The 260,060-nt window shown below is 38.5% G+C and overlaps 2 protein-coding genes across 3 annotated transcripts; one reads left to right on the forward strand and one right to left on the reverse strand.

Moving 5' to 3' along the window:
• The first annotated feature begins 130,877 nt into the window (after nucleotides 1-130,877).
• On the forward strand, nucleotides 130,878-149,167 carry LOC124160164 (pro-resilin-like). The gene is made up of 3 exons (XM_046535922.1): nucleotides 130,878-131,114; nucleotides 133,055-133,133; nucleotides 147,129-149,167. The coding sequence occupies exons 1-3, from the start codon at nucleotides 131,097-131,099 to the stop codon at nucleotides 148,889-148,891; spliced, it is 1,860 nt and encodes a 619-aa protein (XP_046391878.1). The 5' UTR covers nucleotides 130,878-131,096; the 3' UTR covers nucleotides 148,892-149,167.
• A 409-nt stretch (nucleotides 149,168-149,576) lies between these two features.
• On the reverse strand, nucleotides 149,577-243,502 carry LOC124160163 (high-affinity choline transporter 1). 2 transcript variants are annotated; one of them, XM_046535920.1, is made up of 11 exons: nucleotides 241,778-243,502; nucleotides 211,600-211,683; nucleotides 207,045-207,310; nucleotides 193,750-193,857; nucleotides 169,883-170,038; nucleotides 168,425-168,573; nucleotides 164,980-165,259; nucleotides 163,007-163,224; nucleotides 161,446-161,549; nucleotides 158,057-158,511; nucleotides 149,577-155,319 (listed from the first exon to the last, which is right to left on the reverse strand). In XM_046535920.1, exons 2-11 carry the CDS (start codon nucleotides 211,611-211,613, stop codon nucleotides 155,075-155,077), a joined length of 1,995 nt encoding a protein of 664 aa, XP_046391876.1. In that variant the 5' UTR covers nucleotides 211,614-211,683; nucleotides 241,778-243,502; the 3' UTR covers nucleotides 149,577-155,074. The 2 variants fall into 2 exon arrangements, with proteins under 2 accessions (XP_046391876.1, XP_046391877.1); XM_046535921.1 differs by lacking the exon at nucleotides 211,600-211,683.
• Nucleotides 243,503-260,060: the final 16,558 nt, after the last annotated feature.

The following is a 260,060-nucleotide window of genomic DNA, read 5'->3' on the forward strand; positions in this document are numbered from 1 at the left end:
ACGACCTGACCACAGACTAAATTCTATTGTTCCATCATACCAAATGAACAGAATATTCAGTTTTTTAGGTCTATCAAACTATCACAATTTCTATGAATCGTTAGCGTATCCTCTCTTTCCTTGGTTACTCCCTCGAGTAAACTTCCATAATTACACGGCGCCGATGTCGTATGCGTTAAGACCGTTTGTGATTTGGGGAGTCAAGCATGACTTTACCGCCATATTTAAAAAGGAATTCCAAGCTTTATTCCGGATTTGCCCCTGGTCTTCCTTGAAATTGTCGCAGATTATACGAAATTTTATGGCCTCCTTGGTGACTATCTATTGCAATGACGAAGCCGTTTGTTAAAAAGTATTCAATTGAAACTTCAACAAGAAGAAGTTGGAAGAATTAAGAGAAACTATAACAAACAGAATGATAATTGCACATTTAGACGGAAATTCTGCTTATATCCCTGTTCACAATAAAATTATCAAAAGCGAGATTCCTGTCGTTAATTTCCCATCAGGAAAAAATGGATCATGTCTAGAGGTGAGACGAGTACTTTTTAGCCTGGGATCAATAATGACGATTTGAATTCAATAATTGCTAAAATAAAATTTTATCTCCGCATAATTTCAATTAGCATAAAGAACATAAAAATATATTTTCCGGCTGAGACAAATTATTTTTTCATAGCCAATTTTAGCCTTGGTGCATATAAAAGTTTCTTACGCAAAATTGTCTCGGGATATCTGTTTTCAGGTGAATATAGTGCGTTTAGAAAAGAAACTAACTCTTAGAAATAGTGGAAGTATTTAAAGTAACAATAAAATCAATGCATTTCCATCCCATTTATCCCTTAAATTTCAAATTGAATTTTTTAAACTTACTCCTGTTATTTGTCAAATAAAGATGAAATGCTTATTAGCAGAAGTCCAACAAGTTTTAAAGAAATTCCTTGTAAGTATGGGCGAATCTTCATTTTATTAGTGAAATAGCAAAAACTGGGTCTAATGCTTTTTATTCGATAAGGTAGAGAAAATCAGGCAACACAAAGTTGCGTAAAGAATGAATGGCGTAAAGACGGGACAGCTGCGACCGAAGACGCGAAATGGGCAAAAGCACCAATGGGGATAGTTTCTTCGGCAAGAAAAAGAACACACTCGCAGAGCGCGTCGCCTCGTGGAATACTAAACAGCTGCTGCTGGCCCGACCATTAAACTAGGAAATTTCTATACTTTGCAGAAGCTGGTCCAAAATCAATGAGCCCACAGTATCCATTTCGCTCTTTCCATTATCACTTTGTGGAAGTTCGAGGAAAATGGTTTTCCGTAGGACATCCGGTATTAATTCTTGGGAATATTTTTGGAACTAAAGTAAAACTGATGGACTTTTAGGAATCCTCTCAGATACTCTCGGCATTCTAGAAAGATTCTCTGGTACGATGATCTTTGTAAAAGATAGGATAATTAAGATTCTATAGGGCTATCAAATCGTTTAAAATACCAACTGCTATATTCCTATTAAAAAATAATTTGCATTATTTTTTCCCAAAATATCCATCTCAAATTTATTCATCAATATTCATTTAAATAACTGCTTTTGCATGTTATAAGTTTCAATGCTTCAGCTCACAGCTAAGTTGACATTTGCAGATACTTCAACGATTATATTTTCCAGGCAACAATTTTCTTTGAACTTTGAGTTGACCTACATGCTAGTGTAATTTCACTAATACATTTATCCTTTAGCGAAAGTATTAATTTGTTAATTTAAAGAAAAATGGCCAAACGAGGTTTGCGAAATTTACGTTTATTCTGAATGTTTTGCCATAACGTTTCTGATGATGATTCTGAAGAACATTTTTCTACTATTATTAGTATAATTCATATGTAAATATTGCTAAACATCACATATTATATGGATTTTAACGTAATTCACAAAATATATGCAATCAAAGGACCTGCTTTTTTGGCTAAGCACAACTTGGGGAGCATTTTCGCAATTTTGATAATCTTTTTCGCATTTTTTTGTTTCCCGGTGTAACCCCCATGAAACGTTAAAAATAGAGCCCTCAATAAGTTGTGATGCGGATATTGCTAATAATGATTTATTACGCGTTTGTAATATTAAAAAAAGTTAAAATACTTGTTTCAGCGTGTGTGAAAAGCTAAATTGGCTATAGAAAACAAGAGAAAATCTTTTGATCAAATATTATAATCCTAAATGACATTTTAACTATCCTAAAAATTATTAAATTTAAGATTAATTTATCTAGTTTAGTAAAAGGCAGTAAATTTGATATTAACAGGTCTTATTTTGAAATAAAATACATTTCATATATTTTTTTATACAATAGATAATTTTCAGTACATATTTAAAAATTATTTACTTGATATTTTAGGCCATAACGGACGAATCTCTCAATAGTGTTCTAAAGAAAACCACCACACTTTTCTAAACTTACGCCAATGGTGACCATCAGTTTCCACATATTCCACGCGTATTTTTTGGTTAAATAAGATCCTTAGAAGGATTTCGCTGAGTACACTTATTGAAGGAGATCTTCTTCCCTAAAAGCTCAACTATACGAATGAAAATTTTATCCGATGACGCGACGCCGCTTTATGTATTGTGTAAAGATTTTTATGGCGTCTCAAAACCAGTTTGAGCATGGGGGATTCGTCATAATTTTACGCCGTAGTTGTGTAAATTTTTGACAATATTCTATATGAAAAAATAGTAATTTGCGCTTTTATTTTCCCTCTACTGACTACAAAAGAGCTATTAGTAATTAGGGGATAGAATACTTCAGGATACCAATAAAAAAAGACTAACGCATTAGAAAAACTTGGCTAAAATGTCACTGCTACCATAATTAACCTCGAATATTCTTCGTAAAAACTCTGATATTTTCATGTCAATGTTGATATGTCCATTTTTATCCTTCCTAAGAATTACTTCCACTGGCAAAACGAGGACAGATTCGAGAAGCAGTCACTGTTTTTACACATTCTGAAGCCTAATGGCTTTTATCTACGAAAGTGCATTTACGGAAGGAGAGAGGAAAAAAGTGATGAAGTACCATGAAGCATAGTGGTGGCGAAAACAGGGGCAGCGGCTCAACCCTTTCATCTCGAAGAAAAGTTTTTGCGAAATAAAACCTCGCGCGATAAAAGCAGCGGAAAAAGAGCTACTTTCATTTCTTCTCAAGAGATGGCATCGGGCAGCTTCATCCCAGCGTTTCCTCAGTCGAGAAAATGAACGGCACCTATTTTTCAAGTCTATTTCGTTCATCCCCGTATTATTAACTAAAATATGATGGAGAATAAAAATCAAGCCTCAAGCGGAAAATCTGAGTTACAAGTCTGAAAATTAATAATTATATGGCAATCTCAGTGTTATTTATCGCCTCTTTCAGTATTCTTTGACTAGAGCACGGGTTATTTATGACACAGTGTTCATCCATTGGTGTTCATAAACCCGGAATATTTTCGTCAAGTTTTAAGGGAAATAAACGATACATGCTGCACATAGTTAATTAAATATTACTCTGTAAATATATATTACGAGGGGAAAAACATATTTAAGAAATCATATTTTTACGGGGAACTCAGTTAGAAAAGCAAATGAAATAGGGATCTGAAGAATAAATATAGGCTATGTCTTACTTCACACCATAAATTACTAGAGTCGAGATAGAGATAAGGTTATGGGTCACTGATGGCCCAGGGTTTTGCAACAGGCTGTGGCCAAAGTCTTTTTGCTCGTTCTCCTTTTAAAATAAATAAACTGCCTTCAAATAAAATAATAATTACCTTTAACATAGTTCCTTTTTAAATATCAAAATAAATTCATAATTATCAGCTTTGGTCAACAATCCTAAGAATAGTTTGACGCAGCTCTTCACTCAATTCTTACATCAGCTAATTTTGTGCACGCCTACGTTTTTGTTCCCTTTCGCTTTCTTCAATACCAGCTCCATACATTTTATTCCATGTCTTCATTTTCCGTTCCACGTGTTTCTGGAGCATTTTCACCATCAGGTCATCATGTCTCAAGATATGGAAACAGAAATCCATCACATTCAAATAGAAGATGGCAGCACTTTTCCACAATATTTTAATGCGTGCGACGCGTTTCGGCTCAGAGAGCCATCATCTGGCACAAGACTTGCACCATATGATGGCTCAATACGTATTAAAATATTGTGGAAAAGTGCTACCATCTTTTATTTAAATATGTCAAACTTCCACCGTATAGCGCCTGAACTGTTGAGCCTATTCGGGTCTCCATCAAATGCGTCCACCGGGTTGCGAGTGGTACCTATAGATATAGAGGTTAGCTGCGATATAAGCGAATTAACTCGGCGAATATGAAATCATGGACGCACAGCGACGGAGTTCTGAAGGGGTATCGGTCTATTCTTTGATAATATCGGCTATTTAAAAGATACCGAATCCTATGAAGATACCGTTACTTGGTGACAGTGGGGCCCCAATTATTATGCCCATCGTTACCCGGCGTTAAGGCCAGCAGCTCTTTCGTACGTTTACTAACCTGGAGACCATAGTGATCAGTATATTGACACACATTTCACTAGAGGCGAGGTAATATTTACTTTAACGGCCGTAGTACTGCGATGTGGAAGGAAAGGAGAAACCACATCATAATTGTACTACAGAGTCGCGACTACTCCACTCATTATTATTTCATTCACTGAAAATAAAACTATGTTTCTTCTACCAGTTGTAGCAATGAGAAGGTTTCAGTCTAAAATTCACTGACTCTTGATTTACTTTGTGGTATTCCATTATAAGTTTTTCCTGGGTGTACACAATTACTTATACCACTTATTTTTTATATCAGAGCGGGGCCCAGGTTTCAATTAATTATCATCATCTTCAGGCGCAAATTGTGATTTTTTTTCAAACAAACAAAAACAAATCATAATTTTCGCCTGAATATGATGATAGTCCATTGAAAACCGGGTCACACTCTGATAAAAAATAAGTGGTATAAGTAATTGCCTGATATCCAGGAAAAGTTAAGTTCCAGTCTACTGAGAAATACAATCCATGCTACATGAAGTGATTCATGATATGGGAAAGGTAAGCGATTCACGCAAAAAATATAATCTACTTCTTCCTACGAAGTAAAAAAAAGAATAGGTGTGTAAGTTCAAAGACTCCATCTCCGATGCTCATCTTGAGGGAAACGGAACACGAAGAGAACACGTCGCTGCATCTCCTCGATGATCTCACTCCGATGGAATTGCCGTCGCACGGTTTTCTTTTTTTTATCGTGGGACCTCTCTTTTTACGCCCACACGACGACGACTGAGGGGATCTGGACGATTCCATCCTTCCGTCTGTTTCTTCTCGTTTCGGCGAATTCAAAAAGATAGCAGCGGGCGGCGCGTGAAGTACAGTTGTTAAATGCATTGTAGAGAAGGTCTCCATTGTTGGTTATAGGGGGAAGAGAAGGTTTGGTGGAAGAATAGGAGGAAGGGATGGGGAGGTAGACTGGTTCTTGGGTGGGGGAGGGTGTGGGAGAATTGGAACAGGGTTTTAGTGGAGGGTTGGGAATGCTTTTTTGTGAGAGGGGTAGATGCGCTTGGAGCCGAGATGGTTGCCTCTAGGGAGCGGGTGGCTGCCGGGAGCAAAAGGGATTTCAAGGGGGTTGCCATGACGGTTTTTTTCTTTTATTTATTTCTTTTTATCTAGCGCGGGGATGGGGACTGGCAAACTTTAAATGCCTCGAGCGGTCGACTTCATGTGAAAACCAGGACAAGAAGAACGAAAAGAGCCGCGGGCACGGCCAGGAAGTTGGAAGCTCTAGCCCCACAATAGCGCCCCTTCGTCTCGAGCCCTCTCCTGGTGTTATATGTAGTAAGGATCTTCATAGGCGTAATAGCTCTTATTGATAAATATTGCTCTTTCTAACTGAAAGCCTGTCTTAATAGAAAACTATAAAAATACATTTTTTTAAAGTGAAAAATATGTATAAGTCGTATAAAAAATCAACTATGATGTCGAATAATGATGCGTGTAGCACATAATAACAGTACATTAGCAAGTCACTATCACCAAATAAGAAATTCAGAAAAAGAAACACTCACACGGGAGAGTTTATTGGAGCTTTCGAAGCTAAATTTTTCCCCGTCTGAGTGTTTCTCATTGTGGGTTTGTTATTTGGTGATTGTGACTCGCAAATGTACTGTCGGTATACTAAATAAATATTAGTACATAAATTCCCTAAAGATTCCTTAACTCAACTTTTCAGCCAATATCTTTTTCAAGTACTTACTTATTTCCTTGCATAATTCACGGGTTTTCTTCCGAGTAGAGCAGTAGGAATTTCACTTTCATTATTTTTGCCAGATGAAGCGATTCGTGACTGAGAAAAATGGTAATTTTTTTGCGGAAATTTAAAAAAAGAATAATTAAACTACCTGTTTGAGGTATTTGGAAAGCTTCAAATGCGTATTTACTTATATAATTCACGGATTTTCTCCTAGTAGAGCGGTAGGAATTTTACACCAATTTTTTTGTGCCAAATGAAGCGATTCGTGACTGGGGAGAGGTAATTTTTGCAGTTATTCAAACAAATTAATTCAGCTACTTGTCTGAAGTAGTTGAAAAGCTAAACCTCAAAAGTTGGGGTTTTCAGGATGGAATTATCAGCAACGGAAACCATTCATGGCGTGAAGCTGGTAGTGCCAGGTAAGAGCGGTAGATTGCTCTTACGTTTCCTTCATATTATTCCAGTGATCCCTATTTGATTGGCTCACTTTGCTCAATATTTAATACAGTGATATGTTCATAGAGAAAATAACAAATCTGGGATATGTTGTTAGAGTTCATTTGATTCTTACTCATATACATTTATAAAATTATTTCTTTTATGACCTGATTTTTTCCGATTTAAAATTATTAAATATTATAAGCCATGGATTATAAATGGCATAGATCTTGCAAGTTTTACTGAAAAACTATATTCACTCTACGACCCGTTTCGATGCTTTCACATCATTATCGAATGCAGTTTTTCTGTGGAACTTGTAAGATCTTTCATTTACGATCTTGTAAGAAATTTCATTTACCGCAATTCACATGGAACTCCAGCTTAATGCCATGGATTGTTCCTTTGCTGAGAATCCTATGGTGAAGGCCCCATTCTACGAGGTTAAACGTTTCAAATACTTCCAAAAGATAGCCAATATATTTTGCTTTAATTACCACAAAAATTACCTGTCCCCAGTGATGAAATGCTTTATTTAGCACAAACAATTGGTGTAAAATTCCTACTGATCTACTCGGAAGCAAACGTCTGAATTATGCAAGGAAATAATTAATGGAAAAAAAAATATGTCGACGAGTAGACTCGAGTAATCGATGCATTTTTGTACATAAAAATGCACTACTTTCTTGCATGAGTAAATGTAGGTACTTTTTTCTACTTTCCATTTATTTTTTTAAGAGAAGTTGCAAATTATAAAACCTACTGCCTGCACAATATTCTTCAACATACTGAATGCATTAATAATAATTAACATGCAACAATGTAACGTGAAAACTGAAAAATCCTCATATAAATGAAATAAAAGGCCCGTGAATATGACATAGATGTTTCAATTTCCTAATCAAACCAGTTCTTCCGTTCGTTGAATCATGTGGTAAAATTGGTCTTTGAATATATTCCTACAGTTTGAATTGGTTGATCACAATAAAAAATTATTATGGTAATAAATAAAGATAACTTTATTATTCCAAATATGTAACACATTTTATTATATTTTTAAAAAGCTTTCATCATTACTTTTCCTGATGATAAGCGAACTCCACGCAGTTATGAGTCATAAATGGCAATTCAAAATACAAAGAATTGCGTTTTACGTTTACCTTTAAATCAATGAACTGCGTTATTAATAATCCCAAGTACTTAAATCTAATTAAACTTATTACACGTTCATAAATGGGTGCGTGGTAACCCAGTGGTTAGATCCGAAGTGAGCTCTAACCTCACCTAGCCAAACCAACCTTCGGGTTAATACTCTAAGCGAGTGAATTTAACAAATATTACATTCCATGGACAATAAATGACATAGAACTTGCAAGTTCCGATGAAAAACTTAATTCACAGCTCGACACGCGGTTTTATTTCCTTTTATTCATAGAATAATTAAAGGAATTAGAAATTGCGGCGGTTATGCTTAATAGATCATCATTTTCAAGCATAAGGGCATCGTACAATTGTTCCACTTCATTGAAAATATTTCACCAGAAAACACCGTTCGAGATGTCGTTTCAATGAGTCATAACAAGACAGGCATAATTTGGAATCTTGGTGTCAAGTTATTTTATACAATGAGAGTATAGAATATTTTTCTTTTTGAATACCGTCATTTAGCCCAAAATTAATATTCTAATTAATTAACTTACATTAGCATTTACAATTTCTGCTGCTCAAATCGTGATATTTTCTTTCCATTTATACTGGTATCTATTTTAAAAAAGGGATATCATATCGTAATCGTAATTATTTTCAATAATTTTCCTTTCTCATCTATACATATGTTTCATAAAAACGATATTTGATGAAGTTTCATCGAGTGTTGTCTTGAGTCTAAATCTGCGCATAAATGAAATTTCAATATATTTTATTTGAATTATCCTCAATTTTCCTTCACTAGTTGCGAAGCGGAAGACTTTTTTCTTAAGATTTTCTTCTTAAGGCATAATAGAGGATAATGTTCGTTATTATTGTACCTAGGTGACATAATTTATTTTTTTTTATATTTAAAACTTTTGATGAGCTTAAAAGCCATTTTTTTAAGTACAGGGATGACACCTGCAAGATCGTGATTTCAAAAGCTAATGGATATCAACTCCTTTATTGACGATCGTTGTCACATACTGGGAGGGTGCTAACTTGCCGTCCCGTTAAGATGCTTGATGGAGTAGATGGATTTACACAGTTGGTCCGTCACCTTTAGGGCCAGTTTAATACTTTCTAGATAGTTTTCATCAGCACACAATGTTGACGTAGCCTTAACTTGAGAATAATTGTTGGATGAAGTATAAAAAATTAGTTCAGAATAGCATTTAGTATTAAAACGACGTTGAGTTGAAGACCTCGTCACCTACGATTTTCATGCTTCGAAAAAACTTAACTAGTAATTATGAAAGCGACCCTTGCCGTCCCCTTCTTCCAGCCTCTCCATTTATACTCTACCTTTTAGACCCCTACCTAGGTAACACTTCCCCCGAGTGCCTGAGTCTCTATTTCCTAGCATGCCACTCCAAGCGTCCAAATATGCAGTCCTATTCCCCTGTCGCGGTCTCCACCACATTTCTTCATTCGAATTCCCGCACCTGTGAAACTGTCGGAAAGCACTCAGCGACTGTATGAAGATACAGCTCCGTCGCCGAACTCGGTGGAAGTGATGCGAGTCGTAGACTGCCGATGCCAACGTTAAATATTGGAAACACAACCATGTGGCATTTACATGCTCGGTTACCTAAGATACAGGTACAGAAATTTTCTTCGGGGGGGATAGGAGCGTGAAGAGGAGCTTCAGTGGTATACGTACGCCCTATAACGTTAATTTTTTGTTGTTTTCTATGCCTCCGAGAATCTTAAAACAAATAAATTTCTTTCACATTCTATTAAAATTATATTCACCGTTCGCTCTCACCGAAAAGGCCGTAGACATTATGGCTACGTATTGTTATGCTATGTTTCCGAAATCTGTCTGAATTTTCGACGAAACTTCAAACATTGTCGCACTGGCAATAGTATTGAATATTATCAAATGTTGAGAAAATTTTAGACCCTGATTAGTTTACTGGTCGGTGCTCAGTAAACATTTAGAGAGAGAAGAGACAGGCAGACTCAGAGTTAATGCGAAAGATAATAAAACAAATTCTCATCAATGAAAGATGATTTCATGCGAAATACAATCTTCTACAGTAACCATCATCAGCAAAGAAGACAGCCTTGTTTGTGGGCGAGGTTTCAATCCATGATTTTTTGGCTGGAAATTCTGGCGCCTCAAAGTGTGGTCCACAATAACTAAACTTGACGCCAATCGAGAGTCCAAAGTTTGAAAAGAATGTTCATTTTTCCTCAGAAACTAAAATAGGTGTACATCGACTAAGGGTACAATTAGAAGAGACAAACTCTAAACTAAAAAATAGCTAAACATTACTTTAGGCACTTAAAGTACCAGAATAACATATGAAAAATAATGAAGGTGAATGGAAGTTCAATTTTGTTGTGACAAAAAACAAATTTAAAAATCTTTTAGCTAAAAAATCGTGATAAAAGTTAAATTCAGGCTCGTCAGGATACCGATTTGAAACAATTTGATGTTGATTGCTTCACTTGAAGACCATTCAGGTTAACTACATTCAAATAAAGCTGATTTATCGGTCAACTCATACAACTTGAAAAGCCTTAGTTTAAATATGCAAGCATTGTAACTATAACTCCCATTCTGAGTAACATTAATTTAGGTTTTACCATCAGCAGCTGTTATGTATATTTTTATTATTATATTTAAGACAAATAATTTGAAAATATTATTTGGTGATTCAGTCGATGTGTAACCTTCTATATGCTGCGGTGGCTTCGCACCCTATTGGCCCCGGTTCCAACCCCGTCTGTGACGGAGAGTGAACGAGAGTGACCGAACCCTATTCGAGCGCTTTCTTGAGGGAACTTAAAGTACAGCACTCCGTCCGTCTCATGGGACGTAAGCGCGTGGTCCCCTTAGCGTCTCTCTTTAAGTGCAGGCTAATGCCGTCGCCGGTTAGTGTCCACCCTTCCTCTCCTACCCATCTCTACGGCGCAATTGACCTAAGCTCTCGGTTGCCTCCTCCGAATATCATACCCTTTTAAAACTGAGCCGCGACGTGTGAGAAAAGTAAACACTCCCATTTTTGGATCTTAAGTCGGCCGTCAGAAATAGTCGTGAGGTATATGCGAAAGATACTCGATTCAATTCCGATAGGACCAGGCATATTACGATAGCTAAAATATAAACTTCAGATTGATACTTTACAACGAAATAAAGGGAAGAACTCTCCGATGCAACCATTCTATACAACAACTTTGCTTTCTACAACACAACATTTAATCCTCGGCTAGTTTCAATGTATCATTTTCAATACTAGTGATGAGACTAGAGTAGACTTTTTTGAAAATGATACAGGGCATTGGAACTGGTCGACAGTGGCGCCGATTCCATGGGGCCTGAGCCCCCTCAAAAATTCGTTATGGGTGCGGGGAAAAAATGTGTCAGGCTTGTCGATTTTCCCCGGAGTGTCCAGATAACTAGATTCGAGTTATTAGGGTTCTAATTTTGATCATATGACTCTTCTAAAATGCCTAATAACTTCGAACTCACTGCTTATAAAATTTCCCGGGACAAGATCCCCGGTTTGACCCCTCCCAATATTTTTTGTTAGTCGGCATCCCTGCTGGTTGACGATTATAGGTTAAGTTGTAGAATGCAAAATTGTTATTTTTCTCTGACTAAAAATGGAATTCTACAAGGTAAAGGCCTCAACGATTCGGTTAATCATTCTATAAAACGTCTTACAGCTAACCAACAGCGCACGGCACTGTAACACATGAGGCAGTGTCAAAATTTGACTCAACTACTTAGTCAACAGAAGAATAACGAAACAACTTTGTTGGGGGCTCAAAAATTGATGACAAAGATTTCAAACATAGACGATATCATACTTTCGCACCTAAGCGGCATCTGCCATCCAACCGCAATCCAATACCCCACCCTTCGTCATCCCCTGCTTCCTCACCCTTTTTAAGCCCTCCCTCCCCCGCCATTACTGCATCTCGCATACCCCCCAGCGGGGTCGCGTCCCCGCTAAAATATTCATAAGGATTTCCCTCCGAACTTAAACCATACTACTCACCCACTCCACGACGCCAACACCCTATATGCAAAATACAACACTCACCCCCACTTTCAAATTCTTCGCCCCCACCACCGTCCCAGTTTACCCCCACGCCGTCACCAACACAAGGGGATCTCGTTGCCTAGGCCACTAAGCCTTCGGAAAGCCACAAACCGCCTTCAAGGTGGAGGGAATCGAAAAACCAAGCCAAACTTCCCGCCTCGCTTGCTAGACCACTCAAAATATAAGGAACTTTAGGGTAAACAAGGGTCGCCGAATGGAAGGTTAAATAAGACCTACTAGATTACCTCAAAGCTACTTATCTGCTTAGAGCTTTTGCACCTTTGTGGAGAAAAAATATATTCTTTTATGGTTTTTTCTAGCTCTCAATACAATATATCAGCCAATGTAGGCTGACGGTCTAGTATATGAAATTAAATTGATAACCAACGGAGAGAAATATAAACTTATTAACCATCTAATATCCAAAATTGTACCGGTAAATTGAATGAAATTCATCAAACATATAGTCAGTGGTTTGGAATCAATTTCTCAGATGCCCAAATGTATCTCAAAATAAGTTTTCCAATGCAAAGGATGCCTATTCCAAATTTTGAGATGAAATTTCAAAGGGGCCTTATTTTTTTAGCAATGCTTAAATTTTACACCCTCAACGCAATACTGAAATGAGTACTTTTCTTGAAAATGCAAAATTTTTACATAATATTTTATGTCGATAATAGTTTTTGTTTTTTTAACACGGAATTACACATCTGAAATTAATTTATCGTTTTGAATCACCCACTAACAACAAAGGATTCTGAAAAAATCCTTTGTTCTTAGTGGGTGAAAAAATCCCAGTCTATTTAAACTTGGTAGCAAAAACAGAAGAATATTTTTTCTGCTTTAAGAGTTTCTAATTAACAAGACAAGACTGAAGAATTTTAATGTAATAATTGTTGATTAGAAATTTCGCCAACAACAGTGTTTTATCAAGAAACTCAAGCATACCTGAATCATCAGGAAGTGGATTCCGTGCATTTATTTTTTGGGTCTTGCAAAATGCTGCATTACTACCACAAGCAAAACAATAAAACATTTCAGCAATAATTATAGGACAAGAATTCATTGCGGAATTATGCCCATTATGCCCAATAAAATTCCTAAGTAAAGTAAAAAAGTACAAATATATGGCTCATTGATAATATTGATGTTAATTTCATAAAAGTAATAAACATTAAAAATTCTGTCGTGCCTATCTCATGTTGGATTAAATGTTGCACTACTTTGTAAAATTTGAAGCATGAATTTATATTTCTGTAAATAATGACTCATATTAGTTTTAGTCTGAATACGATGAGAGTTCTTACGTTTCCTAGGTCTTCAATGTTACTTACTGAATTATTTTGTAACAGGTACTTTCATTGCCATATGCTATTGATTTTTATGTCTCCTTATGTTTCCATTTTAATATGAGGGGAATTTATAAAGTCTTTGAGACCACATTGACATCCCCAGACACACCTCACGATGTATGACGAGGGGGCTAATAAAATGATTTTAGTTACGTATCTACCGATCTGTGACACAATGGATAAAGTATTTTGACGACGGAGTTGGGGAAAAATAGAAATTTAGAGGAATTAAACAATCATCATTTGGGCCGTATCATCTCTGAATTAAAACAAAATCAAGTGTAAAAAAATCATGTGTATCTTAAAATCTGTTGTAATCATTTTATAAATTTTATCTACTTTTCAAAGCACCTTTGGGATGTTATGGCGTCTCCTTAACATAAAAGGTACATTGAGTGGTTTAAATGAAGCAGAAGGAGCGGGGAAGTTGTGATAAAAACTAAAGTTTCAGTGCCAGCCACGGTAGGAAGGAGGTCACTGTCGAGAGATTTTCAATATTTCGCGAATTTTGTATTCGGCGGGCATGGGAGTCACGGGATGTTCACGAAAAGAGCTTTCAGAAGCGGGGTTGGTGGGAAATTGATTGAGCCTCCCCTCGTCCGATTCCACCCTCCCATTGCGAACTACTCATCCTGCGCCGCGCCACCTCCATCGGAAGGAACAGCCATCTTGCATATTAAACGTCCCTCCACACGTGTCCGCAGAGTAGATGGTTTGAGAGCGAGGGATGAGTTGGAGGTGGAATTAAAAGCGGGAGGGATTTGATATTAAAATTGGTGACGCTCGTGGGCGATCAGAAACGAATGACCTTGCTGCTATACAAGCTTGGTGCGATGCTTGGCAGTTAGAATTAAATTTGAAAAAATGCGTCGTAATGAATTTCTGGAAGAAGAACAACTCCCTACAACGTAGCTGTATAATTCGGGGTACCCAATTAGAGACTGTTGAATCCGTGAAATATCTTGGAGTTAGACTCAATAATGATCTATCGTGGAATAAACATATTCGAGAAATAACCGGTCAAGCTAATCGTAAAATGGGTTTTGTTAAAAGAATATTAGGAAAGTGCGACTACAAAGTGAGAGAAATTAGCTACTTTTCCCTCGTTACACCACATTTGGAATACGCTGCCAGTGCTTGGGTTCCTCATGATAAATGCTTAATAACAGAGTTAGAACGCGTGCAAAGAAGAGCTGCCAGGTATGTGAAAGGTCGTTACGATAGTCTTGTTAGTGTAACTGACCTCTTAGATAAACTCGGATGGAAATCTCTGTCGGACCGTAGATTGAAAAATAGACTAAATCTTTTAGATAAATTCAAGAGCAGTGTCTTTTCTGACGAAGTTAACCATATCTTGCGGACGCCAGCATACTACGGAAGATCAGAACATATTAATAAAATAAGAGAGATAGATTGTAGAACAGACAGATTCCGAATGTCATTTTTTCCGCGATGAATAAGAGATTATAACGGCAGCAATAGAACTCGTAAATAGATTGCATGACTTGTAGCGTAGCCTACTAACCTATGTAAAAATTAATGCATATTTCTTAATTCAATTATTATTTCTAACAGCATATAGTAGTATAGTTTGCTAGTATACGGGACGTTTTTTGCACGATGTGGTGTGCATGTGGGAGTCCAAATGCATGCTGTATGCTGGTGATTGATCATCCCCTGCCAAGCACCCTAGAGGTGGCTCGCAGGGTATTATGTAAATGTAGATGTAGATCAGATATTTATTAAACAGTCGCCGAAAAGGTTGAAAGCCATGGCTGATTCGTTATATAAAGGGTGTCAATAATATGACATGAAGTTTGATCTCAAAAGAACAAATAGGGTGGTGTCCTACTATTTTTTATTGCCTAAATCGAAAGATTATTACCAAAGATTATTTCACGCTTGTAGATCTTTTAATGACGATATCTATTTTTCGCGATTAAATGAAAAGTGAAAATTTTCAAGCGCGCGAAAACGCGACGGCTAAGTATGAATGCTGGGAAAAGCCCTTGTGATGTATTTATGGTTCCAGCTGTCGCCATGTGAGGTGACCTTGGGGCGAGGCTTTGAGCGCTGATACGACGCAGGCTGCGGTCAGGTAGCAGAGTACCCTGCTAGCACGTAGCGCTTGGCTTAAATAAGGATTATTAATACCTTATCAAACGACCATAGGCAATTTTAATAGGTGATTATTAAGAAATGTTTCCATGAGCTCTGTGCCTCATGCATGCATTGGTAATCTCAGACAATGTAAAACTCCTATCTACTCGTATAGAAACTAGGTCCCTGTGACGTCACGTGGAGTGGCATCGCATGGGCGCCAATCTGGCCTTTTTCAAATGAAGTTAAAATTAACCATAGCCATTTGTCTAAACTGGGATTTCTCAAACCAAACAATTTGTATATTATGAATTTAATAATGATGGGTAACGAATCGTAATCAATGCCTTTCGTTTTCTTGTGTTTCTTCCTGTTCGTGCGGATTTGCAATTCATCAAGGGATAGGTTGCATATATAGGCACGCATAACAACAAATAAGCCCAAAAACACCCACAATTGGAAGAACTCAAGGAGAAGTCACAAGTTATGTTCAGGTTATGGAGATCGTATGCTTCCTACGCGATGCATGTATTACTTGATATGCAATGATTCGCAGCAAAGTTTACTCTTCTTGGTCATTTTAAAGACCTTTAGTATCAATTTATGAAAGTAAATGCCTAGCAAATACACTTTGGCATAGTATAATTTTCATTCTAATCAACGACTTTTACGTAATTTTGCCAATGAAATATAATGTGATACTATATTTCTCGTTTTATGACTGTGATATCGCTGAATTTATTTCATTCTTATCATTAAATACTTCTAAATCCTTTTTTGAGTGGTTGCCAAATTTAAAAAAATCAAAATAGGATGAGTATTAGGATAATAATGATGGATTAAAAATAAGCAATGTACCAAAGAGAAATTCAAGCGATTACAAAATTTAATCCACATGGAATATCATTTGGAACATAATCAGACTAATTATTACTCTGTTTAAAACTATGCTATGGTGTTTTTCAATCTAGAATTGTCTAAAAGTATAATATAATATATTTTAAAGACCACAACAAAGCGCAAAACTTCCAACCATGAATTCAGGTCAGTATTCTTCACGGGTCAAGGATTTGAAGACGTCCTTTATTTTGGTATAACGTAGAGGCTAAGGAAGTTCCACAGAGAATGGAGTGGATATCATTTTCGAGGCAATTTAAAATACTTTTATTTATTTACTCTATAGAATTCTCAAGCAGAGTTCATTGCCATTCTTGGTATTGTTAAGTTGTGGAATTGATAAAAATCAGAGGATTCACAATGATAGATTTGAGAGGAAGATAGATAACAATGCGGATGCATACAGTGGAAAAATCTCTATTACTCGCATTTAAGAGTTTTCGTGACCGTAAGCGCTGGTATTAGTCTTTGATGGTGAATTTTCATTGAATAATTAAACAGCACAATTTACGCATCAAATCGCAGGTATAACTTTGAGTTGACAATATGTTCACTGTTATTGCATCTTCACTTTATAGCATCGAAGAATATAAGCCAATAAGGGAGGATTTTTTAAATCAAGTAAAATAAATGATGGCATTAGTGGCAGTGTTGGAAATATTATAATTACTAACATTGCAACCCTGGTCATGGAACAATTTTCTTCGGGTGCGCGTTATCATTTTTAAATACCTATCTTTTGAAGTTGCGTCCAAATATTCTCAGATAAAGAACTAAAAATTTTAATTTTTTCAAAGTCACACCATTAAAGTTTACTTTTTCATAGGCCTTTAGAATTTTTTCTTAGATGAAAAGACCATCGGCGGATTTAGGGGGGCACATGCACCCCCCCCTCCATACGCATAAAATATCGACAATATTTACAATACGGTTAAATGTAACAGTCGGTTCGTTTTGTAATGTGTTTTACAGAGCGTTAATCATTTAATTTCGTATTGATAACTTTCATATTAAAATGAAGGGAATATTTCGTACAGTAAACGTTGTACCTGGTTTAAATCTCAAGTATGAGAAGACATTTTCCTATCAGACCCTTGTGTTCCCCCGGATCCACCCTTGGACAAGACACAAAATAAATCTATCCTCAAAAATAAAAAAAATAGCACGAACTATTTCGTGAAGGAGAATGAAAACACCTAGAAGACTTCGTGAATACTGCTTTAACTTAACTTCTGTAAAAGAAGATAAAATGAGAGAGAAAAAAAACTATATTTGAAAGTAGTAATTTCGCCCAACAGTAACTTCACCCAAAATATATTTAGAGGAAAAGTAAATTAGAGGTAGAAAAAATTCAACTCGTGCATTATTTTATTGAAATGAAAGAGCACTCTCTTAGATGAAATTCAGAAATTCTAAAGAATGCGAGGAATTTCATTCATATGAACGAAAAAAAATGCTTGATGATGAGGGGTTTTTGGACTAATTGAAGATCTAAAAAGAAGAGCGTGACAAGCTTAGGGTATGAAAATTATTTTAATTCGAGTTCCAAAAAAGACAGATATTAAGAGAAAATATCTCAATTACTTATAGCCAAGAGTTTTCGTGAGCGTAAATGCTGGTGTGAATCTATGATGACATAATAATTTTTGTTAAGGGAAGACAGTCGCACCACATAAATTATTACCACGCGTATGGGAGGCCAGTATATGTTTCTCTTATAATGTATTGAGATTATATGAACTAAAGGAGCCGTATTATAAATAGATTAATGAAAATATCACTGACAATGTGGAAAAATTAAATGGAAATAGGTTCCAAGGTAAACCTATGAGCCTTGGTAGTTGATTGCGGATTTTTTGAAGGAAAAATTAAGTTTCTCCTTGGTACTCCTGCTTTGATTAAGTAACATAGCTTTTGCCAGATACTTACTGGTTACTTACTGGTCTACTTAATGGTTAGAAATTGTTGACGAAAGTATAATATTGAATCAATATCCTCTCGGGGCCCAACCAGGATAAATTTGGTTTTAAAGATATTGAAAGCATCTATTTCATCTCCATCTTCCAATTTTATCCGAGCTCTTTGCCGCACTAGTCCACCGAATGGTGAATTATTGTGATATAGGGAACGTTTTTCCACAGAATTTCGGCAGAGAATTTTTTTTTACAGTAATCTGGAATGTGTGTATGTACATTGTATATGAATCCATTATTTCTAACATTATCACCTTGGCATCAAAATTCATTGTGTAACACTAAAAATATATGGATGACTTCTATTGGTAAGTTTAAAAAAATATATAATTAGCCTCTATTCATGGATACAAGGTTCAAGAAGTGACATTTTCTCGTTACTGTACGTTTTCAGAGACTATGGTTAATGAAGAAAAAAATAACATCTTATAATATCTAACTTCGATCAAACTAAATTTGAATCTGCCCAATTGTGTTTAGTTTTTAGATGTATAGGAGATAGTGTATTTTTAATGAAAATGCTTAAAGAGCCTAAAATAAATAGCATCGTACCAGTCGTAAACAATGTTATTATGAACATATCAATGCACTACACAAGAATTAGTGGTGATTTTTGCTTCTTACGCAAAGAGCGACTATGTTGGCGACCATTGGGAATATTATCATCGTACCTGAATTTGGCCTTTGCAACGTCGATGGGTAGACAAGATAATCCACTACAAAGGCCACGTGCTACCTCCCCTTCAAATCCTCTGCCTAATCCCTGTCAGCTTTTAATCTCTCTCCCAATTTCCTGTAAAAAATGAATTTTTCCCGTTTTTAATGTTGAAAAGAATAAGATATATTTTTTTGCTATTACACATTTTTTGTCACAGCATGTACTTCTTTTTTACTTTAGAATAGACTGGCCAAATTTAACTTAAACTTCATCATCACTGGTCAACAATCCTAGGATTGGTTTGACGCAGCTCTCCACTCAGTTCTCCTATCAGGTAATCTTTTCACACCTACGTATTTCCTCTCTTTCACATCCTTCTTCACTTGTTCCATACATTTTGTTCGACAACATAAAATTTACTTTAACGGCTGTAGTACTCCGATGTGTAAGGCAAGGGAAAACCACCACATTTTCATCCCGATGAGTCGCAGCTACTCCACTCAATATATATAATGACATGATGGAATTCTCTCGGGTAAAATATTCCGGAGGTTAACTAGTCCCCCATTCGGATCTCCAGGCTGGGACTACTCGAGAGGGTACATCGGTCAAAGGTGATAGAACATAAACTTAGCCTAATAAAAGACACAATCAAGATAGATAAATAATGTTGAGGCATGGGAAAGTAAAAAATATAATTATATTAATTTGTCGACTTGTAGTTCCAGTTGTATTAAAAGCAGATCATATCTAGCTAATCTTGCCTGCTAAAATAGCCAATATCATTAATATTAAAGAAGCACAGTCTTTATTTTTCATTGAACATTGGCCCCTATTGTTTGCAAAACGACTTCGCCGGCTAACACCGGTTGTTTTATCTCCGCCTCGACCAATATTCCATTTAACTCTCCTATTTATACAGGGAAACACACTGAACTGCTTGTTTATATTTGCTAGATTGCTTTTAAATTATTACAAATTTGAGCATATTTTCGACGCATTCTCCAGACTTTTAACCCTTTATAACCCAATGCTGCTTCTAAGCAGCATCGAAAGTGTTTAAACTTTCAGCTCTATTTAGATCAGAGATGTCAATACTAAATATTATTTTGTAGCGTAAGTTTTAATGATGAAATATTTAGCTACCACGACAATTATCATGTAGTGTAAAATTTTCAAGTTTTCAAAATGAAAAATCTTGAAATTTGATTTCTCCCAGAAACAGCTCTGGGTTGGAAAGGGCAAATGAAAGTAAGAGATAAATAGTGAGGCCATGGATACTAAGAAGCATATGGATGGGTGTTACCTGATGTAGATAATATAAGGACCAAATTTATGTTGGCTTTCGCCTTTTTCATTTCGCCCTTTATTCCTCCACCAAAGAACTTGCGGTTTAATAAAAACGAAAGAAAGGAATATGTCACAACGACTACAAATTTTTTAAGAGTCTGTTTTGCAAACTACGGGAATCCTCTCTTTAGTTCTGTAGTTCTAGCTCCTGTCACAAACGAATCCTTTATGAAGCAATTCTATTCCTTATATCCTTACTCCATCAATCAGTACTGCAAACCGATTGTTGGTTTTAATAAGTAAGCGTAGAGCTCATTCCTGACTATGTCGCAGACATGTGAATTTTACGTATTGAGGGTTAGGGGCTTGTTATTCTCCCTGTGCTATCACGCAAATCGAGGATTTTCAGATTGGTAATTCCTGGATTTAAAGTTGCGAGTCTCTCGTCAACAGCCTGGCGCTCCATCAATTTTGCAACATAGTAATCCTAGGATAACACAGGCCAACAATGAAAAAACGTTTTTACTGAAAATACCTTATTCATATCTTTTTAAAGTTGCTGAATCCAAATATGATGGTGTTAAAGTTGTATCATCCACCATTTATTCACATTTTACAGTTACATTTATGAAATCAAGCAATATTTTTAAATTTAACAGCTTTTTTATATTTATAATAAAATGGAAAAAGTAGATCTAATGAAAGAAGATAATGGGGTATTTCTGTTGGTGCTTCACCGAGAATTTCAACGGGCGATTCATCGCAGAAAAAGCTACACAAGAAGCTTCAAGGAAAAAAGGGAAAGAAAATGTAGACCAATTCCATTTGACAAGTGACCCCTGTATTATCACGCTGTAGTAAACACAAACAACTTTATCACGATGTAGTGAACAGTAAATACAAACAATTTTATGATGTAACACAGTTTTTCATTGATTTCCCTAAATACCGTATTGGGGTATTAGACAAAATATTAAATACATATTGCTTGGAAACTATGGGTGATACAAAAAAAACTAAGGCCACGTTTGGATTCGACACATAAAAATCTATAAAGATCGGCCATTAAGATAAAAAAAGTTTTCAAGAAAAATGTTTTTGCTGGCTTGTGTAATCATTCTCTCAAGCCTCGCCAAACGCATAATAATAGTTTTCGGTTAGTAGGTATCTAATTGTTCACAGCAAGCTGCAAACTTACGTCGAGTCAATGGAAATAGGATATTTAAAGAACTTGAACCACCTTAGGGTGCAGGGGTCGCTATGATGCCGCTGCTTGCCACTTTTTTTTAGGAATCCTAATATCCGGAAAAAGTTGCGTAACCAAATTATAATTACAAATATGATTTTTTTCCAAATCATTTAATATCTTCTGTTCGACAATAAGCCTTAAATTTTTGAAATGTTTAGCAAAAACGATAATACTTTAAATTTAGTTTGAGCAAGCATTCTTTTTTTTTGTAATGGAGTATAACTTTGTAATTTCTTCATTATTTTAGACCAAAAATTTGTCAGCTATGTTGCTTTTAACTATCGAGAAAATGAACTTATATCGTGTCCCCGAAATCAATTTTGTGGGGTAGGCAACTAGCAACAGTCAGCCTCATTTTACGCTATGCATGCATAAAAGGATGCGAAATGGATATTTTTTCAGTCAAAAACGTGAAAATCATGTCTGAAAATGTCCAGGGTAGTCACAATCATTGGAGTATCCCTAATTATGCCATACATAGCCTACTGGAGGGCAGCAAAAAAGGTTAATTTAGTGAACCAGTGGTACCTAGTAGTTTTTCGTAGTCTTAGAAGTTTTATAGCTCTTTCCATTCTTATCTTTTCCTTCGCCTGTTAGGAGGTTATAGTAGTGAAACATACTTTGTCTTCAGCTCAATGCAAATATTGCATTTTAAGTTTACCGACCCTTGAATAAACCAACTGCACACTGCAAGTATCGCCCCTCCCCAATTTTCTCAGTTATCCTTGGATCGTGAGACGAGCCAAACGTTTGAAGTTCTCGATTTAACCATTCACATTTATCACAACACTTCGCTTGCTATAGTAATGTTCGCGACCAGCAGTACATCCGGCGTTGCTCGGGAAAGATAGTACTCAGAGAATTGAGAAACTTGGAATTTATGGTCACATGGCAGGATTTTTAGGCATAGAAACAAAACAGGTATGATGATGATGGAATGTATGGCCCTGTTCCAATTCCTACGGTGCACCCTACGCTCTTGTGCTCTTACGCTCTTATCGGCTCTTTCGCTCTTTGCTGCTCTGATTGCAAGTAGTGCCACCACTGTCAAGGGGCAGACTTCGAAACTGAAAAAAAGTTGTATAACGAATTTTGAGGGTAAGAGAGCATTGCAATGTTGTTGTGGTGGTTGTACACTTTTTGTTGCAATACTTTATTGCGCTAAATGGGATTTCAGAAGCCGACTTACAAAAAATATTGGGGGGGCCCAAATCGGGGATCTTGCCCCGGGACATTTTATAAGAAGTGAATTTTCAGTTTTTTAAGCATTTTATAAGAGTCATATGATCAACATTAGAACTCTGATAACTCGAATATCGATACCTGGACACTCCGGGGAAAATCGATTAGCCTGACACATTTTTTCCTCACACCCATAACGAAATTTTGAGGGGGCTCGTGCCCCCTCAGGCCCCATGGAGTCGGCGCCACTGTTCAGAAGTTATAACGAATAAAATACGGTAAAGGCGACGGAGAGTGGCTGCAATTGTAGCCATGACTATCGAAAAGTGCTGGTAAGTGCGAAAGAGTGCATTTATGGTGGATTGGAACACGGCCTTTATGAAACAGAAAACAAAGGAAAACACGATATCCGTATAGACATTGCAAACGGGATCAGCTTATATCCTGCTCCACAGCCTTGAACGTTATGTGCGTCCTTTCATGCGTAGACCAAAAATGTCGTGTGAACGCATACCCCAGGAAATATGTTTGCACCAAAACGATTAATAGTCAAGTGCAGAATCCTTCGAATTATGATTTCCCTTTGAGCGTGCCTAGCCAGCAGGAAGTACAACCACAGTTATGACGTAACGTAATAAACGGTAATACGAAAACGACGCAAAGGATGCGTTGGACAATCAGAAGTAGCACTATGGGCTTTGAAAGCATGCGATGCACCTATGAACTAACTTTGGTCGCAATCCATGCAGCCGTATGGAAATACATCGCGGACAGACAAACAGACATCCTATTTCATATATGTATGAATAGAATTCCTACTGGTAATTTCCAAAGCATCAGAGAAAATGAAATTAGTCGATCCACCGCACTATTACTACTGACATATCTTCATAACGATAAGCACTATCAAGAATATGACTCGAATATAAAATTTTTCGTCATTTAATGACGCATAATGTAGAGGAATTTGAAAACGTAGATATATATCGAAGGAAATTTAAAACTGTTCAAAACAAATGGATTATCGTAAGTGCAGAAATACAGTTACGTAACGTGTGTTGCTGAAACACGGGCAAACGGGGTTGAAGGTAAAAATGAAAGTCGATATTTACACCAAAATAATGAATTAGTTTCGTTTAGCTAGGTGCATTGGAGTTGGCTTCCCAGCCTTTAACAATCCATTCCGTTGTGCTAGCAACAACTCAGAAATCGTGAATGAAATCGAACGCAAAACGATTACAGCATTATTTCCATTTAATTTAAATTGAAAATAGATATCGTTATTATATGAACACAAAAGGAGGCACACAGCATTGCGGACGATTTATAAAACATTGACAGCATTATAATATTCTGTTATTTCAGGATACTTTTATTTAATACAATAAGATAAATTTGATAGTATCGCTGTAATTTTAAATCGATATATTTTCACATTGAAGCACTATAGATGTATAGAAGATTTTTCCTATTCCAAAATCGTCTTCTATCAAATGCCGTAAGCTTTCGCGGAGGCTGTAAGCCTATGTATTTGCACCTCTACGAGCTGAGTTGGCCTCCTACTACAACCCCCGTCACCTTTTCACCCTTTTCCACCCCTCCACTGCTAACCCATCGATTTCTCCCGTCCACCCCCCTCCACATGTACCCCAGCTCCCTTCCCCCTGCCCCGCACAGGTGAGGCACCCCTAGGCTGCCTCTGGCCTAAAATCCAACCCTCAGTGTTAGCCAAGTAAACTCTTCCCCACCTGCTAATCCCATCCCAAGATCTATTTAGGCAAGTGGATCCTAATTGGTGGCCGCACGCATTCCATTATGAATTCCTCTATTAGAGTAACCTCTATTAAACTCATATATGCCTTTACTCAATGCCATCGTGCCTTTACTAAAGAACGGGGTTGGAAAGAAATAGGACTAAAGCTGAACTGACCCTGCTACATGGGAAGGAAAGATCACAAACTCAAAATTAATTTAAAAAACAGAAAACAGATATTTTGAAAAAAATCCTTCCTACATAAAGGAATGAAGGAGTGGAACGACCTACCTGAATTTATTTTTAAGATCTTTCCCGCAAATACGAAAAGTTTGATGATTAAGAGTTCGCCATTTATTGGTTAATTACATTGTGGTTTATTAGGGAGGGTGTGAAATGGGGTTAACTGGGTCAATGTTCATTTGTTAGTTGTACGATATTAGATTTATCGCATTTTATGGAATGTTTGGAATTGGGTTATTGGGGTCATAGTTCAATTGTTAGTTGTATGATAACAATTAATGTATTATTTTTTTTACTATAGGTGTCTTTTCTGTTTCTTACTTAGTTATTAGATTAGTAAATTTTTTATTCATGTATGTATATCAATTGCTGCCACCAGGTAATTGCCTACTTGCAGCAATATGTAATAAAAATATAGCTTCATCAGCACAATTTCATATTCCCTTTGCTGAAACTGCTCGCCTGTACTCAGAAAACATTCTAATCTCTATGCAGAGTAACTATTAACGTACAACCGAGTGCCACTAACAACCAGTCATCTATCTATTAATGTAATTATCCTTAAATCAAATCCTATGATAGTCATTTTGTGCCTTATCAGCATTATTCCATACCCATCCGTTCCCGCAGCTCTCTGTACACGAAGCACATTCTACACTTAGCGTAAAATAAATACCTTAGTGTAACCAAAACACCCAATTATCCATTTCTAATTTGGAATAACCTCTATTTTAATCCTTAATAATTCTTATTAGCTTCGCCAGTATTATGCCTGATCATATCATTTCAGCAGTTTGACTATAATCAGAGCACTTTAAAGTTTGCCTATACTCAGAGAACTCTCTACGTGTGGTTAATATTAACGCCTAACTGATTGCCACAACCATCCAACTATCTATTTTTATCATTGGAATAACTCCCAGTAAAATCCAATGATGATTCAATTTAGCATCTTGAGTACTATCCCCTATCCTATCATTCGTGTAGTACCCATGTACTTGCAAAGAGCGCATTCTATTATTGACAAAAAATAAATATTATCGTACCTTACCCTTACAAGGATTGAATACATTTATTTACAATAGAATTTGTATTCAGTGAAGTTTTATTTACAAAGTTGTTTCTAACAGTATTCATGAAGATATGGCACCAAAAAATAGGACCTGAATCAGTATCGATCGAATTTACCAGCCCATCAAATAAATATAGTAAATATCAAAATAAATATAGTAAATAAGAAGACTTGCTTTATAGGTTTTGTGAATATCATCAATCACACTCAAAATCTCAAAAATTCGTTCAACTATATTATTAAAATAACGATGTCCAATAAAATCATGCTATAAAGCTACTTTCATTCTTATGATAGGATGATAGAACTTTTCTTATAAAATACTAGACGCGTCGTCAGAATTTTGACCATATCGGCATGGCAGCTATGTGCTTGCACAATTTGTTACTTGTGGATGGCAAAATTTCTCATTATCTCTAACTCGCCCGTTCATCGCATTCCTCCATTACTCCAGCATCCCCGGAGGATTCATTCATTTTTTTCCTAAATTACCATTTCCACAGAATCAAAGAAAAAATTTATCATGATGGCCTGGTTGCAATCAATGTGAATTTCTTCGCCATAGATTAAACTGAGAGTGAATGATGACTTTTTAGCGTACAAACTAGATTCGTCCCATTTTGAACCCTTTTAAATGTCCACCTCAATGCCGAGATCGTTCTGATCCGAGCACGACGTTAGCAATACCTTCCCACAACGTTTATCAGCCTTGAATTTATTCCTGCCGAGGTCATCGCGATATCTCGACTCGGATCGATATCCCCTTCCCTCTCTCGCGTCCGTTCCGCCATGCCTATAGGTACTCTGCCTCTGTTCCCATCATGCTCTGCTGCCTTTTTTAAAACAGAGCTCCGACATTTGCTACGCCCGCGAGCCGTCCTCCGCTCCATTCAATAAAAAACTCACGCCAATCAAACGCGACGTTGTTGTGTTCCCACGTAACCGGTGAAAGTAGTCATGAAAATACGCTACCTTTCACATATTTTCTCATGAATGTGTACGCAGGTAATTAATTTGTTGGGTTGTTTTTTTTCCCTTGGGGAAAAAGTACTTCGTTAAATTGGACAAATAAAATTTCCCTTGCAACAAAATCAGCGAGTAGTGTTTGCTTTGGGTCAATTAGCGGCTAAGAAAAAAATTTCTAAGCAAACTCATCATCGCTGAAGAATGATAGAAAAATAGAGAGAATCGATTATGTAGATTATTTACTAAGAGGTAATTATTTAATTTTTCTTCTAGGAATGCAATGCATTATTGTGTTTATAGCAAATAAATAATTAGTTTGTATTTGAGTAATTTTTAACGAAAACTTTAATATGTTTCATTTGATCCATAAATAAAAACCCATTTTTCTGGCCAGGACTAAAATTAAACCATTCATGCATGAGGCTTACTGCAACATGCTTTTACATTCAGAACAAAAGATCCGACAATGCATATGAGGAAATAACCTCAAAACAGAGTGAAGCAAATTAGGTACCATTGTGTTTCCATGTCGAACATTAGGACAATAGGTTCACGCAACCATAGGTAATGGTAGAGGTTTGACGTTGGTGGTGACATTTCGCGAATCTTTTGACGTAGCCATTCATCACTCGACGTGATTTAACGCGTTAATTAGGGAAGTTGAGCGCAAAAGTAATTAACGGTATCGACCCTCGGGCGAGTGCCAATCCTTTCCAGCGTGATGGATGACCCGAGTCCCCCGAGAAAAACCATCGCCTCCTGTGCCTCCATTCTATTCTACAACACTATGCTTACTTCCTCTCCCCTTCGCTCTTCCCTCCCCTGGGGTTATCGCAGGATTTATTAATTATTATTAATAGCCATTTTATTCACCGAGTGGCATGCAAAAGGGGTATAAATTTGAGTTTTCAAAGGTCACTGCGTAGGGTATGGGAGAGGAAGGAAAGGAAAGACATACCACGGGAGTGCTTTTTAGCGAAATTGATGGATTATTTTGATGAGGGCCTTCTCGTAAGTAAGGCAGGTGGTGGTGATGAAGTTCTCCATGGTTTTCAGCAGATTGAAAGTGTTGATCGGTACCGAATACAAGATGGCACTTTCTGCTATAGTCCTCTGAGTGAATTAGTATACAGCAATGTATTGAAAATTAAGCGATGCATAACTACCGCTTTATTACACAGTGCTAAAAAATGAGTGCCGTGCATTCAGCTCAAGATATTTAGAAAGCTAATATAGAAATCTCCTCGGCAGCATTGCTTTTATTAGATAAACTATTGTGTAAGTAATTAGACTATAAAACATGTGAGTCAAAGATTAAGGTGTACACACTTTTGGCTATACACTTTATTTCCTCCTAATTCCTACGGGGAAAGCGAACAATATTATGGATGTCGCTTTAAATTCAGCTAAATGATCCATAAATCATGCTATTTAACAACTAATTATAAGCCATGATTTGTCCCGAGTGTGGCAGGTATTTCAAGGTTCAGCGAGAGACTTTTAGTCATGGCTTTTATTACTTTGTAACGAGTACGAAATTCTCTTTTCACTGAGTGCCTAAAAAAAGTTATCTAGCCAATTAAGAGCCCAAAGACTACACGGCGAAGACTTACTACTCACAGACTTTGGCTTTCAATGGAATTCGAATTGTAGGAAATCAATAGGAATCAAAATAAGTTAAAGAGGGGATTGGGGTGAAAATGAGGGTACGATCCAGAAAAAAATGGGTCGAAGTACAGTCCTCAAAGTCCATGAAAAGCTTCTTTTAGGTCTATTCTTCAATGGACTTGGTTGTTATCAGTACGATACAGGATTTGTTGACGAATCAGCTTTAATAAAATACATCACTCCCACTCGACCTATGGTATTTTGTCTTCCTTCGTGGTATATTACTTGTTTAAAACTTACCTACACCATCACTTGAAATTCCAGTGGACGTACAATACTCTTAAACATATTTCCTTGGATCTAAAACATTACAATTTTACCTGGCATAATATAAATAACATAGTATTATGGAAATACGCATGCATAAGATATGTATAGGCAAATAATAACAATGGCTTGTTATATATTCTCTGAAGATGACGCAGAAGTCGAAATTGTTGTATATTATTTAGTGTGGAAAGAGGTGGAGTATTTATATTGCGTTTCAATTGTCAGTCGATGAACCTGGAGACTTCGTCCTTAAATGGTTTTGTCTTCACTACTATCAATCTTAATTTTAAACCAAGTAATGTGTCGCGAAAGAAACCAGTCGAGTGGAAATGATGCAACCTATTACTGAACATTATTGGAGATATTTATTTCCATCTGAGGGACAGATGACTCATTGGCAATCCGAACTTAGACAACTTCAGTGGGGGTGACCGACTACCGAGTATCAGGAATTCAGTCGTAGCTGGGTTGTTTGATAAGACTGTAGCTTATCTTCTATTATGGTTCACGAGTATCCAAGAGAGTGGGGCAGGTCTGAGGAGAGATAGCTGCTGACGTCGAATTTGGTGGAATGAGGAAGTTAAGTTGTTTATATTTGCTGATCATCAAAAGGATATTTCCCAATCAGCAAAAGGTCTGTGGGCACCGATACTTACATTAGATAAATAGTGATGGACAATTCTTGATTTCTGAGGTTGATTGGAGAGTAAGGGAATGATAAGACATAAGATAAATCATAGCCAACAAAATTAGGAAATTTTTCACTGTTTGAAAGCATGACATATGAGACTTAATACAAAGAATTGAGAACATTATTCATTATTTATATTTTTAAATTTATATATTATTTATTATTAGAATTATTATTATTCATTAGATGATTAATAATAATTAATGACTAGGTGATAGATCGAATAAAACATGTGTGAGTTATATTATAGGAAATGAGTATCATCAAAGAAAAGTGTTACTTAGGATAACAAGAGAAAATTGTCACCAAGATGTTTTGAAGAGTTGATCAGAAAAATTTTACGGGGTTGTAGATTAAAACAGTTTAAAATATAAGAAAGTTGGGAGTGAGTCTGACAGGTATCAAAAGCGTTTTTTTGACGCGGAAAGTTAAATGATTAGGAAGAAAGGCACGAAGCATTAGAGGTGGTTGTCAAGGAAGATGTAGCTGGTGTGATGTACGGACAGAGGAAATGCATGGAGGATTTGGTGAAAAGTACAGTGATGGAACCGGGACAGGATTACATTACAGAGATCAGTGACGCCTCAAAGTTGTCCACCTGGAGTATTCTTTCGCTTACATGTACCCTAAGACGTTATATAAGATACACAATGGATCATGTCGACTCCATTTTTGAAACGGTATTGAAAATCTAAGCCAAGTTTTATTTAGTATTCTATCTTTCTTAGCAGTGAATCTCTGATTACAGGCGTATTTCGTCTTGAGTTAAACCAAGTCCAACATATGTAACTCTATACCAGCTGGCTTTTACTCACCACGTTCGCTCTTTTTAGCGGAACCCTTTGGCATTTCCAATTTTGTGGATCATTTATCATTGTGGGCCTGTTTACCTGCTACGAGATCATGGACGTTGAGAAGCCATTCAAAGCCATCCACATCTTAAGCACTTTATGCTCATAAAATTCTTATCACTATCGCAAAATTCTTCTCCTTCCCCGGTGTATTAAAGCATGGGCTTACAGTTCATAGTATACAGCCAAATATTAACAGTGTTATGGTGAGTCCCTATATTGGCCATATTTCTCTCTTCCTTATCGGTGCGAAAGGAACCATTAAATCTTGCCTTTATGGTTTTCATTACCGTTGGTTGATAATAAAACCTGCGGAATGCCTGTATTATCGATAAATATAGCTAGTTTTTCACTTTGTTTTTAGCATGAAATAAGTTAAATGCCATGCTGTTTCATAACTGCACGTACATGTACTTTCTTAAAAACATGTCTTACTCTCCATGAATTCCACTGCCGAAAAATAAGGAATCACTATCCCGTACATCAATTTCCAGTACATTTCAGTTCACGGTTTATATATTTCTTAAGTCACCCGATTACTAGGAATCTCTTCGAGATGTGGTCACAGCAGAACAGAGAAGAGACTCTTCAAATTCCATGCCCAAGAATGTATTCTGTTATTCACGTAACGAATCTTATTTCCACGAAAAAAAAACTAAAATTTTCGGCAACAGCACAGTCAACTTTTACGTTGGCACTTTTTTTAGTCGCCTTACACGCCATAAGATCAGATAATTCGTATTAAAAAAGTGCTTACATTATATAAATAGAAGTAGATAGTGCCACAGGTTAAAATTCTAACTATTAACTATCAATTAGAATAATAACTAATGATGATGGGGATCGGGTGGGTGTGGTGGCTAGAGTTTGGCTTCCCACCCCGTGAGCTCGGGTTCAAATCCCGATGGTGGCAGAGAATTTTGAGAGATTGCCCGATCCCTGCTTGAGAGTTGTGTGGAGGACGTCTCAAGAGCAACACACCGTCCTTCGGATGGGACATAAAGCCACGGTCCTTTTAGAGCGGGATAACGCCGACTCCGCGTTTCTCTCCACCATTCTTCCATACACTTCTCTCATGGCGCAAATTACCTCAACTGTCGGTCGCCTCCTCCAAATACCATACCAGAATGATGTGATTTAAATGAAAACAGAATAACTTATAGTTAATGTTTTTTTATTTTTCAATTTGTCTTCTCAAACAGTTCATTTACATTATTGATAAATTTTAATATGTACGCCCTCTTTCGCTAAGCTAAGAGATAAGCCCGGCGTCAACATTAGCCTACTCCTTACGAAAGGCGTCAAGGGGACCACGGCTTAACGCCCCATCCTATGGACGGAGTTTTGCACAATTGAAGTCACCTCCTCAAGGCACTCAAGCAGGGATCGGGCAGCCTCTGAAATATCTCTGCCACCCTATTCTAACAATCTTCCAATGGCCCAAATTACCTCAACCTTCTCCAAATACTGTACAAACTATTGGTGATAATGATGTTCCTTCACGTCTTGCATATAATAAATAACCCGCTGGGGAAAGGGAACCCCCTGCCAAATACCTTTCCGAGTTACCCTGCAGGGTAAGTACGCCTTAGACGCAGACAGCCACTCTCCCTGGCACCGCTCGATAAATGACCCCGTAGCAGCGCTCGCCACTCCAGGAGTCACCCTCCCCCTCCCCAAACCCACTTTACTCGCGTGTCTGCACGCCACGCATTCACTACGGCACGCAATACGCACGCTACCCTTCCATTCATTCGAGTGCCAACCCTTCCCTCCGCTCGCGAGACAGAGAGGAAACAAAACAAGAACGAATTTCGTTACTCATTTTCCCCTCGGCCGCTTCCCGCCGAGCCGTAACCGAAGGGTTGGAATACGGAGTAGCTCCTCTGTGAGTTGGAGCTTGAGCATTCGGTAGTGGGCAACGTATTATGCCCATGAACAGCGTTTATTTGTAAAGAATTTCTAAACGTTGAAACGAACAAAACAAAAGTACATGCTGAAGACTGAGTGACACATCTTACTGAGCAATTTCACCCACAGAAATAATTAAAATCTATACTCAAGGTACCATTAAGATCTATTTTTATTACTACTATATTATATTTTGGATATTAGTACTAGTGACCGATTTTTCTGATTGAAGGAATGACTATCCAAAATTTATCCAATGCACACATTCCAGGTCACAATTTCTCCATAATTCTGTTTATTGATAGATAGGTATTAGGTAATTTACAGATAGGTCATTTCTTAAATTAGTATTTTTTCCAACCGTATTAATTGGATTAACATATTTTACTCATTTTCCGAGTATTATCTAAGTTTAAAATAGAAAATTTTCCAAAAATTTAAATTAAAAATGGAATTTTTTTTTAATTTTCCATTTTAATGCCTACACCAGCTGCATGCTTTAACGTAATCGAGGAAACGCAGGCATCTGAATGAGACACCTGATTGTATCATTGTAACATAAATATGAATCCATTACACTCCCTTAGTGCTTCAGCTGGAAGACTTGTTTGGATAGGTGACGGAAGAGCTCACCTAAGTAGAGACTTATGAATTCCACAGATTCAGATACAACTTTCTTCCAGTGAGACACCTTGAATTGCGAGGACTTTCCTTTAAACTGTCCGTAGGGCATCACCCAGAATATAACTCGCGCCACTAAAGTCACCAGCCGAACGCTCTACCAATTAAGCTACTAAGTTTAGTAAAATATTTTAATTCAACTCTTTTCACTATTGAGTTTATCACTCTCCTCCTACACGTAACGCGGCATCGACATTTGCGACTACCCGGGCCTATACGAATTCCTTTTGAGCGTTCAGTCCCGTAACTTCTCTTCGGTTCGCGGGGGGTCTATATACCAAAGAGGGGCCATTTTGAAGCTCCGGGAGCCAGGGGTGCAAGGATTGGGAAGAGTGGGCGAGCGCTTACCCCTGGGGAAAGTATCGGGGGGGGGGGAGGGGGTTTAAGAATTGCAAGGAATAAATGTAGATGGGGGTGGTTGTACCCCTCCCGGAGGTTGTGCCGTGTTGTGTGAGAGCGATGGAGGATGCATCCGCGGCAAAGGGGGAGGGGGCGTGGTCTTATAAAGTGCCTGGAGGTGGGCGTGGCCATTTTTGGATCGATATCATTCCGAGTGGCGGCGCTAGCGGCGGTAGGGGTGCTGGGACGGTTATAACCGCGGCGCCGCTCTTCTTTTGTTCCCTCATAATGCCGAGATATCTGAAGGTGCAGCGGTTCAGAAACAGAAGGGAACCTTTTCATTTCAGGAAGGCTACTGAATTTTCGAACAGCGGAATGCGGAATGAACGTATATCAGCTTTAGGACCTCGAATATTTCTAACTCCTATCACGGGAGTGAATTTCTTTTTTTTTTGGGAAATAAAGAAATAAAACTTTGTAAGGTTCACTATTATTTTAATAATGGCATGGTTTCGCAACGTGGTTACATGAATGTTTGAAGAACAATTTGGCCCGCTCTGCCATACTGGCTTCCAAAATATAACTGATAACTTCAGGCTTTGCTTTGTGAAACTTCTCCATTATGGAAATAAAGAAATAAAACTTTTTTCCGGCTTATGGCTCGCAAGGAGATATTCTGGGTTTCCCAGCGGAAATTAATCTCTTTAGATACCAACGCTTTGAGGGCGAAGTTCCGTCATAGTATTAACATTTTCTTCACTGAAGACAATGGCGGTCTTAGTCCTCAAATCGTCTGTATTCTATGAAATTACCTTTCGTTGGAAAACTCGTGGAATCTCCTCAGTGCTTTCGGTAGTTAAATAATGACGAAATGCCTTTGTGGATTATCACGTGAAAATTGATGAAGGGAATACTCGTATAAGGAAAAGAGAAAGCACTGGTCGACATCAGCCAATAACAGGAGAGATTGGAGTAAAAGGAATCATTAATCTGCGATCTCACCATCAACTGAGATGGAATAAACACCACAGACTTCCATGATTAAAGCATAAATGGTAATATCCACACTATTTTATTTAGCATTTAACCGACCACGGTTTCGATACTTGGTGTCATTTTCAAGGTAAACCAACAAAAAAACTCTCTCGGTATACCCAAACCAAGGTAGGAGGTGGGGGCGTGTGGAATTGGAGAGATGGGAGTGGGAGGGGGAAACAGTTTAGGTGAACAAATGAGTGAAGGCCGAAACCAGAAGGCATACAACAAGAGGAGCGTGAAGGTCAGGGTTTTGACGTCATGGGGAAGTTTAACTTTAACAAAGGTGAGTCCGTACAAAATAAAACATCACTACAAAGTCCATTCGGGCTATTGGCATTTTCAAAATTTTCCATAAAATCTAATTTAAGCCCTTTGTCAATGCAATGTAAAATATCTTTGCCAAAATGAACTTTTGTTTTTTTTTATTCTTTGTTCTCATCACAATGCACTCACTAAATTCACCTTTGACCACCCGCGGTGAGACATTACTCTGAGGATATTATCTGCCAATTTCAAATTTTTCCATAAATTTAATTTCAGCCCTTTGTCGATATGGTCGGTTAAGTGCTAAATAAAATAGTGTGGATATTACCATTTGTGCTTTAATCATGGATATAGCATTATTCCACAATATTAATCCTGAAACTATTTTATACGACCACAGGCATCGTTTGCATTAAGGTCCAAGCTATCGAGAGAGGATATTCATGACTGGACGACCACTGCACTGCTTAAAGAGCATTAGAGTGGAAGTGAGGCGAAGGTACAGAAAGAAAAAACGTTATGTGTAAACAGTGGCACTACGGGACAGAAAACATCGATGATTGGCAAAACTGATCAGGAAAATGGAAATGCCTTTGAGATATGATGCTGAAGTTATTAAGTATTAATTGGATGGGTAGGGTGAGAAATGAGGAGTCATATAGAAGAACAAGTATATTGGCGCTTGAATTCTTCAATCGGGTGTGAAAAGGGTGTTGAGATATTATGATGTCACGTGTATTCGCGTCATGTGTCCATAAGCTGTTATGCTGTTCGAAAATTCCACCATCTTTTATTTTGTAGGTAAAGAAATTAAAATTTTCGCCGTAATACACTCTTTAAATCTCCAATAGGATTACATTTAACCGATACGTCATTGTTGAGATTGGTTAATTTGATTATTGAGACAATTTGGCACGTAAGTATTCAAAAAGTTCAAATAAGCAACGCTTTTGTGGTTATTTTTCAACGTTTTAAGTCCATAAGCATTGGGAAAAGCGAAAATTGAAAATTAATATCGGAGTGCCGATAGATATAGAAAGAGATGCCATCTAAAACACAAACTACAGTTGTGAAGCATAAAAAATACTAATATGTACGATTTCCCGAAAACTCCCTAGTCAAACAGAAATAGTTATCAAGATATTCCAAATCGAACAATAGCCGTAATAATATTAGAAGAAGCCGTAGCCGTAGAATGGAAGTAAAAGGGCTACGTAGGAATACCACAATCCAAAGAACTAGGTGGATAGATAACTATAATAATATGACATTTGGTATGAACAAAACTCTGATAACAGCATCATTTTCCAGAAAAATAAGTGGCTGAAGGATATTCTTTTATAACTACTGGCTGGGCTCAGTGCGTTCACATGAGACACTTATAAACTTCATAAATAATTCTCATAATAACTTGCATTTTCATCACAAAATCGCTGTCTGAAAATATTTCTTATGAATGTAATGTGATAACTATGGCCTTATTTTAAAGGTTTACCATACAAACGATTGAAATATCTCATGTATGCTAATTTCTAATTAAATATAAGTACCTACACTGAATTTTAACCAACCTCTGGTTTACATTCATAACAATTCATTGCGTTTTTTTATCACCTAATTCTGTACCATCTGTACGCAATTTTCTTGACTTGGCTTTTATTTCTGCTCTCAAGCGCAATCTGTCTTTGTCTATTCTCCTTCATGAAAACATTAACCTCAACTACCTTCTCGTCGTAAACTCAAACCCTAGCAGTTTATTTACTCCTTTTCACTTACCATGGGGATTTTTCCGCAGTACTGAGAACTTCTATTCCCACAGGTTACATGTAATTTCATTTCTTCGTGATTTCCGTGCACCTCCCGGAAGTAATTCCATTTCGCCCGCTGAAGAAGATCTCTGTTGTTGAATCTCATTTAAAATTTCCGACATCGTTCTCGAATTTAATCTCGAGAATTGGGAAGAATAAAATAGTCAATTATTTAAGGTAATCCATCAGTTAACGCTTAAACGGAAGGTTAATACAACAATCACTGATCCTACAGCAGAGCCCCAATTCTACAAGCATGATTGCATTTCTCTCTTCATTTCGGCCATAGTTCAACCTCCTTCCATTTTGACCTAGAATCCCATTCCCTTCCTCATCTTTGCCCACCCCTCCACTGTCCTTGCCCCTATAACGAGTTTTAGCATACCTTCTCTTCCCCATAAATTAATATACGCTACAGCGCTTAAGTTGGCTGCATAGTTGTTAAAAGCTGAGGCCCACATAGGAACTTTAACTTCAGTATTACTATGGGAAATGAAAAAAAATATCAAGTGGTATACTTAAAGATGAATTTAATTAAAACCCTGATACGTTATCTTCTTGAGTATTGCACTTAATCGATAAATGATTATTTGAACTTTTGTTAATTCATTTATGTCTTTAATTTATTGTAGATGGGTCGGTATCAGTATTATCTAAACTTGCTAAATTTTTTTACTACCTTTCGCAGTCCTATTTTTTAAACATCGCTAGTTAGCATTTCTCTATAATGAGAGGCTCAAGTTTGGTGGAGGATTAGAGCTTCCGCGGCTTATCCTAGCATATTTTACTATGTGGTAGTTAACAAAAATTCACACACCTTGATGATGGAAAGATACAATCTAAAACTTTATCAAGTAATTGTTTTAAATTAAAAAATATTGATGTTGACCAATGTTCAATAATTTCACGATGTCAATTAAAGTTGAATGTCTTATCGAAATGATCAACTTGAAAATAAAACCCTATCGTTTGAATCAATCAATCATATCTATCGGACCCAAAACGTGATTTGCGATTTTGCCAATTCAATCGTGTTCGCGCTGATAATTCCTCTGGTTCATACTTACTCCTAGGATTTAAGCAGTCTCCTTAGTACATCCTTCTTCTATAATATATACCTCCACTTTTTTCCTCTGTCGTAGTTTCCTCTCCGCAACTAGCATAAGTACCTCGGCGAAAATTATGTTCTATAGCTGATATGTTAAGTGTTGAACAAATTTTAAAAAATTATAACTCTCTAATAGTTAATTTTGATCATTTTTTCGACCTTCTTTTACTATTTTTTATATACTAAAATTGCTTATCTTTAAAATGAAGCGGTAAAAAAAAACATAAATCTTTGTCGTCCATAATATTGTTTTATGTTTTAAGACGGGGTAAGTGGTAAAGAAAAATTTTAACGCACGATTCAAAGGATATAAATAAGCGTGCGTTATTCAATTCCCGAAAAAGCTCTAATAACAAAAAACCTATCCAATCCATTATTTTATACAAAGTTGGATTTCTATTGGGGATGAAACTTCATTGAATAAACCAAAAAATGGTATTCACTGAGCAAAAAGATAAATTTTCAAGTTTGGCTTATCAGAGCAAAAAGGGATATTAAAAAATAGAAAGGAAAAAAATAATTTTGCCAACATCCAACTGCAATATCATTTTCTAAGAACTGTTGAAATTTAATTGCTCCTCGACTCAAACACACTAACATACGCACGTAAGTACGTGCATATGATTTCCAAATAATAATAATATGGCATTTTTATATTTATAAATATATCTGCAAAATTTATTTTAAGTATATAACAGACATGTTAAGTGCTGAACTAATTTTAAAACAGTGTAACACTCAAATATTTAATTTAAATCATTTTTTCGACCTTTTTTACTCTTGTTTGTGTAATTAAATTGCTATTATTTAAACTGAAGCTGTAAAACCTTGTCGTCCATAAAATTATTTTTTGCTTTAACGCGGGGTAAATAGAAAAAAAATTGAACACATGATTCAAGGGAGATAAAGCAGGCGTGCGATATTCAAATCCCCAAAACTTAAAAATCCACGTGTACGGCTCAATCATATAATGTGCAATGTGTGTTTATATGCCGCTCATCAAAACTTAATTAAAATTATTTACAACGCTGAATTCGTTCTAGCAATTTTAGTCAACGCTACATTTGCAAAAAAAGCGGAGTGAGTTAAATAAACAGAAGCGGTTCAGAATTTGCTAATGATTTGCTGCTGTTTGCCAGGCAGAGAATTTTTTCACAGTAACAGATGAAGTTAGCTTATGATAATTATATTTGGTGCTCAGCGATTTTCGAGTCCAACTTTTCTCTCTTGAAAGCCATATGCCAAATGATGACGCAAAGAAAATTTACACTGATGATTTTTTTTTTCGGGTTATAGCCGTATCGACTCATTTTTGGTGAACGAAAGTTTGGGGTTGTTGAAGTTATTTCGGGTTTCCCACCGGATAAGGTTCTCCATCTCTGCCGACGTTTCGATGGACGACACGACCATCGAAACGTCAGCACAGATGGAGAACCTTATCCGGTGGGAAACCCGAAATAACTTCAACAACATCATACGCCGGGAAAACCTCAGATCTTTCTTCCGAAAGTTTGAGGTGCTTTCCAACTCCCGTCTTTAGGTGTCGAGTTTCAATTTACAAGTTTAGCGTATCATGTTAAAATAGGATACTCAAAAACAGACAGCAAGGACATTAATTTTGTCAATCTCCATTAACTCTACCACTTCCTCAGAACTGTTGAATAAAAAATGAGTCGACGCAGCATAACAGGGTAGTTTCCCTCATCAAAGAAATCGAAAGGCATTGATTGTGATTCGTTACCCACCATTAGTGTATTCATGATATAAAAATTATTTGGTTTTAGAATTCCCAGTTTAGACGAATGGCAAGGGTCAATTTTATCCTCATTTGAAAAGGCCAGATTGGCGCCCATGCGATGCCACTCCACGTGACGTCACAGGGACCTAGTTTCTATACGAGTGGATAGGAGTGTTACATCGTCTGAGATTACCAATGCATGCATAAGGCACGGAGCTCAGGGAAACATGTCTTAATAATCACGTATTAAAACTGGCTAAGGTCGGAAAGTTTTCTTCGTTTGATAAGGTATTAATAATCCTTATTTAAGCCAAGCGCTACCAGCTAGCATATTACTCTGCTACCTGCTAGCATCCTGCGTCGTATCAGCACTCAGAGCCTTGCCCCAAGGTCACCTCAGTTGCGGCTGTGGGAACCAGAACGGCGTCACACGGAGTTTTCGCGCGCTTGAAAATTTTCACTTTTCATTTAATCGCGAAAAATAGATATCATAGTTTAAAAATCTAAAAGCGTGAGATACGTACTCCAGGAGTAATAATCTTTCGATTTAGGCAATAAAAAAATAATATGAAACCACCCTATTCCAAAAAACAATCATCAATTAAATCACCGCGGAAGCTACCGTAATGAAATGGACGCTATATTTCTGAATATTATTGTGTATCATCAGCGGAGTAACCGTTTAATTAATCGATACCAAATCAAAAATAAATTTTTAGTAATACTGACCAACCTCAGATCAAAAGACATGTGGAAAAAATATTTTTGTCACGCAAGCTTGTATATGTAGTAAATACCAACAACATTTGAAAAATGGAGACACTTTAATGGAATATATTTATTTATTATAGCATATTGCTACGGTAAAAATAATTCGACAATAGGAATTTGAGTATTAAAACGTGCCTAAAAATTTAATCCACTTTAATGAAGAGCAATGAACAATTCTCCAATTTGATTCAACTACACAAAATAAAAGCTTTAAAAGTACAAAAATTTGCATTAGTGGAGGAAAATAGTTCCTTTGCTGCTTGCTATGTGAAAAAAAGTGAGGCAAATACGTTTTACTCGATAACTCAAGCTCTCTGACCAAACATGCAGACCCAGGAAATTGAATCCTTCCTTTCCTTTCTGTTCTGACTCTCAACCAAGCGTGAACCTTCAAAGGGCAAATGAAATTGTAGACGGTCGTAAATTTCTACACCTCGCTGCCGCAGCAGAGGAAACAGAGAAGCAATATCATCAACTTGTACGGATGAGAGCATAATATTCGTCATGCGAGTATGAGGCCATTTTTACAAACGTCTACTCTTACTCCTATTTCTCGAGTAGTCTTTTATTGCAGTCTCTTGTTCAATAATTGAATTAATTTGACGGTTATAAACAAAAATATGCGGATCTATAAGATACATTTGCATGTGTAATATTTCTAACCCTGCCTTGTGAACGGCGGTGAAATATACAAAAATTGCAATGAGAAAAAATTCCCCTAGACTGGGAATCGAACCGCGGACCTTTCGTTTTCCGGGCCATTGCGCTATCCAGGTTCTTTAATTCCCATGGCAATTATACCGAGGGTTATGGCACTAGGTGTTAGGCCCTCGCGGTCCATCAAGGATGGCAACGCGAGGAAGAAAGGACTTCCAAGAAGCCACAACCGGTAAACCTGCGCTAAAGCCGCGCAAAGTGGTATGCGTAATATTTCTAACCCTGCCCCGTGAACGGCGGTGAAATATACAAGAATTGCCATGCGAAAAAATTCCCCTGGAACGGGAATCGAACCACGGACCTTTGGCCTTCCGCAGACCACCACGGACATTTGGCAAAAATTTTTCTAGTGGCAATTCATGTAAACGTTTTTATGGCCAAGGAATTGTATTATAAAAGGTGCTATATAAATTATTACTTCCAGATAAACATGGACTCAATAGCCGTTAAATTTATGCATTTTTCAACAAACAGCAATGGTATTTCAATAAATTTATAGCTGTGGTAATAGCTCCATAGCTTTGGTTGTTAGCATGTAGCTAAAATAATAATAATATTACGCACGAAACGAGTTTTTCATCTCCACCCACCTATCCATTGAATTTGCAATAAAATGCCGTTTTAAAAAAACCGCGTGAAGGCGTTTTAAGTTTTTGAATATAGCGATGCCGTTTAAAATAAGGCGAGTGAGATAATATTTGAAAAATTGTGGCAAATGACAATTTCAAGTGACTCCGTTGTGAACTAGCCAGCAGTGAATATAACAGTACATTTAAATACCTATGTGTCTTATTGTTATTAACCGCTTCTCTGAATTGTATTTTCTCGTTCTTGACATTATATAAAGTCTTTTATGTATCTTAAAGATTTTAATAGTCATAAGTGTTGAACTGTCATTTGCAAAAATATCATTTGTTCAGATAATTCAGAATTCTGAAGTACTTGGAAAAACACTTTTCGTCATTATTGTTTACATCGCGTTTTCATGACTTTCCACCGAAAAATCTTACTTAAAACTTATTTGTTTTGTTTTGGCATTCAGTTTAATTATCGAGATATAATTTTCCCAAAACATCTCAAATATACCAAAAGCGCTTGAAATGACAGAATTTTTTACACTGCTTCAGTTTACTGAAGCAGTGTAAAAAATATAGCTATCATAACTACGGTAATTTCACTGAAAAAGAGATACAAAAGATAGGAATCACACATAAGTTACTATTTTAATTGATAGGAAACTAAATCATTCCAATTGGCATAATATCACCGGGACGTGACTTAACTAATTTTTCTGGCTCAAAAAACAATGCGTTTCATAAGGAAATTTCTGATATGATTGATTCAACGGATAAATATATTCAAATAACATGTAATCAAATAAAAGGTATATTGCTTAAAATTTTTAATCTAAAAAGAATAGTTTAGCCAAGCTTTTCCAGAAATGAGGAAATTCGAAAGAAAACGTTTTGTCCTCGCCAGCCTTGGTAAACTGTAGTTCTCCCTCCTGGTTTGTTAGATGGTATGGCTCGGTGATCGAGAGGAAGCGAATGGTGAAGCTAGGCCAATGAGAGGGAAATGAAAATCCCTTTCAATATAAGTTTCGCCATCACCATTCAATCAAAAGACATTGCAGTTTGGAGAGAGAATTACGAATCTTCAGTGGAGTATGATGTTCATTAAAATACCTCGTTACATCACGGCCAAATTTTGAACGCACAAGCAGTGAAAGATTAGTCGGTAGAAACCTACAAGAGCCACTCGAGAGAAAGATAATAAATCCAACTTTGCAAAAACAGTATTTTGTAGAGAAATGACAGCAAGTCGAAATAAATTTAGCCAAGATAAGGGAGGAAATGAATAAGTGTGGGTAGAGGTTCGACAATATTGGGGTTTCTCAAGAGTTGCCGTTGGGGGAAAGTTCTTCAACAGCTCTAGTTTAACCGATTACATGATACACGGTAGGTGGAAATTGAAATTAAAGAAAAAAAGATTTTTAATCACATTTCTTCCAAGAACAGTATAAAATGGAGTAAAAACTTTAAAAATTAAGCTTTTCATCTATCTATGAGTAAACTGTGGGTGTTGATTGGGTTAGGATTTTATTATTAAGAGCCAATCCTTACATATTTATCAGGCTCATATAGACTCATAATGAAGTTGATGGTTTGAGGCTTCACTTTGTGGAATTTACTCATAATGAATGAAAATTGAACTTTGTTTTTCCACATAAATATTTATTTAATCGCGACCGCGGTTTTGACACACTGATGGGCTGAGGATGACGCAGTGCGTCGAAACCGCGGTCGCGATTAAATATATATTTATGTGGAAAGACAAAGTTCAATTTTCATTCATTATTATAGACTCTATCCAAAAAACATAATCTGTATCCACGATTTATTCTACGAGTGATTAAAAGATAAATTCTTACTTTTTAGAGCAATTTGTACTTTGTCTGAAAAGAAAGGTTTTTTTTTATCTTTTTCATTTTATTTTTATTCCATGCAACATTATTATTTCTCCTCAGGAGAAAAAACTTAGCGATCGTTTTCACACCGCAAAGACCGAGATGATTTTCTGTCCCATGAAAAAGGCCTTTGAGATATATTACAGCCTCATGCATCTCTCAAGATTACCCCCATTCCCTTCTTATCGTTCCTCCTTGACGTGATCAAATAAGAAGAGTCGAAAAATGGAAGGAGCCCATCTTATCCAGCGCTTTAGAAAACAGCCTACGCTCCGCCTGCTCGAGATATGAGGATTGTCTGGAAAAGATACGAGAGGCGGTTAAGAGGATAATAAGGGAGGATGCTCGAGGGTTACGGAGAAGTTCTCGTGGCATCCCAGGGGGCGTAATTCGATTATGAGACCGAATGCGCATCTGCTGTGGCTTATTCCTCGAGGCCCGCCGCTTCCCCACTGCCTCCTCTCGCAAACTCTTTCTTGCTTTTGAACCCCATTTGAAATCCCATCATAGCGATAAGCTAAGCAGGGCCAGTTTCAACTGTGCCATTGGAGGTATAAAACCATAATAAGTATAAACAGAGGTCTATGTGTTTCTACAAGATCTGAAAGCTGAGGCCCACATTTAAATCGGTTTGTTCAGAAACATGTGAGAACATCTTTTCCTTCGATAAATTTCATCAGCATCATCATCATCAGTCAACAACCCAAAGAGTGTCCATGAGAACAAAGAAATAATGGTAAACTTCCACACTATTTTATTTAAATGAATACCGACCCATTTCGACACGTAGTGGTCATTATCGAGGTACAAATTGGCCTTCCTCAATTCTATATATATTCTTTAGTTTTTCTTTATTCTCATGGAGATCAAATACTTCCAACAAGTATCACCGGGCACTTACTCTTAAATCCTAAGGTTGGTTTGACCCAACTCTCCATTCCTCTCTCCTATCCGCTAGTTTTTTCATAGCGACGTATTTCCTTTTTTTTAAATCCTTTATAACCTGTCCTGTGTTCGAACTCATTCGAGCCAGTCTCTTGCCCTTCTTCCCTTCCACCTGTCCTTCTACGATTTTTTTCATCAGGGTATCATGTCCCATAACGTGGCCAACAAAATGCATAGTAGCTGTTAAATTTATCCACAGAAATTATATTGCATACAGTGAGCATAAATATATAATCCTAGTTACTGTTTAGCTGTCGAATCGATGCATGGCTAGCACTTGGCAAATAAAGAATTTAAAAGGACGCCTTTCCCTCCCGCTTCTTTCGCTACGCCGCGACAGAAAGTTCGAACTGTCGACTACAGATGGCGGGGTGTGCGAACCCAGAGCGCAGGCCCCAACGAGATCCAAACGTATGAAATGAAATGTGGCGATCTAGAGAGTGTGAGGAGGATCCATCAATGATGAAAGCGTTATTTGGCATTTGTTGCATATGTTTTTTACTGAAGATATGCCCATTGGGAAGTACCCGCTGGTCTCAGCATGCAAAAATAAATTTTGCGTAACCATCTTTCAAAATCATCTTGGTAACTTGATAAAAAGTTGGAAAATTTTCAATGAATAAATCTCTAATTCTAAAAAAAGCCTTATGAATTTATAGTGCGCAACAAGTTCAAATTCCGAGACGATTTCTCTTTCATCGTTGTTCGTCATTTACATCTCATACAGGGCATTTCTTTGTCCTTTGATGATTTACCGATTAAAGAAACAGCGATATTTGCCAAAAACCAAACCATAAAATATCGTTACCCAAGCAAATCATCAAATAATTCAATTAATTAGTTTGGATCCTACCAAAAATTAACTGTATGATTTTAAGGAAAATATTTTTCTCTAGGTAGTGGAATGGGGCTACACAGAGAAGCTGGGACGTTTTTAATATCAAGAGGCTTCAGACGGAATCTATAATAAGGTCTTTCTTTTAAGCTTGAGGTCTAAACAGTAAGAGCGTTTTTATAACAAGCTAAACCCAGCTCAAAGTGCGCTTGAATAAAAAAGCTAGCCAAAGACCGTATTCCTCCACTTTTTGATAAAAACTGTGAATTGAAAAAATTTCATTATTTTTGGTCCCTTATTTAAGCCTCAACAATTCCTAATTTGCCGAACCGAGACCTGGTATAGCGAAATAGTGGTTTAAAACTGAAAATACTTCTGGGATAAAGAACATTTCAGGGAATTCAAAATTAATTATTGATATCAGGGGATATTTTATATCACCCTGGAGAAGATTAATATGCATGATAATAATAATCCTTGATATAAATAAAATAAAATAATAACTAACATTTTTTTCTCTCAGTAACCTATTCAATATGGCCGATGAAGTCTTGTCTCCCCAACAAAATATTGTGGATATAAGTCTCCTTCGGTCGCGCTGGGTGATGGACCCTTTGGTTTTTCGCGAAATAAAAATAAATCCAATGGCAATCCACTCTCGAGTAGTTTTAAACTCGACTCGAGAACAAAAAGTGCTACTCGCACATCCATAGAAATGTAACATTTCAAGTTTTATGGGCATCATTTAGTTATTGTAAGTAAATGAATTTAAAAGCCGTAAAAATTATATTTCCGATCCAACCGACCGAATCCAATCCCTGAAAAAGGTCATTGAGCATTTCACTACGCGGAACGCTATGCTTCGGTAAATTCTCTGGCACTCGGGCTTTCGAACCTCCATCTAATGGGTGATGCAAAGGTCAGGGTACGTAGTCGGCGCGTTTGACCGGAAAGGACGATAAAAAGAAGAATAATTCTTCTCTCATCCGTAATGTCCTATGGATCAATTATTCAATAGAGTCTGAACGTAACGGGTGGATGGATTGTATTTTCAGGACTACGGTCTGTATGAATACAAGAAAACACCCAGGGATTAAATGAAATGGCTGTACAAAAACGTCACTCCAGCCATTTCAATGCACGAGCAACCAATGTGTTGGCAAAGCAGTGCAGAATTAAGTCTAGTGATCGTCGGAAAAATCTCATGCCTCGCAAAATACATTGAAGTTTTCCTTTAGCTTTATCATTCAGCAACAGCAATTGTTTTTACGACTTTGACAATCAGCTGACGGATTCAGTCTGATTCATCAGAAATGTGGTATTATAAACCTTGGGTTAGATGATACTTAATGAAAAAATTAGTTACACGAAAGGATATTTTAAAAATTATTACCTGTAAATGAAAAAGTAAATTACGTTGATAATGCAATAAACATCCTACCCGGAGCCAACGCAGAGAAGATTTTATCAATAGCATTCGCCGGGAAAGCCTACAATCTGGTAAATTATGTATTAACTCAAGTAAAATAATTCATAGTATAGTATTTGATAGTTATTCATTAAAAATATCACTATTTCTAATAATGCTTACTGATCACTAAATTGAAGATTTTATAACCTAATTTAGGCTATGGATGCGATAAAATTATTGAAACTATTTACTTCCATCGAATAGCTAGATTTCTGCGTAGAAAGGATAGTAATGGAGAAATTAGCTCAAGGTCTTTTGACATTTCAGCCAATCGGACGATACCTGAGCCATATTGTTGTCCCCGCTAAACGGTCAACATCAGTATAACATCTAGCAAGCTACCTAAAAGGCATGTGGCAGGGGGTGTTAGGACACCAGCCATTATTATATAAAAAGGAAGTGCTCTAAGGAAATTACGACTAGCATTTATTGAAATCCTTTATGATTCGGGGGAAAAACGTATTCCCATATCTATCCGTTCGACAAAACATCGCTCTTAATTTATCGCTTCTGTCGGACCTGGAAATATAGTGCGGCTCTAATATTATGTTCTCCGTGTCGCTCTTAAAGATATTCATTCTCAATTGTTAAAGCAATCTAAGCCTAGCGCGTAGCCTCTGAGTCTCCAGCGGCTCCCAGCCTAATTCGCTTAGCATCTGGGTAACGCTGTCTGTACGCCCGAAGCGGTTTTTGACGAACTACGCGGCCTTCCTTTGTATTTTGTTCAGTTCGAGGGTTAATTCTTTCTGCACCGGATCCCATACACTCGCTGCATATTCAAGGCGCGGTCGGACGAGTGCGAAATAGCACCTTTCTTTTACTTTCTCATCCGAAAATCTCCCCACAATACACTTGACGAATCCTAATTTTTTCAGGGGTATGCCGCCGGTCGATTCGTTTCAGTGTGAAATTGGACTATCATTGAGTAACACGCCTCATGGATAATTTTTTTTTTTAATTCTGACTATCTTACAAATAATTTCTCGTGGAAAAAAATGATGAATACTCATTTGAACAACGTGATGGAAAAATGAAGAAACTAATACTAGGTTTGTAGTCACCTTACATTGACTAGTTTATAAAAACTTAGGTTTTCCCCATAACAATTAAGGTTACATTAAAGCTTTGGTATCCAACCAATTTGCATTTTGTGCCATTAGCAGATGAGTGTAGCAAAAGAAGTCAAATCACGTCAGTTACTAACAAGAAAATGGCATAGCGGTCGGCTGATGAAGTTTGATAAATAAGCTCAGATTTTGACATTATTTGCTCCTTCACTTAACTAATTTACATCAGATAATGTAATTTATAGTACAACTACTTAATCAATTGAATATTCGAAAAATACTTGCTTCGATTATGTCATTCACCGTGGGCACATTCCAAAATGCTCTAGAATCTCTTTTCCAAGGGAACCAGTGTATCTCATAAATGAAGATAGCAAAGAGTGATATTTTGCTTCTGCGCACGTGAATTTAAATGGAATATAACCGGATCATGTGATCTCCCACCACCATCACTGGAACCTTTAGGCGTCTAGGAAGATGACCGATTCGCTTTATTCGCCGATGACTTTGTTGGACTTCCTGCAGTGAGTTTATTTACGTGTTGTTCATTTGGAATAAATAAAAACTAATTTTCATCAAATTTGACACTTATGAAGAAAAATATTATTAGGATTTCAATAAAATCTATTCCAAATGATATCTAACATTCTTTAGTTCCACACTCACAGCAATAACAAATTATAATAACACAACCAAAATAACGATTTGGATTGTGTGACGCGGTATCAGCACAGCTCATTTTTTGGCAACAGCGCCATCACCTACGATAATTACTCTGAGCTCGAAATCCAATCCTTCCCGACAAAAATGGGCAGAAAATGGAGAGACAAAGCAATTCAAATTACTTCGTGTCTCTTCTGTTTTCAAAGTACTCGCTCTTTTCATATCGATGAGTCCACATAAAAACTTAATATAAAAAATATTACCCAGTCGACGGTTATTTTATGAAGAAAATTAAATTAACTTATACTGCATGAATCACAATTATCAATTTTCTTCGTCACATGTGCCACCGCAACTTATCATACAGTTTCCTAAGAAATTGTTTTCGCTATTATCAAAATAATCCAGATTCTAAGATAAAGAGATTTTAAATTAATAGAATCAACTGATTTGGGCGTTAGTTGGTGGAACGATGAAATCTTCTTTGTGAAATAAAAACCCAGTACTATTCCACAAACTTTTGTTTTAACTGTCCACTAGTTTCGACGTTTACACCGTCATTATCAAGACTAACTTCTGTTAGTCTTGATAATGTCTGTCTTCACCGAGTCTTATCTTCTAATCAGAGTCTTCACCGCCGTTATCAAGACTAACTTCTGTTAGTCTTGATAATGGCGGTGAAGACTCTGATTAGTGAACGAATTAATTTAATCAATACTTGTGTGTATTTAATTAATTAGATTAATGAATGAAGACTATGTTAGTCTTGATAATGACAGTGTAAACGTCGTAGCTAGTAGGCAGTTGAAATAAAAGCTTGTGGAATAGTACTGGGTTTTTGTTTCACCATGAAGATTTTAAATTGTCTTGAATATTACACTATTTCTTATACCACTGCTTTTTTTACATAACGCGACCCGGGTTTCGATATGTTATCATCATCTTCAGGCGTAAATTATGATCTATTTATCTTATTATTGTTACCTAGTTACCTAACGGAGGAGGAGGTGATTTTAAAAACAGACGCCATAATAGGTGAAAAGGATGGGTAAAGACATTAATTTATCAGAGTGCTATCCTGACTTTCAATATTTTTTTAAATTTCCAACTGCTTACTTGAGTCCGATTCACGGCGGTCACTACATAATTTTAAAATATTCTTTTTTAAATCGCTCCTATGGCAGTTGCATATTAACCTGTTTAGCAAAATTACTTTTATCAGATTTTTTTATTACTTTAATTGGACTCTATAGAGCACTCTGATAAACGAATATCTTTACCCATCCTTTTCCCCTATTCTGACGTCCGTTTTAAAATTCATATCTTTTCTTCCGTTTGGTAACTAGGTAACAATAGTAAGTTTAATACATGATAATTTACGCCTGAAGACTCGAAACCCGGGTCGCGCTCTGTAAAAAAGCAGTGGTATAAGTAAAAGTGTAATATCCAAGAAAACTTATAATGGAATACCACAGAGTTAATAATGGGTTAGTGAATTCTGTAAAGAGATTTTTTCGTTAATTGCGTGTGGCTTGTTTTCCAATTGGCGTAATCCTGATGGAAAAAGCGCACACGAACACGTAAGAGGAAACTTTAATTACAGGTTAAGCATTCAGTGCATGGGAAACCAACCTCCATTCTCCGCAACTTAATTTCGAAGTGCACCCTGGCTGCAGAAGCGGGAAAACCTATTGTGGGAAGTGTTTCTCAGACGGACACGACTCTGTAAGACCGCATTCACTTACTTAACGGCCGCGAGCGAATGCAGTTTTGTCCCTCTGGACGTGAAGTAAGCTAGAAAGAAATGTGGGAAAATGAAGCTCGCACCGTCCCAACGCATAATTCTAGATCATGTCGTCAAAATTGTGACCTCACAACAGATAATAATCTACATGGAACTTTTCCATTCTGTTCGCCAACTCAGTGGAGAACTTTCGGTCAATTATGAAAGAGTCTTACGAGTGCGACCACAGCAAAAATAAATGCTGACCCATTTTCAAAAAATATCGGTACTAGTTATTTAATTTCAATGATACATTTTACAATATGGAATCATATCCTCATCGCATCACCTACAGATGGAACTAATATCCATATCGCAGTCTTCAATCTCAACGTTTTTTAAATTTTGTATCAATTTATATTTTTTTCGACTACAAACTGTAAACTTGGTATTCTGAAAGACATAGGAATCTGGAAGAATCATTCTGAGTACAATTTTCATATCCTCGTCACTCATTTTTCTAAGTAATTTTCATATTATCCATCCACTTAGTGTTTCAACCTTAATTTTGGCGTAGATAGGTGAGGGTAGAGCTTACTCTAGACTGAACCACAGATGCAACATTTTCTCATAAACTGGGTAGCGGGAGTCAGATCCGTTTCCGGGAGCATATCGCGCTACGAGGACTTATGTATATGAGTGTCCACTGTGTAGTGACTAAAACCGGTATTTAAACCTATTTAGATCAATAGCCCAACGCTCTACCCAATCAGGCATCGCGCTCCCTCTATTGCGTATTGTCCTTAAACAGGTGAAAACCCTAGATTAATTTTAAAATTACAAGTTTTAAAGTTAAATGCTTAGGAATTAATTTATCAGGTAGTCGATAGCTATATAGTATTTAGCAAAATGAAATCGAATTCAAGCGATCAATGCTGCATTAGTTTTGGAGACATTTCAAACTATTCCATATTATTATTTTTCTTAATCACCCCGATACAATTTACTGCCAAAAATCGCCTTCTCATTACAGTAAAATCATTATTCCTGGTATCCTTCTATTTTGATGTTTCATAAGGCATCCAACACCTTCATTTAATAAACTTAGCTTCCAAAAGTTAGCAAGCATCCAGAATAATCTGCTGGACCTATTTCCTCATTGCCTTTCCTACCCTGAGAATTCCATTCCCTGTTGGCATAACCCTGCCGCGGAAAAACGCATCCTTCCAATTAAGAAAAGACAAAATGTGTAAGGGTAATCTGCCACCTCCAAAGATAGGAAGGAATCTGTTGGGTGATAGTGAACACGTAGGGAAAACGTGATACAATCTGCCCGTGAGAAGGTTCTTAATCAACCGATTTAAGTGTCACAACAACAGCGGGAACAAGACGGGAACTTCTGAAATGAGAGCGAAAGTACTCCAAGATATATGTGCTCAAAGATTCACAAACTCCACTTAAAAATAGTTTTATAGTCTTATTGCCCATTTGAGAGGAGGTTTACACTAAGCAAAGGTATGAAAATAAGTTTCCATTGTCTTGTTTAAAGATTATTTACAAAGTGACTTGACCTCTTTTTTCCCGGACAAATTACTAATTACAGTTTCCTGTCTATTGCCCGCGAAGAATAAGGCATTATTCATAAATCGTTTTATTTCTTTTTTCGAATAATTTTACGTTTCAGTGATATGTCTTCAAAGCGTGAGCACAAAGAGAAATTATATACTTTGATGGAATATGAAATTGCGTGTTTTTATTCCGTTAATTCCCGTCTAATATGCGGCCTCGCGTATGATACTTGATTTATAATTAGCTGAACATTTTTCAACTAAATATGATGAATTGGAAGTAGTACGCAAGTTAATAAAACAAGTTGATAGGGAATTGTTCAAGAAGATTGTGCTATATTTTGTCTTCATAACCCTAGCATTTTGAGTCGCAATTTGTCCTTTTTTGCCCTCTTGGTGGTGATGTCACCTTGACCATATCGGTGTTTATTTCTTGCTGGCCAAGTCAATAAGAGATAAACGCCAAATGAATTTAAAATTGGAACGGAGCGGTTGAAAGTAAGCGCTGAAATATATTTTTACAGCATATGCGAGGAGAAAGAGTTATTAATTCAAACATTTGTTTTACGTATATTTCAATTAAACGTATATAAGCGTTTAGGGTTAACTTAGTGGAAAAACGTTGCAAGAATGTCAGAGAATAAAAACCATGATATTTTTCTACTCAGATTTACAACTCAAACGACCTGTGCTTCGGAGCCCATTGACATTCACTGGATATTGTATTAGGAGATAAAATCTAGATCAGTTGAGTTATCAAGTATATTGTACGAAATTTCAACAGAGATTTTATTTTTTAATGTAGGTGCTGCTTTTAAGTTCATCGAGCTCCTAAATTATAGCAAAAGTGTATTAGACACCCTTCCAAGACCTTTTAAATGGGTGGTTCATCTTGAACTGAGTACAAACTGAAGAGTTTATGACTGTGGTTCGCCAGTCAAGGTTTACAAACCCATGATCAAAAGATCAAAATATAAACCGGGTAAAGTTGATCCGCACACGGGGAAACACGCTGAATTTTATCTCAATTCCATTTCCCTTGGTTGATTTTAGTCATCAACCAACTCTAATTAATTAGGATACCAGTATTGAGTTTTTTCTATCTCCTGACTCCTATACTCGATATTAATTCAGTGTCTTGGAGAATCGATCTTGAAGATTTTAAATGCAAATTCTTGTCAATATGTCGGTATATTCAATGCCAGCCTACTTTGAAAGGAAAGAAAAATCAATACCACATAACTCTATCCTAAGCTCAACTAGTTGCAGAGGTTCTTAATATTTAATTTTGATATAAATGAAGGTGTATAAATAAACCAAAACGTTGGCAAAAAATTGCATTTAAAACTCTTTAACATCTCTACTCCAAGACTGAATCTTTGACAAATATTTTCACTTACCACTCTTTAAGATCTCTACTCCAAGACATTGAATCTTTGGCAAACATTTTCACATAAAATTCTTCAAGACCTTTATCTACTCTAAGACGCTAAATCATCAAATGTCACTATTTGTAAAAGCAAATGTAAAAATGCGATCCCACTAACTGAGATTCCTTCTTTACCCCCATCGTCCCTCCTCTAGTTAGTTCTCTTACCCTCCAGGCCTACCGCAGGAGTAAATTCTTCTTCTCACAGCGAGCAATGGACAGCAGAGAGAGCAACAGGCGGCCGCTTTGATGGGTGACCATCGTTTTTGCGTACGTCGCAGGCTCGCGCGAAGCAGAGCGTTTTTTCTCCAACCTCTCCTCCCACGCCGCTGCCCTCTCCACTTTCGCAAGAGTCGCAGGAGTTACGATATCTAAGGAGAGATAGCCATGTGGGATGAAGTGAGGCGATGGGCCAACTGACTCACGTACTCCTCTGCGTTCTAAGAGCAAAAACGAACTAGAGCGATTGTCGGCTCCTGCGAAAGATGCCAAGGCTAGATTGACAAAATCGGATACCGCATATGGATTTAATTGGCAGATTGTGGTCGTAAAGGGTATAGCCGAATAAGAGGGTGAAAAATTTTGAAGGAATATATTATAACATACGTCAATGAAGATTCAGAGGAAGACAAATAAAATTGTTTAGTGAAAATTCAACAAAAATCCATGTTTGACCAGATAATGGTCATAAGTTTTATTTTGTTATTTGTGTGCCAACAGTAAAAAAAGTGGAAAACTTGAACATATTGTACTTTTCCTTTCAGCACTTGCCTAACATTAACCTATGATAAAATCCCAAGGGTTAAGCGAAGGTGGGGTAGTCTCAATGATTTTTTTTCAGCTTGGAATATTTGTCTAGTAGGTCCTCGAGGACGCCGAATAAATCCCGAACGCTTCCAAATCAAATCTATCCTAAGTTTTGAAGGAGTGGGGAAGGGGTTTGGGTGTCTGGAATTTTTTTAAAATTCCTTATTTGGGGGTTTTCGAGGGTCCTGAAGCTATTTTCGGCACCAGTATCCACCAAATTCTGTCCCTTGTGGATGAAATTACAATCGGTATGAGTTTGAGCGTTAGTAAGAGGACTACATATGGCCAGGATGGTATGAAACGAGTGTTATGGGGGCACAGGTCATGGAAAAAACAGCAAAAAATGGACAAAATGGCATATTTTATTTCATTTCGCGGTGTTCCACCACCTAAATATTCTTTTTTCATTACATTAGCTGAAAGGTATTTAAATACTCCTTCAAAACTCATTTTTTTCTCTGTGGTCCTCTCAAAAATATTTTATGAAAACTAGCGTTTGAAATTTTCAAATCGACGCCATTTCTCCTTATGCAAATGGAAAGCTGCGAAAAAAATTGGGCACCTGCTCCATTAAGAAAGCCCTCAAAGGCCGTAAACTGCATTGAAAAGTATTTTTTCTACCCCAAGATATTTAAAAAAGAGTGGTAATCGAATTTTCGAGCTAGTCGGCTCTGGTGGGCCTCTGGCGGGCTGGAAGTTTGGGGAGGTAAGTCCTTTTTGATTCCAAACCCTATGCCCCAAGTCTTATTCGGCTATACTCTTTGGTTTTCATTTCGAGAATCAAAATTTGTGCGTTCATTCGAACCTATTTTGCACGTTCCACACTGAATATTTACCAACACCAACCAGGGTTTTGGTGGCGTTATATCATTAACTGGACATGATATACCAGTATAAATACAACAGTATAGCGATATTTTGATACTAATATAGCAATATCTAAATATTGCCGTATCAATATATATAAATATTAAATATTGGAGTTAATAATTATTCTGTGTGGAACGTATATACAAAGAGAATTTTATTTCCCTGTACTTTGATTTCACAATGTTAAGCCGCCTTTAAGTTAATATTGGAAACCTTATCAAGCTATTAAATTCGATTATTAAGTTGATTTCCACTGAGTTTAACAATCACGAAGAAGGAGAAGCATCCGGATTTTCAATACATCAATGCATCAGCAAAATTCTGAGTCGGTAGAGCAATTCAACTATTTGCGCTGCACATTTGGACTGCAGCCTCTGATGGATTCGTCGAACAAGCGTTGCGAGGAATATGGCATAAGGATTATTTGCAAGAAGACCAAAGTCACACGGTTCTGTAAAGCATCGCGGGCTAGGAATGCTAAACTCTAGATAAAAGTAGTGGAAGCAAAACTTAAGCAAATAGAAGCATTCAACTATTTGGGTAGAATTTTACAGGAACACAGATACAGAAGTAAGGATATCAGGGAAAGAATTGCGCTACCAAAGAAGGCGTTCATGAAAAGGAAGGAACTTTTGAGATGGTTGTCATGTACGAGCTTGAAAAAGTGTCTGATCTGGAGTGTAGCGCTTTACGGTGCGGAAACATGGACACTTACGCCTTTTCTACACGCTCGGATCAGCTCATCCGGCTTAGCTCAGCCAAATCGCTCAGCGCGAACCCATTCTTAACGAGAGGCTTAAGTCGACCCCTCGCCATCTGATGGCAAGAACTGAAAGCCTAAGAACACTTGAGAATCGGCGAGCGCTGAAGAATTTAAAAAAAAAACTGGAAAAAAGTTCTAGAAAAGCAGATAATTACCGGATTTATTTTGGCAGATCAGTGAATTCCCGAGTTGACATTTGAGGTACTTATACGGAAGGAGATGACTTTACAGTAATTAAGGTGATTTTTCGTCAGCTAGGACGATAATACATTGCTTCCTCAGGTTTTTTATAGGTTAAGTAGAGAATTTTGAAGTTTTTACATCGAAAAATATCCTATTTGGTATATTATGACTCCGTCAATTAAATATTAAGACTGTTTTGGATCATCAATGGAATGGTTATGAAGGTGACCGCGAGAAGATGGCAAAAACGCTGACGAGAAAGCGACGACGGTAAAGGCATTCAAATTTCTTGTTCACTGGGAACGTATTATAATTTTCCAGTAAGGACGTTGGTCTCATCCATAATCCCATTTCGAACACGCACAACTAACTTTGTCATTTATGAGCTCAGTGAGAAGAACCGCATTCAGAAGAAAACCGAACGCAACCAAATACACGCGCAATGTGAGAGAAAGTTGATGACAACAGCTTACAATTAGCGTTTAACTTAATCTGGGGGTCCCAGGCGAGATGATCCGACCCCCTCGGCTGAGCCGTGGCAACGTCTCTACACGGCAAGATCACCCGCCAGGACGGCTGATCCTAGGCGCTGAGCCGAGCGTGTAGAACAGGCATTAGGAAAGAAGGACGAGAGAAGACTTGAGGCATTCGAAATGTGAGTGTGAAGAAGAGTGGAATAGGTAAAGTGGACGGTGAAGAGGAGGGACGACGAAGTGCTGGACATGGTGGGTGAGGAGAGGCAGCTTCTTCATGAGATACGGAAGACAAAGAAGGTGTCGATGGAGCGAGTATTAGCGGGAAGGGAATGATAAAACAGTGTTAGAGGGTATGCTGTTGAGTGAAATAAGGAGAGGAAGAAAGGGAATAGGTTTTGGGCATAATGGAAAGGAGTAGGCGATGTTGTGAATTGAAGATGGAGAGTCCATGGAGGGAGGGAAGACTACCAGAAAACTTTTAAATACTCCATGGAAACCACCCTTAAATGGTAGAATACTTCAATGTAATGCACGAGTCTTTCATTTGCTAATTATTGCATTGCTCATTATGATGTTGAAGTTGCTCTCTCCTATCTGGAACCGCGCAGCTACCATGCGCACTTTTGTGCGCGTTATCTCTCATTCTTAGCAACAGAGACTTCAACGATCGAAACTCTCAGGAAGTGTAAGTGACAGTGTTTTTTATGCAACTCCAGGTTTGTTTCCCCGTTGAGCAGTGGTAGCTAGGATTTCTATTGTTCCATAGCGCTTACAATTTTCTTTATCCTGCCATGGAAAATCTTACCAGGTGTGAAACCCGAAAAAAAAACTTTAACTGCTTATGTTTTTTTTTTGCTTAGCGAAATGAAAATTCAAATTAAATTCACCAATGAATCTATTCGTCGTATCTTACTTATTTTACACATTTCAATGGTCATGTTATCATTAGGAGGAGACTTGAACTGATAATGAAAAGGAAATATGTGTAAAATTGGACATTGCAATATTTCCACTGAGTTTTATTTTGAAACTAGGCGTTTCGTTGTTACAAACTACATTATCAAGAGTTGCCTGTAATAACGAATCGCGAATAAAACTCATTAGAAATATATCAATATCCAATTTTACTAATATTAAGAACTTCCATCACATGCATACATCTTGCCTAACATCATACAGATATAAGATAAGGAAACATCGGAATGCGAAGTTCTCCACGTAAAAGAAGTAATAAAATACCATGGCCATCCTCGGTGGCGTCGAGGCAATGTCTTCGCTTGCCTATGCCGATGCTCTCCTGGCCAACCACTGTGTAGAAAATACGAAAGTTACACTGCAGATTCTCATTCATTGGACAAAATTATACATCTCTCAAGCCTTCAGCTCGCGTATAGCCGACGGGAAGCGATCATTTCCTTATGGCTTCAAGCCGCAAATATTTTTTACGATTCGGTAGATGTCGTTGTGCTATGAATCTCAATTCTTCCTGAGAGCTTTCCGACGTTCCGAACACGATCTTAAATATGAAGTGACGGGAGGTGGCGCCTTATGCAGCAGCTTTCACTATGACGAGAAGACGGGGGTCGGGGTCAGCTGCCAAAATCATCCGAAGTTGGCGACGGCTGCGTTCTGTTTAATATAAAAGTAATAATAAAAAAATCATGAAAACAGAGAGTGGAATACTTCGCTGGATTCATTTAATGCATAAGAAAGCGTGGTGAACTGGTGGCTGAAGCGTTTGGACACTGATTTTAGGGTCGCGATTTAAAAATCGAGTCAATCTTATGGAAGCCCAAAAAAGAAAAAAAACATCTGACTCCTGACCGCCCTCTTACCCTGAATTAAAGAAATTCAAATACCATTGGTTTATTTTAGGTTGGTCTCTATCCTTACCTAACAAAATCAGCTGGCAGATTGAAGTAATAAAAGGGAGGGTGCAGAAAATATGAAAGCAAAATTGGCATGTGCTTGAGTACTTTCAATATTGGCGCACAAAAAAAATCATTTTAAATAAGCTTCAGTGCATTAATATTAAAATTATGAAACTTTTAACTTGATATGGGTAAGTAATGAAGCCTTACGTGACAGGTTTTTAATTAATAACAGCATTTAATTAAAAAAGAGTGACGGCATTGTTAGTTTTATTAATTCGCTGATGATTTCACCGAGTGAGTAGTGTAAAATAATACCAATGAAACCTTTTCCATTGTGTGTAGAGTCCATGAGATAACCAATCTGTCCCGATTCACTTTTACGGCTGAAAAGAGAAACGAATGCCGAGAATAAAACACGCAGCAAACTTATGAGCTCATGAAGGAGGATGGGAAGAGTTTCATCATGGGAGCGAACGACGTCATCGTTAAACTAGCGGATGACTTTGGTTGTTCTAGTGAAAGGCTCCTATGATAGTAGAGATAGATGGGATTGTGTAGAGTATAAGAATTAATGAGTGTTTTTGATATGAAGAAAAATATAGCAGAAAATAAAACCTTGTATGCTTGCCTGTGCAATTATTCCTATTGCCCTTACGGCTGTGGAGTGGGGGTGACTGTAACCTATTGTGCGGGTATGATTTAAATTGAGGAATTATTGGGCATTGTTAAAGCGAGCATAGCTACCTCTTTCATCTGTGGTCTGTATTATGAGATTAAATTACGATATTACAAGGTGATATCATGGAGGTATTTCAAGAATTTCATGATGACACGATGATAAATCGCTAGCAACTTAGTTCTGAAGGCCTGGTTACACGGTACATTAACACATACAAGTTAATGTACGTTTGCGTGAATGATTTTGGTGAACCGGAACGGAACATGTACGAATGCATGAACCAAATTAGAACAGATTCTATTTTCCGTTCATGCATTCGCACAAGTTGGGTGGTTACGCGGTGCATTTTCGTGTTCATTCACGCGATCATACATTTAGACGTTAACCCGTACGTGTTAATGTATCGTGTAACCAGGCCTTTAGATTCACTCAAGCTTCGGTAGCAAAAAATTTCAGACTTGATGTAGCTAGAGATAGCCAAAAACTTAAGGAAGAAGAACAAACTAACTTTTTGGCAATCATAAAGAAATCAGTAAATAAAAGAGAAGAAATTTTCTAGATAGAAAAAAAATTGAAAAAGAAAGCGTTAGTTAAAGGAGCATTGGGTAAGAATGTATACAAAATGGTAATACAAAGTTAAATGTGGGGTGAACCATTGCATTGGGTGGAAATGTGGCAATGAAAAAGAAGAATTAGAAAACACAATGTGTCGTTTGAGATTTTTGATATTGAGAGTGAGATGGACAAAGAGGAAGGAAGGCCAAAGCATGGTGGGGAGTAGCGGAACTTAAGGGGAGATCCATGGTGTGAATGAAGCATGCGCTGAAGAGAAGCAAGTCACTGAAATCTGTGACAGATGGAAAGTTATAATGTCTGCAAGGTATGGGAAAAGAATTAGTGATCTTGGATTCATCAAAGAGCAACAAATCAACCGCGCTGAACTTCGAGAAAATGTGAAACTGTGGACGTCAATAATGCAGGAATGAATACAGGTGGTGATGAATAATTAATTTTTTTAATATCCTTCAAGCAAACCCGTGAACTACTGATGCCAATGATATGTTACCATCATTATTATCAACTTTGGTAAAGCAACTTACAGCGATTGGGCTATGGGGATGATACGTGAAAGCGGGTGATGTGTAAAATGCATCACTATGGTCCGTATTTGGAGATTAAATCACGAGAGTAAAAGGTGATATCATGGAGGTATTTAAGCATTTCTCGATGACACATTCAGAAGCAGATTCCTAAGAAAAAGATAACGTTCTCACGATGGTGTAATGCAATCACTGCGCCGAGAAACAGCGATTCATCGAATCATGCACGCGTCCACCACGAGAATTTCATACGTTTACGACACGTAATACTATCGTGGGGAGAGATCTTCAAGCGTAGAACGGATTAGGCTTGGAATCTGTTCCTTAGAAGTTGACAGAAGGTTTCTCCTCGAGATAAACGACAAGGGGAGTCGAAATAAAACATCCTCCTTTCACTGGAAACAAAGAGCTCCGAAGTTCTGCTCTCCAAATCTCGAGGTCTCGATCGTGAAAGCACATGATGTCAGAACTGCGATGGTGATGACACGGGTCACGTTGGTGCAAAAAAAGGGCCGAGTAGGTATGCGTCGCGAATCGAGGTTAGGTGGATGTGCTGGTGACGCTTCTCGAGAATGAAAGGAGAATACGTAAAATCTCCTCGTCGTCTCAAGAACGGTAACAAAAAAAAGAGACAGTGAACGGTGAAGTTGACGGAAGTAAGGAAGCCGCAGGACCCGGTCTGAAAGTATGGGCAGATAATGGAGTCATGAGAATTTGCCAAATCTCTGTCACCTATGTTATTTACGTAACCGTGAGGGCCTTAGGGAAGTGCAAAGGGAAAATCATCACAGGTTGAAGTAAACGAGAGGGAACTGACTGCCTTAAAAAGTGTAAAAAAACTTATCTCACAGTGAATTATCATCAATAACATGCCTCCATTAATTTTTCTCTAAATGATTTTTTTGTCGAAATATCACTCGTTTCTTTACCCTAAAATGCGCATATTCATATTTATAGCAGTATTTTCTTTCTAAATTCTTGCCACACTACGCTTCCTAATTTGATATCATGGCGGTTCTCATTAAAAATAATTAATGCCAGCTACGCTTGGATCATGGCCCCCACGAAAGATATAATCTACCCATGCTACTTCTCATCTACTTCAAATTTTCTAAAATTTCAAAAATTGAAAAGCAATATCTAACTAATCTGATGAGGGAAAACCATTGTACGTTGAAGTATACGAAAGGGAATTTGATTATCTTAAAAAGTGTTAAAACTTATCTCACAGTGAATTATCAATGCTTCCATTAATGTTTCTCTAAATGATTTTTTGTCATACTTATTTGAAACTTGAAATTTGGGGGTTCTTATTTAAAATAATTTATGCCAGCTACATGTGGATCATAGCCCCCACAAAAGATATCATCTACCCATGCTACTTCTCTTAACTTTGGAGTGGATGAGAAATTTAAAAGAAATATGTTACATATTATTATTATCTGAGAAAACTTATGATATCGAGCATGAATAACATCACTAGTACATTGAACATAATGAATATGATACATTGGTTACATGGTAAGGCTACACTCTGCAACTAAACGAATCAATGTGGACGGCAAATTTTTCCAACACCTGAGCCTATTTCTTTCAAAGTGGAGAGCTCTTCAATAAAAGCGTGCTGTACGGATGATGATTAGTTAATTTCAGTTAATTAGTTAAGAATGGCCAAACAGCACCAAATATATTTCTGCCTTTACTTAGCAATCTAAATAGGTAATCATTCCCTTCCGCCATAAATTCTACCGAGCCAACTCTTTGAGTGCAAGACGGGAGGACCCTTGGGGCCGCTGCTGTGAGCAAACGCTCATCAAGGGCCCTCAATCCCCTTCCTTTTCTCTCCGCCCCATAATTCCCTCTGCTCCTGCCAACACTCCACCGTCTCCTCTCGTGAAAGAAATCTCCGCCAACCTTTCACCTCTTGCCTCTTTCTTTCTCCTTCTACCATTCGCACGGCATTAATTATCGCCTCTCCAACGCAGGCGGGGATCTCGAGTGATTTGGAACTTTCACCGTAGAAAGTAATTATTTATGCAGAATAAACATCATGAGTACATTGAACATTTTGGGATATTTATGAACCACTCGTTGGAAATAGTCATATTCTTGCGTAGACAACTTTATCTAATCAGTGATGTTTGAGTGCTTATTGTAGTTGCATAATGAGCGAATAGCTCCAAGCAAGCTCCACAGAATATACGTATAAAATCGTTTCAGGCCTGATTTGGTGGAAATGCGATGTATCCATGATAAAAAGTAATGGATTTTTTTAGATCCACTAATTGACATTTGTAGTTTTTGCCATGGATCCACGGAATGTGGTTACCTGAAGAATGATGAACAAATAGAATGGCGACATTAGTGATTGCAGAGTCGTAAAATTTAGGGATCAGTCGTCTAAAAAGCTGGGTCGAAGAAGAGACAGCTTATTTGCCAGAGGCAACCTTAATTGAGGGTCATATCATGAGAATTGATGGACTGATGAAGAAATCATTGTGTGGCAAATGAACGGGAAGAAAAGCAGAGGAAAAATTTGTGTCAAATATATATATCAAGAGATTTAATATGAATAGGAATAGTAAGAAAAATATATGCTGATTAGAGAGTGGACATGAAATTATTAGCTGATGGAAGAATTGAGTTGATAGCTACGTCTAATCACTCTATAAGTTAGAAACTAATGATGATAATGTTAAGCCTTATTTAGAGTACGCTATCGTACTATACATATGTACTGATCTTGGTATGTACAGAGAATCAATTACTATGGAGTGAAAGTTGAAAGTTTAGCGAAAGACAATTTTCAACTTTGAGATTAGAAACCTCCTCAAAAATTTACGGACCGTTTTGGATTATGTCAAGAAAATCATCGTGTTTTGTGGCTCTGAAAATATTTTCTTAGTTCCATCTTATTTTTTATCCTACCGGTGTCCTACTAGGTGCACTGTAGATCAAATCCTCCGTTGGATAACATTTCCCATACCTCACTCACCACTCATCTTCAGATGACCGCAACTCGACACTGCTTCTTACAAATCGTGGCGGTTAGGGAGCAGCAATCTTTTTTTCCTCACAATTGCAAAGCAAAATGTGGAATCGACGATGGAGTTATTGCAAAATCGGAATCTTCATCGGATTCCACGCAACTATACCGTGCGGAATCTCTCTCATCATAGAATAGGAAAAAACAGTACTTAGCCTAGCGATCCACACGATTTCCCATTTTCAGACAGAAAAAGGTTTTACCCTCTTACCACATTCAACTGGATCAAATGATAGCAGTAGGCAAAAGTATGGTCACGAAGATGATGATGGGTTAATATGTGGTGAATCGAGCGATGTAAAGAGAGAAAATAATTGAAAAACTACAAAATCCACATAAATATTTTAATATGTGAATTGTGTTTCATTACTTCGCAATATTATTAATAGCATATTAGTAATTTTAATTACTAAAGCCTAATAGTACTTATAATTTCGACTGAGGAGTGGGGGAGGAGGAAAAGGTGTACTTACCCGACCTCAAACTCCTCCTCACCCGAATTATTTCGAGGGGTGTGCCGGCGAAGCCGGTCGTGGCTCAGCCGAGGAACCGTCGAGGGACTTTGGGGCCAGATTACTCGTATAAAAATATTTTTAATACCCACAAAATGGACAGCGAAGCCGGAGCCAGGGATCGTAAGGGGCGTAGCCCCTTATCGAGCGCGCGGGGAGGGTCGCTAGTTATACCTATAAAGGCCGCCCAGTTGACGTAAAAGTGACTGACGATACAGCGCCGTAGCGAAACCCGGGTAGTATCTTAAATATACTTCCGTGGTAATTCAAATTTTCACTTATTCTGTCTCCGCGATGGTAAAGTTTCACACAGTAACGCCGGAAACTGCGCCATTGATGTGAGGAGCCGTATTTACTTGGGTGGCGTGAATCTTATACGCTCAGTTCCGGCCGTCTGAAACTCGGAAATAAACCGGACGGTTGGTTTAAACACATCTACCACCACATGCTGCTCCGCGAGACATCTCAATGGGCGGGTTGAGGGGGATGCTTGGATATCATCTTTTAAAAAACCAGAAAAAGAAAAGAAATATCTCGCACTCAATTCCACCTAGCATTAATTGAAGTTCTTATATTTTCAGGGGAAAAACTACTTCACAAACCTTCCCGTTCGGCAAAATTTCCCTCCTTGTTTGTCGTTTCTGTCAGAGTTAGAAATTTAGTGAGATTCTACGAAGTTCTCCCCATCGCAAAGTAATCCCCTAATTGAAAATCACCGGACAAAAGCCAAAAATAGTTTTTTTAGAAAGTTTCTTAAACAAAACACTTATTCTAAATATGTTACTGCAACTTCGGGATTAGGTTCGTTAAAAATGTTTATGAGTTCACTTGGAAGTAATTGAATCCTTAAATTTCAATGCCTGGAATCACAGTCCAAGGTAAAATTTGGAAAAATACGCAAACATAATTGGTGATCAAGAGGTGTTAAGTCATTTCTGATAGGTACCATGCGTAAGAATGATGAAGATAAAATGGATTGACCATGTGAGTAGCCATGAAGTGCTAAGGAGAGTAGGAGAAAAGAGAAGCCTCCTAAAAACGTTAAGCAGAAGAAGGGAAAACTTAGTTGGCCACATTTTGAGGCACGATGGTCTGATGAAGACAATCGTTGAAGGACAAGTGGATGGGAAAAAGGGCAAGGGACGGCCCCGAATGAGTTATATCGGACAGGTTATAAAGGATGTAAAAGAGAATAAATATGTAGCTATGAAGAGATTAGCGGATAGGAGAGAGAAATGGAGAGCTGCGTCAAACCAATCTTAGGATTAATGACTAATGATGATGATGACCATGCGTAACTGACAATTATATACAGAGGTTCAAACCTCAAACATGACAAAATTTCCAAAAAAAAAACCATGATCCCGCCATCGATTTTTCTTCTAAAACCTTAAGTTAAGCTGGCATAAGTATTATGGATGGATTTCCATGAAAAAAACTCATTACCATTCGTAAGCAGAATATCTTATCTATAATGCACAATTTTAAATATTTCTGAGAATATTAAAGCAACTTCAACTCACAAAATACCGGCCCCTTTTTTCTGACAAAATTTAAAGTGAATTAGTCAACTCAATCCTAAGGGCCATAGGATACTTCACCAGAGTGTTGACTTATTTTTTTAAGGGTTATCCAGTGAAAATATTTTAAATAAATGCTCGATTTCATCGCACAGAAATGTTTTCAATGGATATATCGTTTGGATTTTCCGTGGTATTTTAAGTAAGAATTAATTCATCGACACTATCCATTGCAAACATTAATGACTTTCGCTCCCGAAACAGCAGCAAATTTTTTTTCTGACGATGTTGTTACCTATTTCGAAATTGTTTAACCGTGGCTTTAAACTTCTCGGAAGCTTAAAATCCAAGAGAGGAGACTAAAGGTATATCAGAGTGAAACCATTGCAGTAAATTTCTTGTGTTGGACGTCCCCGTATAAATTCTTTGGATTGTGTCAACATAAAGGCATCATATTAAGTACCGCAACTTGAATATGAGGCTAGCATATTGTATCCGGCGCAGAAAGAATCTGTGGCCTTAATGTAATACGGAGGAAAGCTAAGTGATCCGTCAAAAACTGCTACACAGGATCAGAGAGAGATTCTCAGCTTCTACACGAATTAAGCTGGAAGCCGCTAGTGGGATATATTTGAGTTCTAGATCGCTGGAGCCATAAAGAACAGATGTATTTCAAAATGATACGGAGAACATCGTCTTGAAGCACCCTTATAGCCTTATAAGTCCAACAGTTACGATTAAATAAGAGAAATATTTTGCCGAACGGATAGGAATTCCTTCATTATCCGATCAACAAGGGATTTCAGTAGGAAATACGTAGGACAAAGTAGTCACATATATCCAATGCATACTTTTGAAAGTTTTTCGTTAATTTGATTACGTTGCTTTATTTATTAACAGTCTGTATCAAAAACCCTTATCATATCATTTTAAGGTGGTTTGCGGTGTAGTATGATGATACAGATTAAGAATATTCTGCATTTTACGAATTAAATTCTACCTCCCTGAATTTTCACGCTGATATCGCCTTTTTCTTCAAACAATTACTGCCTTAGGGACGATTGCTGTGTATTTCAGCAAACCAATGCCCCTCAATGAGGCACAGGAGAGGAAAGTTCATCCTTTGAGACTGAGTTCATCACGTTACCGGTAATCAGGAAATTAGGGCAGCTGATCCGCGTGAGAAATCTCAGAACACAAAGAAAAGTGTAGCGAATGCCAAGTACAAAATGTCTTTTCAGAAAATATCATTGCATTTTTTACCTTCCTTGTGTCAACCTTCCGTCGGAATTCTACATCTCAGAGGAGAAATACTTACCTATACATTATTCACTCACATATTTATTTTATTTTAGACCAAAAGTTATACTTAATACACTTTACATATCCGCTACCCTCAAGCTCGTTAAAACATATAAATATAACCAAGTGCATATATTTCTACAAGATTCCAAATGGTTACATGTGACATATCACAGTCTCTCATTCTATATACTATCCTAATTCTAGGTCTATTTCTGTGTCGTCTTAGACTTCTCAGTATCTATAAAACGCTTCTTAGCTAACCTCCAAGTTGAGACAATATAAAAAGGAGTATTTGAACACTCTAAACAAATATCTAACTCAGTACAACCCACACTTGCAGTAAAATTGATGAATTCCCAGATATTTATGACGATTCCATTCAGTATGCCGTCCCGTTTTAAAGATTAAGGAGAAGATATTTATGGAGGTAGTAACTTTCGATTTCATGGCATCTATATGTCTCTCCTACTTCCTTGATACAAATGACTCCGTTGGCTCAAAACATATTGCACCCTATTGCTTTCTTTCATCTCAAATAATCATTTTATTCTACGTTGTCATCCTGCTAGAATGGAAATTCTTCGCTTTTTCCCAGCCATTTCCATTTCATTTTTTCATCCTAATGCTCATGTAATTGGCTATAGCTGGCATATGCTTCTTCGCAGTCATTCTATTCACTATCCTTATTACCAATGATGATGCAGTAAGTTCTTTTTCATCGGAATGGGGCTGGTTTTGTAACGATGCTGTCATGTTTATTGCACCATTAATAAATCATAAGAAATCTCAACTAGTTCAAGAGAAAAATGAAGGAAATGGATTGGCAAAAAAATACGAGCAGAAAAGGCTTTTTACATTATGAACAACAAGTGAAGATAATTCGGAGAGATAAAGAGGAGGCGAAGCGGATATAGTTAACAAGCATTCGAGGTGAATTGGTTCTAGACATTTTAATGCAAGGAATTTGTTGCTTATGGAAAAGCACTGATGGAAGCAGCTTATACAATATCATGCGTTTTCAGGAGTAAAAATGTAAAGACTTTTCATGCTGAAAAGGAAACACTATGGGAATTTCAATAAAAATATATTCTCGTGCCGACTTACAACAAACATTAGTCATCTAAAGGTCCTGAATATGACAAATAATGTAGGCATAATATATTCATTTTAAATGCTGTAATTCCTACGAAAATTGTTTAAGTACAAGGTAATAGCAAGGATATAGGATAGAAAGATTGTTTTCTCTTACCGTAACATTCCTACTGTTTATAAAAATATTTTATGCTGATAAATGTTTAGATTTTCAATAACTAAGTATGTCTCAATTAAGTTTGTAACTAATTGAATTTTATCGTAAAAAATGGCTTTAAGATTGTAATAAATGGAACAAATTGTTGTTATAGGTGAGATATTTTGGAACTATTCCATCAAAAATGAAAGAGATTCTGCAGGTTCCACTTTAAAATTTTATTTACTTAAATAAATGACGCAATGTGTTTCTTTCGCATCATTTCTAAGTCTGCCACACATTAGAGTAAGGTCACGGATGCATCATATTACGGCAAACACTCAGTAGTATAAAAACGGTCCTTTAAGTCTGAAAAAACTTACACCCCTAATAATGAATAATCAGAACCAGTACTGTAGTACAAAATTATAGCATTGGATTTTTTTGATTAAAATAAAGGCAATCGTTATTACGGCTGCTATGGCGGAATAAGGGTCCATAAATAGATCATGAAATTTAATCTGTTTTTCTTTGTGACTGTGGTAAATACAAAAATATAGATCAATCATTCTCCATCTCCTACCATCATTCATACTCCCGAATAAATCCGAGGAATATACATGTGAATTAAATGAAGGCATGGCGTCGAAAACGGCGTTAGTCCACTAGTATTAGTATTGGATGAAGATTTTTTCGTATTTTTTTCGAGTAAAAAGAGCTTCTGCTTCAATATTTTTCCATGAGAACATATTTATGCATAGAAAAGCGGAAATGATGTCTCTGTTAACGTTTACATTGCGCAGATGAAGCGATTTGTCTCAATGGGAATGGATTTGTCTCTCCTGAATGAACTTGTGCTATTTTGGACACCACGGCCTCAGAAATGTCTCGCGGTTCTTCCTCGCCTTTCCCGTGCGTTCGCAGGGCCGCGACGGGCACAATGGAGCGATTTCCTCTCTCGTAAGGAAGAAACGAACGATCCGCATTCAAATGTATTCAATAGAGCAATTGTTTCCTAGATCCTCCGAAAGAGTCCGCTTTCGCGACTGACTCGGCCGTCGACGCCTTCCGCCCGGCAATAAATCTATCATGGCGCCCGCCCGCGGCCCACTTCCCGCCAAATTGACGGCCGGCGAGCAAGTTTAGCTCTTTGAGTGTGAGAGTGGAGTAGCAAGCGTTTCATTCTAGATGCATGTGCCCGCCGCAGCTATACCTCCCGCACTTTTATTTTGAAGTCCTCTGCGAACCGCGGGAAATAAGCTACGTCTAGTCATTAGAGCATGTATTCAGCCTTGGGAAAGCATGAGGGCAAGATCAGTTCCTACGCGGTTGGTTGGGTACTTCGGTCTTTTGGCCTGTAAAAGGAATCTCAGATTAAGTCAGACTCGTATACTCCTGCGGATTTAAAAAATTGCGACTAGAGATGCCAATTTTTACTGGATTGGTTAGTTTTAGATGTTAGTTAGTGGTAAGCTTATGTGTTATTTTTTCCACTATGTACATTTGTCATTTGTAGGCTTTACAAATTACTCTCATTTAAGATTTTAAATATTGATGCTTAATGGCTAGCTTATGCCGGGTTCTAATTTTAATTGTTGGATATACACATCTGCATACTACCCCGCTAGCTGCCTAAAATGGCGTGTGACAGGGGGTGTTAGGACACCAGCCGTCAACATATAAAAAGCAAATGCTCAAACAAAATTATGACTACCATTAATTAAAGTCCTTTATGGTTCGGGGGAAAAACGAATTTCCATAAAATTCCCGATAAGAGGTAGGTTAAAGAAACGAGGGTGGAGTTGGATGAAGTTTAGCAATAAAATTTCTCACAATGGAAACTGTATGAGCTTGTCAGAGAGATATGAACTTGAGGCATACAAACAAGAAAACAAAAGAGAATACTATGGGAACCAAAGTAAATATCATGGGGAATGGAGGAATTGACGTATACAGCGTATCAATATTAGGATTGATGGGCTAGGAATGATTGAATACCTAAATAGTATACTTTAACATCAAGGCACTTGGTCTCGACATCAATCCGGACCAATGACGTTACACAGTTTATGTTTTCGCCGGAGGAGCCCACACAAGTCACATGTGGTTTTCATTTGCATTAAATTGCGCATGCGCAGGACGATGCAGGAGTCTCATGACCCAAAGCGGTCCAGAACGAGCTCCCCATTATCCTTTACGAAAAAGTTTTGATTTCGATATTCTGCGATATCAACGCATCTGCTGTTTACATGATCGAAGCTGCTTTTCCAACGATTGACGGTCAGTGGGAGAGCGCTACAGAGGCTCCACGTGGCGCAAAACGCCTGCATGAGGTACGCCTTCCGCCCGGGCGCCTGGGACCATTTGACCCCCCTTTATGCTCGTGAAGGGTGGCTGACAATCAGGGAGTGTCGAACATTCGCAGTGCTGCAAACCGGGTGGAAAATTTGGAAGCACCGTGTTCCATCCTATTACAACCACAACTACATGGCTCTGCTCAGCCATATCCACACGTGGAACACGCGACGTGGAGGAAAAAAATTTCTGGTCCCAATCCATAGATTCTCGCGTATGGCGGGATCATTCATATGCACCTTTGCCCACTCATTCAACCCTTCAAAGACCAAACTAACTTATCACCTGATTTTTATTATTTTTTTGCATATCCTATTTATTTTACAACTAATTAAGAGGCATTATGAAAGAAAACCCGAAAAAAAATTTCATGCGTTTTCAAGCATGGGAACACGCCGCAAAATTTGCTATTGCTTGAAAAATAAATATTCACTTGACCAAAAAACTAAGTTCAACAATGTAATATATATTTCCTTTTGAATAAATGAGCATTCATTACTGGAGAGCGAACGTGAGGAAAATTGAATAAATGTATTGAAGAAACCGCATACTCACCACAGTGGTAATGAAATTAACCAATTTTGAAAAGGTATATTTAACGAACAATGTATGCGCAAGTCATGAAATTCACTTCAAAAAATACATCCATACTTTATTTGCATAAAAAAGCTATGAAATTAAACACAGATACGAAATATAGTTTTCATGAATTTTTATAAATCTATTCCAAAATGGGAACGTTGGATTATAAACGGTTATAAAATGCCCTGTCGGATGACCAGAGACGCGACTGGTCAAGGACGAAGGTGATCCGACAGCTGGCAAAAAAATAGAATGTGGCCTAGTAACATAATAATATAAATTAACTATCATCATATTAATTTTTTTACTGATGACTGTATTCCTCCATTTCCGTATCTATAACCTTTTAAAGAGAGCCCTGGTCCAGAGGAAGAGGGGGCCGGATTGTGGTCGCATCTGGGCCAGGTAAAAGGAATAAATTAAATCAAATCAAAAAGAGGTACGCACAGGCCTGTTCAGTTCAGAGCCTCCGAGGGGATCTACTGAAGAGCATCTGCCGAAATTGGAAGTCCGGGAAAGCGGCCATGGAGCAGTTGAAATGAACGCTCTTCCTCCAATTACTTCATTCAACGGAGCGAGTCGCAAAATTGGCGCGAGCACCTTGGCTGCATTGATGAGACTGTATCTTCCTCCCGGGAGAATTATCGTCTTCTAATTAACTTAATTTGGAAGCGCACGGCAACGGGATCTTTTTTCTAGCATATTGGAAAGTAAAACGACTTCAGTGTGCGATTTGGAGACCTTTTGAAACCTTTGGAAAGGAATGCACAGCAAGGTAAGGAATCTGCGATGAAATAATGATTTTGCGTGCATGGGTTTCGGATTCTGATCTCCCAATGGAGGGGTCAGGTATGTCACAAGTTATTCTGCGTGATAGAGACGGTTAAAATGGTAGCACAACAAGTTTATACTCTCTAACTTAGCACCCGGTCGTATGCTTGCTCACGAAATCACTTCTTTACACAGCACTTTAGTGCGTTGGACTATTGGACTCTTTATCAGCATCACTGTAGGTTTAAATTTGCCTCATTTCTCCCGTAATGAAGCAAACCTAATGGCCGATGTAGTAGACAATCAGTGCTCATAACCACATTCTCCAAGAAGAAACGGGCAATTTTTTGGCAACTTGAGGTCGCTTAGATGGGGGTATAAAAAAACAGTTTACTTGAGAACTTTTGGTGATTGACACTAAGTCTGCCCATTCTCGCACACTATAAAATGATCAAAAGCGATGAAAATCTCGAAACTGTTCTTATGAATTACTCACCGCTAGTGTGCTAGTACTATTGCTAGATAATATTGATAGATTAATTGGATAAAAGTGGATAACACGAGTTCACCTTTAGCTATGACTCCGCATTTTAGCCCAACAAGGAGGGAATTCGTGCAAGAAAGCGATGGGCAGGGAACAAAAAATGAGGGATAATCACAATTCCTGCTTTAAAGATGGTATTTCATATTGCGGAATCTATAAGTCAGAAGAAAGTCAAATACCTTGATAAAGTCAACAGTTGAAGGATAATAACCAATCTTAGTATCCTCTTACTTGCTTCTACATTCCAAAAAAACTTGTCCAGATGGAAATTGCATAGTAGCTACTTGCATGTTAACAATTAAGAAAGCAATAGTGAGAGAATAACGGATTACAGTACGTGGGAGAGTAAATATACTTTGCTGGAAACTGGCCCTTCCCAGTGGCGAAATTAGAAGTTTGGAAAAATGTTGCGAGAATAAAGGTTATTTGGGGATAATTTGAATTTAAATGGGAGAAAATGCCAGTGAAAGGGATTTCAATTAATAATAAATTATTTTAACAAGTTAAAACTTGAAAAAGGTAAGTCATTATCAGTAACGTCCCTAAATATTATCCGAGGAAACTCGCCTTGACAGAAATTATAGTTCACGCTATCGGTAAAAAGATATAGTTCCCACTTCGTTGTCAACAGATCTCCATTGAGTTCTAATTTGAACGTATTAAAGATGAGGGAGTAAAAATGCTTGATGAAGATGAATAAATACGGATACGCATTTTCATATTGGTTGATATATAATTCTATATTTTTATAATATTAGAGGCCCCAGGATTCCAACCTGCAACTTTCTACGCGGGAGTTGAGTGTGCTGATTACTAAACTACAGCGCCCTGGCGAAAACAGCATGAATGTAACATTTCTGCTAAAATGAATATATGCATACAGATTAACATTACTTATACTTATTCCCGCCTCCTCATTTTAGGAATCTAATCTTCTTATTAAATATAACATTCATCTAAATTCTCCACGCCTCCCTTGGCCCGGTGGTCTCATTGGCTCTCCTGTGAACACTGCAACGCTACGCACAAATATACATACCTCTAGCTCGACATAATTTTTTTAATAAATACGGATAATTTGCTAAAATCCTTTGCTAACATTTCTAAATTTTCAGGGTGTACAGAGAATCCCCTGGTCAACATTTGCTCACGCCACAGATTTGAAAAATTTACATCAGTATATTCGCCGATTGAAATTTCGCGTATTTGAGAAACAGTTAAATGTTGAAATAGATCTACTTATGTATTCCAAAAATTTCATGGTGATAGCATCAATTGTAAACGAGTAACGTGCCTAAAAAATACAATATATGGCCGGTAGAGAATGAGGTATGCGTCCTCTTAAGTTTAAATATCGTGCTTCCCGCAAGTATAAAATAAAAGATTGAGAATTTACAGAATTATAAGTTCTGAACTGTTATCAATTTGGCCATTCTCAGTCGCTCGCATTTTCCTTGAGATATGTCAGTCAGGACTTGGTGACAAATCACATTTTCAGAGTAAACACTCCAAAGAAACCGCTCTGAAAATATTTATTTTCACGGGGTACGAATCGGGAATCCACTCCAGTTCAAAATCATTACGTCAAAAGGTAAATTACCACTTGAGCAGGTTGATATCCTAGAGCGTGGATCAAATATTCCCGACCGCCAGGCATGAAGCCGGGAATGCGACCCGCAAAGGATACTGGGAAAATGAGCAATGTCCATACGTAGAGAAGGGCTCTCGAGGTAATCCATCGTTATTGTATTCTGCGGGCTCCTAACCTTCCCTCAGCTTGCGTAGAAAGAGCGGCTGGAGGATTCACCATCGTGCCACGTGGCAGAAGAGCTCCCCCACCCTACGATACGACAGGGCAAAGTGGTTAATGCGGGCAGGGAGATTGCTCCACCACTAAGGAGAACGTTATTGCATTTCAGAACGGCCACATTGCTCCCTCACTCCCAAGCTTTGTCCACTCAAATCTTACCGTTCATTTCCAGGCTCTCAAAACATCCTCTTCTACACTGCAGATTTTATTCAACATTAAAACCTGCAAGAAAACAATAAGAAGACAAGATGAAAATAGGAGGGTGCAATGAAAACACAATAAACTATTCCTCTAACATCAATGTTATTGCACGCCTGTAAACCACAAGTTCATTTTTTATAAGAACCACTTTTGTGGCACTGTCTTTAATTTGCGTCTCCGATGTAGTTATAGAATACAATAGCAATATTATGGAACTAAATAATTGTTAATTCAAAGAAAAAATAAAGAAGGGCATTTTGATTCATCCATTTCAAAGTTTTAAGGACCGTCTTTCAGTGACGTTTGGCATCAATAAACAGACAAACAGAAAACGTTGAATAAGAGTTCAAAGCTCTATGTTGTATCTATATTAAAAATTAAATGCAGTACCTTTAAAAGAATAATAGATTTTGATTTACAGGTAGAAACGCAAATATTTCACAAAATTACCCAACTTTGCTGCCCTATATCTTTCGATCGATTTTGCACTAAAATTCGGATTTTTTCGGATCTCTTAGAAGATTAATAAAATATGACAAATATGCCGAATATGAAGTACGTGGCAGATAGCCGGATTGAGTGTTGTGCTGCAATCAAATGGAATAACCATTCCAAAATCATTGGAAATCAGTCGGTTAAGATCAAGGCTCAATTCATTACCAATTAAAATTTAAAACCCATTTTTATGAATTCTCATACTTCTTAATTATATCCTACGTCTCCATTGTCTTATAGCTAATTTTGCTATCATTTAGCAGCAAACTGCTCGTTTTTCTAGCGCTGTGGATAGTAGATTGTATTTTCATTACGACAATGGACGTCAAAAATTAATCAACCTTCTCCAATATCATTCCTACACAGCCTCTCTGCATATACGATGCCAAAACCTCTCCCATATGTATACCGTATGCACTATGAATAACAGGCATGGTATAGTAAAAAGTATCCCTTACCACATAAATTTATATCACAATCGTGAATGACTTTTTTTTTATATATCCCACACGGTCGCGACTCGATATCAACAAAAAACACCTTAAAAGCGGCCAGCTCCCTAAACTTTCAAGTCCGTAATGTATTTCGTACTAGTAAAGCTAATGTTTTTTCACCCGTATCGACAGCTGCGTAAATGGGATGCATTTTATAAATGCCCTTTTTGGATAACGTATTTTTATGGGTCTTGATCAATATGAGTTTGAATCAAAAGGATATTAAGATTAAAGTACAGAAGAGAGCATTAAAATTCACCCTTGACAAGTACAAGTTGGCCTGAGTTGGAGATATAAATAAAGCATTTTTGCATATAATGTTATTATAGATGCAAAGATAGAAAAAAATGTCGTGAGGGAGGAAGATGATTAGAAGCTCCCGGGTTAGAAAAGGAGTTATAATGGAACTTAAGTCAAAGATTCCATTCGAAAAGCGACGCACTCAACGATTATAAATTACTTATTAGAATAATTTCCCACGTACCTATATTATTTCCAGCTGTATTTTCACATCAACCTGCATTTTAACACCCCACCCTAGGGTTCCATGTTTTTCGACAGTAGAAAGGACACGTAAATCACCACTCATAATAGACGGACTTATAAGTATGTAAGTTCCGCGAAGCATATAGTGCCGGAATAAGTAACTTAGCGATTTAAAATCCAGCCCTTTTATATGCGGTGATTCCGATTATTTATTAAGTGGCCCACTGATTCCTAATTATGTTTACTAAAAATACTGAAATAGCCTCTGAACATGACTATTAGTACCAATATGGATTATAGATACATTTGCAGGGTGTTTATTTGGTTTGACAGAACTAATATCTGAATTATACTAAATAATAGGGATGACATGTGGTATGGTAGCATCAAAACATTAAACCTAAGCGTGAAAGGTTCAGTGGAAAACGTACCCTCTGCGAAGCATAATCCAGGCCTACTGAGTAGGCCCTACTCAAGACATTTCACGAGTCATCTGCATTAGAAAAATATTGTATCAGTTTTGAAATTTCAACAAAGATAGAAGCATACCGCCGAATTTGAAAGATAAGAAGCAGCTCTGTGAGCAAACATTCTGAATGTATGAAGGTGCATATTTTTAAAATTCACGCCCATGCGTCGATGGCTTACATAGCAATACCACGTATTTATATCAGACTGGCGTACGAGTTTGAGTTGGACGATAACTATAAAAAAGAAAAGTTATTTTAGGTTAAAAAAATCGGTAAATGAATATCTAACATGTGGTTGTCTATAAGATATTTTATTGAACTTATATTTTTTGGCTGTCAAAACTGAAAAATTTCTATTTAAGTGTTAGAATATCTTCTTTAGAACATATTGAATCTCGTTTATTAAGTTCTCTTATTAACCCTTGAATTGGTGTGCGAGGACAACATAGAGCTTCGGTTTTCATCATGGAAGTTCAAGGACGCTAATCCTTTTCAATCGTTTGGCCTCCACCTACCGTCCTTGAAGTTCGGTGATAGAGTGGGAAACAGAGCTCCAATACAACGTTTAAAAGGGCAGCTGACACCACGCTGATATTTGATCAATAAGGATTCCTTTTTAGTGTTTTCCAGCAATAAATTCAATTTCCTACACTTTTAGTGTCTTCTTCACAATTTGTTTCGCACTCCATAGCATAAAAGAATGGGTTTCCCGCTCTCTTTTGATAATTTCAATACGTAACCTTGAAGGCAAGATGAATGGAAAAAGAAAAAAACGTGGAGGTATAGAAGAATAAAGAGTCCTGCAAGATAGTCGTCACCCCATGTTATCACACACCTCTTCAGCCTCGGAAGAACCAACTTTAACCATCACAAGCCAAATAAGAACACAATATGTTAGCCGCATCATCGGGCATGGTAATTAAGTGGGAAATAGAAAGATAGAAAGCTTATTAAAGGAAAATCTCATCGATAAATATAACCATGCAAGTTCTTCGGGAATGTTTAAAAGTACTCGAAGTGAAATATCCTAAGACGAGTAAAATAATAGGACACGGAATTCATGGAATAGAGTTAGAGGGATACAGTATAACAATCATAGGATATTAATGCTATCAAATGCAAGTACCCGAACGAGGGTGATCAAGCAAATCTAAATAGCCTTGTACCTTCGAAGATAGTCGTCACCTGGGTTTCATCATACTCCTTAGTATTTCGATACTCGATTTTTATTTTTAATCTTCGAGAAAATAACCTCAACCCATCGCAATGCAATAAATAACACGCTGAACTCAAGTTATTATAAATTAAAAGAAGAGATTGTTGAGGAAATATTCATGGAAAATTAATTAAAATAGGGCTATACTATTTGTCGTATTTTTTACTTATTGTGACGTAATTCTCATTTAAAGCTTTGAAATTTTAAAAATATACCCGGAAAATTTTTACCAATATTTTTTTGCATCTCAAACATAAGAAATCAGTGGAAATTCTGAGTTAAAATTTTCTAAGATACAGAGAAATACTGGCAATGGTCTCCTAGTCAATACTGTCATTATACTAGCCTGTAAAATTCGAGACAAAAGCCTAAGTTACAGCAAAAAAGAGGCCATCCTAAAGGACCGGCCGTGTAGGAGCGATGAACTCTTAATGCAAAATTGTTATTTGCAAAATTATCATGAATTCACAAAACTGAGATTCACTTGCCTTTCTATGCTCTCCTTTGCGAGTGACTTAGTAAAGTCGTGATCCAGAATACAAGAAATGTATTAAATTCCCGAAAAAAATGCTTAATTATTGCTAATAAAGTTACACGTGTTTTTAGATGTACCTTGATTCGCAAAAAGTCTGGTTAATCCGTTTTAAAAGAAGCAAATAGAAACTTTTGGAGAGCAGAAGAAGAGTTAGCTAATCAATGAAGTTATCCGTCGTAACCGATTCATCTCATTGCAAATATTTTTCTATCGTTCTTGAAGTGCGGATGCTGATGAGTATCTCTCAATAAATCCACCAAGTCATGGAGCGAGGTTTTCACCATGTTGCTTGAAGTGTAAAAATAGAAAGGTATAGACCCCATTCTTACCAACTAACGCCCACCTATAGTACTCCTACCTCTTATGCCACTGAAAACTATATTAAAAGCTCATCACATATCTCAAAATGAAATTTCCATGAGATTAACTTCAGCAGCACCTTAGACATTAGGACTTGGAATGTCAATCACGGTCCAGGAAGATAATTCCGTTACTTTTGCACCCGATCCTTGGGAGTAAGTGATGGGAGTTGTGGCAAGAGCCACGGGGATCAAATAACCATTTGTATTTACTGATGCCCAAACCGACGCAACTTATCTCCCAGCATAGAATGCCAAGGAATGCGTAGAACTTAATTAATATGTACAACAGACGAAATTTCTATATTAAATAATTTGATTTAGACCAGTTTCCATGCAGCTCGTTTACTTGATTTCGTATCAGTGGATGATGCTAAAAATGTAGTGAAAATGAGTGGAAATAATTGTTCTGGAAAACTGCCAATATTTCATATAAATATATAAAACTTCTACCAGTATTAACCTGAAAGCTGGTGGAAGTATCCGTAAATGATCATTACTCCAAGAGAGATACTCAAAGGAGATACTTCCTAGGCTACTCCAAGAGTGATGATTTCCATCAAATTTGACCCCAATCCTAAACCGATTATTCCAATGAAGTCCTAAAAGGTTAGCCAATACCTTTAACCTAATGCTGTGAGGATTTTTCACATTTTAATGTGAAAGTCTGCAAGTTAGCTAGATTTTTTTTGCGATTGAAGAGCTAAGTGTGCTTTTGAAAGAATTCGGCTTCCCACGATTTACGAGAGCTTCAAACTCTTTCGCTTGCTCTCTTTTTTTCTCCTCCCAATTTTCCCCCACAGCCCTTCCTCTTTCCACAACCTCTTCTTAAATTCTCCTAACTCCCGCCCGCCAACTTACTCCTCACCTTGGCCGTCACAACTCAGACGTCCGTTTCTATTTGAACGCCCCTCTCTCTCTCTCTCTCATAGCTTGCTTTTTCCTGATCCATCATTACATCGGCTGCTTTTAATCTCTCACGCAAACCGCAAGGGCTGAAGTTTCCTGCCGAATGCTCAAGAATGCCTATCGCTCACTGGTGTCTATCGGCTTTTCTTCTCCATGGTTAAAATCGGAGTTATCCTGATGAGCTGAAAGATGAAAGTGGAAAATGACCTCGAGGTAAAAAACCTACACCTTCGCTCAGACTCATAAGAATCTTGGTATGTCATTTGAAGGAGGCTACCGACAGCTGAGGTCATTGCGCCTTGTGGGAAGGGTATGGAAGGAAAGGTACAGAGAGAAACCCGGCGTCGTCATTAGCCTCCTTTTAATGAAAGGCGCCATGGGGACCACGGTTTATCGTCCCATCCGAAGGAGGGAATGTTGCGTTTTGAAATGTCCTCCACACAAAATCCAAGCACGGATCGTAGAGTCTCTGAAAATTCTTTGCCATCGCCGAGATTTGAAGACTCTCGACTGTTTGTAAATCATATGTGTCCTATGCATTAAATAAATTGTATTTATTTTCTGTTGTGCCGATAGAGTTTCCAATATTGATCTTTTTCGTAAAAAGACACCAACCATTGACCAATTATTCAAATTTACTCTTACGTAAAGCAAGGTGTTTTCACGTACCTACCCCAACAACCGAGGCATTACAGGTAGCAGTTTTTTAGTACTTGTTCACAAATGGAGCCAAATATATTGAAAAATTATCCACCACTTCCTACAATGAGTGCCCCATTAAATATGCCAAGGAGCATATTCACTGTACCTTATTGTTACTTTTGATGCAATAATACATATCACATTTAAGAAAATATCTACTCACAAACGAAATAAAAACACGTGCAGTAGAGCTGTGAAATGATATTAAGTGGCCAGTAGCTACGATATATTTGTTTATCACAGGAACAATTGCTATCCAATCGGTTCAGTTTCAAGAATTTTTATTTCGAAGTGGTGTTATGACTTACTCAAATAATGCAGCTGTCTTCTTGAAACAATGAAATTCTTCAATTGCCATTCAAGACTCCCGACTGTGTCTAAATCATCCAAAGTGCCTCCATTCTCTGCGGTAATGATCATTGGCATTCTCTGCAGGTCTATGTCGCATTTATGCGGAGAATGCTACAGAGTAAATGAGAGTGAAAGCTTTAGTATAGGAGATGGTAAATAAGTGCAGATTTATGGGCAAATATTCATGGGTTACACAAAATTTCACGAGTTTTATTGTAGGGATTTTGTTTATGCCAGGAGAAAAAAAAAGATTTCAATTTAACTTATTTCAGTAAAACAGAAGTTTAGGAATAGGAAAAAAGACTACAAAAGCTACTGGGGGTCAGATATCGACATTGCTCACAATATTTTGATAATTAATGGCATTTTAAATTCGAGAAATTAAAGAAATCATTGGAGAATACACGGTAAGTAAAGAAACTAAAGTAGTCACAACATCAACGCGCATTTCAAGAAGTAGTAGAGAGAAAAATAAGAATACATCTGACGGAGAATTCAGTTGGATACATGGATGAAGACATAAAACTAAATGGTTGCCATAAGCTTTTGAAGCGCCATATCGCAGCTCTTTAGCAACTAGCTTATGAGTTATCGTCATATAAAAATAATCTCGCACAAGTGTTTAAATCATGATGTTTTGATTTCAATAAAATTCACAGAAGTATACTCATGGGTGTCAGACACTGCAAGGCTATTATATCGTTGAGTACGGTGTCAGTAGTAATCAAAGGATGTAGCAAGTGTTTGTGGGAAATGGAGCTAAACGGGAGAATTCCTACCCAGATGGGATGTCTCCAAATTTACTCTCGAGTTGTCCGCGACTAAAATTAGGATATCAGCACACTTTTAGAAAGACACATTCCTTAAACTGCGAAGAAATTACTCAAAAAATATCAAAATTAAAACCTTCAAGTCATTTTGTGGCTCACTATCTCATTAAGAGGGGTAATAAACGTCCAAACAGCTCTGAAAGCGCCCATCCGATTGAGAATTTTCTTTCAATTGAGTTATTATTCTCGAGCGTTTTTCCCAAACATTTTTCTTCCTCGCTGACAGCCATGCGAAAGAATTTCCCCCTTTCTATGACTCATTCATATGGGAAAATGGGGTTGGTCTCTCCAAGTGTAATGACATCGATCAGGACCATTCATGAGAGCTAATTAAGAATAATTACAAAGAACAATTCCCCACAATATTAAACATAATCACTTGCTTTAAATTAATAAATGATATAAACGAGACTAATGTGGAATATTTACTCCAATTGCAGGCTGATCGTAAAATTAGGTTGGATGTGATTGGGAGGCTAATAACATTAAGCAGACCCCGTAATGAGTTCCTCTATTGGATGGTATTTTCACGTTTACTCATTTCCTCCCTTTTATATCACTTGTTGATATGCCTCAAACGAGGTCTTCCTTGTTCGCTCCATTTCCCTTCAATGATTGCCTTCTTCGCCTCATCAAATCGGAGGGCATTATTTGTACGGATTTTTTTCTTACATTAATCTCGATTTTCTTAACTTAGGATGCTTCCAAAGGAAGTCATAATGTTGCCGTATATGTCTTCTTTACCCGTAGTGTGCGGGAATGTTTTCATACATTTTGCGCTCTGACTGCGGCGTTTACCCAAAATTTTTATTGTTACCTGGATATTATTTACTATTATCTGCGTACTCTCCCTTAACGTAGGAATTGCTAAGAGGCCTAACTCTTCCTGACGAGCCCTCGTGGCAGGAGGTGCCTCGTTCTCTGGAGATCTCTTCTGCACTAGCTGGCAGCTAAAACCGTGAACTCCTCCGAAGCCCAAGGGTTAAATAACTCCCCCTTACTAACTTGCGTAATCTGCAGTCACAACAACATCTCAGCAGTAACTGTTGTAGTACCCAGGGGCGCAGCTAGGAATTAAGGCTGGGGGTAGAGGGTTTAGGTTCGACTAATACCGGGGTGTGAGGGGGTATGGAATACTCACTAGGATAAGCGGTAGGTGCGAGATTAATAAATTGCGGAATTTTAAGATAAATGGTTCAAAATGGTGAGTTTTACGGCTTTCTGAGGTATATTTTACAAATCATTACACTATTCTATGAGTAATATCAATCCAATTAAGTAAAATAGATAAAACTTAAAAAATTCTCTGAGCTCTGAGGGGGGGGGCTTATTTTTAATTTAATTAATTTTATTTTATTCTCAGACCACCGGATACAGCTCTTATTGGCCATTTTATATCGGGGTATTCAACAAATGTAACAATTAAACGTACACGAACAACCATGCCCGAGACCGGGGAAACCTACCCAGGCGGGAGTCGAACCCGCGACCTCTTTTTTGGCAGGCGAGGACGTTACCCGCCGCCGCCACCGAGGCCGGCGAATGTCACCCCGGGAATTATCCCCCGAACCCCCCCCCCCCCTCGCTGCGCCACTGGTAGTGCTTATCTTAATATGACGCATTAACCCTTCCAACATTTCCTAATTCTTTCATTACTTTTGGCCGTAGATATAGTAGAACTTTTGAAACTAATTCATTCATAGCTCAATCATCTACACTGGTGGCGATGCGCAAGTCGAGCAATGAAACGTCGCCTATGGAAAATCTGACGAGCTGGAGAATCCGATAAGGTTCTTGCAACAAGTTTTACGATGATTTTATAAAAGTAGACACACACGTAAAAGTTTGGTATAATTACTTGTATTTTGAACAGTTCATGTAACCGAATCACAGGAGTAAATTAAATGCTCGACCTACCCTATAGGGTTCAACCTTGACTTTACGATACGGCTTACTCATCTCATTCACCTTATCTCAATAGGGAAATGAAATTTAAGGATACTAAAACTTTAGGTCAATGGGTTGGAAGACAAACAGATTCTAGACGATGAAAACGAAAGCTCGAGGAAGACATTCGAAATGGGATCACAGATGCTCGAGTCTTCCGCGAAAGTAGCTCCCTCGAAGTCATTGGCAAAGAAGATGATATCATTATCTAATATAGACGACCATTGGCCAAGCTCCCTGAAGAAATGAAGGAGATATTTCACCGCTACGTAAACCAATTACACGCGCGGGTCTCGAGCGGCAATTGGAAAGAACCATTCTAGCGTGAAAGGCGTATAATTCGGTTAGCGCGTCGTTTTTATTTCGCGTTCCGTCTGCTAACTTTCACCGTTTCATGCTCGAGGAAGCGGGTGAACGGGAACTTACGGGAGGAGGACGATCCTGCAATTCTTTAAAAACATCCCCTCCCCTCACAACCCTTTCTTCTCTTTGCCCCTCTACCCCTTACCCTGCTATCTTGGCTACTTAGGGTAGGGGAGGCAGGAGGCGTCTTGCTGCTCTGGAAACCACGAAGGGTCCTCTAATGAGGAAGATTCCTTCGAATACCGGGGCATAAGAATTGAGCGGCTAGTTTGGCTTTGACGCCACCTCCAAAGAAACAATGGGTTTTCAGCGGTGTGTTATCTTTCACATAAGATAACACTTCTCACGGGCATTTTGCCACTCATTGCTCGGTATATCTTGAGAAACACGTCCAAGTGTAGTGTAGCAATCACCCAAGGCACGTATCATCTCATTTGTGACCCATATTATCTTGATAATCCGAATTTCAAGTGCTGTTGAATACGTGATGCGAAATGCACGTGAATTTTTTAGACTCTTATATGTTGAGCTCTGGTTACTTAAATAGCTATATTTATTTTAATTTTTGGAATTATTGTCGTTAACTTTTAGTGTACATTTTTCGGCATATAGTATTACCTTCTATTTTTCTCGCACAAAAACCGCCGAATGTTAAGCATCTTTACCAACATCTACATTGTATTTTGCTCAATTGGAAAGTCATTTTAGAAATTTAAATGACAGTAAAAAAACAGTTGTATAGCAATCATCCACAATTTTAATTGAATACACTCTGACCCAAGTTTTGACGGTTTATTATAATTGACCATGCAAAAGACGATAACCCGTTGAAACATGGATTATCGTGTTTAAATAAAAGTGTGGATTACAGATCGATCTCATTCCTCCGACACATATGTAGTATTAACATTACTGGATTATCGAAAATGCCGAATTGAAGAAGAAATAATCTATAAAATATTTAGCATAATATTAATTTACGATTAAATTTCGAGTTTCTCGCAGTCCAACAATTTATTTAGGCCGGTCTCGGTGGCGGCGGAGTAAAGTCCTCGCCTGCCAAAACCGAAGGTCGCGGGTTCGAGTCCCGCCTGGGTAAGTTACCCCTATCCAGGGCATGGGCGTGTTGAATGTCCTTCATTGTTAATTGCTATTACCCATTGTAAAGGCGTAGATGTGCTGTTTATGTGGTAATGGAAATAAATAAATAAATTGTACGTTCACCATGCACCCGCCAACCTCATATCCTGGCATAAAATTACTTTCCTTTCCCGGTACCATTAGCGTCGGTTGCAATAAAACTTTGTGGGGGGCGGAGAGGTCTGGGTGGTATGGATTTCTTCCCAGTGAATCGGGGGATCCTGGGGCTCACCCCGGAAATTAATTCAGGGAAATTAGGGAAATTTTGATTTTTCAAGCATTTTTTACCCAATTTTATGCCCAATCAGGAGAAAAAAACATGCGTGACTCTACGAATCATACTGTTTTCGTCTAAAATTTCGTCCTAACACTACTTAGAAACCCAATTAAGCTAATTCATTATAACATCATTAAATTTTCAGGGAGACTATTTACATAAAGAACACTGGGGAGACGCGCCCCCCACAGAAGCACACGCCAGAGCTCCCAGAGTCACCAAAAATACACACTTATTTCATAAGAATGGAACAGATACACATTGCTACATACCACATGATAGTAGAGTGCCTACCATTTATTGAAAAACTTTCATTTAAGGATGATGAAATTATTTTAGTCGATGAGAAATATTGAGCCCGGAATGCCGGATTACCAGACGTGCCGGTTTAATGCAAGGCCGGCTTGTAGGGAATGTACTTTATTGCTAGACTGGTGTTTTTCTTTGAAGGATATATTAAAAACGTTCCAAAAAATATACCGTTAAAAGTATTGCACTTTCTTTAATTTAGTTTTAGTTCCCAGGTGAAGCTCAAATATGATATTTTATCTAAATAATTCTGTAGTGCGTGGCAGCCAGAAGGAATGCGGATGGTTTTGAATATGTTGCATTCGTCACCGCATGTGGGATTAGGAGATGGGGATCTGGGAGGCCAAGTCGTCAACCCTACGTCGGTCGTAGAACAGCGCCTTGGGCAACACTTTATGTTACAGGGGAATAAAATGATGAGCATCCAGATAGAATTACGCGCTGATTTCTATCACAAAGTAAGCTAGACAAGAGGCTGAAAAATTCACCATGTATATTATAAAGCTTCGACTGAGTATATAAAGTAGGCAATGATTGAGGGAATCGAGGGATTTTGAGAAGTCAAGAAACATGACATCAAGTTGTGTTTTCTTGGAAATGAAGAATGATTCTCTCGCAAACGGATGAGATAATCTGATGTAGGGATTTTTGCAATTGAAGACATTACTTGTTGACCCAGATTAGTGAACCAGAATGACATTGCCAAATTTAAAATGCGGTGGAAAACCCGAGAGAAAAACAGTGGATTAATTTTACGAATAATGATACTGCGAGCGAGGAAGCACAACTTCGTATGAACTTAGGGCTGAGACCGTTGGGACCTGGGGAGGGATGAGGGGAAGTCTTGCTTATGATGAATACACTTCCCGAGGATCGATTTATATCTGGGATAGCAGTGATTGGTGTTTGGCACGAGCGCATGTTCATGAGTGGATGGAAAACTAAATGGAGAATTCATGAAAGAATCTAGGATATAGATTAGGACTATCTGAATCTACTGCACTGAGATCATGATATGAAATGGTTTCCGCAATGCGAGGCAATTACAACAACGGTTGACAAAGGAACGGAATTTCTTTGGATTGTACGTAACAGAGTTTTAACGGAGGACTGGTTTTGTGCAATATCTTCATAATCTGGATGGATTAATGTTTTGGAGATTTAGTGGCTTAGGTCATCAAAGGAACTTCGCATATTGGCAACGATAACTTGCTTAAATAGATATCATCACGGCTATGGTTTTTTTAAGTTTTGGATTGTTTCAAAATCAAACCCAAAAGGGAATTATTTGGTTTCGGGATTAGCGATCGGGACTAAGTATTTTATGATACTCTCAAGGACAGCGTACAGGAAATTCATTCCTTCCTCAGGAGACAATGAGGAAACAACACCCCAAAAGTTCGAAGCTTAATCGAAATTGGGTTGCTTATACTACTGATTACCTTATTACCAGAATATGTCCCATGAAAAGGAAGTTTAAACCAGGGAAAATTGAGGATCAATACGCAGCTGCTTCCGAAATCAACAAAAAAACACATGAACGATGATTTTCATTTTTCCTGCCGATTACAATTTCACTTTCTCATTGCAATCACGTTACTCTGGACCGTATTGCTCGCTCGTCAATTGATCATGAAGAATAATCACATAGTTCATATTCCAGATATATCAGGTGCAATCTAATACAAAGCTACGCTAACGCGATTCTTTACGATTGAGAAATTTTATACTTTTTCCGAAACAATAAAGAAGTGATGATATTCCACGAATTAATCACCGTTGGCGTCTGTGATGCTGACGGAGGTTTAGGTAATAAAACCAACCTTCGAAATTTTTCACTGAAGGTAAGGGATATATGTTATTTTGAAAGCCATGAAAAAAATTATTCGTAATTTTACTTCAAGTCTCTAACGTCTAAAGGTAAAGATTCAACCGGCAACCCTACCGACACATTAGTGAAGAAACTACTCTGAGCTAACTTCTGTTCTCTCTTTTGAAGGTCTTGGTAGCTTTTCCCACCAAACCTTCGTTACTTATTAGAAGCGATCAACATGTTGAAACCAAAAAACACATGAAGACATTTTTCATTTATCTCGGAAGTCTTCTCAAGAACACTCGTAATAGTTGCATTCCTGTTAAGCAGCGTCATTTTAAACTAAACCATCATTATTACATCCACTTCATATCTTCATATAATATTTCCGCTTTCAGATGGAACTCGAATTATGATTCCGTTACCTGGAAAATCTATTATTCAAAAGGGAGGCATTTGGAATGAAATCATTAGCGTATTTCTATTAATTTAATTGCCCACTACATTCCCAGAGATTACTTCCGTTTCAAAGACGAATAGAGATTGGATTTTAAAACATGACTTTTCATATCACGACTCGCAGATACTTCTCTTAACGCGGATTAAAATGTTGAATTATATTGTCAGCATAAAGAAATTATTATAGTTTTCCATCTAGGGAGATGGAAATGTCCTATTCCACAAGCAAAAGCGTGACTCCTTTCTGTTTTAGGTTTTTGATCCCTGAGGAAGCGTTATGCGTTCGTATATTATTATTAATCGCACGTCAAATTATACCATACGCATTTTATTGCAATATCGCCATGTTGAAGCTCATCTCTCCCGCACGTACAAGAAGCAATTAAGGGAGAGAGCTGAAAGTAGGACATACAAGGGCATAATTCACCGCCGGAGAGAAAAGAACATTTTACGTCTCTCATGAACCACCTCAAAGGAAATTGATGCCAGACGCTTCTCTTTCGAGTGTTTTAACTCTTTAATTGTCATATTCAAACTTCCGAAGTTAGAAAACGGAACGCGCGTCAAGAAATTTTGGTGTTTTTTCCGTATTTTCACCCCTTTTCGGATAAGAGCGCGTGCATCGCCGGCGATCCAAGGAAAGCGAAAGTTTCTGAATCTTCGAATCGCACGGATCGAAGGAGGAAGTATACTCATTTCACGAAGTGAAGAGACAAACTCTAAAGCTAATTGGTCTGCGAATAATTTCTATGGAAACCGCAAAAATAAACCCTTTCCTTCAATTTCAAACTGTTCTTTCGTCATTGAATGATCTTTTATTGAATGATCTATTATTCAGTGATCCCATGCCGAGGTGCACAAACGGGGGGCTCCGCGAAACGAGAAGATTAGAAAATAAATTAAGTAATGCACTTAGAGTTAGTTAAATGAATCACGTGCTAAGTGTAGCCACGGAATGAAGTGATGCTCCATCATGTATTTAATTATTCGTATTTATTCAAAAATAAAATATCATGCGATGCTCTTTTTGTAAACGATCTAAATTTTTTCTTGTAGCACTTTTTTATTTAACCATTTGTTTAAAAATCCACTTTAAAAGGTCTCGTGTACTGATTTGGGTTTATTTCAAATAAATAAATAATTTAAATCAATGCACAATGTACACAAACGACCGTAGGATATTTTGCATTACATTGATTTGAAAATCAGTATTTAATATGCGTGGCGTTTCTATTCCACCACAAATTAAAATCTTTTATAATGCTATTTGGAGCTTGAGCGGTGACTTAGACATCGTAGCATCAACATTTCAATCCCATGCCGGGGTACATAAACGAGGAGATTAGAGAATAAATTAAGTAGGTATTTGGAGGAGGCGACCGACATCTGAGGTCATTTCCGCCACGAGGAAAGGGTTGGTCGGGAAGGGTGGAGGGAAACCCGTCGTCGGCATTAGCCTGCTCTCAACGAAAGGCGCCAAGGGGACCACGGCTTAACGTCCCATCCGACGGACGGAGTGTTGCACTTGAAATGTCCTCCACACATCATTCAAGCAGGGATCGGGCAGTCTCTGAAAATTCTCTGCCACTGCCGGGATTTGAACCCGAGCCCGCTGGGTGGGAATCCAACACTCTAGCCACCACACCAACCCGATCCCCATAAATTAAGTCATGTACTTAGAATTAGTTAAATGAATCACGTGCTAGGGTGTAGCCACGGAATGAAGTGATGCTCCATCATGTATTTCATTATTCGTATTTATTTAAAGATAAAATATCATGCGATGCTCTTTTTTTGAAAACGATCTAACTTCGTCTTTAACCTTGGGTACAGTCATATATATTCATCACAGATATTTTGCCTCTTTACAGATATAACCCTTTCAAAATTTTAAATTAAAACAGAAATTTATTTTTGTATCTTTGGAATTATAAACTGTTATGTAATATTTTGTACACATTCATTCTGGATATTTGAGTAGCAATCTTTGGTTATGATTCGCTTGTTTGTTGATTCTGTCAATATATTTTTTGGTTGTTCAATTATCAATATCGAAAGTACCAATGAGTCCACGAAAGATTTTATTATTAGATTTTTTTATTATTTATTATTACTTTTCTAATTCCATTCCCTTATTAAATAGCTCTTCATTAGCAATAGCATTCTCATTTCCCCAAACTTATTCATTCCAATAACTGAACCATTTTATCAAAGTATATTTCTTGTCACCCACATTTACATTCAGACTTAATTACGTTGACCTGGGATCATAAAAAACATTAAACTCCTATTCTCTTCTTTAATACTATCACTGTTCAGGAAAACAGATAAAAATATGCTTGGCAGACTTCACGATTCCACAGACATCGCTTAAAGCAGAGAATACATGTGTTGACATGGGACTATTTAAAGGTTCACTGGAAGGAAATCGCTGCCATATAAATGCGAGTGAGCCATCAAACAATGTTCGCCGCTTCTCTATTCAATGCATGAATCATGAAAGTGTTAGGAGGTACTGAATATTCTTGAACTCACTCGTGATAGTAGATAGTACAGCTAAGGAGGCGTCACGTAATCCAATTGCGAATGTGCCGTGATTTTGAATCGCTGAGATGGATTGCGACACAGGCACTCATATCGGTTTCGCATCACCTGGAACTATCTCAGACGGCCAAAAGCGCACCATTCTACCGAGATTTCCCTCAGGAGACGTCATCATAGAATGTGTCAGTGCTGGTTGCTGCCAATTACAAGTCAATGGCCTCCTCAGTACAGCGTCTGCGTCTGGCACCGCTGGCTGAGGATTTTGTTCCGTTCCATCTCTTTTAGTTCGCGTTCTAGCATTGTATTCGCTGCACATGGTCACTTTCAAAGGCTTAGGTAAAATTGAACATCAAGATAATTATAGGATTACATAACGCCATAATGACGCAATTAGTTTATCGCATATGATTTGCTGCACTACATGTTGTAAATTCAAAACATTGATTAAATGAGATGTTACACAAATACTCTGCTTAATTTATTGATACGCGATACATTTCCTTAAGTACTAGTATTACTTTTAAATGATATTATTGCTGTACACAACAAAACGTGTCGTGTGACAATACATTTGGAAGAATAATGTGGAAAGTGCGCAAATTAAGTGGAACGTTTGTGCAATGCCTCATTTAATTAATATGTGATGACTTAAGTTGAAGCGGAAGAAAAGTGATATCCAGGGACAACGGAGAAACGTAGCTTTGATAGTTCGTAAATATATGTAGTTAATACCAATTGTAGGGCATACCAATTAATGACAAAAGTATTAGAAACAAAAATGCCAGATCTAGTATTAAAACTGTAAAAGTTTATTAAAATAATCTATTAAACAATGCCAAATAGAGTCTGTTAAAACGCCATAACGAGTTCTAAACTTTATTGATAATGAAAATGTTTTTCGTGCTAAACACTAACTTTTTCCTGAATGAATATTAGTACATGTTTTGCATTTCTTGCTTAAAATATTTCGTATATTTATGCATCAATACTCAAGCTCTGGTTCCAAACATTTGATATTTTTATCCATCGAAAATTATAATCATTCTCATTTAATCTTTCCCCCACATCACTTTGAATAGATGATACACAGCAAATTGGCCCACATATAGGGAAATGCAGGAATTCACTTGAGATTCAGCGAGTGATACGGAGCTCGTAACATGAGGCGGCCTTAAAATGTAAGATCCCTTCCTCGGGTGCAATCAATGCGGGTCATGTAGAAGCAATCGCGTTCCCTCGGTCGGAGCGAGGGAGGCATTTCATATTCATTTAAAACGTTCTTCGATTCAATGATGGAGTTGGAATTTGAAAGGGAGAATGAAAAAGAGGGAGTAAAAGTTTTCAAGCATGAGAATCTCCTCGGTGCGCCTTGAAACTTACAAAGGAGACGAAGGGAAGCAAGGAAAAAAAATGGGTCTCCTTCCACGGAGACGATTAGTATCGTAAGAAGAGGGAGAACTCCACCTTCCAGTCGGCTTTTCAAGGCTCCGCGCAAGGTTCCGGAACCTTACCCGACGAGTGTTGTATGTACCCCCGACTGATTTTCGAGGAGAATGAAATACGAATGCAAAATAGATTCACCCGCGACTGTTATCGGGTCTCGTACCGGAAACGAGCCTCAATCATTTCCGACTCCATCGCTCCGTCGACACGCGTTTTCTTGTGAGTTGCTCGTCGTCTTTAACCTTAAGGAAGGCCGTCAATACAGTTATGACGCCGTGGAAATGTGTGTTGGATTCTAACGTTAGTGACACACACAGGAAGGCAGTGATTTTCATCTAGGGACAATCTGCTCATAACGATACTTGATGAGAGGTCCATTATTTCCAGCAACGCTCCAATCTTCCGCCGTTTAGTAGCACCGGAGACATCAATGAGCATAGTTAGTAGTCGTTGTTCGAACGATTCATGGTACAACGCTGGACTTCTGCTTTTATCAGGAGAAATTGACTAAGAAATCCACGCCAAATCGAATAGCCAAAAGGTCTATCAATCGCCCCTCGAGTGTGTGACCTCTCAATCATCGATTAATAGAATTAATGCCTCGAAATTAGAAGAAATATTCGGAATTTGAGGGAAGCGTGGTGTTTTCCCTCGAATTCCTATAAGTCATTAAAAAAAGAGCAAATTAGTGAAGATAAATTTTTTATGAAATAATAAAAAATAAATAATTCACATAGTCCCAACTAACAGCTAAATTGCTTTGAAATGGTTGCTACTGTATGAAGCGCATACAGATGACACATTTGATTTAAAAAATTTCCAATAAATCAATATGATCATTACGTATTTTTCTCTTTCATTCTTTTATTGGTGCAATAGTTCGATTATATAAGTTAGGGACGTGTAACGTACTTTAATCTTCATATTTTGACACTGCTAGACTTTCGGATTTGTTTGGGACCATTTCTAAGTTTATCACACTCAGAAAAATCAATTGAAGTTCCAAAAATAAAAAGTTTCCCATAAAATCAATGGTGATAGAATTTGAACAATGCCAGTTGCACCTAATGTCCCTGGGCTGTATTTGATAGATGAAGCCGATATGACAGCTACAGCATGTGAAAATGACTCTCAATAGATTTACAACAACATTGCTTGCCGCTCCATGGAGATAATTTTTTACCAACTCCCCGACCAAAATAGTGCCATGTTATCCATAGGTCCTTGTTTACTCAGCGATTTCCGCAATAATATGGCAACCAAAATCATGCAGGAGGAAGCAGGGGCAGTGGCGTAGCGAGAGGGGTGTACACTGTACAGGGGTCCGGACCGCCCTCCCCCCGCCAAAATATTTGAACACAATTCATTTGCTACATAAAAGAAAAACAAAATATTGAAATATCATAAATTAAAAGATTTCTATGAATAATGAAGTTTTTTCGATTACGAAAAGTGTCAAAATCGGTTGAAAACCCTCTACTTAGTACTTACCCTGTTTTTTTTAATTCTATCCCTAGTTTTGGACCTCCCCTTCCCCCTTCTCCCCCGAACCCCCTGAATGAAATTCCTGGCTACGCCTCTGAGCAGGGGAACCGGGACCACCAAAACTGCGGGAAAAAGTGAAAATATTAAATACTACGGTCTAACCTGAAAATGATTTCTTAATGACCTGAAAAAATTTTGTGTATTCCACCAATATATTTTAAGGTATGACTAGTTTCGATCTCTTACCACCAAGAAAGACTTTGCTACCTTGATTTGGAATTGCGCATACTGATCTGGGCGATAAGAGATAGATTTTTAGTTAAGATGCGTGATACCATCAGTAGACAGAGTGATGGTGTGAAGCTTCTTTTGATGAGAGATAACAAAGGTTTTCCTGGTAGTAGGAGGTGTTCATCAGCTCAATGTGAATTAGTCACCTTTTCTCTAAAACTGAATACGCCAATGATCAAAAGAGCCGTTCGCCGGATAAAGGAGCAAGAAAAAAATTGCATGGAAACAATGGCATTCAAGTGATATTGCACTTCCTAAGTCTGATAACCCTTTTAAAAAATTAGCCGTGCACTACGTGTTTCCAAATAATTTAATGGAGATAAACATAAGCTCCTCACAATCACTCTGTTTACTGATGATAAATTGAAATATATCACTTATCACCCGGACCAGTTAGCACAACTCCAAATACAAGATATAAAAATGCCTTCCTGGTATGGAGAGGTGTTCATGTCGATCAGCTCAATATGAATCACTCGCCTTTTACCTTGAACAGAAACACTAAGTCTGCCACTTTAATGGGCAGTAATAAATCTCACGTACGCATGATCAATTTCTGGTCCTTTATGAAGGAAGGCGTACTTTGATAGATAAAAATGTCATTCAATCCGACGTGACGACTGTGGCACTTGAAAATGACTGTCATTTCACTCAGCCCCTGCAGCAGCTCCGTTGAGATAGCTTTATATTCACTTTCCCACCAGCATCAAACCAAATGCACTATATATGTGCTATACACTATAATACAGTCGTCACTTACACACCAATGTTGTTTATTCCTACACTTTGTCCTCAGTTTTACGGGTAAAGGTGCCAAAAAAAGTCATTAAAATTTGGAAAAATTCACTTTAAAAGTTGGAAATTCTCACATGGGTATTGACCATTTCATGCGATATTAGGTGAAAAGACTAAATTGCTATATAATACCTTTTTGAGTTGCCATCTGATCTTTACGGGAAAATTCTTCGCAATAAAAAGAGATTAATAATTTTACTTGTTAATTGATTTGACAAGATGACTCGAATTTCTGTGAAACATTAATTTATAGTAATTTTCTTTATCATTAACACCACACCTTTCAAGTATCTATACAGTTCATGGGTATAGAAAATTAAAGTAAGGTTGCTTATTAACATATTTCATCTTCCCCAGGCTTGTTTTTATTAGGTACTACCTATTAAGAGTATTCAAAAGAGGATCTTAACGAGTGCAGTGAGGACTCAAAGACAGCGTCAACCCTTGCCCGAGTTGAAAAGGAGTTAGCGGAAATTTCTGAGATAATATTTAAATATTCCTTGACAAATGTTTGAAAATCATAAAACATGTTCCCAAAATTTCGAAAACTTACTGATAATTGAAACAGCAGTAGTATTTTTCCACACTTTTTTTATATTATATTTAAAACGTGTGGAAAAATACAACTGCTGTTTCAATTATCAGTATCCATGGACTTCCACAAAGTCAACTAGTCAACAATCAGTTTGATTCGAAAACTTAGTTATTCATGATGCCAAAGTATAAAGGATTAATTTGAATTTTTTTATGAGAGAGTTAAAAATTTTCATTCTCAAGAAACACAGTATGAGTTCTCTCAGAATTACCCTTGCCCAATTAAGTATCTACCAGCTGATCAGCTCATAAGTTTCAACTTTCTGTTCAGCTTAAGTCCAGCAACAACGGCGAAATTTTTAATTAGTATACCTATCATATGATTTTGTCAAGGAGTCACGAAAGTCTATTTTCCGGAAAAGTTATCACCAGATAAAAAATAGTCACAAGAAGTCTCGAGTTAAATTTATTAAAATACATTCCACGCGACAAAAATCGTGAAGATTTGAAGTTAAAACCGCAAAAGACTTTCAAAAGACCCCTTTCTCTGATGTAAAACGAATTTTGCGCGCTGTTCATCATACTTAAGAATATTTTTAACGCAGTGATAAGATCGAGTAACCTTATCAGCATGCATTCACAAGGAAATTTTATCATCCAATGCCTACGTGAAAAAGATTAGAAGATAACTTGAAAAAATCGAGATGATATCGTGGTAGGTATCAATCATAAGAGGACCAATGCCTATTATTTCTCAATATATAAAGTTGTCTGGCCGAAACTTGACGATGAAAAGCATTTTAACTATTTAAAAAGTACTCTTAAGTAGAACTAGAGAAGGTATAAAAATTTCAAAAAATATCTTCAATCGCAAGATCATATTGTAGCAAGTGCTAAATAGCGATATGGTGTGTTCCCTATAAAACTGATATAACAAGCAAACTAAACTCTAGGTTTACATAAGTACAAATATAATGAGAATATAAATGATTGAACGATCTAAGGTCGTTGAACAGTTGAAAGAAAATAAATTCCCCAAAGCAAAGTGGGGGGGTGGGAAGTTACACGGCTGACAGGGAGGGTAATACACGGAAAACAAGCTAAAACACTATGAAACAAAACAATCGCGCAGCTCACTCACGCACCACGCGGATTTGCTCCAAGGAACAAATGTCCGCGTAGGACATACGCATTCATTCACACAGGTTTGTAAAGCTCTCGCTTACGACAGTGACCCACTCACACACAAGAAATAGACAAAATTATAAAATTAAAAAAAATACGGTCACACCCACACACCTCGCGGATTTGCTCCAAGGAACAGTCCGCGAAGTGCGTGAGTGTGAGCTTGTTTTGCGGGTAAGGTGCATCAAAACCATGAGATACCAAATCAGATTTACGTCTGCTGTCCTATATGCCTGATAAACAAGAACAGAGTTCCTACAAAAAATATTCGTTCTTTTTCTGAATATTGATAACGACATTCATCATCACGAGTGGAAAAAGCTTGCGATTAAAATTGAATACAAGATTGTTGAAAGCTCTTTGGAAATTTGATATTTTAACCCAGCCTTTAATGGGAAAAAAATAGAGAAAAATAGAATTTTTACGCCTGCTTTACATTTCATTCAATGAGAACATCGCATTCATAAAACAGTGTAGCCGCGATAAAAGCGATTGAAAACATTTTGAGTTTTATTAGAGGCTGAAGGATCATAATAGCAACTTTGCTCTGTTGAAATCATTGTTGATTGTTGCAAGCGATGGAGTTGCCGGCCACGGCCATTTCTTCATATTTTTATGCTTTATAAGCAGTTGATGCTACCTTAAGGCTGGCTTCATAATACTTCCGCGTCTCACACCATGGCGTGGAGGTGCGTAACCCAAAACGGAACCTGATACCCAGATAAGACCCGAAAAGATATGAATCGACTTATCCAAGGGAGCAATGAGTACTCCATACTGATAACTTCGCTAATATTTAGAAAAGGAAAAGAATAACAGAAACAATAGAATCACGAGAATCATGAGACCCCAAATAGGATGTTATAAAATCCTAGGATGACTTTTAGACGGTACGGACGTCTCAGGTGAAATATTTTGAAACACTTCGCAAGCCAGAAAGAATGAGCTGATAGGGGAATCGTACAGAGAGCCGCGTCAAACCAAAATGAGGATAGTTTACCAGTGATAACCTTGATGCTTGTGCCCTCATCTCCCGATGGTTATCAGCTAGCATATACATAAAATCGATAATGAGAATACCAATTATCTAGCTGTTTATCAAACAATTCCCTACTTGAAAAGTATCATGTATTTTTTTGCCTTAAAAATACAAAAGTTGATTCTCATTTCCAGAATAGATTCTCTCTATTTGCATTATGCACTGCGAGCCACGTATAAGGTGTTTTCGAAGGGCTGAACATTCCTGTGGCGTTATATACTTTTAGTGGGGATACTTTTTCCTCCGTGGAACATTTTGCCTTCGATAAAATACCGAAGTAAAATTATCTTATTTGTGACGCAGGTACTTATTTACAAGGTCTACTATGGCCTTGAAATTGCCTTGAAAGTTGCCGCTAACTTTTCATAACTAGGTGAGTTCATTGGAGTTCCGATTTATTGACTCGTTCGAAGGGAGACGCAAATTAAGGGAAAAATCGCAAGATTGTGCGAGGGCTGTTTTTTTCAACCTCCGATGGGTCATGAATAGAAGAAATGATTGATTAAAAATTGTTTCATTACAAAATATTAAGTACACTGTAAGTTACTTTTAGAAATAAACGCCTCGGCAGATGAGGAATCTGCTGGAAATCTCTGCTGTAGGCAATCTTTGAAATACCTTCATCATAGACCGTTGCCATTGACTTTCAATGATTTTCACCGCTGCCCCGAAGATCATCTTCCATTTAAAAACGCTTCCCTCCCAGTCACATTCACATGTCAGCGAATAAATGTAAGTAACACGGTGTTAGTCTGGATTTCACGGCGTTTATTTGGTAAACTTTTTTTCCGTGAAAAGCTCGATAAACTGGGGATGAATCGAGATATTTAAAAATATCATTCTCTACATGAGGCAACATTTGTGTACAAGTTAATAACGACAGAAATTCTCACATATTTACACCAGAATGTAAAATATAATGCTAGAATAAATAAACGTCCAACACGCCACGTGGAAGAACTTTACATACCACATTATCCAACATCTATTTACGCTACGTCCTTCTATGTCACCCCTTGCGAAGTATGGAATCCATTGTCATACGATTTTTAAAATATCTAAAAATACAAGTCAACTCAAAAAGAAATACTATGAAAAATTGCTACATGCATCATTGAATGTTGTAAGTTAACTGAATGAATAATGTCCTAAAGTTAATAAAATCAGATGTATTTATGAGTTCATACGTTTGTCTTGCTGATTATCATAAGTATACATACATATGTATTTTTGTTCTATTTTGTCACATATTAAGTCTCATTCTGTGACATCAATGTTTAATGCAAATATAATTTTTTTAAATAATATTTCTGACTCTATTATATTTATAATCAATATGTTCCTAAGGGAGACACTTGTCCCGGAATAATAAATTACATTTTCTATTCTATTTTGTTCTATATTTTAAAAAACATATCTCATTTCCTCATTCGATACTTGATTGAAACGTTGTGGGCGGGCCACGCGAGGATACGTTCCTAAGGCCAGGTCCACAATTCGGTGACTTTTATTCTGACCTTAGAAAGGGGAAGGATAGAAGAGGAAAAATGATGGAGGGACCGCCAACATATAGGAGCCCGACGTCTACAGGATAGACATAAGACGGAAGGGATAGGAAGGAATCTCGCGCCGACACAAGGGAGATAGGGGCTACCGAAGTAGAAACCAGATTTACTGTTCTAAGAAAAGTGGAGGATGAGAAAATGATCCAGATATTTTCACTGGATATTACAAAAAATGTAACAAAGACTTTATCTTACCTTCACCTCCCCTAAAACAGCACATATAAGGCATAAAAAATGAATAATCTAGCAATCAATAACAACGGACTATCAGAAACAATCATGCCCTGAATAGGGACTACTTGCCCAGGAGGGATTGGAACCCGCGGCCTTTGATGAGGAAGGCGGGGACTTTACCCCACAATAACCAAGGTCAGTGATAATAGAAAAGTTAAATTCCGATGGGCAAGAGTAAAGGCCGCATTAAACATTTATAACAAATCTACAAAAAAAAATAAGTTGAAAAATTTTTAATAAAAACAGAATGAAGAAAGAAATTGGTCAACGATCCATTTGTTTCTGTTGTGTCACAATTTCACATCTCATTAAGGAACGTTGGTCAAAACGGAACTTGCCACCCGGATAACAGCAGAGAAGATGTTCATCGCCCAGCCCAGGAGAACAGCGGATTCTCCATCCAGATGACTCCATTGCCACTCGAACCGAATCGACTTTCGCTTCCGCCTGGCACCCAACACTCACGTAAGAGAGCAAGCACCAAACGAGTCTACAGGTGCGACCGGGCTAAAGTCCAGACGGTGACCAGACGAGGGAGAAGGGAGCCAAGCACGTCCGCGAAGCACATCACTCACTCTTCGACGTCACGGAGAGTGTTCTCGACGGTTTCACGGTTTGAGACGGATGTAAGTTGGATCGAGGCATGAGTTTAAGTCGTGACTCAGGGGGGATGAAACGACACCGCCGTGGGACAAGACAGATGGGTTGTTACTAACTCACTGCTTGCCGTTCATGTTACGCCTCACCAATGCAGCCGAAGCCATGATGAAGAATGAGGGGATCGGCTTAGTTTGGTGGCTAAAGTGTTGGCATCCCAGCCCGTGGGCTCGGGTTCCTAATTCTGGCAGAAGCAGAGAATTTTCAGAGACTTTCCGCTGCTTGAATGTAGTGTGGAGGACATTTCAAGCGCAAAACTCCGTCCTTCGGATGGGACGTTAAGCCGTGTTCCCCTTGGCGCCTTTCGTTAAGAGCACACTGATGCCGACGTCAGGTGTCTCTCAATCCTGCCTTCCTTCCAAACCCTTTCCACGTGGAGAAAATGACGTCTGCTGTCGGTCGCCTCCACAAAATACCATACCATGAATAGTGAGATTTTAAACTCTATTTCTCCCATGAACGATGAAAAGTTTAAAAAGTTTAAAAAGTCACAATCTAGATTCCAAAACGGGTCATATGCCAGGTAATAAATAATATTGCGATTTTACAATAACACTGAATGACACATGACTATTATTTAGTATAATTGAGATTTATTTATTTTTGCCATTTTTAATAATTATATTACAGTGCGGAAACGTGGACATTGAGGAAAGAAGACGAGAGAAGATTGGAGGCATTCGACATGTGGGCATGGAGAATAATAATGGGGTGAAATGGACGGAGAGGAAAAGGCACGACGAAGTGCTGCATATGGTTGAGGAGTAGAGGCAGGTTTTAGCTGAGGTACGGAGGAGACAGAATTTATGGATGGAGCGAGTACTTAGCGGGGAGGGGATGTTGAAAATGGTATTAGAGGGTAGAATGTTAGGGAAACGAGGGAGGGGAAGGAAAAGAATAGGATTTTTGGATAGATTGAAAGGGAGTAGGCCTTACAGTAAATTGAAGAAGGCAGCGCTGGAAGGAAAGGGAGACTCCAAAATCACTTCTTTAGTACTCCATGGAAAACTACCTTAATTGGTAGAATACTATAATAATAATATATCACAATATAATAATTAAATAAATTAATACCAATATTGTAACTTTTGCTTTCAATATCCTTTAATTGAGAATCTTCTCCAATCAACAAACTTGACCTTCATGACTACTCTTATTAGTATTGTTTCCTTTCTTAATTTGAATTAATATTTCAAATGTATTTGTCAACATAAGGTTGTATGAGATTCATCACATGGTCTTTGACAACGATTTACTCCCACTCAACATTTTGTACTTATTAGTCTTTATTCCTGATTTAACAGAAGCTTTCGCCGCTATCATAAAATTTCAGTGAGCCAATGTTACCATACCAATGACGTTGTTCTACATGAATTATTTCCAGTCAGTGATTCCAGTCAGTCAGGTGATTACAAAGGTTTTCATTTCATCCATATTGGAACTTGATTTACAATGCATGCAACAGTTACCTAGGTCCCAGACCATACGATTTTTCTCGTACAGCCTCATTTCAAAACGTTTAGAATCTCCAATACTCCGTATTTACCATATTTCACTTATTCCGAAAAACTGGATGAACTTAAACTGAGAATGAATCCCCATAATATATCTACCCATACCTTTTGTGTTTTCATTTAATGCATAACACCTAAGAAATGCTCCACCTTTCAGAAAATGTTAAACTTATTCATAACACAGGCCAACAATGAATAAACTTTTCTACTGAGCATACCTTATTCTTATGTTTTTAAAGTTGCTGAATCCAAATATGATGGTTTTAAAGTTGTATCACCCACCATTTATTCACATTTTACAATTAAATTTATGAAATCAAACAATATTTTTAGAATTTAACAGCTTTTTTATAGTTATAATAAAATTGAAGGTCTAATGAACGAAGATAAAGGGGATTACTGTTGGTACTCCACCGAGAAGTTCAGCAAGCGATTCATCGCAGAAAAAGCTACACAAGAAGCTTCAAGGAAAAAAGGAAAAGAAAATGTAGACCAATTCAATGAACAAGTGAACCGTGTATTATCATGCTGAGGTTAATACAAACAATTTTATCACGATGTAGTGAACAGTAAATACAAACAATTTTATGATGTTACACAGTGTTTCATTGATTTCCCTGTATACCGTATAGGGGTATTATACTGAATATTAAATACATATTGCTTGGAAACTATGGGTGATACAAACAAACTAAGGCCAGTTTAGGATTCGGCACATCAATATCTATAAAGGTCAGGTATTAAAATAAAGAAGTTTTCAAACAAAATGTTTTTCTTGGCCTGTGTAATTAACCATATTCTCCAAATATTTTGCAGAAATTATATCACATAACTCCATTTCTCTTTTCATAGAACTATTTTTATATGCTTATATAAAGATATATAAAGTTTAGAGAGCCATGTAGTACATTACTTGGATTGAGGAACGTGAGATAAATGATGCCGAGGATGGATTAGGACCAGATCCTCCTACACTAAAGACAACTGAATAAAGAAAGGAAGACTCGCCATTAAACCAACGGAAAGTCACTCTTACTGTTTTCTCTCATTTTCAATAACCTTGACCCCAAGTACCCACTATTCCATCATTTTTTCCTCCTCTTATTCAAGGTTAGAGGTCTATTCACCCAGCGTCATTGTATTTTTTACCAAACAATTATCTTCCTTATCTTCCTCGACGATCGCAACGGCTGTTTTACACCTTTTCCTGTAATCCCCTAATAGCATAAGGTGTTACCGCACACGCCTTTGATTAGCTTTTCTTTTAGTTACCAATGCATTGGCCTAAATTTTTCACCGTGAACAATCTTCTCCTGTTCTCTAAATAAGGTCTCATTATCATAACTCCACACATTGCGTATCAAAAAGACTACAGCATTTAAAATTTGCCAGTAGGCATGATAAAAAACTAATAAAACGTGAGCTTAGAACGATTGTCCTCTAGCTTAGCATAGTTTTTTGACGAAGTAACCGATAGGTTTCTATTTCTCGAAGGGTGGAGAGAAACTTAGCGTCAGCATTAGACTGCTGGTAACTAAAGGCGCTAAGGTGAACGTCCTAACCGACGGACGGATTGCTGAATTTAAAATTGACCTCCGCAAAGCACTCAAGCAAGAATACCTTTGAAGAATCTCTGCCACCGCCTGGATTTGAACCCAGGCCCATGGGATGGGAATCCCAGACTCAAGCCGCCAAACCAACCCAAACCCCGTCATACTTTTTTCATATAACGATAAAATATTCATTTCAAGCTAAAATTAATAGTCTCTCGTTATGGCGGAATAGGTTCATCCTTTCTTTAGAATAAACTAAAGAACTTGCTGCGCCCCAAAAACAAGAAAGTGCGCCAATGCTAAGCCAAGAAAATAGAACTTTTTATTTTTAACGGCGATATTCTACACGAGAAAGTTTGCCCACCTACGAGAATACATAACCTCCGCTTGTAGCACTTTTTGTCGTATATTTTCTTATGGCGTATTTTATCGCTCGGCGTATTTTGTCTTTTTCTCGCGGCGTTTTACTCGCTTAAGCTATCTCTTTGAAATTTTAATGGTGAATCCCCGAGGACGATGGGTGAGTTTCACATGGAAATGTTTGAAGGAGATGTGGAGAACCTTACCCGATATCAAACCCGATAAATTTCACTGCCACGGTTAGCCTGAAAAAAACAGGCATTTAAGAACCATACTCGATGGTTTTTTAACCATTTTATACCTTTTCTTGAAAATATTCAAGAAGAATAGTGTATGATCCTTCAGAACGATTATAAAAATAATAAAACTAAAAAATCAAAATAAGACTACGTATCAACCTTCGTCAAAGTAGTAGAGAAAAAATAATGTTTTCAGGGATGAATGAATACTAGAGATCATACACAAGAATGGTCTCTAACATTCATTCATTCTTCAAGGATGATCCTTCAATCATTCATTCAAGGATGGATCCACATTCGTCAAGGACGAATGAATACTGGAGATCGTCACTATTGAGCCAAGATTCAAGCATCCAAGCTTCACACTTTAGCGCAAGTGATGCGTTCTCCTTTTCTTCTTAACTAGTCAGTTCAAAATGCGTTGGTGAGCTCCAAACATTAGTTCGTGATTCAGCGTGGCTTATTTCGTGAAAGTTTATTTTCAACGACATCCACCTACTGCGTTATTCGCCAGCCCATTTAGTTTGGAGAAGGTGATGTCATAATTTCCAGAGAGTAAAAAAGGGACCCATCTCTTTGGGCCGTCAATATTCCTCACACGTGCCTCCCACTCCACCGCAGAGGCCATTTGGAAGAGATCGTGACTAAATCCCTTCCACTTCACCTGCCAGCACTCGATCCGCCTCCGTCCCGTACTCACAAGAGCGTGGAACGGAATAAAAGTCGAGCATGCTCCTGAGACAGTTCCAAAATCGATCCGGGAAGTGACTTCTTCCTCGACAAACCAAGTGAGTGCTCAAATATTCCTTACTCGATAGGTACACGGAGAGAAAATCAGGGAATCTATTATGCAACCGTCGGAGAGGAGTGAGTTGGGAAATGCGCTTACGTGACACATTCAGGCTGAAAGGTCTTTGATTCATTACGTTCACCTCTAATGCTATCATCCTCAGATAAGAGAGACAAATTAATGACATACGTTTTTTTCTTGACTTCTATATTTAATATTAAATCAGTATCATGGAGGGCAGGACTTGAAAATTTTTTAATGCAATTTTTACCAACGTTATGTTAATGTAATATCAAATGAATAACGGAATCAATGATTTTTTTAATATTAAATCCATCAATAGCTTCGTACATTCAACACAGGCAGCATAACAACTATTTTGACGTTTCCCGTTCGTATTTAATGTTTTTCACGCGTTATTTTCTTCGTTTTTCTCGATCTATATCAATACATGCACCGAATAATGAGAGAGGGCTATTGAAACGCCGAGCGTTTGCAAGAAGTGACGGCATGCAGGCCTTGGTTGCGGCGGGGTGAAGTCCCCCGCCGTCAAACAAGAGGGGTTCGAGACCCGCCTGGGTAAGTTTCCCTTATCAAGGGCATGGTTGTTCGTGCACGCGTGATATGTTTATCAAACCCCGATTTAAAAGGCCAATGTGTGCTGTTTTCGGTGGAATGGAAATAAATAAATAAGAAGGAACAGCCCATGACTATTCATGTGATTGACTAGTTATTACATCGACCTTTAGCAAAGTATCAATCACTCATTATTTGTTTATTTTTCCTTGGGTATTTTTAATTTATCTGTTCATTGGAAATAGAATAAAAGGGAAGTGGTTTTCTAAAGAACTTCCAAGATTAAATATTCGTGATATTTCAAAGAAGCCGGCTCTTTGTATTCTCACCTTCAATACAGTTATACAACTCTGTAACTGATTGCCTATCTAAGTGCTGCAATGCGTACATTATGCATAGCGGAAGTATGGCTATTCATTGTTGACAAAGGAAATGCCCCACAAAAATCTCCAAGGGTAATTTAAAGTTCCATTTTTGAGACAAATTTTATACCATTCCTTGAAAACGTTAAAAAAGAATGCATATGCTTTCGATTGCGAATGCTATGTCTTCAGAGCGATTATAAAAATAATAAAATTAAAAAATCCAAATAAGACTACATATCAATGAACCTTCGTCATAGCAGAAAAGAAAAAATAAATTCTTCAAGGATGAATGGATACTGGACATGAGTATTCAACCAATTGAAAAGAACAAATTATGAGTATAACGCGTGCCAAACATGATTTTTTGGCATGGATAGTTCATACTTTAACTTGGTTATCAAGGAAATACTATTCAAAAAACGTCAAAAAAATTAGTTAAACCAAATGTTTTTTGTTTCACATATAGCCTTTGTAACTCAAGTTCTCCTAATTTGCATCAAATTAACATTATTGCCTTTGAAGCTCCAAAACTTTGGAAAGATGCAGACGCACTCTCATACCCTACTTAGAGGTAGAGGACAGTTCTACATACGAATTTTGGAAAGGTAGAAGCGGAGTGAAGGGAATGACGGTGCACAAGAAAAAAGTTACTCGATGTGGCAGCATCGAATGACAGAAGTCCATCCCAAATGACTCGGCGCTAACTATGTGGACAATAGTGACTTGTCTCACGTCGTGACGTCCTCACCGATGAACAAGACGACAGACACCCTTTTACGAAAAAAAACAAGTTAGGGCGTTACACCTTGCCCAACGTGTCATCGAATCGGTGAAATGGAAAGGAGCATAGCGCTGTGTATTTAAACCGCAATCACAAACTGAGAATTTCGTAATTGGAGATTTTGCGGAGGAGTTGGATGATGGAGAGACAGCGGTCATTGTGCATACTACTCAAGCAGCCAGGGACCCTCCCTTTTTATTTTTCACTGGGTACTTTTTCGGCGCCAGGGTCTGTAGTAAATTTTTCTCGAGCGCTCAAAGTGGCGCTAAGGGAAGCAAATGATGAGGCCAGTATTAAAATCCCACACGTCGGCATTCATAACTAAAGTCAAATAGTCTAATTTAGTTATTAGTATTCACGTGAATTTCCATGGTAAAAAATTTCTCTGGGCCACAAATTGGTCGAAAAACTTTGGCATTCCGGGCCACTGGGCAAGCTATTACATAAACCAGGCTTAGCTTGCTTCAGTAATTGAGAATCAAAAGCGACATGAAAATAATTATATTAAAACACCTCTATATTTTTAGGTCCGACAGAAGCCATAAATGAAATGACATATCTTGCTGAAAGGATAGGTATGGGGATTCGTTTTTCCCCACACGATGATGGGCTTCAATAAATGTTAGGCGTGATTTCGTTAGAGCATTACCTTTTATATTTTAACGGCTGGTGTTCTAGCACCCCCGCCATGTGCTTATAAAGGTGTCTTAAATGGTTAAATGAAGATGAGGTATTACATCTAAGGTTTTTCACTCCTGTGGCCATTTCTATGGAATCAAGAAGCCTGGTAAGTATAACACAGTAAAATTAGCTAATAAAATGCTCATAAAAACGTTTTATTGAGATACTGATACTTTATGTGATTTTACGACTAGTAGTATTCAATTTGGTATAAATTAAATTTCCAATCTGATTAAACATCATGAAAATACACGCTTTCCACGGATTCAGTCAATCTAAGCCGTCAGGGATAACTCTTACAATCAATTGTTTACCCCTTTCTCATAACTTTTAGTCCATAGGTAATAACCGAGATACGAGATTAGCCACACCTTTCATCCAGAAATAAACCCTGGACAACCTCTTTTGCGATGATTTTCCAGGACTTTATGATAAGAGTATAGAGATATCGGATTGCTGCTCATACTGATCGAGCGATCAAAAACGAGAGATCGTTTCGTTACAATTTCGTTGCATGCGCAGAAGCCAAAAATTCCTCTCGTTTATCATTTCCTCCAAGGCTATTGCTGGTATTTCCCCTGAGATGCCCCTCCTAGAGTCTCTCTACGGGACTCACTCTATTGGTTAGCGGCGTATCTAGGTTAAGAGTTCATAACACGGAAGAAAAGCATTGAAAAGGTTCAACAAAGCAAAGATATCTTTGCACAAAGATCATAAGCACACTCGGGCCACAAATGTTTAATTTATTGCATTAACATATAATTCATACCATTTTTTCTCCTTTATTTACCTTAAGGTTTAAGAAATAATCCTTTAAAACATAGAAAGTGGATTTATACCTGAGTTGAGTCAATTTATGATTTTAAATTGTCTTCTTACAAATGTATCCCCTTCATTCGTTTATATTCTCCAAATGGCTGCTATATAAGATTCCGAGGTTTAACACTAGAACCGCGGACTTTTTCGTATACCTAGAACCGCGGAGGGGGTCATTTTGACCCCTCATTTTTTCTTGCCATATTTTTAGTATCTTGGGTTTCTTTTGGACACTGCACTATGTGAAATGAATTATTTGAGATATGCAATGAAATTTGAATGATATATGGGCGGTATAAGCGCTAGGTAGACTACCCGCCTTGCACAAATAATGCGTTCTTCACATTTTTACTATATGTTCGGCTGCGGATGGGGGAAAAATGTAAACTTTTTTTAAGAAAAAGAAACCCTTTTATTGGTGCAGAGAAGCATACAGTAATGAAGAATGTAGAATAAATTCGTTTCGTTATGTAAAAAGAGAAACACTGAACAAGCTAAGTTTAGAAACGGTAAGTAAACTACATTGATTACTTTGGTTTTCTTGTACAATTTTCACATTGCGAAACTAATTTCTATCTTTTGGCTTACAGGATAGACATATTGCTTGCATTGTCGAAGTGCATGGACCGCAGACAACTTTCTTACATTCCATACAGAGATAGGATGACTTGTTCTTGCTTTTCGCAGAGCATACCTCAAGTACCTGACATTTGCGTCAATTCTCCAGCTTCGAAATTTCAGGTCCAAATCCAAATTTGCTTGTAAATTGGGTCTGGCCCTTACAATTTTATTTGTCACCGAAAGGTCCTCTGACAGCTTTCTGAGAAACTCGTGACGTGAAATCTTTTCCCCCGTGCATTCTGAGAAGAGAATGTAAGCATTGATAGCAGCAATATCCAATACGTTGTAAAAAACATGTACTGGCCAGCGTCGCATGGCAGCACGAACAGAGTAAAGCCTAGCCATTTGATCAACAGAGTCAACACCAGATTTATTTTTAATTATAAACCTCAATAGTTTCAGGAAGTCTTTTCTCAGTTTCCCCCACTGTGATATTGGGATGCATAGTGCTTAGTACAATCACATTTTTCTCCCTTTTACCCTGATAAACTGTCAGAGAGGCATCATTGTTTTTCAAAAAAACTGTGGAATACCGATGTTCTTTTGCTGCTTTTACCTCATGAGGTATTTCCCTTCTCTTCCTATTTACAGTACCCACTAAGTTTGTTTGCTGGGCTTTTAGGGCCCTTGCAAGTTTCACAGTAGGTAGTAAAATAATTATCAGTAGTGATATTTCTTCCTTTTTTCATGCATGATTCAGACAACTTCAGAACGACATGCTCACCTAAGCTTACATCTGGTGCCCGCTCGTCTGATTTACCTAGGTAAGGCATGGCATTACACATAAATTTAGTTTTAGCATCGCAGAGCATCCAGAATTTTATGCCGAATTTGTCAGGCTTGTTGGGCATATATTGTGTAAAAGGGCATCTTGCCTTTGACGGAAAAAGCTGCACGTCAACCGCGAGTTCAGGCCCTGGTTTGTACAAAGAGTTGCAGTTCATGATAAAAGAGTCCCAAAGGTCAGAGCAAAGTGCAAATTTGTCAGTACGCAGCCGTTGACTTCTCTCCGTTCTCAAATCAAACCTCAAGTACCGCAATATTTCGCGGAAACGACCGCGACTCATTGTTTGTGAGAAGAAGGGTGGGCCCCATTCTTTGGACTACAAAAAGTCAAGCTCCAAGTTCCTTGCTCCGTACCAACCACGTGCATGCAATACTGCAATGAAAGCTTCCAGTTCATCCATAGATACCGACCAGTCCTTGTCCCCACTTTCTTCACGATGTGTTCGTTCTGTGAAAACCAATACGAGCCGCACTCCCCCTCACCTCCTCGACTCATCCGACGTCTCGCTTCACGCAATATAGCACTGCCGCGCAAACTGATGAATTCAGGTGAATTGCGAAGTATTACATTGTAATTCATGTAATAGAGCTGGCAACTACAATGACGCCACACTGGTAGGAGAGGCACGGTAGAGGAAGGAAGGAGCCTTGAGTGGGGGTAGCCGAGGAAAGGGGGGTGCTCGGAAAATTTCGCGTAGGTCCATTTCTACGCGGCTCGACTCTCACATTCTTTCAGGTGTCCGTTGGGCGGGATGCCTTTATCTGCGGCCTAATAAGAAACGACAGAGGTAATCCATGCCATTACCACACATTCGACCTTCGAAAATTACGCTTGCGGTGAATTTCTGCTGCGAAAATATATAATTCGGGATCGAAAACAGAGCAGGGGTCAAAATGACCCTTACCGCGGTTCTAGGTATATTGTTGTCTAGTGTTCACAAAAATAGTCCTAGAGCGTCGGAATTTCGCACGAATACGCCTTTCTACGATTAATTAAAAGTCAGAAAATGTCAGGTTTGTGAAAAAAAAATTAAGTGTGAAATATGCATGTTGAAAATCATGAGGGGTCAATTTGACCCCCTCCGCGGTTCTAGTGTTAAGTTTGGTAGTCTTTGTCCTTTATAATTCACTTTTACAGAGGATTTCAATAGAAAAGTAGAAGGATGAAGAGGAAAGAAGGAAACATGTGTGCATGAAACCAATCACATGCAGTGCTAAATTTCGGCCAGAACAGCATTCCGGCACCTCTCAGGGAAAAATGGTACAAATTCGGCGCTGCCCCGGCACCGACAATGGGTGAGCTCAAAAAACACGGCACAACTAGTTGTGATGTGGTTTTCAGGAAACGGCCGCGGGCTGAATTCTCTCTTTCTCTTTTATAAGCGGGGCTTATATTTGTAAATCACGTAAGTATTACATGTGTGGTTGTTGTACAGAACAATTTCTCTTACTTTAAGTGCAATGTAATCGTTTGTATTTTGCTTATTTATTTTTGTTATTCCGTTGTGTTTATCTTTTCTTCTTGACGTATTGTTGAAGTTGTTGATTGATGTCTTCGTTTAAGAAGGACGTTCTCCATCTTGTTTCTGATTAAGTATTATTAAAATTGATCAACTTGAATATCCTGTCGTCTTAATAAGCCTTAGAAAATCAACAGTGGTTATGCGTACCGGTGCATAAAATGTTAAAAATTAATCATTGATCACATACCCTTGATCAGTCGTTTTTCGTGCAGAATTACTTTTTTAATACTTAAATTTTGAAACGCTCAGAGTATTTACAATTTAACTTCTAAAATATTTTCCCGTGACGCAAATATAAAAAATTTACAACTTGCTTAATATTGGGAGAAAATTTTCAAATTTAAGATACAGGCAGGTGTTGAAAAGCGAATACACTTTATGCAGGGAACATTTTAAGGTGATTTAATGGGTTTTAGACAAGCAAAATAACTTCTTGGTAAAATAGTGATCAAGCGGGAGCAATTCAATCTCTTAAAAGTTCTGCATAGATTCATGTTTTCCTCAATTGATTGACTAAAAATGGAGACTATTTGAGCAGGAATTCGTTACCAGATTAAAGAGCTGTCTCCTCTGGTGTAACTGGATCGCAATTTATGTAAAAAAGGTGAATTTTTAATATTGTAGAGGGGGAATCTATTTGAATTCGACTAACTATGATTTGCGAAACCGTAACAAAAGACATTAACGTTCCCTGCGATACAAGAGAAGGCTGCATGCTCCGGCGACCATCCCAAAGCATTATAGGGTTGACCCATACCATCTCTAGGATATTCATACTCTAAAATGTTTTCTCACGGAAATAAAAGAGAAAAAATGTTCGGCGCCGTGATTTATTACGCGGATAGCATCCCAAGGATCCCTAAAACCTGGCAGAACAGGAATGATGATGAGATGGAGTGTCTTATTTCGGGGCAATCTGAGGTCGCTCTCCTTATGCTGAAGAGAACGAGGCTAATATTCCTTCAAGGCCAGAAATAACTCTCCATCTCCATTGTTTACCTCATCCTCATAAGTTACGGTCCATTGGTAATAACCGAGATCCGAGATTCGCCACACCGCTTATCCAGATATAAAGCCTGGACAGCCTCATTTAAGATGATTTTTCAAGGACCTTCCAAAAAATAGATTCTTTACGTCACGGCGCCGAATAGTCTGACAAATTTGGGAAAGGTTGAGACCAACTGCTATGGCAAGCGCATAAATTTACTTAAATAATGACCATTTTTAGGCATGGGATTTCAAAGTGAGTTAATGAATACAAGATGGAATGTGCCCCATTCTGACGTCTCATTGATCATACACGTGGATGAAAAATGTTAAGACTGACAGCCAATAAATGCGATGCTAGAATCTTCTTTGTGGAGGCCGGAAAATTTACCATCAATTATGTAATGAGCTCTTTAGGCGGCTTTCTGTTCACAAGGAACATGTCTAATTTTAGATAGTAAGCATTCTCACAGGTGGCAATAATTCATCATCATGGAGTTTCCAATAATCCGTGTAAGTATAATACTAACTAAAAATACTAACAACTGCAAGTAAGCAACCATATTTTTCATTAGCCACTTTTAAACGACCACTGATAGATCGATTTTTCAGTTTTTCTGTGAAACTGATAAAATACTGAGACATATGTCAAGTGATCCCGTATAGAAGGAATTTCAACCAATTATGAGAAATTTCCTTCTCTACAAGTAGATATGATCACTTCATGATATCGAAGAGGCACAATATCACAAAATCTAGTCTAAATTAGAATGAAATTCGGGAGAGGTACGGTGAGTAAAAGAGAGTCCATGGTAAGAAGAATGACCAACAGAATGTGCTGAAGCAGAATTCTGAGCCGTAATGGATAATTCCACTCGCTTTGGAGCTTGAAGCATAAAACCGACAATTTCCCGCCGTCCTTACGCCAGATCTCTCATCAAACGGACAACGCCCCCTCCAAAGTACATTGCGACGAATGCTGTCAGCATTCTTGGAGAGGACATCACTCATTTCAATGATCGCACTGAAACTCTTAAGCAAGAGCTCATCCGTGCTATTCTTCCACCCACGCCAACCGGAGTGAATTCCTTTCATACGCTTTATTAAAGGCACCCTCTTGTTCGAGAGAAGGCCCCTCGTAATTTGGTCCCTTAAATATTTTTATCGATTTCAGGGAGAATCTATTATAATGGCACTCCCAAGAAAATATTCTCACGCTAAGAATATTTCTTCACATTGAATAGGTGCTAAGTATTGTTGTCTCAGGCATGACTTGATCTTGAACTTGGTCATTCCTGATAATTTATGTAATAGACCACGGTTTCGACGCTGATAGTCATCATCGGATACCAATACGCACCAATATGCCAATAATAAAAGGTAAGAAGCACACTGGTAACTTGCTATACCGCGTTACATTTTATTTGTACCATATAATGACGTCCCACCTGGAAAAAAATTGTCGATTAAATATATTGTGAGGAATTACGAAATCTTTGCGTTTCATTTACTGTTCTATAATATAGGTTTTAGGATTCCTGGCCTAGATATAATATAAAATTATGAGTAATTTCTTGAACTAGGAAAGTTTCAGGCCGCGAATAGTCGATAGCATTAGCTCCGACTCATTCAGATAAGCACTGCAGGAACAAGTGACTTTGTACGCAGTCACGCGCACGGGTGCAAAGTTAAATACACTAAAGGATGAAGTTCGACATGAAATTCTTGGCGAACTTCTACCTCTGGTGTATTTTCATTCAGATAAGAAGATCGAAAATCTAAAATCACCAATTTGGAATCAGCATTGAGAAAAGTTTCGTTAAAGAAAACATTTTTTGTTCGGTGACGGAAGGATAGAAATTTTTCAGCTTCAAATCGTCTACTGCGTAATACCGTAAATTTTCTTCTCCAGGACTGAATCTGACAAGCTTCTTTTCGGTTTCATTACTACGAGTCTCCTTCTCTCGTTCACAGTACGCAATTCTACGGAGTTTGGAGTGCCGAAGAGGAAGAAGGTCGTCACATCATTACTCACCGACTCCACTGGAACATAAAATCCGCCTAGAAATCTCGAACTGGCTTTCGCGAGGAACCATCGTGGGACATGAGAGTGACAACTCGCAAGGGACCAGCTGGACGTGGCCAACACGTGCGTGATCGGAATGCCAACAAAGGCCCACCCAACGCTCATTTTTTGTCCACAGGATACAAATTTGGGACACACAAATAAATCTGCATGACGTGCAGAAATGTATCATGGCTTATAACAATGGCTTTGAAATCGGTCGTCAGTTGATATTACCTAACTTCTTCCGAGTGTCCAGAGTGGAAAGCAGAGCACCTTTTCGTTTCATTTAGAAATATATCAACCTACGGAGCTCGCAAATGCAACACGTAATGCTAACAACGACTTTAAAAGAAAAGTTTTCAAACTTTAACTACATCCTCTGGCAGGGCAGGATTTACTGTAAGGCAAAATAGACACGTGTCTAGGGGCGTCGCAGTCCAAGGGCGGCTGGTTCATTCAGTTACAGATATACGTAATGTTTTAAATTTGAAGTTACTCTTCTTTTTTATTGTATGAATTAAGGATAGACATCATTTTCGGAAAGGGATTTATAATTATTTTGGAAAGGGTAGTATAGAGTGTTTTAGTTTCATAAAAGTTAAACAGTTTCATGTAGTTTTACTCCAAGTGGTTTTTCTTTAATTGAATTGTCTATTTTGGGAATAAAAAATAAAACTTTGTAAGGTTCACTATTATTTTAATATGGGCACGACCCGGGTTTCGTAACGTGGTCACATCTTCAAGATGTAACCACATTACGAAACCCGGATCGTGTCCATATTAAAATGATAGTGAACCTCGCAAAGTTTTATTTTTTCTTTCCAATATGTAGAGGTTTCACAAAGTTATCATTTATATGAATTGTCTATGTTTTCCCTGCGTAAAAATTCAAGGATAAACTAATGCTGTCAGACATATACCTGTATATTCCTTTTTTCCGAAACTTACCTCATGGGAGTGGCTATGCCTTATCATAAAAATCGGGGAGGAAAGGGGGGGGGCTCAAGTGAGTAGGGGTGCTCAATGGAGAGGTGCTAATAGTGTAATTTTGGGTAAATCCGGCCCTGTCCTCCGGGCCAACATTCTCACCAACACCACACATGGTAATGAGGTAATTCAAATAGCCTGCTGCGCCAAGGCTACTAGATGCCCGCGGCTGTCTATATGGTAGCCGCCCCTAACTATGATAGGTTCATGGTTCAATGAGTTTAATTTAGATTTAGCCCTTACGGCGCCTCGTTCACCCTCACCTAGCAAAACTATCTAGAGTGTTCATGTCTACCTCCCAGTACGCGAGTTAGATGTCTGTACTCTCCGCTTTAGCTGGTAACATTAAAAACATTGCTATAAGGTACCTGGCTACTCGCAGCTGCTACCCAATGAAAACGGCTCCGATCTACTGGAAATGTAATTAGGAGAAACATAATAGGATCTCCCAAATATCCAAAGCCCATTGCAAGATCCCAATAGGGTAGTTTCCTTCATCAAAGAAAACGAAAGGCATTGACTGCGATTCGTTACCCACCATTAGTGTATTCATAATACATAAATTATTTGGTTTTAGAATTCCCAGTTTAGACGAATGGCAATGGTAAATTTTAACTGCATTTGAAAAAGGCCACATTGGCGCCCATGCGATGCCACTCCACGTGGCGTCACAGGGACCTAGAATCTATACGAGTAGATAGGAGTTTTACATCTGGTCAGCGTCTGTTGTCCATGTGAGGACCGGCTGCAGTATAAACCTGGCTGTAGGTATAAAAGCCGTACTGCCTTGTACGTTAGGGTTTGGGTACCCAAAGGCTAGGAGAAGGACACTCCCAGGTAAAACCGAGGCCAGACCAAGGTCTTCAAGCTGCAGTGAAAGCAATCGGTCTAGGAGAAGAGGACTCCGATCACAAACTCCTGGTCCTCCAGGTTGGGGGTTGGACGTAAGGCTGACAACCTTACACCAGAAAAAAAATCTTGTTCAGAAACACCAACAACAAGCCTCGGAAAAGGACGGACATCAAGGAATTAGACCAAAGCTTCGTTTTAAGGATTTGAGATTCGGATCATGGAATGTATGAACCTTAGCTTTACCAGGGAAATTTAAACTAGTCATGGAAGAACTAGATAGTTACCAACTAGATTTAGTAGGTCTCCAAGAGACAAGATGGCCATTCAAGGGCAAGCTGAATTCATCTAGTCATACCCTTTTTTACAGTGGCTGTGACGATGGTAATCACTACGCAGGCGTAGGAATTGCTGTAAGAAAAACATTTATGGAATCTGTGATGACCTTTGGACCTGTAAATGAAAGATTATGCTACATAAGGCTGAAAGGGAAATTTCAGAACATATCTGTGATTTGCTTTTATGCACCTACAGAGGATGCAGAGGATGATGTAAAAGACTTTTTCTATGACAATCTGGATCAGCTGATGACAAGTATACCAGACTATGATATGAAAATTCTACTTGGTGATGCAAATGCAAAAGTAGGAAATGAACCAAGCTGGAAACAATATACAGGAGGAAACAGTTTGCACGAAACAACTAATGAAAATGGAATGAGGCTCATAAGCTTTGCAAGCGCAAAAAATCTCAAGATCATGTCGACCACCTTCCCAAGAAAAGATATTCATAAGTATACATGGGTCTCTCCAAATGGACAAGTAAAAAACCAAATTGATCATGTCTTGACTGAGGATAGACATAAAAGCTGCATCACAGACGTTAGAAGCAAGAGGGGAGCAGAATGTGGAACGGACCATTACTTGATAATAATAAAAGTAAGGCAAAAAGTGTGCAAAAACAGAAGAGATATACAAAAGACAAAACAAAAGTTTGATCTCAAAAAACTTGATAACCCAAATATTAGGAAAGAGTTCATGATTAAACTTTCTAACAGGTTCCAAGCCTTAGAAAAGGAAGAAGAGGATTCTATAGAAGGAAAATGGAAAGTTATTCGAGATTCAATTCAGGAAGTAGGGAAGGAAGTAGTTGGGTTCCAAAATAATAGAAAGAACAAGAAAACTTGGTTCAATGAAGACTGCCGGCAAATGATAGAGGAGAGAAAAAAAGCCAAGGCAGGACTACTTACAGATGACAACCATGAAAAAAGGGAAGAATATTTAAGAATTAATAGAAAGACAAACAAGACACTGAGGACCGCTAAAAGAAATTTTGTGAAAGATCAGTTAAAGAAAGCGGAAGAAGACAGAACAAATAACAATTCTAGAGAATTTTTCCGTGCGGTGAGATACTTCAAACAGGGTTTCAAACCTAGAACATTTGGGGTCAAAGGTAAAGATGGTAAAATTACCTGTAACCAAAAAGATATCCTTAATATATGGAAGGATTACTTTAGCAACCTCCTTAATGCGGGCAGGATCCCAGCAGAAGAAGAAGATGAATTATATATATATCCTCAAATACAGATCCAAGATCCATCTGAGGAGGAAGTATGCAACGTGATAAAAGCTCTAAAAAACCACAAAGCTCCTGGAGAGGATGGTATACCAGCAGAATTCCTCAAGGCCGGGGAAAATGCTCTCTTAAGAAAGCTGCATGCACTAATAGTGAAAATATGGAACGAAGAAAAAATACCAAAAGAATGGAACCTCTCTATAATAGTCCCGCTGCATAAAAAAGGAGACAGGTTAGTATGCAGCAATTATCGGGGAATATCTTTAATAAACACGGCTTACAAAGTACTATCCAAAATACTGTATAACAGAATACAGGAATACTCGGAAGAAATTATAGGAGAGCACCAGACAGGTTTTAGAAAACAAATGTCTACGATTGATCAAATTTGTATCATTAAACAAATCTTATCAAAGTATTGGGAGTTCAATAGAGATGCGCACCTCCTCTTTATTGATTTTAAGAAGGCGTACGACAGTATCAACAGAAACCAAATGTGGAAATATCTCAGGAGAATGGGAATCCCAAACAAACTAGTCAAACTGGCTCAGATATGTACAGAAAACTCAAGTTGCAAAGTACAGATAAATAATGAATTTTCAGAAGGTTTTGATGTAGTCACGGGGGTACGACAAGGAGATGCACTCTCACCATTGCTTTTTAACCTGTCATTAGAAAATGCACTTAAAGCCGTAAAGGAGCAACAACCGGGGATTGAAGTCGGCAAAAAGATAAATCTACTAGCTTTTTCAGATGACGTGACCTTATTGGCGGAGGATGCAAATGGGTTAAAAACTCTTGCAGAGTCTCTGATAAAAGAAACCAAAAAAGTAGGATTAGAAATTAGCGAAGAAAAAACAAAATACTTAATTGTTGGTCGACACGCAGAAAATATAGAAGCAGAGGCCTTAAAAGTCCAAAATTACACCTTTGAAAGGACAACAAATTTTAAATACTTAGGAGTAACCATAGAACAGGAAAATAAAGAGGAAGTAGAGATAAATGCAAGGTTACTTCTCGGGAACAACTGTTATTGGGCTCTTAAATCATTGCTAAAATGTAAACTTCTGTCAAGAAAAACTAAATCAAAACTGTACAAGACAATAATACAACCAGTAATACTCTACGGATCCGAAACCTGGACTTTAACAAAAAACCAGGAGAGGAAATTGATAGTTTTTGAAAATAAGATCCTCAGAACAATATATGGTCCTATTAATGAAGATGAAGTATGGAGGATCAGAACCAACAAAGAGCTCAGAGAATTATATACAGATCCGGATATAATAGCGCAAATAAAAAGCAGGAGATTAAGATGGGCCGGTCATGTAAAGAGGAGAAAAGATGAGTCCATGCTAAGAATGGTATCTGAAAATCAACCCCGAGGAAAACGTCCGCTTGGGCGACCCCGACTAAGATGGCAGGACCAAGTGAAAAGGGACTTAGGGAAGATGAGAGCAGATGCAGAATGGATGGCGGATAGAGATAGATGGCGACATGTTGTTGGTGAGGCCAAAAACCTCCTGAGGTTTGAGTGGCCACATAGGTAAGGTAAGGTAAGGAGTTTTACATCGCCTGAGATTACCAATGCATGCATGAGGCACAGAGCTCAGGGAAACATTTATTAATAATCACCTGTTAAAACTGCCTATGGTCGGAAAGGTTCCTTCGTTTTATTAGGTATTAATAGTCCTTATTTAAGCCAATCGCTACCTGCTAGCAGGGTAGGTGCTCCACGCTACCGCCATGCTCGGCAGCAAGCAGCCTTCATCGTAGGCGACGTTCATAGCCTCACACCCAGGTGGCCTCACACAGCAACCGCCAGACGTCACACGGGCTTTTCCCAGCATTCATACTTAGCCGTCGCGTTTTCGCACGCTTGACAATTTTCACTTTTCATTTAATCGCGAAAAGTAGATATCGTCATAAAAAATAAAAAAGGGTGAAATATATGCTCCGTGAGTAATAATCTTTCCATTTAGGCAATAAAAAATAATAGGAAGCCACCCTATGCTTGTAATAGAGTATCTACATTGGTCTCTAATTCACAACCAGATCTGCCGAGACTTGATCATAACTCCGCTGCGATATTACTAAAAGATACATGTAAAGATATTTCATAAATATTTTGTGGAAACCGATAATGAACTCCTAACCAACCAATATGGCTCTATCCCCTCAACCATCCCTTATTCACAGAGTACCTGAAAACGCCCTTAACTTTTTCCACATTACCTTCTTAATTCGATTGAGTCCATGCCATAACATAACCATATATAACTTCCCAGAAACCAATTATGAAGAAAGACCCAGTTCACAACATCCGGTCTGGGGTCAAATTAATGCTAATTAATTAATACTTATATTACCCGGCGTGAGTATTGGTTGATCGCGTTGCATTGATGACAGCGAAAGATCCTTCAATCCGTATTTCCTCCACTCCAATCTCTAACTTGGATGCGTTGTCATATTCCCAAGATTGGTTTGACGTGGCTATTCGTTTTCTTCTTTTATCCGCTGGAATTTTCAAAGTGACGTATTTCTTCTCTTTTACCTCCTTTATGACCTACCCTATGTAACTCATCCGGGACCGTCCCTGCCTCTTCCTCCCTTTTGGTAGTCCTTCTAAGAAGTAATCTTAAGACGGCCTCGAGTGAGTTACATAGAACAGGTTATTAAGGATGTAAAAGAGAAGAAATACGTCTCTATGAAAAGACTAGCGGAATGGAGTGCTGCGTCAAATTAATCTTAGGATTCACGACCACTTATGACGATGAGTTAAAGCCTTCTCTACTGCACTTTCGATGAGCCCTACTGGAATATCATCAAATTCTTGGGCCTTTTTCTTGCGCAGGTCTCTTACTCTATCGTCGAATTCCGCTCTTAAAATGCTGGCTCCTTCGTCCTCCTTTCTACTTCACTTACGTCTTTGATAATTTTTATCTGACTTTTTCCCGTTGTATGACTCCTTCATGCATCCTTACCATCTCTTCACTTTGTCTTCGTTTTTATTAACACACAGAGGGCTGAATCACTTCAAATTTGGCCAAAAACAGGAAAAAATATGCCTTTGGTTTTTAGGATTTTGGCTATTTTTTTAGGTTTGACGATTCGGGCACACATTTGCGTCGGCGCGCCAACTCAATCATATTTTTTTCCTTCACTGTCACCCTCTTTAGGGACATAATAGAAAAGTCTCAGAGTTATAAACGCAGTCTCGAGGTTGTATTCCACTACTCCCTACCCCATATGTAATGCTCTTTCGACTTATAACCGCAGTATGTGCTCGTACGTTAATTGAAATGCTAAGGCATCTACAACTGATTCCAACACCATACACTCGAGACTGTTCCACCACTGGATCAATACAGGTGGCTCACAAACATTTTCTCGTTCGCATCGCACCAGCATAGTTGGAAGACCAAGTTCCATATGAATGAATGAATGAATTCATTACTCCAACCTTGAATGTACACTTTTTTTGACAACACAAAATTAATGGAGCTTTAGGTAGCTTCAATGGTTAAAATAAATAAACCAGCATGGAAGCCACCATCTTAAAAATTAAATTCAAGGCAGGCCAGAAAACAAAAAGAAAGTATATATAATTTTTTCAACATCATCCTCATGAAACATATATGTGACAATAGCTTACAATAAACAAGAGCAAAGTATAGTATATGGACAGAACCAAATAAATTTCTTTTTTCTCCTTTCACTAAAATATAAAAATAATAGTATATAAAATAATATATAATAATATGTATGTATTCACAAACATCAAAAAAGAACATATATATTATCATGAGATAACAACCAATCTTTGGCCTTTTTACAAAAATTATTTATACTCTTTAACTCTTTGATCGAACAAGGTAATTTATTAAAAATCTTTGGCCCCAAATAAGAAACGATCTTTTAAATAAAGAAAGATTAGGCTTAGGAACTAGAAAATTAACATTCCTACGTAAGTTATACCCATGTTTGGTTCCAGAAATTGCTGGAAAACTACCACTTCGCAAAAAAAATAAGTTTAATGTTTTATAAACAAACATGTACCTATGATACTATAGCGCCCCCACGGTTTATTTCAATCGACGAAAGAGATGGAAAGGAGATATGGGGATGTAGGTGGGCAAGTAAGAAGTACCGTAATTCCCAACTTGTAACACAACCGGTGGTGGGAAGTGCTACAGTCCTAGCGAGAGATTATGTCGTTGCGCAGTAGATTATTCTGAGGCAGGAAAAGTCTACTCCGAGAGTACTGCGTAGATGAGGCCCCAATCCGTTTCGTAGCAGTTCGATTTTCTCTGCCACTTCACTCGCTTTTTAATCGGTTTTCAAAAATGGCCGCGGAGCGATCCGAATATTGCATTAGAGTTTTACACTCGCGAGGAATAGATCTGAAAAGTTTTGAATTCGATAGACTATACCATCTTGAATTCAGTTATTTGTGAATAAGTAGCGATGGGAGAAGCAAGAATTGATTAATCAACAGCATAGCCTAAGGGAATAAAGCATTCCACCAACAGAGAGACCTGGTTAGAGCGGGAATCTTAAATAAGGAAGTAAGGAAACAATTTATAAAAACCTACATTTGAAGTATACTCCTATATCGAAGTGAGGCAAGGACAATGACAGCAGCCGAGAAAGCAAGGATAGAGGCCTACGAAATGTGGTGCAACAGAATATGTTTTGCTCAACTATCTTACCACAGACAGATAGCAAAGAGATCATTTTTTCTCAAGCTTTAGGAACGATTTTAAGCCATAGAATCAATATAAAATCCGTACTATTTTAAGGGTGATAAGCTCACCATATATTCATTTCCCTAATTAGAAATTCGTCTGTTAATCCATCTTCCCAATGATCTTGTCAATATGTCTTCTAAGGCCCTGACCTTCAAATATATGTAAGTAATTGACAATCGTCTATTTATATAGAGGGTGTTTTCAGGCTGTATCTAGCGGAACATATCGGAATAATGACTGGCAATTTTCAAAAATGATTTGTGAAAAAATTTATTAGTGCAGTCATCAAATCATTATAAATCTCGTGAACATTTTTCCATGCCCTTGTCTTGAAGTATATTGCATACAGTTAAAAACAATATACCTAAAGTAATAAAGTTCAAGTGCACATGGTGTCATGCATCATAATGTCTTTTCATTTACCAACATTTCCCATTTACTTATTTTAAATTTGTGTTATATATTTTTAGAAATGGGTAGCTGCGAAATAAAATTAATTCACTCAGTAAAATCGTGAGTGAAATTATCTTTTATGCACGCTTAAGTTGAAAATCCGACTCCGATTGCAAAAGTACACTCGTGCGGTCAATGACTGTTTCCGCTCTTCCGCCCTGGTCCACCATCCCCACATACATAGGTTATTTCGACCTATTTATGGCGCTGATGCTTATTCTCAAACGCCGGTTCACATGCGTCCCAGTATTTAGAGCGTGAAGCCCGGAATTTTGACGATAACACTCCATGATTCGCAAGTCTGATTGCGACGACGCGCCGCGGCGGTCAATTGGGAGTCTGCGCCTTGGCGCGTGATACTGCGCGATAAGAGCGATAGCCTTACACCTATGTAGTTTGCTGCTGGTCGAATCTTTATCCTGGTGAAACACAAACCGGTCGAAACGTTAATAAGGATGCTGATTAATCACTATGCAAATCATTCTTTTATCAATTATTTACAATCTAAATGGAGAAGGAAATGAAAGGATTGAAAAGGGATTAGCACTTTCTCCTAAAATTTAAAAAAAACTTGCCCTGATTAAAAACGTCACTGATAAGTTTTACTTTCTGCAAACAAATCTTGTAGAATTTTTCCATAGAAGAATATCCTGGCACTCCATTTAGTGCCGAGAATTTTCTATTTATACCTACGTTATTTAGGAGGTTTACTTAAAACCAGAATAGCATCCTTAAACCTTACGCTGAAACAGCATGCTGTGTTTCTTCAAAGCACTCGTGAATGACCAAGGTGAGTGAAGCAAATTAATTCTAATATGGCACGAAAACTTCGGTAACACGTATGGACGAAAATTAATTATTTTCGTGGGCTAGCTCACTTTACTGTTCATTTCACAATATTGAGCACCTGGGTACCTGGAAATTACTATAAAATTCCAACATTAGTTGCGCAATAAGCAATCGTTTTGATATTCATAATAGAATCATCAAAGATGGTGAACGAAGAAGATTGCTCTTCATTGGCACGCAGGAATTGGTCGCGAATATTACTTGAGAAGCTTAAAGAAAAAATATTAAGGTGCAACGATCAGCAATTAAATCAATAACAGAATAATGATTTGTACCAGAAAATATGAAGCTATTAAGTGCGTCGCAGGGTATGTAGAAGGCGGATGTAGATTAAGTTTTCTGCTATGTTTTAGAAAAAGTAACTAGCAATGGCAATAATGAGAGAGAAGTAATCATCAGAGTAGTAAACAGGAAAGGCCATTTTTATCAAAAAAATCCATCGTCTGTTGGGAAAGTATAAATAGCATTTCACTGCTTTAAATTTATATCTGAAAGTAGGGAAGTAGTATTTTACCAAAAGAAATCTGAAGTATCCAATACGGAAATGAGATATGCGATAAATGCAGCAGAAATGAAAAGATGGGAGGCTTTTGAACCGAAGAGTTACCAGAGGTGTTGATAATCAAGATGCTACTCAAACCAGAGAAACTTTCTCAAACAACGTAGCACAGTCTTAGGCATGGTCGTGGAGCCCACAACTGCATTCTGAGAACGAAGCATATACAGATAAATTTATCTCACCCATATGAACTTGAAATGTAGACCAAGGTGATTTTTTCTACAACACCTTTTTTCACCAAATCCAAAATAAAGAGCTGGACCCGATAAGATATTTATTTTGTCTTTGGTTGCTTTGATTATCTATTCCCCAAAAAAAGGTACGGTGAACGGATTTCAGACTCAAGTTGCATATTATCGCTGCTCTAGACCAATGATAACAAGAATAAGAATGATAGATGCTAGTTCGGATTGAGGTTCCGTCGAAAGAGAATACGAATATCCATCAAATTTGAGCTAGAGATTTTTACTACTTGGAATAAATAAATAGCCTTAAATAAACTCGATCAAACTGACACTTAATCACATCGTAGCTTATAGGATTCAAGCAATAGGAGTTAATGTATTTATTATGCAATTCCATAGTAGGAAAACTTTTTATGTTCAAGAAAACTTACTAGCTGGTGCAATAAAACAGTTTATGAATGTAATAGAATGGGAATTTAAACTACTTACAATTTTTCAGAATATAATCAGTGATTGACGACAATAATTCGCACTGCTAGTTTTAATATTTACATCAGGGCCATAGCTTTCAAAAATATATGCTAAGATATTCAGCTCAAATAATGCGATGTTGATTCTCATATTAGTGTTATTAGAGCAAAAACACTAACTCATGACTAATCAAAGTATGTTTGCTGATTTTATTGACTCATTTTTTCATCTACTAGTAAAATTTATGACTATATCATCTTTCTCCGATATTTCGCTCTTCGAAGCACTGCATCAATGCCAAATCTGAGGCTTAAAGATCTTCTCTAGCCCCCATCTATCATACTCTCCACCTACTCTCAGTCGGCCTTGACCCTAGATCATGTCAATCTCGTTGAGACTGAGGAAGGATTGGATGGCTATTACTGTCTCGTGGAAATGTTGAATATTAGTCTTGTTGTCTTCGAAAAAGAAATAAATTATAAAGGTGAAAAATTAGATTTTCGCGCCAATTATCGTCCAGAAATATCTGCTAATTAAAAACGCAACATATTAACTGAGTCAATACTCCAAGAATATTGATACGAGTCAATAATATATTTTTGCAAACTATATCTTACCTGATGTACTAAAAATTGTCATTTCAGGTATAAATTCAGTTTTTAAATTACGTTGACATATCCAAAATTTTGTATTTTATGGTAAAAATTACATACCGTTAAGAAAAAAGGGAATTCAAAACTAATTTTTTGTTGATTTTTTTATTTAAGGCTAATTTGGTGCATTGCAACATCACCAAGGAAAAGCTGCGATGTTTAAAATCGACTTAACGAATAAAATTCAAACAAAACTTAATTGTATATCGTAAAAATTACGCATGACTCATCGCATGACCAGCTACAATGGAGTGAATAACAGGGAAAAATATAGATAGGATAATTTTACTGCATTTTCTGCTAAAAAAATGCAAGAAAAATACCAATTTTTGAGAAAAGCGACAGCAAAGTCTTATAACCATGGAGAGAAAAGGTACTTATTTCGTCCTGAAAGAGAGTGTAATATTTAGACACCAAGATAGTGAAAATGTCTACACACTGACGCTTCCATGTCATTTTTTTCTCATTTATTCACCTCTCTCTCTCCTTTTCTGCAGTGTAAGTTGTAAAGCCGTCCTCCACTGAATTGCACAGTGAAGTTCGTTGTCACGGACTACGCTCGGAACGGCATTTCAATTGAGTCCGTTGGAAATGCGAAGCGCTTTGAGGCAAGGAAGCCTGAGGGGAAGAGGCCCATTACGACTCTGCATTGTATCTGATCGCATGAGAGCATTGTTCTCTAGGTGGAATTCCTCATGTGGATAAAGTACTGGAGAATGTTTAGCGCGCCTAAACGAAGTTATTCACTCTTGTAACTATTCCCGTCTCTTTCTTTTCAATCCACCATGCGATAAAACTTATCATACGACATTGATAAGTTTTTTCTCTCTGCTCAATATGTTTCCAGTCCTTTTCCAGTCATAATGACATTGTTTTAAACTATCTCTCAAGACGAAAAGATCTCACTCAACACCGGTAACGTTTTTGGAGGTTGCACAGATAAATTAAGTGGAAATATTGCGTTTTCTTGAGCATCTAAAATATCCACTAATTCTGTGTTTAACCGACCAATTTCCATTCAGTTCCCTAACCATACTATATTTTCCATAATTTTTTCCATAAAAATAAAGTCAGCATTTTAAAGGATGGCTCTCATAGCGATACGAGTAATGTCGACTCATGAAAGAAAATACTTGAAGTTTTGGCAAAAGAAAGTAGATTATTGGTGTTTCATTACTTGTCATTCACGTTAACACAAAAAATGGGATCATCACTTGACAACTTATTGATTAATTAACAAACTTATGCTATTAATTCTGTAATTTAAGTCACATTAAAGCTGCATGAAAGCTAAGGTACCTGAGTATTGAACCCGGGGCACTAGGATCAGCAGCCCAATGCCCAATATGGAAACATTATGATTATACATCACCAGAGAAAGCAAAGACAATTCTTTCGACTGGAAAGGTCATGGCATCAGTGTTCTGGGATGTGAAGGGGATTCTGTTTATATATTGTCTCTCCACTAGGCAAACAATTACTAGAGAATACTATGCTAACTTCTTGGACTAATTGCAACAAAATATGTGCGAAAAAGGCCAGGTTTAGCAAGGAACAAAGTCATCTTCCATCAATACAATGCGCACTTGAACACATGTTCTGATGCCATGACAAATTAACACGAACTATGGTATTAATTGTTGCCACTTCCGCTTTATTCACCTGATGTGCCTCCGTCGGACTTCCATCTCTTCCCAAAACTGAAATTTTTTCATGGTGGACCTGGTGGATAAAATAATCTACTTCAAATGAAGAACTGATGGCCGGAGTTTACAGCTATTTTGGAGGCCTAAGGAAGAATTTTCTAGATGGTATCAAGGTACTAGAATATGGTTGGACCAAATGTAGCAATCTACAAGGAGATTATATTTAAAAATAAAATAAGTTTCAGTGATGTGATAACATTTTTTCTATTCCATTCCGAGAACTTTTCAAATCACCCTCGTATTATCATAAAGTAGAGGGAAGAGTAGCCAGCACTCGAACCAAACTCTCCTTTATCGACCAAATACACCGACCCACTGACCAACCACGGCTTCCCGCTTCCTCAAGGCGGACGAAAAGGTACTCAATTGTCTAACCTCTCCCTCTCCTCTCCTCTGAGGAAGATGCGCCAACTCCTTTCGTTCGTTGAGCAGCGGTAAAGTTAAGGGGGGGGGGGGTGTGGGGAACTTGAAAAAAAACTAACTCCCCCTCCCCCCGCGGGAGCACCGGAGCATCACAACAGTCCTTCCCATGTAAGAAGAGTGGGATGGGTGGACTTTCTCTTTCTTCTCCCACCTTGCCCTCCCCACCTCCTTCCCTCCCTCCACCCCTCACCCACCGCTCAGGCGCACGTATTTCTCGCAGAGCACCCATGGCAGCAAAACTTCTTCTTCTCCCCCCTCCACTCTCTCCCCCCTGCTCTGCGATTCCCACCGAAACACACGAACGCAAACTGACACCGATTTCAATCACATCGCCCCGCTCACTCTCCCACCGCATTAGCTCCTTGCTCCATCCGATCCCTCGAGTCTTCCGCATCATCACCCCGCTCGTAATTTACATTTCTATAACGTCCATTAGATACCAGATCACTGACCAATTATACGTATTCACTTAAAAATTTACCAATTAAAATCTTGCATTATAGAGCACATAAAATTTCACCGCCTAATTTATGGGTTTTATGTGGATTGTCAACGTACAGTAAAATATCTGTGAAACAATTAGTTTACCACTTATATTGCTATGGATTTTCTGTGATAAAAATATCAGAAAACTTTTACTTGTGTAATAATTTATCAATTTCTCATATAATTACATCACCTTGCTTCCCAAGCTGACAATATTAATTATACACTCTAATTTTTAAGCTCTGCTTACTTTTCTTATCAATTGGTTCCGTCACTTACTCGAAAATATAAATACATGTTTTATGAAATACAATTTAGACTAGTCATTCATAAATTGATCATAAATTCCTTCGCCAAGTTATTACACACTATCTTTTAGTTACTTACTTGCTGTTTTTATCAGCATTTTTTAGTTTTGCTGGACCAATTGGTTTTCCAAAACATTCCTTAATTCGCGATAACAAGCGTGGGCGGGAATTGCCCGTTTGAAAATTAAAATTCCACGCCATTACGGATGAGAATCATTTTGAAGCACACTGCGACATTCTACGATAGACCCTTCTTTTCGTCCATTATTTGTGAACAATTTGCTGGTTGCTCTCTTTAAGAATCAAGCCGTATCAGATTATTAAATTTTATCTCATTGTGGTCGAATCCCCGCCCGCGTTTGCTACCGTGTTACATTTTGTGTCCGTGGAGCTTTAGAGACATTACTTGCTCTATTTTACCGTTTAAATTGATATTTTTGCTACATTTTTTTGCCCACCACAGTTGCAGGAATGAAAGTTTGATGATGGATGGTACTACAATTTATTTCGGCCCCAGGCCTCGTACGTATTTCTCTCTGATTCAGTCCACAAATGGCTCCTGATGGAATCATACGATAGTTTCTATTGGTGATCGCTGCCTTGTAAACAAAGGCGTGTACTCGTCCTCCTTCGAAAATAATAGCTGCATGAGTAGCTATGAATTCATTTGTTCCAATGAATTAATTTCATCATAAATGATCCTGAAAGATGGCTTTTTCTGAAAATCCTTTGCATTTAAAGCGAAGGGGAATGCCTGGATTTCGAAGATGAGTGCCAGCAAAATATTAGATTGTCGCTGCGTCTCCGTGTACAGGATATATTGCGCATACCAGAAAACGGTGATAAAAATATGAAGGTGGTAGATGTACTTACTGCTCATCTAAAACAATAGGAAGAGAATAACAAAATTCAATAAAATAAGGCAAGTAGCCTAAATTACTCTGTTTTCAATTGCACATCATTTTAAGAAAGCATCGCATAATAGCCAATAATTTCGTTACTAAGTTGAGGGTTTTAAACTAATTTTAACACTTTTTTAATCGAAAAACTTCATTTTTTAAATAAATATTTTTTAAATTCATGTGTTTTCAATATTTTGTTTTCTTTGATGAAGGAAAATAATTGTTCTTATATATTTCGGGGGATTCGGACCCCCCAGCTACGCCACTGATAGGAGATGATGAATAATTTGATGAGAAACAGTTATTTTATAATCATAAATTGTTACCATGTTTTCTTTAATTTCCTTTGCATTACTTGAAATCAGTACCCTCTATATGTTTGTAAAACTTCCTTTCCGCTAAAATGGCCATATATATGACATTTGGGGCACTAAATTATACGTATCCATCCAAATCCCATGCGCGTCTTTTCCTCGCCCCGCGTGCTACTGTAAGGTTTGTCAAGACTATCAAACTTAACTCTTTGCGCTAATAGTTCCCTATCCCATATCTCTAAAAATTAACGTCCTGATATTTTAAAATCCATTTCTTGTATGGTTTTAAATCAATTCTAAAAATATAGCGAAGGCAAATATGATTATTCAAAATGATCCAGTTATATGAAGTAAGAGAAATAATTACCTTATGGAGAGCAGGTAAACAGGATTTGCGATAGTTTTTTTTATGAAAGGACTCGCACGACGCTAGCGAAACGGATGCCGCGGGCAGACCTTGATTCGTGTCACGAATTAATCAGGCACAATTCTTCAAGGGAGGGAAGCAGGAAAAAATTATAGAGAAGAAGCATTAAGAAAGAAATCTTTGCTGGTTCATTACTGAATCATGTTTTGCTGAAAAATTTGTTGAGTCCATTTCATATCGTCACATTTGTGAATGATGCGTGGAAAAAAATAAATATCGAAGAACATCCATTATCTTCACGATGAATAGCGTTCATTATGTCCCTCCTGTGTGTTACTTAATTCATGTGTATTTGCAAAACATCATAATGTGGGCGCAAAGGTTGCCCTCCATTATGTAAAGCACAGAATCGTGACATTAAAATTACTGAGGCAGTTGTCTGGAAATATTTCCCTATCCAATACTTTTTACCAAAATTTTATCCTTACGTTGAAATATTTTGCCGGCATTTTTAAGCGCATGATTTTTGTCCATTATGTGCACTACTCTAAAAAATCTTGCATAGCGTCTGGCCAAATGAGGACAGGATTACCCGTCATTCTGCATGGCTTCCTCAGCCGCTGTCCTTCAAACTATTCATGCTGTAATATTCCCCCTTCTCTTATTATGCAATAAAATGAAGAACTTAAATGGGGGATACTTAACTTAAATATTTGTTCCATTCCAATTTGCTAATAGCTGTGTGTATCGCGGTGAATGATATTGTTTTGAACCCTTAATTTGAGAGGAATTGTTTACTGTTTCGCAGAGAGAACAATCAGAGCAATGAGCCAACCTCTGCGGTCGGCTTCGCAACTCAAGGGATCCCTTACCACATTCCCTTTCGAATGACTACGGCTCCGTTGTTAAAATCTAAGATATGTTACTCCACCATTGCCAAATTAATCCTTTACCGTTAATGGATTCAGCTCTGGACTTGGGTCACCCTCCGCAACATAAGGAATATTCGCCTGAAGTGGAAGAGGATTACGAGAGAGAAAATCGAGAAGACGTCAAAGAGCAGACACCTTCTCTAAAACTACAGGCCAACCTGATAATAGTAAGATATGAAACCAACAAATGCTTGATGTGACATATTTATTGCCCTGCGTATAAACTGTTTCATGCGACTGGAAATGGGAAAAAAAGTGTTATGATACTTCATTCAAGGGATAAAATAAAGGATTACACATGCAAACGTAGCAGGGTTTGTGCTGCTATCTTAAATAATTTAAACCTAAATTCAGGTTTTAAAATTTAAGAAAGAAGAATCTGATCCGTGACCTGCAATTTATGGTGTCCATCTGAGGTTTATGTGTGAATTTATTATGGTCCCAACCGTGACTTTTTGCTGATCTGTTTTGTAAATGAAAACAAGTAACCAGCGTAAGGTATTTATGAAGAGTTAGAGGCTAAAACGTGGTGGACCTAGAGGAAAGATAAGAATAAGCAGAAGTGAAAAATTGATTTTTTTACCTCAAGTATATAAAAAATAATATTATCCAATAATCACGTGATTCCTAATACTTTCTCTTGTTCATTACATTCTTTTCACCAGTCGTTTTTATCACAAACGCGAGTACTTCTGAAACAAAAAAACATATTGCCCCATAACAATAATAATAATGGAGCATTTTATATGTTTCAGTAATCTTTTCATTCAAAGAGCCCACAGATAACAAAGGAATAAGCTATTTTTCCCGAATGAGGTGGAAATTGCCATGAAGCATTACATAAGAACTAACTGAATAAATACGCACATGTACCTATTACATTTGTTTTTATCACATGCTTTGATTAAAAAAAAGATGCTTGAGAATTTTTTGATCATGTGAAAAAAAATTATGGGACTTAGCTATATGGTAACCAAGAAGGTTACCCAAAGTTGGCCACATTCCGTCCCAAGAAAGCAGGGTATATGTTGCTACTTTGCTCCGATTTCAATCTATTTTTTTTATTTTTTTTCAAACGCACAGCGCTGCGATTAGCGCAAAGCTATCAATTTATTACCAAGTTTTGCAATAGAGAATTTTCAATTGCAAGAAATTAGACTGAATAGAAATTTATAGATACATTTACAAGATTTAGTATGAATACATTATTAGTGACTTGCCCAATTAGTGTGAGAAGCAGTGGCGTAACTAGGAATATGCTTTTGAAGGGGACCGTGGGGGCGGTGGGTGATAGGCGGGAGTCCGCAAAAATTTTTGAAAAATAACACGCCGTGAAATACATTTTACATAATTTTGGCACTTAAAATTTTGCATTTCACTCGTGATTCCGCGGGAAATAATCACAACAGAGAAACTATTATTATTCTATTTCTAAATATTAGTATACTATTTTTCAATACTGGTATACTATTTTTTTATTTCTATGAGCCCTTGGGGGGGGGGGAGGGGGGTTCTATCACCCTCATTGCCTCATTGTTAAGCCACTGCATGGATAGAATCAATATTTTTTTGTTAACTTATCCCATCTTAAAGCATGGGTGTGGGTGATCGTGTCCACCAATAAGAGCACTTCCTGGTATTTGGAGGAGGCGACCGACAGCTGAGGTCATTTGCGCCATGAGGGAAGGATATGGAAGGAAGGGTGGAGAGAAACCCGGCGTCGGCATCAGCCTACTCTTAACGAAAGGCGCCAAGGGCACCACGGCTTAACGTCCCCTCCGACGGACGGAGTGTTGCACTTGAAATGTCCTCCACACAACTTACAAGCAGGGATCGGGCAGTCTCTGAAAATTCTCTGCCACTACCAGGATTTGAACTCGAGCCCACCGGATGGGAAGCCAACACTCTAGCCATCACACCAACCTGATCCCCAAGAGCACTTCCATCTGAACTCTTTGACCACATAGATTCGTCCCCCGAAGATTCTCCGCACATACCAAATCTGCACACCACTCTCTCTCTCTCAACCCCCTCCTACCCCCCCTTTTCCCCTTCCCCCTCTACCCCTTCGGAAGTTTTCGCCTTCGCAGAGCAGCGTCTCCCAAGACGAGACCCAACTCTCTTCGCCCACCATCCGAGTATAAAAAGCCGCCGACCGTGGATCCTGAGCATCAGACAGAGCTCCTCACTCGCCGACAAAGGGACTACCACAAGAGGCGCGGGGCATACCGAACATCCGGAAGACTCGATTGATTGTGTTGCAGTTGGCGGATATCGCGCGCACTTCCCGTCGCCTAGAGGACAGAGGGAAGGCCGGCGAAGCGTCCGCCGCGGTCAGTTCTACGTTTTTCAGCGAGAAGGATAGCCCCAGGAGAGGACACCATGTCGCCTCTAATAAAGGTGAGAGGATCCGATGCGGGCATTGAAGTCACCACGGACAACTGCTACCCCTTGGACTATATTGCCTCCAAACTAAATAGTCATTCTTCAAAATACTTCGCATTCGGATACATTACCATAGTTCCATAGATCTACGGATTCGTGTATAAACTACTCTGCCGTTTTCCGCAATTGTTTATACCCTACCTCAATCTTCGTAGGAAACCGTTGTATTTGTCGCAACCCGACTCGTACCCCCAGAAATGTAACTTCGTTTTTTTAAAATGGAACTTGAGTGAATTGATTATTGGAGAGAGATTGAAACAAAATGAATAAAGAAGCTCATAACGCCATGTAATCAATATTATAAGAGACGATAATCTTTTTTCAATTATAGAAATAGAAAATAATATCCGTGTCCTCCAAATCCCTATTATTCCCTGATATTATCTTTCAGGGAACCTCCTCACTTTTATTTTTCATGTAATAACAGCCTTTATTCTACCTTAAAAAATACAAAGTTACAAATAGTACAGCTTCATCAAATTTTAAAGGTCTAATACAGGTAAACCCAAATAATATCCGGTGTTGATCACATTTGGGGTTTTATCAGATATTTTAGGTGAGTTTTGAGTATAGAGTTTAAACAAAATTTAAAGATAGATAAGTACCTACTAGTGATATTTTCTATGAAAAGCTGATATCAATGCAGACAAAATTAAAACTGATGATTTATGCAAGAAGTTAAGCAAGCTAATAAATTGAGAAAGAGACTAGCAATTAACTATTACCATTTATTAGTGGTTTTTTAGGCTTAGGACGGAGCAGAGTTTGAAAAATTAGGATTGGGGTGGGAATAAATATTCAAGCCAGAATAGGATGAAGGTTTATACGTAAGCCCTCATTTAAAAAATCTATTAGTAAAACGTTTCATCAATTTTACAAGTTGGATCTAGTTTGGAGATAAAGGACCGTTTTCTAAGTCGACCCTTCATTGGAGGTGTCACTTTGGAGTCCCTCCCAAGATTAAATGCACTTAAGCTCACATTATATATCAGCTACTGTAACATATGGCAGCCTACTCAAAGAGTAGGTTCGGTATTCTTAAGCGAATCGATAACTCACCCGGTTTTATCAAATGAAGGAATTTATCCTGAATTATTACATAAAGACCACAGATCCTGTGTCAAGGAAAATAACATCTTATAATAGATTAAAAACGCATGCATAAAAAATTTCTAAATATGGTCTTTCTCGAAAATTAATGCTATCTGTGTATCTCTGTTGTCTCAAGCTTAACTTTGTGGAAGTTCATTCTGTTATTTCATGTGTGTTCTACAATAAAAGAACGAACGACAATTTTAATGATATAATTTTAGAAACTTTAAAAAATAGTTCTACTTCCCTTTACTAGATATTTTCACAAGTTATTCTTGATTTGCTATTCTTAATCACTCATCACTAACAATTGCCAAGACAAAAATCATGGATGCAATGTGAAATGTGTCACGCTCAAACAAATATTTTAGCACGAAGATGTTAGCTAAAGGAAAGTGAGTTCACTGCCAAAAGCTTTGATTTCCGAGGATAGAGAAAGGAGGGGCTGTCATACCAAAGTACAAAATTACCAGCTCCTGCAAAGGTGGCTATGATTGAAATGGCAAAATCCGAGATTGCATGATGGAATTGACGGGTTTGGCTGACTTAGTAGACTGATAGGGTATTATTTCCGAGATTATTTCGATTGGAACTGTTAATAATTTTATCCTAAAAATAAAAAAAAAGTTTGAGGATTTTAATTCAACCCATTTATGCACATAGCGAAGTTGGAGTACCAATTTTGGTCTCAGTTTTTTTGTTGCTGCGCAGCCGCCATGAGTGCTTCATGCGAGGTTGCAATATAATTTCATCTCCTAACCTTTCTTTCCAAATGATCATAGCTCATTTCTTTCTTTTCCTAGGGATCCTTACTCGGCCTCGTGCTAGCAGTGGCTGCAACCCTCAGCGTGGCCGAGCCTCCCGTCGGTGGAGGTGGAGGAGGTAAGCCAACGACTATCAGCCCAAGTAAAAGGTTTTTGCCAGTCCGATGTCAATACTTATCCATCAGTGCGCTTTGAGGCCAATTCAGGAGTGAGGGGAGAAGTTAGGCTCTTTCTTTTATCATGCCATCCGACAATATGTCCTTTTCTCTCTAATATAACCTACATATACGCTACAACCAAGGAGAGACGATAACCAATTTCCTTTAATGTATTAGTTGATATGTGAAAAATGAGTGAAAGTACCCGCATATCCTATTTTGTAGAATTCAACTAGCAAATAATTCCCATTAACATCCACTTTCTAGCTCCATATGTCTTAGCATTAGTTAAATGTCAGAGGATAACACCATTTTTAGTTTAATTCACCTCGGAGATCGGAGTACGATCAAAAGTAATAGTCCGTATTTAACAATTTACAGGGATTTTCAAATTTCCTTATCACCTCAATTCTTTTGACATTTACAGGCAAAGATACCAAAATTAATACCGCTTCTTCCAATTGCTTTAGAAGCGGAATTCAAGCTGGAAATACACAAATATAATTAATACAACAGCCGAAAGGAAGGTATCGATTTATGTAACGAAAAAACTTACTCTTTCAGCAAGCAGTTTGTGTTAAGGCACCCAAAAAGCTCGCCAACGTTTCGTTTCAGCGGTACATATTTCATGACGTTGACCGCTAAATTTCTCCCTACTTTATTGAGTATATATCATACAAGATCCTACCCTAAAACAGCTTTAGCTTTATTATTTTATTTTTGGAAGATGTCAAATATCCGGCTGGCTGGCTCTGAGGTTTATGCTTAAATATTATGTCTTAAACTATGGAGTGTCATAAGATTTTTTAAATAATTCTACAATTTTTAAGCAATTTTTTACATTCTCTTTACTCTATAATTCATTTTCACCATCTATTATCTCTGATATAAATTTCAGGAAATAATGCGTCGTAATTATTTCGTAAAAGAATACAGTGGTGACAGAGAAAAATCATAACGTAAAATATGCAATACAGGACTTAGGATTATAATTAAGTACCACTGCTAGAAAAATGCATTATGAAAATGTACTGAAATATATCTTTGCATTAAATACAATATCATTAAAATACCATATTCACTAGAGCGCCAGAAAATATCAGCAAATTATCATCCACCAGAAATGTTGTTGATAAATATCTATAACAAGGCATGTAAGAGCTAAGACTGAAGATAATATAAGAAGTCAATAGTTAAGCTCATTCCCAAATTATATTCCATCAATTCAGGGAGTGAAAATAAAATATAATTATTATCATTTAATCTCTAGGAAGTTAAGGACTCCGCTTTGGATAAAATTTCTAATTAAACCAGATATTTTAATAGAGTTATTTTGATTCACATGCAAGCAATCAATTCCGTAGCCTTTCATTTTAATGGATTACTTTTTTGATGAGTCTCTACGGATGTGATGGTATAATCCCTGTGGTTTTGCGCGAGAGATCAGAGGTCAATCCCATGAAATGAGAGACAGTCTTGGTGAGGACGTTGCAAATGATCACGTTGGGATAGAAATTTCGCCGTGCGATGCCGAGGCGCTGATGTCTTTCCTATTGTTCGTGTCGATCATTCATTCTCTGGTTTTTGGAAGTACTACTCCGAACTACCCTTCCGACAGCGACAAACAGCTCCGGAGAGAAAGCTAAGCTCTCCCACTCGTAAAGCTCATTAGCGAGTCGAATTATAGCAGCCACGTAAATCTCAACGATTTCCGGCATTTGTTCAAGACTGTCGTTAAACTGGGAATCATCAGATCAGCTGTTAATGAGGAAAGTTTCGCTCTCTTCAATGAGAGTAACAATGCTGAGATTACTAAGTTGACCTCCTACACACCATCCTTCTCGTCACTGCCATTCTTTTGTGGCTTGTGAATATGTGGAAGACTGGTAAACGCTTTTCAATATCCGTTTCCCATTTGCAATCCTCATTTTTATTCCTTTGATTGAACATCAATAACTGTAAAATAAAACGGTAAGGAATTTCAGAAGCCTTAATGCCTCAATCAACAGACATTCTTGACGGCGTACTTATTCATGGTACGATATAAACTTTCTTTTCTTAATAAAACTTGCTTTCATAACTAAAATTTTCACTTCATTTATACCGTGAAAATCCGGATTTTAACTTTTAAAATCGTAATATATGAGAGTGAATAATTTTTTACGATTACAGAGAGTAAGGTAATAATAAACTGAAATGGTCGAAGGGGAAAATGCTAACGAGCAGATTTGTTCTAGATTTTTTATGAGCAATTGAAAAAAATCTATAACTAACATCATGTGCATCTAAAAACACACGTCACGGAATTCTATATTACACCGCACAGTGAGGGACAAATAAAGGAACAAACAGAGAAATCGCTGTAAATGTAAATGGAAACATGACAAAAGAGGACATTTTAATTTAATGGTATTCCAATGGGAAACCTCAATCTCAAAATCTCATATGTGAAAATAAGAATAGTTGTCTGGCTGAGATATACCGACGCAAAAATCAATACGTTGGTGACGGGTTGTAAAATTCATGAAAAAAATTCCGTCCATCACTCATACCTTCCTTAACTTTAAATTTCACTGAGCTGAAAGACAAGGAGAAGAGAAAAATACCGTTATACTCGATCTGATTAGCACATAAATGACACATTTCAGTTATTTTTGTTTTGACTACCAGACGAAAAAAAAGGCAATTACTGTTTCAGGCAGCTTGAAAATTACTCTTACGAATTTCTTATTTGAGAATTTTTACTTCGACTGTGGGCGATAAATATCTCTTTCGTGTCCTTCACGGAAGTGTAATTAGGTAGGCGAACTGGGTGCACGTGACAGATTGAGATGGGTATCGCATCAGGCAATTTAGACCACTCTCCACGAGAAACGTGCAGAGGTATTGTACGGACAAACGGGAGAAAGTGGTGGGGTGAAAGTTCAATAGGATTTTGGCGGTGAGGCTCGTCAGTTAATACATAATGCATGCGAGTTTAAGGATGCAAATTCCGCTAGTCGGTACGAACAATGCGTCACAACAAGCAATTCCGGAGGGAATTCTGGGATGGAAGACGATGGGTGACTGCCTCAGGGCGCACGAATTGATCCGGAAGGAAGGGGAAGGAAATGTGTGGAGGTGGAGAGAGCCAACATAGCCTACTATCTTTTCGGGTGATTTTCAGGTGAAAAAATATACTCTGAGAGTACAAAACGAACTTTTCTACCGTTGATATTGAAAAGTAAGACTCAGTATTTCACTGAATTAATTTGTACTTCATTTATTTGACCACCGCCTGTACGTGGAATGCCTACGTGGAATCTGATGATGTCTTTCCCATTGTGTATGGCTTTGACGTAGAATGCCATCATTTGGTAATGCCGTTTTCAATTGTGTTAAGAACCTGTTAATAACTTTCAACATATTAACCATGGCTGTATGAATTAATTATGTGGAATTGCCAAGTATTTGCTTTTTGATCCCAGTGATTAGCAAATTCCTCGAATTCACGTCTAAGACAGCTGCTACACTAACTTCATCGAGTTTCTTTCAAAATAAACCGGAAAAACTTAAGGGTAAAAATACAGCACGCATTTTTCGATCATTTCGCCGATACTACTTTATTTCTTTTGAGTACTAATTGTAAGAACACTACCGCTTGAACCTTCCGACTTCTTTCAATAGCGTATTTTTATTCTCGCTTTCGTCTTAAAATTTCCGCGGTTTAATCGTCAAAAATATTTCATAAGGCTACTTGTTGCGCATTTTTTTATGCATAATACCTTCTCAAGACTTCAAAACTCCTTGTGTTTTAAAGTTTATTTTCCTGGCAATTGACTTGCCTAAAATCATTGAAATTTTTGTGAATCTTGTAATATGAGGTTGATCAATTCGACGGCCAAGAAATTATCTTCGCTCTTAGAAAATCCTCACATGAATCATACTAGGTTAAATTGCTGAACTTACAAGATTAGCTCAAGCTAAATTTACAAAGTTAATTTCTTCGACGAAATTACCTTATGTTGCCTTTCGGTGTAACTTAATTTTTATCAAATTTACCGATCACACCACTCCCATTCAACGGCTGTCTTGTCATTACACACCACTTGCTTTAGTTTCAAGCTATAGTCTTGACATTTTCGGGAATTGAAATAGGCCTTCGTTAAAAGTTTCCTTGATCGCAAATTTAAATATTGTCCACGGTACTTCCTCATAATTACACCATTTACATCGAAGGTACACGCAGAAGTTTAAAGCTGTTTGCTTTATATTCCTTAAAAAGCTGATGATAATAATAGTATCTCGAACGGGTAATTCATTGCAAAAAAAAGTCTACATTAATCTTTGAACGTGACCTCAATAGAACCTAAAATCAGACGTCAAATTTATATTTGTTCGGCGAAAAAATTAACGGATACAAAAAAATGCAATACAAACAAATGAAGCCCGTGTAGCCTAGATTACACGTCGACGTTGGCTGCTATGATAGAAGCTGAAAAACCATATCTCGCTAAAATTATCCACACAGACGTGTTCAATACTAGGAGTACTGAAATGTGCATCATTATTGTTGATCGCATGGGTGCTTAAACGTTTCGCGATGGCAGAAGTGGAAACACAATAGGTCGCGAGAGAGTGATGCATCCAATCGGCGTGAACTAGTGCGCCGGTTCTCAGAGGAACCTTACCGCTGAGCTGGCGCACCGGAAAACCACCCAGTTCTACTGAGAGCGCGAGGTTTAATGCGCGCGGAGGGGAAGGAGGGGCGAAGAATTCCAGACAACAGGTGGAAGGGGAAGGAAAGAGCGGCAGGGTGGGGGGGTGACTTGAACGCGCGCCTTCCCGAGCCATCAGCTGAGCGACGCCGCGCCGTTTCGGCTGTGTTGAGGTAGGACTTCAAAACGAACATGGGGCTCACCTAACTGGTACCCACTCGGCCGAGCGCCTCAAGGAGGTTCCAAAAAAAATGGAGCGCTCATGCCCGTGAAGACTAGTTTACACGTAGAAGTTGGCTGTTAAAGAGCTGAACGACCAGGTGACAAAACGCTTCGTGACCTTATGAAGTGGAAAAAATCGAAAGAAATGCCGGAGCCGAAGGAAAAATATTTTCATCTCCTCTTCTTTGTGATAAATATAACCGACATTTTGGCTTACCATTCCATAATATTTTTTTAGAAATTGAAAAATAATCTGCAGATACATTTTATTTCTGTGTTTTCAATCACTATAATCATAGATCCCTACATCTTTCAATGTAAAACTGCTTCCATTTCGTTGATAGATAATGAAGATCGGACATGCCCCGCGTACGGAATACCTCCAAGAAACAAGCTGTCTACTCATATGATTTGATTAAAATTTATGCTAATTGTCGCCCATTATAGCAGAACACTTCGATATGTGAACTCAGTTGAATGCCTCACGTGCAACTGTGAAGTTGGAATTAGCATTTTTAAGCATTATCGTGTGTCTCAAATATGAAAAATTCAAATCTATGGAAGTACTTGGTCACATTAACAAAAACTATTTATAGAGAACCACGCCTCCACGCAAAATCAAGGAATCAAATTACGGTTTCGAAGTTGGAATTGTGCAATAAATGCGTACTAAGTATATAACCAATTCGAGTTAATTTACAATTCTTTCCTTTGCTGGAATTAAAAATATTTGCACCAAACAGACATAAATACAGTGGTGAATTAACCCAACCGAGAGTCTCTGGATTACACTACTTATAAAATACAAAATATCTTTCGATGATCATGCTATAAATAGGTCATCCCCGCATGAGGGCACGATAAAAGACTTGAATACGTGAATATAGCATAAAAAACTAGCATACGACTAAAAATTCGACAGGAGTTGGTTGCAAGGTCTTTGTATCGGTAAGTGTTTTGTTTTACCCATAATAAGCCATAAATTTCTTATACACCACTCTAACATTAAATTTAGCTATCGATTGTGGAACATACAAAATCCATCCGTAATAACCGCGAGTTTTTATTAGATGGATGTGCCGCTAAATAAGAATAATTCAATTCAACCGTTTTCTGACGTAGAAAAATCTACAAATGATCGTTACCTAAAAAAGCACTATTTATACTCACACTTAGGTTCCTCCTCACAAGAAGGTATCCGCTGCAGAAGAACATCAACCATCGATCCACAGAAAAGCAATCATCACTGGCGTAACCACACAAATTTACTCTTACTAGCTGAATATCCACCATGTCTCATTCCTCTCGTCGTCAGCACCGTCACAAGCAAACGCTATCCGCACACTAACAGAGCTCAAGGAAGGAAACTCGGCTAACCTTTGATAGAGAACTGGTTTCGGTGCTTCACCTAACTATTGGCCCGATCCTGCCTTCTATCACAACTAGAGAATCCGGGCCCGTCAAATGTATTTTAAAATTCATAGGTGAAGTGAGGCTGAATATTCAGGCTTAACGGTCACATATACCTCCTCTCGGCACCCCGCGTCAACTACTACCATTTCAGTCAAAATTCCTTCGTCCCTTTTCATGCTAAATTGGTATTTTGTATATATATATAGAAGAGGGAAATAATAAAAATGGAGTGAAACCTTGAGTTTGCCCTGGACTATTTCCTACGAAGGACTAGAAAGGGTATTTGACGGGCGGATTTTACATCCTTAAGGATTCTCTTCACAGAAATAAACTTCGCTTTTCGCGAGGCACGTAATTAAACGACATAATGGACATATGAACGCAAATTACACAATGCACCGCGCTGAGTCGGGAATCGCTCGTGAAACTATCCGCAAATAAATGGACGCCCGGAGGCAAAATTGCCCCTGTCCTAGAAATAAAATTATTACACGCACGGTTGAGAGAAACATTCGAAGATAAGATTTAACGCCGAGCCCGAAGGCTGGAATGCTAACTCGCCTGTCTGCTCAACAAAGCAATTCTCTTCATTTTACATACCCCTTTTTTAATTAACTCAATTACATGAGTGTCTTGCGGTCAAAAACTGTTCGCAATGTTTTATGTAACACTTCGTTAGTTTGCTATCTTCTACACATGATACATTCAATGAGATCTTATTCAATCGCTAAGTATATTTTTCTTAATTTGAAAATTATCCATGTTACAAATCATAGTACCGGCCTATTACTTCAAAATACGTATGGTGCTGGAGTAAACTATGAAATAACTCTTTCGCGTTCAAATATCGTCTTTAGATTAGATGTCTGCATAGAAAATTTCAATTAATTGAAAAGCCAGTTAAGTAAAATATATGAGAGACACAAATTGATTGAGCTCTCTCGCAATTATTCACAAAGAGAAGCAATTTTCGGAGCTCAATTAGAGAGAGCCATTAAGTTTATGGGAAATGCTTTTGCAGCCAAAGCGTGATGATTAAGGTCTTTAGATCTAACGTTCCCACGAAAAACATTCTGAGAATTACTTTCTCCAGCACCCATTAAAGCTACAAAATATTTTCACGGATCCATGAAAGGAAGACCATTCAAAAATTCCTTAAGAAACCACGGTAGAAAGTTTGGCAGGTTGCAAACTTGGGAAACAAATGCTAAATTTGTATGAAAAATATCTTTGGATCTGCTTCTACATTCGTGAATTCATAATAATGGATTGGCTCACATTGTAAATCAGGCATCTTAACAAGTTTTACTAAAACTAAGTGGAAGTTAGCTGAGAAAATTGTGAAATTACGGCCTGAAATGACCCTTGGGGAACAAAAAATCATCTTAAATACATCTACTATGTTAGTGCCCACGAGACAGCCTTTGATTCAATTACCTCAGATGTTTGGAGCTTCAAACAACATTCTAGCATTACCTCACTATAAAAAAACGTTTTTTTTCCAGAGATGCAATATAATTGTTTTTTGTCAGTCATTTTAATTACATACTTGTATTAAGAAACCTTTTTATGCTTTTCGTTTAAGGTGTATGTTAACGGCCAGGGGGAAATTAGGGAAAGGCAATAGGTCCAATCCCCCATATATAAAGGAAATAAAGGCTAAATTAAAGCACAGTTATCAGAATTTTGTGAATGAATAATACGCGAGGGCATGCTCGTAGATTGCATTGACACATCTTAGTTGTGGTTGTAGGGGGATAATATTGACTTTAACTTTCAAACCTCACAGGTTGTCCTAACATGAATTACTATACCTGGCCACAAAATTCCCCCCGTCCATCAAATCAATAGTCTTTCATTTTTACTGATTTTACAAAAGCAAACGTTATAAACTGATAAATAAAAACCTTGAGCCGCAGATAAAAAAGTTACAATTAACAGCAACCAAAGTTCAAAAAATGTTAAGGATGGATTATAGAAACTTTTTGCAGTATAAATGTTAGATCTGTAAGAAGAAAAGTTGCTTAATAATTTCGGAGCGTTTATGGAAAAAATTAACGTAGACTGGACACCATCTGTCACACATTTGCTGAACCATACTGCCAACTACTGCACATGGGGCACTGAAATTTAGTTATTTCTTAGCTGCATCGATGACTTTTCCGGAGTTCACTTCTCAATTTCATATAGGTATTTAATATCTACGTTATTTTTCATTTTGAGGTGTCTTATGCCACGATTCACGGTTCGAATAAATAAAGCGCCGACGCAAAAAATGGCCAAAACGCTGACGCTACAACTTAAAGTTCCAAAGTTTCGTCATTTTCCCGTAACTCTAAATCAAACCCCTAATTTTCACGTTAATTTCACCAGACTCTATGCTAATTTTTTTACTACGACATTGACGTACGAATAATGGAAGCTCCCGCTTCGGATAGTTCATTGATTTTCTATTAACCGAAATTTGTGCATAAACTTTTCTCATTACATATTTTCAGCTTGCTCTCCTCCTCTGTATTTCAACGTTCGTGGCATTGACAAGATAACGTTTGCGTAGGTACAGCAGAACTCGGTCGAAATGGCTGTTTCCACGGGCAATGGGGAATGTTTTGGCGAAGGAATGGATATGGTGCAAATTGGAGTTTGGAAAAGTGGAAGACAGGAGGGTGGGTGCGAAGAAAGGATGACGTATGTTCCCTGCAGGGGTGGGCATAAGAGAGGGGGAGTGAGGTTGGCACTTAAGCCCGTTAGAGTTGGGGGGGGGAAAAGTCGATTTGGCGAAGGGGAGGAAGGGGGAAGCCAGGTTAGAGTTGACCCGCGACCGCTGCGACTCCAAACAATGTGGAAACCCCGCGGTGGAGAAGTCAATGCTTTCACCGATAGTGCATACAACCCGCATAGCGCGTGAAGTTTGAGGAGACAAGTCGATGCTTATTGCGGTGCAAAAACGATTGCAGAAAAGTGAAGACTGTTGCTTTTAAAAAAGCTGAACTTGATATTAGGACTTAAAAGTTGATAAACAAGTCGCGCTCGTAATATAAATAACCTTTTCTTGTATTTTTTTACTGCTTCGCAAGGATTGCGCGATTGAAAAAAGTGGACTGAAAACCGTGTATTGATCCGTGGAATTTAGCATCCGATAACATTTAGGAGGCACTATTTATCGTATGTAGCAGATCATATGTATTTCTTTTTAGAAGATATATGACTCTAATAAAATATCAAATGTTGAACACAGAAACATAAAGACTTATACAAGCAGTCTCTGAAAGTTGTTGAAAACAAATTCACCCTCCATATTTATTCCAGAGCGTAAGAAACTTATCTTTTTTTATTCCTTTTGAAATGTAAATGGAATTTTCTAATTTTTCTGACTGTCATCGCAATTTTTCGATGGAAGTGCAAAAAATAAATCAATTCTTCATGAATACCAAACTTAGTCATTGTTTTTGCGCATACATTTATGACTTCTTTGATAGCGAGGAGCGTAAGAAGTACTTTTACTTTCAAAGGATTTTCATGTTTGAATGACATGCAGATGCACCAGGGAAAAAAGATCAACAAATTGGACGTAAATTAATCAATTTCTCCTTATTGAAATCAGCACCTGGATATATATCTATTATGATAGGTATGCTTAAGTGCTGGACATAACCCGTGGAATGTCGTTGTGAAGAAGATAAGGAGAAGGCTGATAGTGCGTGTATTGCATGTGCTAAGGAGTGAGGAGATTGTAAAAATGGGAGAGGAAATTAAGTTGGGTAAGTGAGGAATGGGGAGAAATATATGGTGAAAAATAATAGACCTAATACGCTGACTTGAAGGATTTACAATGAGGGAATTGGAAAAGTAAGAGTGATTAGTAAATTTTATGTGCTGTGTTCTTAGATGCACGAGTAATTGCAAGTAATCATAATATACCATTAATATACTAATAGAAACAGCAATTGCAGTTATGCGATTACACAAAGGAGCATTTTATACTCGTTGGTGAACACATCCATACTTTGAAGTTTTTTTGTATTTTCCACTTTATACGAATAGCAGCGTTTTGATCCTTTATCGTGCGAATGCTAAAAATGTGCCAAATGAATTATAGTAAAAACGGGTGTTCTTGCATAAGTATAACCTCAAAAAGATCGAAATTACAATTACCACTTCTGAGCACTCTACCGTCGATATTACTTGGGGATAATAAATCTCTAACCTACCTACCAAAAAGAGGACACATATTTTCTTATATTTAAAGAATCTTTCACAATTTACTAAGTTGTTTTTCCGAGGAAGAAAACTTCTCCTTTCATCCATTGATTTCCCACACTTCCAATCGCTCCATCCCTTGACAACTGTCGTATTATTTCCCGACATCATCCCTCCACTTATTACTGGGGGGTGGGGGGAGACAAAAGAAAAGAAAAGCGCGATGTGAAAACTAAACCTTCCTGCCCGCCCCCCTAACAACCAGCAGAAAGCATTGTCAAGGGAGGCTGGATTCCCTTTCTCCGAAATGAGCGGAAGGCGGTGTGACGCCCTCTCCCGCGAGCAATTTGCTCCGCCGCTGTTCTCATCAATGGAGGGATAAAGTGGCGCTGTTGAAAGCACAACACAACAACTGAGACGACGATCCCCAGCCGAAACAATGGGGCGACCCCGTCAATGGGTCGTGAGTGCTGGCAGAATGGAGGAGGGGTGGCGAGCGGCAATGGGTGTGTTTGGTTTCCGATTTCCTTCTTCGTCTCCCCCTTTCCTTCCCAAAACCACTGAACAAACTGTTTCGATCCCAAATAGGTCGGAAGCGGAAGTCAGAATTGTTTTGCTCACGTACGTTTCACTCCACAAGAGGAATTCCCTTAGTGTTACGAACCAAAATCCTTTTAACATACAAGTCTTTTGGTCGATTTCGACGAGTTAACTTTGCAGAAATTCATGGTGACAAGATAGAAATAGATGTAATTTCCACGCTTATTTATTTATTCTCAGAGACAGCTCTTCAAAATGACGTGGGAATAAACTCCTAAATCGGTTGGGATAAATAAATAACGCCTACAAAATCTTTAAGTCTTAGATCGATTCTCGACGAGTTTACCATGCGGAAAACATAGTAGAATTAATAATTTTCTGCAATTTTCCACACTTACTTATTTATCCTCAGAGAGAGCTCTTCAAAATAACGTGTGAATAAACGAAACTGGTTGAGAGAAATGAGTTTGGAAAATAATTATCTCTTTTTATATCTCGTAAAGTCTTGTCCAAGACGACTTAATTTTTCATAACCTGGCGGAACAATTGAGATGAGAACTCAAAAGTAGCATCTTTTAGTTCACCACAACTTTAAAAGACGTTACTCGCATAGCCAGCAGTCGAAATAACCTCACATTTCTCTTGAAATGTATTGGTAACAAGGGAGATAAAATCGAATGAAGTCGAAATAAATAAAATGTGTCGTAGGTCATCAAGAAAAATCGATTTCAGGATTTTTGCGTTGTTTTTGCTGAGACTGACGGAATATTTCATTATGTTTAGGGAGGGGTGAGCAATAATGAGCGTGTTTGGTTACCGATCGCCGTCTTTAGCCTCCCACCCCCTCAAATTCTTTTCCAATACCAGTGCACAAAGTATTTCGAATTTAGAGAGTTTGGTGACAACACAGGAATTGTTTCACATCCGTTCAACACAAACCCTTTTGAGAAATTTCTTCAGAGTTATAGCCGCGCTGAATTGAGCCCAGTTGAGTTATAGCCGCGCCGAATTGATAACTTCACTTGCCGTAACCTAACTGTTCCCGTCTCACTTTCCCACTACTATTCCTTAGCCCTCTTCGTCTATATGACCGCCTTCAACACCAACTCGCCAGCTATTCCGGATCTAAAGGCCGAAGAGGGATAAAGCAATGTCTCCACACTCGACTAATCCCTTCCTTGAGGAAATGCATATCTATAGGGAGTTGCATGTGAAACACATAGGGTGCTTTCCATTCATGCGACTCATGAGTCGACTTGTGTCGACTCGCGGTAACTGTTTATAACTCTCCAATTCCTGCGCGTTATCGTTTGTTGACTTGTGTCACAACAGTCGGCGACACCCACAGAATATAACACGATAACTGCGACGCAAGTGGACTTGTGTTGACGTGTGTCGATGAATGGAAAGCACCCATAGAAGACCTCAGTAAATTGTTATAAGTCTGATTACAGAGACGACTGGTTAGCAATATTTTTAACGAATGAATATTTTTATTCATGAAATTCACTTTTCTCGATGTTGTTTTCATTGCGAAAAGTGAAATACATGCCTTCTCCACCCATTTCTTTTACCCCAACAAACCCACCTCATAGGAATAATGTACCGGCTATTTCCGATTTAAAAATGTCGAAGACGGAAATAGCTTTTCCTCTTAACTTATGGCCGTAGTATAAAAGAAGAGTGTTATCGAAGCATATTCTCTTAATGTTTTTTTTCAGAATCTCATGTTAGATTCAGGCTGGCTCGCCAATGTTCACCCTATTTCGTGTCGCCCTTTCTCTTCGATGCCTCAGGTTTCCACCATCTGACCATTTCCATGCATCTTTATTAATCGAAATGCATGTCATTCATGGGTCTACCATCAGTCTTTCCTTCGAAAAGGCTGTGCGCTGTAAAGAATGATCTGACTAAAAATTCATCTCAAACAGAATTCATCTGTAATCATCCAATAATTTTCTGTCGAACAAATAATAAACTATTTTAAGTAGTAAATGCCTCCGGTGGCATCTACATTGGTAACTAAATAACATTTTACTATTATCTATAGGGAGTGTGATATAGGAAATGATAATCTAAGCATTGGATTATAACTGTAATAAGTATAGTAGGATATAAGTAGTCCATCAAATTGGACACTACCAAAAACTTATTTCTGTCAACTTCATGAATACAGGCTTCGAGAACAAATAACTGTTAATTTCATGGGTTCTAAGTGAATTCCATTTATCATATCGCAAAAAAACATAAATATGGAAATAAGGTCATTCTTTTTAGACAACAAAGAGCATCCATTTCTGAAAACAAGGTGATTACATGTAGGAGGCCTTAGTCTGTCCCGTGAAAGCTTGATTTTTGCTGCCACTCGGGTCGTATATGAATCAGTTTTCAGATTCTTTAATTGCACGGCGATGAGAGCAGAGTGACTCAATTACCTTAGTATTTGCGATGGAGTATTTGAACTCAAGAGGAATAGCATTGAATAGATGTAATTCGGTTGATTATATCACCTCAGATATGAATTTCAGCTAAAATCCATAACCATAGCTTATTTTTTTGTGAATATGGATCACTCTGCCGCCAGTGTCGTGAGCAGCGAATACTGTAAACTCATTTAAATACGGGGTGGTTGTCAACACATTTCGTGGCCGAACGGAGATAACTCTCTTGCAATATTCATGTCTAAATTTTGCCTGAGCTTTTCCATTTCCTCAAGCACAATAGCCGTCCGCTCCCACATGCCCCACTTCTCCTTCGCTCAGACGTCATACATTTTCCCTTTCATTTTCTTGGCACCCTTATTGGTGGAACAGGCCACCCAGGAAGGGTGATTGATTTCCTTCCCACTAATCACCACCTCCTCCCACTTATCCTCTCCCACAGGCTTCGGCGGACAACAGAGTTACCTGCCCCCATCACAAGGATACGGCGCTCCCGCTGCCGGGAGCTTCGCCCAAGGCGGAGGCGGGGGTCCCTCGCAGTCTTACGGTGCCCCAAGCGGGGGAAGCCCTGCCTTCGGAGGGGGCTGGAGCGGAGGTGGCGGAGGAGGAAGCCACAGCGGAGGCTCACCTGCCCAGTCTTACGGAGCTCCCGCGGGAGACGGCCCTTACCCTGACCAGCCGTCCGGCCAGTATGGAGCACCGGCTGGAGGAGCAGCGCCCGTCGGATCTGGCGGCTTCGGCGCGCCATCACAGAGCTACGGAGCGCCCTCCTACAACTCCGGTTTCTCCGGACAACAGTCCCAGCAGCAACCAACAGGGGGACTTTCTTCTAGCTACGGAGCGCCGTCTGCGGGATTTTCTGGACAGCAATCATCGTTCGGCGGATCTGGAGGCGGGTACCCCAGAGGACCGGCACCTATCTCCGGAGGCGCCCAAAGAGTGAGCCCCCAGCGACCCTCCGGCTCGTATGGAGCGCCGGCGCCATCTCAGAACTATGGGGCCCCATCGAGGGGTGCTTTCTCGTATCAGTCCGGTGGGATTGTGGGCGTTCCGTCATCTTCATACGGAGCACCATCTGCGGGAGGTGGTGGTTCCATCTCCAACACCTATGGAGCTCCGTCCAGGGGGAATGGTGGCCAGGTTTCTTCTAGCTACGGTCCCCCAGCGGGAGGAAATGGAGGACAGATAGGAAGCAGCTACGGTGCTCCAGCTAGGGGTAATGGAGGTCAGGTGTCCACGAGCTATGGAGCTCCATCGAGGGGATCAGGAGGCGGAGGACAGATCTCTTCCAGCTATGGTGCCCCAGCTAGAGGAAATGGAGGCCAGGTATCATCTAGCTACGGAGCTCCCTCCAGGGGATCAGGGGGTGGTGGACAGGTGTCTTCCAGCTACGGTGCACCATCCAGGGGAACCGGTGGTCAGGTGTCCACTAGCTACGGCGCTCCATCAGGAAGCAGTGGCGGGCAAATCTCCAGCAGCTACGGAGCCCCAGCGAGAGGTAATGGTGGCCAGGTCTCCACGAGCTATGGAGCTCCTTCCAGGGGTTCAGGAGGTGGTGGACGGCCATCTTCCAGCTACGGTGCACCATCTAGAGGAAGCGGTGGTCAGATATCAACAAGCTACGGTGCTCCGTCGGGAGGTTCCGGGGCCAGTCGGCCTTCTGGAGAGTATGGTGCACCATTTGGTTCCGTCCCTGGTAGCTTCGGTGTTCCCTCCATAACTTCTGGTGGTAATGGTGGATTCCAGGGCACCCCTTCGCAAAGCTACGGCGCTCCATCACAAAGTTACGGTGCCCCATCCCAGTCTTCAGGAGCTCAAGGAGGATACTCCGGGGGCGGGTTCTCTGGTGGAGCTAGCTTCGGCTCCGGAGGCGGTGGTGGTTACTCTGGCGGCGGAGGCTATTCTGGAGGCGGTGGCTATTCTGGAGGCGGCGGCGGTGGTGGCTACTCAAACGGCAACGGATATAGCGGCAGGGGTAACGCCGCGCCCTCCGGAAGTTACGGCGCACCTTCTCAAGGTCCCGCTCCTGTTCCATCCTCTAACTACGGTGCACCCTCAGCAGGATCTGCGCCCCCGTCTTCCTCTTACGGTGCCCCGGCGGCTGGCGGTCAGGGCTACAGCGGAGGCGGCGGAGGTTACCAAAGCGGTGGTGCAGCCAACGGGGGAGGACAAAAATATGACGCAAACGGTGGATACGTGTATTGAGCAGTGGATAAACAAACCTACGCAGAAAAAATAAAGAGCAAATTCTCAAGTTTTGCTGACGTCAAAGTCACCCACGATGCTTGCGCTCCAGTCTAGGAACTCGCTCAGGTTGACTACGCCGTAAACAAGTGAATGAGGTCATCCATGACTAGGAATATGCTTTCCTATACAAAAACTCATTCCTCCAAAGAAATGATCAAGAGATGAAATTGTTTTTTTACTCTTCCCTTTTTTGTAATAAACGAAAAAAACAGTATTAAAATCATTTTTTAAGAATTGTGGCTTTTCTTACTAAGGGTTAAAATCACTTACCTACGCCAGAGCTGACTCCTGTTTCCGCAATAAAACGAACACAATTATTGGCAAAAAAAACTTTTTTTCACAAGCACTGCTTTCTACTCATCATTTCTTCATTTCATTGGGTGTTATTTACATTAATGTGAGGTCAATCTTGCCACTTGAAGTATTGCTCCAAATAAAAGGACACTTATTAGATTCTTAGTTTAATATTTACCATAATCTTCACTTTCTATCTCCCAAGTCCTGCTCGAGCAACCAAAAGGAAATCATAGTCGAGTGAGAAAGAAAGTTTGAATGTAAAATTTCCTTGCTTAAAATCCTCCAAGCCTCCAACTCACTCGACTACCGTTTACATTCGAAGTCCTCAAGACACCACCACCACAGCTCAGGTCCACTGGACAATATTTTATTGTATATTTACACATAAAACAATTTTTTATCTCAACAACAAGCCATAACAACATTGCCGGTTGTCCTATCCCAAGTTGAAGGGGAAACCAGTGGGTGTTAAACTTTCACAGCAAGTAGGATTCTGGTCAACTTACATTTAGGTATGGATCTGAGAATTTCATGGATCGAATAATAAGCACACAGCATGTTTGTGTACAGTCATTGTTGAAAGGTAACAAAGATTTGACATCTTATTGAAACAATTTTCAGGAAAACATAATTAGGTGCAATAATTTTATGGGACAGGATCACCCAGGCATATCCACCGCCAATGGTACTGCTCAAAACAAGCATTAGTCAACAATTGCCACTTGTACTTGAAACCTTACCACATTTGCATTATAAATTTCCAATATACGTACATCACATTTATGACAAACTACCAATCATTTTCGAGTTTTTAGCTTTTTTTAATCAATAAATAGTTCGTCCTATGCAGGCATCTCGTAAAACCGGCGGGGATTATATTATTGGATATTTATGAATATATATTATTGTTTTCTCATCACTTGCCAAAATTATTACCACATCTCTTATTGCATATGGTGACGCCAAATTTATTCAACACAATGGCAGCACACTTAACCAATATTACTTTCCCGTTTGCCACGAAAGAAATGTAAAACATCTGTAGTATAGATTAGAGCCCCTGACCGTCAAGTTAAAATTACCTGAGACTGAACCACTCCTAAAAAAAATATTTGAATTTTACTCGTACGAAAGCAGAAACACAACATTGCACTGTTTTCGACAAAGCTGTTATCATTGATCCATTGTTTTAGAATGAATTCACTTGACCGTCTTTGGTGTGAGTCAAATGAACCTGAAAAAAATTAAAGATGGCATTTCGACTACAGCCAACTGACAATCACATGCTGTATTTGTTCACAAAAACGTGAGAAAGCGTCACAAGTTTAACAGTGAATCCTGTCACATATCTCGCAATAGCTCACCAGACAATAGCACAGTTCAATATTATGCATACAAGCAAAGAAAATGTATTGCTGCCATGACCTCCTCTCAGGTTCACTTTAAACTATATTAAAGAGGCACTCGCGAATCCAAACTAGGTGATTATGTGTATAATTTCTTCGTGGGAACCAGCTTGGAGTCATTCGTAAAAATTAAAAATAGGAAATAGAGCCTAAGGTTAGGAGATTTAGCAATAGGATTTGAAGTGAGAATTCACAGCAAGTAAATTGAGGCATAGGTATCCTCCAGAAGTAATAATATAAGAACATTACGACAATGTGCGCACAAAAGATGTTTGCTGCATAGATTGAGGGATCATAGAACTGGGATTTTTGTGCAATTCAAAAGTGACACCAACTCACAAATAGCGCGGATAGAATGCGTTCTAAAACATAAAATATGGTGACGCAAACCAGCAATTTCCAACGAAAATAGCAACGAATGAAAAGTGATATGGAATCACCATAGTTATATTTCGATTGAACTTAATAGATAAAGTCAAATAGTGAGGTCTTTAATGTTAACGTGACCCTTAACCTTCTTCAAATGCCCGTAAACCTAAAACATTGCGGCAAATGACGGGGAAACCTACATTCAACTCGCCAGCGAGAATATTAAATTTCTCAAACTTAACTTCAATAACGTACTAATATTGCGTATTCAAATTACATAACTGTACAGATAACAACTCATTTCAACGAATTCGAGGATAAATATCTTCACAAACTCTCCGATTAATCATCTGCTTAACATCATTGATCAAATTATACGATACAATATATATAATTAATGTCATTTGCACGTGGCATAACACCTCGTTTGAATTCAGCAATCTGAGAACTTAACTACCAGGGGCAGGGTTATAAGCAGAGAGATTGAAAAATGACTTTTCTTTCCTGCGAACACCCAAAACAAACATCTTCTTTAACGAGAAAATAAAATTTAGACCACTCCAATTGCAAATTTAATGTTAAAACAGGTAGAAATATGATCTATCTCTGATATCTTTGGAGATGCAACGAAAAGAATTTTCCTCATAAATAAGCTTTTATGATGCGAGGAAGGTTTAATGTTCTTCGTATTGTATAGACTTAATTTGTAGGAGAAATATATTCAAATATATAATTAATATTTTCAATCAAAAAAGACATCGCCGAACCTGATAAACAATAATTAATCAACTCCCACGAAAAATAGATATATATTGTTACTTATGTTTTGAGTGACAAATATAATTTTTTTATCACATCGGACTTAAGGAATTTATATAGTTAGCTTTCCTTTTAATTGAAGAAGGCATTTTGAAGTACTACTTTGCAAAAAGAAGTAACCTGCAAATTTTTAAGAGCCCTCGCTGAATCAACTGTTGGTGAAACGTAATTACATCGAGAAACCAAATGATGGCCGCGAACATGGTTCCCTCCACCTCTTCCTTTTTCCGGATGATAATTTGTACTGGTCTTCCAAAAACTTCATCACCAGCTTAGAAAAAATCTCGGCCGAATTCCTTTTGTGAACCTCTAAAGCCTACATTCTACATAATATTCCCTGAATTTTGATGTTCCAGAATATCTATAATTATGTTGCAAAATAATTGCTAATTAACTGAATGGGATAGTTTAACCCGCCGTGTTTTCGTGCTAAGGATTCCACCGACGTTGAAATTTCACCTTGCGAACTGAGCACTAAGCATTCATAGAGCTCATTCTTGGACTGTGACTGATTAATGTATTCCCGTTTATTCTACGATGAGCAGTATTGTTGGATGACATACAATTAGGCGGAGGAGATCCATTACGGTGAAATGCAGGGAAAAATGCGTTGTGCAGTGTAACAATATTTTGATCATTTAATTTCTTACGAACTGAATTTTACAACTTTTTCAAGTCTCACGAGATATTTGACGTCTTTATCTTACGGTAAGACTGAAAAATAATTTTAACCAATCAATTTGCTCCTAAATTCAATCGAAGACCAACCGGGTAATCGATGCTTTCGTATAGTGACAGCATTCTCTTGCAGGCAATAGCTAAAACATCTTACTTGCAACGATATATAAGTTCCACACCCTATGAGAGCTATCATAACAGCAACAATTAAGCACACCACTAAGAGGTTCATGTTTACATCGATATATATGTATCATCACGGCGTATCGGCTCAAATGACTTTCACAGTTACAAAAAATTGTATTTTTTTTCTAATACTGACGAGTAACACAGGGGTATAGTTAATCCTTCCCTACATGGAGTCCCAGCAAATTTTTTTTCTCCCAATATTAATACATTTTGATTAGATCAGACTCTCTTTTGATATGTTTACAGCTTCATCACAATTTAATATTTTTTCTCACGGGGAATAGCATGAGTAAGGGGTGATTTTCTACAGGCAGACGGTCGCCCACAACCCAACTGGCACAACTAATTGTGATTAACAGGTTAACAGTTCAGTATGCCAGTGCAGGGATTATATTTTTAGACAGATGCAACTGCGTGCCTCACATTTTGATTTTTTATAAAAAATCATCTAACACCCATAATTTACATTTTCCTAATTGAGTTATACCTCTTCTCATATAGTTAATCAATTAAAACTGACCACGCGACTATAGAAGATTCCTCAACTAAACGTATTATTTTTACTATTAGCTGAGGTTAAACGTTTCATGCTTCCTGTCACGCAGTATTCAAAAGGTTCTCTTTTTTTACATTCGCGTAACAAAAAATATATGTATATGGAGTTATTAATTAAAATAATTTTACTTTTACCATAAAATTATCACGGATTATTCATCCACGTTAAAATCTCACGGGCTAAAAAAATCTGGGGTTTGTTCATTTATTCATCGATAAATATATACTATATGCATTAATTTTACATATTTTTCAGCTCTGTGCTCCCTTGTTTCCTACTCGCTCAAACATGAGGAAAAAACCTTAAACAACGATTTGTTTGAAAAAGGCAACAACGATTGTAGCAACTTCACACTCGTAGCTTTCGCCTACGAGAGCGCACAGGGAGACTTCATGAAACGTAATGTACACACTTCCAACGAATTGGAATTCGCACTTCATATAATACATGGACAGCATACTGTAGGGCTGGCGGACAGTTGACGATCACCTCCGGCTGCGGAGATCAATGAGAAAACACCGACGAACTTTTTTTTATTATTTCGTTCAGGTATCGACAATGAGACTAAAAACGTGGACACACCAAACCACACGGGATAAGTTGAACCAGAGGACATGGGAAAATATGTGTGCATTCACAGTTAACGGAAATATACATCATATTACCGTGTGATCCCAATCGACATTCAGAAGACACATTTAATTTCAAATGGAAAATGTGATTCAAATTCCATACACATTGAGTAGTGCACGATCCAACGGGATGCCATTAAAATTCTCAAAAAGAAATAAGAAAACCAGCTGGAGGTTTTCCCGGTTTTCAATCAATTCATCTCTCTGGAGAGATCTTATTGGAGCGATTTGCCGATGGATGCGGAGAAAGATTGAGTGTAATGAACTCAAATGCAGGTATTCGAGTATCCAAATGGTGTTAGAGTACCCAAACAGAACCGAAAAATGTAGCAAATACCTCTCAAACTGAGGCGGATACATGGGAGCCTCCATGAGCACTCGATCTACCTCGAAAATCGCAGCACTGGTGTTTGAGAGAATATCGCCTCGTGTCCATATACTTTTCTTGTTTTTCTAGTACTTGAAACACGTTTGAGGATACTCTAAGGCTTATCTAGGTTGTCGAAAACCATCTGGGCACTTGAATATCTGCATTAGAATGCATTTGACACACTCCTTAAGTGAAGTATGATTTGGTGATCGCTAGGGCATGGCGTATGAGATTGAAAGACTATAATCCATTTCGAAAGTACGTCGAGGGCATAAAAGAAGGCCTAAATGTTTTTAGAGTAGCAGGAGAGAATGCCAATCAACCATTGAAGCTATGAGAGCCAACGTGAATACAATTGTAATGGCCTGTTATGAACTTTTTCCGGCTTTTTAAAGGGGAATTTACCAATTCAGGCTTTCCCTATTCCCAAATATATTTCAAACGGACTATAGTTTTTGTTTTATTCGTAAGGTGGATTATTATGCTTTGTAATAAGCCCAGACGCTTACGGATATCCAGGGAATTGGGGTAAGGGAATCTATGCGAATCGACCTTAGTGTATGAGTGCCGAGGAGATGACCTAGATGGACATCTTGAGCCTACGCATCCAAATCGTATCGATATTTTTCCCGGTCAAAACATATGCACATCACCCTCCGCAACGGATAAATCAATTTCATCTCTATATACAAAGTCATGCGATTGAAGCGGAGGGCTCTCTCGTTTATTTACATCGGCTCTTTTCGTCGCACTCGTTCAAATCCCCGGCGTCGTGACGTCACTCTGCACACATCGCCGTGGCTCCGGTACCAGCACTCCGCCTCCTCACAGCGACGTCTGGTCCTGGCGGGGGCGGCCGCCGAAGGAGAGCGGCGAGTCCGCTCCCCCGCCCCCGCCGCCCCCGCTCCCCTCGCGGCCGCTCTGCCTCCGGCGAATCGTCTTCTTTTTGGTACCGTCCGGCCCTATGACCTCGCTTTCCTCGAAGTCGTCGTCGGAGTCGGGTTCGAGGGCCGGATTCACGCGACCGTTCATCTCGTCGATCGGAGCCGCGGCACCGTAATACCGCTTGCCTGTAGGGAAGAGAGACACACATGCACTAATTACTCGTGCGAAAAATTCATAGAGAAAAAACCATTCGCCTTGACCGGGAATCGCACCCGGATCCCTCGATTCCTGGCCGAGAACTTTACCAGTTAAACTACCGAGGCGTCATTCTCCCCTTTGGAAATTTGTGGAATATGTTTGAAAAGTTGGTTTGGACTACTGAGCATATTATGCAATAAGCAGTCCAAATCGTGCGCACGGCGCCACAGCCGGAGAGCAAAGCCCGAACTTTGAACACAAAGAGGTGTTCACTTTTGAAGTATACTGGGACTAGCCACGGTGATAACTTCACGGGACTCACCGCAATTCACAAATTGTGCCAAATATCCACTGAGAAAAATATTCCCTTGACAGAGATTCGAACCCGGATCCCTAGATTTCCGGCCGAGTGCTATAGCCAGGTAAGCTACCGAAGCGTCATTATCCCACGTGGAAATTTCGGGACTATAACGGACAAGGTGATATGGGCACTTTGACTAGACACAGTTCATCAAGGAGTCATCAAAGTAGTACATAATATGAGATACACTGAGAGCAAATCTTGACGGAGGCTTCCGTTGAGTTTTGGAGTAAGCACAGCTAATCTTCTGTGACGATACTTTCGCCGGCGTAGAGCGTCTTCAGGTTTGAAGTGCCTTCTTCTGAAGAACTTCGTACCTGAAGATGCCTGCTGCAACGCCGGCAAATCTATCGGCAAAGGGGAAGAATTCACTCGGAGGACAACCCTGAAGCTTAGCTGCAACTACATTGAGAAAAGTCCCGCACACAGGAGTACATTTGTACACGCACTCTAGACCGAGATGTGAACTCTAAACCCCCACTTACTGGTCAGATACCAAATATTTTTCTTGTTGGAAGAGGTCTTCGTATAAAAACCACTCAATCCGAGAATCTGAACCACTTTTTCACTGACACTCTTCTTTTCAGTTAGCAAGAAAGACTCTCAACCACCTTTTCTGTACATCATATCAATACCTCACAATATTCCCATTCTCGACAGAAATGATTAATTAAGAGAGATATTTTGTTGAATAGTTCGGTACATGAAATCGCTTTTCTTTCGAGTAAAAAGGGAATTGAATAAATCCAAGGTGGAACTTCGTTGTGCATTTCTTTTTTTTGTTAGCGGCTAGTGTCCAAACACACCACACCAAGGGGTAGTACTCTGTGGTAGATGAAGACGTAATGAAGGAATTAAGTTAAAGAGGTAAAACGATTCAACATTGGCTAGTGAGTGTTTTATCATATGGCTCTTGGTCCAAAATTTGGCTAGCTTAATAATGCACCAAGTACGGGAAGAATGGATGCCAGGACAAGAATGGAAGAAAGAAGGGAAGAAACGGCGAAAACATATAACGACTAGGACACTGCTGAGTAAACCGTGTTTTAGCTTCGAGAGAAATCCAGGCGTTGAAATTGAGAGTATTTCAAACTTGCGAGGCTAGAAGCCAGTTTTTTGTGAATTTCTGAACTTCATGAGGGACTGAAATTTGAGAAGTTAACAGGGAAATACGACCTCGAAGCAATGGGAAACATGACTCCCCTAGGATCAGGATAGTTTCAGAAGGGTCGGAATGAGAGATTCTGGTGTCATCATTCGAGTGACGCGAGCTACAGATAGAATTCTGTAATTAACTATCCCTAGAAAATGGGAGAAACGCTCTGTAAGAAGAGCTGGTAAAGAGACCCATTCCCTACTCCCCCGGAAGGCCTTGGATAGAGCCATAGAGGATGAATCACTCAACTTTGTTTCACTCACTGAAATTTTCTCACCTTTCCCAACAGTACTGTGCGAAACCGACTAAACAAATAATTAGTTAGCGCTGCATAAAATCATATTTTGTTGTTAAAGGTATATGTTTGCACTTTTGGGTAAATTTAACAAAAGAGTCGCCAGTGCAACAATGTCACTTTTTAATGCATGCATTAAAAGTGACTTGCATTAAAATTAGCTCCCCCAAAATAAAACTCAAGCTACGTACGTATGAAATCATTTCAGGCTTGACGTGGTGGAAATGCGATGTATCCATGATAAAATATATATTGCGAATGGTAATTTACGCACTTTAATATAAAAATCCACGAATGACCACAGCTTCGACATTCTAAAAATCCTTGAAAATGACATAGAATGTCGAAACCATTGTCGGCAGTGTAGTTTTATATAAGGGTATGGAAATTGCCATTTTTAGTTAAATTTTATAGCACGCTATAAAATAGTAGAGTGAAAAGTTCTCGGGATCGCCACCGGGTCAGGATGACCAGGTGGCGATCCCGAGAACTTTTCACTCAATCCATTCGCCGGGAAAGCACGAAATCTTTCTTTATAAAATAGTAGCCGGCTTTGCACCAATTCTTTGAAAGAATGGATCACAGAGCGCAGGAAATTCTCTCGGGTTTTCCACCGGTTGATGACGTCCATGTCTCCCGACGTTTCGAGCAGCGACTTACTGATCATCCTCAGGGGATCTACCCAAAGGGATCATTCGGATGATCCCCTGAGGATGATCAGCAAGTCGCAGATCAAAACGTGGGGAGACATGGACGAAGTCAACCGGTGTAAAACCTGAGAAACTTTTCTGCACATGATACGCCGGGAAAACCTAATTTCATACAATTTATTACCGATTTTACCTCAATAGAGGCGGTGGAAATCGGTCGGACCTGGGTCGATAAAGGAACGAAAACGAAATGGCAACTCACCGCCTAGCGCCCCTGACATGACGGTCATCTGCTCTCCGGCGGTGGGCGCTCCGGCAGCTGCCGGGTTGCCTCCAGCCAGTCCCCCAGCCTCCGCCGGCTCGCCCACGCGCTCCACGTCCTCCGGGATGTTGACGACGCAGCGGAAGACGTCGTAGCCAGGAGCCAGGTAGCCCGACTCGAACACGTGCCTGGTGAGCGCGGAGATTCCGACGAGGGTGACGAGGGAGCAGAGCATGGCCATGGTGCGGAAGGGAAAGAGCTGCCGCTCGCCGTCCCAGCCCGGGTAGTGGATTAGCGCAGGCAGGCCTAGCATGGGCTCGCCGCCGCTCATGCGGACGAAGAAGGCCACGATATAGGCGGCCAGCGAGCCGTACGTGTTGCAGTGGTGCTTGAAGTGCACCACCATGAGAAGCTGCGGGAACAGGATCACATACACCAGGTCGGAGCACATGGACCTGTTGGAAGAAAACGACGGAAAAGGCTGGTGAGGCTTAGGACCTCCCTGACGGGCAAATTGAGCGAGTTAATCCTCATTCTCATTGCATGTTTTTTCATATTTCTAACCTTGTATGTTTTTGCTCTAGGAATTACTAACCATTAGCAATTTTTTTATGAATAAGGATGTATATTTTTCTAGTGTGCATAATATTTCTATGACTTTGACCGGGATTCGATCCCGAATCCCTCGATTTCCGGCCGAGTGCTTTAGCCAGTTAAGCTACCGAGGCGTCATTCTCCCCAGTGGAAATTTGTGGACTATACCGGACAAGGTGGTATGGACTGCTGAGCATATGATGCGACTAGCAGTCCAGGTCGTGCGCATGGCGCCACAGCCGGAGAGCAAAGCCCGAACTTTGAACACTAGAGGTGTTCGCTCTGGACTTATGAAAGTATACCGGGACTAGCCACGGTGATAACTTTTTACGGAGTCACCCGCAATGCACAAATAGTGCGAAAAATCCACAGAGGAAAAATCAGTCGCCTTGACCGGGATTCGAACCCGGATCCCTCGATTTCCGGCTGAGTGCTTTAGCCAGTTAAGCTACCGAGGGGTGACTCCGTAAAAAGTTATCACCGTGGCTAGTCCCGGTATACTTTCATAAGTCCAGAGCGAACACCTCTAGTGTTCAAAGTTCGGGCTTTGCTCTCCGGCTGTGGCGCCATGCGCACGACCTGGACTGCTAGTCGCATCATATGCTCAGCAGTCCATACCACCTTGTCCGGTATAATCCACAAATTTCCACTGGGGAGAATGACGCCTCGGTAGCTTAACTGGCTAAAGCACTCGGCCGGAAATCGAGGGATGCGGGTTCGAATCCCGGTCAAGGCGAATGATTTTTCCTCTGTGGATTTTTCGCACTATTTGTGCATTGCGGGTGACTCCGTAAAAAGTTATCACCGTGGCTAGTCCCGGTATACTTTCATATTTCTATGACCGTGCGGTGTGCATGTGGCGGTCCTCTTGCATGCTGCATGTTGGTGATTTGTCAACCCCTGCCAAACACCCTAGAGGTGGCTCGCACGGCATTATGTAGATGTAGATGTAGATCCTGGGGGAGGTGGTTTCGTAACCTTTTCGCTGCTGTTCAATCTCCGAAAACCTTCTCACGTGCGGCGAAAAATAACGATTTTGTTAACTTTGCTTAAAACGTGGCTGCGGACCGCCAGAAAATGGGCATTTTAGCAAAGTTAACAAAATTGTTACTTTTCATCGCAGAAACACGGTTCAAAGACGTACTTGATTGCTTGATTGGCAGGATTGCGATGAAAACAATCATTTTTTGATGACCGGATTGATTGATTGATTGATTTTCAAATTGCCGTCAGAGCGGTCACTTTTCGGGAGGGAGGCCCCCCGCTGATAGGCTCGATGAGACGGTCCTGCGTGGATGAGCTCGTCGAGTAAAGGGACCTGGATTAGGGACCCTTCGAAGTGCTTTTGCGAAAGTGCATGGTAGGGAGGAAGAATAAGTACGTTCACAGCAGTCTGCCGCGCGAACGTGCTAGGTACGTTCACAGCAGTGAAAGGGTTAACCACTCCTGATTTATTCGCGAGCTTTGTTCATAAGCTCAATTTATGCGGGCCGAAGGAATAAGAAATAATAAAAAATCATTCCATTAATTTAATTCCCCCAAGAATTAGACTAAAAACATGGAAAAATCAACAAATATCTTGTTGGAAAAAATCGGGGTGAACTAAGTAGATTCCTGCATTAAGTTTTACGCAACCGAATTAGTGTGACGAGTGATACTGACGTTTTGACTTCAAAATTTCATTAAAATCAGGTTCAAGATTAAATGAGCTCATTGTAAGAATTAATGTCATATGATCATCACAAAAATTTGCTCGATAGTTAGATTTCACAAACTTCTTTTTGGAAAACGTTTTGCTCACACAAGTATGTTCACACAGACCCAACTGCAGCGACGGGTATTTTGAAGCGCTTCATAAAACAGTTCAATCCTTATCCACTGAGTTTTCCTGGTTCTGAAATATCTCGACCACTCAAATCACAACGCTCAAGGCATTTTGCTTACCGTGAAGTCACTTTCTTTAGCTTTCATGGACTATATCAACGGGGGTGCATAATAATATCCATGAAATAGCAGCAGACAAAACTAATTCAAAATATAAGGTCATTGTAGAAGCCATTGTAATACTTGCTACAGCCAAAATGGAAGGAAAATATTTCTTTTGGAGGAAATTATAGATGTGCTGTCTATTTCGTTCCATCAGATCATTTTTTCAAACCACAGTATTGTGCTACGGTACCACATTTATTAGAACGATTTTATTTCTCCCCTAATCTCCACATTAAACGAAATAAAGGGTAATAATTGGGGATTTTATAGTCGTGTTGAATCGGGTGGTTCCGGATTCAACGAATAGGAGTAACGTTAAGTTTAAAATTAATTTTCAATTAATTTCAGTGAAATTTAAAGCTGGAAAAAGGAGTATACTGAAAATATAGATTATCAACTGCCGTTTCATAAATCTTAACCCATTATAACCCAATGTTGCTTCTAAGCAGCATCAAAAATGTATACATTTTCTGCTCTGTTGAGGAAATATCCAAACTACGCATTATTTTGTGGTGAAAATTGTAATAACAAAATATTTACCAGCCACGATAATTATGATTGAGTGCAAAATTTTCAACTTTTCGAAATGAAACATCTTGAAATTTGATTTCTCCCAGAAGTAGCTCTGGGTTAAATGGGTTAATGAGCTGGTAAGTCTGGTCCCATTTTGTCATGTTGCCATAAACCTTACTGATGAAAAACTTGGGACAGAATACAAATACTCTCCTTCACTTCAAAAACTCATTATTGAAATGGCACAACGGAAGAGTGGAAAATTTTAAAACTATGCTATTTAGCATTCTTACCAAAGGCCGTATATAGAAGGTATTGTAAGCGCCATGATGGTTGATAAGATTCCAACGATTATTATTGAGACCCTCATCACCCATATTATCTCCATCTCTGAAGCCTAGAAAAAGAAAAGCAAGTATATCAAAATATATTTTCGGACGCAGTAGAGTGAATTTTAGGTATTACTGATAGCAATAATCAATGAATAAATATATTTTTGATTGAAGGTAACCATGATACGATTAGTGATGTCTGGAATAGCACCAACTTTAATTTATATATACTATTTGTAGTAATCAACAATTTGTTATGTATTGCATTCTAGATGCACTCGTAGATTTCTGCTATGTAGCATAATATGAAATTTATTACCATAAAAAATAATTTCATACTAAATGAAAAGTGATGAGACTATCCAATGGAAAGTGATCCAAATTTTGTAATTAATTAAAAAATTAAGTGGAATTTCAAGGTTAAAAAGAAAATATTAATGTTGAAGTACAAAAGATATCTCATACACGCATTAAAACTTGTAATTTATGTTAATATTGCGATTGAATATAAATTTGAAAGATATGTGAAGTTTCGATACAAAAGTTAATTGCACACCACCGATATCGGCTAATTCATCCTCATCAGTTTCATTACTTTGAAGGCTCTTTGGTGATTCCGTGAAAAATAAAATATGCTACTCAAAGAGGTCACGCTTAATATTTAATCGTGATCTTTTGCCCAACTCAAGCTTTGGGCAACAAGGAGCGAGCAGCAAAACGCCATGAGCCTCAGTGCTACCAAAATGCTCCGTGATACGTGTGGATCCGGCGGTCAGGGCTTGAAAATACCACGAGCTCGTTATGACTTTAAGTATATATTGCGGTATAGCAAAGAAAGTCATTCATGATAAATTGGGAAAAACTATAAATTGGGAAAAACTTTAATTTGCAATACAGAATCCCTGAATTTCAATATTCATATGTTACATCTCATACCTGTGGTTTCCAAACTTTTCTATGTAAGGGCCACGTTATGTATTTCCCTCATTTATGCGGGCCGAAGGAATAAAAAATAATAAAAAACCGTTCCAGTAATTTAATTTTCCCCAAAACTTAGACTAAAAATATGGAAAATTAAAAAATATCTTTCTGGGAAAAATCGGGGTGAACCAAGTAGATTCCTGCATTAAGTTTAATGCAACCAAATTAGTGTGACGAGTGATACTGACGTTTTCACTTCAAAATTTCATTAAAATCAGGTTCAAGATTAAATGAGCCCATTGTAAGAATTAATTTCAAATAATCACCACACTAATTTGCTCGATAGTTTGATTTCACATACTTCTTTTTGGAAAACGTTTGTTCACACAGAAGTAAGGGATTTGTTTGGCGGGCCGGATGAAATTATGCGTCGGGCCGGATGTGACACATACGCTATAATGTGGAGACCCTTGTGTTATACCATGAATATTTACGCTATGGTATTTACGTATTTAAGGTATGGAAGCTCTGTGCTTCAAACTTTAGGTCCACAAAATGTCTCGAGACAAACGGTAGGAAATACGATTCATCCACTCCTCACCCTTTGCCGGAAGATGAGCTTGTAGACGTTTCGGGCGAACATTGAAGAGGCGGAGAGTACGCTGGAATCTGCGGATGACATGACGGCCGCAGACACGGCGCCGAGACCGAAGAACGACACAAAGTCAGGCGTCAGGTACTGGAGCACCATGGGCAGGATCATGCTGGTCTCCTCGGCCGTAAGTGGGTATGGACCTCTGTAGTCAGTTTCGTTCCACGCTGTCAAGAGATGCGAGAGAAAAAAATCTCTTAAGGCCTGGTTACACGATACATAAACCCGTACGAGTTAGTGTCTGAAAGTATGGCCGTGTGAACCAACGCAAAATTCACCATGTGACCATCCAACATGTGCATATACATAAAAAGAAAATATAACCTATTCTACTTTAATTCATACATTCGTAATTGTCCTGTTCTGGTCATACTTTACTTATTATGCATAATTTATTATATTTTGCTTCCAGTGATACTCTTTCTATACATATGGTACCAACACATTTGATTGAAGGACTGATCTACCTATAAGTTCGACATGAGTAGCTGAGGAGAGACCGAAGGTAGAAAAGTAACCCTCTTACTTACTCTATGAATAAAGTTGAGCTCATTCTTAAAAATGCTAGTCTCTGCTTCCTTGAAGATATTCAGGGTCGCAGGGGAACATGGGATGTATCTTAAAAATTATTGCAGAGAATTTTTCTCAGCACCGAGGAAGAAAAGATTTTTATGGAGTGAGGAGTAAACAAAATGCTCAATATCAAATTGCATCGATATCAAAAATGTAATTCAGCTGTCATTTAAATTGTGAAAAAATGAAGGAATTTATTTTTGAGCAATTGAAAAAAGTATGAATTTTTCACTTGTACACCCATGTATAGAATAGATACCTTAAGCACAAAGACTTTAAATTTCTTTACCTCCCGCAGAATCAGTCCTCGACTTATCACCTGGTTATCATTTTTTTGTACAAAAAAAATCAGCTAAAATATTTAGAACTCACTACTGCTGTAAATAAAATGCAAAAGAAAATCGAGTTCTTATACCGAAGAAAGAAATCGAATATCCAATAATACTCGGCCTCGTTTTTACTGCTACCAATTATTAACTATACGATTGGTTTTTTTATATTTATCATCCTAAAAGGAAATAATATTTCTCACTTGTTTTTTGGTAGGATTTTCAACTTTTAAGATTAATATGTTTTATTTTTCAGGGCAGCATCAAAATCCAACGAAGAGTTATCACAAATATGTCCACCTATCTTTTTTCTTTTCGTTATTCTCATACGAGGTTTTGTCTGTATAATATCCACCTCAACTTGTTGCAAAAAATTCCACATGTTCCACTATGTCCTATAACTGCTAGCGAAGTATATGGGAGCATTTGGGGTGCTTTTTCCCTAGGACAACAGCCTTGTTGCAGTAGAAAGACTTGCGCGTTCCTATGAACTCAGAATAATTTTAAACAATGTCGATAGTAACTCAATTTCTTCCGATAGGGACACCTATTAAGGTACGTCGAAGGTTTGGAACCAAAAGAAAGGTAGTCCACGTGACGATGTCCAGTAAAATACAATGTACAAGGGAAACCTTACCAAATATCTTCCTTGAAAACATGTAGCTAAATCAAATGAGCATTGGATGGCATAGCGGGACCCAGCCCTAAAGAAAGGGGTGTCCTTGGTACCGACGAGGTCGTTATATTCCTCGGGGTCCTTATCCTGTGAAATTCTTAAAGAGACTTTTCCAGAGCAGCAGCGTACAAGGAAGAAGAAAAGCAGACTAACAGGATGTAGAAGAGTATAATCCTAGATTGGAGTGGAAACGGCGAGATTGAATCCCAAATGCTCAATCCTAACCCACGTAAACTGGTAGAGTACTTATATAAATAGGAAAAAAAGGTGCACGAAAGGGCAACCTTGCGGGTAACTGGGAAAGTGTGTTATGCGGGTGGTGGCGACACCCAGGATATACTCACGCGTGGCTCTGGCGATGGCGCCAATGAGCACGGGCGGAATGGCCATGAGGATACACCCAAAGGCAGCCACGTAAGACAGGATTTGCGCCCTGGCAGCCGACTTGCTGGAGAGAACGCGCTGGAAGTACACCTGCCACGGGATACCACCGAAGATAAGTAACAGGCCGTAGTCCACGTAGTAACCCAGCTCGCTTGTTTCCACGTGTCCGATCCAATCCACGTCCTGGTCGGAGAGGGATCCCACCTTCTCGTTGGCCCACGCAAATGGAATGCACATCCACTGTGGAAGAGCATACAATCGAATACTTCAGTGAAAAGTCTAATAAGCAAAACAATGTATCTTCACAAACCAATCCTCATCCCAGGACTGTGTCAGCAATATCTTTGCCAAAATAGTAAAAAATAGGTAACCGCATTTGCGTAACATGTCCGCTGGTGCTATTCTCTCCTCCCCCTTCATTCCCTAATCTCACTAGCGATAGTCTCTCAGCTGATTTAAAACTCATATACAGCATACTCCCGATTATTATCCGACTGCGGTTTATCCGGGTTGCGGATTATCCGTGCATGATTTTAATTCTTGCTCAATTTTTTCCGCGATCTTTTGAAAAAAAATTAAATCGGACGCAGAATCATCGGAATCACTGCATTTATGCTAGGATAAACCGCACTCATCATTTCCATCAGAATCCCGTTCGTAAAACGGAAGCGATCGCGCGCTAGCTGCATTCACGGGAGCACCGTGTTCGTGTTTTCCGAGCCTCGTAGTGCGCCACTACGCTCCGTGATCACGGATACATGTGCGGCGGCAGTTGCAACCCGGGCGACTTGTGCGAGACGCGACTGCGTGGCGTGGTGCCTGACAATTTAGTTTCCGACGTCGAGCAGTGGTTTTGAAGCATTCGTGGAGACCACTTTTCTGTATCCGCGATCACGCAGCCACGGATGTGTGATTTTCGATACCAGGCCTTACATGGAGCATTAATAATACGAGTACAACCATGTTATTGCCGCTTAAAATATCGCGAACTGGCGAAGAAAACTCTCATTGAGTCCGGAAAGCACCCTAAAATAGCAGAATAACGGCATCAATTATAATATATTGTTTGTTTAACGTAAATTATGAACATTACAAGACATTGGAGTGAAAGTTTGGGTTACCCCTGTTTTCCGATTATTCGTACCGTCCCTCCCCATCATTAGCCCGGATAATCGGGAGTCTACTGCATATAGGATTCTCAACTCAACCGTCGACTGGCCTGAATTGCTACCTTTTATCAATTTTAAATTTCCACTGCGTCCCAACCGTTCTCATCCCCTAATTCACACGCCCATTCCTAAATATTCATTTATTAAACGTTCGTTTTTCTACTGCATTGCTTTTCCAATGAATTCACTCCCTCCACACCCTGACGCATATGCACTTGAATTGAAATCCTTTCCCTATCTTATTTGTCACCGAAGTAACTTGTTCCTGCAGATTCTTTGTATTTTTTTTATAAATATAACTCTCGTTGTTGCTTTTTATATTGCTTCGTCCTCTTATTTATGTATTGTTGCCTGGCCGCAATAAAATGGCAACACTGCTGCATGTGGTTCTTTGTCTTTAAAATTTAAAAAAAATTAAATGATAACAATAAAACACTAAGAAACAAGTTAACAGGGGAGTTCAAGGACTAATAGGGTAATTCAAGCCCAATATCTCCATATCCTCCAACGCTTCGGCTCCCGAATGAGGTACCTTCTTCAAGGAAATGAGTGACGGGAGGAATTACCGGCCGATATGTATGCCTCCTTGTATTTCCCAGGAAATGTGTCATTGACTACGGTTTATTCCGACGTTGTGGAAACGAACACAATTTTTTGAAGTCGAGTAGTCACGAAGGGTTTCCAGCTGCCGCTTCGTATAGGCTTGAATATTTATTGATGTTATTTTTTATTTAGTATTTTTAAATAGCATCAACCGAACTTCATACCCTGCACGTTTTCACTGCCTGAAAACCCGCCTTTACCACTCAGCACAAATCGTGGGCATCAAAATTCCAAAACGCTGAATGAAACCACAGACAACTACATCATACCAGGCTTACAGTCCGGCCGCCAAGAGTTGTCCGATGACATTTAGAAGATGACATCAAGTTCGGGGTATGGGGCAGGGTTGCCAGGCAAGAAGGGGAAACGCCCACCTTACATGTAAACAAAAGGGTTCCATGAAGAAAGGAGCCAGTAGGGACGACGAGCGCGAAGGACCCAAAGGAAGAATCGCCTACTTTGGTTATTCGAAGAAAGGGCTTGTTTTGGTGGCTCAGGCTTATATCAGTAATTCATATGCATGTGACAACGTTGTATGACTAGGCGAGGGTGTGAGGTGCGTTTAGGGGACAGCGATTGGCTGCAAACCGTGCTGGCTCAGGGTTCCCCTCCCCTCATTTTGAACTTACAGCGGACAACTCTCGCCGGCTGGACTGTAGATGTGGAGGTGATAATGCCGATATGTAATTTACTCTTAGCACTCACTTCCCTTGGGGAATCGGTTAAGGGCCCACGGTGGGCCTCTGGAGGATACAAATATATAGCTGGGAACAATTTCAAAGGACTTATTCGCCCAGTCACCTCGAGGGGGTTGGAGAGGAATAGAAAAAGGGAAATTTGGCGCCACCACGATGAGAGCCCGACAACGCCGCCAGGGTAGGGATAATCTTGGAAGGGTTTCTGCTGGGTCTACACTAGTACCTTAAGTGACCACTTAAGTTAGCTCTCAATTTAAGGTGGTATTGTAGGTGTCACCAGCTCCCTTTAATTACACCTCCACTTAAGACACTTAGAACCCATACTTAAATTGCGCAGGCAACTGTTTCCGCACGGTTGACACTCTTCAAGTGTTGTAAAGAGCACATGGTAATACCCATCCCACCCCTGACTCATCCCGTTGATTATGTTCTAAGTAGTGCTGTATTCCATGACGTGGTTATCGTGCGTTCCATTTCGTTAGTTGACTTTCTAGTGCAGGGGTTATTAAATCGACGAATTTATTCTGTGGAGTTTCTCATCTAACTGTTGGTTATATTTCCATGAAAACTAATTGCTTTACCTGTTTCTCACAGTGAAACCCGTTTTAAGGGCTTCAATTTCAGTCCTGGCGATGCCGAGGGGGATAAGAAATGGCGATTTAATTGGACGTGGGAGGAATTGAAGTTTAAAATTTAGCATCAATGGTTTTAATTAAGGAGTGGAATTTGACTAAGTGTTTTCGTTTACGTTATGAATATGTCATTCCACGAAGTTAAGCTTAGTAATTATAAATTCCTCTGGCTCCATCACATCTCGCCAAATAGCGTTTGCTCAGGGACTGAAATATCCCGAATAACATTCGCCGGGAAAGCACCAATTCATATTTCAGGTCTTCTGGGTTTCACCATGCGTATCAACCAGAAAAAGTACTCGCCAGTCCGATGAATATGCAGAACAGCTGGATGACGTCGGTGTAAGCCACGCTGTAAAGTCCTCCGAAGAGCGTGTAGAAGACGGCTATGCACGAGCTGAGGATAACGCTATGACGATGATCCATGTCAATGATCACGCTCAGGGTGGCGCCTGCAACAGAGAAAATGGGGTTAGTATAGTGATGACTGCAGCTCATTCGTGTTGCATTTTACGAATTCTTTGTTTCGGGCGTAAATTTGTGGAATTTTACTCATCATATTCACACGATAATAGTACTTCGCTTTTCCACAAACATTTACGACAAAAATGAGAAAGCAGATAGCCGGGAATGAGAAAGCAGATGCTATGGCCAAGGAAGCTCTAAGTGACGAAGAGTTTGCCTCAACGCTGGTTCCCTACGAGGGCCTAAGAGCATCATTAAGAAATACGGTATTAGAACTATGGAGGGAGTCGTGGAGGACTCTGAATAATAACAAGCTCCGTGGCATCAGGGACGTAATAGCAGCGTGGCCCTCCTCTTCCCGTAGCAAACGAAGAGAGGAGGTAGTACTCATACGGTTGAGGATAAGGCACAGCCCTTTGACCCATGCGTATCTCTTTACTTAAGAGAAAGAACCTCCCCAATGTGATGATTGTAGGTGCCAGTTAAATATTAGACATATCCTGATAGATTGTGTTAAGTACCGCGACGCGCGAAGACGGATTAATCTAGGGGGAGACCTAGAAGCCTTTTTAGGACACAACCCTACCAACTTAAATAATACATTCCAGTTCCTCAAAGAAATAAGTGTTTTTAATAAAATCTAATTATGCTCACTCTTTGTACGAATACATCTTATGCAGTGGCTCTCTTTCTACATAAGTTTTGGAATTAAATGACACAGTAGTGGTGCAAAATGACCAAGCAGTCGACGCACCCTAAATTAAACCCTACTACGACTATTTACGACAAAAATTCTCCGCAACCCATGATCCTTTCCAAATATCTTTGCGACTGGCCCAGTCGTGCAAGTAAGGAATGTTTCGAGCAGCGGCGTCGCGGTAGGAGGTAGGGCCTAAGATACAAGAGATGTGGAATATTAGGTTTGCAAGCCGAAGGCTTACAGCATTCTTCTTGAAAAAAAGGCTACCCTGCTGTTCCATGCCTTCTGGCACCACGAATCAAATTCACTAACTCTTGATTAACATTGTGGTATTCCATTATAAGTTTTCCTGGTTATAACGCAATTACTTACACCACTTATTTTTTACAGAGCGCGACCCGGGTTTCAATGAATTATCATCATCTTCAGGCGTAAATAAAAATAATATAATTTTATTTGCGCCTGAAGATGATGATAATTCATTGAAACCCGGGTCGCGCTCTGTAAAAAATAAGTGGTATAAGTAATTGTGTGATATCCAGGGAAACCACGAATCAAGCTGAAGAGCTGCGCGGTACGATTCATTTTCAACTCACCGAGTGCAGCCAGGATACCGGCGGCCCAGAAGACCTCCCCGCAGAGTGCAGGAAGGAACAGCAAGCCGCCCATCCTCTCTCCGAAGGAATCCTGCAGCGGATCCAGCATTGTGATGTAACCTTGCTGCCGCATCTTGTTCGCGAAGAATATCCCACCTGTGAAAGACAAGAAGTGAAGAGGATTTTCCGTGAATATACTGGTCTCAATCTGACTCAAGATACATTATAATTTCTGCTTTTTCCTCCTATTTCCCCTGCAGGCTGATGACATTGGTGAAATGCAGCTCTGTTTTACAACTTCCTACTACATCAACTTTACAACACTTTACTACCTTATTTTAATTGAGTAAAAAATTGCGTTCCGTTTCGGTAAGAATAGATCTATTTTCCTTGCATCAACACTGCAAGTTTAGGGAACTGAAATTAAGGGAATTGTAAGCTCTCAATTCTAAGCAACGTCACAAACGCTCAAAAAACGGCTAATTCTTTGAGAAAAAATTAAGTACAAGAAATACTAATGGGGAAAATTTTGGAAAGTATAAGCAGAAATAAATCATAAAGGAGTGAATATATATTACAGAGTGAATAAAAATAAACTCTCACAGACTGATCAAAAAGAAATATGTTTGTACCAGTTAATGCGCGTATATTGAAGTATTTTTAGAATTCTTGAGTTTTTGAATTTAGATATGGGCAAATCAATTTGCGGACTCTCTCGGAGTTGCAGGCATAGTTACGCCCAAGAATAGGTAACAAAGACAGCTGAGCTAACGAATCGCCAACGAACTGTTTTTTTCATGCTAAGAAGATCCGGGAGTTTCATCAATGATAGAGTAGTATGATGGAGCGTAGGGATGTATTTCTGCGGGTGGTGGATGAATAAATGCATCAGTCAGCTTTGAACCACAGCTCATCCAATCAAGAGACTTCATTGAAATGCTAAATCTTTGTCAGGCTGAGAGAGTTTCTTCGATGCTCGTTACTGTTTTTCCAGCACGGAAGAGTTCTGAGATGCAGTGAAAGGAAATTTCTTTCGGGATCACTTTGCGAGGATAATGATTTCATACCCACAAGTCTGCATCTCTATGCTAAAATATTCCTGTAACATGAACACGAATTGATGCTCTGCAACCAAACAATGACACTGAAGTCTCAGATTTTGTGATTCGGTGATATGATGGGTCTCTCCTCTCAATTACTAGTTTACTCTAAAGCAGGGGTCTCCAATATAATAGGCCACGCAGGCCACATTCCAAGTTCCGAATCATCCCGCGGGCCGGATAGCAAATTTGCCGATTACTGAAGTATACCATATTCGATACTTGAAACGATTGCGCGGGCCGGATGAAAGCTCTCCGGGGGCCGTATCCGGCCTACGAGCCGTGTTTTGGAGACCCCTGCTCTAGAGTATAAGAAATGTTCGCATTAAATAACGTTTTGCCATGGCAAAGCTATACAGAGCTAATGCTACGCCATAATTCTGTATTAATAGAGGGCATCGTAGGTATACCTATTAGTGCAGGAAATGAAGCATTTTGGCTTCCAATTTTTTTCAAACTGAATAGATTTTCTTGAAATTTTCACAATAAGTAGGGAATATACCAAAGATCAAAATCTATATCATGCCGACGGGCGCTTTTACCCTGAGGGTAGTTTCCACCCTATCTCGGGGGTGGAAAATCTTAATTACATTTTCACCACAGGAGTCGATAGAAAAATAAATTCTAAGAATTAAATGTTCCTAACATTTTTTTGCGTGAAATTAATATTTTTCGAGTTATTCGCGATTGCAAGTAACAGTTTTTTTACGAAAAAATCAACGATTTTAATCGGTTATAGGCAAATAACTTGAAAAGTATTTATTTTATTAGGAAACTGTCACTTACAAAACTGTAGCTTGTAAAAAATTAAATAAAAATCTTATTTTATATTTCCTTTATGACGAATTCGAACCAAGCTACAGCTAGTTGATGGTTATCCTTTGTTTTTCATACGCTAAATTTGAAAGATTCAATACCAAATAGCGGGAAAAATGTATTTTTCGAGGAAAACTTATGCAATCTGTTTAAAATTATTTTAAAAAAACTTTCTTAAAATGAGAAAAAAAAATTTATCATGAAATTTGGTCGAGTTATTATTAAAAATAAGATCGGTCCCCACTTTTTTCTACGAAAAAATCAGTGAAAACAACTTCTTATTACCACACTAGTCAAAGTTTATCGATACCCTTCAGAATTTCTCTTTATTTAAGTATTGTTAACTGATCCTAGAAGTTTGTTTAATTTACAATTCTAAATTTTGAAAAAATTGCAGGTAAAAGTGAAAAGCCATTTTCTACAACTTTGTTAAAAATGCTCTTTTTTTTCAAAATAACTCCAAAAAACTGGAGATATGAAAAAAATGCAAGAGTAATAAATTGTAGCTTCTTTATGTTCAAATATTTTGGCGTGTTTAAAGTTTTTCTGTGCAATAAATATTTGGTGAGATATTGATATTTAAAACCTCTATGTACAAAGGAACTCCATCCTGTTAAAACCCTTAAATCCCTCCCCTTTCAAAATTAAGGACTCGAAAAAAAATTAATTCGCATGACCTCGTAGTTAGTACAAACCCTACAAAATACTATTTAAATGAACTTTCTGTCATCAAAAATTAAGGATCTATGTTTGAAATACCAATAATGTGTTTTAATTTTCTATACAATAAATATTTGGTGAGATATTGATAATTAAAACCTCTATTTCCAAGGCAACTCCACCTTATTTAAACCCTTAAATCCCTCCCCTTTCAAAATTAATGACTCGTAAAAAATTTAATTCACATGACCTTGTAGTCAGTAAAAATACTACAAAATACAATTTAAATGAACTGTCTATCATAAAAAATAAAGGAGCTAAGTTTGAAATACCAATCAAATTTATTTCCGAAAAATTCGAAATCCACAATTCAGAGCATAATATTCCTCATAATCAGCATATACTTTGTGTACTTTACGTTAGAAGCTAACGATACACTCAAATTTCCTACAAAATGAACACACATGCCCAAAACATGTATATATACATACACATATGTGATTATGTGTGCTCTCGCTCACAGTGCCCTGTGTGCATGCATGTGGTGGGAAGATTGGAAGCCATACAGTCTCCGTTTGATAGTGTTTCATGTAATGTCTACATAAATGTGCATTTATTTGTTTATGTTACCATGACAAAGTTTGTTCTGTTTATCCTATTGTTATATCTTTTCTGTGCTGTGATTAAAATCATCGGAGAAAAAAGTGAATACATAATAAAAGGAGTGGGAAAGTGAATGAGCAGATACAATGTGATAAATAATTTATATTTTTAGGGTAAATAATTTTTTTTACATTAACCCCCAATAAGGGCTGAAATATTCTGAAATTATCTTCCAAGCCTAAAAAAATAATTATACAAATAATTTAAACTAAAAATTACCCATATTTAGCTTTAAAATATAATGTTATAAGTTTTAGCTTTGAGGGGCAGTTTTCACCCCTAAAAAATAAAAATCGCCATTCGGCATAATATAGATTTTGAAGTAGGGGGTATAATTAGTCTAATCCCAAATTTTTGTGCAAATCGATTCAGTTTGAAAATATTGCAAGGTTTTGCACTTTTATGAGCTTCATTTCCTGGACTATATCTATGTTTAAACTTTCTTGCTAAACGATAATACCATGCAATATTAAAAACAATCTTTCACAAAATGTTATATTTTTAATTTTTGTACCTCCTAAATACGAAAATAATACACTAAAGATCGCATCATCCGCAGTCATGATGCGATTCATGTACTCCGCTAATATCTACAACACACATGTAGGCAAATAGCAGGTACATCCATGGCACACGATTCATATTGAAATAGAATATAAATTTTAACAAACGACACATTAAATTGGAATTAAATGAATAAAACTTTGTAAGGTTAACTTGTGTCTTTAAATTGGCACGACCCGGGTTTCGTAACGTAGTTACATCTTCAGGTTTAACACATTTAAATATGAAAACAGCGAAGAGGTACGTACAGAGAATGTGAAACCAAGTATTCATTAGCATCATTAATCCCATACTTGTTCTTTACAACGTCACAACCCAAGAGGATACTCAAAATCCCAATGGGAAATTATTGTGGGATATTTGTCAGTTGTCCGTCATCAGCCGAGCATCCAAAATTTGGTTGTATCCTATGTTTTTGATATCCTGAGGGAACTTTTCACCCTCTTCCAACGTTACAGTTAGCAGGATATGTAATTATATAAATGTACAGCCACAGATGTTTTGGGCATTATTTTCGTAATAATGAGGTCAAAATACATAAGAAATTCCAAAATTAAAAAAAAAATATTTTCTGGTCTCGAAAACTGTTTCATAGTGTATAGTCTCCAGGATAGCCAGGAAAAAATTCTTGCACACCGTTTGATATTTTTTGTGAATTTTTTTGAAAGATTGAAACATTTTTTAAATCGTGAAGATAAACACTATAGAAAGCACGGACTCGCCCATAAATTTTTGCGACTTTGATGACAAATCCAAAAACTGCTTCTAAATTTGAAACAGGATATTCTATTTTTATGAACTCAGATTATAAATATTTTCATGGCAAACTAATTTGAGACTTACTTCAACACCAGTTCCGGGCGAATTCTACTTTCCGCTATCTGGCTATTGTTTTCCTTACTTATTATTTGATATGCCGTCATTCCCCAAATCCTGATGGTATCACGTGTTAAGTCCTCTGATTGCTTTATCGTTTATCTTGTTCATAAAAACTCGAATCATATGGTAGGTAAGAGCAGAGAGGAGTAATTAACTCGGACAGAGGTTTGAGGAAACACTTCACATAAGATTCATCGGCAAAAATTCCATGCCCTTCAAAATATGAGTGATGAAATGTCGTAGCCAGTCGTCGCTCTCAATGAGAAATATAAGTCATGGAATTCTGGATAAAAGGAAGACCTCTCTTCACACTTTCATAGCACTGCTTCACTTCTTATTGGCAAATATATCTGATGAGATATACCTCATGCGTGTTAGTGGGCAACTTGAGTGCTCCCTCTCTCTCTATATCGTTTACCCTCCACAGAAGTCGCTCACATTCACAAGCATTATTTCAACGGCGAAAACATTTGTAAAATATTCTGCAGCTTCAAGAGAGGGAATTGCTCACCGTGAATTTGCACAATCGTTCTTACAAGGGGACACATTTCTTTCGAAGCCACTTTGCGGGAATAATGATTTCTTACCCACAAGTCTGGATCTCCAAAATAAAAATAAAATATTTAGCGGCCTCGAAAATTGTTGCATAGGGTATATAATTAGGGTATCAACTCCAGGATAATTTAAACGAATATCTATACTGGCGTCCGTTTTTAAAATTCATCTCTTCCTCCGTTAGATAACTAGGTAACAATAATAAGATAAATGCATCATAATTCGCTCAATTCGTAAAGGTTTTCTCAAAATTTACAAAATAAGCATAGGCTCTCGATTATATTCCAGGTTCCTCTCCACTTAGGTCCACACATCCGCTATTACATCAAGGGTTGACATTTCTGAAGCCAAACTGATCATCGCCCAAACAATTCTTTGTCCTCGCCTCCATAGTTCTATTTAAAATCCTCATTACCACTTTTGCCGCATGTGATATGAGGCTATTAGTACAATAGTTTCCGCATTCTATAGCTATCTTCCTTTTTGAAAGCAGAATTTGAACTGTTTTCGCGAAATCCTCCGGCCAAGACCCTTCCTTACAGTTCTTATGGGCTAGTTAAGATGACATTTTCCTCTCAACTTTCTCTAAATTCTTTAGCAGCTCACACGGGATATTGTCCACTCCTACCGATTTCATATCCAGAAGGGCTGTCTCAATTACCGTGTCTAGCATTCCCGTTCCAAGATCATCCTCCTTTACCTCGCTAGTCTCCTAAATGTTCAGTCCTTCAGCTTTGTTCCCGCTGTCCGCTGTCCCGCTGTTGTAACAGGTATAACACATTTAATTTAAAAAGTAGCTGCGCGTTTAAATATGCTCGTTAAAGTCGCCACTCGCGGCGCGGACGGTAGAGTGAGGGTATCGGGTTGGTGTGGTGGATAGATAGTTGACTTTTCACCCCGTAGGCTCTTGTTCAAATCCCGGTGGTGGCTTAGAACTTTCAGAGACTGCCCGAAACCAGTTTGAATGTTGTGTAGAGGACAGTTCAAGTTCAGAACTCCGTCCGTCGGATGGGAGATTAAGCCGTGGTCCTCTTGGCGCCTTCCGCTAAGAGCAGGCTAATGCCTCGTTCACATTACGATAGACGGAGCGATCGTCCTAACGATAGTTGGCCGAACTATATAGCCGTGTGAATGCATGTCCTGACAATAGTTCACGTAGTTCCGAACGTAGCCACTTTACGATGGTTAGGCGCTGGCAGACCGGAAGAGGAAGCGACAAGAGAAAGACGAAAAGTTCGAGAAGCTCTCTTCGCTCTATTTTTTCATGAATTTGTCCTAGGAAGGAAGAATATGGGTGGAAGAAAAATTTTTCGGTAAATACACGTTGAACACAGTAATATCTTGACCCTGCATATCTCAACAGCTTTGCTAACCGTCAATTTCCCGTTCACTTTAGATGTCACCACTAGAGGGCAGCACAGGTTTTAAGAATCTTCGTGTGAATGCACGATAGTTCCGACAATCGCTGGAACAATCGTAATGTGAATGAGTCATAATACCGTCGACGTTTTTCTCTCTACCTTCGCTTACCTACTCTTCTCTCATGGCGCAAATGACCTCAGCTGTCGGTCACCTCCTCCAAATACCATATGGTCGAGTGATCCGTATTCCACTAGGAAATGAACTATAATCAAGTCTATCAACTATATTCATTTTCGATACTGCATATAAATCGCGTAAATAACGTTTCAATGATATTCCTCGAGAGTGCGAATTCCCAATTGCAACTACTGAGAATGAATAAATCGCCATGAGCACATCGCTGCACTTAGGATATATTTCTGTGTACCAATTAAAAAGCGACCGAAGCGGCAGCATGAATCAAGCTAATTCGGAACTTAATGGGGCCTCCTGTGTAGTCCCTTTGGTGCTACCATTCCACGTGCAACTGCTAGGTTATACAAAATAGACCTTCATAGTCTCGAAATGGATTTCAGCACAACCCCTTAAGCATACAATAAGACTTCGCCAAAGCGTCGCACAGTGACCCAAAAGCGAAAAAAGGCGTAAATGAGTCCAAAATGGCATTTTTGAGGTAGATACTTGAAACTTGGCGTAAATACTCATAAATGCCTTCCAATCACGGATTCATATTACATTTTAAATAAACACGACCCTTTGCTGACATACAGGAGCCCAAACTTGACAAATTGCTCTAAAACACGTGCGATCTTCTTCGAAAATCTTTGAATATTGGAAGACGGTGTTGCGGTGGCACGATTTTCATGGAGAAAAAAATACAATATTACTTTGACCTAGTGCTTTTCCTATAATTCATGAGTCTAGAATACTTTGGCTCACGTTTTTGTGCTTTTGCAACGTAAAATGGTTTACTCATTTTTCACATGAAATTTAACACATAATAAGCTTTATCTTTCGTTTACGAAATATAGAACTCTGGAAATTTACATCACAGGGTAAAGCAAAACTTATTTAAGAATACTAAGCAGAAATCTCGGTTAAAAATTTGCGTCCGCATTAATAAGAGCAATTTTTCAATCGCAAGTCTAGGGCGAGCTGAAACACGTCGAGCATGAAAAAAATAAAATCCGAAGATTAAAACGGGATAGAGTGAAATTTTTCTATATCGAAATAAACACTTGTAATTTTCCACGATTTTAAAATTTATTACGACTTAGGATTCAATGTTACTACATCATTTTCAAGATACAAATGGTGTGTAATGCATTCAATTTATAGTGATTTATACCTATACAATATTCCACATATATAATTTCATATTATATTGGTATAAATATATGCAGATTGAATATTATATAGGTATTCAATGTACTAAACACCATTTGCACCTTGAAAGTGATGTATTAACATTAAAAGTTAGGTCGTAATAGCTTATTTTATAATTTATTATATTTTATTATTATACTAAATCATATAATTTATTTGATTTTATTCCCAAGCAACGAATAAGCTCATATTGGCCATTTTATATCGGGTTATTCAACAAATTTAACAATTGCACGCACAAGAACAGCCATGCCCTGGAATGGGGAAACCTACCCAGGCGGGTCTAGAACCCGCGACCTCTTGTTTGGCAGGCGAGGACTTTACCCCGCCGCAACCGAGGCGGGCACAACTTTAATGATCGTGGAAAATTACGGGCATGAAAAACTTGGCCCGGTGGAAAACCCGCGTTGCATTTCTTATGGTGGACTCTTCTATTGGAGGGGAGGGAGTAACTCGCCTCTCTCTCCAAATCCCAGGTGGCTTGTCGGATGGCGTGCGCTTCGAAGGCCAAAGGTCGCCCCTCCCCTATTCCCCCTCCCCCCTCGGCATGCTCATCCGTCAGACGGCAAGCGTTCCGAAATAGGTGTGGATCGATGGGCATGCTTCTCTCCTTTGCGGCCGACGCGGAGCGGGAGACTTCGGTGCTGGGTCACGTGAGGTCGGGGTTTCTTCCGAAGAGGACGCGCAGTACATTTTAACCCATAACTGATGACGTGCGGTCAGAGAGACCGCTGCGTTTCTAAAAGTATGAGTATTTTCAAAATTGCTATTTTAAAATATCTATGATACTCTTGAGCGTCATAATTTTTGTATAATAAGGACATAGCACTCTTAAAATTTAACGCTCTTATTATCTATTTCTGAAAATTTGCAACTGAATTTGAGTAGTGGTCTGTGAGACCTCAAGTCACTAAATTGGAAAAACCAATAAACGTAATGCTGGTGGAAATGATTCAAAAAGTTGTTAAAAACAATTCCTAGTGATTTTTCAGGAATAATAATAATAATTAACAAGTTATAAGGAAACATTTCTAGTCACATAACGTGGATAATTAAGTACCTAATTAAAAAAAGTACCATAGTAAAAATAATTTCTCAAGTGTTTTTGATATCAGTTTTTTTATCCTTTTCCAAATAACAATTTTTACTGAAAAAGTTGGTTCGTATTTGGAATGCATAATATTAAATATAAGTTTTATAATAGTTGAGAAGTCAAAGAAACAGTAAACTAAGCAATAAAAATGACTTTGCAAGTTTTACGATCTTTTGTTTTACTGCGGTCTCCCAGACCGCACGTCACTGGTAGAGTACCAAATATTTCACGTCACTGGTTAAGGGCTAAAACGAGTCCTCATCCGAGGACGATGCATGCCATAAGTATATGGAAGCACAACATCGAGTCGAGTCACAATCATGCATTTGTGATTGGTCTGCGAGGTGTATCCTCGCCCACGCATAGAACTGGGCATTTATTCTTGTTCTTTCTCTTCGCTACGGGTTAGCTAGAGCTAACTCTAGCAAACAGGAAGAAGATAATACAAAAATCTACATCTGCGAGGTACCGTGAAAGACACCACAAGGGTGTGTGGCACGGGGTGATCCCACTCCAGGCATGCAGCACTGATGCTAGCCTAAATCAAAAACACGCTCGTTCGCTGGACACAGGCCAAGCATACAAGATAACGACCGGAAACTATGAGGGCGCTAAGGACACGAATTTGCTACCATGCAAATAAAAACTATAGGTTATTAATAAAAAAGAATGATAATTTAACGTAGTGCATAGGTGATTCGTGGATGAGTAATGACATACCAAAAAAAAATCATGATAGTTATTTCCAAAGTAATAAGTTATTTACATGCAGAGACTGTTAAACCTAGCCTGAGTCAGCTTATCTAGAACTAAACTATCGTAGGTGCTATGATTCTTAACAATACAAGTGAGAACTTAAGGATGGACGGCGATATTTGGTGGAACATGGTGATAATGAAGATACACTGTTGTATGTTCCACAGAAGTTTTAATAACCGACCCAGGTTTCGACAATACACTATGTCATTATTAAGGTTACCTGTAGTGTATCTTTATTATGTTTCCAAGCGAGAACCTCTGATTTCTTGCTAACTAGAGGTAGTCACCGCTAATAATAATCAGATTATCCTCCTTTTGCGCCGTGGTGCACCGGCAGCTATAGTCGTCGCAGAAACGACGTGCCCTCATGTTTGGATAAGAATAACTAAATACTAGAAAGGAGCTAAAAAATTAACCAAACCTTAATTTTCCTTGGCTCAATGAGTTTTTATAGGTTTATAATTAGCTGTACAGACGTGGTTTAATATTTTTATCAAGTTTCTAATCATAAGAATACTCGTTTTTAAGGGCATTCGAGCAAGGTGGCGAATATGGTAACCATTTACTGAGAATCAAATATTTCAATTGCCACCTAATTTAGGGGAATTTACTTTTTAGGTAAACATGGTTGCTAAAAATGTAGGTCATATTCATAATCTAAGTTTCAAGATATGATCAACTGTGTAAAATTTACGGTAAAAGGAATTTGAGAGTAGTGGAGTTTTTGTTCTTGGTGCCGTTGTAATCCACTAGTCCAGAAACCGAGGGAGCAAGCCCGAGAAATATACACGAGGATTCACATTGTACGTTGAAAAATCATTTTGAAATTGGTAATTGGGGACTTTAAATTTAGTGCGCCAGGAAAATGATGAATTCGTTCAATGGTATCACGCTCAACTATGTGGAAGTTGATATTCGAAAATAAAAAGAGGACTTCGTTGACTTCCACTGATTTATTTCCTTAGTACGACATGTTTTGATCCATAAATGTCACTGAGTACTGTGGGTAAGTGGGTAAGTTGGTACTTGATAATGACCTCGAAACATCTCGCACCGAGGAAATAAACCAGTGGAAGTCAACGAAGTATTCTTTTCATTTTCGACAATGATGAAGATCAAATGGCACGGTCTCAGGCGTTACTTTGTGGAATTGCTTCTTCATAGAATAAAATAAAAATTACTTTGTTTTATTCCACAATTTATTTTAAATAGCACGACCCGGGTTTCAGCATCTAATGCTATCATCGTTAAATCAAATCATAAATCAAATCTGATGATAGCATTAGATGCTGAAACCCGGGTCGTGCTATTTAAAATAAAGTGTGGAATGAAACAAAATAATTTTATTTTATTTTATTCTTAGATCAAATGGATCAAATAGTAAGTAACGGGTGCGTTCTTAGAAAAACCCGATGAAAGAGAAGTCTTTTGAATGTCCAAAAACGAAGATGGACAATCTCATCGGCCAAATCTATAGAATTAATGGGCTGATGAAGGCTGAAGTGGAAATAAAAGTGGTCAGTATGATCAGTGAAAGAGTCCCACGTATGAGATACATTTGCTGATGACGAAGGATTCCAACAAGTAAGAGTGAGACAATATGGTGGTTTCCTTTTATTATTTTATTGCCTAAATCGAAAGATTATTACTCCTGGAGTACGTATTTCACGCTCTTAGATTTTCGAATGACGATATCTATGTTTTGCGATTGAACGAAAAGGGAAAATTTTCAAGCGTGCGAAAACGCGACGACTAAGTAGGAATGATGGGAAAAGTCCGAGTGACGTATTTCTGGTTCCCGCTGCTACCCTGTGAGGTGACCTTGAGGCGAGGCTTGAGCGCTGATACGACGCAGGCTGTTAGCAGGTAGCTGAGTACCCTGCTAGCACGTAGCGCTTGGTTTAAATAAGGATTATTAATACCCTATCAAACGAAGAAAACTTTCCGAGCTTAGGCAATTTTAATGGGTGATTATTAAGACATGTTTCCCTGAGCTCTGTGCCTCGTGCATGCATTGGTAATCTCAGACCATGCAAAACTCCTATCCACTCGTATAGAAAATAGGTCCCTGTGACGTCACGTGGAGTGGAATCGCATGAGCGCCAATCTGACCTTTTTCAAATGAGGTTAAAATTGACCATATCCATTCGTTTAAACCGGTATTTCTAAAACCAAATAATTTGTATATTATGAATACACTAATGGTGGGTAACAAATGGCAATCAATGCCTTTCGTTTTCTTTGATAAAGGAAACTACCCTATTGGTGAATAAGATGCTTATGTACCTCAGTCAAAATATCTTCTGATTGTTGGCCGATGAAGATTAACTTAGCTCCGCATGGACCTTTGGCTATTACAATGACTGAGTTTTTGAAAAGAATTTTCTCCGAAATAATAAGAAAAATTGATTTAAGGTTCTATCTAGACTTTCAGTTCAATCACCGACATTATACTGGCGGTTCTTTCTCACACCTATATTTGTTACATTTCCATCTCCTCTCACTTCATCTCCTCGACAAAAAAAAACATTTTTAGCCATTCACTTCTCTGAAATCTCTGACCTTGATGTGGTTTCGCCCGAAATATTTATGTTTTACGAAAAATCTTCCAAGGTCTCGCCCGTACCTTCTGCTGACGGACCCCTCACAAATGCATGCCGCACTCCTGCTTATAATTCGAAGCAGCTCCTTTGACTACCTCGGTTGGAAGGCGGTGACGGCTAACTTCGTTACCTAAGGGTGAGACATCCGACTCCCATCCTTACCTCTGCTATTCGGTGTTCCACGTCTTTTGGGGCTTGATGCAGTATTTTTGGGTCAATGAAAATATTTTATTTTTGCCAGAAAGCTTTCACAGATACACGTGACTCGAATGATTTAAAGGTATTTTCGGTTCATTGATGGAATCAAGGTCTCTCAAGCACAATTTGGGATAGCCATTTCGAGCAGTCGACGTTTTCGCAACTGTATCCGTCGTTGGAACGTTGGTAGCTAAGAAGTAACAACCACGGGAGAAATTTTTAAAACACAGCTGTAAAAAAACCTAATCTTCGCCCATAAAGTACATTGATTGGATATGATTCAATCAGAAATTACTGCATGGATATTTTTCTCGCTAAGATTTTAGAAATTAAATGCAAGAAAATACGTGCTGGGAAAGTAATAGACTTTAATGGAGTATATAACAGTCTAAAATGATTCCATGGCAGTTTTGGGGTATAAAAATTATTTTTATTATAGATCACGCTTAAATTTACGTCATCCGGTTAACTTGAACTAAAATGAAAACATCTGCTGTTTGTTGACCCCCATAAAATGAAACTTAAATATAATTTGGTACTTTTAAAAATAGTGCATATTTCTTTTTGATCAATATTATTTTTTTGCGAGAGCACATTTATGATGATCACCGATGTCTTTTCGTGATAATCCGCATCTTTTCTCCCAGCAGTGTCAATAAGATCGTATTACAATCCTTTCCTAACCCGCCGAACAAATGTTGGCAGTTACCTGCTTTTAAATTAATTTTAACTAATGAACGGACCAAATGAGATCTTTATTGATAAAAAGACAAAAAGGTGGAAGAGTTGGGTATTAACTACAGATAACTTGCTAAGTTATGTTTGCGTTAGTTGCGGCACAATTTTGATATTACTAATGACGTGTTCTACTTTTTACACGAAGCTTACCGCAACCTGTCTTCTTAGGAAAAGAATATGAAACCGTTTTTCTGGCACAATACGACTAACTAACATTTGTAAATTTCATGGCGAGGTAAAACAACGTAATGAATTCATCTAATTTTATAAAAATTTTGATTTAAAAAATTAAACATCGCCCGGACACAACCTGGAATATGTCTTTGTGAGAAATTTTTCATTATCTACATAAATATTTAAATAATCCGATGCTACATGCAAGACAAGGTTAAAAAGGGGTATATTTATGCTATTTATCTGCAATCCCATAAACTAGCATTTAAAATTTATTTAGATAACCTATATTTATAAGCCTATCTCATTTTATAAGTATTTATCCACGTAAATGGCGTTGAAGTAAAACATTCCACTTTCTTCTTTCCAGTTTCAGCAAACGCTGGGTATTAACAGCCGCTATGGGGTGATATCTCTCATATAGGTAAGTATGCTTCAGGTACAAGTGGTAATTATAATAGCAGATTCAAGCTCGCGTTATATTGATTAATTAAGTCTAGAGGTTAAAGTTTCAGGGTAAAGGAGGAGAAGTGGACTTAGTCACGCATCATTCTTCAATACGATGAAATCGAGTAGTGTAGATGGCCCAGCACTCAAAAATTAATTTCCCCAAAGCCCATTTATCAAGAGCCTTATTTCCGTCCATAGGAACTTTCCCTTGGAATTCAAAAGGTAGATGATAGCAATACGTATTAAAGAGCACCCTAAGCCTGCCTAAATTAATTTAGCCTAAACTAATCCAGCCAAGTCTTCATCTCTTTAAAATATATCAAACTACATAAAGGATTCGAGCCCGGATCCCTCGATTTCCGGCCGAGTGCTTTAGCCAGTTAAGCTACCGAGGTGTTATTCTCCTCTGTGGAATTTTCACACAACTTGTGCATTGCGGGTGACTCCGTAATAGTTATCACCGTGGCTAGTCCCGGTATACTTAATCAAATGGGAAACTTTCCCTAAAGTATTGTCCTTTGATAGTTCGAGGTGTAAACCCACGGCACGACATAATAGCCGGTAACCATCAGTAAAAACTTTTGTTACCATTATAAATGAAGTTTCGCCCCATTTAATATTGCACTTAAAAGAGACAAAACATTTTTTTTAATCAATTCTGATCACAGAATATGCACAGTCATCATCCATTTTTTTAAATGTAGGTATTAATGGGAAGTAGCTACGCAAACCTATTTATATCATATGCTTCCATGAGCGGTTGTTAGCTCACTCCACTGAAAAGCTGACCTATTAACAGGGCTGGGCAAAATTCAGCAAACACATAGGAGAATATGAAAATCAAAATTCAAAATACCGCTCGCTGCAAATGTATTTGAAATGCAAGATATAAAATACCTTTGACTTAAGTATTTGAAAAGCGAACGACCAAATAGTATTTTAAATACCTTTTCAAATACAAAATACATTTGTATGGAAACTAAGAGATCTTAAATAAAATTAACCTGCCTTGGCAGTTAAGGATAGTTGCAAACATGAACAAAACGATTCTAACGAAAACGAAGTACTCTTTGAATCATTATGTTACAGAAGTGTTATCAGAGCTACTTCAAAAGTGTTTTAGAGATGTATTTTTTATTTTATAACGGGAAAATACCAAAAATTTGAATTTTAAATACGAAATATAATATGCATTACGGTCGTTTTTTTCACAATTACAAACTAAAAATGTATCTCAAATACGTATTTTAAAATACTTGTATTTGAAATACTGCCCTGTCTATTCACTTCCGCAAAAATGACCAGCTCGAGCATAGTGCGTGGATTATACCTGAATACTCAAAATACGGCTGTGATGATCAGCGAGAGCTTTCACTAAGAAATAACATTCTTGACTATTGTGATACCAAGGTAAAACAATGGGTAAAAAATGACCTAACCACGATCGACGGATATTAGGAGTACATAAATCACTCAATCCGATTAGAGAAACAACTAAGGATAACTTTCTTAAGATATATGAAAAACTGAGGTACCGATTGCACTTCAAATTCGTTACTGGCTTAAAGGCATCAGTCATTATCTCGAATAATATTTTGCGATAAACACGGTTTTTAAGTTTCATTTTGAAAATATACTTGTCATTGATATTTTAATGAGGAAAAGGTGGGAAAAAAAACAAAAAAAGTTGTCAGTGGGGCTCGATCCAGTGACCTCCATATTGACAAAGTCTTGATTTGTTTTCAATTATAAGAATTGAAAATGAAATAAGAAATGAAAAGGGTGAAGGCGACGTGGTTCCACAAGTTTTAAATTCCCTGGAGCGCGTCCCCGTGGGGGCCGGAAGACTTCAGGGAACTCCCACCAGCCTGAATTCCTCAGACATCCACTGGGCCGCCGAACCAAGACCACGCCCCGGGTGATCGGGCGTATAAGCCACTGGCTTGGTTCCCGGCCCCGGTGCGTTGTATCCTCGAAGGGATCGCCCTGAACTCTCATACTCTTTCCATCTGGCATAGCGACGACTAAAAATAAGACGGGTTTATTCTCCAACAGTGGTTTAGTAAGCACGATCTCCATCACGTGTGCCACAGTGTGAACACGACAATGACATGTTCGGTTAGCCCAGTCTGAGATTCGCCTTGCAAAAAAATAAGGTCTGGTAGTGTCGTTGGTAGGATACCTGACCAGCAATCAGGGGTATCACTATAATATCCGGGTTCGATTCCTGGTAAAGTCAATTGACTTCTGTGGGGAATTTCATCCTCGGTGTATGTGAGCTCATTTCTGTCTTAAAAATTCATCAAACTCAAAAAGCATCATCAAAACTCATCTGCTGTGTAAGTTATTGGTACATTCATCCTATGTAAAGATTTTATAAGTCTGTGTTGACTAAATTAGGCGAAAATATTCTTTCTTGCTTATATGGACTTCATCGAAAACCCCGTGGCATTTACCATCCGACGGGCCTCGTAAACTGATCGTGAGTGGTCCATGTTCATTACAATTCCTGGGTGGCTGAATCTATAGTGTTAAACGGTACATGTCTGCCAGCGGAGTAGCCAGGAATTTCGTTGGGGGATCCAAAACCATGGGGGAAAGTTTTTGAAAAACAGGGCACAAAGTAATGTTTTTAAAACTAATTTTAACATTTTTAATAATCGAAAAAACTTCATTTGTTAAAGAAATATTTTTGAAGTCATGATTTTTCAATATTACGTTTTATTTTATGAAGGAAAATAATTACGTTTTTATATTTCGTGGAGGGTCCGGATGGCTATGCCACTGCTATCAGACATTATTTCCACTTACTTTTACAGAAAAATAGGATTATTTGAATGCTGAAATGCATTCGTAATTACGACGTGTGGCCCGCAATCGTAATTTTAAAAATAACAGCTCCAGAAACACTCATTCTCCGGAGATCCAACTAAAATGGAACAAAAGAACAAGAAAATGGCGAGATAAAGTTTTCTTGGAGATTGTTTCGCCTTCTCTGAATTTCCATGTTCTAATCCTCCACCCCACAATTCCTAACCTGTCACTGGTAGGCCGTTTTCCATCATTTTCTCCAGCTGAAACAGTTTCACCGGTCGATTTACGTGACGAAAATGTGAAAAAGGTGCAATAAATAGAAGGGCTTGACTTTGATACGCAGAAGTTGCGTTTCTTCCACCGCCCTCTGACGATGAAGGCACGCCATCAGAACATTCTAACACGGAAAGGTCGGCAGGGTCGCGCGATCTCAAAAGAATAATAAAAAAAGACGGAGCTCCAAATCGAAGAAATTTGCATTTTTTATCCTTTGCTCAGCTTTAAATAAAATTTATCAATGTTTTTGAGGAACACGATCCCATTTCAAAGCATCGAATTGCGTCATGGGATTAGATTTACGTCACCAAAGAATCCTGAAACAACAATCCACGAAATTCCTTGGCGTCCACATGGACAAACGGTTGACCTGGAACGAACACATTAAATCTTCAATCAATAAGGCGAAAGCAATACACGCAGCACTACGACCTCTACTAAAATCTACCTCGCCGTTGAGCCACAAAACAAAACTGCTCCTATACAACAGCTGCACCAAGCCTCTCCTGACTTAATCATCCCCGGCCTGGCTCCACGCTGCAGCGACGCACCTAAAACGAATCCAGTCTGCTGAAAACGTCATCGTAAGAAGAATTGTTGGGGCACCTTGGTTCGTTTCAAACAAAAATATCAGGAAAGACCTGAAGATAACTCCTCTTCTCACCATTCTGAAATCATACATCTAAATCTACTTAATACCCTGCGAGCCTCCTCTAGGGTGCTTGGCAGGGGGTGACCAATCACCAGCATGCAATTGGACTCCCACATGCACACCACACAGTCCAAAAAACGTCACGCATACTAACAAATCATACTACCATATGCTGTTAGAAATAGGTAATAATAAAATTAAGAAACATGCATTAAGTTTTACATAGGTTAGTAGGCTACACTACAAGTCATGCAATATATTTATGAGTTCTATCGCTGCCTTTATAATCTCTTATTGATCGTGGAAAAATAGACATTCTGAACCTGTCTGTTCTACAATCTATCTCTCTTATTTTATTTATATGATCTAATCTTCCGTAGTATGTTGGCGTCCGTAAGATATGGTTAACTTCGTTAAAAAAGACACTGCTCTTGAATTTATCTGAAAGGCTTGGCTATACCTTCCCAGGTTTGAAAAATCTTTCGCAGCGACGCAGAACGAACTTTTGAAAACCCTTTGGGAATATACCCCTTCTGATAACTCAAAACACAAAGTCCCCAAAACTGCCCTTATCCCCTCCCATATTTCCTTCCCCACTTAAGCCAGCCGTAGATATGCTATAATCACAACGAGAATTTTAATCGCCCGAAACTACTAATAGCCAAGAAACTCTAAGTAGACAGCCATAACAGCTGGGAACTTGAGACTGATTAAAAGCCGCGAAAAATCAGCGTAGCGTAGTAGATTTACGTCCCAAACCTTTGGATGCATCACTCTAGTCCGGCCTCTACCTTGTAACGTTTTTTATTTATTTCCTCTTCAAACTTCACAAATATGGTTTATACACTTTATAAACAGTTTTTATAAGTTAAAGGTATCGTACCTCTCAGCGAAAAACTCGGGAGCAAAGACACACCCGCAAGCCACAACTTTTACAATCGTACTCCCCCATATTCTCTCTTCTGCGCCGTCAACAATTGATTCATTCTATTTTTGCTGTTCATTATCGCCTGCTTCACTGTCTTTCTCCCATAAATTGTCACATTAACACTCAACCCAAAATAACTCAAAATTAAGTGTTAAAACCTTCATTGCTTGCATGATATTTACGAAGGTATTTGATATGTTTACGATATATGGATGAGACCTTTTTGAACACTTAACTAATACATGAAAAAATATCCTTATATTTCCCCAGAGAAATAAATCGTTTTTTAGGCAAATTTACGGCATTAGTAGTCTCTTTTCTAATTAACCTGAGAATTTCTCGTTGACTGCGAAAGTTTAAAATAACTTAATTATACATAAGAACCTTACCCTTGGTATACAACCATGTCATGGTGGAAAGGCTTACGCGTTCCTATGACCCCTGGAGCTGCACTGGCAGGATTAATTCCAAATTATCCCTGGTAGAGTGGTAGGGCCACACATGTAAGATAGGTCGAAAGGTAGGAGCCAAACGAAAGGTAGTCCACGTGATGGTGTCAGATAAAAAACTCTGTTGGAATGGAAATGGGAAACCCTACCAACTATCTCTTCCCTGAATACATGGAGTGCAACCAAATGAGCCTCGGAAACTCATCGAACGGTACCCGTCCGCAAAGGGCGGGTGTCGTTCACGGCAGCGAGGTTGGCAAGGTCCTCGGGGTCGTCAACATGCGAAATCCTTCCAGACACTTATCATCATCAGCCGCAGCAATCAAGAAAAGATCAAAGATAACCAAGAAGATGGAGAAGAAGAAGGTAGCAATAAATGTAGGGACGCGGAATGTGAGGACAGTTATGAGGGTGGAGAAGCTAGAAAACATCAAAAGAAAAATGGATGAAGGGAGGATACAGGATTATGCGAAATGAGGTGAAAGACAAGTGGGAACTACTGGAATGATGGGTATTTATATGGGTTCATTTATAGAGGTGGGGAAGAAAGTCAGCAAGGAATAGCTTTAGTATTAAACGGGAAGATGGGTAAGCGGGTGGTAGGTATGGATTAGGTAAGCGATAGGACTCTGATGGTAACAATTGAGGCTCGACCCAACAACCTCGTGGTGGTTCAAGTTTGCATGCCCACTAGTGATCATAGGGAGGAAGAAGTATATAAGATGTATGAACAGCTCAAGGAAATAATTAGAGAAACACCGGATGAGATAAATCTGGTAGTGATGGGGGACTCGAACGCCTCAGTCGGGGAAGGGAGGGATGGGCACGAAATAGGAGATTTTGGACTAGGAGTGCGGAATGATATGTAAGAGAAAGCAGCAGAGTTTTGCAGGAGAACCAACTTATTCAACACAAACACGTGGTTCAATGATCATAAAGGGCGAAGGTGCACATGGAAAATTCCAGGTGATAGGGGGTATTATAGGATAGACCACATCATAGTAAGACAGAGTTTTAGCAATCATGTGAAAAACTCGCGCAGCTTCCCTGCAGCCGATCCGGATTCTGATCGAAACCTAGCACTCTTTAAATGTAGCGTAAGATTCCAAAGACTTACGAAAATTAGGAATGCGAGGAAATGGAACGTAGAACCTCTGAAGGGGACTATGAGGAGAGAATATAAGGAAATAGTGGAAAGTAGTATCCGGAGATTGAAAATACATGGACTGTGGAGGAAAGGTGAGATTATATTAAAATGGGAATAGCCAATTGCGGCGTAGAAGCCAATGGGCTACGTTGACTGCAGAAGGATAAAGAAGCCTTGGGTTACGGAGGCAATGGTAAAAGAAATGGATGAGAGAAGTAAGTGGAAGACCATGAATAAATAGCAAGGCAAATAAATAATCGATTACGGCGTGAAACGAAGAGAGCAAGGGAGGCTTGATGGAAAAGGCAGTGTGAGGAAATGTAAATATTTCAAAAGGAAGGAGAGGTAGGCGCGTTGTAAGCCAAAGTTAAATCGCTATCGGGCGGAAGAAGAGGGCGAGCAATGTCTAAAATTAAGGCTAAAATGGATGAAAGCCAACCGAGCGAGAAGAGGTACAGGTTAGATGGAAGGAATACGTGGAGGATCTGCATGATGGAAGAAACAGGCCGGAAAGATAGACTATAGAGGATGAAAGTGCAGTAGAGGAAAATAATCTTGGGCCGGGGATATCACTTGTGGAGAGCGATAGAGTCCTTCCTGATATGAAGACTGGGAAAGCAGTAGGCGTGGACAATATCCCGTGTGAGCTCCTGAAAAATCAAGGGAAGGATAGAAAGAAAAGGTTTTTCGATCTAGTACGCAGGATCAATGGGATGATGTCCGTAGGACTTCGTGAAGACTAGTTCCGGTTCCGAAAAAAAAGCTGTGGAATGCGGAGATTATAGGACTATTAGCCTAATGTCGCACGCGGCAAAAGTATAACTGAGGATACTGAACAGAGTAATGGAGGCGATGGCAATCGAGTATTTGGGGGAATATCAGTTTGGTTTTAGAAAAGGAAAGTCAACTCGTGATGCAATAGCGATGATGAGGTCCGTCGTGGAGAGGAACCTAGAATACGACCGGAGCGTGTATCCATGTTTCGTGTATTTTGAAATGCATTTGATAGAGTGAACTGAGTAATTTTAACGGATATTTTCAAGAAAATAGGTGTAGATTGGAGGGATAGACGACTGATTCTTAATCTATGCATGGCCCAGACAAAGCAAGTGAGGGAGCGGAAGGAGAATCTAGGTGGGAAAACATTGGCCGGGGAGTGAGGCGAGGAATTATCCTCTATCGCCGCTGATTTTTAACGTGTGCCCTGATGAGATGGTAAGGGAAGCGTGGGATGAGTTAGAAGCTGGAATAAAAGTGGGAGAAATGATGCTCAAATCAGTTAGGATCGCGGATGATCAGGCGTTGATTAGCCAGTCAGCGTGTGGACTGCAGGCTCTATTGGATGCGGGAGAACTTGAGCGGGTAGAGCAATTCAACTATTTAGGCAGCACATTAAATGGAAATGGATACAGTAGTAAGGAAATCAGGAAGAGAATTGGATTTATCAAAGAAGGTGCTCATGAACAGGAAGGAGCTGCTGATAGGATCGTCATCTAAGAGTTTAAAGAAAAGGTTCGTGAATAGTATGATCTGGAGTGTAATTTTCTACGGTGCGGAAACGTGGACACTTAGGAAGGACGATAGACGACTGGAGGCATTTAAGATGCAGTTGTGGAGAAGAATTGAGAAGGGAAAAATGAACTGAGGGGAGGAGGAACGACGAAGTTCAGGACACGGTGGGTGAGGAGGGGAAGCTTTTAGATGAGATTCAAAGGAGACAGTAGGTATGGATGTAGGGGGAACTTAGCGGGGAGGGGATGTTGAAAACGGTGTTAAAGGGTAGAATGCTGGGTACGCGAGGGAGAGGAAGGAAAAGAATAGGATTTTTGGATAGATTAAAAGAGAGTAATCCTTGCAGTGAATTGAAGAGGACAGTGATTGAAGGAAATTTATTACTTCATAGAAACCTGCCTAAATTGGTAGAATACTAAAGCAAAAAAAATGAAAAAGAACGTAGAGGAGACCGAATGTTTACAGTGACAAATTAAAATTCTACTAACGACATTATCCAGCGCCGCATTATTCGCATTTCGCATTCTTCCTCTCGACGTCGATGGGTATCGAAATTTTTATTATAATTGTTTTCAAGATTGATGCTACATAGTTAACTTTTTTTTTAATAGAGAAAAACAGAAAAAAGTTTAATTTTCAGAAAGAGAAATTTTCCCGCTAAACAAAAGCTTCCAATTCACCAGTGAATTAAGTTCATTCACCGCTACTTTGGCTTCAGAGTCTCTGCTTGCCATTCTCAGTCACAGCGATGCATGGAACGATGTTGGCGGCAATGTGATGTTGAGTGACGTTGAACAGTTGTGGTAATATTCACTTGGTGTTTTCATGAGGTTTCCCATCTACTAGATCTTTTTCAGTATCTCTATCTGTTATCGGGTAGCTACTGAGTCATTAACGGAAATTAATTATTCTCTTTGAGATGGAATTACTTCTAAAAATCATAAAAATTCCACAGCAAAGGAACGAGAAAACTGACATCGGTCCTAAATATTTTCCCCACCGTACTACTTGAACTTTCCCTGCTTCTACAACGAGGTTACGCTCTTCAACCACGTTACAATAAGAGATAGGTTCATCGAATTAAAAGTGTATTCCTTTAGCAAAAGTACCTAATTAGCATTTTCAATAGAATGCAATTAGCGGCCAAACTTACATTGTTAAATTAATAAACATAAATGAATCTTCGCGAGGATAAAAATACATTGCACAACTCCTCATAAAACCAAGGATTATAGCGTTAAATATGTTTCGTGAGGAACTATATAAAGTATTTTAATCGCCTCTATCAATGATAAAGGCATTACATATTGGTACACTGATGCCAGACACTCACCACAAAAAACACTTTTTCACATGGAACTGTAATATACTTATTTTTGTGGTCGATTCCACCACGAGTATTACGATAACGATTTTCCAGTCGACCCTTATGCTATCATCCACAGAGCAAACGAATGGGTTAACAAAAGACGCCACACGCAGCGCTGACTTCCGAGCGATCCGAATTTCAAGAGGAACAGTGACTACGGCTGTTAACTGAGATTTTTATTCGAGATGACAATCTATAGAGTTTCTAACATTTTTGTGTTAATATTATTTCTTGTGATTGAAAACATTAAGAATAAATAAATCGCTTTGCAGACAATTTTTGATAGCGGTCAAAGAGCGACCGAAGTGGTAGTATTAATCAAGCTTATACCGAACGGACTGGGTCCTCTTCAATGCAGCCACCTCAATTTCCGTAAAGTAGAGCTAACCATTCAGTTTAACCGAGAGGAATTGATTCGTTCGGCCCGTCTACTTTCATGTGAATTTGACCTCAAAAGGTCAGTTTATTCATCAGTAAAGAGTCTCTCGTAATGGGAGAAATGTCACGGTATAAATATACATACAAACGCAAAGGTACTCAGCCCCCATATTTGCCGAAATGTAGAGCTAACTATTCAGCTTAACTGAGAAGAATTGACTCGTTCGGCCCGTCTAATTTCATGTTAATTTGACCTCAAAAGGTCAGTTTATTCATCAGTAGTCTCTTGTAATGGGAGAAATGTCACAGTATAGATATACGTACAAATGCAAAGGTACTCACCGAAGACGAGACTGAGGGCGTATCCGAAGGGCGCCTGGCACCAAACCAAGCCCTGGGTGTAGATGGCCTCCGCTGTACCGTTGATGTAACCTCCGCCCACCCATGTTGCTGCAAACAGAGAGAAAATAGCGCATTTTAAATCTACAGCGTATAGAGAAGTACTTTCTAAGACAGAACATCACCTTTGTGATAAGCGTCGGGCTTCAAAAGCAATGGCAACAATTTGACCTCTTATCATTTTATTTAAAATACTATACAATGCTACATTAATTAAATAAATACACGATATAGAATACAATAATGCGCATCAATAGGCAATTTATTTATAATGCTGAAATATTTGTGGTATGAATTCGTATGTTACGGCATTGCATTGTATTATAAAACAGTATGCACTACCAGTGGCAGATCTAGTATATGGACATGGGGGGGCTAAGTGGGGGCTAAAATTCCAGCAGTAGTGGGGGTCGGAAAAAATTTCCATTCTATCAAGTCTTAATTGGATACCCAAGGGGGGCTATAACCCCGAGGGCAAACGAGTATTTGGGCGAGGATGAGTTTGGTTTTAGAAAAGGGAAGCCAACTCGTGATGCAATTGCAATAATGAGGTCCCTCGTGGAGAGGAATCTAGAATATGACCAGGGCGTATATGTCTATTTCGTGGATTTTGAAAACGCGTTTGATAGGGTGAACTGGGTATAGCTAATGGATATCCTTAAGAGATAAGGTGTAGATTGGAGTCAGCGAGGGGATTGCAGGCTCTAGTGGATGCGTTAGACGAGCGGTACGAGGAGTATGTGATGAGGATTAATCACAAGAAGATTAAGTTAATGCGGTGTTGTAAAGCATCGCAAGCGAGAAATGTGGGACTCGAGATAAAATTAGGTGGGGAAAAACTTGAGCAGGAAGAGCAATTTAACTATTTTGGGCAGCAGATTAGAGGAAAACGGACACGGTAGCAAGGACATCAGGAATCGAATTGCACTAGCAAAGGAGGCGTTCATGAACAGGAAGGAGCTACTGAGAGGATCGTTATGCAAGAGTTTAAAGAAAAGTTTAGTGAAGAGTTTGATCTGGAGTGTAGCGCTTTGCGGTGCGGAAACGTGGACACTGAGGAAAGAAGACGAGAGAAGATTGGAGGCATTCGAGATATGGGTATGGAGAAGAATGGAGAAGGTGAAATGGACGGAGAGGAAAAGGAACGACGAAGTGCTTGACATGGTGGGTGAGGAGAGGCAGCTTTTAGATGAGATACGGAAGAGACAGAAGGCATGGATGGAGTTAGTGCTTAGCGGGGAGGGGATGTTGAAAATGGTGTTAGAGGGTAGAATGTTAGGGAAACGAGGGAGGGGAAGGGAAAGAATAGGATTTTTAGATAGATTGAAAGGGAGTAGGCCTTACAGTGAATTGAAGAAGGCAGCGCCGGAAGGAAAGGGAGGCTCCCAGATTACTTCTTTAGTGCTACATGAAAACCTACCTTAATGAGTAGAATACTATAATAATAATGAAATCATTGTAATTAATAAGCTAGTATCGTACGATTTGGTGTAGCCTTATTCACTCAGCATATTTGCATGAAAATAGGTATATTTGAGGAAGATTTACTGTGGCAACGCGATGAAAGCAACTATTTGATCCTAACTTTTGATTTGCAATTCTTTTAAATACTGCATTCATATACGAAATTCTACTATTCCTCTTAAATCTATATGATTATGATTCTATATAATATGTTACGCTCATTGTTCTTAGTTTTTGAAAGATGCGACCAGGAGAGTCTAGTTATTTTAAGCCAAAAATAAGTGAATACCTGGAAATTGTCTTAAACATTCACCTCGCATGTCAAAGGAACATTCCTAATGTGTACACAATATTAAAAATTAATAAGTACTTATTGTTTTTTGCAACCATAAAAATTAAAAAGCAATATTTGTTATGCCTACTTCATTCATAACCACCAGCAATCCTTAGCTTAGGGTAGACTAACATGCAATATAATTCACCATTTTCACAACGCCGCGACCAGAGAAAATATTTGGGGAGGTAGTATATTACGGGGGGATCAATTTGGAAAAGATTTTCCAAACATCATGTCTCTCACACATTCCTAGGAGAGCCTGAACCCCTGAATCCCTCCTCACTCGTCTCGTCCTTGAAATTTTTTGTACACCCACATTACTCCAATTATTTCATCTGATTTCACGGCTCATTGCCGATTTTACGGGTATCCTAGCAATGAATAAAGAAATTAATTAAAAGTTACTGACAATTTTTCAATGATGCTTCAATTTCGCGACCAGATTTCAACACAATTGGTGTTAGCTTCTATTATCAGCTTAAGATAAAACAATATGTATTAAAATCGGCCGTAAAATTAAAGTAGCAGTGGAAGGTTGCCATTACCTTTATGTACATAATTTTAATGTGCTAGAATTTCACGGGATTAAGACTGAAACAACCTCCCACATTGGTTTCCTAATGATGTTGACTTAATGTTTCAATACGATAACGCCTGCATCTTAAGGGATTGTTTGATCTAATTTCATATAATTACTTGTTGAGCTATGAAAAAACGTATCATCTGCTGAATGCTCCAGTCGTCTCCGTAGGTAAATCTATATTCACTGTCATGTATGAAGGAAACAAGGGATCCGAATGGTAAATTAGTCGGGACAGTTTTTCGAAAAGCGGAGTGTCCGTTGTTCAAATCCCGGAGCAGGGGAATTTCATCTCGTTGCAATTAATGTGAATATTACCACTGTTCACACCAGTGGCGCAGCGAGGGGGGGTATTGGGGGATAAAACCCCCCCAGAACTCAGACAATTTTTAAAGTTTAATCTATTTTATTTATTTATATTAATATTGCTTATAGAATAGTGTAAGGATTAATAAAATATCCCTCAGAAGGCCGTAAAACTCACCATTTTTAACCATTTATCTTAATTTTTTCCGGCGGAGGGCCCTCGCACTTCCCTGGCAGGCATGCCATACTCCCAGACACACCAGTATTAGTTGCGCCTGAAACCCCCCCTAGACTTAATTCCTAGCTGCGCCGCTGGTTCACTCGGCAGTATGGGAATTTATCACATGGTAAGTGCATGTTCAAGGTCAGCCCTCGTTACGAGAGGACTGATGCTCGTTTGGCGTGTTTCAAAAATGGCCCAGCACGAGGTGAACGACGAATTAGGAGAGCCTTTTAATGATGTATCCCCCGCGTGGGGTAGTCACCGTGTCCAAGGCAAAATCAAGGAAGCAGGTCGGGGGTAACGATTATAATATTGGTGGTTAGCAATATGGCTAGTGGTTTGTGTGTCGACCGCTAGGGGCGCTGCTGTTGCGGGGGTGGAATCGCGGTCAGGTGGGTATGTTGGGGTGGGGAGAGTGGGTTGGGTTGGGGGGGGGGTGTGACGCAGGGCTTCTCCTCCGCCAATGGGAGCGCGGGCACGTGTGAGCGACCCTAATCCCTTTTCCCTGCGGTTGACCTGAGTTTAATCCCACCGCGCCCTCGACTAGTAGATCCCACAGTCTTTTTCGTCTCGCTGCATCCATACCCAAACGCCGTTAACGACCAGACCCCAACCCCCAACAATCAAGAGCAGCTTGCCTCTCTCCCACTTTTTAATACTCGGATGCCGACCAAGGCTTTGATGAAACCTATGACGTCGTTGACGATGACTTAGTACTCATAAACAAAGTTAATATTCTCAGATTGGTTCACTGATCAGAGTAAATATAAACAATAGAGCTCGAGGTTTGCCAGCAGTTACCTAAAGGATAGCCAAAATTAACCAGATAAAGTCTAAGTATAAAATTTTATTAAAATTAAGGCATTAACTATTTCTTAAATGCGCATTTGTTACTGAGTCGTGAGGTTCAAATTTCATGCTACTACAATAGTTACGGCAGATGTGAACCAAAATCTTCAAAAATCATAAAAAATATAGCCAAAGCATCTGATCAAAGGAAAATTGTGTTTTTTATTCCATAAAAATAATACAACTGCAATACCACCTGCTTACGTTCAAAGATTTTCGGAGAAAAACGAGATTGCGCGCGTTTTTGAAAAATTGGTCATGTTTGAGCTGCTGTATCTCAGCAACGGATCAAATGTATGTAAAATGGCATACACATCCATAATTAGCCACCATTTATGAGTATTTATACTAAGTTTTAAGTCTCTATCTCAAAAAAAGCCAATTTGGACTTTTGTCCGACTTTTTCCGATTTCAGACCACTGTGCGCGGGCCGGATAGCAACTTTGCCGATGACTGAAGTATTCGATACCAATGTCTACTGAAGAATCCGGTGGCGTATTTCTTATTTATGAACTGTTGAAGGCGAATTTGACGTGCAGTACAGCGCTGCAATGCTCCTATCGGCGTCTCACAGAGTTAAACGAGCGAGAATCGCGCGCTACTTAAAACGAGAGTGCGGGCCGCATGAAAGCCTTCCGCGGGCCGTATTTTGGAGACCCCTGCTCTAGAGGAATTAAGCATGAAATCTATGCCCTTTTTGATGGAGAGCTGCGCCAAATCAGTGATATAATATTGGGTAGACAATGAAAAAATGATGGAATAGCGTTGCATATATTATTTGATGAAATTGGGAATAAAGTTTATCTCATGAAAACTAAGTACCATCAATAATATATGCTACCTTTGATTTCGTAATACCGCAGTTTACCTGCCATTAACTACAAATGCACCATTTTGCACCATTAATGAAGGCACAAATAATAAAATCACTCTAATATGATAAAGATATTTAAATATGTCAAAATGTATTGTAAACGTACTACCCAAATCTTTTTCTTGAAAAAAATTTCTTTACACTGACTTTTAAAAAATCAGAATAGAGAAGATGATATGCTCAGCGAGTGAGTAATGCAAATAAATTTTGGGAATAATAAATAAATGATCACGGTTTTCGGATAGTCAGATATTAAGAAAGGAACATTTTATAAGGAAATAACATTTATGCAAAAGTAAATGTGAACGCAAAAGTTTGATTCAGAAGAAAAACATGAAAAATTAAAAAAAAAAAAAAAAAAAGAAACGGAAAATTTTTTCCTCAAAGAGAGTTTTTCGCAGTCCACCCGACGATGATGCGGATTTCAACGGTTAAACGTGATTCATATGAGTTTTCAACGCTAGACATCTAGACGTAGATTTCAACCAAATACCTTTTATCCTCATAACCAATGCGAATGCGTAATTCTCGATTCTCAATTGGTTGAAAAGTCTGCGATTCGATGAACGTTTAATACTCGATAAAAGGTCGTTAGCACACCTTTCGAAACTGTTAATTATATTTACGAAGGGTGTTTTGTAAATATGAAGACGAGTTGAATTACATTTCATGATTAATGGAACAATAATGCAGGAAACCTTGATGATTATAGCAATGATAGAGGCATTTGCTACCAGCAACACACAGTTATATTTCAATTACAGAAAGACGTTGACTTGTTAGCCGCTTGACAATTTAGATACACCGGGGTATAATTTTTGAAATAAGAAGAGTTTTAAAATTTTAAAAAGTATAAATTCAATTAGGATTAAAAGTACTATATTTTTGGCCTTTATTGACGTATTTATGAATTTCCATATGAAATGGGGTCGTTGGCTGAGATCCGAAGTCGTAATTCATTAAAATAACTCGTTAGATGGAAGGGAAAGATAAGTCACGAAAAAGTCGCTGACTGCGGAATATTTTTCGTTGTAAGTTTAAAGAAATATCGAGAGATATCACCCACTTTTCATGAGTTTTTGACGTCATTAGACAGTTGGCGCATAAACTCGCCCAGCGAAAACTTTTCACGGAGGGAATATATCGCTTGAGGCAGTATGAACAACGACGACCCAAAACGCGGTCCATGCCAATGGCCAAGGAGTAGAGGAGGAGGTGACACGTGCGGCATGAGGTCGTGATGTCATCAACTAAACGACGAAAGGGTCGATTTTTCTCTGCGAATTGGTGGTGAAGTAGGCGATGGATAAAAAATCACAAACATTTTTGTCCCTATATTTTTTTAAAGTCAACGACAGTAGACGATATAATTGGTGAAATTGTCCATATTTAAGTTATTACTACTAATTGTGATGAACAGGAATGTCTTACCCTTAATATGATGAAACAAATACTAATGCTATGCAACTTCCATAGTGAGATTACTATGGGTTGACAGGTGTGATCGTGGAGAGTTAAAGGAAGAAAAATTACGCTAACGCATTCAAGTGACTTGAAATTTTAGAACCAATAAAAAAGAGAGAAAAAATTAGTATTGTTTCCTTGCTCTTCCCAGAAATTGTATCGTTCGATACAGGGAATTTTTTTTAACGTGACAGTGTCACGCGAAGGTAAAAATTCGGATTCGTAGTACCTGCAAAGGCGGAAAATAGGCGTGAAATTCCACGAAAACTGAACGAGGCTACCGGTTCCAATAAAAATATAAACAATGGCTAAAAGTTATCAGATAGGAGACACAACGGGCGTGCTTGGATAAGGATAATGTAAAACAGGAAGGTCACTGAGTTCTGAAGGAAATCATTCCACTCCGAATTATCTCTCATACCAGCTTCAACCAAAACTGCTGGTTTTGAGGGCGGTCAAAGAACTCAGTATAATCAATAAAACCAATTTCCTACGCTTCGATGACTTCAGCTGGACATTCATTGCGTCCACATTCTCATGTTATGATTGAAACTTTCTTAAACGAGGAATAAGTAGATGGCACGGCCATAATCACATGGATTCTGGAAAAAGACTGCTTTTAGATAGCCAAGAACATGTGGAGAAAGAATAGGAGCATCTCAAATTACCTAACAAGAGTGGAGAAAAAGGAACAGGAAAAAATAATAGCTGGCATTGGATACTTAGAGGTAGTGAGTTATTTCCTATCAATGCTAAGTTTTCATCGATATTTGAGTTATATAGCTAAGTTAAATATTTATTCACGGTTAATATAAGGTAATAAATTTTACGAAAATACTTCGGGAAAGGTTTCTCCTGGAATATTCAATATATTTCTAATTTAATCATTGATTTGTTGTTCACAAACATAATATCTAACGCTAAAAATTTTAATAGAGCCAAAATAGTTATTCTTTTCTCGTAAAACAGTACTGCTTGAGGATATACGCCTTTTAATTAATTGTTAATTTAACTAGTCGGACTATCCATAAAACCGCCTCACAGAAGTACGCCAAGGTACGCCAATGACCCCTGCAATGAAATTTAACAAATATTTTCCCAAAATAAAGTTTCCTCCGAATGTATCTAAGGAGCGTCTACAATGTTCATTAAAACTTTAAGTTAAGGTATTTAATTTTAAGTTTTAATAAAAATAAATTCGATAAAAATTAAGTGGAACTTTTCCATAATAAACTGTCGAATATAAACGAGGAACACACTACGTCGCTGGGCTCGCCTACGAGAAAGAACGATTATTTCCAATATATTAGATCCTGCATACAGCATATTTAATGTATAAGTACTATACGAGGGCACTTCTCAAACCTGTATTCTCTAACTTAGATTTGAGAGACGTTTCTAATGGGCTACAAATTAGTCATTCCGGAAACTTGCGCGTTCCTATGATCCGAAAGCAAAGCAAATAAAACTTGAAAAAATTTTTTACAGAACTAATTTTATAAAAGAATTTAGTTATTCAAATACATCTTCAAGTTTTATTGAATCATTAAGTACCGAAAAATTTACATATTAAAGGAGAAAATACTTTTTCTCTTTAATTTTACTATTAAATAATATCGCTTTGGCGAATATTTGTTTAATGGAGTGAAGCAAACATTTTAAATAGCCTCGGTCAAAAACATATAATCCAGACTTCGAAATAGGGACGTGAGCATGGAAATCCAGTGCCCCTCCAGCCAAGCCAATCGTATCTCCTCCGCTGCAGTGCTTTTTCAGAGTCAATTGAACGAAGAGCAGTCGCCAAACATGAATAGCAAGAGTGGTTAGAATGGAAGGAAGTCTTTTCGAGGTTTTCTTTCGGTCGCAAAGCTTTTTTTTCTTCTATTTTTTCGGTGAAGTTGCTCGGAAGAAGGAGGGGGCGTTATTTTGAGCTCGCGCGCCTTGAGAGAAAGCAAGGTAGGAGTGCAGATAGGGGAGGACAAACGAGGGAAAAAAAAGATAATAAAAAAAATGAATGTGGGAGTGCGCATCGATCTTTCAGCCACCCACTGACCGCCCGGTGGATTATGGGGCCGACCCCACACTCCGCCAGCTTGAGTCTCTCCCAGCGAAGCCAAACCTTTCTCCGTACACACGACAGAAGACACGAGGGGGGGTGTGGTCTGTTACCCACCCCTCCTGCGGTTCTCACAGCAGAGGAGTGTGAAGGAGAGAGGGGGTTGTAGTGGGTGCAGATTGCTACGTTTACCCCTCGGAGGCAGAGGAAGTGCTTTTGGAGTGGGGAGACAGTAGGGCCCACTCCAAGTCGAGGAATTCCTCATTTGGAGTCGGCCAGACTCCCACCTCAATTTGAGTGGAGAGACACCCCTTCGCAAGAACCGCGAGAGAATCTCCACGGAGATGAGAAGGAAAGTGAGCTTGCCAAAACATTTAAAGTATGCGACGAAAGGAAAATCCAGACGAGGGAAGTTCCACCTAAAAAGTGAGAAGAATCTCCACCATCTTCACACTTTTGTTAACGTTGCCAAAAAACCTGATCTCCGTTAGACCAGTGGCACAGCGAGGGGGGATTTTGGGGGATAAAACCCCCCCAGAGCTCAGATAATTTTTAAGTTTAATCCATATTACTGGATTGGATTGATATTACTCATATAATAGTGTAAGGATTAATAAAAATATCCCTCAAAGAGCCGTAAAACTCACCATTTTGAACCATTAATCTTAAAATTCCGCAATTTATTTATCTCGCACCTTCGGCTCATCCTGGCGGGTATTCCTTACCTCCACACACCCCGGTATTAGTTGCACCTAAACCCCCCCAACCTTAATTCCTAGCTGCGCCACTGCGTTAGCCTGTTGCTATTATTGTAAGTAAACCATTAGTATACGAAAAGGTGGTGCCAATTCTTACAGATTTGCCCTTTACTATATTACTATACTATTTCCTAAAACGATAAAGCCACGTGTGCTCTCCCGGCGAATAATTCTCAAGAAACTATCCCAGGCTCTCTACTAAGAGAGGATATGAATGATTCCTAAGTTTTAACGACTGCTTCTGGCAATTGGCATCTATCATTAGCTGTCGATAACAGACTATTTTAATAAAATTGAACTCATCTCTGTACCCGTCCTTTCCCAATTTAAATCACCAACATCTGAACCTTGCTAATCCACCTTGACCTTCGCCAAGGATTAACCCATTAAAATCTGGTGGCTCGCCCCGCTATGTCAATACGCTCTCCTACGAGACAGAATGATTATTCTATAAGCTTCTGCTTACAGGATATTTGGTGCATAGGTACTTCGAGAGTACATCTCAAAACTGGGTGGTGGTTTCCTATTATTTTTTATTGCCTAAATCGAAAGATTATTACTCCTGGAGTACGCATTTCACGCTCTTAGATTTTCGAATGACGATATCTATTTTTTGCGGTTAAATGTTTAGTTAAATGCTAAGTAGGAATGATGGGAAAAGTCCTTGTGACGCATTTCTGGTTCTTGCTGCCGCCCTGTGAGGTGACCTTGAGGCGAGGCTTAAGCGCTGATACGACGCAGGCTGCTAAAAGGTAGCAGAGTACCCTGCTAGCAGTTAGCGCTTGGCTTAAATGTGGATTATTACCACCTTATCAAACGAAGGAAACTTTCCGACCTTAGGCAATTTTAATGGGTGATTACTAAGAGAAGTTTCCCTGAGCTCTGTGCCCCATGCATGCATTGGTGATCTAAGACGATGTAAAACTCCTATCCTCTCGTGTAGAAACTAGGTCCCTGTGACGTTACGTGGAGTGGAATCGCATGGGCGCCAATCTGGTCTTTTTCAAATGAGGATAAAATTGACCATTGCCATTCGTCTAAACTGGGATTTCTAAAATAAAATAATTTGTATATTATGAAAACCGTAATGGTGGGTAACGAATTGCAATCATTGGATTTCTTTTTCTTTGATGAAGGAAACTACCCTATTAGTACACCTAGCTTTGAGAGACCTTTCTAATGGGCTACAGAGCAGCCATATTGGAGACTTGCGCATTTTTATGACTCCGAGCGCTAGATTGACGAACTTCTGGTAGTAGTACCCTTGCCAGAGGCCTAAAAGGGTTGGTGCCACATTAACCCATATAACCCAATGTTGCTTCTAAGTATCAAAAATGTATATATTTTCAGCTCTATTCAGGAAAGATTTAAAGTAAGTGTTACTTAGTGTTGAGAAGTATAATGAAAAAATATGTAGCCGCCGCAATAGTTATGATTGAGTAAAAAAATTTCACGTTTGTAAAACGAGAAGCCTAGAAATTTAATTTATTCTAGAAGCAGCTCTGGGTTAGAAAGGGTTGAAGGTAGACCACGTGATAGTGTCTCGAATAAAGAACTCCTAAAATCTACCTGGGAAATAATTCCGACAATAACATTTCTGAGAACATAGACAAAGATATATTTCTAAGGGCTCAATGCGGAAACAAATAGAGAAATACAAGATGAGACCCGAAAATCCCTCGATCGGTATCCAAATATCCAACAGGATATTGTTGGAGAGCAAAGCAACAATGATCGTTTTCGGGGTGCTAAAAGGCTTCAACTGGAATATGAACTGGAAGCCCTTCGGTCAGTATCATATCTCTCCTCCCACTTGGTAAACATGCTCTCCTACCAGAAAGAATTATCTTTAAATATAACACTTACAGACGGAAGCCCTGATTTTCAAAACAATATAAGTCCATTTAGGCAAAGTATGCAATAAGAACTCTTTTTCTGCGCATCTTCAAAGCTTCCGAAGGCATCAATTGGGAATTTCCCCATTAATAGATTAGCAAATAAATGAAAAAACATCGATTTAAAAAATCGAAACAACAGTTGCAGTAGCCTCCATTATATGCATGAGAACTCTTCACATCAAACTCTTGCCAAGTGGACTTCTACCGTTTCAGGATTCGCTCACCTCCAGCGACTCAAAACTCATCAATGCTTCTCCTTCCGCTTGCCAATGCCAAGCTTTAACTGCTATATTTAAAGATATTTACCACATATTTCAACAACCGAATTCCTATCCTCCAAAACATGTTTTAGGGTCACTTATGAATACGCATAATATGCACTGTATGCTGGAAGAGTCATATTTCAAGAAGTACTTCTTGCTCTACCTTGAGTTCTATATGCGGCATCACACAATGAATCATGATCAACTTGATCTTTCAGTAATGAAACCGGAATGCTTGTTTGTATGAGTTAGGGTTGACCTATATATGGGGTTTCATTGGTGTCTCGCGGCTTCAACGAGTCCTTGCTTCGGTACATGCCACCGATTGCATTCACTGCACTGTCGCTCCCCCGCCAAAACGGCAGTTCACTTACGATAGTTCAGTGATCGAGTCCGCAGCCTTCTCATAGAATACCACCATTCAGAAATTGAACATGATCTTATGTTGCTGATATTTCTGGAAGAAGTAGTTGAATATGAATTAATGAAAGGGATTTATTTTCCGCCTATCCAGAAATTGTACACTTAAAAGGAGACGTTGTGAAGAAGATTTATATCAATGTCCTAATCAAGGGGCATCTGGAAGCCACTGAAGTAATCTTTTGCAATTTCTTTTGACACAATTCAGTCATGCCGTAGCATAAAATTAGCGGCAATGCATTAGAACACCCTTCTGCTATGCCTGCGTAGGTCTGCGTTCTTGACTGCTCGCGAATCGGTCGGGACGAAGACTCCTGGGACGCGCCCGGGACGAAATAGAGAAACCGCAATTATGATAATACATATTTTCCGTTTCGTCATAGCGTTGCCGCGAAATGCAGCAGTGAAACTCACTAAAACCCCGGATTAAGCTGAATTTCGTACATACAGGAAAGGAGTGCCAGTTCCTTTCCCGCTGCCACTCTCAAAATGAATAATTTTTACCTTTATTTGAAGATGTTTAAAGGCTCCTCCTGGTACTATTTATTTAGTAGACCCTTCGATCAGCAATCTACCATTCTAGCAACCCATGTGAATACCACGCTACCCGTAATGGAATTCATGGCTTAATTGGTCTCGTCTTCAATTTCTTATCTACCTATTGTGACATATTTTGAAGAATAAAAGGATGCGAATCTTTCCGTTTTTCGATCCGTTCCATTGTCCATAAATTTGACGGCCTAAATCCTTCGTGGAGAAGTGTATGATCTTATGTTTTCCCGACGTATCAGGTGCAGAAAATTTCTCGGGTTTTCCACCGGTTGATATCGTCCATGTCCCCCAACGTTTCGAGCAGCGATCTTGCCGATTTCGGAAGATCCCCTGAGGATGATCAGCAAGTCGCTGCTCGAAACGTCGGGAGACATGGACGACATCAACCGGTGGAAAACCCGAGAAACTTTTTTGCACCTTCGCAGAGAAGTTGACGGCATTGCGTGCTCCGGCTGATTAGGTCTTCGCTACCCAACTTCCACTCATTTTCTCGCATCAGGCTCGTGTGGTTCTTTGCTGTTGACACTCCTCAGAGCTCTTACTTTCCCAAATGAGCGATTCTCCGTCAAATAGCAAACGAACTGAAGCTCACATGCCGTCAAAATCCGTGAAAATAGGGCGGTAAGTTCTTAGCTAATTTTATTTTTAACTTTTGAGAGAATGAAACAGAAAAAAAAGTCTCCAATTGCCGAAAAGTTAGGCTTGGAGATTACTTTCCTATTTCACTATTGAGGACGTAGAGCTCGCCTTGCCTGTTCTTTTGAGTGAATGGCTGTACAAGGTAGAACGTTTTAGTCTTAGCTAATCTTTCCCTTTCATTCGCAGGATTCTTTTAAAGAAATACAACTTGATGTTTTCCCGACGAAAGACGTCCAGTAATTGCTCTTTCGTTGATAGCGGGGTGAGTCTATGGCCTCTAACGTGTTGTTTCCCAACTTGGGCACAGCCATCAGGAAAATTATATTCGAGGGTGAGATATTAAATAATAATAAAAACGTTTAAATGTCGGCAAGCAAATCATACTCCATCCTATTTTCCCTGCTAACGGTCCCGGAATTGGTAACCGACATGTTGGAGACCATAGAGTTACTGACCCTGCAGGACCCCCATGAGAGTTCTTATAATAGGCTTAGATTTTGGGTCTGGGTAAACGACATTCGCATCAATTTTCACCTTGATTCGTCGTGAACTGACCTGTCATGGTGAAGATACCGACGAAGAGACCGATGCTTCGCCCAGCGAGCATCACCTCTTCCTCGGAATCGTTGCCGCTCTGCTTCTTGCGTGCGGCCCATATTCCCACGCCCAAGATGAGCACGTAGAAGAGGATGATGGAGATGAGGCCGGCGACGTTGAACATCTTGGCGGGGAGCTCCGTAGGGCTGAGGGGGACCAACGACGGCGGCTGCGGGCTGATGCTGCTGGTGCTGACCACCGCCGCGCTGCTGCTGACCGTGGGGCTGGACGAAACAAATGAAATCAGACACTGCGAACACTTTTCATTGGGAGTATTGGTGCCGTCGGATATATCGAGTAGTAAAGGAAACTTTTATTTGCGATTAACAATGTAAGGTTTCCGGCTTCACTTTTTGAAACCGCGATATGGGTAAGTAAATTTCATTACGTCCGCTCCAAGCGAACAAGTGCTTGACATGGTGGGTGATGAGAGGCAGCTTCTTGATGGGTTACGGAGGAGACAAATAGTATGGATTGAGCGAGTACTGAGCGGGGAGAGGATATTGAAAACAGTGTTTGAGGGTAGAATGATTGGTAAACGAGGGAGATGAAGGAAGGGAATAGGATTTTTAGAAGGATTAAAAAAGAGTAAGCCTTAGGCCTTACTGTGAATTCATAAGGATAGTCCATTAAGAAAGGGGAGAATGTCAAAACACTTCTTAAATACCTCACGGAAACCTGCGTTAATCGGTAGTATACTTTAATTATAATCCCTGTTCCACATAGTACATTTATTGACACCAACCGTAATTTTGATATCCTTCGATACCTTGATAATAATATAAGTAACTAAACCATGGTCGGTGTCATTGTGGAACGTACGGAGTTATATTTATTTCCCATTGATTTTTGAATGTAAGTGTTCCTATATGGAACCGCTGGTGATTAAAGGAGCAATTTATACCCCATTGAATGGTCATATTTCGATATTAGTTCTTGGTTAAATCGCTTTTGAGTTGAAACTTTCAGGGTAAGTAACCTTACATTTTTTTACCAAACAATTATTCGCGTGTCTCTTAAAAATGACAATTTGACCACTATTTTCTCAAAGATAAAACTTTTATATTTCCGAAAAAGAATTTTTCAAAAGGGTCTACTAAATGTTTACTGATAATTTTAAGATAATAGTGCAAATTTTAAATTAGTTAAACCAACGGAAAATTGGCAAAAATGAGATATTGGGAGCGGCCGTGATGCTATCTCTATAGAACTTCCTCAAGTACCCAACAGGGTGACGGCGTTCAATAAAACCTCGGCTTCCAATTCTCAAAAGCATCTTAAAACACCTGGAGACCAAGAGAATCTCTCTATTAAAATTCGCGAGGAAAATCTACGACTTTTCACACTTTACTCCTGGTTTTAGTTTTTGAAAACAATGTCTCTATGCCCAGGGCTTCGCAATCGCTAATAGTAAAATTAGTCTTTGCTATTTTCCCAACTACATCATTGAATTTAATATTTTTTTAAAATTCTGATGGAAATATTCGTTCGAAATCGATAGAATTTGAAATGGAAATACTCTAACCATATGACGCAAATTATAACATTAACAATTGTGGAGAGCCGATTAATGCACTGAATAATTGAGCAAAATAATGGATTCGACTGTCGTGGGTACGCTCAAACTATATCTTAAAATTCAAGTATGTTTTAAATAATCTTACAATAGCAAAGGTTCTGCGACAATTTCACCGCACACAAAAAATGTATCTAAAGAGTGAATATGAATTTACCGAAATAACAGCTGTTCTAATTGGTAGCAATGACAAAATCCATTCTCTGCGTAATCAAGCTTTTTAAACTCCGTGAGGTATCCGCAAAGGGATTTTGATGCATTTTTTACATTTTCGAGCAAGTAATGCATTTATTCTTTACTCAAATCTAAGGTAGGATATATAGGAAGAATTATCCATTTTCCTTATGCTACAGAATATTCATCTTTGTAAGTATTCAGTTATTAGTTCGTAATAATTTATTTAGAGACTTTTAATTATATTGAGTGAAAAAAATGATGAAAATTTCCAAGACGTTATAATATACACAAGCATATTTTTCTAAAAGATTTACCAAATATTCGTTCAACCTCTAAGAATGTATTGAAACTTTATTTGATAGCAATCTCTTCAAGCGAGGAAATTGCATTTAAGTCACTACATGTCCTAGAATGCCAATTTAAGACCAGCTTTGAACGTGACTGATGTTAGGTTATCTCACCATAATAGCACATTACTTATATTCTGTATACATATACAGGCCTATGCATTATATGTACAGCTTAATATGCTATTTTAAGTAGGTAAGAAGTAGATTTTGATATCTTCATTACCTCAACGGACCTGACTACAAAAGCAGTTCACTAAAATTCGTTAAAAGGTCTAAATATCATGGCTTAATGGGTAGACTAATAGGATAGGATATCCTTTTTTATGGTTTCCAATATGGTGCACAACTGAGGAATTATACAATAGGATAGAGATGTAACAGTCTAGCGTACAGTTCTTGAAATGCGGCATGGTATGAAGCTTTTGGGATATTAACATAGGGTTTCTAAGGCTAACTTCTGTCATAAGCGTCGATGAGTTTTATATTTTACGAACAAAACTTGGCTCATCGAACCTATAAACTAATGAAATATGTCAACTATGGGGATGAAGGCATGTAGGTTATCTAAAGAATGTCAACTTTCAGGCATCGAGTTATATTTTATTTCAATATTTTGGCACACTGTATTAAGTTAAGTGAGGGGTCTTTCACAGTGAAGCTTTAAGATCTAAAGTTCGTGTGCACTGCCTGCATGTACATTTTACGGACTCATCGTAATAGCTTAGCAAAATTCAACCGATTCCTGTTATTGACAGTGGAACCGCGTAGCAAAATATGTGAACAATGAGACTGAGGGAGATGTAAGAGTAAAAAATAATTTTTTCGGGATTTTTTTATTTGATTTTTAACGCACATAAATATCAGAGAAGAAAGTAATTCTGATAATAATTTAGCAGTTTGGACGATCTTTTGCTAATTTCCGCTCAATTGGGCCTACTTTTGTCTCACAAAGCTGTGCTTACCTCTTCACAGAATCGCTCTGTTTGTATGTACAATCATCACTATAATTTCATAGAAAATAGACTAACGCTAGGCAAAAAGGGAAAATGCTCTCCGCCGCAGAATATAGCAGAATATGAAACTGAAAACATCAGTACCAACGCGGAATAGAATTACTAATTTATCAAGGTGATGAAAATGTGATTTGTTTTGCAGATGTGCTTCAAGTGACATAATTTATTCATGCATAGTGATTTCTCTTGTATTTTATTCAAAATATACGTTTCCAATACCGTAACGTATGCAAAGTGACTAAATAACTAGTGTAAATGCATTACTTCCGATTATTGACTCAGAAATTAACCGTAAAAAATAACGTTCCCAGAAAACGTGTTTTGGTAAGAAATGGATTACGTAAATCTTCATTCCAACACATCGATCGGTACCGTATGACAATAATAACAGCGATAGTGGGATAATTTAAACCTCGTCACTGAGCTGAAATTTATAATTTTTGATCAATTAAAATAGTTAGCTATTTTTAAATTTTATTGCTTAAAATGAGTAGATAACATGATTATCATTAAACCGATCAATCGGCCTTTAACTAAAAGCCAACTAGCCAAACTAATACTCTTATGACATGACGTAAATGTAGATGGAAGATGTTGGAGTAACATGAGGGTGATGCTAATAGTTTTACTTTTAATCATCTCTTTCGTTGACGGATAGCTAGCAAGTAATTAAGAATCCAACTACCTAAAAATAGGCGATGACCAGAAAACTGTTCAAATTTTAATTTCTTAAAAAGTTTTTTTAAGATATAGTTCTTTAGGTATCACATTTAAGTATCTCGAGTGCAAGTAAAAATGGTAATTCTTTCAAATTTGAAATTTGGGTCCAACTGCTTAGTTAAACTCTTCTTCCTAATGGCCATATCACGCTATACCACGTCAACTGAGATATTTAAGAGAAAATAAATCGGCTACTGTGCCACACTCACTTCTTTGAATCTATTTTCCAATAAACGTATAAAAATTATAGCAGATAATTTTTGTTACGTTCGCAATTCAATATTTCGGTGATATTTCCATGCTGGAATCAAAAGAGATTAATTGGCAACTTACTAGATAAAAAACTTGGTCTTTAAATCAATCCGTCATCATTCTACTTAAAAGTTTGCAATTTTAAATGGACTTGAGGAATTCTTTTACATCAGACGATGCCTGGAAAAATGGCCGTCAAAATAGGAAAACATCATCTAAATGTTTCATGTTAATGGGGTAACGGAAACTAAAAAGTAGCAAGGTTGTATTTAAAAGGCAGAATTGACTAAATCCCGGATAGTCATAGTATTCTGATGGCTGCGGCTAAAATTAACACTGCTAAGCTACAGAGTACATCCAAGAGGCGTGGAAACATTTGCCTAGCAACACAACATGTACACAGGAGAATAATTGACCAGACGTACCTTTCCGTTTCCATGATTACAGGCTCTTGAGACGCGTTACCTATGGATTCGTCTTTACGGCAAAAGTGGTCTGCCGTATTTCATCTGCGGGTTTAATTTTGGAACAAGGCAAAAAATTTCGTATGAGATTAGTGACGCTTTTCGTCAATTGGACGAAAAACATACTACACACGGGCCTCTTTCAGAGTTACTACCAGGAAATTATGGTGCTATTCTGAACCTTCTCGGCACTAGAACAGATATTAGAGTTGTGGAATATTCTATGAAAATATATGAAAACACATATGTACTGAAGGGCTGAAATATTGAAAAAATTAGTCTAAACTACTGAAAAAATGTATGGTATAAATAGGAATAGAATTTATAAATCTAGTCTTCAGTTTAAAATTCAAAAACAATGCCGAAATACATTATGAAATGACATGAAGTTTTTTTATAGCAAACATAAATATTACACTGAATGGTTCGATAATAATCGTAAACATAATTCGAATGCTACAAATAAGTTACCACTTAAATTCTGAATGGAAGAGTTGTGATGAAGTAAGAACATGAATATTGCTACTTATTATTAGTGACTACTGAGAACCTAATATTTAATAGAGTTACTTTTAATAGGTAAGGTTAAGGTTTTCAACGTAGTCCCACCATGTAAAAAATTCTTAACTGAAAATAATTTTATAGGACCAAATTATTATGAATTAGATATGGTTTATGAAAAAATGAAGCGCATTTATTGTATTATATTTCAAAATGAAAATTATAATCGAACCTTAATCAAGAGAGAATACATTTTTTAAGAACTCAGTTACCTAAATACTTAAAATTAAAGGTTACACTAAGAGTAGCAACAGTGTATTCCTTTTACGTATTTTTTAGACTATTCACGAAAAGATATTCAGAACGCGATTTATGGAAGATTTTAGTACGAAAGTGGCCAAATAAGCATCGTGTAATAGAGAAATTTATTGTTATCCAGAAAAGATCAGTGTAGAACTTTATTCCGAATTTCTTAATAATTTCTTAATAATTTCTTAATATTCCGAAATTATATTTTTCATACCATATAATTTATCAGACATAATTACTTACAGCACAATTCACTGCACGTATATTTGAACAATATTTTCATACGTGCCGGAAAACACAAGCGAGCAACATCGGATTACCCATGCAGCATGTATTTCTTAGATTATAAACATTTTTCAAATTTTAAGCTATATCAAATTGTAATTAAGGTAAGAATTCCATCACGATCGTAAGAGCTCCTATTGAGATATAGTTATATGCTATTTTTTTACGTTTACAAGCTTAGATAACCATTAGGATCACATTTCCAAGTATGTGGAAGAAAAAGCATTCTTTCGCAAGGAGCTTAGAAATTTCACGGTCACGCATGGAATTCCTGCAACAGGTGGCGTTTAAATCGAGTCTTATTATTTCAGCTTTAAACTGCGAGAAAACCAATGCTGACTAGACATTCCCAATATATTCAATAGGGTGGTTTCCTAATATTATTTTATTGCCTAAATCGAAAGATTATTACTCCTAGAGTACATATTTCACGCTTTTAGACTTTTAAATGACGATATCTATTTTTCGCGATTAAATAAAAAGTGAAAATTTTCAAGCGCGCGAAAACGCGACGGCTAAGTATGAATGCCGAGAAAACTCCGTGTGACGTCATTCTGGTTCCCGCTGCCGCAAGTGAGGTGACCTTGGGGCGAGGCTTTGAGCGCTGAAACGACGCAAGCTGCTAGCAGGTACCAGAGTACCCTACTAGCTGGTAGCGCTTGGCTTAAATAAGGATTATTAATACCTCATCAAACGAAGAAAACTTTCCGACCTTAGCCAGTTTTAATAGGTGATTATTATGAGATGTTTCCCTGAGCTCTATGCCTCATGCTTGCATTGGTAATCTCAGACAATGTAAAAGTCCCATCTACTCGTATAGAAACTAGGTCCCTGTGACGTCACATGGAGTGGCATCGCATGGGCGCCAATCTGGCCTTTTTCAAATGCGGTTAAAATTAACCATTGCCATTCGTCTAAACCGGTATTTCTAAAACCAAATAATTTGTATATTATGAATACACTAATAGTGGGTAACGAATCGCAATCAATACCTTTCGTTTTCTTTGATGAAGGAAACTACCCTATTAGGCATTTTTCATTAATAAATTCCCATTAATCTGCTTGCTTGATGCAAATAGAAATCCAATGACTGATTCTCATTCGCTTGAATGTTTATACTAATAGCAAGAAATTCATTTTTAAATGTCAATTTATGGAGTAAAATACATTTTTTTTAAATATAGTCATCCTCGCTCATATTTCACGCCGTTTTCGAAGAGCGATCGCCTCTAAAAATCAGGAAAATATGCTTATAATAATATATAAAATAATAAGCCCAATGGTTGAAGTCAAAATGTCGAATTTTTCCATCAATTATAAGAAAGAGGATTCTTCCGTAAATGAGTTAACATCCAAATTTTTGTTTCCTAACATTTTTCCAGAATACTGCATTTAGCACCGTTTAACATAAATTTTCAAGTTGCTCATTGCAATATAGTTTTCCAATAAATTAATTTGTATTATTTTCATAATTTCTCTTCCTATCCATCGGTGTCCAAAAACATAAACCTTTACCTTTATGAACCTTTAAACCTTTAACAAACAGGGATACGGAGTAAGTGAGGATGATATGAAGTAGGCCAGGTCACTAGAATAAATTCATTGAAGATTCATAGAGACGAAAATGAGAGTCATATTTGAGTTCATTAGAAATAGCATTCGGAGCATTACTCATTATTCCAGTGAGGCATAAACTTAAGCAGCTAAAGAGAAGTCAGGGGAAGTAGTTTTGGAAATGAGGTTCTTCAGAAGGATAAAGAATGTCAAATAGTTCGATATAAACAGTGCTTTGGATTAATGAGCAAACCCTGAGAAGAGAAAATAAAAAGAGAAGTCATCTGAAAACACTAAAAAGATGGAACAACTTAGCCAGTCATAACACAAAGCATGATCGGAATCCGAAGGTGTCTGTCAGCAGATGATGATGATGAAGAGGTCAAATGTGGTGCCGACTTAACTGTGGCCTAAGAACTTGGTTGAATAATTGAAAGCAATAATATTTAGAGACGGTAGCATGAGGAAAAAATTCCTTGTGAAATAAACTTTAGGTGGCAAGTAGTAAATTACCCTACTTGTGTGTTTCATTGTCCAAGTAATTAACCGAGACATGGTTCCCTTCCTCCAGGGACGAATGGATTTTAGTTTCCAACTAATTGGGAATCATACCAAATACATTTTTCGGGAATATGACCTCATTAAAGGCATTTGACCGGTAAAGGTAGTTTTATATAGGGTATTTTTTTCAAATTACCACGGCCTGCCCACCCTACAACATTTAGCTATCTTCTTTCATTCAAAATAAGGTCCACAATGACTTATTTTTCTCTCTTTTTTATGGCTCTTTCCTCGCTTTATCAACGTTCTACCCTCTATCACGGTTATTAGCTTTTCCATCGTTCTTCCCCATCCATTTCATCATTTCCATTCTCTTCCTTAACAACTTCACCCGTAACATTCATCATCACTCTACAGAGACATTGATTTTAGCATAAGCAGAGAAGTCGAGGAAGGAAGCATTCTTAATGAGGACCATCGACCCACATCTCGAACTCCTACCGTCATTCTTCATCCTTTTTCCTCAGTGTCCACGTATTAACACTGTGGATACGAAACCCTAGGGCGGGCTCACTGGTTACACTCCTGGGCCGAGGTCTGGAAGCGTTAGCTTATCACCTCTGCACCGCAGAAGGAGGAGGACAGGAAGAAAAAAGGGAGGAGGCGCCGCCGCGATAGGAGTCCGGCAACGCCTCCTGGGACGGGATAGGAAAGGAAGGGTTGGGACGAGGAATCCCGCACCGTCACAAAGGCGGGCGGGTCCTACCATCAGCGAAACCTGGAAAACCATTTCTGTGCCAGCGATTTTAGAGGATTATTCTATGAGGAAGAATAATCCAACGATCAAATCGCAAGATACGACGTGTCTACACTGTAAAACACTACTTTTTGACAGGCCAGACTCTTAAGAGCTCACTTTTTTCTATCTAAGTGACAACGAGCTGAGAAAAGGTTGACGCTGAGGGCGAAAGATAGACCTTGACCTGCCTTCGGTCAGTGCTACGACGAAAATGTTCCTTTTTTTCTTTTTGTCTATCATAGCAGCCTTTTCGTTGGTCACACTCGACCTTTCCTCATTTTTTTCCGACCATCTCACGCGGCTAATATGCTGCGCTTCTAGCCCGGGGCAGCTTATTCGGCAGTCTCCCACTTCAAAAACACGTCCGAGCGAGCTAAGCGGGACGCGTTCAGATTTCCCGCGACCTTTCGCCACTCCAATGAACGGCTTCTCAATTCGTGTACGCGATCCGGGGCCGTCAGCCATCGGAGGGGATGGGGTGTGACGAGGAGGAAGGGGGATTCGAGGTTGATCCCCCGCAGACGATGGAGACAATACGTGGGGAGAGGGAGGGAGGGGGTTGGAGGCGGGGGAGTGGGGTGGAGCCGGGGGTTGTGGGGGCGGGAGGGTCAAAAGTGGGAAATCCACCCTTGGAGGAGAGCAGTCGGCCGGCATTGAGGACGAGGACCTGATCAATTGGATTCCTCGTCTCGGCCACGATGATGCGGGTCTCTTCGCTGACGGAGCCGCACACACTCCATATTCACTCGTGCTTCCTCGCTCTGAGCTCAATGAGAGTGGTCTGGATGTCGAAAACGTCCGTGGAGGAAGTGTGAAGCTGCTCAGGACGAGACCAACGTGAAATACATTTTATAACGAGATGAATTTGAATTTGTCTTTCCAATCCTTTACTTCCTTTTCTTTTTCCGCACCTTTTCCTTCGCCGAATCATTATTTCTGGCACTTTCGAAGACAGTTCAATTGTATTAGGCTCAACTATGTGGAAGTTAATACTCGAAAATGAAAAGGAGACTTCGTTGATTTACACTTATTTATTTTGTCCATACGACATGTTTCGGACCATAGAGGTCATTATCAAGTACAAAAATTGAATGGTAAGCAAAAATATATACTCTTTGAAGGGGAGAAGCAAACGTATTATACTCTTACTCTCTACTCTCTCCCCCATCCCCTTCAAAGAGTATATATGTTTGCTTACCGTTCCATTTTTGTACTTGGTAATGACCTCTATGGTTCGAAACATGTCGTATGGACAAAATAAATTAGTGGAAATCGACGAAGTCTCCTTTTCATTTTCGAAGGTAGTTTTTATTTTTAACTAGGATAGGAGGATACTAAAAATTGGACCATACCACATTCGACCATCGCCGGATCCATCTATCTATTAGCTTTCTTGTTACCTTCGATTCAAAATAAAAGTTGTGTTCATTCCCACTGTCAAAATGGTTGTTGACCGATTCCAGTCCACCCAGATCAAAATTTGTTCTGTGAACTGAAGATGTAAAGCTATCAGCAATCCTTAAGTAGAAAAAAATTTATATATCTAAGTTTTTTCGATCCATCTATTGGCTTGGACCTTAAAATTATGGGAGGACACAAAAAATTCGGTTATACCCAAATTCTGTTTTTCATCGCACCCTAATCCAATCTATCTATTGGTTTTCTTGTTTCCATCGATTGAAAATTTAGGGAAAGTAAATTTTTAACCCTTTTCTGGGCCCATGTTTACGACCATAATATGGAAAATCGTCCTCAATACCTCAAATGTATAAAACCTCAATCTATTTTCGCCTGAATGGTCTCAAACGGCCTGAGAAGACGTTTTTAGTCGGAGGAACTCGTTTCAACATCCACCAGCCAGCCTCAAGTGGACCCGAATAAAAATCACCTTTTCCTTCGTCGGGTTATAACTTACAACACTTTCCAATATTTAATCGAAACTTGAAGCTTGAACGCGGTAGAAGGGCTACATATTATCAATAACAGACACTTTGATACTCCCATAATATATTGTAACAAAGTGTCTGGTATTAATAATACTTTCCAAGATAGTTTTTGTTTTTAACTAGGATAGGAAGACACTAAAAATTCGACCATACCACATTCGACCATCGTTCCCGGATCCATCTATCTATTGGCTTTCTTGTTTCCTTCGATTCAAAATAAAAATTGTGTTCATTCCCACTGTCAAAATCGTTGTTGACCGATTACAGTCCAACCAGATCAAAATTTGTTCTTTGAACTTAAGATGTAAAGCTATCTGCAATCCTGAAGGAGAAAAAAATTTATAGATCTAAGTTTTTTCATGAAAAAAGGTGTTTATTCTCAGACTTCAGCGACAGAAGTAACAAATAAAACTAAATAAATAATGAGAATTACTACAGATTTTAAATACTGATCAAAGTTTTTGCTGGCTCCCATCAAAATCATCAAATAACTCATTCGTGCGAGTTACGCTAATACGAAAGCTTTACATTGAACTGCAATTTCTGTATCATTTATGGTACTTCACAAGCGATGAAATTCCTGCGAGAGATAAGATACATATGAGTTTGAGGCCGGGTCCACGAACTTGAAACAAATTAGAAATTATATTAAAGATTGTACAAGATTCTACAATTACTGAAGCATTGAAAATAATCTAGGCAAAATGGCTGGAGGTGATGGCGATACACACTTTAAGCAATGACTATGATCGATATACATAAAGTAACAAAGATATTCTCCAGAAATTTTACGTTCTTTTAAAAAATGTAACAATAATAATTATATGCTTTATTCCGGCGAGGGTGAGACTAAGAAGTTCCCTCTTCCACCTAACCCCTCGATAGCGTCCATGTAAACATAAAAATGGTAGATAAGCGTTTATGATACAAAAGATATACAATATATACTATTTTTGAAATGTCAAAAAAGATAAACAAGTAGGTGTGAAATTTTTGTGTAAAAAAGATTTCTGTTTGTGGGTAAGAAACATGAGGATAAGGGTGTAATATCCTTCAGCGAAAAAACCCACGGCAGGAAAACGCCCACACAAGAAGGGGGGCGTGAAAAACCTGCAAAAACCTACTGAGTGAAAGCTAATGTCATTTTACTTGTAATAGATCATGGTAACGTGGATATAATATTAATATATGAAGTTGCCGGATCAAAAGCATAGGAATCAAAAGCTATGAGCTTTAGAGCGAGAATTGGAGGGCAACAGAGAAGATTTAGACCCAGGGAAGAGGGTAAACTAGCAATCACTTCATTTAGAAAATCACTAGATTGGATGTTTGGAATATTTAATTAGGAAATAAATATAATCAAAGCAAGAGGGGTCAAATTGATATAACCCACGAAAAAATGAGAGAGTAAGCATGGAGGACTTACAGAGAGGACAAGGTTTACGAATTGGGTGCATTTAGCCACATGGTATATGGACCTTAGAAAGAAATAGCATCTGATATAATGGAGGAATTTACCCATAACTAAAATAAAAATATATCAATGAATAAAATCTTTCGATAATATCTGCGCTTTTTTTAGGAAAAATAATTTAAATAATTCAATTTTTCGTCAATTTCCTCTCACTAAAAGTAATGTAACGTGCTTTTTCACGAATATAGTTATCAAGCAATACCTCCTGTTAGGGCGTTTTCCAGAATTTTAGGCCTGATATTGGAGACAGTGCATCCATCAGAATCTGTAAGTCTGTGCAAGGAGTATGGAGTAGTTTGGACTTCGGACTGAGGACGGGTAAAAAATTCATGCGTCCAAACTCATTCGTTGCATATGACCCTAGGATCGATAAAAGACGCGATAAATATTTATTTTTATTCAAGAGATACAATCGATAAAAATTATTGGGAAGGTATGGTTGGACTAGCCAGGAAAATGAATGCATTGACGTTTTGGTTCTAGATTTGCAGCGCGATATGTCGAGCGAATAGTCTTCGTATGTTGGAACATCAATGAAACCGAGTCCATGACAGCAAATAGCACTTAATGAGGACGAACAGCAGAGCTATCTTGAACCGCCAACGAAGATGAGTCGAGGATCGACCCAGCCCCTCTCTTCCCGCTACTCTTCATGTAACACCGGCGACCTCCGGTATCGAACATTTGCGGGTTACGTAACGATGACGGAATGTCGGAAAAGGGAGGTTTCATACAGGGAGAAGATATTGGACACTATAGATCGAAACAGCGTTATCCTCGATATGCTTCGCTCAGGAAAATACCCTTAATTTCTACGCTACAACACTGATCTTATATATATTCTGATATTCTGTCATGTTCGAATTATTAACTATAACCTTGATATTTATACACATTATGGCAGCTAATGATAAACGCTCGGTGTGTGGTATATGCTAAGCAATTTTTCTTATTCTGCGGCGCACTATTGATTTGTAAATTCTGAACGATTGTAATAAGCTCTATAGCCCTTTTTTTACATCCCTTCTTAGCTCATGAACGAATACCATTGACAAGCTCACGTCGGGAATCACATTACCATGTGATAATTTAGCATTATCCACGTAGGTACTTCAGAGTCCGTAGATATTTCATCTTGTTTAGTGGCAATATAATCCAAACAGGAAGCAAAAACTGCCACAATTGTCAACCGTGGTGAAATTATGTTTATGGAAGATACGTCGGTGGGAAGCAGTCGAGGATATTATTCGGTTAAAAGAAAATTTTGGTTACATGAGTATTTTACATCCTGAGCCTTCAAAATAGAGCAAGAGTTTGAGTGTATGTATTATATCTTATATATTACTTTAGTGTAAAAAAATTATGTAACTTACAGAACGGAAATAATCCTGTAGGTGTAGGCGTGAAGATGGATAGGGAATGGAGATTTTAAACAGAGGAATAACTTGATTTTATTCAATTAGTTAATGAGGAGTTTGTACAGTAAATAGCCCAAAACAGTAGATGTTTCCCGTCGGTAAGTCCTCTTAATTCCCTCGTTATATTTCACTTCCATCAGGGAAAACATAAACTGTTCCAACACAGGCCAAAGTGGAAATTACTTCGGGATCTGTCACATTCCTTTGCTTCAACACTGCCAGAGAGCGGTTGGTTTGGATAGATCTCTTTGCAAAGTAATCACAGGGATAAGATCTTTATGTATACAAGGTAGTGCGGCCAGTTTCTTACCCAGGACTAGCTCGAACATCAACGGTGTTTTGTTTACAAGTGCCTTGTGCTTCATCGGTAATTTAAGTCAAACGGTAGCCAAACATTCTGTGCACTAGGCCAACATATTTTTTCTAATATGACTTCCACTTCTGCATGAATGTTTCTTATGAGAAAATGGAGAAGCAAAACCATGAGCACTAACGTCGTGTGTGATCGTTAAGTTTGAAGTTACCCAACCAGTTAATAGCCTGTAATGGTGGATTTTTCCTGACTGAAATTCGAGATTTTTTTAACTCCTCCTATCATCCATCCTATCTACCACAAAACATTAAACGCAAAATATTCTTAAACGTGTACATAGAAGAGATTCGGCAGACTGTCAGTGCATGAACCCGGACGTTGGTTGGAACAAGTGAGGGTAGAGGCATTCCAGGGGAATCAAGGAGTGTGTGAATGTCATACATTTAGAGGGAGGGGACCAGCTCCCCCTTCCTCGGACATTTCCTGGTATTTTTGGGTTATTTCAAAGGATTCACCCGGATCAGAACCATTTCGACCCCTTCATCAGCAGGCAAACGCTGTGTCAATAAGACCATTGCACTACCCTTGACGTAACTAAAGGCCATTTATTCCTAAGTACATGCCTTTTGAGAAAATAGCTATAATAACTAATATTTTTACGATTACTGAACTGGGAAGAGGGTTGATATGGTGGCTAGAGTACTTTCCCACCCTGTGGTTCCTATTCAAATCCCGACGGTGGCATAGATTTATCAGAGACTGCCTGATTCCGAGTTGAATGCTTTGTTGTTGGCACTTCCAACACAGCACTTCGTCCGTCGGATGAGACGTTAAGCGGTGGTCCCCTTGGCACCTTTAATTACGAGCAGGTTAATGTCGAAACCGCCGTGTTTCTCTCTTCCTTCCTTCCCTACCTTATTCTCATGGGGCAAATGGCATCACTTGTCCGTCGTTACTATACCATATTATGATTACTAAAGCTATCGACGACAAATAAGCAGATTTTATGTGCAAATAGTGTCCAGAAAATAACGGGAATTTTAGTTTTTTAATATTTATTTATTCGTTTATTTTTATTTATTTATTTAATATTTATTTAACTAATGCTCTCGCCATCAAAATAGGCACCATTAGATATTATTCATTTGTGCCTGCGCTTCTTCCTACCTTCTAAACACTTCACGCACTCGAGATTTGGGATACCCTTTAGCACTTTCAGCGATTTTTTTTAAATTCAATCAATTCTCCTAGAACTACGGTCCTTTGCGGTTCTCTTAACTTGGAATTACGAAAAAGTCAAGGAGCCAGGTCTGGTGTATATGGAGGCAGGGGCATCGTTAAAGTACTGTTTTTGGGCAAAAAAAAAGTTTCGAACAAGCAATGAAGTGTAAGCCGAAAATCGCCGAGCTCATAAAAACACGTCTAACCTTACCGGATCCATAGACAAAGTAAACCATGAATACAGCTGAAAATTTTATCACACTTCAGTGGGACGTACACCAATATGATTTTTTTTTAGCTACGATCGTGCTCTGCAAACTCGCGCAAGACAATTAAAAATTTAGTTCCCGTTATTTAATGAACACACTTCGTAACAAAACAATTTTCAGGAATAAAATTCTTCTTTCTTCAGATCTCTTCGTCGCCAACACTTTCCAGCAAAGAGAAAACCCAAAAATTTCAAAATGAGTGCATGCGAAATTAATAGCCTTCATAATTTGCGGCTTTCTCCAAATTGTACTGAACGCTGCACCGCCACCGTGGTTTGATGCGGTGATGAAAATGCATCATCCCATTCGAGTCACCGCGAAAGACAGCGGAGCACGAATCAATTATTTTTTTGTGGACGAGGGCACGCCTAAAGGTCACTGGGTCAAGCTGCACTCGACTCGCCATCCCGCCCACCGCTCCCCGGATGCCGCACATTGATTCTATACCTACTAGGTGAGGCGCATGAGCTGGGTGCAGAGGAAGCGGCCGAGGTTTAAAAAATAATCCCGATCCAACTGAAACCACCACCAAAATATTCTTATACGTATAAGGGACGAGGTGGTAAAACTTGACGTGGCATACTTGATGGTGGCGAAGATGAAAAGATGATGGCATTAGTTTTAACGACAAACAATATTTTATGAATTCAAATTTTATGTTTTATGCAGATAGAGGGAGTAATGAGCAGGGAAAGGATATTAAAAACCGTGTTGTAGGGTATAATGTTGGGTACCCGAGGGAGAGGAAGGAAGATAATAGGATATTTGAGACAGTGAAACGGGGTAGGCATTGTTGTGAATTGAAGAGAAAAGTCCATGAAGAGAGGGCATACTGCCATAATACTTCTTACATACTCCATGGAAACCTACCCTAATCGGTAGAATATTTAAATAATAATTTATATTTAATATCCAGTTCAAACCAGGGGTGTATGAATCCCATTATTTTGTGGAGTTCAGCATTTCCCGGGCCTTATTCATCACAATGAGAAAGGAGCATCCCTAGAAAATTAATGTGGTGGAAAAGTAAAATTATTGCAGCGATGTTGAAAGTTGAAAATTCCCTTAAAAATTCTTTTGTGTTTTTTCCTTCGATGTCATCTTCAATGGACCGCAAGGGTACTTTCACGGTATAGCCATGACCTCAGCAGAATTGCCATGTTCCTACCTAATGAATATCTGGGGGATACATTGTAAGGTAATTTCCTTGATGGCAACTAGAATTGCCTATTTTTTCCATGCTTCTGTTAGTATTTATTAACCCTCTGGACTCCGTTTTAATGTTGTACATATCATAGTTAAATGATTATCTTGGGAATTACCAAGAATCTTATCCTGGTAATTTTAATACCCATGTATGCATGTAATTGTTTGTAAATTTTATACTTGACTTTAGCCTTGCAGATGTGTGTACTGCCAATGGTGAAATAAATTTATTTCGTCAATAAATAAAATAAAAATTGCATTCAATGCTACCTGTCCCCCGAAGATCCACCACTGATACAAATTTATAAATTTTATTCGGCTCGGTTCTGTGTTGCATTTTGTGGTGATGGAAGGCCATTTCCACCTTCCTGTCGCAAAGCTTAAAAAAGTGACAATAGCTGATCATTGAAGGAAAAAGAAACAGTGCTCAAGAGCATACGAATGGAGGTGTCTGATCCAACATTGAAGTATACAAGCGGTGCATCACCAAATATGTCGAAAAAATTAGTGTCACTAACTGTAATTACTCTTCTATCCTACTTAGCCATAGCTAGTGCTAGCTGTAGCAAACCCTTAGCGACGAAAAATCGGAATAAGCGCACTGGCCTTGAGATGAGATGTAATGTTTGTGGAGTTTGAATGATTATAAAAGAGGGTAGATTCAGTCCCAACTAGGTTAATAAGGGATCGTACAGTGATATATGGAACAAGATATTCCAATAGAAACTAATGAGACCACATGTAATACGCATAGACTCCTGTAGCTCACAAACAAGTATGAATACACTGGTGTCATGGCCATGTAACTAAGTTATTACTTGCCGATATACTTTGGGCCGGCACCTTCATCCTAATGATGAGGAAAGTATTTCCAATGATAATTTCCATAGCTACAAAATCATATTAGGTTATAAACTCGAAAAAACAAAGTAGCTACACTTTGAGCCCCGCAGATTTCATCGTTTCATTTCGATTCTTGTCATTCGGTAGTAGATAAACGAACATTTTTATGATAATATTGCATTATTACTTCAGGCAGTTGCTATTTTAACGTGGCAGGTTCAAAAGAATAATAAGTAAAAACATGAGTATTCATTAATCTGTATGAGATGAATTCGAAAAAGAACTTTCACGAGGCATTCAGTAGACGGGAAGTTAAAATGGCGGAGCGAAAAAAAAGCTCTTTAAAAAGGCCATGCTGCAGCCAAACCTTTAGAATCTTTAAGTCATTAAAAAGAGAGCCCCACCTTAAACAGACGCCTTAATATAAACATCAACGAGACAATTTAAATACTGACTTAAACGAGATCGCTTTCCGATTGTACCAAAGCGCATGTGAACAAATTAAGTCACCATGATCGTCAGCAATTCGCTTCGTTTCCCATATTTCCCGAAGACTGATGACCACAGCTTGAGCCTTTACCCAAGGCAACAGATTGTTCATGAAGGTCTATTATCTAAAATACGGGAGCAAGTCGAGGGAGCCAGCATTGAATTTATCGGGGAACAAAGAAGAAAGCAGCTTACGAAAGCCCGGACTGCCCGCGGTCGCTCATTTAATTACAGTTCTCTGCGAAGGGGGGAAGGTCACACATCATTCCGAATGCTCGTGATTGAGCTATCATTAAGAACGAACGAAAAGCTGGCGCTACGGGAAGTGTACATTTTGACTCGATACGAAAGCTTTTTTAATACGCACATCAGCCGTAGAATAATCTACACCTGCATACTTCACCACAAGCAGCCTCAATAGGCGTGTGGTGTTACGACATTAACCGTTAACAAATAGAAAGAAAATAATCCAATGAAGTTCCGCCTAGCCTTCATTAAAGTCGTCTATAGCTCGGGAGAAAACAAATTCCCATACCTATCCGGTATGCGTCGCTCGGAAAGATGTCTAATCTTAATTGCGTATTCCAGGTAATCCCAATACTACCGTATCTGTTAATACCAATGGCCATTTTCATGTGTTTAAGAGGAATTATATTGGATAATTTCACGACAGTTTCATGCATTTAATTTCTCTCACTCCGACTCGTCGGATCTTTGTTAACCTATTTTAATGTTTTAAAATAATAATAATAATTTATTTACCCCTACATTTTATTTTTACATCTGAATACAAAAAAAAGAAAAAGAGCTTTAGGCGGTCTCCGGGGTCATAGGACCAGAATTGAGCCACCATCATATAACAGAATGTAAGCCAATAAAAAAATAATAATGCAGTAAATGATACAGGAGTGTTTTAAATAAATAACATCAAGTAAATTAAATTTTCAATTATTTCTTGCGAGAAAAGTCAGTCTTTAGCAAGTCTTAACATTGCATTTGAGGATTTATCTTTCTTTTATTCTAGCGGGCAGTAAATGAAATAACTTTGGCCCCATGTAAAGAAAACAGCGTTTATATAATGTTAACTTAGGTCTGTTTGCTACTATAAATGACTCACTCCTTAAATTATATTTGTCACATACAGTCGGCATATTTCCACTTCTGGCAAAAAAATTTAAGCACTTTGAATAAATACAAATGCTTTGGTGGCAACAAATTTAGGGCCACAAACAACGAAAATGAGTGCTCATAATAATTTTTAGACAATGTTACCCTAAATGTATTTTTTTGCAAAACGAGTGCACACTAAAATGTGCTCATGTATGCACTGCCCCAGCAGATTATGCCATAAGAAATTTTAGAATGAACGAGAGCATGATAAATGGTTTTTTTAACCGGAAGTGGACATTTGTTTCGTAGGTAGTAAAATTTGGACAAGGCGCTTCTAAGGCATTTGTTTGCAGTAAGTAAATGTTTATCCAATCTTTTCTTTTTTAAGTTCATAGCATGTTCAACTTTTTTTCTTTCTGTCTACCTACCATGCTTCCTTGCCACATCTTCCGGTCATAAGTGACCTTTCCTCTACCTATATCCATCATTCCCTCACCCTTGAATACGCAATCTATCCTCATAAGATTATTTTTTTCTCAGATACAGGAGCATACACACCGACAGCGTCACCATTGGATTTATTGGTGAACATAGAAGAATCCCCCTACAGTGATAACTGAGGAACCTATTTCTATCTTATCCCCGTGGATACGATACAAAATAGGCCTCATTCGATGCCATCTAATCCTTCTGGTCCCTTATCGCATCTTCTATCCCTACGAAAGAGCAGTTCTTTTACATTAAATCAATTATCTAAGAGGGATTTGAAACATCATTAGGGACGTATCAGAGGATATATAAAAATTGGGAAAGTTTTTGAGCCTGAGTTAGTTTGCGAGACTACTTCATCCTGCTCCAGGTATTCGTCAATCACATATGTAGTACACGGAGAATTTATTGAAGATAGAAAAATACATACTATCGTTTATGATCAATATATTGTTAAGACACGGGATATTGGTCTTAAAATATTCTTACATTTATATTGACCTTTATGTACATACCATAGCCCCTCTTGAAAATCTTTCATATCATAAATTAAAGTCCCTTATTACACCCCTGCAATGCTTTCACATCTAAAAAAATTCGATTTGATGGCATTATCACAAAAAAGTTGTAAATTTTGTGTTTATTTTTCCTCTGACTTTCAGGAATATTTCAAGATCCCTTTTCATCATTCAAGATTCATATTTCAAGATCTGTGAATATGACTTGTCACAGCTTTTGCAATTTGCTCGATAATATGCAATATATCCCATACAAAAATTACTTTCAAAGGTAGCTAGTCTTTTAAGTGAATAATTTCCATCTATAAACATTTTTCTTAAGGGTTTTTTCCTCCAAAACCTTCATATTTACAATTTGAATTCAGGTCCGGCACTCACGTGTTTCCGATATTGGATGAAACACAGTCGGCTATAAAATTATGCGTTGTAATAGGAGAGCTTTGAACTACCTACACGACACTCGTGAGAAAATCTTTTTCATTTAAACCGCTGATAAAAAATTAAATCTCCTCTCTCCCATTGCGTGAAGAATACATCTAGGTAGTACACTTTTATGTTATCCTGAGTTGACAATTTTCCTATCTTTGAGTCTGAGTACTGAAAATAGTTAAGGCTATTATTTAGCCTTGAAGATAAGTTCACCTCCATTTTTTATTAAAATGTGGCATGTTATGACTTGTTCACGATCAATAATATGCTATTCATAACTATTTCACGAGTGATGAAAAATGTAGACGATTAAAAAAGTCGAGAAAATAAATTATTGCGAAGGAAATCATTGTATTTAGGTTTAAATATGCTTGCCAATCGTCGAAGAACATGTAGCTGGCAAGAACGGATAAAGAAGACCTCGAGCAAAATACATAGAACAGATAATGAAGGATGTGAAAGAGAAGAAATACGTATGTGTGAAAAGATTGCCTCATAGGAGACTTGACTGGAGAGCTGCGTCAAACTAATCTTAGGATTGTTGATCAGTGATGATGACGATGCTGAAAATCCTATAAAACCATAATAGTTACTGGAAAAAACGAAAATCCATAATGCGAACAGAGGGAGAAAATAATGGCAATGTCTTCCATATTTACATCAGTTATCAATCGAGGGAAGTAGAAACGGTACAGCCATTACCTCATGCGGTGAGTTTTCCGCACGAATTAATATACCCATCGCCAAATAATATAAGGCACAAGCTAATCTGAGCTGGTAGAAATTTTGGTGAATAAATTACAATATAATGCAAATAAAACTTAAGTAATACTTGCTATAGAGTTAGCCGAAACACTCAAATTTAGGCATAAGGCAAAAAAATCTATGAACGACATAGAGAAACAAGTGTTTTTTTTTATTTTATAATCCAAGTCAGGCAATTTTAGCGTCTTAAATTCACGTCATTACTTTTTCTATAACTATTAACTTATTTTCATGCTAAAAATTAAAATTTTTATACGGGCATATTCCTCTTGACTTTCGCAGGAACAAATTGAATTTAGGCCCGGCAGTGTTTCTATAGTTTTCCGCTAAAAACGCCAATCCAACCATTTGGCATTTGCTGAGCAACCACAAGGAATATTTAATTACTTATGGAAAAGTGGCAAAAAAATTAATTTGAGACCATTTAGTGCATGCTTATTTGCATTTGATATTACATCGTAAACACAAACTTTATCCGTTAACTAACTTTTCGTTCGAGGTAAAGTTAAAGTATCGTTCCTACACAAATAGTGACGCATGAGAATAAATTCTTCCCTCTGACGCGTAAGTAAGTTGCTTATGTGAGGCTTCGGCATCGCTCGACCTGCTCACGCGATGGTGCTACGAATGTTTTCACGTGTATATCATGAATGAAGAAATAGCTATCAATCGGAGAAATATCTATCGAAAAAAGAAAAGTATCTTCAACCACACATTTGCAGTATTTTCCCACAAAATAACTACAAATAATATTCTCCCTCAAGTTACAGTAGTGACTCAAAGCAGCCAATTTCACGTATGCAATTTGTACTACGATAAAGTACTGATATTCAAAGTTAAAATCATTGCCTACGCAGGAAAGTTATTATAATTAAATACCATAGGCAGCAAACTATTCTACTATGATGATTGATATTTATGGGAGAAAAAATCCCCTTGAACGAGAATTGAACCACGGATGTAAGGTTTCCCTGTAACTTTTCACGAGCCTTGAACCTTTCTCATAGTGGTTCATGTAAATTTTACCGCTATTCACGCTCCGGGCCAAAAATATTACACATTACCGTCATGCGCGGCTTTGAGGCTCTCTACAAGTTAGCGTAGGTTTGAGGCTCTCTACAAGTTGTGGTTTCATTGGAGTCCTTTCTCCCTAGTGTTGCCATCCGGAATGGACCATGGGGGCCCAACACCCAAAACTATCAGCCTCGGTAAAATTGCCATGGGAAATCAGGAACATAGATAGCGTAGTGACCTGCGCAGTGCCCCGGAAGGCCAAAGGTCCGTGGTTCGATTCCCAGGCCATGGGAATTTTCTCTCACGGTAGTTCATGTAAATAACACCGCCGTTCACGTGATTCAGGAGTTTGGCAATTAGCCTTAATAATTTGCTATTTTCACTTCGGCTCTAATTTTGAGTGGACCAAGCCCTGAGAGAATGAACTGCATGCAATCCAGTATTCAGTTTACATGAAATTTATTCTTGCTGGGAATTGAACTGAGATGCTGACTGAAGAAGGAATCCTATTTTCTATGAATCCTACGATTTTAAGATCAATAATTACTAATAGATTCTTATAATCCTGGTATTTCGAGGAATTTTAGAATGAAGCAATGTAATGCTCATTGATGGACCACGAGGGCCTAACATCTAGTACCATGAGCCTCGGTATAATGCCCGTAATAATTCAGGAATCTTGATAGCGTAGTGCTAGGGTCTTCATCCCGCGATACCCGGGCCGTATGCGTCTTGCTGGCTAATTTCTTGCCGCCCCTAGATGCTAAAGAAAATATTGCATCGCGCCACACAATTTGAAATATAGATCAACAAAATCGTCAACGCCACGCTGAAATTTCCTTGTTTGTTTTATCACTTTTCCCAGCCATTTCCACTGTAGGCAGCCCGGCTGTCCACAGTGTCAATGTGTCAGTGTACAGATTCGAATCAAAATTTTTCATTTCAGTTATAGTTGCCATGGTTTAGTCTCAGTGCGGCAGTAAAATAGTTATGAGGAAGGAGGGCGTATTTGGAGGTTTTATGCTTGTCAGTAGGATCAAGGGATCAGGATCAGGGGATTAATTCCAGAGATTTATGAGCGCGTCGTTTTCCGTAGCAGCCAGATATTTTTCGAATTGTAGTAACTGAGATTTTAATTCAATGAGAATTGAGTTATTTTAAGGGCTTTCCTATTTGAATCCCTTATTCCTGATGAACAACGGGGCCCCAGCAAATTTCCGAATAAGCTTATTCTCAGTGGTTTGAATTTTGTTGAGATGCGTTTTCGCCGCCATGAGCCAAACCGGGGGGGGAAGTTAATAGAAGCTTCAGCATTGCAATCTCGTCAAAAATAAAAAATGTCAAAAATTGCATCGATTGATTGAACTTTTAAACCAATAAAGATTATTTCACTCTGAAATTACATGCTTTTATTTCATTAATGTGGTGGTAAAGTGGCGAGAAGCATTGTGGCCCTACAGACTATGTGAAATCGATTTTTGGCCCTTGCATTTAATAAGGTTGAAGACCCCTGGTGTAATGGCCCGAAAAGCCAAAGATAAACATCTTTTCCCACGTCTTGCCTACAACCTACAATAACCAGAGTTTGACTTGAAATTATTCTATCAGATGATAGTCGCGATGATAATCGCGGGGAGTTTTGCGGAGAGCGATGTTCTTTCCGCGCCAATTCCCACGGACGTCATCGAATCCGCCGCGCGTCGCTCCTCCATCCACGGTGGCGCTCATCACGTGGGTTGCTTCGATCGGTCGTGGGTTAAGCTCATCAAGTATCACTGAGCTCTCGTGGGGATATGATCCTCGCATTCCCAACCACGATGGAGTCAATTAAACCACGGTCACCCAGAAAGAATAGTTACTCATTTCTTACACTAATTTACCATAAAAAAATTAATAACTGAAAGCTTTTTTTGCTTAAAGAAGTAATTTTCTCTGGATATACGAGGTCCGCTTTATTGCAACCTGAGATCGCTCAGCAAAAACAGCATACAAATTACAGGCGGGTACAGCACAGAATGGGTAACTGCGCGTCCTTCGCACAACACTCTCAAGTAATTTCTAACCGTAAGTCGTTAGTTTAAGGATAGTAGCTATCTCATTGACTACACTGCCTCAATTGTTTCTCTCACCAAGTGTGCAATGCAAAGCGACTGCCAGAAAACTCTTCGAATAGCTTCAGCATTATCTTGACCTTTTAGCCGATAAAAGAGAATTGTTTTGTGGACTGTGGCTTGAGTGTGAAACATTAGTACATTCCCATAAAAAACAAAAGAAGAGACATGCTGACTTCTGGAAGTGTTCTGATCCATGACAATGCCCGTCATCTCAGCGCTGATGCAACTAAACTGCTCCTTGAGCCATTTCAATGAGATATTTTCGATCACCCGCCGTCTAATTCCGGCCTAGTGCCGTGTGACTTCCATCATAACGCTGAAATGAAGATTTGGCTGGGAGGGAAGCGCTTTCAAACGGGCGATGAGTTTCAGGACAAAGGCAAAATTCATTGGAGGTCATTGGCGACATCTTATGAAGATGCTGTAGTAAAACATGTCCCCAGGCACGTCTAACACCTCAATCGCTGAGGTGATAATGTCGATAGAACACCACAAGTGTGCTCAATATTTAGCAATGAAATAATTTTTAATCGATCACTTCGTTTTCTGTTAATTACCCATTGGAGGTTGAAAAAAAAACAGCCCTCGTATAACCCCTTTGAGATTTTGGAAAATGAAAGAAAAAACTGTTTTAGGTTCACTAATACATTTGAAAAAGCACAAATCGGGTTTCATAACATGGTTTCATCGCCAGGTAAACATGTTATGACACCCAGATCGTGCTTTTTCAAATATATAAGTCAAACTTACAAAGTTTATTCTTTCATTTTCCACAACGGAAAGGTTTCACAAAGCCCGAAATCATCAGTTATGGACTACGGTTATGGACATCATATGAATGGTTATGGACATCATCAGTTATATCTTTGAGATTTAATGATGCACACCATTTGGAGCTTATTTCAGCCGTACCATAAACCAATTTCACCACAGCCAAATAGTTTACAATGCAGTCATTTTTGTGCGCATCTATTGGCGATGTGTGTAGTGTGTTTTTGTGGTCGCAGAAATTTATATACTAAATTGAGAACAACGGTGAATGCACATTATTAATTAAATAATTTTGATTAATTTTTATTATTACTTTTTTATAATTTTGATAAAAATTGTCTTTTTGTGATTGTTTTTTAGTACTGAAGGGATTTTATTCCAACCATCGATACTTACGTAAAAATAGACGAATAATTCTCCTAAACGCCTCTTTACGATTAATTATTTCCTACTTAAAGAGATTTATATTTCTGGAATTGGCGCATTTATTTCACAACATATTTTTATTACAGAGACAGCGTTGCTGCAGAACCTTCTCTCCCTAGTCTCGTCGCTCTGTCATTATTTACTCTCAACATAAAAATTGGTACTTACTTCCGATTCTCAAATATATGCCTACCTAGTTGAAATGCTCCGTTTTCCATTTTCACACCCTGAAAAAGTTTGTTTCGGCCTTTTTTGCACTGACCAAGTAATTCATAGGCGAAATCTCTTTGATTTTCAAAAGCAAATTAATAACTCAAATCCCTAAAATTCCAATCGAGTGATATTATAAAACCAAGTAGAAATTTCTATAACAGGTTTTTCAGTAAAGAGTATTTCCTCTACCTTGGAGGTGGACTTTCCTTCCTGAACGTAGGTACACATAAACACCTCAGTCCGGCTTCAAACCCGAGGACAAACTCAGTTCCCACTTCAAAAGCCCTCAAAATCCACTCGTGTTTCCTTCCCCGAATATCCTCATCTTGCGTTCGCTCGCTTCGTATCCAGCACTAGCCCTCATTCAACCGGCCGTATTCTTCTCCCTGAGACACCACCTCCACCTCCCGCTACGTTTGGCCAGGTGAGCAGCCTTGAATTTACGAGTGCCTTTTGTCCCAGTCTCTCCAGTAGTACAAACATGACACTTCGTGAGACCATTCGGACCGCTGCGCTGTTTTAAATTGGGATAGAGCCTTTCCGAACGTTACAAGTTGATTGATTTCATGGCGTACAGAAAACATTCCTAGCGAGGCCCAATTTGCAATGGTGTACTCAAATTGGTGGAAAACATTGCAAAAGAAAGAAAACTTAAATCATTTTACTGTACAAGCAATTTATTCCAAAATACTCTCTCCAAATTTTAAAGTTAATTCAATTAAAATTGAAAAAAGGCCAAAATTTAGCTTATTTTCTGTAAAGAGAGTAGCACTCACATAGCCACTCCATTTCAGCCAATACAAATTTTAATTAGTTTTAGTGAGAGTTCACTCAAGCCATAATAATACTTTACTGTTACAGTAATTTCATTGTATCATTAAACTTATATATGTCTATTGTATTTGACGATGGTAAAACTCGTCTAATAAATGGAAATGAGAGAAACTAACTGGAAACAAAAAGCGTGGATTTCGCCAAAGTTATGATTGCTTGTTATTAAGTTTCACAGCTACTTCAGAAAATAAAAACACGCAACTATTAATTCATAAAACCTCATAAGGTAGCGATGAAACACTGCCTGGAAGTGATTGAATATTTTAAATTAATTAGATATTAATTCAAAATTGAATTAGCCATCTGTAGCCAACTTTACTCGAATCATTGGCCCACTTATTTTGAAACTAAAAATTTTTTCAAAAATTAATCAAGGGAGTGTTCTAAATTACCTCAGCATATCAGATGTCATTAATCAATGCTAAAAAATTATTAAATTATATAAGTGAATCTACCCCAGCTACAAAGTGCAAAAAAATAGGTGCAATGTTTTATTAAATATTTTACATTAACATCTGAGATCAAAAGCCAATAGGATAACGATGGTGTGTATAATTGATCCACTACCATTACTTATTTACCGCCTTCTGAGCCCTTATAATCAGACCCTTCCGTTAAATCATTCTCAACACAGAGTTTTTTTGTGGCTTCTCAACAGGGGTAAAACAGGAGAAATCCGAAAATTTTCCACCAAGACAACTATACATCCTAAAATACACCAATTGCCAATAAATAAGGAATTAGACGATAATCCTTATCTATATAAATTACGTGGGTTTCTTCATCGACATTGCATGCAATTTTGAGACTAACAAGTTAGGAGAGGAACAGTTAGAAACTTCCATTAGCCCTATTAAGAAACAAGGCGCATATTTCCATCATTTAATTTACCACACCAAGTAAGGGCTGATACAGTACTTTTTTCCAGGGGGGACACAACAGGCCTTTCCAGTCTTCTCATATATTTGAGGATAAAAACGACATGCGAGAATTAATGTACGGAATATTCTCTTTATTTTAATATGTAAGTTATGAATATGAAATTTAATGATTGAGGCTCCGAAATACACAAAACAAAACGAGCGCAATAATAACCGTATTAAAAATATTGTCTATTTTTCAAACATGCCCATGGGCCTCTCCCCTTAAATCTGCCTATGACACCAAGCGTTTCCACTCATGATGCCATCTTAAGGTGATAAAACCATGGCTCTAAGAGTTACAACGCGCAATGTGTTTCGTGAAAGAATTTCTTGTGTGTATTTCGATTATACATGCGTTTCCAGTCATGATGTCATCTTAAGGTAAAGTAAAAACATGGCTCTAAGAGTTATGACGCGCAGCGTACTTTGTGAAAGAAGTGCTTAGTGTTTTTTTTATTACATAATTATACATACTACTTTATCAATCCTGATTCTGTAAATATTGTTCTAATAGGGTGGTTTCCTATTATTTTTTTATTGCCTAAATCGAAAGATTAATACTCCTGGAGTCATTTCACGCTCTTAGATTTTCGAATGACGATATCTATTTTTCGCGATTAAACGAAAAGTGAAAATTTTCAAGCGCGCGAAAACGGCTAAGTAGGAATGATGGGAAAAGTCCGTGTGACGTATTTCTGGTTCCCGCTACCGCCCTGTGAGGTGACCTTGAGGTGAGACTTGAGGGCTGATACAACGCAGGCTGCTAACGGGTAGCTGAGTACCCTGCTAGCAGGTAGCGCTTGGCTTCAATATTGATTATTACTACCTTATCAAACGAAGGAAACTTTCCGACCTTAGACAATTTTAATACGTGATTATTAAGAGATGTTTCCCTGAGCTCTGTGACTCATGCATGCATTGATAATCTCAGGCGATGTAAAACTCCTATCCTCTCGTGTAGAAACTTTGACGTCACGTGGAGTGGAATCGCATGGGCGCCAATTTGCTCTTTTTCAAATGAAATTAAAATTGACCATTGTCATTCGTTTAAACTGGGATTTCTTAAACCAAATGACTTGTATATTATATGAATACACTAATGGTGGGTAAGGAGTCGCAATCAATGCATTTCGTTTTCTTTGATGAAGGAAACTACCCTGTTAGCTCCCTGTAACATTAGATGCAAGGAAGTGAGTGGAATATTTGTAATGGGATGAGGTGATAAAGGTATCCTTTCCTTGGAGCCCAATTCCCATCGGCCAGGTATCGATTGTCGGCGGTGGGAGGGGACTTCTCCCGCCCGATCCAAATTATGACCGACGACGCCGATGCTCCGGAGCTCCGGCAGAAGCCAACCGCTCGCGCTCACCAGCAGGGAGGGGCCTATTTCTCCCACCCCACCGAAGAGCATGCTCCACCAAAAATCCCCTCTCCCCTCGACCTTTCTCGCACTTCTCTCTTCTAATCTCTCCTTATTTTCAGGTTATTAAGTGTATCACATTGTTTCTCACTGCCACTGTTACTTATAAGGGCCCTCTTCGCTTCTATAGCGTTGGGGTGTTTTTTTCCCCGTCCCATCCCTTCCGAAACTATCTTACCCCAGAGGCGTCGATGGGCTCCTATCGCGGCGGCGCCTCTTTCCTTTTCCCTTCCTGTCCTCCCCCTCCCCGGGTGATCGAGCGTATAAGCCACTGGCTTGGTTCCCGGCCCCGGTGCGTTGTATCCTCGAAGGGATCGCCCAGAACCCTCATACTCTCTGCCACTGTTACTCAGAGATGCTTACAAAAAATATTGGGGGAGCCCAGACCGGGGATCTTGCCCCGGAAAATTTTATAAGTAGTGAGTTTTAAGTTTTTTAAGCATTTTAGAAGAGTCATATGATCAACATTAGAACCCTAATAACTCCAATCCCGATATCTGAACACTCCGGGGAAAATCGACAAGCCTGATACATTTTTTTCACACACCCATAACGAATTTTTGAAGGGGCTTGGGCCCCCTCAAGCCCCATGGAGTCGGCGCCACTGCTGTTACTATTGAAAAGGAAGATTTACTCTTTATCGAGATAAATATTTTTTGCGCGCCTTTTCTTAACTTCGTCTATTTGTCTGTTTCATCGATTAAATCTTGTAATTAATTTTTAAACCTAACTCCCATTGTTGAATGAGCTAAAAATTTTGCGCACTATCTCGCCTTCGATGACAATACAACATTCAGTAATCAAACATTTGAAATTATGCTACCTTGTCCTCTAATTAACTAATTTTCCGCATGGAAAATTACTTTAAAATGTTCTCAATGGATGACGCTCATTCTAAAATTTTTGGCAAAAATTAACTTCACAGTTCTGGTAAAATCGTTCACATGATTAACCACTAAAAAGTAGAAAATAAAAATAAAATTCTTTTTCCAAAAACAGTATAAAATACACTAAAAAGTAAAAAAATAAACTTTTCATAGCCCGGATAATAAATCGTGCGTACCGATTAGGTTTAGGTATTATATATATTGAGATTCTTTGAAGAGTGTAATAAACATAAATACTGCATGTCAATCCTTACTCACCAATCAGACTCTTCTGTGCACGCATTTCTAACACCTAATCAGTACCCAAGCCTTATTCTCCGTCTGATGAAAACCTTTTTTTTTTACTTTTTAGAGCATTATATACTGCTTTTGGAAAAACCGTGTCTTTTCAATATTTTTATTATATTTTTTATTCATGTTTAAATACCGCATACCGAAGTTCTCTCCAAGAATTAGGAATTTTGAATTGAGGAATTCCAATTACACTAGATTTTACATGGTGTACACAACGCATTTTTCTAAGTATCTCCGTCCTTATAAATTCAGAATCTGAATTTCCTTTCTTCATTCCTGCACAAGACCCATTTCTTTTCAGTCTATACAGGAATCCAAATCATCTTCTTCCCCTTTTATCGATTATCCATCATCATTTACACTACGACGTTATTCAAATATCCTTCCGTAATTCAAGCTCATTCCAAATACCTCATCTCCTCTACATGGCAACATGCTCCTGTGTACTCACCAGAATTTTGTTTTACTAAAATTGAACTTATACTGGCATACATGTTTCGGAGGCCTCATACACTTACATCCCCGACCTTTACCCTTCAGAGAATCTCTCACTCCATCATTCTGCCTTTCTAGTCTTCCACCCTCTATTTGCAGGTTAATAGATATAGGTTCTATCATCTGCTCATACCTTCGTAAATTGGTTTTGCAAAGGTGAATTTTCGTTTCTCTATGAATTGAAAAATTATAAGAATTCATCATCACTGTTCTAACAATCGTATTTTGTTTTTTTTTCATGTAGCAGAACTTGTTTAAGACTTCCGTCAGCATCTCATTAGGTGTCCAAAACTCAAAGGACTCTTACGCAGGTAGTATGTTAGAAAAAGAAGCATGTTTGCTGGACGGGGAAGGAGATGGTGGAAGAAGTATTATGGGATGAATGGGGTAAAAATTGAACAGAGCTTCAGAAAAAAACCGAGTAAAAGGATAATGTCTTGAATCCGACAAATGATTGATATGATCACAGAGCACTTATAAAAGTTAACCAAATCAGCAAATATCAACAATGATTCGATTAGAAAAATTGTTTTTGGCTCAGTCAAATGATCCTTTGACCTGTCCGAGTGCATGAGAACCTGCTTTGGACAGTTTTATTGGAGGATAACGTCACTTAAACAAGCAAAGGTTCAAAATTAGTGATTTTGAAATAATTAAAATTATTTGATGGAAAATGCCTTGTTATTTGCACTTAAATATGTTAAATTCCACTTAATTTTGTATAACAACTTGTTTTTCACACGGGAACGAGTTCAATTATCTGTTCATGCCATTGTATAATTTGGCTATTTAATTGCAAATTTTAGTTTCTCCATGAATTCAAACATGATAATAACCCATCATTCGTGCTCTCACGTCATTAATTAATTCTTTTGTGTCAACTATAACTTATTTAAGACTAACGTTATCATTGCATCCGGAGTAAACAGCATCAGCAATTATCTGTATCTAAAGTAAAGCCAATTTATCCCAGAGAATTACTGTGGACAACTTTTCAAATTTATAATACAGAAAAATTTTGCATAGGATATTCACTGAGCATTTCAAAATTATAAAAAAGTTTAAATTAGTGATGAAGAAAGAGCAGTTCAGCGGAAATGATACGTCCTCTTAACGTGTGCAAGTTAATCTGCCGAGTAATCAGATCTTAATACGACCAATTCGTGAATCCTCTTATCCCTGGATAAATATGGATAGAGTAGTGATAAAAAAAAACTCTTGGGCTTTTGGATGAGTCGGCCCGCACGAGGCAGACATGAATCATATTCGGCACGAGAGGTAGGGGAGGTATATGAACGGGAAGTAGCAGCGAGACGTCGTCAGGGGAGGGGGAGCAGGAGTCTGGGGTAAGGAGGGGGCGATGGAGGGGAAGGATTGCGTTTTGCATAACCCCAGGTCACGCCGTCTAAGCGAACAGCCAAGGGTTAACAATTTAGACCCGAGTCTCAAGGAACTACAATAACCACATGACGAGAGGTTGGGGAAGGGTTGAAGAGAGGGGGTGAGGGGAAATAGGGGAGGGGAGGGTAGGAAGGATGGGGAAGTGGTGTGGCTTCAGAGCACGAAGAAATGCCGTGAAGTCTCGAGATATAAGTATCAAGAAAACAGTGTTGTCAGAGAAGCGAATTTCAGAATACGAATCCTTACACGATATTGCTTTAAATTTAGTTCGCATCTTTTTTTCACCTATTCATCTACGATGCATCTTTATCTTATTCCATATCTTTCATAGTAAAGTAATGCCTACTTACACAAATGAGGTGAAATTTAGAAAAAAGAATGGAAAATAGAGTTTTCAATTTAGATATTAACGGAGTGAAAACTGCACTCAGAAATTAAATGCGGCTCCTTGTGTGGCAAACAATAAGTTTTCCGGAATATTATATATTCACCCTTAGGAAACTACTTCAGCTAAAAGTTATATGAAGAGAAAGAAATGTATTTCACCGAAAATAATATGTTTTTTTCAAATTGTAAACCTCTGATTGGAAGTCACTGTTCACATACCCCTAATTGGCGATTCGGTTACAGACGTAAAAATATTTTTTTACAATATTTGTGAGCTAGAACCATCAGAAAGAGGAAAATGTGCGAAAATTATACATTAATATTTCGTATCGCCAGCGATCTTCCATTTGTTTTGTCACGACTACCAAGGCTACGAGCAATGACCAATTTTTAAGGATTTGCTTTACTCTATGCTACGGATATTAGTTCAAGACATTCTTTATTCCTATTCAGCTGGATATTTTCACTACTTATTTCGGAAATAATGTTTTGGATATTTTAGTCATTGTGAAGAAACTTAAAACGAAAAATGTAAAATATTTATGAGCAAATTTGAAAAATTCAGTGCAGGAAATAATTTACACCCTACATTGGAGTAACAATATTATCCTCTTAAATACATATGAGCTTCTTTAAAGCAATGCACTTTCGCAAAAATAACTGAAATAGTTGTTTTTGTTTTAGCTCTAGTATTTTAAATCGTAACCTTTTCGTATACCCAAGAAAAGGGAACGCTATAATTGAGTAAGAAATGTAGTTTCACTCGTCAAAACCTTTTTTGTAACATTTTGTTTATAAATCAAGGCACCTGTGGTGACTTTATCCTCAAACGATGCCTATTTTACATGGGCTAGCAATATAATCCGTTTTGAGTCGATCGGATATAAATATTCAATTCCGCTATTCCCTCCGTTGATTTTTCCCATAGTATTTACCGATTGAAAGATGGTAATGAAATTTATATTGTCTCGCTTTTCAGTACAAGCGAGTTTATCCTTGATATTCCTTTGATTGCACCTAAGATTATAAATTCCTTACTGGAAGAATTCTAATTCCGTATCGATGAACGTCAAATATTGTAGGCTTTTATGGGGTAGACTTCCTCCACTAAGTCTGAAGTTTGAGGTTTATTTAAAAAACATGTGATTTCAGGCCACAATATCTAAAGGTCAAAACGTGGATCAATCGTGAAATTCAGCAATGGCGTCATGCGCAACCTCTCAGATACCTCACAAGCCAACCTCAACGCGCGAAGATAAAATGAGCCGAAACACACGCTGTAAGGCAGAATATAGCCCAGGGACCGCAATCATTTCTCCCCCAGGCATCAATGTTTTGCTTGTGACGTCAGGTCATGGGTGTTCAAGCACCCATTCGCAATAGCGTCGAGAAGAGTAAGCAGGGTTGCAGCATACCAAGGATACATTTGGGAGAAGACGCAGGTTAATTCGCATTACCTGTTGATTTTGACCTACAAATTTTCCAACGCCATAAAATTTACGAATTTTCAATCTTTTGTTTTAAATTCACTACCATTTCATCATAAAACACGATTTATAGCAGTATCTTCTAAAATAAAAATTTCACCCGCTTTGAGAGCAGAAATTTCATACAATAATTCTCACTCTAGAGAAAGCTGAATGTGAAAGATTTTTAAGACTTTAACTGAAACTCTCAACTAATCTGTTGTTACATTTATGGTATATCTCATAGTATCCATTATATTTATCCAATAATACTTCTAGATCATACCATTTATTTTTTATTTTTATGCATTATTTCGTATTTAATTTTCCGTGCAATCTATCTATTCCTATTTTAATTTTTGTGCCTCTGAATTTTAATGCCTAAATTGTTTTATAATGGATTCGCCTTTGATGCAAATTACATAATCAGGCTTTACTTTTTTACCATGATTTACTGCATATATTTCATTAATGATCATTTTAGAGCTTTTCAACATCAATAAAAAAATCCATTTACCAAAATTTCGGATAAGACGTCATTGTTAAACGTATGCCTGATTTTAAATGAAGAATATTTAAGTTAAAAATTATAAGACGGTTAAATTTATATCTTCCTTGTTCTTGATTCTTAGAAATGTTTTGAATTGTGATGCATGTATATAGTTAAACTACTAAAACCACTTCATTACGTGCTGGATAAATTTACTTCGAGTAAACAACGCAAACATCGGAAACAGGATAAAAACAGAATAAAACAGACTAGCGTAGGATAATTGATTCTGCATTTCAGATGCTCGAAGAAAATTAAATATACCAAAAAAGATACGTCACTCATTAGGGCCACAAATCCGTATTAAAACCTTCCTTGTACAAGAAAATCGATGGAATTACGCTACACAGATGTCTTTACGTTAACAGAACGCGAAAATATTACGAAGCTTCGTATTACATGTTATCGTAAATACTAAATATTAACTCTATATATAATTTGTATGATGAATTCAAACCATTAAAAATATGTATAAAATAATAAATGAGCATGAATCTCAGCTTACCTCCTAAAGAATAGAGAAAACGTCCCACGTTTTTTTGGGGCACGCGGACGAAAGAACCGACGCTCGAGAGCTGTGAATGTGTAAATTCTCTCCAAGCAGTGACCGGCCGCTCAACCTCCGACCCGGCCTTCTTGGGCCTGATTGGCCTCCGGGAGACCGCAATGGGCCCCTCCGCTAACCCGCTGCATGGGTGCAGTCAATCCGCTCCGCCTCTCTCCTCCGGTTCACGGCACCTATGTTCTTCCACACCCGTAAAAGGGCCCCTTTTCAGGGTTTTACGAGCGGGCCCTTAACACAGCCGTACTCTTCCAGATGGACACAAGATAATCACAAATCTCTTGTGGAAACACTCCCACCAAACTACTTCCGACGCTTTGCTCCCGGCAAACGGCAAGAGGTTTCCCTACAATATGACGCTCTCACAATGTGACTAGACTACCATATCCCTTCGAATATTGCTTACAAATTGAACGATGAACTTAAAAAAATAATGTCACCAACAGACAATGAGGAAACTGTACAGATGATGCTGGGTTAGGGAAAGGGGTCGCGAATGAGATTTCTTGGGGGGAATGTCTCCTGGGGCTGTATAGTTCCTCTCTTTCTTTGGTTGTCGAGGGAAGATGGGAATAGACCAGCCAGCAGTCCGGAATTCCCTCTTCTCTACACACTGAAGGACCCTGCTTCGGTGTGCTCCAAGCAGAGAAGGTAGGAGGAGTGGTGAGTATTAGGAGCGCCGAGAGCTGACCTTCCGGAGCTTGAGGTCGAAGGTCGCAGGTCGCCTCCGGTGAGGGGCAGATGAGCGGGGTCGGGGGCGGTGGAGGCCTGCCTCGGCCCGGGGGCGGCTGGTTAGGGGCGGAGGGTTTGGTGGAGAGCGAAGGGGGGATGTGGAGGGAGCAGGGGGCAGGGATGCGTAGAGGATCGAACAGCAGTCGCCCCAGCGGAGGGACGTCTTCTGACAGGGACTGTTCCTGGTCCTAAACCCTAGGCCACACATGTGCGCCTTCCGTCTCGGACATCCACGTTTCTGATCGGGCACCACAGCGATTGGGTACCACCGGCGGGTGTCAGGTGGGGAGATGTCAGGGGGCGAATCCTCTCGCTTCTTCTGGAAAAGTTCTTGGATCTGGTCACCCAGTAGACTCCTCTCCGGAAATAATTCCAACGAATCTCCGGAGATGTTGAAAAATACAAGTAGTCTGCAGTTCAGTCACAGCGATCGTACGTAGGGCACGCTCCTGCTAGGGTAGTAAATTTGTTCTAATCACCAAGTTGACACTCCCCGGAACAAGGTCCAATTTATCTCTGAAAAATACAAGTATACCCCAGCTCAACAACAAACAGTACCGAAAGAAACAGTTGATGCCGCTGGATTGGAGCTGGTAACTGGTCACTTTTTAGTTTCTACTCCAAACAATGTCGGGTATTACTCCAGAAACTCTGCCGGCGACGATTCTTCCACGACTCAACAACGACGTATGCTCTTTCCTAGCGTCCAGCGCTAGTTTCTCCCACCGATATAGCTCAAAAATACTCTTTAGATGCACGCCTCAACAAAAAAACAACAACGTCGCCAACAGGAAATGCCCAATTTTCACCAGCGGGCTCCCGGAACACCCTCTTTGTCCACCCTGAGCGCAGGTATACCGGAAATGTTGGCTGGGCTCGGCATAGCCGTTCCTCCGTGTCAAAGGTGAGGACCTTTTTGAAGGTGACCCCTTCCCCTCCTCGCCCCTCGCCCCTCCCCTACCACCCCTCCCACCCTGAGTACAGAAGCGATCTCGCCCCCTCCTCCTTCCGCCCCCAGAACCCTGTCTCCCCGAAATATGCGGGACCCTATTTCCACCTCGCCACTCGGCCGACTATGTCGGATCTGCGGCCCGGCAGCGCCGCCTACACGGAAAGGGGGCGCCGCTTCGCGCGCGGATGCCGTTTGCGCGGGCGCGGGAGCCGCTCTCCCCCCCACCCCCCGTCTCCGTCCTCGGCCGCCCCTGCTCCCTTTTCGCGGCATCCACCCCTCCATTCAGGGGTGCAAGGGGAAGAGGGGGTCGCGAGCGTAGGGGGAGGGAGACCCTCCCGAACGGGGGGAGGAGTTCCTCGCCGCCTCCATGCCGTGACGTCCCTCTAACCGAACAAAGCAGAAACCCGCCCACATTCTACCCCTCCCATCCTCACTCCCGTGCATATTATACTCACATGAATGCAGTAATGCATATAAATTGGTTATTTCTACCAAATAGAGATTAGGATTTTGGTTTGAAGAGACACCACCGATGGTAAACCAGAAAGAGATGAATGAAAATAAAATCCATTAGAAAAAAAGTCGTTTTTAAAAAAGTGAAAAGTGAAATATTTAAGTTTCCTAACTTTTTTCGATGAATTTTGAATTCATAAAAACAAACTTAAAAAATGATGAGTAGGCTTTAGATATTGACGGCTCTAACCGGTAAACAGAATCTATTAATAAATAATTCGCTAACATCTTTCCTATGAGTAATCAGGATTTGTATTCGATGATTTGAGACGACATTTTTTTTCAAGTAAAAGCATTTTCTAGGGAATGCGCCAATCAAGAGTGAGGGATAAGAAATCCAGGATACTCGTTAATCTAGACTAAGTCTCAGGATGAAGAAGAAGGAGGTGATAAAAGAGTCCAAGGATAAGGAGAGCGCTAAATCCTGGCTTACAAAATGAGCAATCAATTTGGAAATGGCGAGAATCGATTTTGATTTCTGAAGTTGCAGCCGTTTTATGAATTTATATCTAATTTAACCAATTTATTGTTGGTGAATAACAAAAATTCATTTTGTGGACGACTCTTTTTTGATGACTTAAAAATGAGCATTATTGATTTTGTCTACATAATTTTCAAAAATATAAGACTTTATGAAAAATACAAAAAAGAAACTTAATAGCAAGAGTGAACATTCCATGACTGATTAATTTAAAATTCATAAGAAATAAATATCAAATATCACAGGTATATAAATCACCATTTCCTCCAGGGAATAAATTATTTTTCGTTCTTACATGATAAATGCACACAACACTTTTAATATACACGATATATGAACAAAGCAATACCGTTAGTTCTAACTGTAAAAAAATACCCTTTCAATTGAAAAAAAAAACATCTACCAAAATAAATTGCCACGACACAAATGAAATATATTACACTGCGAAATGTGTTTACACCCCTACCTACTGATACAAAAACATAGGCTTCGTTTAAATACCCATTCTACTCCAACTGAGATTAAATTTTCGCAGACGTTGAACTCAGAAGTAATTTATTTATTTCCTTATAAACTGTATCAGTATCCATGAAGCCATATTTTCGTGAGCAGCGTAGAGTGACCGAGCATCATACGGATGCCATGTTTTATTTACATAGAAGATAGATGAATGCATGTGTGCATTCACATTCACGCCCACAGTCCAATTGACATCCTCACGATCCATCAACTGCCTCCCCCCTTCCTAGCTCCTCATCCTCCTTATCTCCACCCTCCCTTATACGACCTCTGGCGATGAGGCGGAGGGAGGGAGGAAAGACTCAAAAGACCGAATCACTAGTGAGTGCGAAAGAGTCATTCATCTGAACCTCCACCACCTTCCTCACTTCCTTCAACATCTACTCTTTTCCTCGTCGTGACGGAGGAGGACGGCTCAGAAAACCGGATCATTTTACGCGTGAAAGAGTCGTTCGTTACGGCCATCCACTCCTCAACAGTTTCTCTCGACTCACTTAACTCAAGGTTGCTTAAAAGATGTCCAATCAAAATAAAATAAAAAGTTTTTCTTCCAGTAAATTCCAAATGTAACCTTCTGATTGTGCATCAAATGCTGGTTATGAAGTATTAATTGGACTTTCCCTACTATATTTATGTGAATTGAGTTAAGTAAACCAGAATATTTTCTTTTCTCCAATGGTGATGATGGTATAAAATATTTAGTAAAAACTTAAATCTAAATATTTTTCTACTGATATCAATTTTGCCGCATCATTAAATTATTAAATTTAAAAATAGTAAGTAAGGCACGTCAGCGCATAATATTTTGCGTCCTTGGCAAATTGAATCTGCAATTGAAGTTCGTATCGAAGTACCTACGGTAGTACTTACATGCTTCAATTCAGTTTTTGACTTCAAAGAATTTTGATTGTCTGCAGCCTATTCTTTACCAACATGCAAAACCTGTACAATTCCATGCCTGTGAACATGCCAATAACCATTATTCAGGACCAAAAAATTCCATGCCTGTGAACATGCCAATAACCATTATTCATGACCAAAAGTATTCGGGTATATGTTTCTCTACGCATAATGTGTGAATGATATTGCTTTATACGTATTTACTCCTGATTATATTTTAGTTTTTGTAAAAAAAATTTACATAGTTTGTTTTTTACCTACTAACATTTTCTAAGAGGTGTTGAAACAGAGAATATATTAAATGACTATCCATTCACTCATTGATATATTACTTTACACTTTACTTTACACTAAGGTAAACCGAAGGTGCATAATTAAATTCATAAGGTACGGTGGAGCTCACCCTGCATTGAGTCATGGGACAGTTTTCTGTGAGCTAACTACAATTTCCCACGAAGTGAAACCCCTGAAGAGTTGTCGAGGATTAGTCGTCCTTGAGTCAATAGCAGTTCTCGCATTCTAGGAATATGCATTCCTGCTATTGCACTCCACAATAACCTCAACAAGGCAAAATCCTTCAGCCGTGGGTGATATGTTAAACTGATCTAATGCCCCCAAAACTAATACTGGTAAACATCTCATCCTGAAATAAAGAAAAACTTCGCCTTTCTCTGTCAGGTAGCTTTTTAACATCACCATTAACCGCTTTCCCTTAAGGCCGTTTTACACGGGGCACGGAATTGCGCAGGTTAGAGCTGCATTAATTTCTAAAATGGCGTGGAATTGCGCGAATGCATGAACGAAATTAGAACAGGGGCTATTTTTCCATCTCACGTCCAGGCATTCTCGCATGTGTTCTAGCAATTCATCGCTTTACGCGACGCAATTTCGACTGCGCCTTCGTACACACACGTCAGATTGTGCAAGAACGTGCCCCGTGTAAAACGGCCTTTACATTATGCATTTCCAACTCTTTAATTATGTGCCATCAGGAATGATGTTGTCGGGTTTTCCGAAGAATGAATAATCCTGCTGTCTACAACATTTCAGAGTCAGATGTGGGCTCCACCTTCAAAAATATCATCATTATATCTCGAGCGACGAAGAACGATTCAGGGATTGATTTTGCTATTGCAATAGAATCGGTCACGAGGAACTTGGGTGGAACCAATGAAGATTCCACTATTTCATTCCGCAGGAAAGCACCAGATTCTCATTTCGCCCTTGAGCTGATGTTGCACCTTGCAGCCATCCATACGTTTTTTGGTCACAGAAAATTTGAATGGTATTTCCTTTACCATATTACAAAGATCATCTTTGATTTTGCGATAAAACTTGAAACAACTTCCATCCAAAAAACATAAATGTCAGACAGAAAACTGGTCATCGAGAGAGATTGCAATGAATTATACTATATTATTTATACAATGCTCAGCAAAAAACTGTGTATCTATTTCGCATAAACTGAATTGCTTAAAATCATTCTCCTTTATTTTTAACTTTTTCTCCGTTTTAAATATTAAATAGAAGTCGTTGATAAGACGGTAAAGCTTTCATCAGGGAACATCATACCATTTTCATATGTAAGTACTTTAGTAGGATGTTCCTACAGAGGTCTCTAATAAGTATGATTATTATTGATATGGTCAATCCGTCTCTATAATGACATTTCATCCATGAATTATGAGCGTAGGCGGTGAAAAAGGGGCAAATGTTTTTCGACAATTACAGTCATTTCTATATTGAAAGACTTACTCGTAAAATAAGTAATATTGTGGAAGAGGCTACCCATTTTAAAAGTTGGTGAATTCATCAGGTCATAAAAAAAGAGTTAAAATATAAGAATTTTGCAAAATACACAGCGAAGGAAAAAAATGGGGCCTTTAATGCTTCGTCGCCGTTAAATCTAGCAAAACGTAACGGACCAGTCAAAGGAAGAATGAAAATTTAAATTATAGGTGTTGTGGCTAACTAAAAATAGCAAATGTTAAGACGGCGTTAACCTACGAACCAAAGGTTTCTAGTTCCAATTCTGGCAAAAGACAAAGGAAACCCAAAACAAAGCCCAATTTATGCTAGGTAGCCTTATTAAATTATCGAACCCCAATTATCTGAAGGTGAGAAATTCGAACGCTTCTGGTCTAATAAGGGATGAGCTTTACTCTAGTATAATCACAACAACTCTGGTCGGAGCTTTTAGTGACTCTTGGGAAAGAATAAATGCAAAAGATGCGCCTAATAAATGCTGAAGACGGTGCTTGTATTTGAATAACTTCACCATTTGAATAATATTAAGTTAAACATCCTGAATAGATTTTTTTCGTGATAGACATCCCATAATTATTTTCCTTTCCATCGAAGAATTGAAAATACGCCACATATCAGGTTAGGCTAAGTCCATAGATTAGGTTAAGAAAAATCATCCAAATAGAAAAATATGCATAATTACTCTTTCTGTGACTCGATTGTGTGTGTTTAGAACCCGCAGATTGCTTCGTGTGAACTTGAGTGCTGCGCAGTGCACAAAATCGGGGAAAATTAAGATCTTTAAGCATCCTCGCCGCCAACTTTAGCAATAGATAATGTGCCCTTAAAGGCATGGCAGAAAATCCAAGGTAAAAACATGTTGGCTGACATAAAACTTGCAAAAAGGGAGTTAAAATACGAACGATGGGTCCAGATTTCATATTCTGGGTAAAATAATCTTCATCTATGTCGAGCTTCCGACCTTAACTTGAGGTAATTGGGGTATTACTAAATCGGAGGTCGAGAATTATAATATAATAGTTCTGAGTACATGTCATAGTCATTGGACATGCAATGGACCACCACCCCAACAAAAATCCTCGTTAAGTTTGATTGGCTATTTAAAGGATCGGGTTCCGTCAATCTGTACGGCATAAATTCGCAGACGTGTAGGCTAATGCAGGGCGAGCTCTAACCTAGTTTGAACCAACGTTCGGGTTGGAGAAGTAAATTCTCTTCCAAGTGTATCGAATTCAAAACGCGGTGATTACATTAGTCATAAATCATTCCACTGGGATGGCCTTGTGGCAGTCGGCCTGAAAATAGATTTAATTGCAAGATAACCAGCCCCTAATATTTCGCTTTCCCGTTGAAAACTCGAAATATCGCCAAATATAAGGTTAGGCCAAGAAAAAGAAAGGCCATGCAGACGACAAATATGCATAATTACTCTTTCTGTCACTCGCGTGCGTATGCTTGGACACGCAGAGCCATTCATGGGAGCAGAGGAGACGGGTGCCCCACTGATGCTTCTCGGGGTCGCAGGTGACGTCACGCTCCAGGGGCTGCCGGGCATGCGCGTAGGTGTTTTACCTCCCCCCCCCCCACCCAAACCCTCACCTTCATTGTGCCCCTAGTGACCCCCATTTCCAACCCCTCGCTGCTATCTTCGTCCTTTCCAAATGCGACGACGAACGAATGCCCCACGCAAACGACGCAGGATTTAACGGAAGGGACAGTGGAAGGGTTGCCAATGCCGTTTCGTCTGACAATGAGAAGCACGCAAGACACGTGGTTCCCCCTCTTCGCCACCCTTGTCATAAAATACGTCACAGATTCGCCCGTGGTGTACGATTAAGCGGGGTCAGGACAGTCCGTGTCATGAAATGCGATTTCAATGAACATGTGCGTAGACTAGAGAAAAACGAAGTAAAGTAGCATACGAAGATGAAAGATTTAACAGAAGAAGTGAAGTACCTGGGAGTTACGATAACCTCGAACCTCTCGTGGGGAACACATATAAAGAATATTTGCGGCATAGCCCTGAAGAAATTAGGATTCGCAAAGCGTATTGTGGGAAGATTTTCGGATGAGAAAGTCAAAGAAAGGTGCTATTTCGCACTCGTATCTCCTGCTTACGGGAGGGATTTCCAAATATGTCCCATGTACTATAAATATTTCTCTATGTTACCTATTCTATGGATTAGGAAGCATTTAATATCAACAAATTATAGAAAATAGACTCAAATTTTGTACTAAAGTAAAAAATACAATTTCTTTTTAAATTATTTTTCGGTTGACTGAGGCGGCCATGGACGGGGAGAATGCCAAACTGCCAAAAGGCGAGCCGGAAGTTTTGGCTGACTAATTTATTACACTTTCACCCCCGTTGCCGGCTGTTTGAGTTAACGGAAAATTGGTTACGGCGATTTTGTTTTCCTATCTACATTAGCGTTCAATGTATTATTTCCAAAACGTAGAACGCCTCCGCATACATGTGTCCTGCCTTTCGTCCCCAGTATGAGTGGTGTAGCCAGGAATTTCGATCGGAGGGGGTTAAAAACCGGGGGTAATTTTTTTTTTCAAAACAGGGTATTAAGTAGAGGGTTTTAAATTAATTTTTACACTTTTCATAATCGAAAAAACTTCATTTGTTGATGAAATATTTTGTAAATGCATGGTTTTTCAATATTTTTTTCTTTTATGAAGGAAAGTATTTGTGCGGGGGGCAGGGTCCGGACCCCCTGGACCCCTCCTGGCTACGCCACTGCCTATTATCCCCCATTGCACCCCTCATCCTACCCAAACATAGCGATAAACTCATATCAACACGCAACCGAGGAAGGACGTAAAAAATGAGGCGTGAAAGCGTTAAGATTTGCAGGTGCAGCAGAAAAAAGCAAGCTCTTGCTACCCACCGCCGCGGCCGTACGTGGCGCCGTGACGCTCCGGTCGTATAAAACGTCACGGATAGGCCCATTCGTAAGGTTGACAGACGTCCTAAAAGTCCCTTATTCCACTTGCAATTTTAATTTTATTCATCGCGCATCCAAAGTAATTTTAAAAAGTTTAATTACAAATATAATTTCCTTATGTCTAGGAATTTGAAAAAAATCAACAACATTGAATGACTGAAAAATGGTTACCCAAGATGCCATAGATAAAAATAGGATGAATTTGCGAAACTAGTTTTTCAGTTAACTTTGACAACCATCAACAGGGAGGAGGAGTATTTTCACAAGTAGGATTTCCAGGTAAGGGTTCTTCTTCTAATATGTTTGCGCTAAGGGTTCTTCTAACTTCCAATATGTTTACGCACACTCTTAGCCGCCCCGATTACGGAAACCTAAGTCAAAACTTAGCCAAAATTCCTGCTCGTGAAAATATAGAATCCCTATTGATTGTACTCCAAGTTACTGAAAAACTAGTTTAGAAAATTTACTCCTCTTTCGATTGGCTCTTGGATATTCATTTTTTGAATATCGAATTTTGTTCATCTTTTCAAATTCCTAGATTTTATCTCATGTTTTAAAATGCGAATTTATTTTTTTAAGCGCGCTGTTCCAACGCGTAGATGAAATTCCCCTAAAGCCTCTCACCTCATTGGTGTCCTTACTCCTTAGTAACCCCGATTCTTCTTCCCCCGCGAGCACCCCAGTCCTAGTAGCGCGGAAACAAACGAATATCTACACGCAACCGAGGCAGGATTTATGGGAGTAGGCGCGGAAGGGTTGACAATGACGGAAACAACCAAAGTTGTGGCGCGTAAATCTAACTCCGCTACGAATCCGATTATAAAATGTCACAGGAACGCCACATGTAAGTTACCACCCTTTAGGAGTATCCCTGACCTGACCCACGGCGTAAATCTTTGGTCCAGAATCCGTAATCCATTCCAAAAATATCATAATGCCCTATTTTTTGGATAATTTAGCATTTGATGCATTGCGATATAAACCTATAACAGCAGATATGTCAATTCAAACTGAGATTTTTACACGTCTTTCGCAAAATTTGGAAAATTTGACGTCGGAGATTCAGTCGAAAAATACCATGGAAGAAATATGAACCAATATTTTACTATTTCTGCAGTGAAATAGTTAGAATAGCTTTGCTTTTCCACATATTTTTATCAAAACTTCACGGTGACCTAGGTTTCGAATAGGATCTTCATCATCAAGGCTGATGATGATCCTCTTCAAAATCTTGGTCGCAGCGAAGTTTTCAATAAATAGATGAGGAAAAATGAAGCAGCTCTTATTATTTCACAACTATTTGTAAATTCCACGAAGTTGGGCTTGAATAAACGTAATTTTAAAGAATCCTTAAGTTGGACGCATACAGATTTGAACGATCGAAGCGCTACCATTGCGAGAATGAAGTGACGTACATGGGGCGCCTGTTACGCTATCTCTAGGGACAGAAACCGGTGACATGGCCCCTCCTACATACCTGCGAACAAAAATGATGACGTCATTCTTCGCTCCGCAGCGCACCGACCTACGCGAGGATAGGCGTGGGTGGGTCGAAAGGTCATCCGGGCACTGCTTAAGATTCGGTCCCCTGCCCAAATATTCACGGGTGTCAAAGGAGGGAAGTTTGCGAGACGTGACGCAGCGATTCTGTGGCTGATGAATGATAGAACAGCATCCATTCCATATCAAGGGGTCTTGCTTGACGTAACGGTGACGTCACAAAGGACTATTTCAAATTATTCATCTCCTCCCACGTAATACCATCGAGGGTATTTGGTAAGATTATAGTTTTTACCTCACATAAACCTAGCTATTTTTATAGAACTTTTTATCCTTTGTATTTTATGCTACCTAAAAGGTGTCTACCTGTGCAGGGAAATAGTTCTTACTAAGCAGCTCTAAAATAAATCATCACTCTGTTACAAAATTAATGAAACCACGATTAACATATATTAAGTCACTAAATAAATACACATTCGCTTGTAAGTAATGCCATAAGGATAAAATATGCTCTCATAATTGAGTAGGAAATCTACTGCGTAGAGTTTTATCTGACTTGTGGTCTTTTATCAATCTCAGGAAACATCGGTTATTGAAATTCAACATACTCGAATGTGTTTCCCTAATTTTGAAGTGATCTTCAAATCCATAGAAGTATAAAACGTTCGTAAGTTCATGAAAATATAAACTCTGAAGTCTTTATAAAAGATAAATTCTGAGATTGACACGGCGGTCAGACATGGCTATCCATCATATTTATTGCAATCGATTCATAACACTAATTAAATTATCATATCATTTATAACGTACTATTCTGATAAATTCACGTGGTACGCATTAGCTTGGTGACTTTCGTACTAGCCGTGCAAAGGTTGTCGGCTCAAATCTTGGAGCTAGAGGAAGATTTATCAGGAAGAGTATGTATAACTTCTGCAAGGGATCCTAATGGGATAAAACTTCGGCAAGCGCTTTGTCCGTCTGATTGGACGCTAAGCCTTGATACTACGATATTATCGCCTCCAATTTTTAGCAGAACTCTTCTGGAAATGCCTCTTCCCTCCATGCAAACACACACGATTCAGCTTCCATTCTTACTTAGGTCGTGGCGCTGGCTGCATGAGGAAAATTCTTGAAATGCATAGATAATGATGATACTTTCAAGGCTTTAGTGGAATTGCAGAAAAATTAAGGAACTGTCTGTTATAAAGTTTATAGCCATCTTAAGGAGACTAATCACATCACAGAAAAGTCATCCTGGGATTGTTTCTGTGCAGCTCACCGCTCATTCTTTTTATGCGCTGATCTTTTCACATTTACGTATTTCTCCTCTTTCACATGATTAATTTTCTCTTCCATAAACTTTATCCGAAGTCTTCCTTTTCCTATCTTGTCATTCATCATCCCTCGACGGTTGTCATCATCAGTCCACCATTTTGACTAATTTTCGTCTTAAAGTTTTCAAAATTTTTCTCTTCTCTTGTAATCTATCTCATGTATCACCAATTTCAAATGCCTCCACATATGTGTTACCTGATGCTACGATCATTCATGTCTCATTGCTATTGAAAAGCAAACTTCAGATGAAAGTACTTATGAATTGCTTCCTTACATCTATACTCATAATTCCTGATTTACAAAAAAGACTATTTTTCACAAGGCCATCTTTAGATGGGCAACTCTACTTGCATATTTATTCATGTTCCCCTTGTTCATACGGCTTCCAAATCAATTTCAGATTTCAAAAATATGTATCCAATTAAAAAATTTGAATAGCAAGCCACAAATTGTCATCTTGCTTTACACAATTATTGTTCTTAGTTCTGGGAGAGTAAAATTGTATTTTTTAATAAAATCAGGTACCATTCCAATTTCAGTCAAATAAATTCCTGAAAAGTTGTGTGGATTGTGCAAGAATAATAACTAGAGAAAAGGATGCTAAAGAAGAGAAATATGACCAATTTGAAGCATCAGAAAAGTGGTTTTAGAGGAGGGCTAACAGGGCTATGTATTCTGGCTCAAAAATGAAAGCGCAAGTACTAAATGAAGTTTATACTGAAAGAGAATCATTGGAGCTATTTAAAGGAGAAAATAAAAGCTCGTGGAGCAATTACCGGAGCACGATACTTTCGTTTAAAATGTTACGGAAGAAAAATTCTAGTCAAAACATTGATAGCACGACCGAAATATTTCGTACCGTATAGAATTGGTGATGGAAATAGGATATCATGAAACGAAGAGATAAGATGAAAAAAATAGATTGTATTACTTTGTGGTAGTGACAAAACTGATAAACTATAAATGAGAATAATATTTGCAAAAAAATACATTTACTCGTCCTTCCATCGAATTCATGAATAAAAAGTCGATTTTAAATAAGAAAGAACGATTCTATTAGCTTCCTTACTTTCAGGAAGACAACTGTACTCTTTTACGGCGAGCCTTTTCTCTTACTCACTCACTCTACTACTCTCACTATGCGCTGGCTCACGCTGGACAGATTTTAATTGCGTTTGGCGGAGATTCCATCACGCACAACTCCTATACGTTAAAATGCGTTTTTCCCTCACTTTCATGGAAGGCTTAAGGCCTTTGGCGAGGATTAAGTCCATAAGCTGCGCAGCATGTCCTTCTACCCTTGACCAAATCCCCTAAATACTACTAATTATGCCAGCGTTCCAGATTATTCCCGCACCACGCACACAACACACTTGCCAATTGCACATGTTGGCTGCCATCGCTAGAACATGTAATTTTCAGTAAACGAAGTCTACTGGGCCACTATTCAAGGGCATAGCTGTATGTGGAGTATAAGGGTAAGTGTGGCCTAATTAATATTCGTAATTACACTCCTGACGTGACTGATATTTCGAGTCACTTTTAACTATCGCGGATTTATTGAAAATAATATTATCATTAAATCTGTCAAACACTCTTCATAAAAACTTTAAATGGCTACCAAACACCCAGTAATTAACTCTCAAATACCCTAGAGGTGACTTGCAGTGTATTTATTTGCATCTGAATTACATACATACGTTTCAAGAGCTCTTTTAGAGAAAAATACGGAAAATAAGAATTTTGTCATTGATAAAAAGTAATCGTGATACGATATGAAAAATGAATCAAACTGTAAAAATTTTACCCCAAAAAAATGCTGAAACATTAAGGTTAAACTAAATTAACACCTCAATGAAATCTCAACGCAATGTATTAACTTATAAACGCTGGATGAATATCTTTAGCGACTAAAAAATATTGTTGATGCATTCATTGCCAATGTTATCACCGTACATTCTAAAATAATATGCTGATGTCTACAAATAAATCAGCCCGTAATATGAATCCAGCATCTCAAAAATGAAATCAGACCTCAGAAAGCAAATTCCATGCCACATATTTGAAAAATAGATATAAAAACCATGATTATCGCTGTGACTCTTCTTGACTCTTGTGATTCTTGTGATTATGACTGTGAAGTTAGAATAGTGATATATAAACCAAAATATTAGGTGCTATAAATTCATATTCCCATAAGAGGTATCCTGCGTTGGAAAGAGAAACGAAACAGATGTTTATTGCATCTCAACAGCAAAATTTAATCCCGTTACATTCTGCTTGTTTACTGATATTTAAAGTAAGTACCATTTCTAAGCTTTTACGAGGGATTGCTCCATTTTTTTCAACATGCCAATAAGGAAACAGTAATGATACCTATACATTAATAACCTGGATTCGCCGGAAAACTTAACTGAAAATCAAAACTGGAAACTATCAGAGAAATAAGTTTTCCTGGATATCAGACAATTATTTATACCACTTATTTTTTATCAGAGCGCAAAAAAATAAGTGGTATAAGTAAATGTCTGATATCCAGGAAAACTTATAATGGAATACCAAAAAGTAAAGAATACCAAAAAGAAAATCAAGAATGAGTGAATTTTATTCTATCGGAGAAACTCGCCAAACAATGCAAAGCGTAAACTTAGGGATTTTTTAGGCCAAACTTCTCTTATTTTATTCCCAAAAGTAAAACTTTTTTCCTTCAACTCAAACAATTCAAGGTCTGGTCAAGAACAGGTCAGTGGTCACTCAACTCCGTCTCGTCTCCTTTCCAGTTAACTTGACCACCTATCCCTGCCTCCTCAGGGACCGCAGAAGTTTCTCGGTAGACTTGAAGTCTCTCCATTCAACGCATGTACTCCAGTGAAATTTGGCTTAGTTAGTGGGGCCTTTACGATATCAACATGGCACCTTCATCTTTTGGCAAAGAAAAACTAGTGAAATCCTACGCAAAAGATAATGTCTTAAGGGCTTCTTTTTTCGACAAAAATGAAAGTTGATCTCTCGTATGAGCTGAGTGCTAGAGTGAAACCATTCCAAATCATTGAACCTTCCACTGCAACTTCAGACTGATGAAAATTCTCCGACATAAAAGAGTGTACATTTCCTCATTTCTTGATAGGAAAGTTTTGCGTCCATTCCATTCCTGGATTGTTATTTTGGGTCGCAGCGGAACGCTTCCAATGTGGTAAATTTAAAATTGGTGATATTAGACGAGTTCTAAAAACTTTTATTTAGGTAATGATATCCTTCATGAAACTTTAGTAAACGAAGAGACACTTTCTCGGGATATGTGAGCACACCTTTTTTTTGGGGCTTCCATTCGGATTATAAACTCCTCCGTCGCCTACGTTTCGAAGAGCGCGTTACTCATTTTCTTCAGGGCAGGCAGTCTGATGAATGCAACTGCAACGCAACCATATCCACGATCACTGCCCTTTGGAAATTCGTAGCTCAGCATTCAAAAACACTTTGACAAACAACAATTAATTTGTCAACTGACCCCTCAATCGATGTTTTCCTCATCTCGATACCTCCACTGCATACACGCTCAAAAATTGCCCACCGAATCAAATCCGCTCATCAAGTACTTTAAGGGTGTCAGTCATGTGTAGTCATGCATAAGGCATGTGCAGTCTTTTCTGTCGGAGAATTTTCATCAGTCTGAAGTTGTTGTGGATGGTTCCAAGATTTGAAATGGTTTCGTCCTTGCACTCAGCACATTCATTTGATTCGGTGGGCAATTTTTGAGCGTGTACGCAGTGGGCGATTGTTGAGCGTTTATGCAGTGGAGGGTACCTATCGATCTGTATATTTTGACATAAAATATCAGTTTTTGTGAGTGTTTTAGTTGAAAATTTGCCTAACTTGCCAATTTTTTGTATTTCTTTTACATTTTATGCAAAATAATATACATATGATTGAAATTATAGCCGACATATGCGTAACCTTTCATTTAGAATGGATTTAAATTTCGTGGCTACCAGAAGAGGTGTTCAGTCTACAGATCCTATGAACGATAATTATATACTGGCTTTTGCTAGATCCTCTCAGGTTAGAATAAATGACTACACGTTTTTTAAGGGGCTTTAATGAATTAGAAATATAATTAAAATTATCAAGGATTCAAATTAATAGAAAAATCGATAATATGAGCGATAAGTATTGCCACTGAAAAAATGAAAAACGGAAAGGGAAACATCGTAACCCTAGTTCATTATACTCTTGCTGAAACCAAGAATGAGGCAATCTTCTGAGCTCCTAAATGCTTAAAAAAATGGATAAGAATGAAAGTCTCATCGCCTCGTGCGTTCGATTGCAGATACATATCTAGAATCTTTGACGCAAGCACGTCATTCCACCACAAATCTTTTCGTGGCGTTATGACTATATAGTCCAACAAATAAAAGCGGACTTTTTCATTGATAGAACTTCCAAAAGTTTTATTTCTACAATCATATAATGCCCTTAAGTAGAATTAAATTAGATAAAAAAATTCATAAACAGGATTGTAAATCAGGGTAAAAGTAGTTTATCTTACCTCATAAAATAAACATTGATATTAAATTGATAACCATAAAACAATAACCATTAAGTTCGACTTACGAATTTCTTTTTTGTCTCGATTATCCTCCACCTTCTAACTTAATTATTCTCTTATGTAGTGATTTTTCAAAACATAAAAAGAACCAACCGTCTAAATGATTTCACTAGATGCTGAACTTCCGTATATAAAATAATAAATGAAAAATATACATATAAGGCATCGGCATTATTTACGTACTGCTAATACCTACCTAATATATCGTTACATAGGGTTGGATTATTTAACTCATATGGATCGATATATAAAAAGAATATGCCGGTATACCGATATATATCGCACAATCATTGCTGTGATGTTGCAGTTACATTTAGAACTTCATAAAATACGCAAGAATTTCAATATGCTTCATTCGCGTCATGATTCAATGCGTAGGTTAGTTTCTATTGTTGAGGGTCAAGCTCTCCCCACACTAGGTCACTGGAATATGAATATTTGCGCATTCCGAGTAGAGGTTGCTCAGGTCACATTAAATGACATTTAAACTGTATATATACCCAAGAAGGGATATGCACTAACGATAACAAACTCAAAAATAACATGAGATTTTTTATTGTAAAATCAAACTACCCTCTGTGATGAACAGCAGTAAAATTCCAAAGAAAATTTTTACAAGTTTTTTTGGGTATTTTAATAAGCTATTACCATTTCAATGCAAGGGAATGGGATCCTGAATTCAAGAGATATCTCAAATTAAAAACTAACGAGTTTAGTAAACTCCCTTAGAAAGTGAAATAAAACAGAAAATATTCCTATGTATAAACATTTAGTCCCATCTCTCTAGTGAAATGCCACCAATGTCAAGATGAACCTTAAATAATGAAAAATAACGCAGATAAATTGATGGCACTTCATACTATAATCTCCAGTAGTAAATTCCTTCGTAAATGTAGGTCAGGAATAACGATTTACTGATCGAAATGCATTCGAATACTTTTATCTGTAATGGCTTCAATCTATTCCTCCCTCATCCTCCTCCTACCAGCGAACCTTGGTACACACCTCTGATGTTAATAAACCACCCCCTAAACTTTATCTATTCACTATTCATTTGCATGCATGTGTAATAAAAGGATCTTTGATAATGATGGCCTTGCCATCGGAAGATAGGTTGGCAATAAATTTTCTAAATATAGAGTATGTCATGTTTCTATCTGATGTTCTTCTACGCTGATTTACAATTAATGGAGGCTGAGCTGCACTTCTCACCGAGATTCAATCGGTTGATTTTTTTATTAATTTGGTCCTTAATTTTAACATACTATACTTACTTTTCCTGGGGCTACAACCTTTTTGCATTGGAAAGGTTTGCGCGTTTCTCTAACCCCTAATGCCCCCTAACCCACAGAGATTATTCCTCAAGTACTCCCGGCAGGGCCAGCCATGCTAACAGGTCCATGCGTAAAACCCAGACGAAAGGTTTTTCACGTGATGGTTTCACGTCAAAAAATCTGTTTGAATGGAAACCCTACCAACTATCCTTTTCCTGAAGATTTTCGAACGGCATCCATCCGTAAAGAGCGCGTGTCCTTCATGGCAGCGAGATCGGCAAGGTCCTCGAGGTCGCCAACATACATAATCCTTGCAGAGACTTATAATCATCATCATTATTAGCAGCAATGGAGAAAGAAGAAAAGAAGACCAAGAGTATGGAGAAGAAGGGAGCAATAAATGTAGAGACATGGAATCATGAGGGTGGGTAAGCTGGAAAATATCAAAAGGGAAATGGAAAAAGGGAGGATAGATATCTTAGGATTATGCAAAGCAGTGTAGTAACTAGGAATATGCCTTTGGGAGGGATGGAATTGCCTGGGGAGGCAACCCTCTCCCCCAGCCTAAATCTGGTAAGCTTTTTGAAAAATGACATGCCAGTAAATAAATTTTACACCATTTTGGCACTAAAACTTAAACTTTAAGCAGATGCTGATATTATATGTCAAACTTAGTCAATAGTTTTCAATATT

This window comes from Ischnura elegans, chromosome 6 (assembly GCF_921293095.1).
Source record: "Ischnura elegans chromosome 6, ioIscEleg1.1, whole genome shotgun sequence".
Classification (NCBI taxonomy): Eukaryota; Metazoa; Arthropoda; class Insecta; order Odonata; family Coenagrionidae; genus Ischnura; species Ischnura elegans.

Bases quoted from the DNA above. Each gene is read 5' to 3' on its own strand.
- LOC124160164 (XM_046535922.1), top strand. The intron at 133,134-147,128 runs GTAAGCCAACGA...CCTCTCCCACAG, and splicing joins CGTCGGTGGAGGTGGAGGAG to GCTTCGGCGGACAACAGAGT.
- LOC124160163 (XM_046535920.1), bottom strand. The intron at 163,225-164,979 runs GTGAGTATATCC...ATCTCTTGACAG, and splicing joins CGCCATCGCCAGAGCCACGC to CGTGGAACGAAACTGACTAC. The intron at 158,512-161,445 runs GTAAGAATGCTA...TTCTTCCAACAG, and splicing joins CCTTCTATATACGGCCTTTG to GTCCATGTGCTCCGACCTGG.